This window comes from Pleurodeles waltl, chromosome 1_2 (genome assembly GCF_031143425.1).
Source record: "Pleurodeles waltl isolate 20211129_DDA chromosome 1_2, aPleWal1.hap1.20221129, whole genome shotgun sequence".
NCBI lineage: Eukaryota > Metazoa > Chordata > Amphibia > Caudata > Salamandridae > Pleurodeles > Pleurodeles waltl.
This window is the reverse complement of record NC_090437.1, coordinates 167,647,890-167,885,768: the sequence shown is the minus strand read 5'-3', so window position 1 is coordinate 167,885,768 and position 237,879 is coordinate 167,647,890. Positions and strand designations below refer to the sequence as shown.

Below are 237,879 nucleotides of genomic sequence, written 5' to 3'. Positions count from 1 at the left end.
AATTTCTATGCAACAGACCACCACTCCTCAGTGTTCCAGGCCAAGGGTAAGTAGGTGATGGATCAGGGTCCTCTGCCATGGGTCTGGGTAATTGTGCATGTTGGCATCTGCCACCCAGAAGCTAGTTTTCTTCAGGATATGATGGGTGCTGGTTCCTCACTGCAGTCTGTAATGTGTAGGTGTCCAACATACATGTGACAGGGCTTACATTGTTCTTTGGATGCAATTATACAGCTCACAACTTTCCCCTGGTAAATGGGGAATGTCCATTGACATGATTTATCTGCCATCACTGTTGCCAACAGTCCTTGTGCCTATGTCAGCATGTGTCCCTTTCTCTTTAGAAATCATTTGTAAGCTGCAGTTTCGTACATGACCTACCAATCTTGATGGGATGATGTCTGTACTACCTCACATATATGTTCATGGCAAATTGTGGAAAAGTACACTTACAGTGGGTGTACATTTCATGTTGTACCAGTCAGGAGTGTGTCACAGTTGTTTATTGACTGACACATACCCTCACTCGTCATAGCATGTCATTTGGCAAGTACAGCTGCAGTAGCAATGAGGGACATGACAGGGAGGCCTGGAGTTTAGAGCCACAATGTGAATATCTATGCCCTTGGTGTGGCATCAGGTGGAAAAGTGCACTTCACATGTGTAATGGTTAAGTTTTGTAACCTGACTGTTGGTATGCATCATGGAGTGAACTGCAGTTAAGTTGAAATCACATGTGTTTGGGTACAGGCATTTATCCCCAGACAGGCATCTGGGTTTGCATGAGCAAAATGGGGATAGTAATATAGCTTCCCTTTGGGCCTTTTACAAGTTCTTACAAATGTCTGTCTCTCCTACATGCAATGCAATGATTAATGGCTTCTAATGAAGCACTCAGTGTATGTCATTGTAAGGGGTGCCATACATTAGTGGTTATAACCCTAGTGCTTTCTGATTCATTGTGTTGTGTATTTTGGGGGCATCTCTCACTGACATCTTGTACATGATGTATACAGTGTTCATTTCGATGCCACATGTGTGGCCTATCTGAGCAACAATAATACTAGCTCCTTAACTCTAGTGGGACAAATATCACTTTGCGAAGTGTACATTGTTGATACGTTTCCAGTGTGACAAGGGTATTTCCATGTCAACTTCTCCAGGATATTGTACTGTTACGATCAACATGGGATGATTTTGTATCATCAGTCCTCATTGTTAGGTCACCATGTATGTGACCAACAGATGTGTGACAATAGTCCCTGGCCTGTGTGGAATGTATGTGAGTTGTATTGGTAGGTGTGATGTTTGTGTGTTGGTGGTGTATGAGACAATGTTGTGTACCCTTCACTATCCCTGTGCCTGAGATGTGTATTTTTGTGTAGTGTTGCTGTGCAGTGAGTGACCAGTCCAAAGGGGGCATATTGTGACTGTGAATGTGTCCATCTTCATATATGATTTGGACTGTGTACACAATGAGACATGTACTTGGTGTCTGTAGCATGATCCCCATATGATGTGGAAAATGACGCTACAATTTTCTGTTGAGCTTAATGAAACAGTTGTGTGTACTTACGGTGTTGCACCCACAGCGGTGTTGATTTTGTGCGCCTTCGATGATCAGCGGCAGATGTGCATGATGGGTTCCAATGCAGCATCGGATGTGTGAGGCTGCCTGCAGGTGAGTGTGTCCCTTTTTACTGTCCGTTTCCGCCTTCTGAGATGTGGTGGTTGGACCGCCAGGGTCACATTGGCGGTGTGCAACCTCATAATGTGTCTGGTAACAACAAAGGCTCAGCCGGCCTGTTTGTGCTGCCTCGTGACCTTGGCAGTCTGTGCTGCTTGGCGGTGCCGGTGGAACCGCAGTTGTCTTTACTCCATAGGCCAGCATGACTCATAATACGGCAGTCCGACCGGCAACCCGACGGCAGTCCGACTGCCACCACTGCCATAGCGGTCGACGGACTGCCAAACTCATAATCAGGCCATAGTAACTTGAGATAACTGTAACTGGTAAACTTCAGTCTTTGAGTTTATAAATTTACGTTGTCACTGAAATTTTCACCTACCTATAACAGTACGCTAAACTCTGTTTTTTTAGTGACTTTTTAACTTTTTTTTAAAGTGAAGTAAGGTATAAATACAATAACCATAACATCACTTTAACCTTTGTTTTTTTCTGTGAATTTCAATTTTTTTTAAAAATGTAAAGTAAATAATTTATTACCAAACGTAAAGCCACCCTTACGCCATGCACAGCTTTTGGGCAGGTGTGGCATGGTGTTGCCCGTAGGACCTGGCCTGCCACCAGGCCCCAAATACAACCCCTCATGAGCAGCCAACCCCCCCACTGTGGACGGCCTTCTGAAATGCACTGCGTGCATATGGTCTTGAAGGTCCTTGCTACACTCAGCCAGAGTTACTGAATTTAAAGAGTCACAAAACCAAGGCCCCTATTTTTACTTTTTTAGCATCGCATTTGCGTCATTTTTTGTATACAATTGTATTTTGTAAGTTTGCGCTAATTTTGTGTCAAAAAATGACACAAATGCAGCACTAGAAAAGTATAAATATGGGCCCAAATTCTAAAAAGTCGGCCTATTGGCTTTCTTGAGGAGTGCGCATGTCAATGTATGTAAAGCAGATCTTTCATCTTTCTCCAAAAATCACCAATATATTTATTCCAATGTATATTTCAGTAATTCACACAAAGCAATGTTTAATATTAGTAATTATTATACAAATGTTGAATAAAGATTTAATTAAAAGAAGCAACATGTCTGTAAATCTTTCTTTTAACATTGTTTTTAGGATTGCCTATTGTGGGCTGAAAATGTAAAAAAACAAAAAAAACACAGAAAGACTTTTTTTTTTTTTTTATAAAAACCAACATGTTTCTGAGCCTATCTTTTAAAACTGGTTAGCCCACAACATAAATCATAAAAAACTCACAAAAAGACCTTGCAGCATAGAGCTCCACCTTGCAGTGCTTTCAAAATGTATGGTAAATTCTCCTGAGGTCATGGATTTAATGACCCCAGGGACTTACTGCTTTTAGGTTAAGCATACCAGTGCGCAAGCGCTGCTTTTCCGAAGTGTTGGTATCTATCTGTGCTTTTAACCACACCCACCTCATGCCCATAACTTTCACGCATTTGTGGGCTTGCCTTTCAAATATACTTTGATGACATTGGTAAATGCTTTATGTTTGTCCCGCCTTGGGGCGGTTTTGTTATCGCCTTGGCCATCATCCCTGTCACATGGATAATTGCACGTTTGCCAATATGTTTTTCTGTGAGCGAACCCCTTTTTCCTTTTGTGTCTCTCCTTTACACTCACAGTCATAGCGGCAGTGGCACTTTGAATTGGCTTGCTTATGTCAACTGCTTTACTTTTCATTTTTAAATTATGCGGCAAGAGTCCAGTTAGGAATTTACAACGCTAATAGCTCAAACTGGAGCAAATGCAAGACCCATTGCATTACAAATGCTTGTTCAATATTGTTGGGGGGGGGCTGCTGCACTCCCTGCAGCCCCCACAACATTACAAAATGGTTGGTGGTGACCCTGCCTCTTGTGGCACTACAAGCATGAAAATATAATATTTTAAATTGCCCTAGGACATTATAGGGTGCTCCTTTCTAGGAGCAGTAAATAATAAATGATCAGCTTCTGCCACTTATTTATTCTTCTTTTTTTTTTTAAATTACTTTGGCTGTCCCAGTGCCTACCCAGGACACCCAGATACTTTTTTGTGGATGGGGGCTGCGGCAAAACCTCAAGGCTCCTCTAGACACCCTCCCAGCTCCCTTCAAGGCTGGCAGCAGAAGCCAGAAATTCTTTTTTTTTTAAACAAAGATTGAGTGGGGAGAGTGTTGTCCGCCCTTCCTGAGCCTTTACTGACCCCATGGACACATTCCCTGCGATTTTTTTTTAATTAAGGGGTGGGGATGCACAGCCCTTCTTTCCCAAAACTTTAGGGCCCTGCAAACCCCAACTCACAGCTTTTTTTTCAAAAAAAGATGGAGGATGTGTTGCACCCATCTCCGAGCCAATAGTGGCCCGCCCACAAGAGCGCAGGCAAGGAAACATATGTCTCCTTCCACCTGGCAGGAGATTTTTAAAAGCTTGCACCAGGTGAAAGCAATCAAGTTTTCCTTGCTCTTATGGGCAAGGCAAATGGTGTTCTGGGGGTGGGCCCGCAGGTGCACCACAGCAGGTTCCCCGGGGCCTTTCAAGGCTGGGGAGGAGCGCCACATGCCCCCTTTCATTTTAAATTGGCCCTAGGGGGTGGGGTCCTAAGGGACTCACAGAGGCTTGGGTTGGGGTGCCTGCATTCCCTTTCATTAATATGCCAAGCCCTGGGAATGGAGGTCACCGGGGTTGTAATCGTCCTCGGGGAGGGAGGCCCAACGCACATCCCTTCTGCAAATAGGTGCACACACTGGACCACCCCGTAGTTCTTATCAATTTAAAAAAAAAAAGGCTGCTGCCAATTTGTTTTGTTCTTTCTGTGATCCCGTGGGAATCCCTGGATTTAAAAAAGAAAAATGTGACCCAAGAGTGTTCTCTCTGGGCCCCCGAACCCCCCAGGGGGGGAGGGGGGCAGGGTATCCTTACCCTGCCCCTTATACCTTTTTTTAAACTATTTACAGAACAGGGGACCAAGGAATGTGGCCACTGTAACATTTTCTTTCATGTGTCGCACCCAGCCAAGCAGAGCACATCCTCCTGCGGGAGCTTTACTATCACAGGAGAAAAGTGACCCAAGGGAAAAAGCCCCAAGGCAAATCAGAACGTTCTCTTTTTTTATGTTGAGCTTCTGGAACACTTGCGAGAGACCCTTGACCCCAACTGTCCAGGGGCCATATTACAAAAGAACCATGGGGGTGCAATGGGCCTGCACGCCCGCTTTGTGTGACCCCTGGGCACTTTGGTTTTGATAGCCAGCACTATCTTGAGAGGCGTGTGCTGTCACTCACTGCACTTACCTGCAAGGGGATCTCTGTCCCTTTCTAAAGTACATCGGGTACCACCTACACAGTGAAACAAGGAGCCACTGAATAAAGCAGCCACTCCATATTTCGTTTAATGCATTGCTCCAGGGCAGCCTCAAGCTCATGGCTTCCCTGAGGACAGTGAATTTACTGAAACCCAGTGCACTGTTCATGTTTGCCTCTGCCGCACCCGTTTAAAGGTGCACTATAATGCAAACATGAATAGTTTGACTGAAAATGCAGGCCCGGGTATAAAAATATTTATGTACCTTAATTTCTCAAAAAATACTGATCAGATTTCCACTCCATCACAAAAAACAGACTTTCTGGACCAAGATCTAGCTTCTGGACAAATCTGATGTAATTCTATTTAGCAGTTTTTGTGATATTGCATTCCAAAAACATCTATAGAAAATGCACTAGGATTTTGCATTTTGGGAACCCCCTTTTTTTGGCCTCCACATAACAGATCAACCCTAAACTTTCAATGAAGAAACTAGGCAAAAAAGATCGACGTATGACCCCAAAGTTATCAGCAAACTAACAAAGGGCATTCTTTACGGAAAAGTATGCCTAACTACCTAAATATAACTACCCAGGAGCGACTGCCACTTGGTAAAATATATGTGTTTGTCCTACTAAAAGAAGCACTTTTGTAATATTATTTGGCAACATATAAGAGTAAGCACAATCAAATGCAAAGTAATTAATTAGGCCCTGCTTCTTTGTTTCCTTTTACATTGCCAGCATTTCAGTACCTCTGGCTTGGGGCTCAGTTCGGTTTGATTTATGAGACAGAGTGCATGCAGATACGAGACAAGGTGAACATTGCCTATAAATGAAACCTTGTGAAAAAGCTTGCGTGTGAGTCAACAGTGCCTATAACTGTTTGTGTGAGCACATGTATATGAGTGATGACATTTTTCAGTATGAGCAGTATCATAGTAGTTTCAACAGTGTAAATCACCACCATCCTTACAGCATAGAAAAAACAAGTGTCTGTTACAATGCTGAGGTATCCTTATGAGGATGGCGGTAAAGCTTTATTTATATGAATGGTATTTTCGTTGTGTACTAACCATTATCTTTCAGATCTCCCTGCCCGCTGTTCTCCTGACCACTCTAATACTCAGTGCTATAAAAGCACACTGAGTTGGAGCTGCCTGGAACTGGGCCCTAAAAAGCATCACGCAGACCCCGAGGAAGACAGCTACCTTGGCAAAAGCAATAAGGAGAGGACAGGGGCATGCACACAGACAAAAGATTGCAGGGAGGAAGGAGGCAAGGGCAGCAAGCTTGCCATACAGAGCAGACAGCAGAGGCAGTTCTAGCACAACGGACCATGGAAGGCAGGAGGTAGAGGGCAGAGGCACGCCAACGGACCATGGCAAGCAGGAGGGAAGAGATAGGGGCCCGCACGGAGGGCAGAGGGCAAGGGGGTACTGCAGGAGCAGTGGGCTGACCATGCAAGATAGGTGGGATGGGCAGTGTAAGCACAACACACCTAGGAGGGCAAGAGGGAGTCTATAAGGGCATAGCTATGGGCAATGTAGGCGAGGTGAGGTGAGAGGGGGGGTCAGAGGCAGCACAAATGAACACTTATGGCAGGCCAGAGGGTTAGTGGCAGCATAACAGACCATGGTGGGCAAGAGGGAGGAAGCACGGCATACACAAAGGACCATGGAGGGGAGAAGGGAGGGGCAGGGGCTGGACACAGACAATAGAGGGGCTTCACTTTAGACTATGTAGGGTGGGCAGGAGGAGCAGATGCAGCACAACAGAGCATGGAGGGCAGTAGGAAGTGGCAGCAAATCAACCATGGAGGGATGGAGGGAGGGTACAGGGGCATGGACTTGGGACAGTGGAAGGCGAGGTGGCAGAGGCATGGACAGGTGCAGCAATCTGATCATGCTGTGCAGGTGGGAGGGGTAGTGGCAGCGCAATGGGACACTCAGAATAGACAGGGCGGGCAGCAGCACCTAAATAGAACATGGTAGGCATACGGGAGGGAGCAGAGGCATGGACAGAGACACTGGAGGGCAGGGGAAAGCAGAGCACGGAGGCTAATCAAGAGGGTGGTGATAGGTTTATTGAGTCAGTCAATGGAGGACAAAAGGAGTGGGCAAAGACAGCAAGCTAAGCACGGAGGGCAGTGGCAGCACGTTGGACTTTGCACGGCAGGAGGCAGGTTCATGGACTTGGACAACATGGGGCAGAGAGGAGGTGCGGTAAGCTAACCGTGCAATGCAGGCAGGAATGGCAGAACATTGAACTGGGTCAGGTCTTGCATCCTGCCGCCACCACTCCCCTCCCCCTCACCCAGCTATCCACGGTAAATGGATGTCTTACTTTGCGTTAAAGAAAATTAAAAACCATGGAAATGTATTGAAAATATCAATGGATAAAGTGATGCTAAAGTTAGGAAATGTAAGAATATCTAACAACATTTAAAACACTTAGAACTGTTCAGGGACATTATAGTTAGGCTCACATTTTAAGAAATTCACCTGTTATAGTTATATCAAGTAACGATCGTGCCCCCGCCATGCACATTTTTTTCATCAAAAATGTGATGAAAATATTTAATTGATATTATCAATGATGTTATCAAAGATGTCATGAGAACTGTAATTTGTGGGGTAGCAGTGCATGGCGAGGGTGCAAGTTATAGTTACCTTAGGGCACAACTCCCAACATGGTTGCCAACACTTCCTTGTTAAAGTGTTGTCAGACAATCAGATCTCAGCAGAAGATCGGGAGGTTTCGCAGAGTCGTCATGTCCCCATATATACAAATTTGGATTTTCTTTAATTTATCCAAAACTACTGAATGGATTTAGACCAAATAACAAAAAAAGGGTGCTTTTTGGACCAATTGCTACCTTTCTGGAAATTTGGCATAATTCCGGCCGTAGACTGGTTCAAAACCCAATGAGAATTAAGATTGGAAACGCACCTTCTTTATATATAAATATATATTTTTTTTTTTACAAATGCTTTATTGCCCTAAAGATCCAGGTTTGGGGGGTGGGGGGTAAGGGTATTCCCATGCTGCCCTCTTTCTCTTTTTTTTCAACTTTTTTTGTGGGACTCAGCTGAAGAAGAGTCCCAAGATGGCTGCCAAACATTCCTGGTTGAAGTGTTGTCAGCCAGTCAGAGCCCTGTACAAGATCATCATTATTCGCAAAGTCCTCGCAGCCACAGATAGACAAATTTGTATTTCCTCAAATTTTTCAACAACTACTGAACAGATTCACACCAAATAGCAAAACACAATCTGTGAACAAAATCTACCTTTCTGCCAAATCTGGTTCTGTCCAGCGGTTTGCCTGTAGTTGTGTTGAAAACTCCTGTGGAAATTAACATGGGAAACACACTTTTTTTTTTACACCCCTCCCCCCCCCACACCCTACTTCCCCCCACTTTTCTCACCCCACTTGACGGATCACCCCAAAACTTTTCACGGGCAACAAGAAATACCAGTGCACTTTTTGGGAAAATTTCAGAAAGAGTCATCAAACAGAGTAAAAAATACTGGCAACCACCAGTAGGTTATATATAAGGAGATCGGTGGAAGAGCAACGATGAAAAGCTAGATGGTGGGGAGTACGAAAGGCAACAGAGAAGCCGTGTCAGCAACAGAGAAAATAATGGGGGAAATGGAATGGAAGAGAGAGAGTGGTTGAGCAATAAATGAACTGGGAGAGGGACAAAAAGCAACAGGATAGCAGGGAGGTGAAAGAGAAAGTGGGGGAAGGAAACTTACATAGCAGAAATTAATTCAAAATATAAACAAACTCCAAATAGAGGGAAAAACACATGCACTCCCATGGAAGCTGAAAGAAAAAGAAAAAAAGAGTAATTCTCTGATTGCAAGCAGTGAAAGGATACAACGTATCCAAGCACTGTAAAACAGCTATGCTAAAAGGAAGTGACAGACACATTAAGTGGAAGGGAAGTAATTGAATAAGCAAGCAATTTAGGAGGCAAGAAAGCCAATCAACAATAAGCACTGGGCTGCCCAAAATCCACTCAAAGAATTTGTATTGTGTGCAATAGCTCTTCTATAGGCAAGAACTAAAAAAGCATATCACAGGTTAAAACAAGTATGATGTGTTTTACTATTTCATCTGGCAGGAGTCTGAGTAATATCATCATTTTCAAAGAGAAAGTAGTCTTTCAAGTATGATTGAGATTGCCATGCCCAGGTGCCTGTAGCTGCAAGTACATAAGAAAACCTCTTTCTGTTCACTTCATCCTCAGGTATCAGGTGATTAGAACATTGTTGTTTTATAGTATTCTGTGTACAGTGGTCTCAGGGTTTATCGTGTTCAGGGATTTTATATCCTTCACAGAGATCCAATGAAGAAAGCTCGCTATTTTGTTGTCCAATTCTGTCTCATTTTTAGGGTTTCTTTCACCAACGTCGGTTATCTTTACTGCATACACAAGAGAACCCTCATGCCCAACTCAAGCCATGTTAGGATAATATTCTGTGCACTGTCCAATGTGTTTTCTTTTATGTTGATTAAGATTGCATTTGCTACTGAAGCATTTTTGACAATATGTACATGTGTATGGATTTTTACCTGCATGTGTTCGCTGATGTATAGTAAGGTCTCCCTTTTGAGTGAAGCTTTTATCACATTCACTACAGGCATATCGCACACCTGCATGGGCTTTCTGGTGTCTCAATAAACTTCCTTTTATGCTGAATGTTTTGCCACATTGAGTACAAAGATATGGTCCAGCCACTGAACTTTTATCTTCTGAGTGTGCTTGCTTATGCCCATATTCACATTGTTTAAAGCCAAAGCTATTCTTATAGTCAGCCTGCTCTTGTGGACATTCACTGCTTTCTGTGATCTGAGAGCTACTTATGTTTCCTGTTCCACATAATCTTTCTTCACAATCCTCAGATGTATGCATTCTCCAGCTTTGCACTATGTTTGGTTGATATTTAGGGTGGTCTTCGTGGTTAACATTATGCTTGTTGCTGTTAGATGTATCCTGCATTTCTACATCAATGGCTCCTGGATGTAGATTATAATGTTTTAAATTACTGAAGTCTCCTTTGTATTCAGTTGGTACTATTCCTCTTCCTTTCGCATTACTTTCTGATGATAAAAAGCTTTTTGAGGCTGTTTCTAAGTCAGTGTTATGGGGACAATTTGCCTTTATTTTTCTTAATGAAGCTTTCCATGGTGTTATCACTTCCGTCTCTTTCAGTGAATCTCCTTCTTTCATTCTTCTGGTAACAACGCTTGCACCTGTTGCATCAACACAAGAGGCAGAACATGCTTATTACTAATATAAACATAAATAAAAAAATAAAAACGTAATGTTCAAACATCAAGTAGTTAAGTATTCAGAAGAGAAGCATAATAAGAATAAATACTTCTGGTCTCATTGCAAGATCACCATTGGTTTCCTAGGTACCTAAGCCCCTGCCCTATACCCCACCCATTTACAGATACTAGGGGCATCGATAAGTACAGTTACCTTGGGTTACAGCTGGGATTCTGAGGGTCCCCTTACAAATGAAGAATCACCAGGGGGCTCAGTAATTCAGATCCTGATTACGCAGTAACTCTTACTTTTTCCTATCTATTTCACTAGAATGAATATGGATTACCAGTGACGTTGGATTGAGGCCCATCAAAGGGTATCCTTGCAATCGAAATTTCCAGAGAAAGCCCACATTTCTTTTATTCACTTGCGTGATATTTTTAATATTCATAATACTGGATATGCTACCAGTAAGAAGAAAAAAACATATAACATTGCAAAACTAGTAACTCACTATATTCTGCATCATTTCCATTACTAGACATAATGGATACACCCTACAAAAATAAAACCAATTCACACAAATATGTTACAATACTTCAAAACACAAAGCAATAGTAGTAAAAGTAAGTTATAAGCACTTGCAGCGAGGAGGAGGCGTCGTCCCGTGTTGTCAGGGCAGGAGCCCTTTAAAAACTGAATCGCTCTCCAGCTACCGCGGGAAGCGCTTGCAGCGAGGAGGAGGCGGCGTCCCGTGTTGTCAGGGCAGGAGCCCTTTAAAAACTGAATCGCGCTCCCAGTGAGGAGGAGGCGGCGTCCCGTGTTGTCAGGGCAGGAGCCCTTTAAAAATTGAATCGCGCTCCCGCTACCGCGGGAAGCGCTTGCAGCGAGGAGGAGGCGGTGTGCTGTGTTGTCAGGGCAGGAGCCCTTTAAAAACTGAATCGCGCTCCCGCTACCGCGGGAAGCGTTTGCAGCGAGGAGGAGGCGGCGTCCCGTGTTGTCAGGGCAGGAGCCCTTTAAAAACTGAATCGCGCTCCCCAGTGAGGAGGAGGCGCCGTCCCGTGTTGTCAGGGCAGGAGCCCTTTAAAAACTGAATCGTGCTCCCACTACCGCGGGAAGCGCTTGCAGCGAGGAGGAGGCGGCGTCCCGTGTTGTCAGGGCAGGAGCCCTTTAAAACTAAATCGCGCTCCCCAGTGAGGAGGAGGCGGCGTCCCGTGTTGTCAGGGCAGAAGCCCTTTAAAACTGAATTGCGCTCCCACTACCGCGGGTGGGGCCCGGGCAAAGCCCGGGCCAAGGGCGGGCCTGTCATCGCCCGTAAGAGGCTGGGCTGGGCTGGGCCACCCCTCTTTCATCTCCAGTGGTGGGTGACTATATCCACTAATATTTGGAGTATATTTCGGAGTTATTTTTGTTTTTTTTAAATAGTTTTAATTTCTTATTTATTAGTCTGTTTTGTCTGTTGTTTTGTTGCTGAAACTTTTTAAAAATGGGCAGGAAAAGAGGATCAATAACTGGTCCATTGGGGGGTGGTGGTGGTGGTAGTAGACAGGGAAATAGCACTACCACCACATTGGATTCCTTCCTTGCAAGAGCTGTCGGGGTTGTAACAAAGGAAACTGATTTGGCAGAGAGGAGGTTATCTATGGAACTGAAGGACTGGCGTCAGGCCCCAATAGATAATGGTCCCGTGAGGTCGTGGATGTGGAGGTGGCTTATCTGGGGGGGGACCAAGGTACTGTTATGGCTGCTGCTGAGCCTGCTCAGACTGAGCCAACAGAGACATTAGAGGGTTCTTGTGGCCAAGGCCCCTACAGAAGAAGCAAAAGACTTTTACTATCCTCTCCCCCAGCCTGCTCCATGGATAAATGTAGCCCTCCCCCCGGGAAAAAAAAGGTCTTAAAGAAATTGATGCCCAAAACGAAAACACCTCTCTTGGGACTCCCTAAGGATACGAGTAGTGACCCTGCACCTTGCCAGCATCTGGGTTGTGATGTTACTATTTTATTGTCAAAACTTCGCAAAATAATCCAGGAGATTGTATCCCCCGTTGTGGCAAAACTATCGGCCATAGAAAAAGCAGTTTCTCTGATATCTGTGCAAGGTAGTCAAGGGAGGCACTGTGTAGGTGGATATGTGGCCACGACCACGCAATCCCATCCCAGTGAGGAGTTGTTCCTGCCGGAGGAAGCTGCGGGGTCGCTGGGGCCTCTGGGGAAAACATCTCAGTTATCGGATAATCCTGGAAATCCTGGAAATTCTGGGGGGCAGGGCGCTCGTGTTGAGATTGCTCCGGCTGCACCGACTCCTCTGCCAAGGGTAGATAGGACTGCCAACAGGCCTAGTTGTTGTAGGCAGCCTGATCCTGATTCTGTGGCAGTTGGGGGGGTCGGCCAACAGCTAGTTGGGAACGAACATTTTAATCCATCAACGACCAGGCCTTCATTGGCCCGTATGGATCTCCCCCCAGCTTGTGCCCCTTACGTGGTGGTGTTGATGAATGTACCTGCTCTTGCTCCTGGGGCAACCGAGTCTGCGGCCCATCTCATGAATAAGGCTGGATATTAGCTGAGTAAGAACTGTGATTTTTCATGTAAGGATTTCAAGGATATTCTGTTTGCCAGAAGAATTGGCTGGGTTGGGCCCAAAAATAAGGTGGGGAATGAAGATTGTATTATCATAAACGTTAGATATCCTGCCCTGACTCAAAGGCTCCTCTCTACTTATCATCCTGCTGTCTTTAGAGCTGGTACAATAGGTGTGGTCCCTCTGGGTTATTTTTATGACCACATGCGACTGAGTGCTGGGGTGTCTCTTGGCTTTGGTAGGAATCCCCCCCCCCTGGGTCAAAATAGCCTGCAGGCAACTAGCAGAAGAACTGTTACCAACAGTAATTTATCCTTGGAAGGGGTGGACTGACTATGCGCCGAGACCCTGGCTATACGGGAAGAGGTGCCCCCACAGTGTAATCTTATTTCATGGAATATTGCGGGCTATGATGCTAAGTTATCTGATCAGGCGTGGATTAGGTGTGTGGCTAACTATGATGTCATCATGCTTCAGGAAACCTGGTCAGAGGGGTTGTCTGTGTGGGACGGGTATGAAAGATTTGCAATTCCAGCTGTGCAGGCTCTTGGTGGCCGCTCGAAAGGTGGCCTGGTTACCCTAATTCGCCTCTCTAAGATAGTGGGTGCTTTTCAAATTAACTGCAACCACCAAGGTATATTACTGGTATGGGTTATTTTTTCCAATAACTTTAATATTTAACTGGTAAACTTCTATAATGCTGTATGGGCTGCCAAATTGGAGCCCTGTTCTCCGTTCTTCAGGTTTTGAAATATAGAATGGAGGAGGTGGGGCTAGAATTCTGTGCTATTGTCTCTGGAGATTTTAATGCTAAGTTGGGAAGGCTCAGTACTGCGATTAATCCCTTTATCTGGGGCTGCGAGGATTATTTAGAGGATGGTCTGCAGGACTCGAGAGGCAGGGTTCTAATTAAGGAACTCAGGAAGATGGGCCTTCTGAATTTCTGTGATATTGAAGCAGTAGGCACTCACCAACTCCCAACCTATGTGGGAAGAGGATTTGGATCCACTATTGATTATATTTTTGTGTCTCCACCTATGAAAGACCTGGTGATTGGGGGTGAGGTGCTAGGGGAGTGTTTCAGTGATTATAATTCCCTTATAGTGTCCTTTAAACTCCCTGGGGCTCTACGTAAATTAGGACGAGGTAGGCCTGTAGCAGTGGAGATAAAGGACCAAGGTAGGCGGCTTGGGTGGAAGCAAATGGATCCCCAAAAAGTTGTAGGAAGGGTGGTGGGGGAAAATTTACATTTATTTATGGATACACTCTTGACAGAGGCCCCTAATCCCAAGGCTGTTATGGATGCAATAACAGTAGTCAATGCAGCAGTGAGAGACTGCCTTTTTTCAATAGGCAGCCACCCCAGAAAACGTAAATGTGGTTGGTATGATAAGGCCTGCTATGATGCAAGGGCAAACCTGAAGATGGCCACTAAGAAACATCCTAGAGATTGGGTCCTCGTAAATGAAGCTAGAATGAAGTATAAAAGGGTCCTGAGGGATAGCAAGCTAAAACAAAAAGATAAAGCCTGGGAAGAGCTACAGCGTGCCATAGCTCTGAAGGATCCTGGTTTGTTCTGGAAGGTGGTGAATAGAGGTTCCTTTGGAACAGAAACATCTGAGGGCCTTGGCTGTAACATCGCCCCGGAGGCCTGGGTAACTCACTTTTGTAGAATTTTTTAGGGTACTCCCCTAAGAAATAACCGGGAGAATGAGTATGATATGGCTCCCAATTTAGCAATTAGGTTTTCGCTCCAGGAGGTTATGGACGCGATACAGAGTAGTGCGGGTAGTAAAGCTCCGGGCCCGGATTCGATCCCTATGGACTTGTATAAAGCTAACCCTCAGTTATGGGTACCTATTCTCTTAAATGTCCTCAATGCAGCAGTCACTGTGGGCATTCCTGCTTCTTGGAGACTGGCATGTATTGTCCCAGTGTTTAAAAAGGGCGATCGAAATGATCCTAAGTCTTATCGCCCTATTTCTCTCCTGGACTCTTCCGCGAAAATTTTGGGATGGATTATTTTAAGGCATCTGGAGGCCTGGATGATAGGAAATGATATTTTAAGCCAGGACCAGTATGGTTTTAGGGAAGGCCTCGGTACGCGAGAACAATGTCTCAACCTACTGATGATGATTGGTAAATACACGCAGGCCAGGAAAGGTACCCTCTATCTTGCTTTTATGGACCTCAGTTGTGCCTTTGATAAGGTGAACCGGTCCATTTTATGGGAGAGGTTAAATCAGTTAGGGTTGGATCCTAATATTGTAGAGCTGCTCCGATATCTCCATTCTGGGACGATTGCAAATGTGAGGGTGGTGCCTAATGGGGAATGCTCAGAGGCTTTTAATCTTTCCAGGGGTGTTCACCAGGGGTGTGTTTTGGCTCCTATTTTGTTCCTCCTATATACAAATGGACTGTCTGATTTTTTGATGGATCATTGTAGGGATGTCCCAAAGGTGAATGGTATTGATATCCCTGTGCTGATGTATGTGGATGATGCGGTCCTTATGTTCCGCACTATGAAGGGCCTCCGGGAAATAGTTAGAGCTTATGTCTCCTTTATGTCAGCTTTGGGATTAGAGGTCAATTTTAAGAAATCACATTTTATGGTTTGTGGAAGACCCCTAAGCAGGGTGGGGGAGCTAAGGGTGGAGGACCAAATTATCAGCAGGGTCCATGAGTTTCCATACTTAGGAGTCATTTTTGATGAGAAAGGATCTTGGAAACCCTGTATTGCCAGAAGGGGTGTGCTTTTTCATGCAACAGTTGGTGCGACTTTTGACTTTGCTGTAAGGGTAGGTAGTAAACCTATCAAGCCTTTGCTTGAAATCTATAGGCGGAAATGCCTCCCTGTCCTGCTGTATGGTGCAGCACTTTGGGGATATAGGGATACCCGGGCTCTTATGGTAGAAGAAAATTGGTTCTGTAGAAGGCTTTTGGGAGTTGGACAAAACATCCCTGGTTTTTGCCTTCATCTGGAACTGGATCTTGAGTTTGTGCAGGACACCATCCAGTTGGCTCCCCTTCTCCTATGGATCTCAATCTGGAGTAATGAACATGCCACTCTTAACAAGGATATCTTAAGGGATTGTTTGGCTTGCGATAATGCAAAGAATATTCCCTGGTTGACGCACATAAGGAAGATGGCTCATGATCTGGGGCGGCCTGAATTGTTTGACTACCCTGAGGGCCTGACTAGTTGTGATAAAAAATGGGCTAAGGACAATTTTTTGAGAATCCAGGAGACCATGAGGGAGTGGGAGGCCTTAGGGAAAAAATTGATCAGGGATTTTATAATGTTGAAGATGTGGGTGGGTCCTGAGCGCTATCTCTTAGAGATAAAGGATGTGAGGGAAAGGTCTCTTATAACTCGATTCCGCTTGGGGATCATTAGAAGTAATTTGTGTTTCCTGCTAGGTCAGTATGGGGAAAAATCTATTAGACCTTGACCCTGTGATGAGGTGTCCCAACAGACCCTTTCCCATTTTACATTGTTTTGTGTTTTTTATGCACCGTTTAGAACTCGATTTCTATTACCTCTCCTAAGGCCCAAGGGTTTCGTGCAATATCGTCCTGCTTTTATGTGGTTGCAAATGGCCTCAGATGTATTGGTGTGGAAGGGCCTGGGATCATTCCTGAAGGGAGCTATCACTTGGCGCAAAAATGTAGAGTTTTTAGAATGATGTCTTCTTTTTTTTAATTTAAATTATTGTTTTCTATGTATGAGGTTTTATATGTTTATATTTTGATGAGTGTTTCTACTAAATATGGTTTTATTGTTATATTAACAACTGTATTTTATTTGCTGTAATGGATGAATTTTTTCATACCGAATAAAAGTCTGTCTAACAAGTTATAAATCAGCATGCAACAATGTGTATAATAAGTAGCACCAACCTGTCACAAAGTCAATATACGGTAATTATTATCACTGCTATATCTTTTAGAAATATCAAGCCATGTTTCAAAGTACCACATTTGAATACAGCAGTATCAGCCATAAAAGGATAGGGGGTCATATGAAGGCAAACAAAAGCAAGAGAGCAAAACAAAATGGCATTTAAATATTTACACATAAAGCATGAGTATCTTCATTGACCAGCACGTTATGATAAAGGCACATTTCGTTTTACAATGAATCAGTAATAGCAAGTGGTAGATAAATGCTGTGTTCACTCATCAAGGTCCTAGATAATAATAGATGACACCTAAATTGGCAACTGTTGTGTATCAGTCTGTGAATGAGAAACATAAACTCCTATAGGACCAAAAGACCATTGTAATTGTAGTCTATTCCCAGGATCAATATACAGCAATGATTACAAGAGCAAACTGAAATCAAGTCAGAAGACGAACTCCATATATTGTATTAATGTATAATAAGTGCACTTGTAATCATCATTTCCTCCACATTGGTTTCAGGACAGTCTTCTCTTCTTTTAACGAATAAGAGACTTTTTTGAAGAAGTACATCTTAAAATTCACTCAGTCAGCCTAGCCAACACAGTTCCATATGTCATCAGAACGTCATCATGGCTATTTATACTGATCCCAGCTGTGGACAGTATATAAATAAAGAAATAACAGAATCATGACCAATTTTTCCTGACACAAAAGTCACTACTCAAATTTCCCAAACTGGATGGTTGGCTGACCCATATGGGATTGGAAATGTTCATCTCCTAAGGACTTAGTCACAGGGGTTTAGAATTATTGAATGAAATTGAAACCGGAGGCACAATCGAACCAACAGAAAACCAAAATATTTTTGTGAAATTCTCCACTGAACTTTTAATCTGTTGGGACTTTTTGGGATATGTTGGCGACTTTTAGAAGTGAGGAGGAATCCGCCATGATTCTGCTGTCCCTTTAATATGAGAAACCTGATTCACCCAGGGCCTGATTTGGGGTTGTGCAATTGCCAGAGGTTCTATGATAGCAAACGAACCCTCCTGTGCATAACAGCACAACAGACTGACAACCAGATACGGAACACAGTTTAAATTCATACAAAGTACATTCCTCACAGAGGCAATGGGATCTTGATTGGAACAGTATACAAAACAGTTGATGTTCATTTGATTAGTCTTTATTACCGATTTTCTAAAAGTATTCTCATCATTGTAGTTCGACAATTTTACCTCAGCAGTGTTTGTCTACAGTTATATTCTGGACAATGTAATGCAAAAATCATTAACATGTTTCACTGTTGTTGGAGTTTTGTTTGTAGCTTCCACCCAGTAAATTATCAGGTTTTTGGGGTAAGCCATTAAATAACTAGATACCTCTTATTATGTGAATAATGTATCTGCATTTTACGAAAGAAAAAGATTGACCTGCTCTCTGATAAGCTAGAGCTAGACACTGATTGTCGGTTAAGTCCTGTATCGGACAGCAAATCAGCCCTGACTTAAACGAGTCTCCCCTTTGGAGGAGTATTAGACCAGAAGGCAACAGTGGATAAACGTTTGACATTGCATAGGATAAAACATTTACGTCTTCTGAACTCACTGTAATAATGTTAGCATTTATGTTGTTTTTAACATTACTGTGTTTTGCAGGGGCACGAAATACATGTATTAGATAGTCCTTCATTGTGAACTCCTGTATCTCAAGCAATAGCGCATCCTACCTGTTAGTTGCTGCTTGAGTGTGGGAAGTTCTCTGCCCTCAATTTGAAGCTGTTCACTCTGTCATATTCATACTTGATTATTTGTGTCTGCTGGAGTCCAAATAGACTCGTTGTTAAAAGGCCTATATTTGTGGAGTTGCTTCGTGGCGACTAACGTGGTGATGCTGGCAGGATGCTGAAATCCACTTCATACTAATTAACGGCAGCTCATGTATACTCAAAGAGCAAACAGCGGCAGCAAACCAAAAACAAGCGCTACTGCACTTATTCACTCTGGACACAAGAGTCAAGTAGGGTTTGGGGCTCTACCAAGACCTCAACAGGGGACCTCCACACAGCTGTACGTCTTAGACCCAAGTTATTTACAGGGTTGTTTGACACAACCACGCCTGTCTAAACAACGCATGCTTGAACAACACAGTTGGAACCACAACTGCGCCTTTACCACGCATGCCTTTCCAATGAATATTGTTGTAAAAGCATACGTGGTGAAGAAATATGTACTGTAAATTCGCCCTAACACCAGACACCCCTGCCCTGCAATACACCCTGCCTCTGCCCTTAAAAATACCCTGACCCCTGCCCTAAACCCTAAATCCCAAAAACTACCCCAAACCCGACCTTAAAACTACTCCAACCCCCCACCCTGAGCCCTAAAACCCCCAAAATGACCTCCACGGACAAACTGACGTTAAAGCTACCTCAACCACCCCTCCCCTCTGAGCCCTAAATCCCATAAACTACCACAACCCCCCACTTTAAGCCCTAAAACCACCCACTCAGTCCTAAAAACAACCCCCTCACCAAACTACCCCGAGCCTCCCACCCTGAGCCCTAAATCAACACCCCTGCGCTGCAATCCGCCCCGCCCCAGCCCTTAAACTACCTGACCCCCAACCCTAAGTTCTAAATCAAAAGAATTACCCTGAACCCCACCCTGAGCCCTAAGACCACCACTTACCCTTAAACCCCCCCTCCAAAAACTACCCCAATCCCCGTCCTGAGCCCTAAATGAAAATATTTAGCCCAACTCTCTCCAACCACCCCCATCCTGGGCCCAAAAACCAACCCTTCCCCTAAAAACAATCCCCCACCCCAAACCCGTCCCCAGCCCCATTCCATAGGAAGAACAGCAATTTAGAAGAGCGTTAAGAATAACATATTAATCTTGTTTAAAATATATCTCATGCATGCACTGAATATTTTAAGAAAATGGTTTGAACTATCAGCTCATTACAAGCCAACAAGCCTCCATAATAGTACCAATCAAAGCATGTGACTGTCACATTAATTATTGTCTGGGTAGTGTCAATCCCTTAAAGTCTTACACATACATTTATGAACCACTGGTAAATAATGTATACCTTAAAGTGAATATTTTTTAAAGAGCGACATTCACCTTTATTTTAAGAATATAACACAGTATATCATAATATCTAAACAAGCTACTAGCAGTCATGATATGTCACACTTACTGTAAACCCATTTTCTTTCCATCACAATTTCTTTATTAAAAAAATCAATAAAGTGCAGGTAAAATCATGAAGTGCAGGTAAAATGAATCCACAGTTCACTTACTTAGTGGAACGTGCCATTTAGCAATCATATCCTTTATTCATTTTTTTCCACAATAAGTAGGATCAGTCGACTTTGTAACAGTGATTTTTTTTTAAATCTCAATTTCTCAGTTCCTCACAACAGAAGAATGAGAACAGTAGCCGTAATATCTAGCATTGGTAATAGTAGCAGCATTGACTTTGCATGTATACACGTTTACAGTAATGTTAAATCTGCTTCCCTGTGCACAAGACATTATTCCTTCTGCCCATGTGTGTTTGAATGCTTTCCCTGAACCGTGTGAGCTATTTTACAACCTCCGTAAGTGTTTGACACTAGTGTCACTATTCTTGTTGGCGATGGGAACATGCAGCTGGCGACTAACTAAAAGACACCTATGAGCACTGCAAACATGAGAGCTAAAGGCTGGCCTTGAGGAAAAAGTCTGAAAAGGGTCTAAGGAGTAAGGAAGCAGTGCATGAAAAAAGAGTATAATTAAGGGTTTTTTACGTAAAATTGTAAATGTATATAGAGGAACCTGAGGTTTACCAAGAGTCATACAATTAGGGCAACCAAACTGCTTCATACTATCAGTGATGATGAATATCGACTCAGCATTTGCATTTATTTATAAAATGCACTACTGTCACTCAGAAAGGGTATCTTGGCACTATGCCAGAGGGGCCAATATATGGCGGACGCACAACGCTAGTGCTCTGTCACTCAGTCCGCAAAATCGCCCAACATCGTGGCTGGGGGTCTTGAGCAGTGGCCGCCGAGGCTGTCTAGTGCCCCTATACAATTGCCTTCTGCCTACTTGGCCCCTGCAGGCCCGCCGCCGAATCTCGCTCATGGACCACCTGACCTGGGCCCGACCGCAGATGCTTCGGCCGGCAGCCCCGTGCCGGGCACACAGGTATCGCCCTTCGCGGCCATCTGGGCCGAGGCATCACCATCACTCACAGAAATCCAGACCTGCCGGGAGGCGGATATGGCAGGGCCTGAGTGATGACACGGCTCGGGGGAGACGCTTGCAGGGGAGCCCAGCGTTGCATCGCTGTCACGGATCACTGCCTACCTTCGCTGCATCCTGGATCACGACACAGCAACCTTACTGCGTCCTTCAGGTGGAGCCAGCCCCAGGTGACTTTCGGCATATGCCCACACAGAGGTGAGTGGCGCAGGGCCACAGCGCTCCTCGGAAGTCTGCCTGCACTGTTGCCTGAAGTGCAGCACCCCTTAATTATTGGCCATTTCCCTGGCGAATGCTGCCGGATGCCACTCCACTGACGCTGCCAGTGGCGTCAAGTGACTCCCTCAACACAACTGCTGACACTGCCTATCCTCGTTCGTGGCACATAATATTCTCAGGAGGCCCCGGGAATGATTGTGGAGTTTAGTGCCTGGCGATTGTACAGAAGGCCTCAGCTCACTCACTTGCCCTCACCTTGGGCGATCCCACACGGGAGTCGAGGGGAAACCAGCCATGACTTCGCACACAGGGCCCCTGGTGATCTGAAGCTGCCCTTGCTTGGACTTTGCCTTCACCTCCTTCATCTGTACTCTGCTTGCTTGGGCCCTGGGCAGGCACCTCTTTTGCTCACCAGTGACTTCTCTCCCCCACCCGGCTGGACAATGAGCCAACCCTAGAGCCTTAGGTCACCCTCTGCCTTAGCACCCGAAATCCAGGTGGCGGACAAGACAAACGTGCTGTTTCCAGACTACACCAGGGCAGTGCAACGCCAGTGCTCCTCATTTCTGGAGGTCAATCATCGTATACCCGCTGCTGTTTCTGACCCTTCTTAAGATCAGGATGAATGGTACTTCCTCGTTCTTCACAGACCTTAACCCCTTCGCTGCCAGGCCTTTTCCCCCTCCTGTGGCAAGTATTTTTTTGGCTATTTGGGGCAGTTCGCGCTTAGGCCCTCATAACTTTTTGTTCACATAAGCTACCCATGCCAAATTTGCGTCCTTTTTTTCCAACATCCTAGGGATTCTAGAGGTACCCAGACTTTGTGGGTTCCCCTGAAGGAGACCAAGAAATTAGCCAAAATACAGTGAAAATTTAGTTTTTTTAAACAAAATGGGAAAAAAGGGCTGCAGAAGGCAGCTCGTGTTTTTTCCCCTGAAAATGGCATCAACAAAGGGTTTGCGGTGGCAAGATCACCATCTTCCCAGCTTTCAGGAACAGGCAGACTTGAATTGGAAAACCCAATTTTTCAAAACAATTTTTACATTTTACTGGGACATACCCCATTTTTACTATTTTTTGTGCTTTCAGCCTCTTTCCAGTTAGTGACCAAAATGGGTGAGAAACCAATGCTGGATCCCAGAAAGCTAAACATTTCTGAAAAGTAGCCAAAATTCTGAATTCAGCAAGGGGTCATTTGTGTACATCCTACAAGTGTTTCCTACAGAAAATAACAGCTGAAATAAAAAAATATTGAAATTGAGGTAAAAAAACAGCCATTTTTCTCCACGTTTTACTCTGTAACTTTTTCCTGCGATGTCAGATTTTTGAAAGCAATATACCGTTACGTCAGCGGGACTCTTCTGGTTGCGGGGATATATAGGGCTTGTAGGTTCATCAAGAACTCTAGGTACCCAGAGCCAATAAATGAGCTGCACCTTGCAATGGGTTTTTATTCTATACCGGGTATACAGCAATTCACTTGCTGAAATATAAAAAGTGAAAAATAGGTATCAAGAAAACCTTTGTATTTCCAAAATGGCCACAAGATAAGGTGTTGAGAAGCAGTGGTTATTTGCACATCTCTGAATTCCGGGGTGCCCATACTAGCATGTGAACTACAGGGCATTTCTCAAATAGACGTCTTTTGTACACACTGCCTTACATTTGGAAGGAAAAATGTAGAGAAAGACAAGGGGCAAAAACACTTGTTTTTCTATTCTGTGTTCCCCCAAGCCTCCCGATAAAAATGGTACCTCACTTGTGTGGGTAGGCCTAGTGCCCACGAAAGGAAATGGCCCAAAACACAAAGTGGACACATCAAATTTTTTCGCAGAAAACAGAGGTGTTTTTACAAAGTGCCTACCTGTGGATTTTGGCCTCTGGCTCAGCCGGCCCCTGGGGAAACCAAGCAAACCAGCGCATTTGTGAAAACTAGACACCTAGGGGAATCCAGGATGGGGTGACTTGTGGGGCTCTGACCAGGTTCTGTTACCCAGAATCCTTTGCAAACCTCACAATTTGCCCAAAAAATCACTTTTTCCTCTCATTTCGGTGACAGAAAGTTCTGGAATCTGAGAGGAGCCACACATTTCCTTCCACCCAGCGTTCCCCCAAGTCTCCCGATAAAAATGGTACCTCACTTGTGTGGGTAGGCCTAGGGCCCACGAAAGGAAATGGCCCAAAACACAACGTGGACACATCACATTTTTTCACAGAAAACAGAGGTGTTTTTTACAAAGTGCCTCCCTGCGGATTTAAGCCTCTAGCTCAGCCGGCACCTGGGGAAACCTAGCAAACCAGCCCATTTTTCAAAACCAGACACCTAGGGGAATCCAAGATGGGGTGACTTGTGGGGCTCTGACCAGGTTCTGTTACCCAGAATCCTTTGCAAACCTCAGAATTTGACCAAAAAAACACTTTTTCCTCTAATTTCGGTGACAGAAAGTTCTGGAATCTGAGAGGAGCCACAAATTTCCTTCCACCCAGCGTTCCCCCAAGTCTCCCGATACAAATGGTACTTCACTTGTGTGGGTAGGCCTAGGGCCCACGAAAGGAAATAGCCCAAAACACAACGTGGACACATCAAATTTTTTCACAGAAAACAGAGGTGTTTTTTACAAAGTGCCTACCTGTGGATTTTAGCCTCTAGCTCAGCCGGCACCTGTGGAAACCTAGCAAACCAGCCCATTTTTCAAAACTAGACACCTAGGGGAATCCAAGATGGGGTGACTTGTGGGGCTCTGACCAGGTTCTGTTACCCAGAATCCTTTGCAAACCTCAAAATTTGACCAAAAAAACACTTTTTCCTCTTATTTCGGTGACAGAAAGTTCTGGAATCTGAGAGGAGCCACAAATTTCCTTCCACCCAGCGTTCCCCCAAGACTCCTGATAACAATGGTACCTCACTTGTGTGGGTAGGCCTAGCGCCCACGAAAGGAAATGCCCCAAAACACTATCTGGACACATCAAAATTATCAAATACAAAACGACCTGTTTTTGCAGGGGGGCACCTGAGTTTTTGGTCCTGGGCTCAGCAGCCGTCTAGGGAAACCTACCAAACCCAGACATTTCTGAAAACTAGACACCTGAGGTAGTCCAGTGAGGTGTGACTTGCGTAGATCCCCCAATGTTTTCTTATATAGAATCCTCAGCAAACCTCAAATTTAGCTAAAAAATCTCATTTTTCCCACATTTCTGTGTGGGATCACCGCACTGGGACACATTTCATACCACCCAATGTTCCCCTCAGTCTCCCGGTAAAAATGATACCTCATTTGTGTAGGTGGGCCTCTTGTGCTTGTGGTAGGGAAGAACCAAAAACATGTCGATATTGAGGGAGAACAAAGGGGGTCCAAAAGGGCAGTTTGCAAAAAAACATTTTTAGGATGACAAGTGCAGCAGAATTTTTATCAGTATAGATGAGACAATGCTGGGTGGTAGGAATTTTGTGGATTCCTGCAGATTCCGGAAGGTTCCATCACAAAAACATGGGAAAAATGTGTGATTTCCAGCAAAGTTGGAGGTTTGCAGGAGATTGTGGGTACAAAAATGGTGCTGGGTGCATGTGAAACACACCACCGTGGAATCACCCAGATGTTTAGTTTTCAGATGTGTCTAGGTCTTGTGGATTTTTCCACATGGCAGCGTCCCAAAGTCTATAAAGTGCAGCCCTCACCATTCCAAGTGGGACGATTTTGAAAGTAAGCCAAGTTCTCATGGCCCAAATGTAAAACTAAAACCTCAAATAATCAAATGCCTTCTTGCTTGCTGTGGGATAAGATGTTTTAGAGTGCGGGGGAGAGCTGAAAGACTGTTACCCCCTTCAGTTGAGGTGGGGGCGTTACCAGGCCCATACTGGTTGGTAGCCACCACCCCAATATTTTTTGTTTTTTAAAAAATTCCCTGGCATCTAGTAGACTTTCTGCCCCCCTGGGGTGTGGATCAGGGGTAATTGCCCCATCTGCCCACTGGTGGGCAGAACAACTTTGGCCCCATTTATTTGGGGTGGGGGTATGGCCATACCCCCACCCTCTTATTTTTTAAACGGGGGCAGATATGGCCAACAGTAATGTGCCCCCATGGGGAGTGACCCTCACCCAAGGGGCTGCCCCCCTAAAGAAAACACACGCATACACACACACCAATCCCTGGTGCCTAAGTTGTTTCTGCCCCCATGGGGGCAGATTGACTTAACATAAATCGGCCGATCTGCCCCCGGGGGGGCAGAAATGGCCTAAAATAAATTTGCCACCCAACCCCCCGGAGAGCGGCCCTTGCCTACGGGATCGCTCCTCTTGCGTGACAATGGCGCAAAAAAAAAAAGATCCCCGGTGCCTAGTTGTTTCTGCCCCCCTTGGGGGCAGATTGACCTAAAATCGGCGAATCTGCCGCCAAGGGGGGCAGAACTGGTCTAAATACAATTTGCCCCACAGGGGAGCAACCCTTGCCTAATGGGTTGCTCCCCATCTCTAAAAAAACAAACAAAAAAAAAAAAACACATAAAAAAATTGCCCTGGCGCCTAGAGGTTTCTGCCCCCCCCCCCCCGGGGGCAGATCGGCCTATTAACAATAGGCCAATCTGCCCCAAGGGGGGGCAGAAATGGCCTAAAATAAATTTGCCCCCTCCCCCCCACTCCTCCGGGGAGCGACCCTTGCCTACGGGGTCGCTCCCCTTGCGTGACACTGGCGCAAAAAAATAAATCCCCGGTGCCTAGTGATGTCAGCCCCCCTTGGGGGCAGATCGGCCTAATTAAAATAGGCTGATCTGCCCCCCAGGGGGGCAGAAATGGCCTAAAATAAATTTGCCCCCCAGGGGAGCGACCCTTGCCTAAGGGGTCGCTCCCCTTGCGTGAAATTCACGGAAAAAAAACTCCCTGGTGTCTCGTGGATTCTGTCCCCCTTGGGGGCGGATCGGCCTCATAAAAATAGGCCAATCTGCCCCCAAGGGGATCAGAAATGGCCTAAATATGATTTGCCCCCTAGGGAAGCGACCCTTGCCTAAGGGATCGCTCCCCACCTCTACAAAAAAACAACAAAAAAAAAATATATCCCTGGTGCCTAGAGGTTTCTGCCCCTCCTGGGGGCAGAAAAGGCCTTAAAAAAAAAATCCTCCCCTGGGAGTGACCCTTGCCCAAGGGGTCGCTCCCTCATTCCAGTTTCCTTTTTTGAAAGAAATCCCTGGTGTCTAGTGGGCATTTCAAAAGCCGGATTGGTTTACAATCCGGCTTTTGAAATGCTCAGAGAGACTTCAAAGGGAAGGAAATTCATTGCCTTCCCTTTGAAGCCTCTCCGGCCTCCTCCACGTGATCGGAAGAGAAATGCTTTGCATTGATCATGGGACGAGGCCTCTGTGATTGTCAGCGCGCGATCGCGTGCTGACGTCACGGGAGGGGGGCAGGGGTGGAAGGGCTAGCGCTCCCTCTGGGCTCTGTGCCCAGGACGTAATGGTTACGTCCTGGGCACAGGAGCACTGTGCCTCAGGACGTAACCATTACGTCCTGGGCACAGAAGGGGTTATAGACGCCTGGGATTGGGCAGAAAAACACCATGGCGGACCCTTGTCAGGACAGTCTGGGCCCCCTCAGGGCCCACCTGGACTACCGCCTCGGGCCTGGGCCAGATCACGTAAGGAGGTGCCTCCCCCTCACTCCTCTACTGCAAAACCCACAAACCTTGAGCAAATCAGATCACCAGAGGCAGGTTCTGCAAGCAGCGGCTCATCCTGGCACCGCTACAGGAGCCACAGATGGTGAGAAGGGCCCTCACACCTTCTCCTCCGAGGACATATCCTTCTCATCCGAAGATTCTCACAGAGACCCACAGAATCCTCAACTTCAGTGGTGACCACTCAAACCAAAGGCACTCATTTGAAAGATTTTTTTCCTTACCTCTTTCTCCCCTTGTGGAGGATCTTCATTTTTGAATATTAACCACCTGCTTTTTATGTTGTTTACCATTATTTTAAGATGTGAGAGAGCCACATCTAGCTAGTGGCCATTACCATATATCACCTGAGGCCCCTCCCTCATACCCCGCATGAGCCAGGGCCAGAGACCTCTGCCGGCATTAACCAGGTCTATCATGCCTCTACCGTACCATCACAGGGCATGAGGACCCCTCTCTCTATCTTTGGTCCTGGCCACACATCCTCGTTACACTAGAGTTCTTTAAATAATATATGGTTAGGGCCTGTTGTGGTGAGCTCAACAAGTTGTCTCTTTTCTCGTTTTCCTTTAAGTTTTAACCACCCTGCACTACCACCTCCTTCCTTTCCTTAATATGCCTCACCCTGGCAGGTGGGCTTGCTATGGTCTACACTACACAATCTCAGCAATATGATAAAGTGGCATAATTCTGGGAAGTCCCGCTCCACCTACATTGCCCCTTTTTTTCTCCACATCACCATGGCCCCCGACTGATATCCACTTCCTCACTCTAAATGTTCAGGGAATGCGCACTGCTAGGAAGCGCTATGAGGTCTATTCATACATTATACGATAAAAGGCGCAGATTATCCAATTGCAGAAGACACAGATCACAGCAGGGAGCTGGATCACCTGTGCAAGTGTCGAAGGGGTCTTATCTGCGCTACTACTTAATCTGCATTCAAGTGAGACGTTTTGGTGTGGGTTTGCCCGAGAGTCCCATTCCAGGAAACCAATTCCACTGTAGATAAGGAGGGTCTTTTTGTGCTACTTAAGGGTACTCTTACCGGCCGACCTCTACTCTTCAGGAGCATATACACCCCCCACATACAACAGGGGACCTTCTGGGACACCCTATCTGCCACCCATGCTCATAGAACCACACTACCCTGGGTACGGGGTGGGGAACTACAAGTGGGTGCTCGACCTCACTCTGGACAGATCCTATCCCCCACTGCCCTGCTCTCGTTCGCACACACAGACTGACCGATTCCGAAACTGGGCGTGCCACTAGTCACTCACAGATGCATAGCAGTCCCAAAACCATGGGTCTCTACTCTATTTCTTTTAATCTATACTCCATAAATTGTAGGTACAACTCCTTTGCTTCACCCCTTGGTGCCCCTTGTCCAACACTTGGGTTACCTGGGTCACGTGATCACAGATCACAACGCCCATATCATGAAGCTCAGATGGGTAACCATACGCCCTCCCACTCCTACATGTAAGCTACTGCATGACTGCTTGGAGGACCTGGTGTTCCGTGCAAAGAAGGGAGACAACATTCGTCTTTACTTCTCCAAAAACCACACCAGAACCTTCACCAGGAAGCTGGAGTGGGATGCCTTTAAAGTTGTGACGAGAGGGATCTGTATTCAACAGATAGTGGGGGTCCGTAGAATCCTGGACAGAGAAATCGTGGCCACAGAGGAAACTTTGGCTAAACTGAGTAAGGCAGCGGACAATGACCCCGTCTGTCACCCCCATTTAGCAGGAGCAAAAACTTCTCATGTAGCCCTCCTAGACTGCCTTTGCTGATATAATTTTACAGCCCATGCAGACAAAGTTCATAGGAAGGGTGACAAATGTGGCAGAATCTTGGCCTGGCTGGCCAGACAGGAATCCCTGAATTGCCTCATCACCGAAGTGACTACTCTTACTGGAGTTACCGATAATATGCAAAACGAGATCTTGCAGGCCATCTATGATTATTATTCTTCCATCTACCAGGCCCCATTAGATGCTTTAATGGACCATTCCTTAGTCTTTTCTGGCGGATATTCCACTCCCAAACATCTCATGCTGAGGGGGACAAGAGTGGGGCATACCACTCACAGAGAGGACACACATGGTGTCCTTATATGTGGATAATCTGCTACTCTACCTGTCTGATATCACAGCTGACCTCAGGCTGATCCACCATATCCTCACCAGCTACCCCTCAGCTGCTGGCCTTCACGTTTACTGGACGAAATTGGCCATTTATCCACTCTGACCAGCCCCTCCAGGAAACTTTTCTCAACGAAGTTTGCCTTAACTGGCACGCTCAAGCTACCCGCGACCTTGGAGTATACCTATACCATGATCCTCAAGAATCTCCGTAAGGCCTTGGCGGGAATCAAAGCCCAGGTACACTTCTGGCAGTCCCTTCCCCTAGCCCCAGGTAAAATCACCTTGGCGAAGATGATCATCTTACCCTCCCTCCTGTACTATTTCACTAATCTCCCAATCATTCCCCCAAGCTCCTTCTTCAAGGAACTTGACACTCTCCTCTGTATGCTTATATGGGGCTCCTAATGCCGCAGAGTCGCCCACACAAAAACACAGGTACCAGTCGCCCAGGGAGGCCTTGGTGCCCCCTCCTACTTCCTAGCCACACAGCTTCAATGGCTGTCCCAGGGATAGTGGGACGTTATCTGGGCAAAGCCTGCACCCAAATGGGCCCTGTACAAGTGAACCTGATCCTGGGTTTTCTTCTCCAAAAGACTCTGCCCACACCCTTCTTAACCCCTACACGTGTACAGTGGTTCAGACCTGTATGTCCCGGATCCTGAATGGGTCTGCTGTACACTCCACTGTTACCCCTGATCAGCCGTCCCAACGCCCCAGGCTTCTACACTGCCAGCGACCTGAGGGTCTAGACTAACTGCTCGGTGCTAACGGAGGGCGATCTCTTCTCCAAAGGCCAATTCCTTTCCTTTAACCAATTGGTAAAGGAGCGTGGCCTTCTGTCAGGACACTTCCTTCTCCATAGACAACTTAGTTTAACTTGCCAAATGCTGTGGTGTATCTCAAGGAAGAACCTACCACACACCCTGTCCTACAGATTATCCAAGAAAGGGGAGACATTTTATCACATGGCTACAGAAAGCCATCTGCAGCTTGACAGTCAACCTAGCCACAACTGGGAGGATGACTTTTGGAGGGTACATCATGATAAGTAATGGGATCAGGCACTTGAATTACCCGGATAGGTCTCCCGAAACTCCTGCTTTAAAAACATACAATTCTTCATACTCCATAGGGAATACTTAATTCCAGCTCAACTAAATTGTTACTTTCCCAAAACACAGATCGGCTGCCCCCATTGCCACACCCCACACGCTAACCTGACACACATGTTGTGGACTTGACCCACTCTACAAAGCTACTGGTACTCAGTTCATACCGCCTTACGTGTGGTCAACGAACTACCCAATATCTATACATGGGAAGCATGCTCCCTAGGTATCTTCAAACGCACGAAGTACCAAAAAGTGCACACCCGCTTTGCAGATCTGGCCCTCCTGCTTGCTTAGCTCACGCTCTGCCCTGGGTGGCTGCATGGTACGGCGAGATATGTAAATGGGACACAGCAGAAGAGAATGCCCTCCGTTATTAGGAGGCGCATCACCTGTGCAGGCGGCCTATCTCCTCTCAATAGGCCACCTTCCTCACACACTTAAAACAGGAGGTAACACCCAATGACCTTCCCCCTATGATTACAACAAACCACCTCCAGACACATCGAGACCACTCCTTCGGCAGTGGGATTCTCCACCATTACCCACCCACACAACTCTTATCGCCCACACCCACAGTTATTGCGACCAACTTTTTTCCACCCACCTGCCTCCACCATTCCACTGGTCTTATACTTACCACTTTATATGCAACACTTGGTCCTCTCTGCTGCCCGCCCCTTACTCCAGTTCACTGTCTCTTCCCAGTTACACATATGTGATGACTTACTATTATTCTTGCCCAAATATATGATGTGGATGCTGCTGATCTTTGATGCTCTTACGCGCCCATTGTCCCTGTTAAACTACCTAACACATGTATACGATTATATTAGCCCCATCTCCTGCTTGACATCATATTCATCTGCTCCTTTTTGTCACATGCTATGATTGTTTAATTGTGAAAAACAAATAAAAGTATTTTAAAAAAAATCTTGGCACTAGGTATGACAAATGTTGTTGATTGCCTACTGGCAAAAGAAGTGTTGAAGGAATAGGAGATGGAAATGCAAGGTCTTAGATTCCCTGAGGAAGGCAAATTGCTCCTTTAATCTTTGAGTTGATGTAAATGGGTTGAGAGGTCGTTGCTGTGCTTGGCTCAAAACAAGAGAAAGAGTGATCGACTATCTGTTCTTGATTTTGGGAAGATTAAGAAGTAGGGCAGTAGAACTGCTAGGAATGTAAGGGATAAAGCAATTTTGAAAATTAAATAGACAAGTACAGTAGAAGGCACATTGAATCAACAAACACGTTTGAAAATGATGGGCTTTGTGACCTGTGGCCAAATGTGGGTCGACAGCAAAGGGGAAGGGTATGTGCACATCGGTCAATCCAAATATTATCCATGCAGCTGTGTTTTGAATCCCCTGTAGTATAATTAAAGATAAGGTAGATGGACCTAAGTAGCGAGAACTGCAATAGTTCAGGTCGTATAAGATTATGGCCTGAACCACAACTTGACTAGTGAAGTAGAGATAACTGCAGTAGTTCAGGAGAAATAAGATCATGGACTGGACCACAACTTCACTAGTGAAGTATAGAAGAAAAGGAATAATTTCATGTACTGTATTTTGTTTGTTTATTTCTATTCAATTGGAGGTTAAAGTTACAATCAATCACAATCATCTTGCATCTTCACAGGAAATCTAGCAGTGACAAATAGGCAAATTAATTGTTCATGAATAAGATACAATTACAACCAATACAACACATATAAATTCCCTCCAGAATACTTTGAAAGTCTTATTAACACCTCTTCCTGCCACGCATGTCTTTTCCCTATTTCACACTTTTTTCCATTGTACTAATCCATTCAGAACAAGCATTGGCAAAGCGATTAGGCCTCACCTATGCAAGAGCTATTGGTTTTGCCAATGTGGCTTAGCCATGCTGTACACCAGCAGGCTGCTGTTCAGGATGGCAAAAAGTTAATGGCATAGAGAAGAGTAGAGTTGAGCAACAAAGAGTGGAGTGTCGTAAAGTGGAGTGGAGTGTCATAAAGATAAATGTCATGGAGTGGAGTAGAGAGGAGGGGCATTGACTGGAGAGACAAAGAGTGGAATAAAGTGTTGTAGAGTGAAATGGCGTAGAGTAGAGTGGGGTGCCATAGATTGGAGTGGCAGAGAGTGACCTATAATGAAGTGGCATAGAGTGGAGTGGGGTATAGGGGAGGAGAGGAGAGATTAGAGTGTAGAGCAGTAGAGTGGAGTAGAATGTTGAAGAGTGGAGTAGAGTGGCATAGAGTGGAGTGGCGTAAGGTGAGGTGGCTTAGGGTTCTACAGTCTAGGGGCGTAGAGTGGAATAAAGTGTTGTATAGTGGAGTAAAGTGTCGGAGTAGAGTGGCGTGGAGTGGAGTAAAGTGCCTTAGAGTGTCGTAGAGTGGAGTAGATTGGTACAGAGTGTTGTGGATTGGCATAGAGTGGAGTAGAGTAGCCCAGAGTAAACAAGCATAGAGTGGTATAGAGTGGAGTGGAGTGACAGGTTGTGTCATGGAGTGTCGTAGAGTGGAGAGCCATAGACTGGAGGGGCATACTGTGGAGTGGTGCAGAGTGAGGTGGCATAGTGTTGAGTATGCATAGTGTGGTAGTGCACTGTCACTGCAGACAATGCATTTTTAATTGAAATGACCATTACATTTTCACATACAGTTTTATTGATAAACTATATAGCACACATATGTTAATGTATAGAAACGGCATCACTTAATGTACTGATTGGTTTTGACTGTATTAAAATATTTGTTTCCACACTTGTGAATTACAATTCATTTGATTCCGATAGTTCTGGAATATTTACACAGTTCATTTACAGGTATTTACATTTTGTTGTGTTCTAGAAATAAACGTTTTTTTTCCAGTACCCAGCAAGATTGTCACATACATCCTCTCACTTTGAAGTCAGAGAAGAGAAAGTAAACTCAAAGCTCACTCGAAAAACAGCCTGACTTAGACCTCTGTCTCAGAACCCAAAGCAAATGTGACACGATTAGAACAAAATTGAGATTTTCCTAGCCTTGGTGTCAGAAAGGCTAGATTTTATTAAAGACACGGAGGCGAGTATTATGCTTTAACTTTTCTCACTTTATTGAATAGCAGCCAAGAACTACTAATCCCAGAAACCCTGGGAAAAAAACTACAACTACATATCACAATGGGCTAACCAATCACACAACGGGCCCCCTAATAACCATCTTGACTGAGAGCACCAAGTCCTCTTTTCTTGTGAAACTCAGTTAAAAGAATAATCCGAAAAGAACCAAAAAATTCCATAAAGAGTCAAAAGGACAAAGAGGAAGTCCTTGCATAAATCCTTAAAGAATGGATAAGAAGCTGCAGGAGAACAGGAGGATCCATATGAAGGTCCCGGAACAGTCGAAAGACGATCAGCCGGAAGCTGAGGTATTGGCTGGAGTAGAGGCCACTGCTAAATAGAACAGGGAGGGTTAAAAGAGGAGGGATAATACTCGCCTCCATGTCTTTAATAAAATCTAGCCTTTCTGACACCAAGGCTAGGAAAATCTAAATTTTATTACAAGACCGGAGGCTCATATTATGCCTGTTTAGAGCAATGCAATAACAGTTTGTAAAGGGTGATCAACAGGTTAACAATAGAAGGTTCTAAATGTACTAACATTTGACTAATCTGCAGATTGAGGATTTCATGTAAACTAGCTCCAGCCCAAAAGGCATGAGAAGCCGTAGCTCCTCTAACGGAATGGGCACCATAAGAAGTGGTAGGAACTCCAGCCAGGGACATAAGCCACTTCACCCAACGAGCCAAAGTGGGGGTTGAAACAGGTTTATGGGGTTTCTGAAAAGAAATAAGTAACTGAGATGAGGAAGGAACCCTGAGATCTACAGTTCGTGAAACATACGTTTTTAAGCAATTACCCACACACACTTTAGGTTGAGAGGGAAAAAGGGATAAAGGACAGAAGACAAATTGGTCTTAGTATGTCTAAAGACATTAAAATACACAGCTAAAGCGGAAAAATGAAAGGAGGAAACATCCAGAGCCTTGACATCTGAAACACGTTTGATAGATACTAAACAGAGGAGCATGGTCAATTTAGCAGACAAATGTTTCAAGGATAGACCAGCATTGTCAGGCCATGAGATAAGAAGATGAAGGACGGAGTTTACATCCCACATGGTATTGTATTTGGGAGTTGGAGGTTTAGAAAAACGTACTCCTTTTAAAAGACAGCAAACCAAGGAGTGTACCCCTACGGGTCTACCATCCACCCTGACGTGTTCTGCAGAGATTTCAGATCTGTAGGTATTTACAGTACGGTATGCCTTACCTTGAGAAGCTAGGGAATCTAGGAAATTTACCACTAAGGTAACGTCTGCTGAAACGGGATTGGAATTCCTGTCTACCCATACTGACCAAGTGGAGCAGTAGACTCATGAAGTACCCGAAGCCCATGATTGCTGGATGAACTGGACAGCTTCCTACGAAATTCCTGGGTTTCTCCAGGAATCCCCGAAATTCTCCAAGCTTTGAGATACAGGGAGCCTTGCAATATGAGATTGTGGGGAAGACCTTGAGGGTTCAAGAGAAGATCGGGGAAGGGAGGAATCAGGACTGGAAGATCTGAAGAGAGTTCCAACAGAGTCGGATACCAAGGTTGAGACTGCCAAAATGGAGTGAGGAGAACTAGAGAAGAACGTTGTCTGCGGGAGTGTGCCAGGACTCGAGCGATAAAAAGGAATGGGGGAAAGGCGTACAGGAGAGTAGGAGGCCAAACTTGAAGGAAAGCATTGGTAACCAAGGCTAAAGGATCTGGTTTCCAACTGAAGAAAGTTGGAAGTTGAGAGTTGAGCCTTGAGGCAAAAAGGTCTATGGACATGGTTCCGAAGATAGAAGAAAGGAGTTTGAATACGGAAGGGTTAAGATGCCAGTCGCTTGAATCTTGGGAATATCTTGAGAACCAGTCGGCCACTACATTCAGATTGTCCGGATGATATTCTGCCTTGACTGAAATGTTTTTGTGGAGGCAAAACTCCCAGAGACTCTTGGCCAAAAGAGCCAAGGGTTTGGATCTTGTTCCACCCAGGCGACTTATGTACGTTACAGCCGATAGGTTGTCCATTCTGAGAAGAATGGAGCACTTTACTCTGTCTTTTGTAAAGGACTGGATGGCAAGGGAACCTGCAAGCATCTCTAAACAGTTGATGTGCAGTGACGACTCCTGAACGGACCATGGACCCCCAATCGAGAGTGGACAGCATCTTGCGCCCCAACCTGTCAGACTTGCATCTGACTCTAAGACAAGATCTGGGGTGGCAGAGAAAATTGTTCTCCCGTTCCAGGAGTCTAAATGACTCATCCACCATGTAAGTTATTCTCTGGACTCCGAATCTAGGATAACCTGGTCCGACTAGGTGAGGCCTTTCTGAAGGTGACAGATTTTCAACCTCTGAAGGGCTCTGTAATGAAGGTACCCGGAAATATGGCTTGGATGGAGGAAGAAAGGAGGCCTACAAGATGAGCTAGCTCTCTGAGGGAAGAACAAGGGAGAGACCAGGCATGACGAATCTCTTTCTTTATCAAGGAAACCTTGTGCGGGGGAGCTGAAGAAGAGACTCCATAGTGTTGACAAGAAACCCCAGGAACTCCAGACATTGGGAGGGGATTAGAACAGACTTTTGAAGATTTATGAGGAAGCCCAGACGAGACAGGAGGTCTCGACAAAGGTTTAGCTGTGTCACGAGGGAAGACTTGTCCTGAGCCATAATAAGGAAGTCATCGAGGTAGACAATGAGCCTTTTTCCTTGAGCTATGAGGAAGGCAAACACTGGTTTGAGGATTTTGGTGAAACACCAAGGGGCCGATGAAAGACCGAAGGGAAGAGTTTTGAACTGAAAGAAGGAATCTTCCCACTGGAATTGATGAAACTTTCTGAAAGAGGGATGGACAGGAACGGAAAGATAGGCATCCTGAAGATCTATTCAAACCAACCCATCGTTGTGAAGGAGAAGATCTCTGAGATGGAGGATAGTTTCCATCTTGAAATGATGGTATACCACAAAATTGTTGAACTCTTTTAGATTTATAACTGGACGATGTTTTTTGTTTTTTGTTTTTCTTCTGAACCAGAAAGATGGTGCTGAGAAACCCGGAAGAGTTGAAACTCACCTCCTCAATAGCCTGTTTTGACAGTAAGGATTGTACCTCGTCATGAACGAGGTGAAACTGGACGCGAGAAAAAAGGAGAGGACGAGGAAGAAAGGACTGACGAGGAGTTTGGTATAAATCTATGCAATAACCTTGAACAGTTTGAATTACCCAAGGGTCCGAGGTTATAGAAAGCCAAGCGTTCAAACATAAGCCCAGTCTGCCTCCTACTAGAGGATGGCCAGAACTGGAAGTTCTTACCTGCAAGTTGCTCTCCTTTGGCTCTGTATCCCCTGTTGCGGCCTCCGCGGAGCCTACGGGGATAGAACTGGGGTTTGTACCCCTGATAGGCGTCAAGCTGATTGGCTTGGGAGTAGGAGCCTCTGTTGAGGGATTGCCCTCTTGTTGAGAAGTGGTTGGCAAAACGACTCCTGCCTTTACCGGCCCTTCCAAAAACCCGATGGGAAAAGATCCTCTTCATAGAGGAATGGGCTTTATCCAAGGAGTTGAAAGTAGACATGTACTTGCTCATTTCCTTAATAAATGAGTCGCCAAAAAGGAGGCCATCAGCATTGGGACCCTCCTCCTTGGAGGCTCAAGAGCTGAGTTTTGGATCTATTCTAAGAAGAAGACTCTTTCGTCATTCTTGCGAAATGTAAGCATTGGCATTGCCCAGCATACAGATCGCTCGCTGAACCCAGTTACAAAGGATCCCCGGATCACCTTGCAAACCTTCCATTTTCGCTTCCTCAGCCAGATCAAAGATCCTAGTCAGAGGTCCAACCAAGTCCAAAAGTCTATCCTGGCAGAATCGACCCCTTTTTTGGGATCTTTTCCACATTTCGTAAAAAAGAGTAGCATATTGGGGTCGATAGCAGGGGTATCAGCCACCTTCAAGGGAAGGGAGGGCCTGGGGCATTTGGACTTTAGTTTGCTTCTGCATGACTTATCTAGTGCATGTCTGAGATAAATAGAAACATAGTCAGAGAGATGGTCGGAGGGAAACCATTCTGAGGAATTAGGATGGTGAACAGATGTGGGGTCAAACATGGGATCACCATCAGGATCAATCAAATCCTCAGGCACTAAGTGAGGGCAACTTTCATAAGGAGAAATTTTACACCCATCGAATATGTTATCACTGAAAGTATCTTGTAAAACATCGTCCCCATCACTATCCGTGTCCCGTAAATGTAAAATATTAAGAGGGGAGGAAGGGAGCCCCGAAGAATTTGCTTCTCGGGTTGGAGGCCCAAACCTAGTGGAAATGCCATTGGAGGGCTCATGAGGGGGAGCTGCACGTTTCCTTCCTCTCAAAGGAGGGTTAACCTTAGGTTTCTGAAGCATCTTTAATATAGAAGCTTATACATTTTTAGAACTGTCCAACATAGACACTAAAACAGCGTGTTGGACCGAATCCTTAATAAAGGATTTTAAATTGTCCTTTATGGACTGAGTTTGTTAATTCTCAGACATAATGGGAATTAGGATGGAAGAAAAAATGTTAATGGTTAAGGAGAAAAATATTTAAATGTCTAAAACGACGAGAAACTGTAAATGAGGGAAAAACCGTCAGAAAAAGGGTTAATTCCTCATTTGCAGAAGAGGGGGAGTGTCCGGCTATGGAGGGGCTGACCGGGGGTGTGGTATGGGCAGGGAGAGGGCGTTATGAGGGATGGAGTCCCGAGTAAAGCCCTCACCGGCAGAAGAAGACTGGAGGAGACTCCTTCGTCGACCTTACGAAGTGTAGGACAATCGCTGTGCCGCAGAATAACAGCGGAACTAACAACATGAGGTAGGAATACCTCAGGGAACCGAAAACTAACATTTTTGGAAACGTTCTAAACGGGCCGCATGTGCAACAAGCGCATGAAAGGACACACGTACAAGCAGGAAAGCGCGATAATAAGCATGAGTGAAATACATAAGAATACAAGCACAGAAATATATATAAATATATATGTATAAATAAAACTATAAGTATGATATATGTATAAAAAGTCAAGCAGGGTACTTATCTTGACTGCGAGCAGCAAGAAAAGAGGACTTGGTGCTCTCAGTCAAGATGGTTATTAGGGGGCTCGTTGTGTGATTGGTTAGCCCCATTGTGATGTGTTTTTGTAGTTTTTTTTCCCAGGGTTTCTGGGATTAGTAGTTCTTGTCTGCTATTCAATAAAATGAGAAAAGTTAAAGCATAATATGAGCCTCCGGTCTTGAAATAAAATTTAAAGGCCTATTTACAGAAAGCAAGGGCTCCTGGGAGAATTTCAAGGAGTGATGGTAAACAAGCTTTGCTCCATAGGAGAGACGAAGACATGCTGAACAGCCTAAAAAATAAAGCCAGCAAACAGAAACGGAAAATGTGAGTTACTCACCACATGACCAAAGGTAAGCAGTGAGCGGAATGCCCATTCTGAAAGGGAAGCTTTCAGAATGCCTACAAGAAGTATTTTTGCAGCTAGACATATGCACTGTCGTGTATGCGTCAGCCTAAAAATGTGGCATATACCATGACTTCCAATGAAGTATTCAAAGATCTTGTCACTAAGCTCAGAAGCAAAAACTAGCTGCATAACAAACAGAGGATATTCGTTGAGGTGAGAATACCCACCTTCTACTTTTAGTGGGTCAATCTTTTTAAAGATGCTATGTTTGTGAATGACCACTATAGCCATCTTCCCTGGTCTAGCAATATTTCCTCAAATGTGGACCACTGCTTCTATCCTGTGCCAGTGGCACAATCTATTACTTTGGTGAAGCCATGCTTCTGCTTTATCAGTGAGCAGTCTCAGTACTGTTGCCAGCATAAAATCAGAGTTGAAGAACAGGATAGAGGATGCTTAGGGAACTGTTCTCTACTTTTAAGGAATCATAACATAACCTTGTTTCTTACATTTTTTGGTGACTTGGACAATTGCAGCATGTTACTCAATTTCATATCTGCCAGCATTTCCAACAACAAATTATCACAATTCTTTTGAGGCATTTGTAGGTTCTTAAATCTGGAACTGCAGGATTCAAATGCCAAAAACGAATACAGCTTCATGTCTATCAGGGCAAGTCTACAATCTAATGTTAGCAAATATAATGGGCCCGAATCACAAAGGTAAAGTTAGACCAAAAGTCTAACTTTATCACTAGTACAGTTAGATTTTTGGTTTAACTTTATCTTTGTGAATACCGAAAAGTAGTTAAGTTAGACTTTTGGTCTAACTTTACCTTTGTGAATACCGAAAAATAGAAAAGTTATACTTTTGGACTAAGTTAGACTTTTTTGGTCTAACTGTTCCTTTGTGACTACCGAAAAGCAGTAAAGTTAGATTTTTAGTCTAACTTTACGTTTGTGAATCAGTCCCAATATACACAGTGACAACCTTGGAGTATTTTTGCCCCACATGAATTAAGAGAACATGCATTGTACTTCCTTGAAACATTTGTCATGTAATATATGCAGGACAGTTGTGAACAGAAACCAGAAAAGCGTCCCCAATGACATCTTGAATAAGATGAACACAAGGTGTTGGTCTTGTTGGGGAGAGTCAGTCATATCATACTTTTGATAGGCCTGAAGTAAAAGGACACAGAAAATATTAGGCTATACCTCTAAAAGACTGCCTGCATGAGGCTGCCATTGTGAGGATGTGTGAAAAATGCTGCATGCAGGATTGTGTGTGTGCGCGAGAGGGGCCATGTATAACCCATGACTGAAAAGTCATACAAACACGATCATGCTAGGACCACAAGGCTAAGTGGATGTGTCCCTGTAGTGTGTCTTGGTACTTTAGAACCAGTGTTTTTATGGAACACTTATAGCTATTCAGGGACACATACACCTGACTACAAGTACTGTCCGGCAGGGAAAAAGGAAAAAAACATAGGAAAAAAACAGCAACAACATCCCACCATCTCCTGCTTTATCTACCCTTTCATCTTCTCCCTCCCTCCCTCCCTAAGAAGGTTTTCTTACTCTCAGCTGTTAGGCAATCTGTGTCTTCAGGTCCATTGTACCTCATGACGTGGTAGCACTATCTTTGCAATGTTGGGGAGATCAGTACGCCTCGTCACTTTTGAAGTGGCTGAGTCGACAGCTGCAGCACTCTGAGATAATTTGGGCAAGTGATCACCTTAAATTCAATTGCTAATTGCGATAGGCATAGCTCCCAACGAGACTCAAGTTCCTTCCTTTTTTTTGTTCTAGGGTCGTGGAGATCTGTTCAAGCCAATCTATCTCCCAGATCTTATGTAACCATCTTTTTTGTTCCAGTGCCTTGTCCATTCCCCATGCAGCCAGTTTTGCTTTGTTAGTCGTAAATAGCAGCATTGTGATCTTCTTTACCCTTATAATGGGTATGTAAGCCTATCTGCCACCCAAGTACTATATATGCAGGGAATCTGAGACTTTTGCATGTTAACGTGACATCTACGCCGTCCAAAACTTTCCCCTAGTATTTCTTAAGTTTAGGGCAGATGAAGCAGCGTAGTGTCCCCTTTACAATCCCTCCAACAACTACTAGCTCTGGATCTGTCCCACGCACATATTCTCTCTTGGATGTAGCACCAATATGTAGCAATTTATATTGGTGTCTTCTTGAAAGCCGTGTGAGAAGCAGTTATCTTAGCCCTATGGAATACTCAGTTTCACTCTTTCGTAGTCTCCCCAACTCTACCTCTCATACTTTCTGCCCGGGGATCTTCTCAATGTTTGAGGTATCTACAAAGAAAACCTAAATTTCAGACAAATATGTCTTCTGGGTGACCCTGTTAGAAGCAGTTATATTGGCCCTGCAGAGTACCTATTTCCACTCTTCAGTTGCTATTGGTCCCTGCAAATCTTCCTCACATGCCCTCTGCACAAATGTATTCTCCGTGTTTGAGTTATCTATAAGGAATTTGTACATTTCAGACAATATTCGCTTATCTCCGATATTCAAACAGGAGCAGTGGCTGACTAGTGAGTGGTCTGAACATGTTCTGGGTTACCCTGTGCCAAATTATGAAATACTGGTGCCTCTCCCCATCTGGCACGCCATAACCAGCCTTGAGTTGTTGGACTTCACTCACTCATGATCAAAGAGGTAGTCAATCATCTTACACCCTGCCCCTGGCAAGGCTATACATTCACTTACCCTTAATGCTGTAGTAAAGTCTGGGTTCTAGATAAAGGGTATAATAGGTGATGGGATGGTGGAGATCCCCTCCTAACCAAAGCTGTATTCCATACAACCAGTGTGGTTTTCGTTACCGGGATGGAAAACAGGTTTCACCCCCTACTCTTCCTGAACAGCCAAGGTGTTCTCCATATATGAGCCCTGCAAATCATTTGGTTGATAAATTACTAACACTTTTCACTTCAGCTCGATGCAACTCCACCAAAGTTGACCCGCATAGTAGTAATCAAGTTTGCAATCCATGGTCTCTCTCTTCTGAAGAGCAGTACTTTGTTTTCGCTGCCATGCTTCTTCCTCACCCATATCAATTTGTTAATCATCGTCTGAATCTTATGTAAGGTTCCCCTTGAGGGCTGGAGGGTTGTGACCTGGGCAATAAATAAAAACCTAGACTGTGTGCGCATCTTTATAGCTGCAAATCGTCCCAAGCAGGACAGTCCACCCATGTGCAAGACTAGGTCTGACTGCGAATATCTCACCAGATTGTCACTGTTTACATGTGCCATATTTGAAAGAGATTGTGTTAGTCTTATCCCCGGCTATTGTTTGTTAGCTTTGGCCCACTGAGGACAGGTTTGCTGGAGGAGGTGAGGTAGTTGAATAACTGACCTACTGCTCTAGCTCTCCTGAACCTGGGCTGAATACAAAGTTGGACTTCGCTGACTGAAGGGGGCCCTAGTAAGCAAGTACGGCTGAATCAAACCCCTGATGAACCTAGGAACTGTGTCAAAAAAAACCTAGGAACTGTGTCAGAAGGTTGGGGCTGTAGGCGATATACAGTGCCTTCAATTTAACCTGCTTGCCAATGGGAAGACAGTGAAATGAGGACAGATGAGAAGACAACCAGTCGATACTTGGGAAAATGCAGTAACAGATACACAGCGGTTCTTTAGACTGTCCTTTCATTCATTCACTTGTACTTCAGCGGTGTACTGTTGTTCTTTCCTGCCTTTATTGGCTTTTGTTTCCAGAGAGATGAGAGTTCCCCAAATTGATGCCTTTAACGAATCCCACAGAGTGTTCCGTCCCATCCACTCTTTGTCGTATTCCTGAAGGTATAGCATCAGGGCTCTCAACCTGCTTTCTGATATGTTTGCTATGTAAAAGGCTAACTGTTAAACACCATCTGTTGATGTGTTTCAGCGTATTTGGTACTTGTATTGTGACATGAGTTGGCATGTGGTCAGATAATGACTATACCCCTATTTCAGAGACCCGTATTCAACCCACCAAGTGGGGAAAGCTGAAGTAGTGGTCTAGCCTGGCTTAAGTTTTATGCCCTGCCAACAAATCTTGTCGTTTGCCATGCCATGTGTATGTAGGAACCAACTCCTTCAGTCACTCCAGGCCCACTCTGACTGTCCATGACGTTATTCATAGCTATGTTCAGATCCATCCCCCAATAATGATGTCTTTGTTGGGTATTGGCATGATATTTGGAATAACTGACCCTATGATTTGTTTTCTTGACCTGCTTTCGGCCCATATACAGTAGGCAACAATGAATAATCCCTCGATACTAGCCTAATTGCCAGTGCTCTATTGCTAATGTCTGTTATTATCTCTTTCACCTGAAGGAGCTCGCCAACACGATGGCCACCCCCACCAAAAAACTGTCGGGTGAACCACCCTGGTCGTCAGCGAGGCCAATGTCCAGCTGGGCCTCATTCGAGAGACACAGCTGGCAGTTGGTGTCTCTTATGGGAGACAGACCCATCAGTCATTTAGTTGGTGTGCCTCTCATTCAGGCTTGCTATTCTAATCTCCCCCATAAGGCACCACTTGAGTGTTGTGTTTATGTCTGGATTGCGTGCCCAGATAACTTCACTATCCTGGACCTGTATGCTAGTGCCTCCCCCTCCAAAACGTCCCCTTCAACAACAATATCAATATCAATTCAACATGTAGCAATCGGCTCCCTCCCTCGTGGGCACATCAGGGCACTGGAGCCTGTACCATCCTATCTTATTTGTGTGTGAGTCCTCTGTTCCCTCCGTACATACGAGTCCCCACCCAGTGACTACCTGTTGGATCCTTCCCATATTCCAGGTACCTGACAGCCACCCACTGCCTCCACCTCTGCAAAGTCCAGTCATCCGATTATCAGTTGGTCTGTTGTTTAAACTGTATCTTTTCGAAACTCACAGCAGTTTTGGCAATGAGATAATTGAAAGGTGTTGGAAGAGAGTAATGTTATTGCCCTCAAGGATAGTTTAACCCATTTCTCTGTCTGTTGCCGAAATGTCCTCCCCTTCTCGAAAATACAGAGGACAGAGGTCAGGATATCGGGAGGAAGTTTTCCCTTCCCACCCTGTGTGGTCCAGAAGGATGTCATTGTTTCTACGATATACAAAAATGTGCCTGAAGAGTTTCTTGACCTAGGTATCTATGTTGCTTTCCCAGTGCTTCTCTGTGATTCTTTAATATTAATGTTTTGTCTTCTTGAGCGGTTTTTGACGTCTTTGAGGTGCACTGAGATCAACCTCTTGCTCTTTTAAGAAAATACGCTTCTTTTTGGCCTTCAACATTTTCCTCCCTTGCATCCTTCGAGATTCCTAGAGCCAAAACCCGGTCCCCCAGCCCAAAAAGTCCTCCTGTAGTCCCCGGTAAAACTCCTCCATAAACGAACGTATTTAGGATGCTTCTGCTATTGCACTCTCCTGCTGAACCTGGTTATCCTTTAATGGAGAGTAATCGGCCATTTTAAATGATGCTGCTTGTCGTTCTAACCCCCAGCCTTGATAGCATTTCTTTAAGAGTGTTCTCTGCTCATCCACCCTCCAGGATCCCTCAATTATCCACAAACTGACTTGGAGGGAGCTCATCATCTGCCAAGGTCCCCCTCTGTGCTTAATCTCCCAGCATTTTGCTTGCTGCCTTTTATCCCTTCTTCACCTGAGAAGCTGCTTGACATTCATTTGAGCTGTAGATGATTCACTCTCTCTTGCATGCCTTAATTTTAGGTGCTGTACATGTCGGAGCTCCTCTGCCCAGCTATAACGCAGTGGGGGGATGATGTGTGGGATGGTTTTTGTTTAATTCTGGTGCCTTGTTTGGGATCTAGATGACCTCTGACCCTGCTTTAATGCCATATCATTAGTTTCTACTTTACTGGTCTTAGGGTCAGCTGCATGAGTGGCCCCATGCCTGTCTTCTTCCCTGGTCTGCCTTTCTGATGCATGAGGCCATGTGAGTCTCCATCACAGCCTCCCTTCTTTTCAGCAGGCCAAGCATTTCCTAGAAGACAGGTCGCCTTTCTGCTTCGAGGCTGACCCCGCCAATACATTGCAACTTTTGACATTTTAGGCCCTGGTGCCTCTTGTCAGATTTCCAACTGTTGGCCTCTGAGACATGTTGCGCTTCAGTCTCGCTCTGGCTCTGTTCCATGATGAGCCAGAAGGACAGGGCTCCTTTGTTCTGTAGTACTCGCCGTCTTAGAAAATATATGACCCCTGCCACCGACCTGGCTGGTGACATCTTCAATCCCACATCATTTGCCTCCAAATCACATTGAGCCCGATGCTGGGAGCTTTAGGGACCCATGCCACTCCTCCAGTGACCATCTGCATGATTCATGGAGTCTGTTACGTTAGCGGGCCCGGGTGCAGGAGCACATGCCTGTAGGAGGCTGGCCTGGCTTATAGTGAGTACCAATGGTACTTACACCTTGTGCTAGGTCCAGTTATCCCTTATTAGTAGATTAGTAGTGTTCTAGCAGCTTAGGCTGATAGAGGTAGCTATTGCAGAGCAGCTTAGGATGAACTAGAAGACATGAAAAGCTCCTACCATACCACTTATATCATATAGGTAGTATATCATAAGAAAGACAATACTCAGAGTTACTAAAAAATAAAGGTACTTTATTTTAGTGACAATGAACCAAAAATATCTCAGAGCACATACTCCCTTAGGAGGTAAGTAAAATAAACAAAATGTACACACAAACCAAAATCAGGTAAGTAAAACAGTTCTATTACGGACACAGAGGTGAGGATTATCCCACCCTTTTGGGCATACCCACTTCCTGCCGGTGATTGTGATTCTGCAATGTTAGATGAATATCTTAGGATTTTATGGTGCATCACAAAACTTAAATATGACTTCCAAACTTGGTTCTATACATAGTGTCACATGTTTCTGTACAGTATTGGATTTCTGGAAATGTACTGATATTGATTTGAAATGGAAAGCTTTGTCCAATTAAAAAAAATAATTTTTCGCTATTTTTCTCTTCCCTAGGTTCAGACCAGAAACAAGACCTCTGACGATATTGCAAAATTCTGGATGTTTATTCGAAAGAGGAAGTGCTGTTCCATGATGCTGCTTTTATTGGGATGTTCTCTGTGTTTATTTTTATAGACTATTGCAAAGACTTATGGGATTCGTAGTCTTTCATCATAGTGTTTAAGGCTGCTGAGTGGAATAAATGAAGGTGTAAAGCATAATCCTCACCTCCATGTCCTTAGTACAATTGAAATTTTCCTTCACAATTGCTTCACAGAAGTTTTAATACAGGGCTCCAACTTTTTTCTTAGATGTCCACTGTAGGTGATGCCCCGTGCTGGGGTTTGGTGTATGCCAAGGCTGCGTTCCTGATTCCACCTCATGTATTTCTTCCAAGACCCTACACTTTGAAGTTCACTACGAGATAGGCGGTTCCATGACTGCCATGTCGGCGGCAGTAGTCGTACCGCCAAAGTGCTGGAGGAGAAGACCACTAAATTATGAGCATGGCAGTCTTTCCATCACAAGACAGCCAAACTACCGCAAGTGCAGTCAAGCCGCCACGGACGGCGGTGTACTCCATTAGGCCGGCGTGACCATGTTTCCGCCAGACACATTACGAGGTTGCACACCGCCAGGTTTTCTGCTACGGTCGAACCACCACGAAACTCCTGACGGAAACCAACTCAATTAAAGGAGACACTCACACCACACCACAACACAGACCAGTCTGGAGCCGCCATGTAACCCAAACTGGAAGTCCACTGCTCCTGCACGCACAACGACGGCTACGAAGACAACAACCGTGAGTATACACAAATCTACTTGACACACAAACACCTACATACACACACACACACATACACAAACACACACGCACACCCATACTACACACACCACAGCCACCACACATACATGCAAGATACACAGCAACTCGCAGATACACAGCACCGGCACCGTTGTACACAACAATACACAACAGCACAAAGGCACACAATGACACCACAATGCTACATCAAGTGCTTTCAGTACACACCTCGACATTACACCACATACATAATACAACACGTAACAACACCTGACATACAATATACACAGCCATACAACGAAACATGCGTCATACCACGCTAACACAACACACCACACAATGCATCTGACATATCCATCACTACACACACGCAGGCACACACAACAACCACACCAGGACACACAATACCACCATTACACATCTCAACACAAACAATACACAATTTATCAATACACATGCATGTACCAAACACATCAATATCCTACACACAATACACAGCCATCACAGCATCGCAAAAGTCAGGGCCACACACACACATGCAGACCAGACACTACAGCTAGCACAACACCCACACACACACACATACACACACATCACAAACAAACAAACCAAAGGTGCTACATTCAATACAGTCATGTGGAAAGAAAGGCAAGTCAAGTTGTTACCATCAAAGCCAACAACAGGCTCAGCCAGATGTATTAAAACATTTGTTCTGCAAGAAAATACATTATTACATACAAATATCAGCCAATAGGGCAGTCCAATGTCCAATATGCAAAAGGCACAAATCAAACCTCTATGTGCCCCTACTTGACCCCTGACTGACAAATGACCTCCACAGGGTAGGGGCATCAAGAGGGCAGGCAGGCACCTCAGGGGTTGGGGGCCTGGGAGGGTTTGGGTTTGGGAGAGGGGTCTTTGGATTTGGGAGAGGGGTCTTTGGGTTTGGGCTTGAGCTGGGGTTGGGGAGGTCCTTGGCCTTGGAAGGGGTTGACTTCTTGGCAGGCCAAGGGGCATGAGTACTAGCAGCGGGTGCAGGGGAGCACCTGGAGGTGGAAGGGCTAGATTGGGGAGGGACACAAACCGTTTGGGGGTATTATGGGGTGAGAGGGGAGTAGGGAACAGGGAAAACTCAGAGAGGAAATGCTTTTTAGACACACAGGGGTGGCCATTGCAAAAGGGTTTGGGAGTGTAGGGAGAGGGAGTGGCTGCAGGAGGTGTAGGTGTGGATGTCTTGGGTGCAAGTGCGTGCAATGAATGCTTGTGGGTGGTGGGTGTCTATTGAGTGTGGGCGTTTATGTGTTTTTGGAGGAGGGGAGGAGGTGCTGGGAGATGCCATGCTGGATGGGTGACTGTCTGTTGGGGTGGTGACTGCAGGTATGGTAGATGTGCTGCATGTGGGTGTGTCGGTGGTTGTGGTGAGTGTAGATGTGGTGACTGCTATTGTGCTGACCGTGGGTAAGATAGGAGTTGTGGCTGGATCTGTTAAAGATGGTGTGGTGGGTGCAGGTGTGTCTGGTGTAGTGTCTGTGAAGAAGGAGGTGGTGGGGGAGTCGGTGCAGGTAGTGATGTTGTATGTGTGCAGGTGAGTGTTGTTTGTGTGCATGCCGGTGGTGGCACTTGTGGTGCTTGTGTTTGTCAGTGGTACTTTTGGCTGTTGAGGTGGATGCATGCTTGTGTGTCTGTCTGTTTTGGCTTGGTTTGGGAAGAGGGGTTTGGGTTTGGGTAGAGGTAGGTGTTGGGGGGACGGTAGACAAAGGGTGACTGGCTGCTGTCAGTATGGGGGCCAGCGCCTGAAAGTATCCCTGGAGGCCAGCCAGTGCACTGTGAATGCCCTCTAGGAATGCATTGCTCTGCTGGACTTGAGCTGCAAGTCCCTGGATGGGATTCTTAATGGTCAACTGACCCACAGAGATCGACCTCAGGAGGCCAATAGCCTCCTCACCGAGGGCAGCAGGGCTGACTGGGGCAGGGACAGAGGTGCCTGCAGCGAAAGAGACATCCACCCTCCTGAGTGAGCGGGCACGGGGAACTGGGTAGGGAGCTACAGGGAGGGCGGTGGTAGTAAGGGGGTTGGCGGACAAAGATGGTGCTGGGGTGGTCCCAAAAGGGTCTGCCACTGCCAGGGAGTGTCCACTGGAAGAGGATTCCAAAGATGATGTTGATGATCCGGTCTCACCGGTGGCATTACCCTCGCTCTCTGTGCCACTGGGTCCCTCGCTGTTGCTGGTAGCAGAACTCCGGGTCACGTGGCCTGCAACATCCCCACTTGCCTGTGCCCCTCCTCCTTCGACTGCTGATGCACACAAATACAGAGAGAAAAGGAGATAGGGAGAGAGGGAGTTAACACATACCTCACATACACACTTGTAAGCAAGAACATCTGTGACTATACATATCTTGCCTAGGCAATCTCAGGTGCCAATGCACTTGTCCTACATCATGTCACAACAAGTCACCCATACCCACCCATTGTCACACCCACATCAACATCCAAGTAAGTCTGCACCACTGGAGTCATCCACATGATCACCACCATAGTAATGTCTGCATGTACATCATGCCTTGGGTGAAGTACAAATGTCTACCTGAATTCACATAAGAGCTCTCCATACTCCTATCACCTATTGGAAGTGCAGCTGGATGAACTTAACACATCAGACCTGTACAGTTACAACAGCTGATCAGTCCATAACCTTTGTGGGATATTCATGACCGTGACTACTACTACACTTACACATCACACAGCATCTGCCTGTCACATTACAAGGCTGTCATAACACTCTGTACAATAATGGTAATTTCTCACTAATGACTGATTAAGCCACTACAAGTTGAACATACATACAGGTGACATGTGACAAGTTATGGGTACAGGCATGTGATTGGTCTAAACCAGGGTTCTGCAAAGTCGGTCCTGGAGAGCCGGGTCCATGCAAGATTTTTAGCATATCCATATGTAGAAAAAAGATGTTTCAGAAATCTACATTTTTCTAAATGAGGATATGCAAAAAATCTGGCATGGACCCGGCTCTCCAGGACCGACTTTGCAGAACCCTCGTCTAAACCAATCATAGAGGAATATCTCCAAACACCAATACCATATCTATCACAACTAACCATACATCTGAGTGCATCGACAATGGCCCATATTGCACATATAACACATCTATACCTATTCACTGAGTGCAGTGTCACAACTGATGAACAACAAGAACACATTTATGACATCATGGTCCACAAACAAAACCACCACACATGCATTTTCACCAGTAGGACTTCACAACATCATAACACCACCCTAATCACACCATTCCTGACTAGAGATTACCTGTACCTAACTCATGACAAAACTCATCTCTGACGCTCAATACATGGTTGCAATATGCAGCCCTGCCTTGGAACGGACAACACACCACACTACTACATAGGGCTGTCTCAGCAGTGGAAATGCAACATAAATCTCACATGACATATCATCAGTAATGCAGTAATCAATCCTGTCCTAATCACCCGCTTCAGCGAGGCCAGGCTAGCTGACATGTTCACACTTCATCAGATGTGCCCCCAAGTAACAATTGCGACATGATGTAGGTAGACAGTAAGCTATGTAGCACTGTGATATGCTAGGGCATTGGCATACATGGTATTTACATTACACACTGCGAATGAAGGTGTCTGTCTAGGCACTTACCACCTCTACTACCATCCCATTATGTTTAAGGTTTCATCCCCCCAAGTCTAGCACTTACAAATGCATGATGTTTGCAATCAGACCATTTCAAATCTACATTGCAAATCAGCCTACTTGACTAACCTTCACATATCCAATAGATAGCAGATAATCAATATAAGAATACAAGTGGCAAGCCATTAGTCGAAGTCATACACAAGCCATATCTGTGGTGAAAATGTTATGGCTGATTCACATGGTGTCAACACCTTTACCAGTACCTGATTACTATAGTCCCTATGATAAAAGTAGAGTCACGCTGTTGCATGTACCGGTGTGCCATAGATGAGGGAGTGAACTGACACCTTAGAGCCACAAATGCCCAAATACCGAGGGATGGAGCAGGTCATATTCAATGGCTAGGGTGGTACGCAAGCTCACATCCATCGTAAAGGCAGGACGGAGTCACACATGTACCAATCTGATTAGACCAATTCCACAATGCAGACATGGAGAATACTGGATATGGAAGAAGAACATCCACTGGCAGCAACCCATCAAGACACATCTACAACTAATGCTCAAAAAGCCGGGTGGTTACTACCCATTACCCATAAGTCTATTTTCAAGTACCATTGACAACAGTTTCACTATAGCCACAGTGAGGCAGCTAATCTAATAAACTCTATGCAAGTCTCATGTTACAGTCAGTACTTACCTTCTTGTGGATGCTGTGCTGCACTCAAACGCCCATCCACCTCAGGGGTGACCACCGCCAATATGCAGGCCATTAGGAGGTCAGGGTCTGATGGGCACCCCTCCCTCGTTGGGTGGAAATCCCCAGCTGCGCCTCTGCGGTCTTCCGGGCCCAGCGTTTCAGGTCCTCCCACCACTTGCGACAGTGGGTGGTCTGCCGGCTATGAACCCCCATGGTCCGCACTTCCTTGGCAATGGCACGCCAGATCCCTTTCTTCTGATGGGCGTGCACCTGCATGGATGACACACATAAAAGGAGATAGTCATGTACACTGGTACCATACTAACAGGAGAGGCCTATACACTTCACAGTCACCAAGTGCCCACACATACCTGTCCTCACTGCCCATACACTTTCACTTCATGCCCTCTGCAGCCACCTATACTCTCTCAACGGTACACTTACCACATTCACCGTCACATGCACCCCTATCACGCACAACTATGTCATTGGGCTCACCTGTTCCTCTGGTGCCTCATATAGCTGTCCATACCGGGTTAGGACCCAGTCCAAAAGCTTCTCCAGCTCTTCAGGGGTGAAGGCTGGGGCCCTATCACCTGCAGGACGTGGCATGATGGCTCCCAGAGACAGTACAGCTCAGGTCAGCGAGGTCTTGCTGGCAACTGTGTCAGGAGTCAAGTGAGCAAGGCTGCAGAAAATGGCGGTCACGGCCGCCACGTATAGGACAGTCACCACCAGTGGTCATTGCATTGGCCCCAAGTCCCCTTAGGCAGCAATGTTAACCAAAGAAAAGTTGCACGGCGGTTGCGACCTCTACCGCCATGACGACATATGCCGGTGGACTTAGGTCACTTCCATCTGTCCAGTGCTGCAGGACAGGCGGCTGCCATTTTGAGCACATCTTAAGCACTGATGTGCCAATTCATGTGCACCATATACGTATTAGGACAAATTGGGGAGTAACCCCATGTTGTGCCATTATGGTAGAGCTGACATGTGTACATGTATCCTAACGACTTACATGTTTAGCATTGTGCTGCAAGGCTGGTGTCCAAATTGCATCTGCATTCACATTTATGTATATGTCTGCAGTGCAGCGCATGTCTGATAGTGTTAGGTGTGTGCTAACTTTGAAAACTTCAGCTTACATGTGTAAAGTCCTTTTCTCAAGGCACATTCTCTCCTCTCTACCTAGATTTGATGCCATGAATAGATTGAGGCAACCACTAGTGTACAGTCCACTAGCTGACCTTGCAACCCTGGAGGTCAGGCACATCATACAAACCTATCATCTGAATTGTCTGACCATCATGGATCTATGCACACAGTTGGAGCTTGATCTGTTACCAACCACACACAATCTCTATTCCATCCCTCCCACAGTATAAGTCCTGTCAGTGCTACACTTTCTTGCCACAGGCTCCTTTCAGAATACAGTGGGCTTGGCAGCAGGGATGTCACAGCCAATGTTCAGTCTAGGTTTGAAGGATGTACTGTGTGCATTGTTGAAACACTTGGACAGCTACATCAGGTTCCCCCAACGTGCGGATTTTGGCCTATGTGAAGGCAGACTTTTATGAAATGGGACACATCCCTCAAGTGATAGGGACCATTGATGGCATCCATCTAGCCCTGGTTCCTCCCAGTGCCAATGAACAGGTGTATAGGAACCAGAAGAACTACCACTCCCTTAAAATTCAGCTGATGTGTCTGGCAGACCAGTATATCTCACAGGTCACAGCCAAGTTTCCTGTATCTGTTCATGACTCCTTCATTTTGAGGAACAGCAATGTCCCACACATGATGGCACGACTACACACAGAGAGGGCCTCGCTCCTTGGTATGTATCCATTTGAATGTGGTTCACTGTAGTTGCATCTGTCATCATATTCTTCCCTGTCGCTGTACCTGCTGACACCAGTGAGGTACCTTGCCACTGATGGGGAAGTCTTTTTCAATAAGGACTACGGGAGGACGAGTCATGTAATAGAAAGGATATTTGGCTTCCTGAAAGACGGATACAGGTGTTTGGACCTATCTGGAGGTGCCCTCCTCTACTTACCCCAAAAGGTATGCCAGATAGTAGTAGCCTTCTGCATGCTCCAAAATCTAGCCCTGAGACACCAGATTCCATTGCTAGCTGATGAGGGTGAGGCAACTGGACCAGTGGCTGGTAATGCTGACATGGCAAGTGATGAGGAGGCAGATGAGGAAGATGCAGCTGACTCTAGGACTGAGCTCATCAATCAGTACTTCCAGTAACATACAGGTCTGGTGATTTTGGTTTGGCAAGTGCTGATTGTCCACATGAAATGCTGACAATAGTCCTCCAGAGTTAACTCATCAGTGGTGGTATGATGTGGTCCTATCCCTATGTGTGTGTTGGGGGAGCAGACTATTTGTATGTCATGTATGCAGTTACTATTTCTCATCTCTAACATGTGTACCCACTGAATTGTCCTTGATTTTAATTTCCAATATACAGACCAGTAATGGGCAATGTGTGCTGTATTCTCCTTCTCCTGTAGACATGTCATTCCACCTACTGACTGCATTCTCCTGTAGACGTCATTCCACCTATTGACTGTGTTAAGAATAAATGTGCCTCTGCTACCAATGGCGTGGTCTTTTATAGTCACTAGCCATAGCTGAATGATTAGAGGATTGAGAGTTGTAAATGACAGATGCAAGCTACCGTGCTACATGATGAACATACTGTGACTGGAGTTGGATAGGTAATCTTTTGGGGACCCTGGTTAGGTGGTAATCTACACAGAGGACAACCTCTATATGCTCCATATGTGCTCTGTGTGGCTCCATGCCTTCCATCCTGAAGGTACTCTCTGTAATTGTCTTTTTGCAGGTTTGCATGCTGACTATACTACTATATGGCTCAGGATTGTGGACTGTGTGACGTGTCCTGCAACATATCTTATGTAATATGTCTCCTGCTGAGGATGCCTCCCTCTCCTGTTGGATGTGGGTGTGCATACCCTTCTCACGTATGGCAATCATGACTTTTGTTGATGTTGTAATGAAGACACTTATACAGTAGCTCTAGTCCACTGGTGTTTATTGTGCATATATTGGCAACAAACAAATATGGTGCAAATTTTTCCAAGAGGTGATGAGTGGGTCATGGTAGATGCAATCATCAGAGTAGGTGGTACAGCTGTTGGTTGCACAGGTCCAGTGGCCAATTGCCAATGGGAAGATGGAGTTATGTCACTGAACAGTCAACAGGGTGTCTCAGTGGCACACAAGGGGGACAAATCAGATGAGGGTCACTTCCTGGCAGTTGGTATGGTCTTGCCATCTGCTCCAGCCAGATGTCTGGATGGATGTCCACATTTGTGGGGGGGATTCATCAGCTACAGAGGGAGGGGTGTCTGAGGACTGGGGTTCCCCTGGCAGCTGGTAGGACCTCTATTCCGATGGCTACCACTGATGTAGATGGGTGTGATGTTATGTTGGTAGTGGAAGGGGCCTGTTGCTGGGTGGAGGAAGCACGCAGGCTGGTGTTGATATCTCTCAGCACCCCTGCTATGGAGACCATGGTGGCACAGTGGGCCTGCCACTGCTGCATGACCTCCTGGTGGTATTCCCTCTGCAGCCTTTGGTTTTCCCCCAAAATGGTTATGATCTGGCCCATCCTGTCCTGTGATTGTTGGTATGCTCCCAGGACCTGGAAGATGGTAGCCTGGTCAGTAGAGTCCCTTTGGGGGCCCCATCCTCCGGCCCACAGCTTCCCTCCCATGCCCTTGCCCCCATGTGCCTGTGCCCCTAGCATGGTGTGCCCACTCCCAGTGTTAGCAGGACCTTCATTGTCAGGGTTTGGGAGGTTGACTTAGGTCACTGTACTGTGGGGCACACAATAGTTTCATCTGTCCTTGGGACACAGGTTTGGGGACAAAGGATAGGCTGTGATGTTGAGGCCACAGGGTTTAAGGGGGTTGTTATGGGCAGGGTGAGGCAGGGAGTGGTAGGCTGACCAGGTGTCCCAGATGGGCCAGGTAGGTTACGTCTTCAGTGTCCAGACATCCAGGCATGTTGTCCTCACTGGGGCCTTCATCCTATGGTGGGCTAGCAGTCTCTGGTATCCTCTCCATGGTGGCAATTGCAGGGGTACCTGTGGATGGAGCGAGAGAGGGAGTTACATTTTGAAGATGAGTTTGGTGCACTCTTTATCAGATGCATACAGTGGCTTGACATGGTTCCCAGCAATGACAGTGACAGAAGCTGCCCAGCATACCATTGGTGTTAGGTAGTGGTGTGTGACATGTGTGCCATACTCCATTTAGGTAGGTGTCATTCAGGTTCAGTACATCTGTCTGTGTGGATGGGTACTGGTACAGACTGATAGTTCACATGACTGTTCTGCAATGTTAGCTGGTGACTATACAGCCTTAGTAGTTGTGAGTGGCAGAAGGCTGGACATAGAATGGTTTCCCAGTGAGTGGAGGGGAGTATGCAAGGTTAAATCAGCTGTCTGTGCATGCTGTGCATGTGCATGGTATCTGCCATCTGACATACCATACCATGGTGGTGACGTCCTGGGTTGTGGATCATGATTAGTGGCTAATTGAATTAGTCACAGTGATGCAGCTGTGTTTTGCCATGTTTGCCATTGTGTTGTTTCCTTGCATCACTGTCATTGCCATGTTGTGGTCCTCTGTCATAACATCTAGTTAGCATGACTAGTCCAATTGGCATTCATGCAAGGGATGTGATTTGATATGCACATTCCAGGTATTCAGGTAGATGGGCTTGTGCACTGTGGGAGTCGTAGTGTTAGTTTTAGTCCATGCTAGGCGCACCATTGCCAGGGGCTGTGTGGGCATTTAGGCTAGGTGGAGGTGTGGCATGCAGGAGATGGGCATTAGGTGGATAGGTGAGATGTGTAGTGAGACAGGCAGTATATTGGGGATTATTTTGGTGCTGAGGAAACATGCAGTACAAGACAGCTGTGTGAAATGGACGTTGTGTGCACTTACCAGAGTCCAGTCCACCAGGTATTCCAGTCAGGATCTCTGGATGCAGGATGTTCAAGACCTTCTCCTGCAAAGATGTGAATTATGGGGAGGAAGTGGTGACCCAGCGCCAGTCTTGTGCACTGCGATATGGTGTTGTGATGCCATGGAACGCATCTTCCCCTTAAGGTCGTTCCACCTCTTCCTGATGTCCTCCCTTGTGCGTGGATGGTTACCTGTTGAGTTGACCCTGTCAACTATTCTCTGCCACAACTCCATTTTCCTGACAATCGAGGTTTTCCGGAACTGTGCTCCAAACAGTTGTCGCTTTTCCCTGACACTTTCATCCACCATGATCCTCAACTCGTCGTCTGTGAACCGTGGGTGCATTTGTGGGGACATGGTGGTGGTTGTGTTGTGGGTGGGAGGGCGGTGTTATGTATTTAATGGTGCAGTGTGTGGTGATTGATGGGGTGTGGGTGGTACATAGTGGGTGATGGAGGCTTGTGGTGTGTGTGTGTGTGGTCATTATGCAGGTTTTGTATTGGTAGTGCAGTTGTGTTGTGTTTGCTGGGTGGGAGGTGTATCTCTGCCTATGGTGTAATGGTGCTAGATGTGTGTATTTGCCTGCTCTCTGTGTATGTTGATTTTGTAACAAAGGATTGTGGTTGTGTTGGGGTGTGTTATATAGTGCCGTGAGTAGGTGTGTCTGGTGAGTGTATGTGTGTTAGGTGTGGGATATTCAAAATGTCCAATGTGGTGTTGTGTTCTGACTGTGGCGGATTCTGAGCGCAGTGGTTCTCGCCACCAATGGTTTTCTGTGTGCAACAACTGCTGTGCTGATTTGTGGCTCGTAATCTGGTGGGCGGAATGTGTCAGTGTGGTGGAACTGCTTCTTTTCCGCCCTCCAATGTCCTGAAGCTGTTGGATTTGTGGCTATTATTTGGTGGTCTTCACGGTGTGTGTCGTAATGCAGCAGTCAGATTACCGCCAACATGGTGGCCTTTTGGCGGCTGCCACCCCAGCAGTCTTCTGAAAAGACCACCAAACTCATAATGAGCTCCTTGTTGTCTCTTTAGTTCACTCTTGCAAGTTCTTTTTCATTCCTGCTTTCTGCATTTGTCACTTTTTGCCTACCTTTCTCTTCCTCCTTCCTTTTCCCTTACTTGCTTTTCTCTCTCTTGCTCTGAAACAGGGTGTGATGATGAAGAGCAAGTCTCAGTCTCTAAACGAGTGTGAGTGCCCGCCACTTACAGCCACCAGCACTAACTGTCTACTACTATTACCCAACTCAATTATGATCTTTTGATAAACCTGGAAAGGATGAACGGCCATTTTTGACTCTGAATTCTGCAGGTTGTAAAGAGATCTTAACTTCAACCACGTAACAGTGACATACCTGAACTCAGGTCAGTGCTGCTTGCATCTACATTAACACCATCCTGAGAAGTGAGGAGTCCTGTAGTTGATTGGCCGTCCTTTTGCAAACAAGCATTGGTATGGGAAAATGGCAATCCTGGTGTGAAAAAAACAAAAAATATTTGCTTACTTCGGAGCATTTTAAGTACAACAGCAAATGGCCTATTTCGGGAGCATCTGAAGTACTACAGCAAATGAAAAGGGATGTCTGTGCTGAAAGTGTGGTTTAAATCTAGTTTTCCCAGTGATTATGGTGTAGGGTAGGAAATACATATCTAATGATTTCTTACCATTTCATCAGCGTGTATTAATTTCGTGGAGAGGAAAAAGGTAAAATCTTGTCCACGTTCCCTTGATTTAATTTGCACAATTGAAAAGGGTTTTAAATCTGTCATATGGCATTAGTCGCATCACAAAAAAACTTATAACCACAAATGTATCATACTCACATGTCTGTATCACATTCATCCTCTTGGGGCCATCACCACTGTTAGTGAAAGTTGGGCTTCGTAAACAGACATTTTTTAAAGATTGAGTTTTCAGTGCTGTAGAGGAAGTGAGGGCCATGGCTTCCCCTCTGACCCCGAGAACAGTAGTAGTGCATGGCCTTGTGTTAAATACAAGGCTAACGTAGCTCTTTCCTACCGTTCCTCATACAGTTCCACTGATATTAAATATGGATGACTATGATATAAATATCAGTTTCAGCATTTTCATCCGTCACTTTCTTTTGCTGATTAAGTAAATGGTATGAATGAAATCACCATATTCAAATAAATTAAGACCTGTCCCATTATGCAAAATGATTTACTGTTGCATTTTTGTGGTGGCCTTAATTCGAGACCATCGTTTCACTTCAGTGGTCATTGGTCATGTCATCTTGCTGTTGGATTTAATGCTGAAGAAAATCCTTGCTGCCGGGTCATCTCTTACCTCTTCTACAGCCAGCAGTGCCCATAATCGTAATGCCCTGGCTTCTCTCTCCTCTGCAACCTAAAATCCTATCTTGAGTTGCTACAGTTGACTTCACATTTAGGAATGACTCGGAGCAAAATATTTGTTGGGGAAGACTGCGAGCAAAATACATCTGGTGATTTTTCTTTCCTTTCCCCTATGATTTTTCCTGATTTTCTCTGCACTTTTAATGTCAGTAGACGAGGGGTTATACCTTTTTGCAAGCAACCTTCAATTTTTTTGCCATCCTTCATGGCCTTAGTCCATTTATCAAATCCACCCAATTTCCCTTTCTCCTATCTCCCTTTCTCTTCATCTGCCCTCCCACTTACCCTTCATTCTTCTCCCTCCCTCTTCATGTCTTCTCCTTCCCTTCTTCTTGTTCCACTGCTTTACCTCAATGATGATACTAAAAGATCTTTGCATTACAGTAAGTTATGCACATTCCTGCTTATTAATTTTTAGTGGCTTCCTAAATGCAAAGTTGTTTTCCTGCTCTAGGCCACTGTGCTAAGAGAAGTCATTTCTCATTTAACACCACTCTGCCCCTCGTGAATTTGCTGCACACAACTCATTTACATCATCCCCTAGCCTTCCTCCTGTGTGATGACATTCGTACGCCTTCAGAGCGGGGTTATTCACGGTAAGACTACCTTAGGTATAACAGGTGGGCCCAGGCATGTAGCTCACTGTACCTATAGCTCAGGCTGGTCCTCAATGATGAGGACCAATAATGATTGCTTTTCTGTTCCGAGGCGAAGTTGTCTTGCAGTTTGGGTGGAACTGTTCCTGTTGGGACTAGACCAAGACTGATTTAAGTTTGGTTGGTTCTCATTTGTAGCGGTAAAGTAAGCAAATAACATTGGACTGGAAAGTAGCCCAAGCACTCCACCAATCACCTACTTAGTTTTCTCAGAGAGATGCCCTCAGTGTGATGGCCAGGCCCAGATGTAGGTCACTTTGAATAGGACCCAGGCTGTTCCTCACTAATGAGGCCTAGTAAGGCTAAGAACAGTCTAGAGGTGCTTGTATTTCCACTCAGAGAGAAACTGGCTTAACAGTTCAGACTACATTGTACCTATTGCGGCAGGGCCAAGACTGGTTTGCATACCATTAGTGCCTTCCTGCAACTGTATAAGGAGCCAAAAAACAACAGACTGGAATGTGGCGCAGAGTAATTATCGATGGCTGTGATAAATTCAAGCATTCCACCCATCATCGTTTTGGTGTTCTACATAGAGCTGGGACATTACTTAAGGACCAAAACCTATGACATACGTATTTAGGTGTTTGTTGAGTACTGGCTGTCATCTTATGATACTTTTGGAGTGTTATAACACTGTTTGACTTACCACAATGCATTTTTTGCCTCATACCATCTGGTAGTCACTGCTTTTGGAATCTAAACTGAAAGACCAGCGGGTAATCAAAAGATACAAGAAGGTTATGCTGAAACAGGAGCTCATAGGTGGCATGGCTGACAGGATGGCTGCAGAACTGCATGCTTTACCTGCAGCTCAGAGTTATGATGAGAGCAGGTGGTGTTATTGGGTAGGGCTAACAAGCAGAGTCAAACGGGTGTGGGGCAGGGAATGGGGTCTGAAAGGCAGTGATGAGGAAGAGGGAAGTGATGTGTAAAGCTGGGCAGGATTGAAAGGTTGCTGAGCAGTCCAGTGATGGGGTGGGGCTCTAGACAGATATGTTAGAATGTGGTGACAACAGGGGAAGGAACAACAAATCAGAGGGTGAAAAAACAGAAAATCATGGAGAGATCTGAAATTGCGCGCTGTCCACAGTGATGTACTCAATGCTTAATTTGTAAAAAACAAAATACGTATCAGGGCCCTTGTCAGGAGGCCACTGCAACTTGCACCACCCGTTCCCACTGACAGTGCTGCCAAATGACAGTATCCATGCAACTACTAACCATCCTACTCCTACTAATGTGACAATTCAGACTATTGAAGGACCCCACAGACAAAAAAATGGCTTGGGTGACGGGTAAAAGTAATTTTTTATTGAATACTGAATTAATAAAAAACTATTGTTGTGCTCATCTCTAAATTAGACAAACAGCACCACCATATGATAGACTGTCATAAGCGCTGCTGTTGACAATTGAGTGCTGGTGCTGAGCACCGGAAACCACCAGCTCAAGATAAGCACTAGGTCAACCGTGGAGAACCAAGTTTTTACTGGGATCCATGTTATCATTAACGGTGGACTGAACTGAGATGGTGTACATGCATTGACACAAAGTGACTGAAGGACACAATGAATAGGAAGTAGCATAATTGGGGTGTTAGATAGGAACTAAAGCATCTACTAAATGAGCCTGTTAATTTGTTGGCAGTCTGTTGAGGTGCTCTGAATTGAGAGAGGCAATGTTGTACCCTGTGATGGAATGCTTGATCCAGTACATTCTCTGAAGAATGTTCATATTACAGGTTATTATTTATGTAGACCTTTTAGAATATATTTAATTGAAATTATAGCAATTATCATTGTACGTCGTTTATTTATTTTCTCCAATTTGTACTTTTATTTTTACCTTCTGTTTAATTTTTATTTCTTCATATTTTTAAGTATGAAAATGAAATGAAAATAGAGTTTGTAAATCGCACTAAACCTTAAAATGTAAAAACGCTGAACCGGAGAGATATCTCTAAAACTAAAGCAGAGCAGCAACACGAGGAAGTGTCTATATGGAAAAAAACAAGTCTTTAGATGTTTTTTTTAAGTCTCATGAAGGAACCTACTTCCGACATGTGTGCTGGCAGGGATCTCCAGAGTTTGGCAGCAGCCACTGAGATGAAACGCCCACCCCATTTTGCTTTCCAGTACTTGGGAATCATCACTTTCTTACAGAGGGAAAATCTAAGAGGTCTACAAGGAATGTACCAATGAAAAAAGGAATTTAATTAACTGGAAGCTTTGAAGTGCAATGGTAAAAAGTCCATGCAGACAACCTTGAACATAATAAGTTTTTTGACTAGTCAGTGAAGGAAATGAATCCAGTCACTGACAGAGAGACATTTAGGAATGCTAAAAATGAGGCGGGCAGCCACATTCCTGAGCCACTTGAAGCTTATTCAAGGAAGAGCTGTTAGTGTTAAGATATAGGGGGTCATTACGACACCGGCGGTCTGCGTTAATATGGAGGAAAGTACTGCCAAGAGGCTGGCGGTACTTTTTTTTCCATATTATGACATTGACGGTTTGGTGAACCGCCGGGCTGGAGACTTCACTCTCCAGCCCAGCGGCCATCACTTGCCCACCTGCAGGATTATGACCCCGCCTACGCCATCCTTACTGCCATGAAAACCATGGCGGTAGGCACTATCAGTGACACAGAATCCTTTCCCTGTCACTGAGAGGATTCTTTGCCACCCCCTCCACAGGTTTTTCCACCCACCCCCCTCTTCCTCTCCAGACCCCCCATACACACCCCTCCATACACACACACACATGCATAAACACACCCATTCCAACATACATCCACGCATGCATACATCCATTCACACACACACCTGCACACACTTACATACATACACAAACACATGCATTCACACAAGGCAACATACACGCACTCACACATTCAACACACAACACATACATGCATGCAGACATACACACACATCCCCAAACACACACAGACTCCCCTCCAACCCCTTCCCCTGTCGGAGCACCCGACTTACCTGTCGTCAGGGGGTCCTCCGGCAGGAGACGGGGGACCCCTGCCAGCAGCAGCGTCCGCCAGCAGAAAACCGCCAGGCCGTATTATTGTCATAATACGGCCGGCGGCGGTCTACTGCTGTGGCCCTGCTGCTGGCAGCTTCTCCACCTTACCGCCATCCGACGGCATGGCCACAGCCAGATTTCCGCCATCCTTCTTGTGGAAATCTGTCTGTGGTCATAATCCGGCGGACAGCTGGTAGTCGCGGCAACAGTCTTCTGGCGGCCGTCGCAACGGCAGTAGGCAGATTTTACTGCCATGGTCCTAATGAGGGCCATAATGTGTTGCAATAATCCAAACAAGAGGTTACAAGATTGATGATAACTTATCGCAGCATTTACGGAGGAATGAAAGGGGAATTTTTTCTCAAAGTTCTAATAAAAAAGACATATGTTCTAGTGGTACAGCTGGCCTGTCCGTCAAAGCTAAAAGTGTTATCGAAGATCGCACCAAGAGTTTTAACTGACTTCACCTGAGTGAGCAGTGGGCAGCAGGACTGCGGCCACTAAATGTCAGACCACACAGAATCCTCCGGACCAGACAATAATATCTCAGTTCTGTCCGTGTTACGTTTTCAAAAGTTATCTCTCATCCAGCTACAAATACTTGACATGCACTGGTTACATTTCTCCGCCAGAAAGGCAAGATTATCGGAGATAAGCACAATAACAAGTGTGTCATCTGCAGAGGCTAAAAATTGAACACCAAAAGAGTGCACTAGCTCAGCAAGAGGGGGCAACATACAAATCAAAAAAAGGTGGACTAAAGGACAAGCTTTGGAGTAGCCCAGAAGGGAGGCTGAAAGCCTTTGCCTTGTAACCACCACAGCTGACAATTTGCACTCTATCAGATAGAAAAAAGTGGAGAAAGACGGGGCGCCTGATACTAGTTTGCTGTAGTCATACCAAACAGAAGGGCAAGACGGTATCAAAGGATGCAGACAAGTTAAGCATCACTAAGAGAGCTGTCCTGTCCTCATCAACCTGCCGACGGATACTATCTGCACCCACAATAAGCACCGCTTCTGTACTGTGGCCACTCTTAAATCCATTATGAGACGGGTCAAGGATATCAGGGGGGTCAATTTATTTAACATGTTCCTGATTAATGTGTTCTTCCAGCATCTTGGCAGGAGCAGGCAGTAAGAATCTAGAGTGAACGTTTTTCAAATCATATGTGTCAGCATTGAGCTTCTCCAATAGGGAAGTGAACTATTGCTTCCTTCCTGGAGGCAGGGAAGATTCCAATGAGAACTTTAAATGAGATCACCAGATAATCAGCCCAGGTGAGAGGATTGACAATATCAATAATGAGATCGGGTTGATTTCGGAGTATACCATGCTGGGTATTACCTGCTAAGTGGGTTGGAGATTTTACCAACTGGGAAAATCCCAAATCTGACATAATTTCAAGTAGGGCGGACTAGTCTTTACAAACGGAATCATCAAAATGAAAGTTAAAATCACAAACAATAGTACATTTTGTATGCACAAGAAAAGTTTTTCAAGTCTGACACCAAGCTGCGGGAAAATTAGCTTGTGGGCTCGGAGGACAATACAGCAGGAGACCGGAAAAGTGGAATTTGCGGAGAGTTTGAGCCTGAAGATAACTACCTTCGAGGAAACCTATATGTTCTTACCTACTGAATATAATGCACTGTTAAAGGCATCATGTGCTATGATCGCTAGCCTGCTCCACCCTATGGCCCTGACGATCAAGCCTGGAAATGACTTACCCTGACAGGACCGCCCCAACCAAATCAGGTCCAGAGTCCTCTGTGGCCCATGTTTCGGTTATGGACAAGCAGTCCACAGGCAGAATCAAGTCATAAATCTCAATTTTATTTTTAATAAGTGAGTGGGCATTAATAAGAGCACCAAGAATCTTTATACGCTTGTCTGGGACCTTTCCCATCCCTTCGTGTTCTCCCCTCTCCAAAAGGAGGGATGTCCTAGTGGCACAAGCCGTTTTGACGTGAAAATTGCAGTTTGGGCAATCACTGCCTGCACTACTGAAGAGATGATTCTTCATTGTACAGATCCCCTTAGTGCCTATGGGACAGGGATCCATAAGTTGAGAATAACGTCTTAACTTGTTAGTAGTAGGTTCTGGATCGAAACTGGCAGCATCCCTGGCATTATCTGAGTGCAGACGGGCACAGATGGGCTTGCCATTAGCACGCCTGCTGGGCGGACACGCTAGCATGCCAGATTTAAGAGCCAGCTTCGAAGGGGGCGTGGCTAAGTTTAAGGCTAGCACCCGTAAAAGTGTGTGTGTGGGGAGGGAGGGGTGCAGCAAATAATGTACTGAAGTACAGCAACTTCCCTTTACTGTGAATATACTGGTGAAATCATATTAAACTAAATTAAAGGTGTGGAAGAAACAAATAAAATCATTAAAAAGCACTAAACGTACTTTCAATGGTACTGCAAGTAAGGCACTGCTACCAGGCAACTCCTAAATTCGGTGCACGCACCGTAGAAGAAACAGAAGTGAAGAGTAAGTGTCATCATGAGAATAGCCCATTAGAAGGAAATAGGGAGAGCCAACCCTACAGGGCTGCTCCAGTATCTGGGGGGAGACACCAAGTGGCATGCCAGAATTAAGGCTCAGCCTCAAAGGGGGCATGGCTAAGGCCAAGGATACCACCTGTAAAAGTGTGTGTGATGGGTGGCGGAGGGACAAATAATTAAGTTGAGTCCAGCAACTCTTATCCACAAGTGGATCGTCCCTTAACTGTGAAAATTCTGGTGAAATACAACGAAAGTAAAATAAAGGTGTGGAAAAAAACACACCAAATCATTAAAATGGACAAAAAGTACCTGCAATGGTACCCCAAGTATTGTGCTGCTAAAAGGAGCCAAGCACCTCCTAAATTCGGCACATGCATGATTTCATGTTGTGCGCTCAGGGATGATTTAGTTTCCCAGTGCATTCATGAAAATAGTGGGGGTCTGGTTCCCACTTTGGAGAGAGCTTTTCTGGGATCTTTCATCACATATACCAGCAAACCATTCAGGGAAAGAACAACACACACTAACAAAAGAGTTATGGAAGATTCAGTCACATGAAACAAGCCTCGAAAAAAGATCCAGCCATCGTTGTTAGTGGCAGTTGCAGGACTTGATTAGCCATATATGTCTTCTGCAGGGTCATTAGGAAATGGGAGATCCTACGAAGGATTCAGTATCTTGAAAATCAGGTTAAGAGGATAGCTTGGATTTAAACAAAGGGTAATCTCCTAACCGCTCTAGCACAGACTGAGCAAACTAACATGGGCTAATCAAAAAATTGCAAATCTCAGCACTCCTTACGAAGTATGCCCCTTTGTGCAAACCCACGATGTGCTTAGAGCTTCCTGCACACGTCTCCAACACTGCCAAGAGAACAAGGGCCAGATTTAAGGGAAAATTACAGAGTGCGTGGCTACACCAAATTTGGTAGCGTCGTGCACCGTCATTTTCACAACGCAGACTTGTGCCGAATTTAACAGAATATGGCGCACCCCTGTGTTTTCCCCTGCGCTGAATTTGCTGCTGTGCGCCAACACAGCAAGCCTTGCACCATTGTGCAAGGATGGCTGCGTTGAGGGGGAGATTGTTTTTGTGCAGGAAGGAAAATCTGGAGCAGCATAAAAAACAATGGGTGTTGCTGTGGCACGCCCACAGCAACACCCAATGCACGCCCCTTCCAAGCAAAATGCTGCGTGTGAAGAAGCCATATTTACAAGGTGACGTTAAGCCACAAAAAGTGGCAAGTGGCTTAACGCCACCTTGTAAATAAGGTGCAGTGCAAAGCGCCACCGGGGCATCAGTAAAAGTGACGCTTCGGTGGCGCTAGGGGCTCTTAAATATGCCCCCAAGTTATTACCAGTCGCTGTGTTATTGGAAAAGCAGGTGCGTAGATTGACCTGAGCCGTGGTTGGAGTTGCTTCAGGAAGTTCAGTCCAACCTCTTTCCTCAAACAAATGAAACGTTAGCATTAAAATAATTTAATGCCGTTGAGAACTGCTGAGTTGTTAAAACTAAGTAATCAGTTTCAAGCATTGACATGTTGCTTTTTAACGATGACATAATGTTCAGCCTTGTCAATAGGAGAGTTTTTCACAGAATCAGGTACAGTATGTGAAAAAGGGTAGACTGTTAAATCTTTTTAGTCTCATACGTAGGGAAACATAACTCCATTCCTCAGATTGAAATTACATGCTGGAAAAGACACATTAGCCGTTGAAAATGTCCATTTCACCATCTAGTTTAGAACTACAGATCTCGCATGGAATCCACAAAAGATACATTCAGAGGAACCACCCACTCCTTTCAGGCTCAGCAGTTCCGAGACATTACTCACTTTAGGCGGAAGATTTACTACGAAAAAATAGAAGGTCCATGCTAAATTGAACATTAGTCTGAGAATTAGAATTAGTAGGAAAAGAGGTAAGTGCACTGCGGGTCATATTTCCGAAGAGTCACTGCAGGCACGCACCTAAATGTGCCAATGCACAGAGGACTCCTCATCATCAGCCCCTTGCACCAAGATGACACATTAGAATCAAAGTCATTCATTTACTTGGAGTCAGCCAGCCATGACATAGTATAAGCCTAGGAAAACTGCGGATGAAATATGAAACCTTTTGCCTCAACTAAGTGGGGGACAACCGGAGGTGTGCACAACGGATAGATCTGGCACTTATCAGAATAGTATCTATACCTGTGATATGGCAGTCACTCTTTGCTCTTCCATCTGTGCCCTTGTGACTCTTCAGATGTAGGGTTTCTTGTCTGCTCACCCTACATAACACGTCCGGATTGACAGCCGCACCATCTGTAGTATGAAGACAGATAACTCTACTTTACTTGCTCACAAAAAACCATAAACGTAAGGATGAGTTCCAAAATCAAATGTAAATCCTTTGTTGTATGAATCACACTTGGTAAATCTTTCAAAATGCTTTGTGATAAGAGCCACTGAGCCTAAAACTCAAGGGCAGCTATTCACAAACAGAGGTATGGCAGAGACTAAAGCATCCGTGTCATTACTTTTGGTAGACTGACTTGCGAAATTTGGGGTTAAATGTGCAAGATTTGGTACGGGGTGCGAGAAAGTGGTGCAATAAAACAGAATTTAAAAATGTAACTACCAGACAAGGAAAATTCACATTATGAAATCTAATTAAATGATTGTACAGTCTTTGAGCCTCTTAAGTACCAAGTATTACACAGCCCTAAACTGGAACTGATTAAGTTTGAGCATAAAGCAAGGTTACGAGGGTTATTAAAATAAGATGCTACCTACAAACTAGTAGTGTAGTCTTACTGGGTGCCTATCTGGACAAAGCTGGCTTAAGTACACTTGCATTTGTCTGGAAAATACCTGTGGGTCCTAAAAATCCCACTTGGCTTTATTTCCAGTTTCTTGCTGACCAAAGGAAGGAAGTACTCCACAAAATTACTCAAAGAACTACAAAGGGGTCCTGGGTTGGTATCCTTGATAGCCAGCCTCCGAGAGATGAAAGGACATCACCTGGAGTCTGCATCATCTTGCTGGAGTAACTGTGGGTGTGCCCGGGATCCTGCTTTGCCTGTTAAGAGAGGGAAAGGAGATGACTACCTGAAGAGAAGCCCAGCCTCTGTGCTCATAGTATGGAATATCTCAGAAGAGTGGACTGAATCAAGGGAATGTAACCAGCACTGACCTGAATCTTAACAACAGGAGGCCCCCCCTGTAAGTTTCTGACCAAGCTTGGTAATCCTGTACATCCCAGCAGCACAATACTGAAGTTATAACCCATCAGTAGGAGCAGACTGACTTATACAGACTCTGTGGGAGCTAACTACCCAGTTAGAGGACCTGTGACTGCCAAAGGTGGGGGATGAGAGGGTCTTTGACTGCTCACCCTTGCGAGCCTTAGAGGTACTGAAAGGGTGTACTTGATACCCAGTCTGCGGTATCATTGTAGGTTAGGCTCAGAAGATCAGTGGTAAAAGACTCTAATCCCAACAGTTGAGGGTCAGTAAGCACTCATTGCCCCTGGCCCACAAACAGGATCTGACAAAATATTTCCAAAATGAGATCCTAAACCATCAACCCTCTAGGAAATAGGCCAGCCATGTAGCACTTCTCCTGGATTTCTCTCAGGCAGCTGCAGTTCTATTTTCTAACTTCATTTATATAGCAAGGAGTCACTTGTGCCCTCCATTGATTCAAACCAAAGTACCTTCAAATACAACAGAGACCGTGTTACTCTGCCTTTGGGACCCTCTCTGCCAAATTCTTTATGTCATCTCTGCTAGGCCCGTCTTTCCCCTTTTGGCCTTTCATGGCTTTCGGGGATTCTCTAGTACCTTGTATGACGTTCAGTATGGCCACAGAGGCCACAACTTCCTCTCCCTTTCCTTCTGTCTTTTAGTTCCAATTGGTGTGCCAGTTTTTATTAATTCAACATTCTCCTTTATACATTTATAATATATGGGATTCTGCTATCCATGTATAAAAACCTATCTCTAATTTATTTATCATCGGCGACTTGTGGTGCACCCAGTCATCGATAAAGAAAAGACATCAAAATTCAACTGTGATGGGTTCTGGCATCACAATGCCTGCTGCCAGAGCCAGCCGAGGTGAAAGGCAGGTCAGGTTACAGAGCAGCTGTTTAAAGCAACAAAAATCAAATCTTGCTTATCTTTCTTCTGCTCTATTTTTCTAGCTTACAGTGAAAAGCAGAAAAAAAGTTTATTTTTAGCACTCCTTATACATATATTACTATAGAAAAGTCAGAATCTTTCTCCATGTTTCTATAGATTCAAGCTACTGGAGCATTTTTGTTTTAAACTGACTTGTATTGGCCTGTTTCTATTATCTTTTTGCAATAAATATTTAACAGGTTTAAATGTGTTTAATTTTGCACTAGAGGTTCTATTTTTATTCTTTATGTGTGCATACATGCTCTCTCTTTTAGATGAAAGAGCTATGCCCCACGGTTTTAAGTGGTTTCTGGTAAGGTGATGGTGTACCATGTATTATATGGGATAAAGTACCATGTGTCGTATATGATAAGGATATTGCAAGTCATCTCAGAGTTCCATAACCTCAAAAAGGAACTTGGCCTTCAGCCTCATTCCTCTATATGGTTATGGAATTCCTTGGTGACCTGCAAATCCTTCTAATGTATGACACGGGGTACTTTATCTGTTAGGTCTGTGGAACTTAGTTATACTGTTTGTTCTGCTTATCTTTTGCCATTCTAGACTGGTGTTACCCGAGTTATGCGTTTCTAAAAGTCAGGGCTATCTTAAATAACTCAAGGGAAAGGACAGCAAGGGGATGGGAGGAAATAACATGGTTGACAGTGCAAAAATACAATCCCAGGTTTCTAACCAACTCTGCATCTCCATAAAAAAAAAAAAAAAAACTTTTTATTCAGGTTTAGGATGGCTTCAATCAGTACACATTATCTGCAGTAAAAGTGAGTTAGGGACGCAGCCCTGAGTACATTCAGTGTAACCCAAACATGTATTATCCCAAAGGTATATAGACCAGTTAACAACAATCTTGTCATGCAAGGGAATAAAAACAAGATTTTGGCACCAGGGGCCTACATGTATCCCCAGGCATCGAGGTATGGAGCGATGCAGAATTTTGGTAACACCGAAGTGGCTCCATAATGACTGATTATTCTCATCTTTGCAACAAAGGAAGAAAGATTCAGCATTTTCATAGAACATAATGATTCAGTTAATAACAATAACAACTGCACAGGAGCCGTATCAGCAATTCTCTTCCCCCTGCGCCCTGATCCACCCCGTCCGGCCATGCATCCCTACGCCGCAGCCACAAACCCAAGCCAGACCTGGCTCACCTAGATCGTGACAGAGAAGGAGGCCAGGTGATAGGGCTTCGGACAGGACATGAGGCTCTCTTCCAGACCACAGTAACTCCCCAGTGTGACTCAGGGGTCCAGGGCGTCTTCATCCACCCTGTGCGTCAGCACTCAAAGCTCAAACAATATTGAGTCCCAGCTGGAAGCCAATGGGTACTTGCGCAACCCCATGTTATCTTCTCTCTGCAGTGCCACCCCTTCCGTCTGTGCCCACACCATAAGGAACCGCATACACGCCTCAAGCGAGGGGGGCTCCGAGGATTTCCACCTTCTGGTGATAAGGTGTTTAGCCATCAAGAGGCCTAAGTCTAGGAACTTTGAGGTCACTTTAGGTTTCTTAGCCCTAGGGAACAAGCCCAATATACATGCTTCCCATGTGTGCAGTGCCGGGCGTGCGGTGCAAATGGAAAACCGAGCAGATACACCCTGCCAATTAGAGTGCAGAGAGGGGCAGGAGCACAGCATTTATAGTAGGTCCGCCTCCACCAGAGCACATCGGGGACAGGCTTCATAAGCGCAGTGGAAGTATAGGTTGATTTAGCAGGGGTGAGATAGGCCCTGTGTAGTATATAAAACTGAATCAGGCAACATCTTGCATTGCAGGGTATGTTAGTGGGGCTTTCTAGGACTGCAACCCATTCTTTATCTGTGCAAGGTCCAACAGCAGTGGGTCTGGTACCCTTATGCGCATGATTGGATGGAACAGATGGGGGACACCGGATAGCATCCAAAGTGGCAGGGTGGTAGCCGAGACCGACCAGACACCCATTATATTTGCGGGGCTAAATAATATTGTTCCAGATTCGGCACTGCAATACCACACTAATCTGGCAGCAAATATAATTTTGCTAGTGCCACTCTACAGCGGCCCTTGTTCTAGATTAATTCCCTGATCATGGGCTCCAAGTTCCAAGAATTTGGACAGGATGAATAGAGGTAAATTGGAAAAATAATATAAAAACTAGGGGAGGACCACCATCTTCACTTGTCCCATCACCAACAGTGGTAGCATGTGCCAGAAAGTCATCTGGGTTCAAATAGATGCAACCGTGCACTTGAGATTCCCAACGTACAGATTTTCTATAGAATGGTATATGCAAACACCCAGGTATGAAAACATCCTGGGCTGCCAAGGGATGGGCATACCGAAGAACGTGAGACCCAGGACTTGCAATCCCAGTTCAAGAGGGAATAGGCATGACTTCGCCCAATTCAAGCGCAGTCCAAACAAGGAGGCGAAACACTGCAGTGTTTCGGCGATTTCATAAGGGATATTGGAGATGTTTCTGAGATACAGGAGGAGATCATCCACATAAAGGGTCACAATAAGTGGCCTGATACCCAGTGGAATGCCCCAGACCTCTCCCTGATGCCACTACAAATGACTCCGTTGCCAATGAAAAGGGCAATGGGGAAAGGAGGCAGTCTTGGTGGGGTCCTCTGCCAATCAACTGGGCCCGGAGGTGGCAGAGCCGGTCTTGACTCTGATCAGGGGCTGAGCGTATAGCAACTGAACTCATCGTAAAATGAGGGGGGCCAGAGCCACATCGGCGCAGTAGCAGCCAAGGGGGTGCCAACACTCAGATACCAGACCGCAGGGGGGCAGTGGAAGGCCGGGCTCCATCTACCCACAAACAAGTGCGGCAAAAAACAAACATATGTTGCAAGGACAGAGAATAGAAATACCATTAGGACAACCAGTATCAGCCCAAACTACCAGAACTTCGTAGTCCAGCACAACTAGGGTAGAGGAAGGAAGTGCTTACAAAGGAGGCTTATCGAGGAAGCCCAACAGTGGAAGCCTTGGATACAGCAAGTGGGTAGGCAATAACAGGATATTTGGCATAGCGTGCTTCATAACAATACAATGAAATGTATACGGAGCCTCAGTAAACGACACAATCGGGGAGTATGATAGGAAAGGGGGGAAACGGGACGGGGTGAGGTTAGGCAAGAAAAGGAAGGGAGGAAGAGCAAGTATGACACCCCTCAGAGTACTTGACAATCCCAGGCAAGTGACACATAAGTATAGTCAGATGATATGTGACAACAGCAAGAAGTGACATTGTAAGTGTGTGGGTGGAGATCTGGGGAAGCTTCCAACTCAGATTATGTATTCTGCTGTCTGCAGCATCACATCGGGTGGAGCTGCGGAGTCGGCCTTCGAAGGGTCCCCTCTTAGAGGGTCATCCTCACTGCCAAAACTATCAGGCCCCTCCCCAAGGTCAGAGACATGTGGTGGTTCTCTGGTAGCTGCCAGAATTTGCACGGTGCGGCGTCCGTCTTGTATAATCTGTTCTAGGTCTAGAGCATGACCTGACCGTCAGGGGGGAAGGAGTCTTGTGGCGTCCTCTACCTCAACGACAACTAGGCTGTGACCCCGTGCTCCACTCTAGGTCATTGACGATGCTTATTGGCAGGACAGGCCTGTTGATTCCAGACACTCCCAAGTGGCTTCATGGGCATCAAAGAACCGTGTTTTCCCCCGAGCCACAACTCGAAGTCTTGCAGGGAAAAGAAGGGAGTACTTCAAATTGAGGATTAACAACTGCCGCTTCACAGATAAGAAGGAGCTCCTCTGCTTCTGAACAGCGATGGTATAATCGGGGAACATAATTACTTTGGAATTGCCTGGGAATGGCCTCACCTCGTGCAGTTTAGTGTTTCTGTCCACATAATGAAGCAAGTGGAACAGGACAGGCTTTGGATTCGACCACAGTGGTGGTGGACGTGCCAGGACACGGTGGGCTCATTCAACAGAGAAGAACTGCGTGAGCAACTCAGACAGGACCAGATCACGTATCCACCGCTCTATGTAGGAGACAGCATTGTTACCCTCCACTCCCTCCAGGAGCCCCACCACACAAATATTGTTTCTCCTGGTATGTCCTTCTGCATCTTCCACTCTATGTTCCAATGCAGTCACACGATCAAGTAATGTCTGCACAGAGGTTTCCATCTGGCAGGTGCTAGGGGCAAGGTCGTTCAAGTTGTGCTCCAGGGAGCGGGTCCTGTCCACCAGTCTACGATGATCGGAGTGAAGCAAGTTGAGATCAGTGACCACCCTATCAATCTTGTGCTCCAAGGATGTCCTTGTTTTGTCCTGGGATGGGTTACGGCACTCCATCGCCACCAGGACGGTAACCAGCTTTCAGATGGTGAATGTTGAGGAGCCAGAGCCTGGTGCTGGGGAGGTATTGCCGGTTCTAGAGTGCAAAGAACCCATAGCGCCAGTTGCTGGGGCGGAGCGGGCCAGACCTGTGCAGCTGTGTGGAGGATCACAGCAGCAGCTTAACTGCCAGTTTATTAGACACCGACAGCCCGCTCTGGTAGAACAGTTGGGAGTTGCAGAGAGCTGAGTAACAGTCGGGTGCAGGCCTGATCCATCACTGAGTGGGTCACTCCTGTAGGAGGACATCATCCATGTTGCAGGTCTGAGAAGAGAGGGCCTGCTTGTTTGCACGAGGAGACATCTGAGAAGGCGCAACAGCACAAACAGCCCCATGTCGCAAGCAGCTGTGTCGAGTGTGCCAGTCCAGGGGATCGCACATCAGATTGGTGCTTACAGGCTTGGCACTATATTGCCAAAAACTCTTTACAGTGGCGCGCAGTGTGTCCTACGCGCCCGTTGTAATCATTGTTCCATCCAGAGGGGCAGAGGTGGGGCTCGGCCACCTTTCATGGGACGCCCGCATGCAAAGTTCAGGCCGCATGGTGGCCCCAGTCAGGAGGGAGGACACCACACCTCAGGCGAGTCCTGCAGTATAGGCTTCACCAGCTCTGTCAAGGCGAGGCAGACGTAGGGCCTCCTATTCCCGAGGGTGCTTACGTCGGTTGGAGTGACGGCAGGCCAGACGCTCAGCAAATGCTTTGACTTCCCACTCCATCGGAGCCTCGGGGGGAGTACGTGGCTTGTCTCTGTCAAAAGTGTGCTCGCCAATGAGGCCCACACCATTAAGCAAGGGCGGCCATGGCCACACAAGGGAGCCCCTCAGACCAGCCACACCTCCTGTACGTCCGCCCCCAGCTGCAGGCCTACTCACCACCTCTCTCCAGCGTCAATCCTTCAGGCGTCCCACTAATCAGCGATGTCCTCCCAGGGGCCCGGCTCCCGCCCAGAAACAAAGCAGGGTCACTGCCATCGCTCCCACCTCCTATTCGCAGCCTAATGCAGCTGCCACATTCTCCTGCGCACACCAGCAGACCCAGAATCATTGTTCCATCCAGAGGGGCAGAGGTGGGGCTTGGCCACCTTTCATGGTACCCCCGCATGCAAAGTTCAGGCCGCATGGTGGCCCCAGCCAGGATGGAGGACAGCACACCTCAGGTGAGTCTTGCAGTATAGGCTTCACCAGCGCTATCAAGGCGAGGCAGACGTAGGGCCTCCTGTTCCCGAGGGTGCTTACGTCAGCTGGAGTGACAGCAGGCCAGACGATCAGCAGATGCTTTTACTTCCCACTCCATCGGAGCCTCGGGGGGAGTAAGTGGCTTGTCTCTGTCAAAAGTGTGCTCGCCGATGAGGCCTGCACCATTAGGCAAGAGCGGCCATGGCCACACAAGGGAGCTGCTCTGACCAGCCACACCTCCTGTACGTCCGCCCTCAGCTGCAGGCCTACTCACCACCTCTCTCCAGCGTCAATCCTTCAGGCGTCCCACTAATCAGCGATGTCCTCCCAGGGGCCCGGCTCCCTCCCAGAAACAAAGCAGGGTCGCTGCCATCGTTCCCACCTCTTATCCGCAGCCTAATGCAGCTGCCACATTCTCCTGCGTACACCAGCAGACCCAGGCCGTGCGCTTCAGCACCATGAGCATCCTCACCGCTGCAGTGGCCAGTCCTCCACCCGCACTGTGGGCATCCACAGAGACTCCAGGTCGTGGCTGCTGCAGTCTGCTGTATTGTAACACCTGATGCAGTGCCTACTGGCAGATAAACACAGTGTAATCAGAGCTTCGTGGCGGAACCCCGTTAGAACCTGTCCACCATCTCGGCTCTCCAAGCCACCGCCAACTCTGAACCCCCATGCCTCAGATTTCAGTCCTCCACTGTCTGGCCTGGATCTTTTGTACCTATACTGGTGTTATTTCAAGATCTATCCAATCACAGTTCTCTCTGATTATGCCCTACAGTTGTGTATGCATCAGTGTTATTCAGAATATTGCTCTTTCAGCAATTGTCCTCACTTGTTCTCTCCTCCCACCAGTCTAAGAAGAGGCTGGAACACTAAGAGTGAGAGGGTTTAGGTTGCCTGAACTATCAGTACCACTCCTCCACTCTCCAACCGCTTTATTCCCACCTGATTTAATACTCCCTTCTTTCCAAGAAAGCTTTCTCTCGAGCACAAGGATGTTAACAAGTTTGGAAGCCAGAACAATCAAAGCTGGTACAGACTGTGAAGCTCCAATGCTTCCTCTACATAAAAACCTATCAATTCAGCACCAATACTCAGATTAAGTTCCATTTCTGGATGCAAAAAAGCTGGTAGGCAGGAGGCTCAGTAATTCACATTCTGCTCTCTTGTTCTTTAGATGTATTCACCAAACAAATACGCAGACACCTTGAAACATGCTAAATTTTGATCCCAGGTCGATAAAAACTGAACTGCACTCCGGTGTGCACTCTTTCTTCTTTGGCAGACATAACAATGATTTGAATGATGCAGCGTGTACCTAATCTACTAAGGGCAAGGGGAAGACAGTGCATGCATCTTTGGTCTCACCATGATTGACATAGTGTTAGTACCGCCCAAAAGACAGTGTGTGCTCAAAATACCATAAATGTATCCTGTCAAGTCTAGTCCCATTCAATTCTGTTTAATAAAATGTATAGCGCACATGAACTTTGCAGGTATCTAGGCACTGCCCATGTACTATTGGAGATTGGTCAAGTTGAACAGCAAGGTATTGAGTTCTCTAAAAGCAATACTTTATCTCTGGCACAGATCCAACGCCTGGTCTGTCCACTGTGACACAGATTTAGTGGGGACCCACAAGTATTACCCAATCCAACGCAACAATCACACTGATCTGCCATCTTCTCTTCCGCACACTGTGTTCATAAGTCTTGGCACCAAGTATGTTATAAATGTGCTCATAAATGTACAACTGCTTCAAGAGTGTACATGTGGATGTGGTATTGTATGAAATATATGAAATTTAAAAAAAAAACTAGACAAACTCCACGACTACGTTCCCCACAAATAATCAGTTTATGACTAGGCAAGAGAAATTGGAAGGAGCGTAAACCAACATCGCCGTCTCCACTAATGACTTCTTAACTGGAAAACTGAAATCTGCAAAGACCTCTTGTTAACATTTCTCTCCATTATTAATCTTATCTTCAGGAACATTCAAGCAAACCAACAAAGTTCTATATTTTGCGCTAAGCATCTCATGGGCAGCCAAAGAACTGACAGAAAGAGTCCAAGCCTCAAACAGTAACAACCTCTGTGTATTCCATCAGTGACTGTGAAACCAATCTGATCCACCATTACCTTGACATTAATGGGGATGATGCAGGGAACTGAGATTCCAGAAAGCAAAAGGAGCTTGTGGGCTGGGAATAATTCTAATTGCTTCTTCCACGTTGCGGAATTAAATATTCATGCACCTGTATAAATGTATACGTGGGTGTTGTTGAGAGAGTGTGCTGTGAAAACATTAGTTGTAACATCTCCAAACTATTTTTGACTTCTCACTTACTTGTGAAATTTTTAATACTGTGGCTTTTCTCCGGGTCCGGTCTGTCGAAGGGGCATACATCATCATTTTCTTTAACTCTTAATGAAAAGATAGAGGCAGCAATGAGGGGACCTGTTATTAACAAAAACATAATGTATTAATATACAAATCTATAAGCGGTATCATCATTCATGAGTAATGACTAAAGATAACAAAATGTTTGACATGGATTAAAATAGATAGATATGTAGGGTGGGATCCATATACAGGTAGAGGTTCTCCTTTGACCATTTAGCATACTGTACTATGGTTTATATTTGGAGACCTCAATAATCATTAGAACTTCCTGCAAAGATCCATTTGCCGCTCATTTGGAGGCTCGTGTCACGTGGTTGAAGAGGCTGCTGTTGTCATGTCTAAGCCCTGGACCCCGATGCTCCTGTCATTGACGAGAGCAATGGGTGCATGGCTGAATCTATGAATGATGCATCGCATGCACCAGCCAGACCTGGAGCTCATCAGCCCTACTACCTACACAATGATATCAGTTTTAACTATGGATTTTAAGTTGGTTTATATAATTTGCCTCATCTGTACACTATTTATGGACAGGCTTGACAGCGCAGTTATTGTAAGACGATCAAGTGAGCATTACTTGGGAGGGCTTCGACTCTGATCGCATGTGGGGAGCCAGGAACACATGCTTTGATTGAGCAGAAGTAGTGTGCACCTACAAAAACGAGCTTGCCCTCTATACAGCTGTGATCATGTTTTTAATTTATCCGGTTGCCTGAGCTTAACTTTTAGGGGCACACATGAATTGTAAAGCTATTAAAGTGCCTTAGATAAATAAATAATTTATTGTGTTTTTCTGTGGAAGAAGTAGGGGTGAGAAGAGGGCAATCATTAACCTACAAGGATTTGTAAGCCTGGCGTGACAGTGCAACTGTCACCTGACCATCTGTACCACACCAATATTATCCTACAGTCTTTTGCTTCCACACAAATACATATTCATTCCCATGCTATCTACTTGTAATTCTTCATGTTTACGTTCAACATTACTTTACGAAGATTGAGTAGTCAAAAGAAATAAATGGTCAGTATCCCAAAATGAGCATGATGTCTGTATCCTATAGAGTCCCATTAGTTCTCAATCTTGCTGTAGACTCAGGCTATCTAAGTGCCTGAAGTCTAAATGGGGGTTAGCAGCGGGAGCTGCGTTATATAGGGAAGAGTACAGAGGCTTACGAAAAACTCCCATCTTCTTAGAGTGGGATATGTTATTGGACCGGTTTAAGGGGCAAACGGACGAACACGTGGACCAAAATGTGTAAACCCACGCCGTAGGCATGTTACCTTAATATATGTGACATGAAGTGCTTCCACCACATCCCTACCTCTGAGGGGAACCCACAAAACACATTTGCTTAGTTGCCTACCTGTGCTTGCCCACACCCACACCATATTTCACATCTGGAATGTTGTCGAGTGTAAACGTGGTTAATGGTAATTGTTCTCCGCATGTTTTTGTGCAGCTCCAATGGCCTAGCATCACCGCACCTTTTTATTTTTCCAACTGGTAGCTTGAAATAGTTGTAGGGACATTTGGGGAGGAGGGAGGGAACAGTGAGTATTGCTAGTTCATACATGTTGAATATGATCTATGAATCTTAGAATACTCAATTGTGGCTACAGCTATATGTCACGCAAACACTATATCATAATGCTCTCCTCACTTACCATGAAGTTGCATAATGTCAGTTATATTCTAATAAGGCAATAAAGTTTATGTTAAAAAAAAAATATTTGCCAGAAGCCACTGTTCCTGTTTCCGAAATCAGCAGTGGAATAAGAAGTTGTGACGTGGACATTTCCCTCTCTAGTCCATCTAATACTGCCTCAGTTTATATACAGGAGTAGAAGGCCTCTTTCCTACGTATTCCAGTGAATAATAATTATAGCCTAGTAGCCTGCCGCAGCAGGCTATACCGACCATTAAAGGCCTGCTCCAATGTTAAAAGCCTGAGAGAGCGAAATCTAAATATTATCTATTTTAGATGTAAAATGCTTATACCTAACAATGCCGAATACAAAACGATCATAAAATATTTACTTAAAAAATATTTCTAACATACTTATAAGAGTGAAGTCATCATTATACACATATAAAAATGTCGACTTTAAGAAATTATTGCTTGCTTATGATTAATTGAATGTGTTAACATTTGCGAAGATTGCATTTATTAGAATCCATAAATCTTAAGTTAGCATGAGCTGAAAACTTAGCTGTATAGCTCTCATTTTAAAGCATATTTTTCTGTTTCTCCAGTGTGCTGATTCGCAAAAGGCCATGACCCAGCATGTGTTCTTTTCTTTGTTTCATGTTGCAAGTGAGGATCTTTCTCACTCGCATGCTAGTTGTTTTAGTATATTTTTTATACGTTTTTGCAACATTAGTTGAAACATCCAAGGACATTCGACCATGGAAAAGAGAACTTTTGACCCGAAGAACGTGCCAGAAAATGAAGTAACCCCGGATGTGCCACCTACGAAGACGTCAATTAGGAAGACCAATCAAAGTGTTATAAATTATCGTGGAGTGACAATTGCATTGCTTAATGTATAATTTGAAAGGTTAAAGATGGTGGGGTGTAGCGACTATCCAATAGAATTTTGGGGAAAGGTATTGCGAAAAAGGGATAAAAACCCATGACACAGAAGACTCGAAGGAACTAGGTAGGGAATGATATTGATTGCATCCAGAAACTCTGTCACTCTGTTTGGTGATTTGAGACTTAAAACCATCCTCATCCATAGACTGCCCCATTACACTTTTCCTCCTTATGAGGGAAGGGTCCCCTGTCCTTTAGACTAAATAGATTGACGGCGATCTAACTGATGTCCTGAAGACGAAGACTGATCCTGTACGCTGACTCATTCCGAGGAGGGTAATTATGACAATTGCTATTGTAATTCGTCTACTGCTTTTCCTTTCTAGGTACCAACTGCTGTATTTTTAAATAGAGACCTTAGTTAGATGTTTCTAAATTGGTGTTCTAAATTGTTTTGCATGAAGTCCAACATGCTAATGCTAATTAGTGGATAGACTAGGCGATCACTTGACTGACGCAAACGGACTTGACTGACATTATGTTATGCTGAACTGAGACATATATGATATTCTATGTACTCTGATCTGTGTATATCCTATATTGGTGTTTTATCGTTCATCATCTTCACATTGTCAAAATCTTACTTCAATTGCCACATCGTGACTATGTTCTTCTGCTTCTTGGTTTTGAGATTGCTACTAGATTGTAATCAATAGGGAATAAAATTCACAAACTTCAATAAGGGTGTGGTTATTCATGACTGAAAGGTCATGGTTGCGCCGGCAGTTTAATCAATGTCTAAAGTAAAATATATTGTGGTGATATATGTTGATAATATCATTGATATATTGCTTGACATATTGATCAGTTATCCCGTTCTACTGTGTCTCACCACTGGGTCAAAAGATTCATCGGCCTAAAACGAGTCCTAATGTGTATAAATTGACATAAAGGGACGCGTTAACAGTTCTGGTAGCAGAGCAACGGTTAGGCCCTTGGGGGCCCTAGGACAGAGATTCATTGTTTAATTTTTTTTCTGTGATAATGCAATTCAGAGGTATGATGGGTTTCTAAGTTTGCCATGGCTTTCCCGGGATCTCGGAGCCTGCCTAAATGAGTTGGGGATGTTCTTGGCGCCATAGAGTGTGTGGTTAGGGTCTCTGCGCTTGCCTAAGCTTATGCATTTTGCAGGTGATTGTGAAAATCTGTGTGAATCTAGGCCAAATTAAGTGTTGTTTAGCGGGAGTGGGCGTACTCCACAGTATGAGAGTAGGGAAGTCGGCGTACTTCATGTGAATGTAGCGCTTGTTGCTCAAAATTATCCACGTGGTTGGTTGTTGTGTACGGACCTGTTGAGGTCTAAGACTCCGGAGTATGAAGATAAATGTGGTCCATGTTGTAATCTGTGCGGTTTAATAGGTCAATCGGGCGTGATTGACAAGTCAAGTTTGAGTTATAAGGTGTGTATGAAACCTTCGATTGAGATTTGACAAATTCTAAAGTACACTAGAAGGAGTCATTGACAAGTCGAGAGTAGAATTTGCGGGCCAAATTCTGATTGCGTATGCGGGAACTGATAAGGAGAGAGTAGCGGCTGAGGCTTCAAGTGAAATCTCTGTAAAGTTCTGAAGCAAATGTGTTACCCTTCCTGTAGTAAACCGACAGATTTGTGTTGTCTTTTTAAGGTGCTCGCAATAATTTGCATTAGTTTTTGTGAGTTGTAGAGGTCAGTGAGGAGCGGACAAGCCGCAAGACTTTGTCAGCTGCAATGTATGAGTGTGACGTCAGTGGTGCCGCGCTGAGATAGGTCAGATGTCGAGAGGGGTCGCGCACGGATTGGCTGCCGTCCGTGAGAGGCAATAGGTTGAGAAGGGCGGGTGAAGAGTGTCCTGGGAACTAAGCCATTTCTGATTAAATAACGAAATAAGAGAATCACAAAAAAGAATTTTGTCAAAGCATTCAAGAGCGCTCTAAAGGGAGATGTATATATTGTTGCAACCGAAGGGGAACACACACCACCTGAGGGTACACCAGCTTATACGGTTATGGAAGAAAAGGGTGTTGCACCTTGCTTATGGATGAAACAGTGGCGAAAATTAACAGAGAAAGAGGGGTGTCTAGCGTTCCCAGAACATGGGACGTTTAATCCAAAGGTACTAGAAAATCTAAGGTGGATATTAGGTACGCAGAAACCACCTCGAGACCGGCACAATATGAGGCCTTGGCGATTTGGGACTTGATGGCTCTTAAACATAGATAAGAAAGGTTTCAGAGAAGACTGAGAAGGGCAGAAAAATCCTATGCAGAGGCCAGATGGGATAATGAGAGCAAAATGTGGAGACGGGGAATTGTAGACGGGTTGAAGTTGTTCCCAGCAATAACACAGCGAGAAGAGACGCAGGGAAAGAAAGCCTCCTGTAAAACCGACAAAGATTCAGGCAAATCTAAAGAAAATAAAAGATCCTGGGAAGAGGAAGATGACTCAGATGATGAGGAATTTATGGATAGATTACTACATGATCGCCCGCCACCATATGCGGTGAGCAACAGCGCTCCAAGTACTAGTTTGGACCCTGGGAACCAGACGCAGGAAAAGGGAGTTGCTGACACAGTACAGACTAGCGATACAGCTTTGATACAGAATGGTGACTGTGTACCCACTGCACCAGACTTGCCGATACAGTTGCAGCCTCCACCGCAGATAAAGAGAATCTACCCTGATGTTCCAGTGCTTGAGACTACTACAAACTTGATAGTGCCGCCAGACCCGATATATACAAAGCCAAAGCTAATACAGCTTGAGTCAACTCCGAAATTAATGTCTCAACCACAGTTGATACCAGGGTATAACCCTGTAGCGGGACCACCATTAGTACCTGTTCCGGGTACATTGGAACAGACCTATGGTGTTGAGGCTCCAAGAGGTCTGGGTCCAGGTCAGACACCTGCCGCTATATCGTTACCCATTACTGTTGGTCCCCCCGTACCATTGTATGCACAAGGTAAAACAGGGGTGTGTGATCAGGGAGTGATGACACAAGAACCGATAAGAGGAGGGCCTACGGGAACTCCACAGATAATGGCTCCTGGAGAACACGTAAATGAACCACCCAGACCCTTAATGGACCTTAGTCCGGTAGGGGCACCTCTCGAAGCAATGCGTCAAGCAGGGTTGGGAGTTTTAACTCCCCAAACCATGAGTACGAATACCTCACATTCTCCAATGATACATGCAGGGAACATTTCACTGCAGGGTTTTACAGTTCAACAGTTAAACGAATGGTTAGAGAAAACTTATACTTCACAAAAGACTGCAGTAACTACAGTTGAACCTGAGAAAGAAAAACAAGACGAATACCTGAACTTTACACGACTAGGGGTAGAAGCTGCCGAGTTAGTGGAAGGGACAATGGGAGTAAATAGATTGGAATCATACACAGAGGCAGAACTAAGATACTTGTGTCCCAAGATTACCAAGGAAGTAGGTAAAGTACATCAGAGATTAGCGAACCTAGCAGACAAATACAATATCGACATCAGAAACACTAAGCATTTGAAAAGGAGTTACAGATTAGATTTTGATTCAAAAGATTTCGAGCACATGAGGTCGGCAGGGATGAAGGCACATTTGAGAGAACTGTTGCAAAGTGCACAAATCTGGGGTGCATTAGAGAAATGGGAAGGCCGATGGGCAAAGAAAAGAGATAAAGGAAAGGGTGATAGCCCAGGGTCTAATCAAGCTAGAACTTCACCTGATTTGGAATCAGTAAAAATATTACCTATGAGAGAAACAGCTGGTGGTGTTTTAGTACATGTGCTATGGACTACAGGAGATATTCTATCCTTTACTAATGATTATCCCAGATTGAGAGAGAAACCGATCGAATGGTATCAACAAACGGACAGGTTTGTGAAACTTGCAAAGTGTCTCTGGGAAGACTTGAATACTTTGTTTGAGATCATTGCTCCGCCTGATTTGTGGCTCGAGTGCAAGAGGGGAGTAGATTGGCCGACAAAGGAGCCGGCGAGAGATAAGGTGACCGGAGCACCTTCAGAAGAGGTGATGAAATATTATCATAAAGTAATTGAGTTCTTGAAACAAAAGGTGTCGCCGAAGGTGACCGATTGGCAGAAAATCGACCGGACCTCTCAAGAGGTTAAGGAGTCAATACATGCTTATTATGAGAGATTGTTAAAAGCGTTCAAGCATTACAGTGGTACTGAGACTATCGAGCCGAAGGATATGAATCACCTTGTGTTTAGATTCGTCGAAGGATTGCGACCAGAGGTTAGCCAAATGATTAAGAATCATCTGATTTGTTGGCAAGCTAAACCGATTGATGAGGTATTGCAATATGCAAAATACTGTAGTGACGAAATTGAGTTGAAGCAGAAAAAGCTGAAAGAGAAAGTGATGGTGATGCAGATCAGGGCTGCACAGGCTGGAATACAGGGAAATGGAGTTCAGCAGATGATACAACAACAACCACTAATGAATGGTGTGTTTCAGACTCAACCGAGAGGCCGAGGTCGAGGGTTTGTGAACCGTGGTTCGGATATGAATAATGTTGTTGTCCAAAATGATGTTCAAGGGGTGAAAAAGATGTCACCATGTCACGCGTGCGGGGGCGTGGGGCACTGGAAACGGGAGTGCCCGAATATGGTACAGGATGGTGCAGTTCAGCAGAGCACTAATGTCCGTACATTACAAAATTTACGAGGTCCGAAAGTGAGACATCAAAACCCGAATTTTCAGAATAATTTGGTACAAATGCAAGGGGTACAGCCCATGCAGCAAATGCAAATGCCGCGTTTTCAGTCAATACAAATGCAACCAGTGCAACAGCAGATTCCTATGGTGCCTAGACAGCAAATGCAATTACCAATGGCTCCGATGGGACAGTAACAGGTGATGCTTCCTCAGCAGGTCACAGGCCAGGTAACAAATCAAAACAATACTGTGCAGCAATTCCCATTACGAGGTGAAAATGGCATAAATGAGGATTGGTCAGATGATAGCTCAGACAGTGAGGAGTGCAGGCTTGCAGCATCCTTAGAGGTGGATCAGAGAGGCCCCTATGTAGAAGGGAAGGTGATGTGCTATAAGGTTTCATTCTTGGTTGATACAGGAGCTACACGCTCCACAGTTAGAAGTGCAGAAGTTCCAAGATTACCTCTCTCAGGGCGTACTATACGAGTGGTTGGAGTAGCAAATCAGTACCTGACTAACCCGATTACAGATCAGTACAAGTTGAAATTGGCAACTTCCAAGGGCTACATAGATTTGTAGTATGTGATTCAAGTCCAGTATCCCTATTGGGAAGGGACTTACTCTGTAAGACAAAATGTTCAATTACCTGCTCCAATGATGGAATTGAAGTACAGACAAATAGCGACGATGAGGGAGATGAAAGTCAATTTATAGAGGAAGAAGCAGGGACAAATGAAGACTACCCTTTGATTACTTTATTCCCAATGCATACTTTGATTGACCTACCTGTCGAATTGCAAGGAACAGTAACAGAGAAAGTGTGGGATTTGACCGGGAAAGAAGTAGGATTGATAAAAGGAGAAGAACCAGTCAAAGTTCAGATAAAGCCGAATGCAGTGTTCCCACATGTGCCACAATATCACATGACCCAAGACGTCCTCATTGAGGTGTCACAAATAATTGCAGATTTTCTCAGACAGGGAGTCCTGAAAGAAGTCTTGAACAGTCCGTGTAACTCTCCCATAATGGGTTTAAAGAAGCCCTGTGGGAAAGTTCGAATTGTGAAAGATTTGCGGAAAATAAATGAAATTGTGATAAAATGTTGCCCTGTGGTACCTAACCCAGCAGTAATAATGTTCCAGGTTCCCTGTGATGCTGAATGGTTTACTGTAGTAGACCTATCACAAGCCTTCTTTTCGATACCTCTTCACGAGGACAGACAATTTTTGTCCAGTTTCAAATTCCTGGACAAGGTGTACAGTTGGTGCAGAATTCCTCAAGGGTTCCCAGAGTCACCATCCATCTTCAATCAGATATTGAAAAAGGATTTGGAACCTCTTGTGCTGCCTTTTAATTCAACTCTTGTGAAGTACATCGATGATTTGCTAATTGCATCCAAAACCAGAGACAGTTGTAAATACGATACCATTGCATTACTAAATCATCTGGGAAAGAATGGACACAAGGTGTCACCCAGAAAGTTACAATTTTGTCAAAAGGAAGTAAAATACTTGGGACATTTGATTGAGAAAGGATCCAGAAGAATATCAAAAGAAAGGATAACAGCAGTTTTGCAAATGAATCCCCGACAACAAAAAGATGTCAGGATGTTTTGGGGAATGGTGGGCTACTGTCGTCAGTGGATACCCAACTTCTCAATCATCTCAAAGCCATTAATAAAACTGACAGAAAAGGAAGTCAAGGATGAGCCATATACTATAACTTTGTCAAAAGAAGAGCTTGAATCATTTGTAGAATTAAAAGAATGCATGTGCAGGGCACCAGCATTGGGAATGCAAGACTATGAGAAACCTTTTCTGTTGTTTTGTCATGAACGTGATGCTTGTTCTTTGTCTTAACACAGGTCCACGCAGATGCAAATCGCCCTGTAGCATATTTTTCAGCTACCTTGGACCCTGTCGCAGCAGCCTAACCGGGTTGTTTGCGTGCAGTTGCAGCAGTTGGTCAGAGCCTTTTACAATGTGAAGGCATAGTCATGGGATACCCTCTGACAGTAATGGTTCCACATTCAGTTGAAATTCTGTTGACACGAACTAAGACTCAGCACATGACAAATGCACGTCTCACTAGGTATGAGACGATCATACTGGGGTCGCCGAATGTCACTCTTAAGAGATGCACTGTACTGAACCCGGCAACTTTGCTACCAAATGAAAATACAGAAATTAAAGATGGGGAAGAATTTGAACATGATTGTCTTGAGGTGACTGAGTTGTGCACCAAGCCTTGTCCTGATATTCAGGACACTCCACTAAAAGAAAATGACTGCATCATGTTTGTCGATGGGTCCTGTCTAAGAGATTCTGCAGGAACCCTGAGAGTTGGTTATGCGGTATGTACCATAATTGGCATTGTCGAAGCCTCCTGGCTCGAGAAAGTGTTTTCAGCACAAGTGGCAGAATTAATCGCCCTTACTAAGGCATGCCACGCAGCTGTAAATTTGAAAGCCACTATTTACACTGACAGCAGATATGGATTCGGAATTGTGCATGATTTTGGCCAACTTTGGTCACAGAGGGGTTTTATGACCTCCTCCGGTTCTCCTGTAAAAAACGGTGAACAAATAAGAGATTTGTTACACGCGATTCAGTTACCTCATGAAATTGCCGTGGTGAAGTGCAGTGCTCACATCAGATCACAAGATTTTGTGTCTATGGGAAACGGCTATGCAGATCAAGTCGCAAGATTTTGTGCATTGAACTGTATATCGTTTAAGGAGCAATGGGAATTGTTACCACAATCTGAAAATGACACATGCTTAAATCTAGCATTAAGGGTGGTTGATACCCTAGACGAACTAAAAACATTACAAGGTCGTGCTAGCAAGGAAGAGAAACGCTCTTGGCAAAGAATGCAATGTGTACAAAGAGCTGATGATCTATGGGTTTCAGAGGAGGGAAAGTTGGTCTTGCCAAATAGTCTTTTGTCACAGTTTGCCCGGCTCTACCATGGGCAGGCACATCTGGGAAGAGATGCCATGATCAGGTCCTTTAAGATTGATTGGTTCAATCCTAAATTCAGACATGCCACAGAAATCACTTGCCACAGGTGCGTCATCTGTCAACAGATGAATGCTGGAAAAGGAACTGTGGTAACTTTGAGCCACATTGGGAGAGCTGGAGGTCCATTCAACAAAATGCAAATGGATTTTATCGAAATGCCTGTTTGTGGAGGATTGAAGTACGTGTTGGTGATTGTGTGTGTTTTCAGTCATTGGATTGAGGCATATCCCACACGTAGGAATGAAAGTCTTACAGTTGCAAAACTACTACTTAGGGAACTGATACCAAGATTCGGGTTTCCGGTTTCTATAGAATCAGATAGAGGGAGACACTTCGACATTGAGGTGATTAAACTTCTGTGTGCTGCACTCAACATTGAACAAAAGCTGCATTGTAGCTATCGCCCTGAAGCATCAGGATTGGTACAGCAGATGAATGGTACTTTGAAATCAAGGATGGCAAAAATTTGCGCAGCAACTAATATGAAGTGGCCAGATGCCTTACCTCTAGTGCTGATGTCAATGAGAAACACACCAGACAAGAAAACAAGACTGTCCCCCCATGAAATCCTCATGGTCAGAGCTATGAGATTACCAGCAGTACCTGCAAATACACTAGTGAATATTACAGATGATATGGTGTTGGATTACTGCAAAGGTTTGGCTGATGTGATTCACTCTTTTTCTCACCAGGTGGAAGCTAACACGTTGCCACCAATTGGCGATCCAGGCCACTCTCTACAAGCCGGCGACTGGGTGGTTGTCAAGAAGCAAGTGAGAAAATCGTGTCTAGAACCACGTTGGAAAGGGCCATATCAAGTGATATTGACGACTACTACTGCTGTGAAGTGTGCCGGAGTTCCCAACTGGATACATGCCAGTTATACAAAAAGGGTAACGTGTCCTGTTGAAGAGGAACTTGAAGTTTCCGGCACAGCGACTTCAGGAAGAGAAGTCTCAGGGTCAGAGAACAGTCAAGAAGGAACTGAGACTACGGAGAGCCCACTGAGAACAGCCTTGTCCCTCAAACCATCAATGAGTTCGAGAGAGGTGACAGAGTGCCTATCTCAGTAGAGGCAGCAGGAGAACTAAGCCAAGGACAGGTTCTCCCAGAAGTAAACGAATACGAGTTAGAACCTGAACTCAACATAGAACCAGAAGAAGAAAAAGATGGAGAAACCGTAAATACAAATCAAAACGTGTTAGAGTTTCCCAAGCCAGTTGCAGGACCGTCAAGAGAAAACACCATATCACAAGAGGAGGGTGCTGTCCAACGTCCTGAAGGAAAACATCGAACCAAGACACATACAGGTGACAATTGGCCAGACAAGCCACACTCTAAGATAAGAGAGATATCAAATGACACAATAATAGAAGAGAGTGATACTTCACAAGCAGATAATCTGAGTGAGGGAGAACAACAAGGTGAACAAAGATTAAAAAGAAAAAGAATTGCAAACAGAAGATATACAGGTCCTGAATGGGCATACGCTACAACTTCTGAATGGCAACAAGAATTCCTAGCATTCTGTTTTGATCGAGAAGTACCAGGCCAATACTACGGCACCTGAATGAATTCGGGAAAATCTTTTCGGCTAAATTGAAAACTGGAAAGAAAGAGAGACTCGAGAAATTACCGGAAGTGACACTAAAACCGAATTTGACTTTAAAGAAACCTGATTACGACAAGCTGCTAACCTGACTTGACTAAAAGGTTCCTAGAGTGAATGAAGACGCTGTAATATACGCAGAAAAAAAAAAAGGGTTTATCCTCGAGTTGATTGTTGATCTGCAATTCTGATTCTATACAAACATGGCTTATAATAGAAATAGTAGCAAAGGGAGTAAGGTGTGTGGTTGGTTAGGCCTTATAATAGGTGTTGTGTGTGCAGTGATAATAGTAGGAGTGATTGTGGGTATGCCATGGAGAGAGAAAGAACCTATTAACGCAACTTCAAAACCTGAAACTACTACACTAACAACGTGGGAAAGATTTGAGCAGGATGCAAGACATATGCATGAAGGAACTAATGCAAAGGGAGAACTATCTACTAATGTCTTCTATCGCTTACTAAATGAGTACGTGGAAACCATGGATGCGAAAGATTGTTATGTATGTACTAAAATTCCTTCATCCGTGCAGGAGGGGGTTACTTATCCTAGTCTTCCCCTTACCTATGGAATTAGTTGCAGCTTGCTACTAACAATATTCTATAATCAAGAGCATGTGCAATACTTTTATTCAAATTTAGATGTTGTGTTTTCCTTTGTGCCTGTGATTGAGTTCTTAAATAAATTAGCTAAAGAGCACGATATAAAAATACTTAGGGGATTCTTTGAGCCAACACTTACATTTGGAACTGCTTACGCACATCGCAATAATTTGACTTGCTTATTGTCACCTGTAGAGAAAAGCTTTTAGATCACACAGATGATAGACGCAAAGCATTAAAAGAAAGATTAGAAAAAGGATTAGAGAAACGCACATACGCAAATGATTATGCTTATACTGCAATCAAAACGCAAGGCAAACTAGCTATAGATGCATTACATGTAGGTAGACTGTGTATATAGGCCAAAATCTGATCAAGATAATTTGTTTGTGGGTACGAGTGAGTGTAGGCATGTGTTTTTGTTTCAGAGTAAATGGACCTTTATGTTGAATGGAAAGATCCAGCGATCCCTGGAATCTATTACATCTGTGGGCTAAATGCTTATTACTGTCTCCCTAAGGGATGGTATGGGACATGTTATTTGGGGATAGTATTCCCAAAGATATACCAGATTGATGATTTAAAACAAATACCTAAAATGTCTGAATTACAACATCCTAGACAAAAACGAGAATCAGTGGCGGCTGTCATTGGTGATATATTTGGAGCCATAATCCCATAAGTAGGGGTTATCTTGAATTCAATGAAAATTCAAAGGTTGTCTACTATAGTGGATAACATGTTGACCAATTTTACAGGGGCTATACTCCTGATGGATACTGAACTTGCTGCAGAAAGAGCTATGACTCTTCAAAATCGGCTTGCTTTAGACATACTTTTAGCAAAGAGTGGAGGGGTCTGCAAAATGCTCAATGAGCGTCATTGTTGCTCATTTATACCTGATAACAGTAAGAAAATTAGAAGCATGCTTACTAACCTTACTAGAGATAGTACAGATTTGAAGGATCTGAAAGAACTTGGTGTTTGGGAGAAATTTGGAAAGGAAATTGCCAGAGTCGGAAGCTGGTTTACCAACACTTGGAATGGGGTACTTGCAAAAATTCTGATGGGTTTATTAATTGTTTTGGTTTGTCTATTAGGACTATGAGGGGCATGTAAAATTAATGACAAAGTAAAAAGAAATTGGACCAAAAGAGCCAGAAGAAATGAAGAAAGTGAAAGAGAGAAAATGTTCAATGAGATATGGGAAAGCTCACATAAAGGGCAAGATGTTGAAATGCGTATTATGCGCAAGGTGAAAAATTAAATAGAGGAGGATTTGTGTGATGACGAGCTTCATCAGAGGAGGGACTGAGAGAGCGAAATCTAAATATTATCTATTTTAGATGTAAAATGCTTATACCTAACAATGCCGAATACAAAACGATCATAAAATATTTACTTTAAAAATATTTCTAACATACTTATAAGAGTGAAGTCATCATTATACACATATACTAATGTCGACTTTAAGAAATTATTGCTTGCTTATGATTAATTGAATGTGTTAACATTTACGAAGATTGCATTTATTAGAATCCATAAATCTTAAGTTAGCATGAGCTGAAAACTTAGCTGTGTAGCTCTCATTTTAAAGCATATTTTTCTGTTTCTCCAGTGTGCTGATTCGCAAAAGGCCATGACCCAGCATGTGTTCTTTTCTTTGTTTCATGTTGCAAGTGAGGATCTTTCTCACTCGCATGCTAGTTGTTTTAGTATAAGTTTTATACGTTTTTGCAACATTAGTTGAAACATCCAAGGACATTCGACCATGGAAAAGAGAACTTTTGACCCGAAGAACGTGCCAGAAAAGGAAGTAACCCCGGATGTGCCACCTACGAAGACGTCAATTAGGAAGACCAATCAAAGTGTTATAAATTATCGTGGACTGACAATTGCATTACTTAATGTATAATTTGATAGGTTAAAGATGGTGAGGTGTAGCGACTATCCAATAGAATTTTGGGGGAAGGTATTGCGAAAAAGGGATAAAAACCCATGACACTGAAGACTCGAAGGAACTAGGTAGGGAATTATATCGATTGCATCCAGAAACTCTGTCACTCTGTTTGGTGATTTGAGACTTAAAACCATCCTCACCCATAGACTGCCCCATTACACTTTTCCTCCTTATGAGGGAAGTGTCCCCTGTCCTTTAGACGAAATAGATTGACGGCGATCTAACTGATGTCCTGAAGACGAAGACAGATCCTGTACGCTGACTCATTCCGAGGAGAGTAATTATGACAATTGCTATTGTAATTCGTCTACATGCTTTTCCTTTCTAGGTACCAACTGCTGTATTTTTAAATAGAGACCTTAGTTAGATGTTTCTAAATTGGTGTTCTAAATTGTTTTGCATGAAGTCCAACATGCTAACGCTAATTAGTGGATAGACTAGGAGATCACTTGACTGACGCAAACGGACTTGACTGACATTATGTTATGCTGAACTGAGACATATATGATATTCTATGTACTCTGATCTGTGTATATCCTATATTGGTGTTTTATCGTTCATCATCTTCGCATTGTCAAAATCTTACTTCAATTGCCACATCGTGACTATGTTCTTCTGCTTCTTGGTTTTGAGATTGCTACTAGATTGTAATCAATAGGGAATAAAATTCACAAACTTCAATAAGGGTGTGGTTATTCATGACTAAAAGGTCATGGTTGCGCCGGCAGTTTAATCAATGTCTAAAGTAAAATATATTGTGGTGATATATGTTGATAATATCATTGATATATTGCTTGACATATTGATCAGTTATCTCGTTCTACGGTGTCTCACCACTGGGTCAAAAGATTCATCGGCCTAAAACGAGTCCTAATGTGTATAAATTGACATAAAGGGACGCGTTAACAAGCCTAAGCCGAAGGCTACCGCAGACTATAAGGCTATTAGAACATTCGGCCTCTAGAGGCCGAATGTTCTATTTAGTAAAACAAAGGTCTCACAGAGGCCCAAGGAGGTTGAAATCCCTTTCGGGCTCTGTGAGGACTTTGTTCATAGCAACAGCTGTGAAAGGCACACATCAGAATGTTGATGCTCCGGGCTTCTACCACCCATTCAAGCCCAGAGCACTCCACTGTGTTCAATGGAGTGCTAAACATTCCAAGAGTTCTAATATAGCCTTAAAGCCTGCCATAGTGGGCTGTACCAGCCAAAAAAGGCCTGCTCCAGCAGTAAAGAAATGAGAGGGACGTTAATGCCGGTATAGTTCAGCTATGGAGGGCTATCAGGCTATTAGAACATTCTGCCACTAGAGGGCTGTAATATGTGGAAGAGAATTTCTTATGTAAGTAGGGGCATAAGGGTTATTTAATGTTTGTTGCTTTAAGGAATGTAGAGTATAGAATTCTGACTAGGTCATGAGGGAATGTTTAGGTTTGATTCGACTACAGACTGTTGCGCTGGAAGAAGAAGGTCGTGGGTCTTGTCATGAATAAACTACAACTTTCTTCAAAGAGATAATTATCCTTATTTTATTGGATGCGCGATTACTACAATTTATGGCGAGGATCTTAAACTTAGACCCACCGACAGTGAAGATTTAAACCTCGTCAAGAGTGCTGATCGCCGTTCGTGCATGTGTTTTGGGACCTGTGTGTCGGATTGAAGACACTGAGCTCTGCGTGGTGTGATTTTTTCAGCTGGGGGGCAGCATACGTGTTGGACTCGTGCTGGAACTACATAGGGAAGAATCTGAATAATATACTAATCAAGGTGACGAATTCAGTTTGGAAGCGTGCAAGGCTTCCAACGGTTGCACCATCAACGAAGGGAGCGGCATTGTTCGAAGTGGGCGCAGAGTTCCAGGCAGCAACACGCTCTGTGTGAGGATCACAGCGCGCTGAATGACACATGCAATCTCGCTCTGGTGCATAGCGTGGTACGCCATCACGGTGGTTGACGTTGCGTGTCTCCATTTTGGATGTGTTGGTGCAGGTTGCCTAGCAACAAGTTAAAGTGAGTGAGACACGGAGATCGTACACGGAAAGTGACTGTGTTTTCATTATTTTGCATCGCGCATGCATTCAAGACGATAGAAAGCACACAAGTGAGGAGGAGATTTAAAAAAAAATCATATTATTTGTTCAAGAAATATTAAAGGATGGCCAATAATAGTATTTCAAATGCCATGCAACCACCTCCTTTTTTGGAACTTCCTGGAAAACCTAGTAAACCGTGGCATAAATGGCTAAGAATTTTTGAGAATTATCTGGAAGCCATTGATGGTTTAAAATATTCACCAGCTCGCAAAAAAGCCATTCTATTTAATCTTTTGGGTAATGCTGGACAAGATGTAGACGATAATTTACCTGTGGTTTCTGCACCTACGCGAGATGACTCTTGGGATGTTTATAAGGAAGCACTGGCACGTATGGGAAGGCAATACGTGGATGAACCTTCAGTAATGGTGGAAAGACACACATTTTTTAAACGTAAACAATCTGCGGATGAATCTATTGAAGATTATTTGGCTGTTTTGCGTGTATTAGCATCTAAATGTGTTTTTGGGAATTATCTTGACACTGCCTTACGCGATCAATTAGTTTTTAACTGCTTTAACAAAAAGATTCAAGAACGCATCTTAACGTGTAAGAATCCATCGTTAGATGAGGTTATGGATATAGCAAGAAGTATAGAGCGTTCTGTGGTTTCATCAAAATTTTTATCGGAGTCTAGTATCAGTGTGTCCTCTGACATTGCTAAAGTTTCCGCTGTCGAGGTCACACCTGTTAGTAATGAGGCTAATATACATTTGGTTACACATAAGGGTAGTGTGGAGAAGGAATGTTGAGAAGAGGGTGAGTGGAGCATGCTACAGATGTGGGTCGAGATTCCATTTAGGGAATTTTCAAAATTGTCCAGCTCAAGGCAAGAGATGCAATAATTGCAAGAAAATTGGACATTTCTATAATGTATGTCATGCTAGTAAAACAAGAGTCAAGGTTAGTCAACTTGATGTTGAGAATGACATATTGGCTGAAGCGATTAACAATGTATCGGTGTCATCACTAGAAATTAGTGCATTAGGTGAATGTGGAAAAAGATGTAAAGGTCCTTTATGTGACGTTAAAATTGGAGCAATTGACTTAAATGTGATGGCGGATTCTGGATCTCCAATTACAATTTTAGCGGAGAACACATTTCACAAATTCTGGTCTGAAAAATTACTGAAATCTACAACTATTAATCCCAAGGCTTTTGGGGAGTATGACATAATCATGAGGGGATACTTTGAGGATAGTGTTTTGTTTAAGGGGAGGAACATTTTTACTAAAATTTATGTAGCTGTTAACGGACGGGATATTCTAGGTTGGCAGGACCAAGCTAAGTTGGGCATTATGTTACGACCAGGTTATGAGGAGCCAGTCACTTTAGGTGACATGCCCATTTTAATGATTCAAGAAAAAAACATATGTGACAATTTCACTAAGATGCTACAAGATAAATTTCCTCAAGTATTTTCTAGCGAGATAGGAGTTATTAAAAATTTTGAACATGAGATTGTACTCAAGAGTAATGTGGTTCCAGTGATACAAAAAGTAAGACCTGTTCCTTTGTCAGCCAGAGATGATCTTAAGAAATTACTTAATGATATGTGTAATCAAGGCATTATTAAACGTGTGGAATCATCAGAATGGGTTTCTGCGGCAGTGGTCGCACGAAAAGGTAACGGGGATATACGCCTGTGTGCTGATCTAAGAGGTCTTAATAGAAATATCCTTGTTGATTGTCATCCCCTCCCACGTATTCATGAAATGCTTGCCAGATTAGGTGGTAGTAAATATTTTTCTACAGTTGATTTACGCTCAGCGTACCATCAGATTCCATTGGCTAAAAATTCACAACATTTGACTACGTTTGTGACACCTTTTGGTGTATATATGTACAGGCGCATGCCATTTGGCTTGGCGTCTGCTGCCAGCGTTTTTCAACGATTGATGGATCAAATGTTTGGAGATCTTGGGGGTGTACAAACTTTCCAAGATTATATTTTAGTTCACACGGTAAGCCTAGATGAACACATTGTACTTTTAGAAGAGGTCTTAGGTAGATTGGGTGCGTGGGGTATGACAGTAAATTTTGAAAAATGTAAATTTTTAGCACAACAGGTTAATTATTTAGGACACAACATTTCAGGTGATGGTATCAGACCCAAAGAATCATTGTTAAAAGGTATACATGAAGCAGCAGTTCCGGGTGACAAAGATTCCCTTAGGGCGTTTTTAGGCTTGAGTGAGTACTACGCGTTTTGTGCAAGGTTATGCAGTAGTTGTGCAGCCGTTAAGGAATCTCTTGAAAAAAAATGAGAAATTCATATGGTCCAAGGATTGTCAGGAGGCGTTTGTGGCTGTAAAAAAATTAATCACGTCTGCTTCTGCAATTAAGCCATTCATATATGGGGCGAAGTGCATAATTACAGTTGATGCCAGTGGAAGAGGTTTAGGGGCAGTCCTCAGTCAAATGGTTAATAGTCAGGAATGTACCATTGCATTTGCCTCACGTACCTTGAATGTGGCTGAGAAAAACTATAGTACGATTGAAAGGGAAGCACTAGCGTGCTCTTGGGCCGCTGAAAAATTTAAAATGTATATTTGGGGGAACAAATTTGAATTGCATACGGATCATAAACCCTTAATATACATGTTGGGAGATAGTTGTTCGAATAAAGCTTCATCTAGACTGATTAGATTGTTGGCTAGGTTACAGGAATTCAACTTTGACATAAAATACATTCCCGGTGGGAAAAATGTTAGAGCGGACTGTTTATCACGCCTACCTGTTGAATGTAATGAGGTGGTGGATGTCAAGGATAAAAAATGGGATGGATTGGAGTACGTGTTTACTATTGGTGATGTAAATAAACAATTTCGGATTTCTGAGAAAGAATGGGTTGAGAATTGTGACAAAGATGAGTGTATGACTCAAGTGAAGAAATTTTTAATTGATGGTTGGCCCAATGAAAGATCTATGTCAATGGAGTTGAGATGTTTTTATCAGGTGGCTTCAGAAATGTCGAGTGTTAATGATATCTTGGTTCGACAAGATTTGTTTGTCCCTCCCAGTGTTTTACGTCCAAAAATTATTGCTTTGGCACATGAGGAACATTTAGGTATTTCGGCAACGTCAAAGAAAATAAAACAAATCTATTGGTGGCCAGGTATTGATGGGCAAGTTAGAAGATTTGTTGATTCTTGCACGGAATGCTTGTGTTCAGACAAGCATTGGAAGACTTCTACGGTTCCTTTATGTCCGGTTACTTGGCCCAACAATGCTTGGGAAAAAATTGGGTTCGATTTTTCGGGCCCTATTAACATGCTGGGTTGTGATAATAAGTTTTTGATTGTGGCTATTGATTATTTTTCAAAATGGTTGTACTTTTCTTTTGTTAAGTCTGCTGATTCTGCATCTGTCATAACATTTTTGAAACATCTGTTTTATATAGAGGGGAGAGTTAAGGAGATTGTGACGGATAATGGCTCCCATTTTATTTCTGAGTTGTTCACCAGTTTTCTGGTTAAAAATGATGTAAAACACATAAGGGTACCTTTATATAGTCCCTCTTCCAATGGTTTAGTTGAAAGGGCAAATAGATTAATTAAGGATGGTGTTCCAACGGCAATTGCTAATAACCTTGATGTCAGAGATTACTTACAGTTCAAGGTGTGGAATTATAATATTACACCACAGAGTACAACAGATGTTGCTCTTTTCATTTTGTTGAGAGGAAGGAAACCTATTACGGCCATTAGTCCAAATTGGTTATTGGATAAAGTGGAACGTTATCAAAAAGTAGACTTACAAAGTCTCAGAGAACATGTCCGTGAAAAACAAGATTGTTATAAAAAAAACTACGATTCCAGGATGCATGTTAAGGAGGGAACGTTGTGTGTGGGAGATTGGGTCCTTATCAAAAAAACGCATAGGGTTAGTAAGGGGCAGTCAAAATTCTCTGAACCTGTAAAAGTTGTAAGGGTGAACAGGACAGCAGTTCTATTGCAAGATAGGGGGTGGTGGAATTGTAATGTTTTAGTCAAAATTACTCCTAAGCAAGCTGGCATCATTTTTGAAAGGGTGAAGGCACATGGTAGCAAGGAAAGACAGGATTGGTTTGATTTAGATGCTCATACATGTGCGGGCCGCAGTGGGGAGTTGCATGATAATTTGATCCTTCTCCGCCATCTAGTTTCCAGTCTACAGGTGGTGGAGATGCTTCAATCAGGAGTAGTTCTAGAATGAGATCTGCTCCTACTCATTCAAGGGACTTTGTATATTATTAATGATTTGTAAATATGTATATTTCCTCTGTTTGATTTTCCTTTATCAATTTTAGAGTCGATGTATTTTGTGTGCATATTTATTGTATATTTGTATATATATTTTATGCTATTGCTTCAATTTCTTATTTGATTTATGGAAAGGGGGATGTGTAATATGTGGAAGAGAATTTCTTATGTAAGTAGGGGCATAAGTGTTATTTAATGTTTGTTGCTTTAAGGAATGTAGAGTATAGAATTCTGACTAGGTCATGAGGGAATGTTTAGGTTTGATTCGACTACAGACTGGTGCGCTGGAAGAAGAAGGTCGTGGGTCTTGTCATGAATAAACTACAACTTTCTTCAAAGAGATAATTCTCCTTATTTTATTGGATGCGCGATTACTACAAGGGCAGAATGTGCAAAAAATTAAACAAAGGCCTCGCAGAACCTGACGGGAATGCTGTGACACCAGATGAAGAGGAGCGCGAGGCGGCAGGAGTCGGCAGGGACGGAGTGAAAGTAAGCTCTTTATATTACATTTTTTAGCTTGTCTCTGTCCCCCGACCCTCCCCTTTCGTTATGCGACGGCCGCTGCTGCCTTGGCCCCTGAACACTATCCCTACATTCTGTGTCAGTCAGTTCCGGGGGAGCTGCTTTGGGAGGAGGAGTGCACTTAATAGTGTCATGTTTGGTTGTTCTGGTAGCAGAGGTGGTTACCAGGCCCACCTTGTATAGCAGTCAGTTAAGTGTGGTGATTTCTGTTTAAATTGCAGTGATGAGCTATTTGACTCAAAAGATAATGCCTGTTAGCTGTTGATCATTTAATTCCGGAATATCAATTGGATTACTAGTGGGATTACCAGTTAGTCAGGATTGGATGAGAACTTGTTCCTTGGCATTTCTGAGTAGCGTTTCTGACAGATTTTATAGGCTCATTCAGGGCCACACAAAAACTTAGTGTAGAAGGAGTGGAGTGAAGTAAGCATAGCAGAGATATGGGCTGCAATATGGACAAATATACCTCTTAAGTGTGTTCTTCAAGCACAGACAGGAGAATAATTACAGTTCCTTTAGTATCCGAATAACCCTATGGGCAGTGTGAAAATGTGCCAGATATCAGGAGCCCACTACAAATACTTAGATCTAGATAGTGATCTGAAAGGAGCTGATAAAGAAGTGCTCTCAATCAATTAATCAGTAGATTTGTAGACTGCTTCTGGTCACCCATGAGGAAATACAGGCACGACGAGGGTCCAGTTGCTTAGCCGAACAGTCAGGTCTTCAGGGACCTTCAGAACTCTGGAAGAGATGGGGAGGTCGGGAGATGAAAGTGTAGCTCGTTTCATGTCTTCGCTTCTGTAGTGTCTTGTGAGTTAGCAAGGATAGGACCCTTTTGGTTTCTGATGGACTCTGTAGAACTGTAACATAAGTGTTTGGGTGTGCTGAATATATTTCATGTTTAAAATGTTGAGTTTGCAGTTACACACAGAGCAATAAACACATGTAAGACAAAGGTCCATATGTGGTGTGTTCATTTACAAGTACCCTGGCTGGAGAGGACACTACAACTGGCGTCGAGATAGAGGATACGTAATCTGAAGATCAACAGTGCCACACGTGTCTCAGTTGAAGGAAAGATCGACGTTTGCCGTATGTGGAGTCAAAGCGCCAGTTCAGCCAGTGTGAACATTTTAAAGCTAACAAAGGTTTCATTGAGAAGTTTACTCATCATTGGCCAGAAATTTGCTAGTAAGGCTTTGAAAGATGTACTGCGACACTACGCAACACTGCGCCATAAAGCATACAGTAAGATAACGCTGAAGGCAGGAGAAAACAAATACAATGTAAAGAGGCGAGAAGGGCGAAAAACCCATGCAAGAAACAAAGTTGTTACTCACTGCTAAAAAAGACGACAGAGCCTCAGAGCCAGAGAGTGGGCGCAATGACCCAAGTGGTAGCATGCGGCTAGTGCTTGACGAAAGTGCCAGTACAAGAGGGCAGCAGATGCTGCCAGTGTGAGTTCCGCTGTTGACAGCAGAAAGTTCCACTGGTTATGATACTTCCACATTCTTGAAATAACCACCTCCCCTTGATATTCCCAAAAAGCAAATTATTGGTGACAGATGGACTGCCTGGATAGAAATGTTTGATAGTTTCATCCATCCCCTGGAAGAAACAGATAACAAAAATATTGTCAAATACTTCAAAAATCTTGCCAGTGGAAGAGTAAGAAAGGTAATGAAGAAACTGCTGTGAACTGATGAAGTCACATACCTTTAAATTAAAGAAGCGTTAAATCTCAAATTCAATCCAATGACGAATGTCAATTACGAAAGGTTCATTTTCCGTCAGGAACGACAGAAAGCTGGTGAAACAACCAACACATTTTTTGAGAGACTCAATATGCTTATCAAACACTGTAAGTTCAATGAATTAAATGATGAGGAAGCCATACATCTCTGAGTTATTGATGGATGTCTGTCAGATTCATTCAGGCGACGGATACTGAGAGAAACCCTTAGTCTGGAGCACGTTCTCATGGCTGCCAGAGCTGAGGAACGTACTGATCAATAAGCTGCTGACATGGAGGTCAGAAGTGCCCAGAATGAGCCAGTCATGAACATAAAAATAAAGCCAAAAGTCGAAAGACACAAAATGAGTTCTCTAAAGAAAAAGAAACTGTGCTCTTGATGTGGATTTTCGTTTCCACACAAAGATAAATGTCCTGCCACTGGACAAGTATGCAAAGGCTGTGGGAAGAAGGACCATTTTGTAACTGTTTGCAACCTGTAAGAAAATCTAAGTGCATCACAAAGAAAAAACGAAATGGACGCCCATACGTTCCACAAGCAAAGTTTTACATACGCCCACAAGGCCAACTGGCAACATCAGCTGAGGGAAATCAACACTAAACAAAGTTGATTGTCATCTAAATCTTCGTCCAAGAGTTCTTCAGTGTCATTGTCAAGTGAAAGTGAGTAAGATGGATGTGCAATGTTGCTGTTTACCGAGGAAAAACACACTCATGTCAGACTGGCCACATGCAAAGAAGAATACAAGTCAAAGAAACGTTTATGAGTAAAATCACAAAAGTCATTCAAACATTGTCCGAAAATTACATTAAAAGTAAACAGCTGCTCTATACCTTTATTATTGACAGTGGTACGTCGATAAGATTTTTGCCTGAGCAGAAATACAATGAACTGTCTCCATTGCCCTGTCTCACACAGTCGAAGACTAAAGTGTATACATGAGCTGCATTGACACCACTTAAGAGACAAGGTTCTTATGTAGCAACCATGAGATATGTTGAATGCAAGGGGAATGGTTAGAGAAAGGGAAGCGAATTGGAGGTATCTGGTTGGCTGATGGAAGTTCAGGCAGTGGTTCAAGTAGGCAGGTTCACAGTTATGTATGACCTTGTATGCATGGGTCAAGAGCCTGAACTGGCATCTTTTGTGTTCAGGGAGCCAGTGGAGTTCCCTGAAGTCAGGTGATATGGTTCAGAATAAATCAGCGTAGATATATCTGCTGGTTGAAGACAACATCAGTTTGGATAAACTTGATACATATATACATATAATGGAAGGGAATTTGAAACACTCATCCCCAAGATCCATTTTGTGAATTATTTTGGTGATAATATTTTGAGTGATAAATCTATTTTGATGACTGTTGATGAATGTGTATATATGTCTTTTCTCCAAATGGTCCCCTCTAGGCGTGCTCCATTAAGTCGGTGCTCGTGTCAGGGACGGGCCAAACCCTGTAAACAGTTCTCCACTAAATGACAAAAAGTCAAACACGACACTCACAGGAATCCTTGAGTTTCTTCTTTATTCGTTAAACAAAGATCGATTTTACCCAACACCAATATAAAATCGATCTTTGTTTAACGAATAAAGAAGAAACTCAAGAATTCCTGTGAGTGCTGTGTTTGACTTTTTGTCATTTGGTGGAGATATATATATATATATATATATATACATATATATATATATATAGTCAACCAGATATGTCATCATGCTCAGTGTGTTCTGGGAAACTACATTTATGGGGTACAAAAAGATCATGTAGCCCAAATGTTGGCACTGAAAGTAAATTTCAAATGGATAATGTTGAAACCCCACTAAAACAAAGACTCGACTTACTTGATCGATTTATATACTCTACATATGATGATAGCACCCTTTTTGGCGACAGTGGGCAACTGACAAAATTGAACATAACTGAAGGAGGAGTATTTTCAGTTCACAAAAATCAGGTCCTGTCTGGAGATACAGAAAACCAACTTAAGTTGGATAGCCCCAATGAATAAAACCTTGGAATCCATTGCCCAATTGCTGTCCAAATTAGTTTGTGATTCTGAACAGAGTATACATATTAACTTGTTAATTTTGCATTATCCAACAGAGATGATGTATGTTTTCCACTTATCAATGAAAACCAATAAAGGGAATTAAGTTATTGGTCATTGTCACACAAATGAGTATAGGTTCCCCTTACTATTAAATGAAAAATCAATTTTCTTGCAAATTGAGCATGTGGATGTACTGCCTAATGGAGAGCCCCGAGAGAAAGTGGGGACTTGTAGTTCCTCCAATCCTTCTATTGCTGTAGAGTAATCTGACTAATAATATCCATTAAGAGCCCTGGAATTTGTACCTAATACAGTAGCAATTAAGTAAGTTCGAAATAAGGTTTAGCCATTGAAGGACACCAGACCAAATTTCTAAGAACCTGTGAATAACATGGATTTTTATGACCTTGATGAGTGTGTCCTATTATTGGTCAACATTGTTTCTGATCGGGTGAGCAAACCCTACTTACATAGATCAAGGATTCTGAAGATATTTTTTACTCCGCCAAAGTTAGCCAAAATAGCACCTAAGATTATTATTTTTGTTTCCTTTCCCAAACATAATGAATCATTATTGAATGGCCCTAATGTTTTGGTGCATTTTGAATCAAAGATTGTGGCAAGCAAAGAAGTTATTTCTATCAATGACCTTAGTCGTACCAGCTACAACATACATGAAATTCATGAACATGCCTTTAAGAATAAAGAACGACTGGCAGGAGGTCAAGAGAGACCTTCCTTTTATTTAAATATCCTTAATAATATTTTCAAAGAGAAGATCAAGTATAATCAGACACATTACAGTAATATATCAGATATATTTTTGTCCTGTCTCATCCGGGGTCAGCAGTTCATAACCCATAACACATTATTCCAAGACAGAGTCCGAGCATCGATATGTGTGTGACGTGAGTTTCAATACTTACCATAAAAGGAATTTAGGGAGAGCATGACGCAAAGATAGCAGTCTAATAGCCAGTGTATAAATACACATAAACATATCAAAAACAGTGGAAACCTAGAACAATAAAAAATAGAAGAAGCAAACTAACAGTGAGTTGAGAGTGGTTAAGTCTATTAAGTTCAAAACAGGAGGATGAGAGTGGTGACGGGGCAAGTGTGGCTAGGGGAGGCGGAGGGTGGAACCACCCCGTGTTTATATCACATGCACAATATGCAATCATTCAGTGCACAACATGACTCAAAGTGACGCTTCCTGAGTACGGCACACACACCGCTTTGGCATCCCAATCTATCAGGACCTTCGCACTCAGCAGAAGTTTCAATGTCCCTATTATGCACCAAGTGGGGCAGTATACTCATCTTCGTCAAAGCATACGTGCCATAAAAGGTAGTCGCAGTGAGCACTAGAAGGTCAAGCATCCTTTTAAGGATTACAACACTACTTCAAGATTGCCCTCCTGCACAGCCTCTAGAGTATGATAGACCTGTATGCCGAACTACCTAAAGGCCAAAGGGGCCTAATTGACCTCAGGCGTCAACGATGCAGGCCACATCATGGCGGGAGTCACCAGAAAAACATGCATCTTTGATAGGTTCACCCTCAGGCCCGAGAGCTAACCAAAGCTATGTTGGAGTTAAAACATAAACAAAACTTGTGTGGTCATGATGGCCACATATATTAAGAGGTCATCAGCATATAGTTAGATCGGGTGTTCGGTGTCACCCGTCCTCGAGTGTGGCAAAATTCTGCAAATGGTTTGATGGCAAGAATGAACAGCAGTGGGGACAACAGACATTCCGGCCTAGTCCCCATACAGACATCATAAGAGGACGATATAATCTGACCTGCGTGGACCCGGGCAGTGGGATTAGTGTATAAAATCTGAACTCAGGCCACACATGATGCTCCCAGCTGCAGCCTTTTCAGGACTGCGGTGAGATATTCCCAGCTGACAGTATCAAATGCTTTCTCCAGGTCCACAGCCAGCAAGCCACCCCCAGACTCCTTGAATGAACGGGAGACAAACAACACTAAGTGGAGACTGCGTAAATTAAGGGAAGTGCTATGTTGGGGAATGAATCCACACTTGTTGGGGTGAATTAGTGTTGGCATATGAGGGAGAAGTTGCATAGCAAGGATCTTACTCAATATTTTAAAGTCCATTTTCAACTTGGATAACATGTGGTACACCATAGTATGCGCACCCTAGGCAGCCATCTTGGGGAGAGGGTTGATCACTGTGTCTAGTGTAGTAGCCAGGAGTTCCACTTTACTCAGGGCCTTATTGTACATGGCCGCCAGGCGCGGGGCCAATGATGCAGCAAAAGCGGAGTAATATTCCACTGGGAGCCCATGTGGGCCTGCTGCCTTGCCATGGGCCATTTCTCTGACTGCACCTTTTACTTCCTAGGTCGCAAGTCTTCGAGTGTGGGAGAGAAGGATAAAAACCGCAACTACAGAGTGGTAAGGAAAGCTTGTATTTCTCGACTGGCGGCATCTGGGCGTTTCCCATAGAGCTGTATATAATAATCACGAAACCCCCGGTTTATCTCCACTTGGGAAGAGACCTGCCGCTTTTCAGGGGCTGTCACTGAGACTATAGGGTTGCAGCAGGACTCAGGCAAACTAACCAAGCCAGCAGCCTGCCGCTTTACCTTACTCCTCATGAGCCCTGCCAATGTAGGCCTTGTAATTTTGACACCTGAATTTCTCCTGCAAAAAACATTGTACCTTTCCCTGGCTTCAGCCAACTGAGCCCTCATGTTAGGGTTAGCATCAATTTGATTACCTAGGTCGTGTAGGGTTCCATTCAACATTACTATCCCACAGTCCAGCTCTCTTCAGAACGCCACAGATGATCCCATGCAGTGACTCCAAATGACAACTTTAAATGCCTCTCATTTAACAAGGTAATCCGAGGTTGTGTCTGCGTTAAGTGCAAAGCAGTCTGAGATGGCCTCCTATAGGCCATCCCAATAGGTACTTTCCTCTAGGACCACAGAGCAAAGCCGCCATGTGGGCACCACCGTCTTAGGGGCATTTAATCAGATCCCGAGAAGAGCAGACTATGGTACGAGATGGTGCGCCCAAGATATTTGGTGTGATTAAAGAGTGCGCAGATTTCGGCCCCAAATTCCTCTCATATGTACGGCTCCTTTATACAGACCTGTCTGCGACAGTCATAGTGGCAGGCGCAGTGTTGAGCCCCTTCCTGATCACTAGGGGGACAAGGCAAGGTTTCTCCCTCTCCTCGCTCCTCTTTACAGTAGCAGTGGCAAAGATGGGAGGGTTACCAGAGAACTGTTCTGAAACCAATGCGCCCTCAGAACCTGGGGGCCAATGAAGACATCCATGACTGTGGCCTACACAGGGGGTTAGGTGCCTGGCTGCAGGTATCTAGACATTGGCTGACATGCTGATGATTGGGGGGAGGTGGATGGGGGGGCGCTGGCTTGTAGAAGTTGGTATCTCTATTGTTTTCACTTCATATCTGTGTCTCATTTCCACATGCATAATGTTATGTATCAATCCTACGTCGGGTCCTCTAGGACCTCAGATGACATGTCGGTGTATAAAACCCAATAAAGTCTGATCGAAAAAAAAGAGTGGGCAGAGGGGTGCAGAGCACAGGACCTTATCCAAACAGACATGGAGTGCATATAAACTTGAATAAAATGAAAAATCCCTGTCCCCAACAAGTCCTCTAGGGACCCAGCACGCCGTCAGGCCCGGAATCCCATTACTACTCTATGGGCTAAAGCCCATGGCAATGAAGGGGAGGAGTGATTCAAGGAGGTGTCAGCTACACATTTATAACCCCTTAGAAGAATTAGATCTCAACCAGTTGGAGAACCTATCTGAGTCGATAGGTGGGTGGAAAATGCCGGTTGGTCTTGGTTGGGGGCATATACACTTCCCAGAGTCAAGAGCCTCCCAACAAGACTTTCTTCCACTAGAACATATGTACAATCCCTATAAACATGTGACTAGAGAACTTCAAAGGGTACAACCCTGCAAACCCAGATCAGATCACCCCTGGACTAAGCTGACTATCCAACAGTGAATACCAGTCTCCTCCAAAGCCGTCAGAGGCGGTGCTGTTTTCATCAGTGAGGGATGTCTCTTGTAGGAGGGCTATGTGTACTGTCTGGCATTTAAGGAACATATATATTTTGTGCCGTTGTGCCGTTGTGCAGCCGTACCCTTGCCTCTTATGTTCCAGGTTAGAAGTTAGGAGTTTCAGCTCCACATGTGCCATGGGTCTGGCCATGTACCGGCAGCTGATCCAGAAGATCCTCCCCTGGATCCAACCCCTCCACCTTCTAAGGAGACATCAACCCAAACTCCAGAACACACATAACAATAATACAAACTCAAAATTCCCTGACCCCAGGGTGATCTGGCAACGGCCAGTCATCCAAACTTATGGCCTTATTGCGAGTTTGGCGGTCATGAGACTACAACCCTGGCGGTCGAACTCCAAGGAGACCGTCGCCACCGCCAGGATCACGGATCACAACGGGTTGGCAGCGGTCGAAAGTCGTGGTCAGCCAAGGCGTGCTGAGTTCAGCACCGCTGTGCTGAGCACGACTTTCCTTTCCCCCAGCCTTTCATGGCAGGACCCCTGCCACGAAAATGCTGGCGGAAAGGCACTGCTGGGGTCCACAGAGGGGTCCCTGCACTACCGACTACCATGTCTTGGGCAGTGCAGGAGGGTGGCCCTGCCCAGCACCCTCGGAATGCGCACTGTCTGCTTCAGATTCGTCAAACGGTGCCAAAGATATAGCCAGGTCAAAAAATGCTTTTTCTACTATTAAATTTAAAATAATTGAAAATTATATTATAAATTATAATTCATATTTTAATAATAGTTTTAGTTTATATATGTGTAAATAAACATACACACACATATGTGAGTTTTTTTAATTAAGTAGATATTTATAAATATGTTTTATATTATTTAAATATATTTAATTTATATTATTTTACTGTTAAATGTTAATATATTTAATGTTTACTATTTTTAACTATATATACACATTTTAAAAAACAATACTTTTGTATATATTTTTCAATATTTGTGTAAAACGATATTTTCTTCGGATAGTTTTGTATTTTCAATTATAAGTATAGAATAACTATATTTTTGTGCACAATATTTTGTCATGATATTTTTGTATCACGATATTTAGGGTTTCAATATTTTGTCAGTGAACCAACTGGGCTATCACCGGCTGTGAAGGGCGGCTAGAGGCAAAGGGCTGCACCAGGGCCCAGTATGCATGGTCCAGCACAAAGAAGGGAGAAAGTTCCATTGGAGCCACCAGTGCCTTTCAGTAGACCCACAATGCACACATTGTTCCTTCTGTTGCAGCCTTCAGTGCCCTCTGCTCTATATTCCAGAATTTTCACTCAAGCAGTAAGGTCTGTTAGCTGAGTCTACAAGATTCACTGGGCAGATTAAAGTTCCCCCACCCCTACTTCTGTTTGTTCGACCCTGTTTGTCATATTTGCAGTGGTCGGCCCTCAAGAGGCTTACTTCTTCCTCAACAAATCAGATCTGTATTTGCAGTGAGGCCTTTGGATCCACAATCACTGCAAGAATTTTATCCAGTGCCTGCTGGAGTGCTGGAAGCACGTCGTTGTCCTCAATCCCTGAAGGTGCACATTCTGAAATGGATGGATCGCGGTGTGCAGGTCTGCTACAGCACAGCCGCGCACTGGGCCGCCGTCACAAAGGAAGGCACCACCTCACTAGTCCCACTGGGTCGTCTGGCTGCATTCTGCACCCAACAAGGAAGAGTATGGCGCCCAGGATGCAATCGGGCCACCAGGCTTTGAGCAGCGGCGTGGCCACAGCAGTCGGGCCAAAAATCAGCAAGTGCGGTCTCAGCGACTGTTGCGCCCCCAGGCAGCTCTTTAGTGTGTGCCTCCCTTGCTGCTCATCGATAACTGGTGGAAAGGCAGCTGGAGACTATGTAGATATCCAGGATGAGGTAGATTAGCAGCATGGTGCAAGGCAGCTTCCCTCTAGCACGTCTGCTCCACCATCTTGCGTGGCCATGCCCCACAAGAGACACTTTCCTCTGGTTCAAGGGGAGAAATACCAACAACTTTTGGAGAAAGGAAAAATTATAACAGTAACGCTAAGGCAGTGGAAGAAATGGTCATAACTAAAGCAGTTCATGGTAGATTAATTTATAAAAATATTAATGATACTGGCTCAACAGTAACACAAGACTGGAATTGGATTGTGACAGTAACAAACCCAAGCAATCAAGTCTCGAAACCAACCTCCTAGAGTTCCTCATGATGATGTGATTAACTGTTAAGTGTAGAATACTGCTGGTCTAAGAGGCAACTTGACATCAGTGGCGGCTGCCACTGAACAGGGGTGGCGAGGCAGGACATGGGGCGAAGGGACGGGGTGGGGGGCATTTTAAATAAATAAATACATTTTATTTTTTTGAAACACTTACCTTTGAGGAGAGACGTGTTTGTCTCTCCTCCGTCCCCTTCCTCTTCCCAGCTGCACAGGCTCCCAGCCAATCACGATGCTGTTGATTGGCCAGAGCAGCCTGCTTCGCCGCTCAGACTGGGAATGGGAACCTGGGCATGTTCTCTATCTTGCTGTGCTATACAGCCAGGTAGAGAACATGCAAAGTGCGCATGTCTTCTTGGCCGGCCCAAAATGGCCAACCAAACATACATGCGCACTTAGTGTGCACATAGCCCTCATCCGGCCCCCTCCCACCAGCCCAGCCCTTCCCCGCACTACAAGGAAAAATAAAATGATAATAAGGTAGTGTACATTATCATCATTTTATTTTTTCCTTTTTGGTAAATCCAGCGGGTGACGCTCTCCGCCTTAGCAGAGGAGCCACCCCTGCTTGACATTTGACAAATCAAAGCTGAAAGAGAAAGATATTACAGCCATTGCCTTACAGGAAACATGGCAAAGATGTAGTGATGAATGATTTTGTGTTGGAAAATCTGAATGCAGCAAAGAGGAGCCAGAGATCTAACACTTATGGTGGCAGGAAAAAAATATATTGAGAGTATAAGAATCTTCAAGGAATTCCCTGACTTGTTAACCATCAAAATGTCAAGTTCAATGCTTAAATACGGCAAAAGAACTATAATGCTAAAGATCTAATAATTATAAACACGTACTTCCCACCAAATAAACCACAGAAAAATCAATTGAAACAGATGGTTCTCCTTTTGAGAGTATTAGCTCAAAGTTTCCAATGGCTCCCATTATAGCGTTTGGCGATTTTTTTTTGTAAACAGCTTTTTTGGCATTTAAAACATGGCAACATGTTCTCATATCAATGAATGTCTCAAGAGCAGAAAACATAAATCAGTGTAGAAATCAACAGTATCTGGGGACCATTCACACATAGTTTTTTCAGTGGCTGCCTTTCCCCCATTCATTGTATGTACCCATACTTCTAGCAGCTGTGATTCCGGAGTAGGCAGGTCGCTAATTTTAGTACATGGTCCCTTTTGTTCTGGGTAAGTTTAGGCGTAGTTTTAGGCTACGAGGTTTCTCAGCCGGAATACCATGTCATAAGTTTAAGAGAGTCTGGGTTAATGCTAAGGAGGAATTCGGGGGGAAATAATGAATAACCAATGAATATTTGCAAACACAGATAATAAAAAAAGTCCCAGGGGCTAGATCTTGGGTGTCTTAGTGTATAGAGCTGGAGGGGGGAGCAGTCGGCAGGCACTAGCATCAGAAGTGTGCCCAGTTAGCCCAGGTGTTCGTGGTTCAGGTCCATGTGGGGGAGCAATGGTGCATCCAATACAATAATCTAAGTCCTGTCAGGCGCTGGTTTATGGTGCACAGATCCCTTCGCAGGATAGGGTGAGTCGGCCTCTCCCATAATTAGCCCTGGTCATGTCGGATGCTGTCCCTGACACCACCCAACTCTGCTCCTCGCCCTTCGCTCTCCTCTTCTCCGTGCTCTAATTCAATCTGTTCAGAAGCCGTGTCCCCATCTGCGTGTTCCCAGATCTCCAGTATCTCCACACACGCGCTATAGGACATCTCGGGACTCCCCGGGCATCCTTTCGGCGGTGTATACTTTCTTGAGCCCTAGCCCATGTGGTGACATCCCTTGCCCATACTTCCACCACCGGTCTTGTCCTTGGCTTCCATGTCAGTGCAATCTTGCACTTGGAAAATGCGAGAGCTAGATCCAAAACTCTTATGCCGACTTTGCGCGTTTTGGGTCAGGAAACACTCTGCACGAGGCAAATTTCTATTGTGCAGGGCAGGGCGTGCCGTATGGAGATGAAGTAGTACCGCAGTCTAATAAATCTGAAGTGTTGGCAACCCCTTTCATGTGACTAAAATCAGGATCAGGTAATTGGCATCTGGGGCACTCCCGGCCTTCACCACCGTATATAACCTGTAGCCTGTACGGAGTGAGATAGGTCATGTGTAGGAAATTGAACTGTATACATGTCAATCTTGTGTTGCAGGAGATTTTCTTGGGGTAGGCTAGCATCCTGTCCGATTCCCCATCGGTGATTGCACAACCCAAGATGCCTTCCCATCTGGCTGTAACTGCCACCAATGGTCTCTGTCCCATATCAATCAGTGTCCTGTCAAACCTTGTCTCCTAATGCCGCGCTGAGCCTAGAGAGAGCAGTACTTGAAGTACAGTGTGCTGTGGGGGCTCCTCCCCTCCCATGTCCCATGAGCCTATGTACTACCATACTAATGCCTAATAAGTCACAAACTGGGGCAGCACATATTGTTCTAATAGCTTCTCCAATGGAATAAGGGCACTCATCTCAAAGCAATCTACCACTGTAGTCACTCCAGCTGTAGACCAGGCCTGAAACTGGGCTGCGATGATGCTGACCGGGATCCCATGTGGCAGTCCCACCAGCGGTATAGCCGGTGCATACAGTGGTTCCCTCTGTGTTCTCACTATGCTGTGGTGACAGCTATGCAGGGATAATAAGCTGCTCGGCTGTGGAATCAGCACATTGAGCATAATAGCTTAGCTAGTAAGAGTCACTGATGGGGTGCCAGTCCTAGAATGTCTAATGCGTTCCTGCAGGTCCCAACGTGCCATTTAGTTCGAATAGGAGTCTGTGTGGCCAATGTCAGGTGTGTGTGATGGGGTACCACCCAATTCGGGGTGAATAAGCCATGCTAGGAGCCCCCTGATTTGCCTTCCTCGTTGTGTGTGTTCGCTAAGTAGGTTTTGTAATCATGGCAACTTAATCTTTCTAATATGGTGTTATAGCGTTGTTTTGTTTCGAGGAAAAGCTGGTGATTGATTAGGTCAGGTCCCAAGGTGTTGTCAATTGTGTGACGTGTAATGTCTTGGATGTGTGGCTCTGTGTTAAGTTCCTTACTGATATCCACGGATTTCCCCATCCAATAGCTCCGGACTACAACTTTAAAGGCTTCCCATTCAAGGAGGATAGATGATGCTGTATCCCGATTGTTATCAAAATACTCTTTAATGGCTGTTTGTAATGTGTCCCTATAGCACAGGTCTTCTAGTGCTGCTGGTTGGGGGTGCCATGTTAGGATCACTAGCCTATCATCTATCAGCTGGAGCCCCAGGATCGAGGGGCTGTGGTCCGATACGGTGCACTCTAGGTATTCTGTGTACGTGGTGTATTGACTCAATCTCTTCGAGCAGAGAAACCTGTCCAGTCGTGTGTGTGTCACTCGACACCACGTTGTGTACTCCAGACATCTGCCAGCTCCCAATGTTGAAACCACTGTTTGAAGCGGTCACTATCCTATAGGGGAGTGCCTTTGGCAGAAAGGGTGCAGAGCAGTCTAGAAGTACATTAGTGATGCAGTTAAAATTCCCATGCGCTAGCAGGTCTCCAGCCAATAGTTGTCCTAGTGGGGCCGACAGGGACTGGAAGAATGGCAATTGATCATGGTTAGGAGCGTATATACTCCCCACTGTCACTACTTTCCACAGTAACCTGCCATTCACCAATACATATCGTCCCTCTATGTTAAACAACAGTTGTAGGGGTTTGAAAGGGTTTCCAGCTCTCACCCATATCAGCACACCTGGGCATATGTGGCGTAAGAGGTGGCATACAGTTGGCCACTCCGTCTACAGCGCAGTCGCTCCACCTCAACCCCCGACAGGTGGGTCTCCTGCAGCATAGTAATATGTACACCTCTGCACCTTAGGTATCTATGGATGTTGTGTCCTTTGGCTGCAGATCCCATTCCTCTCACATTCCAGGACATGTATATTAGCCCTGTGTTCCTGTTGGCAATAGCCCCCACCTGTCCCCCAGCCAGCTCCACAGCTCCCCCAGCCCTCACAGCAATAGCCTCCCAGAGACAAAACACAACACATGTCCTAACAACATTACCCCATTCCCAGGGCCGCATGGCAACAGCCGGCTGCCCAAATTTACAGAAACCAATAAACAGTAATAAGCTAGGCTCCACAAGACTCCTATGAGGGGTCAAATGGGAGGGTGCTGGAAAAGGTGAAGCAAAGTTTCTGGATCTGCTATGGCCAGGTATGGCGAGCTCACATGGGTCCAGTCTAGACCCTTGTCACAGCAGGCCATGGAGCTGCGGCATATTTATTTCACAGATCTGGACCCCGCCAGTCGCTCCAGTTGTCATGTGGAAAATCTTGGTGAAATTGTATCCCCTTCTCAAGGGTGCAGCTGTTGCTAGCCCACAACAGCAAAATCAGTTACCTGGTTTACCCCAGTGTCAGACAAGGTCCACAACCGATTATGGTGTCTCCACTGGCCAGCACTAAACCCTCTGATTCAGAGTCTGCTGACTGTTTGTCCGACAAGGATCCTAACTCCGATTCGGACCCCATCCGTGCCATGATTTCTGCTGCTGCCTGTAGGGCAGCCACCCGCCCTTGTTCCACCTCTGTTCTAGTTGGTTTCTTGGGGACGCTCTTGCTCCTGGCTTTCCGAGGTCTCTTCCTGGACCGGCAGTTGTTCTCTCTTTTCAAGAGGCTGTCATGGCTGATCCCCTGCTATAGTTGTCCAGCCAATCCCATGCTGACTGGCAGTCCTCACACAACTGAGTCTTGCTGTCAAGTAGGATCTTTAATTTTGCCAGAAACATAAGGGAGTACTTGATCCTCTCCTCTCTGTGTGCTTTTCTCACTTCCAAATAAGAGGCCCTTTTAGTCTGAACAGCATTTGTATAATCTGGAAACAGTAACATTTTAACATTACCAACAGTGTATGGGTTGTCCACCTATGCCCTCTCCAGTAGGGTGTCCCTATCCCTGAATTGAAGGAGCCTCACCATTACCGGGCAGGGTGGTCGGCCGAGGGCCAGCGGCTGTGCGGGCACTCTATGTGCACCTTCAAGGGCAAAGAAGGGTGTCAAGTGAGTCCAGGCAACCTCCGTCCTGATCCATTGTTTGAGATAGGACACCATGTCGGTGCCCTCTGGAAGGCCCACTATGCAGACATTGTTCCGCCAACTGCGGCCCTCTGCATCTTCGGCCCTGTGTTCCAGCTTGCGTATTCTGTCCATCAGTGCCACAACTTGCCATGCTAGTCTGCCAGTCTAATTAAGCACTTAGCACTTTACAATATTATAGGATTATACCTGTATATGCCATGCCCCATCGACCAGGTCTTAGGACATGGCAATGGTTTGATGCACATGATGTAACCTGCTCACATCGTCATTTTACTATGTGTTTGCATTTTGCACTGTTTTTGGCAACTGAGGAGGATTGTTTCAGGTAATGATCCTGAAATAAGAAAGAGGATGCTGTATAGACTGGCACACTGAGAAAGTCGTATCTGTTATTAATATAAACAACAGTTTACTAAAATTATAATAACAGATGATAGTTGTTTCTGTATTACATTGTTGTTGTTCTTTTCCTTTTTTTACCTGGTTAATTAATTAACTAAATGTTTAGACAAGATATTAATTTTATGATAATATTTCCGGCATTTCTTAATTGTTTTTAGTATACGTTTAAGCTATGTTTCAGTGCTCTACTAGTCAAAATCAAAACATAAATAAATAAATTAAAAAAACTTTCTTGATTCGAAAATCAGACGAGCAACAGTCAACACTGGAACCTCTACTTTTCAAAAGAAAACTGTGAGCAGGAAAAACTCTCCAGATTTTTGAAGAACCTTGCCGAAGCCTTTAAGTCTTCCACACAGCTCAAATGAAAATGAAAATGTGCATAGGCTTCCTAATTCTAAGCAGAAGAAAACATTTTTGGAAGGGTCCTGTGGAAAAAAGAGCATCCCAAAGACAAAAACACAGTTATTGTGAGGGTCAGAGATCAGAAAGTTTTTGATGTATCAGGACTTCAGCAACAATGCCTTCAAGTTTCAATGAAGTCAATGATGAGATCCAATAACTTGAAATATGTCATGACTTTTGAAAACTATTAAGTAGTAATAACTAATGTATTGTGAACTCTGTTTCTGCTGTGTCCCTGTTTACTCCAGTGTTTCAGCACCCATACGTCTGGATTATTTACTGTGGTTTCAATTGATGGCAATATTTTGGTGACTTTAATAACAAAGTCCATCCTTTTCTTTTCCTATTTTTGCTTCCTTTTTATAACTTTCCCTCATAAATTCCTTTACATATTTGCTGACCTTTTTTGCAATTTGTTGTCAGAAGTGTTTAAATCAGTGCACATTACAAGTCAGAACTCTCAGTTACATCTTATGAATCTGGGGCTAATAGCCAACTGAGTTACAGTATGAGCTCGATCTCTAATAATGATCAAGGAGCTTCCACAAGTTTTATACGAGAAGCTAAATGATACCGATTAGGTAATAAAATATTTTTTTTAGAACAGATTGCCCCAAGACAAAGAGGAGAACACGTAGAGGCAAAGGTAAAAGCAAAAGGGGATATCAACAAGGACCTAGTTACGGGAGTACAAACCCGGGCTGCCAAGATGAAGTCTCAGAACAACTGACATTGTGTCCTCACAATATGGATACAGTGTATAACAGCACCCAAAATGCTAACATTTCTATTGTAAATCTATCTGATTACAGATTATCAGATGTACAAATAAATGCACTGAGCAAAGGACTGTCTAGGTATTGCAATATGACACAGGTCCATATAGATATTTTCAGGTTTTGCATCAATTGAAATTAAAGAAAGTTTTTTTGTGAGAACACCAATAGACAACAAGTTATGCAAACTCAATCATTACCTAGTGAACATACAATAAAAGATTTAGAAGACATACAAATGTTGCCTTCTCTTGAAAATACAGACTTTGGGGATGTAGATAGACAACAATTGTTGGATGATCTGCAAATTAAGCAGGATTTTATGATTTATAGTGACCTTAAACCTAAATCCAAGTTTGTACCTACTTTGCCCGTCGATAATGTCATAGACTCTTTTGGGAAATTAGTCAAAAATGATCTCAATAGGCTAGAAACAAGGATTGGAACAGGTAAATCACAAATATCACACAATATAACTAAAAAGGAAAAAGTATCCTTACAAGACTTAGGCGAAAATCTCAATTTAGTGGTGAAAGAAGCTGACAAAGGTGGTAATATAGTCATCTTAAACAGATGCGACTATGTCAAAGAGATCAATCGACAACTAGCTGACACTATGCATATGAGAAATTAAAAGGAAATCCTATGGACAAAATTGTCAAAAATCTGGAGATTTTACTACATAAATGGCAGGACGAATGTTTGCTAACTGATTTGGAGTATAAATATATTCTTAATCAACATCCAAAAGCTCCGTGCATTTATGTCTTACCTAAAATCCATAAAAATAACACACAGCCACCGGATAGACTTATCATATCAGGGATCAGTGGTCCTACTGAAAGACTTTCGGAGTACATTGGCAGATATTTACAACCCTTAGTTAAAAACTTACCATCTTACTTACAGGACACAAAAGATGTTCTCACGAAATTAGAAGATGTAACATGGTCACCTGAGATGATCTGGGTATCTATGGATGTAGCATCTCTGTACACATGTATACCCAAAATTAAGGGTTTGGAAGCTGTACGTTTTTTTCTTTCTAGTTGCTCAGCCTCACACTTCGAACACACCAATATGTTACCGAAGATGATTGAATTTACACTAGACAACAATGTCTTTGTTCATGAAGGTGAATGGTTCCGTCAAGCCCAAGGTGTAGCAATGGGCTCGCGACTTTCACCATCATATACCAACCTATATATGGGTCTATATGAAAAAGTACATATTTAGCAAAGGGGACCACCAAATCTGACTGAGCACATTTTCTTTTGGGGACGTTATATAGATGATATACTACTTATTTGGACGGGAACAACAGCCTCTTTGCTAGAATTCTGTGATTATGTCAATGTAAATGATGTTCACATAAAAAGGACATATGAATATAGCAAGGACTGTATACCTTTTTTGGATCTAGAGATTTACATTAGTGATCATACTATTCAAACTAAAGTCCATCGGAAACCAACTGCATGCAATGCCTATTTACATGCATCCAGTAGTCATCCCAAGTCCCAAATATCTGCCATTCCATGTGGTGAAATGATCAGAATCAATAGGAACTGTAGTCAGTCTTAATTACTGGAAACTGAGTTGAAGATTTTGGAAAATAGGTTCCTCCAAAGGGGTTATTCCAGTAGATTATTGGCTATGTCTAGAAACAAGGTGAATAACATATCTAGGGCCTCTATTATGAGAGGTAATTATAGATGTCTATCACAACCATTGCAGGGATCCATTTCTTTTTGTACTTCTTACAGTCAAAATAATTACAACATTTATAAAATTCTTTACAAACATTGGAATGTGTTACATACTGATCCCACTTTGTCAAAAAAGTTTACCATCTAAACCTAATATGATTCATAGGAGTGGTACAACAATTAGAGATTTTATATGTAAGAGCTTTCTTCCTCCTATCAAATAGAACACTGGCACTTGGCTTCCCCATAAGATCAGTGGGTTTTACAAATGTGGACACTGTAATATGTGTCACATTGAATTACATAAAACCATGGACTTTAGTTTTAATGGGAGCTACAGATACAAGATCAATTCTTTTATCAATTGTAACACCAAATATGTTGTGTATTTATTGGTATGTGATTGTGGAGAAATATATGTGGGGAGTACCACCAGGCCACTCAAAGATAGAATACAGGAACAAATGCGATCGCTACGAAATTATGACCTTTCATCGCCTTTATTCGTCACATGAGTGAGAAGCATGCTGCATTGGAAATCCCATCATTCAAATATATGGGCATTAGCCATACCCCAGCACATCCTAGAGGAGGGGATAGGATGCTGTATCTGAGGAAAAATTAGGCTAGATGGATCATTAAATTGCATTCAATTGATAAAGGTATTAATACAGATGATGAATTGCATCACTTTTTATGAAACCTCTTGATTATCTATATTCTAGAACATGTAGGCTTATAATCAATCTCATTCCAAATGTTCAATTACTTGATGTACACTCATACCTTCTTTAACTTATACTGGTACGTTAATAATTTGTATAAGTCAAATTACATTTAACTTGTCTCTTTGGAACTCTCCTGTACAATCGTTTTCATTCTATGTATTTACTGCTATCCATTTTTATTTTTATTATGTTTTTTAAAGCACTCAGGTTCTGTGGTATTTGAATACCAATGGAGGATGTTTTGATTTCTTTTAGGTTATATGTTAGTGATTTTTCTTCAAACTTCTTCTTATTATTTATTTTGTTCATCAGAGGGCATCTAATTATTTTTGTAGGCAGGTTATCCAACGTTATTAATTATTTCCTACAATTTGCCTTACATTGTTCCTTTGACTGTTGTTAATATGAGCCATTATAAAATGGCCATCGTAGAAATTGTACGCTTGACCAAAATTTACACTTCGATCTTTTTTATTTATAACGCACCAGTCATTTTCTATACTCTACTGCTGTGGAGTTGATTTTTACTTTTTGGTGCCTACCTTTTTTTCTGTTATATTATACGTTTTTCCCTTCTAACTAGTGCACGTTGAGCCATTACAAAATGGCTGCTGTAGACACCTCACGCTTTACTCTGGTCTGCTTGATTGCACGTTTTAACAAACAGACCGCTGATTGGCCAGTTTCCCTTTTAAACTTGCTCGCGTCTAAGGACCGGGTTTCTCACGCATACCGGTGATTGCGTACACACAATCGTACTGGTTTTCACTTACTCCATGGAATATGTATCGCTAGAGGCGTACACAGTCTTACAGAGAGGTAGGATCTTTTTATGGTGATCCTATATGGGTTTTTTTTAGACTATACTTCCACATGTTATATTTTTACATGATAATACTTTTACTATTTGCAGATACAATAACACGACATTGCTTTATTGATTTTGGCACATATTATTTGCTTTTTGATGCATATTTTTATAGTCACTCAGTTGTATAGCCCTTTTTCTAGATTATGTTAGCAGGTCCTACATCATTTCATTCTTAGTATTACTTTACAGCATGGCTCACTGAGTAACTGGCTTTTGCTGTAGATTTAGGAATGATTATTTAAGGTATGTTCAACATCCTCCTTGGTATGTGTCCTTCTTTGTATAACCTTTTAATGTTTTATTACCAAACAATGGGTGTAACTTAATAAGAAATTGTTATTAGTGCTGCTCCTAGTTATTTACTCTACTGGTGTACACATGGGTGTCGCTTTATATTGAAGGGCCTCTTCTTGTGCACGGTGTTATGGTTGAATTTTCTTGGGACTCATGATTCATCTATATTTGCATGGCACACTGGATCACATGACACACTCATGCCGAATATTGGGTACAGTTCACTTGGGACTGGCACATACAAGTAACATTTTTTAACCATACTATACGGCTTCTAATATCATTTTTGTTCTCTTCAAGTTAATGTATTATCAGCCTTGAAAAAGTCCTGATTGGGGAAGAAACATGTGTCAGCTGTAAGCAGCACATGGGCTGAGAGTTGCCATCTTCAACGGATTAGTCTAGTACAGATTGGACTATTCAATACATATCACAAGAACTGGTATTTACTTCCTATTAGCGAACGTCTCACATACAGTGGACTCATTATTTCATTGTCAAATGGAATTTCATATGAATGGACACTAACTTTTTCATGCGTTTGGTGCATGAGAACTACTTTTTATTTTTTGGATCTCTTTAATCTTTCTTTCATTAACTATATATCCTGTATTCAATACTGATGTGTTTCTTTCTTTCCATATGGCATTGTCAGTGATATTAAAACTTTCACTGATGATATTATATTGGCAACACCCATTTTTGATTATATGCTTTGATGTTGTTTCCTTTTATAAACTCTGTTCTGAATTACATCTCTACATATTACTCCCATTAGGTACTATATTAAGTACAGTTGTTTTGCATATGTCTTTGAGTGCTCCACTATTATCGAACTATTCACATTACAGGTGTGTCTGTGAAACCGTCACAAGGAAATGTAGATACTGGGGGTGATGGGGTGGTGGAGAGGATCAGTATTTACCAATTTCTACATGTTTTTCACTAGGTAGGCTCACTTTTCCCAAGCAAATTCAGATAGGTTTATTCTAGTGAAAGTTGCAAAATTTGTGGGTTTGATTCCTGGACTTCTAATCCCGATACAATTGCAAACCCTGAATTAGAGCCTAATCAGGATTGCCTGTAATGAGGGTTTTAGTAAACTTCTAAGCCTCAGGTGTTGCAGCAACATAGTATGTTTAAGAATATTGTGTGTTTAAACTTATGTAGTCAATTAATTATGTAGAGCCTTTCAACTAGTGCTGAATTCTAGCTATGTGTATTGATTTTAGTTGCCCTATATTCCGACCCTTCCACCCTATCTTCCTCTTGCTTTAACTGGATATTCTGGCTTCTTCAGCCCTGCTCTTTCTTTTAAGATTCAAATATTTGTGTACAATGCATAGGACAGCAGACTAGTTTTTCCCTTATAATTTAAAAATTATTCGGCTGACAAAAGGACTATGTATTTGAAGAGTTTGGAAAATCTACTGTAACCTATTAAAATGATTGTGATCTATTTAAAAATAAGACAAAGAAAAACTGAAAGATGCTTCACATTCCATCTGATGCACTGACTTAAAAGGTAGTCAAAACAAAGCACATTACCCAGCGAAGTCAAGGCCTGGTGGATTTCCATCATCACATTTCTGTAAAGTTCTTTCTGCCACTTATGTAGAAGATTCCACTCATCTTCAGAGAAGCAAGCAACAACATCATGGAACGTAACTGGTGCCTGAAATAGTAATACACAATAAAGATATTATCATTTAAATTAAGCTGCTCTATCAACAAGTTTCCAGGTGCACAAAAAGACCTGTTTGTATGCCAAAATCCTGGTGAGAGTCAGTCAGACTTGCACCTTTCTGAGACTGGTGCCAACCTGAATAAGAATGCAATTTCAGACAGATATGTCAAATAACATAAATAGGAAACTCTAATAAAGCTCATTATGCCTTGAAAGCTTTGAAACAGGAGCTCGTCCATGTTTTAAATAAAGAACGACTAAACAGTGGTTTGTCCCTTAATACAGTGATCTTACCCATATCCATACTGTGGGCAGTGGTGACACATATACTGGGGAATTTAGATGCCAATGTCAGGGACCAGACAGGCTTGAGGCCTTGAAGTGAAGATAGCGATGATTACATTGCTGTCCCACCTAGTAGTCTGTTAACAGAAATCTAAATAGATCTTGCCAGATGAAAAACAAGCAGTTGCCTGAAAATCTATTAATTGAGGAGTAGGAAATCCCTGGAAGTAACAGCAAAATCCATGGATCTTAGAAAGAACAGCATCCAGAGTAGGTACTCGTAGACATTTTTCCAGAGGTCAAAATATATGGTGTGTGGTGTGTCGGAGGCCAGCATTCATGCCAATAGGATGGGAGCTGGAGTGGGGGATTGTAAGGTGGGGAAGCAAAGCAGATACATGTATTGGACATGGAGTCATGGAGTTAATCTGAGGGATTCATTCTATACTGCGTTCTAAATTAACCCCGTTGTCTCTAGATCTTACAATACTGTGTTATGCTTTATCTGATTCACTATCCCTCTACCGCACCCTTAATTAAGCCTTCTCTGCTTGCTATCACTACTTTTGGTGAGTGAGTAGTACAAAGGAAGTAACATGACTATTGAATTGGAATAAAATAGAATCTTAGGCCTCACAGTATCCTTATGGCTTTAGTCTCTTATCTGGACACATTAAGAGGGCTTAGAAATTGGCTCTGTTAAACTAGCAAGTGTTATAAAAAAATACTTGACAAAGACTCCCCATCAAGGTGTGCAATTCACTGAGGTGGCAAACACAAACTCTCAACCTACATCGCTTGACATGGGACAGTGGGAAAGTTTTAGTCATGATACTATGAGACTTGGCGTTCAATCATGGTTTCACCACTTGGCCAAAGTTTATGTTGATTAGGTCTCTGTAAGACAGAGCTCCTGCTGTCTCTTTGAGACGTGTTGTATATACTTTGTGGGCACTCCCCGAGAGCAGGGACCACTTACTATAGCAGTCCACAGGTTACATTTTAGCATTTGTTTTAGGAACCACGTTTTTCTTTGTTGAAAAGCAATTCACACGATCGGCTCCTGTTTTCACCAACTCCTAGATCAGCTTCATTTTTGTGAATAGGCCTGTAAATCTTGGTCTTATCTCGTCACATTTGCTGAGCATTCAAAGGCAGAGATCATATATCAGATGCTGTTTTCAGAGGGTGCCTTTTCTGTGCCCCCATAGCTGCTTGTTAGTTATTTTTATTCATACGTTCCCCATGCGGTGTGCGTGTAATGCAACGCTTCACCTCTGTGGCCATAGCAACCTCTGTGCACCGATAAAGAAAAGCATGGGTCACAGACAGATCTCCTGCCTGCCCTATCCTCAGCGAGACTCTGGAAGAGGTTTTTCCGGGCAACAGCAACTTGTTTTATTTGTCTTCACGCCACCATATGCTAGAATATAGTATATCCATCCCGATACATTGCTGCCACCTGCTGGGTGTGTGGTGTAGCAAATAGGCTAAGGCTTTGTTTTGAATCTGTCATTTCCAATTAAATTCCCTTTATTGTTGTGATTTGCATACGTTACATTTTATGTCTGGAAAAGATCTTAGAGTTTTCTGTTGCATACACTGACAGTCTGTGTCATTTTTATTTGCTTTCGAGCCTGTGCTTAATCCGAAAATTGGCACATCCTTAAATTACATCTCATGAATAAGTCTGTTTTAATTTTGTTAATTCTTCCTACGTTGACTGAAAGATGGTTCTGCTGCTTTTACCTACAACTTCCTTCTTTTGCAATTCTCTTTCTGTTTTTTTTTTTTAAAAAAAACCTTCTCACCCCTTTGCTGCTCCTCAGCCCCTTTCGTGTTGTGCTCGGCCTTGTGTGATTTTCCAGCTCCTGCTTTCTAGCCCCTGTGTTTCTACTCCAACTATGTACTCTGCACTCCATCTTGCTATTTTTCACCTTTGTTGTGTACTTTTGCCCCCGCCCTCCATGTTCCTTCTGTCCTGCATGTTGCTTTAGCCCTTCCCTGCTGCCCATGCTGCTCCCAGCCACTGCTTTTCTGCGTTCCTTCCCCACCAGCTTTGTAAAAAAAAAAAAAAATCTCACTACTTTTTATTTACCAATGTAACCTGGATGCTTCGTGCACATATCTAAAAAATTACGTGGCTACATCTTCACTGCTCCCATAGTTTCAGTTCTATCGGCCAAACTCCCTCTCGTGACACAAATTTCTAGCCTGTGGCACTGTACATCAAGCTAAATACTACATAATGCATATGGGTGCGCCAACACAAGATAAAGCCTTTGGGGATGCTGTGTAGCATCGCTAAAAACCACTGGCAATGGACAAAGTCAAAAGTTCCCAAAGACGAGACCGGTTGGCTTTGCCAATGCTTGTCTTGAACTTTGTAATTAAAGTCTGTGTAGGGTCCACAGCACAGTGCCATTTCTTTATTGGGATTAGTCCCTGAGTCTCAATATCGGAAACACTCTATCTTAGTTGTTGTTAATTGAGCAAGATGGAAACTATGGAACCAGAAGGTATATATTTTTTTTAGTAATCTCGGCCTCCACTTGTGACACATTATGCACTTTTGAAAAATCACTTTCTGAACATATTTATCTGCTCCTTTTCAACAGAGATAGAAAAAACGCAAATCAAATTAAACACTGTAGTAAGTATATGGTACAAAAACAGGACTGTAACTCAAAAGTTATTTGAGTTTACCCATGGGGAAAAGAGCACTCAGGATCTGATTTAAACGTTGGCAGAATGTGTTGGAACCGTCACCATGGCGAAGTACTTTACTCCAGCAACGGCGAGAGTACTCCACCAGCCAAGTTTAGAGATGTGCGCCAGCCTAGCACACATCTCTTGCATTTACAGGAACCCACATCACGGCGGTTCCTGTAAATGCAATGAAAGCGTGCCTTGCTGCTTCATCAACATGACTGCACCAGCACACTTTCATTTTCGTTTTTTACAAAAAAAATAATCTCAAAGCAGGATTTTGTTTTTAAAAATAAAAAAGCAATGACCCCTTTTATTATGGGAGTGCTACCCCATTGCTTGGGGGGGGGGGGAAAGGGCCATTGAAAAGTTTTTACTTCTACATACTTCCACATTTGAGATGGTAGTTTGCAGAAGTAAAACCTGGCTATGTTTCTGCCGGTGGGCAGACACATGGCCAAACCTCCAACAGCTCTTATTCTGTAGCCCATAGGAGGGGTATGCAGGCAGCAACATAGTCATCTCTGCCATCTACATACTCAAGGTTTGCCTGTCTATAAATTAGACGGACAGACCTTCAGATTGGCCGAAAAGGTACTTGATCTCCATTGTAATGGAGTACCCTTTCTGCCAACATCTAAATCAAGCCCTCAGTCTCACAGTCCAGTCACTAAAATTCAGTGTAGTGAGAAAGTTCTGAATATTGAAACAAGGAGTCCTGCACTATGGTGTTGGTACTCCTGCTTTGCCAAATTGTTTGATGGTAGGAAATAATATCCTTCCTGTGTCTTTGTTCTCATAATTGCCATTATGTGATAGAAGTGGGATGAGCCACTGAAGGTTCAAGCCAAACTTGAGCCACGTCCCTTCAGTTCAGGCATCCAAGAGCCCAAAATGAGCCAAGCCTTTGTGAGGCTTCTGCCACACAAGCTCTAACCTCTAGCTCCAAGAATTAAAGACAAAAACATTACCTTTTGATGTTAAACGAGTGAGGGTAAAGAGATGCACTCCTACTGGCTGTACTGCACAATGTGAAACCAAAAAACCTAGGATCAATCCCAGCTTCCTCACTTGACCAAATGATGTGATCCTGGGAAATCTTAATTATTACATCTGAGAGCACATTGAAATACATGAGTATAATCCTTCTCTTTTGATTTGATAAACTATGATGCTGTTCCATGTCTAATAACAAGCCAGGCCAACAGACCGGAGAATGCCCATGCCTTGCCTCTTGTTCACTAACATTGCTGGGGTCAGCGATAGGGGGGAGGCATAAACATTTTTAAGTTTCTTTTTAGAAAATATTACTTCTAATAACAATCCAATGCAGTGATATGATATAATCTGCAGTGACATAATTGGATTTACCAGTGTGAAACACATCCACATGTTAGATAAATACACTTTTTTCACAATTTGGAAAATACGTTTTCACATATTTTTACTTTTTTTTCCACAATGTCTTTAAAATCGAAGGTGTACCTAAAAGAATAAGTAGTGCAGGACATCCTTTTTCCTTTACTTAAGTTAACATGTAAATAGATACTTGCACTTTTGTTTAATATCTTTCTGAATGTTAGAGATGAGCCAAGTAAATAGCAGCTCTGTGCCACTGTTCCTCAGAGGGCTGCAAGTAAATGTCAGGAGCGCTGTATGTTCTGCCACCACGGTTAGAATCTGAAGTCCATACTGCCCTGTGGTGCGTTCAGGAGAATGTGTATTGTAGTTGTATTTGTATAGCAATGCCTACTATTGTTTGTTGGGTTTTAAGCTGATTCTTTGCTAGCGCTTGGCTGGAACATTGTGATTGGGTGGCCTATGTGGGAAGGGGTTTGGTGTTGTGTGGATGATGAAAGGGTGCACTTACCAAGTCGAGTGTCCCGTATAACTCCACTTAAGTGTGGTGTGGACTAAAGGGGAGTGATCGATAGAGATTCTCATTCTTATACAAACCTATACATACTTTTAGGTGGTGGTTCATAGTGTGTCCTTTGGGTACAAGTGTTTTGTGTTGTGCATGATAACCACTGGAGTAAGAGAAACATATGAGGGAGCTTATACCTAACATATTTGTGTGAATGGCTCATTCTAGTTCTTGAAGTGGATAGAGTCTGGAACTGCTTTGTGGTAGGGGTGTCATATGGTGGGGAGAAACTAGGTAGGCAATGCTTTGTGAATGTAAGGTAATCTTGGATGCTTCCCATAATTGCTGGTAGTGAGTGCAAACATGTTGCTGCCTGAACAGAGAAGAATGTTCTACTAAAGGGTATTCTTGAACAGTAAGCAAGTCATAAGTGCTGCATCTTTTGAATGCAGAGTTCCACTCTGCTTGTGCCCCTGAAATTTGACTTTGATAAAGGATGGCCTTGTGCTAAGAATGGCTCTATGGGCAATTCATAGTACCTCAAATGAAAAGCGTCTGACCATGAGTAGCCAGTGAAGTGATTGAAGGACTGCAGTGATGAGTAGGCACTAATTAGCTGCTGCATTTTGATGGCTGTAGGTCACAACATTATGTTCAAGATAATGACCTGCAGATATATTGTGACTGCCAAAATATCATCAAGGTAACTGTAGATTTACTATCATTAACTCAACTCTGACAATTTTCTGGAGACAATAATACTGTCACAATATATCTGCAGGTTAATATTTCAACTTCAGTATTGTGGTTCAACACCCATTGTCTATCCAGTGTGGTCTTTTCAAAAAGTAGAGAGGCGCTATCAGGTAAGGACCACTTGCATACTCTAGACACAACAGCTAGATGGTAGCCTGGACCTTCAGTGCATGGGCTATTAGAGTACCTATTTTTGGCAGGTGACGATGTTGATTTTGGATGTGCTGAGTATCAGATGGTTGTTAAACATCCAATGGTGCACGGTTTGGAGGCAGCAGTTTAAGCCAGAGCAGTCAAGGGCTGTCAGGTTTTGCAGCTTGAGGATAGTTAAACTGATGAACTTAATGAGGGCTGATACTCGGATAAGAAAATATTTAACAGGAGTGGATAGACATTAGAGACTTCCCACACCCTCAGGTCAGTTTATCATGAAGTTAACAAGTACAGAGGAGATAATACTTGATTGGTTAATGTGATACTAGGACATCCAATTTAGCTTAGTTCCTTGAATGCCAACATCGTTCTGCACCAGTATTATGCATTGTGATTGGCTGCATCATAAGCGAGTGACAGGTCTAGACACCACAGGGTGGCATCATCATTTCTATTGACAGTAGTCTTCTGGTTGTCCCAACTAGAGACAGTGGCTGGGTCTGTTTCTTTGTCATCGCTGTGAGTCAATTTGGTGGTTAAATTGCAGGTTCCTGTCTCTGAGGAAGCTGGAGATCCGAGTGAAGGTTATCTTTCAATCAATGTGCCCAGGAAGGGGTGGTGGGAAATCTGTCTGTAGCAGGCTAATCAAGGTTTTTCTTACTTATGATCAGCTTGAACGAGGTTTAAATATCACACTAGAAAATACTTATAGTGAGGGAGTTGACAATTTTGGTTAGGATGGTGGTATTCATGGCGAGTACAAAGTTCTTGAAAGCCTTTGTTGAACAAAGGTCCAACAAGGAGACAGCTAGCCTGCTGGCCTTTAGAAGGTCCTTAAATTTCATGGGGATATTCATAGGAGCTGCCAATTGCCTGTGGCCATTTTTTTGCTCCCTGTTATTTGAGAAGACAGCATGGGCCCAGTTGCATCCAAATCAGTCTTGACCCAGCTTCATTAACTCCAATTGGTTCGGGTTCAGGGAGGAGCTGGCCTTGTACTTCAGGTTGGACTTTTCCTACAGGAGCAATGGCAGGACTGATTTGTATACAACTGGGCCCAAACTGAGGTGGCATGGTGGGCAAAAGAACAATGGGTTGGAATGCTACCCCGTGTGATTGCTAGGGGGTAGACTTTTTGCAAGTATTCCTCCCATCACATTTTGTGTGTTTGAATACGTTATATGGGGGCGCACTCCTAACTTTAATATAATACTGTGTTCCAAAATTATTCAAAACTTTTATTTAGGTCCTAAAGAGTCCATCTTGTTTTCATGACAATATTAAATCCATCCATGAAACTCGAACACCGTTGATTGGAAGCAATAACCTCAATATTTATTCTTCAGTCTTATTATTACTATGGAGATCTGGTCAACACAGCCCAGCCCAGCCAATGTGTTTCGTCCCCATAAAGGACTTCATCAAGGGAAATCATGGATAGAAAAACGTTCAATCCTTCCACTGCAATAGTTCTTCAGAGAGTTCAGGGTCAAGTGACACTGACAAATTGTTTAGAGCGCAAGCATAGTCGCTCCACCCGCTATGCAGTCCGGCAAGATGGCGGTCATTATATCCAGAATCTTAATTTTGAACACTCCATACGACATCCGATTTAGAACACAAGCAGAATCGCTCCACCTGTAATCCAATCTGGCAGCATGACCAATCAGGGTGAAACGGATCTTGGTTTGCTTGTGTTATAGTTCAGGGAGAACCTGGTCTGGCAGTTATCCTGGTCTGTTCTTACTGGAGCAGGATCAAGACTGAATTGCATGTGGCTGGGCCCAAAGTGAGGTGACAAAGCGGGGATAAGAACAGTGGTTCTTCACTGGGAAGATGTCCAAAAAAGTAGTCTATGCATAACTGCAAGATTACATCAAAGCCAACCATCTTAAGCACGACTATCAGTCGAGCTTCAGATCATGTATTAGCATGGAGACAGCAGCCTTTCAAATTACAAATGGCTAGGGATGTGGATGACCCCTATCTCAGGATACTGGTAGCCCTCTCAGCTACCTTCAACACCACTGATCATCGCACCCTAATCCCCACACTAAAGTCATGTATGAGATTCAGTGAAAACGCCTGCACTTGTTTTTTATCTACCTAATTAACATCAACAGACATGTCATTTGTTCACATGTGTACCTTCAGGTCACAGCACATCACCATCTCATGCAAAGTACCCATGGTTTCCATCCCGTCCCAAGTCATCCACAAACTCTACATGGAGCCCCTTTGAAATATGCTGATAACACACAATTATATATAGAAATCTCATCTGTTCCAGACAGCCAAAGCCTCAATCACAGTCTTGATCTCACCCAGCACCTTCCTGAAGCTTTAACCCACCAAAACAGAGTTCTGCTATTCTTCAAGAAAAAGCAACAACTAGTTCAAAACTGGATCAACGACATGAACCTGGATGGATTATAACTCCAAATTTAATGCACTGTTAAGTCACTCTAATTTACCTTGAACACTAACCTTAACATCTGAGAACACACTGCCAAGAATATCAAGATGGCCTGCTAGAAGCCCCCTCTACTAAAATAAGTGAAAACATTTCTCCCTGAGGTGGCCTCAGAACCAACATTCAAGCACTTTTACTCCTGCATCTTGATGCGGGGGCATGGTTTCCATTGGTGTGGCAGGTGCAGTGGCACTGGACCCAGAGGCCTGGGAAGAGGGGGGACAATGAACCCGGATTTTTGCTTTATTTTATAGTTCAAACCACAGCCAGAGGGCCCAATTCCTTCCTTGCCGCAGGTTCCATGATAAACTGGCTACACTACTGCCCTTATGGTGGCAATGCCCTCATATAAAGCCTCACAGACTGTACACTGCCCCCCTTGAGAGCATCCTGGATGTCGCAGCATGCATCATCTAAGACCTGAAGAAGTATGATCACATGAATTAAATCTTAAGGGAATGGCTCGTCTTGTATTCTGCACCATCTGCAACAGGGCCGGCTTTTGGGCGGTGCGAGCAGGTGCCTCAGGGGGCGTTGTATTTATCAATAACTTCCGAAACTTGTGATTTAAAAGCACCTGCTGAAAAGTTCCTTGTGCGTTTAGCCTTCATGAAAGAATTAAAATGTCAGGATACCTCTTGTGATTAATTTTCCTGCTAGGGAGAGCGATGGGAGTTTTGCCGAGTGGCAGCTTTGACTCAACATAAAGTAGCATAGAGGGTTAATATGCCTGCTGCAAAAAACAGAACTATGGGGCATATTTAAGAAAAGTGGTGCTGTACACAGTGCAGCGCCACGTTTCTTGCACCCCTTAGTGCCTCCCTAACGCCACCATGTGTGCGTCATATTTAAAATAAGGTGCACCATGGCGGTAGTTAGGGGACTAGCATCAGACTTTTTTACGCAAGTCCGGCACTTTGCAGAATTTGCGTAAAAAATGTTGACGCTAATCTTCCAAAGCACCTAGAGGCCCATTGTGACCAATGGAAGCCTCCTTTAATGCCTCCTCTGAGCAGGCATTGAACGTGCTGGAACAAAATGACGCAAAGAAATCGGTCAGATTTCTTTGTGCCATTTTTTGGGCATCCCTAACAGGGTTACGCCCCCTTTGCATACATTATGCCTGGCGCAGGCATAATGTAGCACAAAAGATTACAAAGTGGTACAATGCATGCATTTTGCCACTTTGTAAGTATGGCGCAGCGTTTTTGGCCTTCTAACACCACCTTAGCTTAAAATAAATACAATAATGTGGCAATAGAATGGCACTAGGGGCTCTTAAATACACCCCTATGGGGCATATTTGAAAAAAGTGGCATTGTACACAGTGCTGCACCACTTTTCTTGCGCCCCTTAGCGCTCCCCTAACGCCACCATGTGTGCGCTGTATTTAAAATAAGCGCAACATGGCAGTACTAGTGGACTAGTGTCAGAAGTTTTTACGCTAGTCCGGAGCTTTGTAGGATTAGCATAAAAAATGTGGATGCTAATCCTGCAAAGCACCCAGAGGCCCATTGTAACCAACAGACTCCTCCTTTTAATGCCTGCTCTGAGCAGGTGTTAAAAGTGCCAGGAAAAATGGCGAAAACAAATCTGTCAGATTTCTTTGCGCCATTTTTTTGGCCCTCCCTAAGAGGGGAATCCCACCTTTGCATACATTATGCCTGGCACAGGCATAATGTAGCACATAGGGATACAAAGCAGCGCAATGCATGCACTGCACCACTTTGTAAATCTGGCATGGCGTTTTTGGCCTTCTAACGCCACATTAGCATAATAAAAATTACGCTAATGTGGCGTTAGGGGCTTTTAAATATGCCCCTATCTTTTATGTGGCTAGCTGAGTGGATTAGTAAAGCCAGCCTTTACAAGTGCTTTAAAATACATGAATGTATGTGAAAGGGGAGCGATTGAGAGATGAGGGGTACATTTGCAGGGTGGTAGTGAGTGAAACCGAGGAGGAGGTCATGGGGTGGGGGTGCCACAATAAACTGTCGAAAAGGGCATCATAAGTCCTAAAGCCGGCCCTGATCTGCAAAACCAGCAGCATCACCTACAAAGCCATAGCAGCTGAAACTCTTGCCTATTAGACTGACAAGCTCACCCTTTCTGGTGGCTATTGGTACACTCATAGCCGGAACACCATCAGACTGGCAACAAAGAAGTGCAAAAAAATGGAAAAACAAGTAACATTCCTTCTCCATCTATGCACCTGAGATTTGGAAAGCTATCCATGTATCCATCCATCAGTACTGCCCCAACCCTGCTCCTCTAAAAATACTGCAGCGCAACGCCGTAACAGTCCACCTCTGCTCTCAGATCCCAGCTAGCCCACAAATCACACGCGGGCTCTACCTCTGCCTTTGATCCTAGAAGACGCTCCACTTCCTTCCGGCTAGGTTTGCATTATACAATTACCACACACATATGATGACTCGGAAGAATATCGCAATTGTGGCAACATATGTGTAGAATTTATGCAGCGCAAAGAAAGTTTGAAGGGCAAATTACTACATTTATGGAGGATTCGCTGCCTTTTGGGAGAGAAAAGATCATTCAAAGAGAGCTGATTACCTCAACATTAGGGTAAATTGAGTGGTATAATAAAAAATGCACTTCTACCTTATCTCACCTTATCGGAGTCCTGCCAGGACATTTCTCTCCGATTTTGTTTTTTTCTTATTTCACAGATCAAAGAGTGGCGTCTGAGTTTAAAAGTTGCAAACGATGAAAAGGAACACTCCAGCAACACACAGCTCCTTCCTAAAGAGCAGTTCAGATACATATATCAATGAGCTCTAAGTACACTAAGCTTCTAAGTATTTATACACCGCACAGCAACGTAGCTTCTCTAACTCCAAGCTATGATTACTCCTAACTGCGTCTGAATATCAGCAGGAAGGATTGCTCATGTGTAGAGCAAAGACACTCCTCTATAGCGCATTCTCGGTCACAGACATCTAGGCGCGTGTCCGTCTTCTCTTTCTGTTAGCACAGCCCAAATGTGTTGGGGTATGGTGTTCTTTCGCTTCTGTTTGGTTGTCTAGTTTGAGGCCAGGTTTAAAGCTTGGATGGCGGACTAGGAATAATTAACAAGCATTTGCAATGCAATAGGTCTCGCATTAGCGAGAGTCAGCGCTATTGGCGTTGTAAATGCCTAATAGGACTTTTCTTGCCACATAAATTGGTCAACCGTCCCGGTTAATTTGGTCCTTAATCGTTAGCTTGCGCCAGCTTTCCCAACGCTATAACAGACCAATCAATTTACGAAAACAAGTACTGAACAAGCATTTGCAATGCAATAGGTCTCTCATTAGCAAGAGTCAGAGCTATTAGCGTTGTAAATGCCTGATTGGACTTTTCTTGCCACATAAATTGGTCAACCCTGCCTCATAATTTCGTCTTTTCCTGCCATATAATTCCAATGGCCCAGCATTTAACTGAAGCACTTCCATTTACCTTCTTCCTCTATCTTAAAACATATACAATTATCATAAAAACCTTTATCAGAAATACACTTTTGGTATTGGAATGTTATGCTTAAAACACCACAGCAAAAATATAATTTGGGGCTGGTTGGAGGGTGAAAGGAAAGAGGGAGTCGGGAGTAAAGATGGAGAGGACAAGTGGCGTAGTAACGGTGTCAGGGGTCCTGGAGTGAGAAAGGAACATGGTTGACTGGAATTTTGGTAGTAAAATACAGCAATAATTAGAGTTAAGTGAGGTCCGTAGGTCTCTGGGCCCCAATGCCACTGTATTTGTTGCTCCATTGATAACTAGGCCTCAGGAGAGAAAGCAGATGGGGCATAAAAAAAGAAGCAAAAGGAATACAACAGACAAAAGGAAGAAAGAGAATGGGTTGCAAAGAAATAAAGAAGGGAAAGAAAGAACAAGACAATGAAAACACAACTAAGAAGAACTAGAGCAAATATGTGAGACAAAAGAAAAAAGGGAAGGAAGCTAGCGAACGAAAGATGAAAAAAAAGAGAGGAAAGTTTTTGCAAGTTTGAAAGAGGAGGTAGCAAGAGGAAGAGGGAAATAAAAAAGGGAGAGGAGTAGAAATAAAAAGCTGAAGAAAGAGTGAAACTGTGAACATGGATTTTAAGAGCTGGAAAGAGAAAAGTGGGGGAGAAAGAAAACATTGAGCGTAAACAGAGTAAAGGAAAGAACACAGCGAGATAGGTGAAACAGACCCTCCAATAAAGATGGCAGCTACAAATAGATTTAATTGGCTCTCCCATGTCCTCAAACAGAAGTCAGAGTGTGGAACAGCAGGGGGCAACACAGAACAGCTGGAAGTGCATTAAAATAGTTGTATATGAACACCAATACAGCAATATTGGGGTGCTTCAGATCAGGATTGGGGTATAGACAGAGCTGTGTGTCAGCCCAGTGCTGGAATAACAGAAAGGCAGCAGGAGCACTGTGTAATTCCTGGTATTGGAATAATGGGGCGCTGCAGGTTAGGGTTCAGGTACACTGACAGAGTTGCATGTGAGCTGCTCTACTGGTATAGTAATGGGCACACAAGGTCAGAAGTGAGGTATGTTAACGCAACTATGTGTGGAACCTAGTATTGGAGTGCCAGTGTTGCTGAGTGTTAGATTGAAGGTGCCCTGGTGAAGCTGCGAGTGAGGCTCAGCATGGGAGTCGCTTTGCCTCTGAACCACAGAAGCGAGAATTCCTGAAGGGTGTGTGTGTGAGCCTTAGTACTGAGAATAAATGTGCACTGAATGTTAGAATTGATGCATTCTGGCAGAGCTGTGGTGGTTCCCATCAACAGTAGCGTTGGCTGTTAGGCTTGAGGTGCACTGGCTGAGCTTTGTTTTGCTGTTTTGGGTCCAGTATTGAATTGGCTGTGGGACTGAATCTTAGAACTGAGCTGTTGTAATGGAACTGTAAGTGAGTGGGTTCCTAGTATAGGAAAGGAAGTGACCTTGCTGGGGTAGAACTGAGCTGCACTGATGGAGCTGCGCCCGAGGTCCCAGTACTGGAACAGCCGAGTGTAGTGACTGTAAGAACTGAGAGGCTCTGGCAGACAGCGTGTGTGGGGTTCTGGCACGGCTGAGGGTCCTGGAGTGTGTAAACAGAGGTGCAGTGATGGAGTTGCGCCCAAGGTCCCAGTGCTAGAACAGCAGAGTGTACTGACTGTAAGAACTGTGGTGCTCTGGCAGACAGTGTGTGTGGAGTTCTGGCACAGCTGAGGGGTTTGGAGTGTGTGAACTGAGGTGCACTGATGGAGCTGCGCCCAGGTCCCAGTACTGCAACAGCAGTGTGTACTGACTGTAAGAACTGAGGTACACTGCCAAACAGCATGTGTGGGGTTCTGGCACGGGTATGGCTGAGGGGCTTGGAGTGTGTGAACTGAAGTGGCCTGATGGAGCTGCACCCGAGTTCTGAGTACTGGTGCAGCAGTGTGTACTGACTGTAAGAACTGAGGTGCTCTGGCAGACAGCATGTGTGGTTTTTTGGCATGTGTGGGGTTCCTGACACAGCTGAGTGGCTTGGAGTGTGCGAACTGAGGTGCACTGATGGAGCTGCGCCCAAGCTCCAAGGACTGGATCAGCAGAGTGTACTGGCTGCAAGAACTGAGGCTCTCTGGCAGACAGCGTGTGTGGGGTTCCTGGCACTAGCATGGCTGAGGGCTTGGAGTGTGTGAACTAAGGTGCACTGACGGAGCTGCATCTAAGATCCCAGTACTGGAGCAGCAGAGAGTACTGATTGCAAGATCTGAGGCGCTCTGCCAAACAGTGTGTGTGGGGTTCCTAGCACAGCTGAGGGATTGGAGTGTGTGAACTGAGGTGCACTGGTGGAGCTGTGCCCAAGATCCCAGTACTGGAGTAGCAGAGAGTACTGACTGGAAGAACTGAGGTGCTCTAGCAGACAGCGTTTGTGGGGTTCCTGCCACTGGCAAGGCTGAGGGCTTGGTGTGTGAACTAAGGTGCACTGATGGAGCTGTGTCCGAGGTCCCAGTACTGGAGCAGCAGAGAGTACTGACTGGAAGAACTAAGGTGCTCTGGCAGACAGCGGGTGTGGGGTTCCTGGCAGTGGCACAGCTGAGGGCTTGGAGTGTGTGAACTGAGGTGCACTGATGGAGCTGTGAGTGGGATCACAGTATGGGCAGAAGTGGGCATTGTCTCTAAGGATTGCGGAACTCTGGTAGAGTTGCTTAAGAAAATCCAAGCCAAGGAAGGGCAGGAGCCAGGTAGCCGAGAGAGGGTGCAGAGAGCCCACAAAGACCAAATGTGACCAAGATAACAGCGTGATGTATTGCCTTTTTTACAGCTACGCTGAGAGCAAGAATGCTCTGAAAATGAAAAGGGAAGCTTTCCTGGGCAGGAGCAGGAAACAAAGTTAAAAAAAAGTCCCCTACAGACTAGATAAACAGATCAAAGCGTAATTATACAGTAGTTGGTCCCTGCTCCCACACAGAAGAAGGAGGGGCTTAACTGACCACTAGCAAGCAATGATTTTTAAATGACACTGAAACTAACAAATGAAATAGCTGGAAGCCCACAGAAGAAGTATACTTAAAATTATACCAGAGGTCGTACGCTTACGCGTGACCTAAAAACACTCATCCTTAGGCATGTTGGGAATGGCGAGTCAGTGCCACTTTGCATGGGAAACAGCCCCTTCATCCTGTTATCGAAAGAGAAGACACCACTTCCGACAGGGTGGAGAACGCCCTGCCGCGCACACAGTATTTGTAAACGACAAAAGAAAAATTTATTATGAAAGCTGTTAAGACTGGCGCTTCAGTTCTGACACACAATGTCCTGTACCCGCTGTTTTTTTTGTTTGTTTTGTATCACTGAAAATACCAGAGTCTGGATTGCATAAACTTCCCACAGGATTATAGTTTATAGTGAGGTGCTAGTTAACATATGACATATAATATGTAAGCTTGCATGACTGTTGAAACATCAAGAGGCGGTGTTTTTGTCCACTACAAACAAAAGAAGAGTGCTATCAAACAGCCGTGACCATCGTGAAAAGAAAGAGAAGAACGAGTTACTTACCTTCGGTAACGACTTTTCTGGTGGATACATTAGCTACCTGTGGATTCCTCACCTAATGAATACTCCCATGGCGCCAGCATTCGACGGAAATCTTCTTCCTAGTCTCTGCACGTCGACGAGGACGTCACTCTAGCCCACGCGACGCCGTCTGACGTCATACAGGCAATAAGAGGTCCTCGATGACGTGCCAACGTCAGTACCAACATTTTTTACGTGCATGAGAACAACAACCCAATGCAATGAAAGAGCAAGGCAACATCCCATAACCTTGTAAAATACACAATATTGCAATAAATAGCTGTAAATTTAATATAACGAACAAATATATGCAAATCATGTATGTACACAAAGATATATACATATATATATACATATATACAGATAAATATACACAAGTATCCATATATACAACATCTATTGCAACCTTGAAGACCAAGAGGAGCGCACTCAAGGATTACTTGGTAAGACCAGAAAGGCAACGGGGAGGCGGGTGGGACCGTGAGGAATCCACAGGTAGCTAATGTATCCACCAGAAAAGTCGTTACCGAAGGTAAGTAACTCGTTCTTCTGATGGATACAACTACCTGTGGATTCCTCACCTAATGAATAGAGTCCCAAAGCAGTACCACGCCCGGTGGCGGGTGCCTAAATGGTCAAACCAAGAAATCCTGCAGCACTGACCGTGCAAAATGGCCGTCCCTTCTGACCTCAGAGTCCAAACAGTAATGTTTCGCAAAAGTGTGAAGGGACGACCAAGTTGCGGCCTTGCAGATGTCGACCACAGGAACACCTCTGGCCAAGGCCGAAGTGGCCGACTTAGCTCTGGTGGAATGAGCTCTAATGCCCTCAGGAGGATCCTTCTTTGCCAAAGAGTAACAGATTTTAATGCAAAGAACCACCCACCTGGAGAGTGTTCTCTTGTGGACTGCCTTTCCTCTCCTCTTGCCCACGTACCCGATGAACAGCTGATCCTCCAGCCTGAAATCCTTTGTTCTATCAATAAAGAAGCTCAACGCCCTCTTTGGGTCCAGACGGTGCAGTCTTTCTTCCTCTTTAGAAGGATGAGGCGGAGGATAGAACGTGGACAAAGTAATTGTCTGAGCCAAATGGAAGGGTGAAACAACGTTCGGGAGGAAAGCAGCCTTGGTCCTCAACACCACCTTATCCCCATAAAAAGTTGTATAAGGGGGCTTTACCGATAAGGCCTGCAACTCACTCACCCTCCTTGCAGATGTTATAGCTACCAGAAAAACTGTTTTTATAACCAAATACCTTAAGGGGCAAGAATGCATAGGCTCGAAAGGGGACCATATAAGGAAAGTCAGGACCAAGGACAAATCCCATTGCGGCATAACAAATGGTTTTGGAGGATATTTATTTAGAAGACCTTTCAAGAATCTGATAACAATAGGGGATTTAAATAACGATGGTTGGTCTGGAAGACAAATGAAGGCTGACAAGGCCGACAAATAACCCTTAATGGTAGCCACTGCACAACCTTTCTGCGCTAGAGACAGAGCAAAAGACAAAACGTCCGATAGATGAGCATGTAAGGGATCAATCTGCCTCTCTCCACACCACGCAACAAATTTAGACCACCTATTAGCGTAGATAGATTTAGTGGAGTGTCGCCTGGCCGCTAATATAACATCCACTACATCAGGCGGAAGAGAGAAGGAACTCAGGTTGCCCCGTTCAATCTCCAGGCATGTAGGTGCAGACTCTGGAGGTTGGGGTGTAAAACCTGCCCCTGCGACTGCAAGAGGAGGTCTGCCCTGAAAGGGAGACGGAGCGGAGGGCACATTGAGAGTTGGAGAAGGTCAGAGTACCACACCCTCCTTGGCCAATCCGGAGCTATTAAGATGACTAGCGCCCGGTCTTGGCGAATCTTCCTCAATACTCGAGGAATCAAGGGTATGGGAGGAAACGCGTAAAGCAACTGGCCGCACCAGGTTATTTGAAACGTGTCCCCCAACGCTCCCTGCATCGGATACTGGAGGCTGCAGAATAACGGACAATGCGCGTTCTTCAGAGTGGCAAACAGATCTACCCGAGGAAACCCCCACCTTTGGAAGATCAAACGGGCTTGATCTGGATGGAGACGCCACTCGTGGTCTGCCGAGAATTGGCGACTGAGACCGTCCGCACGTACATTCAAGACCCCGGCCAGATGATTTGCTACCAAGCAAATCTGATGGTCCTTTGCCCAGGACCATAGTCGAAGAGCTTCTCTGCAGAGAAGGTACGACCCTACTCCTCCCTGTTTGTTTATGTACCACATCGTGGTAGTATTGTCCGTCAGGACCTGTACCGACTGACCACGAAGGGAAGGGAGGAAGGCCTTGAGAGCCAGACGTACAGCCCGTAACTCTAACAGATTGATATGAAACATCTGTTCCTCTGGAGACCAAAGGCCTTTGATCTCCAGATCCCCCAGATGAGCTCCCCACCCTAGAGTGGAAGCATCCGTTATGACCGTGGCCACTGGTGGCGACTGCGCGAACTGCTTTCCTTGTGAAAGATTGTTGCTCGCAATCCACCACTTCAAGTCCACAGCAGCATCTCTGGAGATCTTGACAGCACCTTCTAGATCTCCTTTGTGTTGAGACCACTGCCTCCGGAGGCACCACTGAAGAGCCCTCATGTGCCAGCGAGCATGCGTGACCAACAGAATGCAGGAGGCAAACAGACCGAGCAGACGAAGGACCTTGAGGACTGGAACTACCGCTCCACTTCGAAACATTGGAACCAATTCCTGAATATCTTGAATCCGCTGAGGCGGAGGAAAGGCTCGACTCAATGTTGTATCCAGTACTGCCCCTATGAACAGGAGGCGCTGAGAGGGCTCCAGGTGAGATTTGGGCTCGTTCACCGAAAAGCCCAGGTCGAACAACAACTGAGTCGTTGACTGCAGATGATGCAACACAAGCTCCGGAGACTTGGCTTTGATCAACCAGTCGTCCAAGTAAGGGAATACTGCTATCCCCTTCCTTCTGAGCTCTGCCGCAACCACCGACATCACCTTCGTGAAGACTCGAGGTGCTGAAGTAAGACCAAACGGAAGGACCGCAAACTGATAGTGCTGCGATCCTACCACAAACCGGAGATACTTCCTGTGTGACTTGAGTATCGGGATATGAAAGTAAGCATCCTGCAAGTCGACAGACACCATCCAATCTTCCTTGTTCAACGCCAAAAGCACCTGAGCTAGGGTCAGCATCTTGAACTTTTCCTGTTTGAGGAACCAATTCAAGATCCTCAGATCCAGGATTGGTCTCAACTGACCATCCTTCTTGGGAATCAGGAAATACCTTGAGTAACAACCTCGACCCCTTTCCTGCTCTGGGACCAACTCCACTGCGCCCTTTGAAAGGAGGATTTGTACCTCCTGTTCTAGCAACAAGAGGTGTTCTTCTGAACAATAAGATGGGCGAGGCGGGATGGGGGGAGGGAACTCCCGAAAGGGAAGGGTGTAGCCTTTTCCCACAATACTGAGAACCCAAGTGTCCGTTGTAATAGTCTTCCACTTGCAGAGAAAATGCCGTAATCTTCCCCCTACAGGAGAGGAGTGAGTGGGAAATGGTGGAAGCCTAAGGCTGCTTTCCCTGCTGCACCCCTCCAGAGGACGAGGAAGAGGCAGAGTGCTGCTGAGAGGCTCCTCTGGTGCGGGCCCTACCTCTCCCTCTAAAAGATCTATAGGGATGGGAAGAGGCAGGTTGCTGGAATCTCCCCCGAAAGGAAGAGGAGGAAGAGCCACGCCCAAATCCACGAAACCTCCTGAAAAATCTGGAAGAGGCAGAGGAAGAAGGAGCTTGGAGCCCTAACGATTTGGCTGTGGCCCTGCTCTCCTTAAATCGCTCCAAGGCCGAATCTGCCTTGGCCCCAAACAGTTTGTCCCCATCAAACGGGAGGTCCAATAGGGTTGACTGCACATCCGCAGAAAACCCCGAATTACGGAGCCAGGCCTGTCTCCTTGCCACCACAGCCGTGCCCATTGCCCTAGCCACCGAGTCGGTCGTGTCCAGCCCAGACTGAATAATCTGGGTCGCGGCAGCCTGGGCGTCCGAAACAACATCCAAAAGACCCTGGGGAAGCTCCGTAAATGATGACGAAATGTCATCCATAAGAGCATGGATGTATCTCCCCAGAATGCAAGTTGCGTTGGTGGCCTTCAACGCCAGACTGCAGGATGAAAAACATTTCTTGGACTGCGCATCCAGCTTTTTCGAGTCCCTGTCTCTAGGCACCGTCGGGAAAGATCCAGGTGCTGATTTTGATGAACAGGAGGCTTGCACCACCAAGCTCTCCGGTGTAGGGTGTCTAGAAAGAAAGCCAGGGTCAGATGGCGCAGCTCGATACCTCCTGGCCACAGCCCTATGAACCGCTGAGGAAGATACTGGCCTCTTCCACACCTCTAGCACCGGATCAAGCAAAGCCTCATTAAACGGCAAGAGAGGCTCCGCTGCAGCAGAGGCTGGATGTAGCACCTCCGTTAGAAGATTCTGCTTCGCCTCTGCCACCGGCAAAGGCAGGTCCAGAAAGTTAGCTGCCTTCCGTACTACAGCGTGAAAGGAAGCAGCCTCCTCCGTATATTCCCCTGGAGACAAAAGATCCCACTCAGGGGAAGTGTCCAGCCCACTGGCTGTATCCAGACCATGCAGCCCATCACCAGAGTCCTCCAGTTCTCCTTCCTCCAGGACTCGTTGGTACTCCTGCTCTTCCAATAGACGAAGAGCCCGTCTCCTCGAATGTAGCCTCTGCTCGATACGCGGAGTCGATATGGCCTCCGCCGAAGTCGAAGATCGGCGCCGATCCCCAGAAGCAACCGACGCCGTGTCCGGCGCCACAGGCAACTTCGACGCCGATGAAAGAGCAGGACGAAGAGAACTTGGAGCAGATGGACCCACCGGAGTCACAGGACGAAATCCCGACGTCGACGGGATGGAAATCTCCGGGGCCAATCCCTCTGAAGCCACCGGAGCGGCCACCGGCGCCGACACCGGCGCCGAGCCCACGTTCCCAAAAGGGAGAAAGGGCATAAAGGGTCCCGGCCGTAGAGGCGCAGGATCACCCAATGAAAAGGCCAAAGGACCAGCCGGAGCACCCCCTGGAGCCATCTGTTGGAAGATGGTATACATCGCATTTAGGAATGCGGTACTATCGGCTCCAGGGGTGGGAAAAGCCGGATACTGGGGTGCCTGTATAGAAGGCGACCCCGACGCCGGCCTCGACGTCTGCGACGCCGGAGACAACACAAGAGGCTGCATCACCTCAATCACCGACGCCTGCCCAGGTGAAGTCGGTGACGCCGGAGAGGGCAACGGTGTCGACGGATGCGGCGTGACCGTGGGACTGACCTCCCAAGTCCTCCGGCGCCGATCCGAAGGCGACCTGGAACGAGTCTCCTTGCTTGAATGGCGCCGTGAATCTCTACGGCGCCGGGAGTCTCGATGACGCCGATGCCTTGGCGAAGAAGACTTCTTGTGATGCTTTTCTTTCTTCGACTTTGCCATAAACAACTTAGCCTCACGTTCCTTGAGGGCCTTTGGATTCATGTGCTGGCATGAATCGCAAGTTGGGACGTCGTGGTCGGAGCTCAAACACCAAAGGCAGTCGGAGTGAGGATCTGTAACTGACATCTTGCCCCCACACTCTCGACAAGGCTTGAAACCCGACTTTCTCTGCGACATTATTACTGCAGAGAAGGACTACGCAGCAAAAAATACACTGTAACCACAAAAGTAACAGTTGCTCCCTCGAAGATAACCGTTTCGAATGCACGGAAAAAAGGGAACTGACGTCGGCACGTCGTCGAGGACCTCTTATTGCCTGTATGACGTCAGATGGCGTCGCGTGGGCTAGAGTGACGTCCTCGTCGACGTGCAGAGACTAGGAAGAAGATTTCCGTCGAATGCTGGCGCCATGGGAGTATTCATTAGGTGAGGAATCCACAGGTAGTTGTATCCATCAGAACCAGGGATCGTGGTATCCCTGTGAAAACTTTATGAACAGGGCAAAACCAACGACATACCTTTCTCTCTGATAGTCTTATGTTGACATATGACTGTGCCATGTAACTTTTTCAATTATTGTTTCAGATCACATGAAACAGTTAAATGAGTAAACGTAGTAGGAATTATCCCAGAAGAAGATAAAAAGAAAGATTAAAATGTGTTAAAGGAACCTCTGTGTGGCAATGACACATTGCTGTCACTGGGAGTCGCTGTCCTTGCAGATTTCCAACAGTGAAGACTTGTGTCACATATTCCATCTGGAGCAGGCGCAGCAGGTCCTTCAGGGCAGAGGGGCCACTGTAGGAAAGTACCATCTTGCCTGGCATGTTACCCCCATATTTCACTGTATATATGTTGTTTTAGTTGTATGTGTCACTGGGACCCTGCCAGCCAGGGCCCCAGTGCTCATAAGTGTGCCCTGTATGTGTTACCTGTGTTATGACTAACTGTCTCACTGAGGCTCTGCTAATCAGAACCTCAGTGGTTATGCTCTCTCATTTCTTTCAAAATTGTCACTAACAGGCTAGTGACCAATTTTACCAATTTACATTGGCATACTGGAACACCCTTATAATTCCCTAGTATATGGTACTGAGGTACCCAGGGTATTGGGGTTCCAGGAGATCCCTATGTGCTGCAGCATTTCTTTTGCCACCCATAGGGAGCTCTGACAATTCTTACACGGGCCTGCCACTGCAGCCTGAGTGAAATAACGTCCACGTTATTTCACAGCCATTTTACACTGCACTTAAGTAACTTATAAGTCACCTATATGTCTAACCTTTACCTGGTAAAGGTTGGGTGCTAAGTTACTTAGTGTGTGGGCACCCTGGCACTAGCCAAGTTGCCCCCACATCGTTCAGGGCCAATTCCCCGGACTTTGTGAGTGCGGGGACACCATTACACGCGTGCACTACACATAGGTCACTACCTATGTGTAGCTTCACAATGGTAACTCCGAATATGGCCATGTAACATGTCTAAGATCATGGAATTGCACCCCCAATGCCATCCTGGTATTGGGGAGACAATCCCATGATTCCCCGGGTCTCTAGCACAGACCCGGGTACTGCCAAACTGCCTTTCCCGGTGTTTCACTGCAGCTGCTGCTGCTGCCAACCCCTCAGACAGGTTTCTGCCCTCCTGGGGTCCAGCCAGGCTTGGCCCAGGATGGCAGAACAAAGGACTTCCTCAGAGAGAGGGTGTTACACCCTCTCCCTTTGGAATAAGGTGTCAGGGCTGGGGAGGAGTAGCCTCCCCCAGCCTCTGGAAATGCTTTGATGGGCACAGATGGTGCCCATCTCTGCATAAGCCAGTCTACACCGGTTCAGGGATCCCTCAGCCCTGCTCTGGCGCGAAACTGGACAAAGGAAAGGGGAGTGACCACTCCCCTGACCTGCAACTCCCCTGGGAGGTGCCCAGAGCTCCTCCAGTGTGCTCCAGACCTCTGCCATCTTGGAAACAGAGGTGCTGCTGGCACACTGGACTGCTCTGAGTGGCCAGGACCAGCAGGTGACGTCAGAGACTCCTTCTGATAGGCACCTTCAGGTGTTGCTAGTCTATCCTCTCTCCTAGGTAGCCAAACCTCCTTTTCTGGCTATTTAGGGTCTCTGCTTTGGGGAATTCCTTAGATAACGAATGCAAGAGCTCATCAGAGTTCCTCTGCATCTCTCTCTTCACCTTCTGCCAAGGAATCGACTGCTGACCGCGCTGGAAGCCTGCAAAACTGCAACAAAGTAGCAAAGACGACTACTGCGACCTTGTAACGCTGATCCTGCCGCCTTCTCGACTGTTTTCCTGGTGGTGCATGCTGTGGGGGTAGTCTGCCTCCTCTCTGCACTAGAAGCTCCGAAGAAATCTCCCGTGGGTCGACGGAATCTTCCCCCTGCAACCGCAGGCACCAAAGAACTGCATCACCGGTCCTCTGGGTCTCCTCTCAGCACGACGAGCGAGGTCCCTTGAACTCAGCAACTCTGTCCAAGTGACTCCCACAGTCCAGTGACTCTTCAGTCCAAGTTTGGTGGAGGTAAGTCCTTGTCTCCCCACGCTAGACTGCATTGCTGGGAACCGCGTGTTTTGCAGCTACTCCGGCTCCTGTGCACTCTTCCAGGATTTCCTTTGTGCACAGCCAAGCCTGGGTCCCCGGCACTCTATCCTGCAGTGCACGACCTCCTGAGTTGTCCTCCAGCGTCGTGGGACCCTCTTTTGTGACTTCGGGTGAGCTCCGGTTCACTCCACTTTGTAGTGCCTGTTCCGGCACTTCTGCGGGTGCTGCTTGCTTCTGAGTGGGCTCCTTCTCTTGCTGGGTGCCCCCTCTGTCTCCTCACGCAATTGGCGACATCCTGGTCCCTCCTGGGCCACAGCAGCATCCAAAAACCCTAACCGCGACCCTTGCAGCTAGCAAGGCTTGTTTGTGGTCTTTCTTCACGAAAACACTTCTGCACGACTCTTCACGACGTGGGACATCTATCCTCCAAAGGGGAAGTTTCTAGCCCTTGTCGTTCCTGCAGAATCCCCAGCTTCTACCATCCGGTGGCAGTTTCTTTGCACCCACAGCTGGCATTTCCTGGGCATCTGCCCACTCCCGACTTGATTGTGACTCTTGGACTTGGTCCCCTTGTTCCACAGGTACTCTCGTCAGGAAATCCATCGTTGTTGCATTGCTGGTGTTGTTGTTTCTGGCAGAATTCCCCTATCACGACTTCTGTGCTCTTTGGGGAACTGAGGTGCACTTTGCACCCAATTTTCAGGGTCTTGGGGTGGGCTATTTTTCTAACCCTCACTGTTTTCTTACAGTCCCAGCGACCCTCTACGAGGTCACATAGGTTTGGGGTCCATTCGTGGTTCGCATTCCACTTCTAGAGTATATGGTTTGTGTTGCCCCTATCCCTATGTGCTCCCATTGCATTCTATTGTGACTATACATTGTTTGCACTCTTTTCTATTGCTATTACTGCATATTTTGGTATTGTGTACATATATCTTGTGTATATTTGCTATCCTCATACTGAGGGTACTCACTGAGATACTTTTGGCATATTGTCATAAAAATAAAGTACCTTTATTTTTAGTATATCTGTGTATTGTGTTTTCTTATGATATTGTGCATATGACACTAGTGGTACTGTAGGAGCTTCACTCGTCTCCTAGTTCAGCCTAAGCTGCTCTGCTAAGCTACCTTTTCTATCAGCCTAAGCTGCTAGACACCCCTCTACACTAATAAGGAATACCTGGGCCTGGTGCAAGGTGTAAGTACCCCTTGGTACTCACTACAAGCCAGTCCAGCCTCCTACAGCCACGCCCCCCCATTTTTTGCCCCTCGTGAAGAGTGTCTGTCAGGCTACACAAAGGTCAGCCTGACAGACACTCTTCATGTTCAGGTCAGGCAGCCAGGAGCAGACATGCACAATTTGTGCAGACTCCTGGCTGCCTGAGCTGAAGTTTGCTGGGCTGAGGAGGTCACAGCTCCTATGGGCGTGACCTCCTCGGCTCAGCAAAGGTGCCTCGAGGCCCTCCCCTGGGTGATGAGGAAAGCATCACCCATTGACTTCGACCTGGGTGCTTCAGGTTGTGTCGATCAGTGACACTCCGTTACAGAGTGGGGTGGGGTCAGCAGTCTCACTGACTCCATCCCACTCTGTGACGAGGCTGGGGCTAAGGTCAGCCAATGAATGAAGACAGCAGTCCCAACCCTCCTGGGACCTCCGAGGCTGAAGGTAAGTGTGTGTGTGTGATCTTTTAAAATGAATGTTTGGTGCGTTTGTGCATGTTTGAATGTTATGAGTGTTGTTAATGGATGTGCGTGCGTGTGTGTGTGAAAGAATGAGTGTGTGTGATCTTTTAAAAGTGCATGCATGCATGTTTAAATGTTTTGAGTGTTGTTAATGGATGTGCGTGCGTGCCTGTGTGTGTGAAAGAATGAGTGTGTGTGTGATCTTTTAAAATGAATGTTTGGTGCGTGCGTGCATGTTTGAATGTTATGAGTGTTAATGGATGTGCTTGCGTGTGTGCCTGTGTGTGAAAGAATGAGTGTGTGTGTGATTCCCGCCCGCCCCCCTCCCTCCCTCCTAAAGTTGCCGGCCGCCACTGGTCTGGAGAGCATGACTGGAAGCTACGACACAGGAAGTTTATTCCGCTGCGTAAGAACCACACATCCCCAGGCTGTTGCATTATTTATTCATGATCCTTGTACTGACACTGAAGGCGTATGGTGGAAAGACATAAGTGCGTCCACCCCCCTTCCAAGTAGCTGTGTATGCACATCTAAATCAAAGCTGGTAGGGTTCCAGAAAGAAAACACTGCAGCGGTCTGCGCACTGTGGTTGGTCTCCGCCTCCCCTTTCTATGGGCTTTTAGGGCAGGGGTAGGCACTGCGCAGAGCAGCTTGGTGCGACTGTTTGCGCTGTACTTCAATCTATAAAATATGCTGACACTGCATTGTGCATCACAACTGCATTACATGGCAAATGTAATTAAAAAGTAAGTTTAGGTTTAATACTTTATTGCATAGTTACTAAAAAATCATTGCAATCAGTAACAAACATAAAAGTATTGTCAACTAAAATAGAAAAACCAAAAACATCCTACTGGGATTTAAAATTCTCATAGATTTAAAAACACTAATGCCATGATAGGGTATTGGTCACCCACTTAAATAAAGTTGTGTATTTCATCACAGGGGCAATAGCAGAAATTGTCCCCTCCAGCTCAATGCTGTCCTGTTCTGCATCTAGGCTGATATTGTAAATATTGCAAACAATGTTACTAAGCTAAATAGCTCAAGCAGCTTTCACAGTTGTATGGCGCACGCTTTAAAAGGTGTTCTGCTGTTTAAGTGAATTGTGCCACACATGCCATATGTTGAGGTGTCAGCCCTTTGAGACAAAATAGGATAGCTTGTCTGCAAGATTTAATGCCATTGGAGATAAAATTGTTTTTGAAGTACAGTTTACGCCAGGGTAACAGTACAGGGCATATCCATATAAAATGTAAGAAGTCTTCCCTGTGGTATGCACATAGCCTACATCTCCTGTTGTTTGAGGATTTGAGCCATTTTGGAACTGTATCCAATGTGGGGAGTAGACCAAATCTACCATGCAGCACCTTTATGTTTAGAGATTTTTAAAATATTTCTGCCAGGTATGGCTGTGCTGCAGGAGCCTAGTACGTGTTAATAGTCACCCATGAATGGGATCGTAGCCTAAACTTGTCTTTATCCTTGCTCCACGATATGCACTTGATTCGTTTATTTATCAGTTGCCTAAATGATTTATGTGGTAAGGTCTTTTGCCAGAGCTCTTCACCTTTAGATACTTAATTGTAGAGACAATTTTATCTAACCATGAATTTGAGACCTCTGACAAGTTCAGGCCTGTTTCCTCCCAGATCAGTGTTTTTAGTGTGTTCGTGTGCATCTGTCTCAGGAGAGAGGCATATTTGAGGATAGTCCCAACCTTTACCAAGGCTTGGTCTTGTAGCCCAAATCCAATCTGATTTGTGCCAGTGAAGAACTATACAGGAGGTGGAAAAGAAAGGGAAAAACTTTACCCTGGGCAATGTTCATGAAATGGCCAAACTTGCCAGGATAAGTTCCCAGACCACATGGCAAGAACGGCAAAAAGGTTGCCTTAATCACCATGTGGAAAGGGGACCAGGTTGGGCTTTGCAAATTTGTAGACAGATTTTGAAGAGATGCTAGTTGGGATGCCATTCTGGCTTTCAAGGTTTTAAGTTCAAGCGGTGAGACCATCGCTCCTGCAACCAGACCCCCAGGCATTTGTAGCTACTACTTCTGCCCACAAGTTGGTTTCCGCAGAGCCACTGCTTTTTCTTGATTACACTCTTGCCAAAGATGACTACCTGGTTTTCTCCAGGTTTATCCTGCAATACTGATCAAGGGTATTTAGCAATTTTTGGAGGCCTGTGCCTGAAAGATTCAATAGGACCATGTCGTGTGCATATAATAGTGATGTTAGGAGTTGATGGCCCAGTTTGGGGGGATGGGAACTGGAAGTGTTCAATTGTGTGCACAGATTTGCCAGATATAAGTTGAATAGCATCGGGGCTAGTACGCAGCCTTGCTAAATGCCTCTATCTGGATTTTAGCAGACACTCTGCCATTGCTGCCAACGTTTACCCTAGCCCAGTTGTCAGAATATAAAAGCTGTATTTCTCTTAGCAGTTTCAGTGGAATATTGAGATCTACTAACTTCTTCCACAGTCTGTGCTGTTCTACAGAGTCAAAAGCTTTAGATAGGTCCATAAAGCAGGTGTACAAAGCCATTTTCTTTTTGTATATTTTTCGGCCAACATGGCTAGTTTTGTCACGTTGTTAGAAGTGCTCAATGAGGGGCAGAAGCCGGTTTGGTTCAGAGGAATTAGATTCAGTGTGGTCTAACAGGCAACCCAGGAATATGTTTGCATCAGTGTCGAGCAGAGCAATCAAACAATAGCTATCTGGGTTCCCATAGTTGTCCTTCTTGTAGATTGGATGGAAAAATGCCACTTTCTAGGAATCAGGAATTTTGTTTTCTGTGATGCAGGCAGTGAATATATTACTGAGCTAGTTAGACCGAAAAATAAGGATCATGTTTTAAGACCTCCACTGGGAGGCCGTTTGGACAGGGGGCCCCATTAGTTCTGCAGTGTCAGAGCTGTCCTTTGATCTTTTGTACTTCAAAGGATAAGGGATTTGGCTCGTAGTTTAAGATAGAATTGAATAGTTTGGATATATACTGAATAGTTTGGATATATACTCGATCCACTTCACCTCTGGCACAGTGTTGCTTAGGGTCCCTGCAGCCCCATGCTCCAGTTGATTGACAATGGACCACAGGAGACAGCTGTTCTTTTGTTTGCACACCTCAACGAATTTGATCCATTCCTGGTCTAGGTGTGCCTGCTTTGATTCCCAGACTGCCTTCTTGTATTTCTTTCTTAGTTCATGGAAGGCGCCAAGTTGGCCGGTGTCCTTGTGTTGTTTCTTTAGGAATCTTGCTCATTTATTGAGCTGTTGCCTTTGTTGCTTTAGGGGTTGTGTGAACCATTGATTTTGATTCCATGGTGGACCCACCCTGGACCATTGGATGGGAGCTAGCTGGTTCCTTAGTGGACTTAACATTGCTTCCCATTTGATGATTGTGCCCACCTGGGTCCCTAGATTGGGTAATAAGCTGGTTTTCCAAGTCTCATATTCCCCCATGCACATATTCAACCATCTTATACGATGTAGATGGCATCCTGGATCCCTATATTATGTACCTGTGCCATGTAATGGTTGTTATTCATGATTTTCATATCTTGCAGGTGATGGTCACTTTTGCATCTGACCTTTATGCTAAAATCATGAAAGTACTTGACTTGAAGATTGCCATAGAAGCAAATGTGTAATCTAGGGTGCTTGTAGATTTTTTTGATTTGTGCGTAGGGTTTATTGGGCAGTCTGTGGGGAATCGACCATTCATAACCCTCAGTCCTAATGTCTCTAAGGCTCTCACCAGAGGATCATCACATTTATCCATGTCCCTAAAATGTGATACTTGCTGGGAGATGCCCTGGCACTGATCCAAGGCTCCTTCTCTTGCACTTTTTTCCCCCATGGCTGGCCATGTTTAGGTTGAAATAGCCTGTGATGAGCCAGTAGGGGTTCCCAAATGAGGCTCTTAGAGATAACAATTCATTTTCCGCTGTGTCTAATAGATGCTGTTTGTGAGCCGCTTTGGGATTGATGTAAATGCTTAATATTATGACCGATATTGATGTCCGTTCCAGTAGCCAATTTTCAATGATGATGGCTAACATGTAGCTCAACAATGCTCCTTCCCTTTAAAGATTTACTTGTGGTTATGTAAGTCAATATACCTCCATTAGGGCGCCCTTTGGAGTTTGGCTTTACAACTGGGCTAAAGAATTCTTGGAACCCTGCTAACGGATTTGCAACCTCTCCAAGTTTCTTGTAGACAGATGATATCAAACTCTCTCAAAAACAATTCCAAGTTTGGGTTGTGAGCGATTTTGCTTGCCCCGCTATGTTCCAGGATATTACGTTTGTATTGCCCAATGTACATTTGGGCAGAGTTTGAGAGTCTGAGATTTTTTGGCATTGCTGGATTGCAGCTTCATCCTTGAGGTGCAAGGATGCGTCAGGATCGAGGGGAGAATTTGTTCCAACTGGCTTCTTCTTTTTGCAGGTCTGCCTCTTTGCAAGGGTGTGTCACTAGTTGTTCCTGTGTGATGGAGATTATGTATTCTGTTGACCCCGTGATGAAGGCGGAGGATGCCCTCTTGGCGTGCTGTAGGATTGATCTCTTATTGGCTGCCCAGAGGTTTTCTGTCAGTGTTCCATCGCTTTTTCCATTAGCTCCTTCACGGATGAGGAATGTTGGATACTTTACTTTGTTCACTTCCTTAAGCTTTATACCCCAATGGTCAGATACTTCTGATTTTGACAACAGCAACTGCACTAAATCCACGCTGCTAAAACAAACTTCCGTGCACTTGTTTGAGTCTCCCTTTCTAGGTGCTGAAAAGGCTACATATTCAAGATCTTTACTGTTTAATCGTTCCAGCCCTTGGATAGCGTTGCAGATTCTCATGAGGTTGCCTCTATTTATGATATTCCAGGGGCCCTGAGATTTATATGTTGGATGAAAAATTAGGGTGTGAGTGCCCCTATCCTTTGAGTGCAGCGGATGATAGTGTGCTGTCGTATGGTCTTTTGTGGAATGCAGAGCTGATGTAATTGCGGCATCTTTACTTATCCTTTGCTCTACGGCAGTGGGTGTTTGATACGTGGGATGTGTACTAATCTGGTGAGCGTCAGTCTTTGCAATGGACCCCTGTGGTCTTGGGACCCAGGATGAGAATCCCATGGAGGTATGATGGCTTGATTGTTCACTTGTTTCCTCAAGGGCAACCCCAAGACAGGTTGCCCGGATGGAGGTCTTGTATCTATCTGGTTGGACATGGTTCTCATGGGACTCCACCTTTCTAGTTAATTTGGGGTGTTCCCAATGTGAGGAGATGGATCCTAATTCCCCTCCTGCACCGTTTTGGGTCCCGGGAGTTGAGATGTGTATGATTGTTTCTGGGGGTGCCAATTGCGGGTGGGTGTTTGACCTTGGGAAGTTTGTTTGTAGTTATTCAAGCTTGATTGTTGCCGCTGTTTTACCGAGGACTCCCAGATTCATACTCCCTATTAAAACAGTTCCTTCCTCTTCTTCCTCTTTCTGCTGCAATTGAGGATTGTTACCACTTTGTGGCATCAGTGGCTGTCTGATTCTTGAATGAACATTGGTGTCTGTCAGTTGAGCAGGAGGTGTGCATTCTATTATTTCCACTTTAACTCCTTTTTTGTTTTCCCTCTGAGTGGGCTGCCACTCACATTTTTGTGCAAGTGTAGGGCTTTGTTTCCCTGACCTATAAATGATTTGTTGTGCATTTTCCTTAGACGTTTCTCATTTTTCGTGGACAAAACAGGGATGAAAGGTCCTTCTCCTTGATTGTGCACTTTTTTGGGGCTTTCTGCTATTATTCCTAACGTCCGTTCTTGGCTTATTTCAGCCTGTGTTGCAACATTTAACACTCCTTTTTGTGGGCTGTTTGTTGTTTCAGGGCTTTGTAGTCCCTGTGGCTGCTGCCTGCCATTTCTCCACTGCTCGGCTTCCCATTTTAAGTTTACCACTATTGTCCACATAATTGATGGCAATTCTTGTAGTTTGTCCAGGATTGGGCTGTAGTGGCAAAGATGGGTATGGGTATTTGTCTCCTTGTTGGCCTCCACATGCACTTGTGCTTTTTTGTTTAGTGAATTTAGTCTGTTCGACTTATTGTCAATTGCCATGGTAGTGGTTGCCAAGCTTTGCAAGATTTGTATTTGAATGCCCAGTTTGTCTGTATTGTAAATTGTAGCATTTGTTATGACTGTTAACGTTTTGTTTAAAGAGTCCCTTCCTGTCAGGAGCAGGGCGTCTTTCAAGTCAATAAGCCAATGATTTTGCATTGTTTCAGATGCATACAGCATGTTTCTATTGGACTGGTTAATTTTTATGGGTGTGTGTTGGGCAGCCCCTTCCCCTAAGCGCAGCTCCTCATCTTTGTTGAAGACCTCCTCTAATTCCTCCTGTGTAAAAGAGGCCGCCCCAGGATGGCTGGGCTTGTTCCTCCATTGGGTTGTTATTTGTAATGGCAGATTATCCCAGCTTCCTTTTTGGCTTCCTTCTGTGCAATGTTTCTTAGCTTGGAAGTCATCAGGGAATATGCTTCTGTCCTTTCCTTTACCACTATAGTAGGAGATAGCAGGATTACCTGCTTTTGTGGCTGGAAAGCGTGCTCGGTTTTATTGCGTTTGATTTCCAAGCGTGGAAGAGCGCTTTGTGCTGAAAGTTCCGACATTGACTCTTGTGCTGCATTGCTTGGCGGAAAGTCTGCCCAGGAGTTGCACAAGATGACTGCACTATCGTTGAAGGATCTCCATCCAGGGTATGATCTTGGGACTGCTTCTCCAGGGAGTGTTCTTTACCTTCTGGCTTCTCCCTTGTGACTGCTCCTGGGTCCCGGGGAGCACTCTTTTGAGACCGTTGCCCCCTTTGGCGCCGCCTGTGTCGTCGGTTGAGGCCTTACAGCATGCTTCACCTTCCCCCCTTTTGTGCCCCCCAACCCCTGTTTATTGGGGGCCATCTTCTCTCACATCATTACATTTTGTACCCTATCATTTGCCATTAAAAGGAAGGAGCTGTAGGTCCTCATGCACTTTCCACACTCTGCTTAGGCCCCCCTATAGGTGCCAATGCCTATTGGTTACTTCTCCTACTCCTCTCTCTCCTCCTCCTTGGATTGAAGTGCAAAAATGTGGTGGGAGAGCTGGAGTATCCCCACAATTTAAAGTGCCTGGCTGCTGCTGTCTGCTGCTGTCCTTAACAAGGGGGACTGAAGGCTGATGGCGAGTGGGTCTCTCTGGCTGCACACAGACCTGGCTGGGCCGCTTCTGTGGGGTACCGGGGCACGCACTCAGCGACAGCCACCTACGGCTGCCGCGCTCACCTTGCAGCTTGATTGCTGCACTCATGCTCACCCTTGATGCACTGCTGCACTGGTACCTGTGTCTATAGCTGGCTATAGTTATATCTGAAACCTGTAGTGCCTGTAGAGCTTGGCGAGCCTGAAGTCCTGGGGTACTGTGGTTCACCACACCGTAGTCCGTACCGGAATCCGCGGCTATCTGCTGCACCTGCCCCCCTCAGGACGGCCCTCTGGTTGCTGGAGCCGCACTGTGGAAGCAGGGATGGGCAGCTCGGCCGGTGGGCGGATCGGCCAGCCGGTTAGCAGTCACGGAGCCACACCGCAGCCTCCTCCCCCTGTCTTTCCGATCGGATCAGGCTGGGTAGCCAGGCCGGATGATAATTGGCAGTGCTTGGAACACAGAGCTCGGTGCTCGGTTCCTTCTCTCGTCGGCCTGTCAGTGTCGGACATCAGACACAACGGGCGTGTTCTCAACTGTTGAATAATTGTATCCTAATCGTAAGGATTGTCTTTCATCTCGGTTACTCAAAGGTGTATACGCCTTTCAAGCAGATCTTTAAGATGACACAGCCCGCTCTGCTAATGCTGACAAAACTTTAGTTCAAACATCAAATCGTGTTCTGTGGGTCTGTTTTTAACTGTGGGAAGGCTGGTTCCGGCAGTTCCCACCGATCAAGTTCGAGCTGCATGAAATTTCAAAGTTCCATTGAGCCCTAAGTCAAGCGACAAAAGAAAAAAGTAGTTCGCTCATACTAAAGTATATCGGCAATCATGCAGTTATCCATGTAACAGGGTCAAGGCGTAACAAAACAGCTTCAAGGCGGGACAAACGTAAAGCATTAACCAATCACATCAAGGGATTTTTGCAAGGCAAGCCCAGGAACGAATTAAAGTGATGGGTGTGAGATGGGCATGGTTAAACCCCACACATAGATTACATCAGGTTGAAAAGCAGCGCTTGCACACTGCTATGCTCCACCTAAAAAGGACCTGTATTCTATAGCAGCACATGGAGGCTACAAGTTTGGTTTATGTTAATTATTGCACTCAGTCAGTAGGAAACAGTTCATTGTGTTTGAAGTGCATAAAAATAGTATAGGAATGGATCTCACTATTCTGCAACTATGTGTCCTTTCACCTACAAGTAACAGCATATAAAATAACGCATCACTTTAAATGAAAAATAAATGCAAGTTAGGTTTGTGGGAAATCTACTCTTTTATTTTTATGAAACCACAATTGGTTAATTTGAGAGGGAAATCCTAGTTGAGCAGTGGAGAATAATGACTTGTGTATTTATAGTGCTACAGCGCGATGGTGCCCAGACTTTGAGAGAAAGCACTGTGAATATGTAAGTCATCATTTTAAAACTGTATTACACACAGTATAAGACAGAATGCTACAAGATTTAGTTTAAGATAAAACAAATGCTTTTAAAATATATACTTTAGTAACATGCAATCAGACTCACCCCAGAACTCAGTTGGTAAAATCTTTACATTATCTCTCAAAATGAATAAATCTTTGTCACCATGAAGCCTCACATTACACCATCAGTTGCACCTTATACTGGCTCCATAGCAGCCTTTAGATCTGCAGATTATTTGCACTAATTTGAATTTCTTTTGTGTAGCAAGCATTCTGGTGAGAAGGCTTGTTGTTTCTTCTTTGTCTCTCTGTCCCTCCCTTGGCTTCACAGCATAGGAGACCCCATTAACTTCACTTTCCGCCAGAGGCACCTCAATGTAAGAACAATCCACAGAATGTTGTTTTTCAACAAAAAGTATTAGAATTTGCTTATCTAAAATGTTTTAAACAAAAGTATGGGCATGTCGTTCCACTTCATCTAGCAATCTGCTGGATTGGCACTTTAGAGGCACTGGCTTGCCTGTCAACTTTTTAAAACAAAAATGAAAGTGATATTTTTGCAGTGCCACAATGAGTTGATGGATCACAAAGATGCGAAGGGTTGGTCCCATAATTATAAGCAGGACTGGGGTTTTGGTGCCCTCACACCGTTAAACGATCACACTCTGAGGGGTTTTGGTGCAGTCTTTCTACCCATCGCAGGAATAGCAGGGAGGTACAGAGGAGGCTGCAGCTCCATCTGGACTTCCTCCAACTGGCCCGGTTCACGCCTGCTGTCTTAGACATCAGGAGGCAAAGCAGAGATGCAAGGGTATTTCCCAGGCAACACTCATCTGGAGAGTACTGTAAGGCTTTTCCTCTGCAATATTTGGTCTTTTCAGTGACTGGGATATTTATGCCTGCAGCTGCATTATTTTTCTCATTTTATGAGTTTCTCTGTGTTGCTCAGGGGGGCATGCACAGAGTGAATTGTGGCTTTGTTTCAAATATGCGCATGACTGGTTTGAGGCTTTGTGCATGCTTGAGCTTTTGGTATGTCAGCACTCCTTCTCTTGACATTTAAAGGATGTCGGCACTCCTCTTGACATTTAAAGGAAGCACCAGCAGAAGGTAAGGATTTTGTGCTATAATTCAGCATTTTTGGTGTTTGTTGTTTATGCCTTTGCTGGGCTTATTATCATGGGAAATATTCTAACTAGAGCAGAATCTTCTTCCAGCAATGATTGCTCTTCTAGATCCAGATCCTTTCCACAGAAGTGATCCAGGAAGTCCAGGCCTCCTCTTAGGAATGGTGCATTTGAGGAGAAGGTCAGAAGAATACTGCTACAAACCTTGGGAGAGCTGAAGGGCGACTCTGGACAAGTCTAGATCTGATTCCTCTTCGTCCGGTTAAAAGGATTGTGAGGAAGATGCTTTGGCTCTATCTGAACTTGAGTGGCTACTCCATGCCCTCGCCACTGGCTACCAAACCTGTATTCTTGGTTCCAGAGAGTATTTCCTTAAGGTACTTTCTCCCAACCATAGTGTGGAAGGCCCCAGCATCCCTCAGGGCAGGAACTTTCCTCCTATTTATACTAACTTACTGCACAAATCCCATAGTAACACAATGAATGTGCTTCAGAGCATCTGGGTCCCTCTCCCAAATGTCCATATCTACTAGGTTGAGCTCATCCGGTCCCTCTTGGGTACGTTGAACCAAGTGTAGCATGGTTTGCATCATGGGTGTTGCACGGTCAAGTTCCTTCTCTTGACAATCTCTTTTGTAATGCCCCACCTTGTGGCACTTAAAACAAGTCACCCCCTTGGACTAAGAAGAGTGTCCTTGCCTTTCCTTCTCATGATGTTCCTTCCCAAATCCACCATTACCATTCCCATGTTTCTTGGGCCCTCCTTGAGTCCCATGAGAATTATTCTGATCCTACAACCAGTCTGAGGAGAGTGCTTCCTCCCCTTTGGCTTAGAACTGTGCTGTTCTAACACCGTGTGAACCCTATTAGCCAATCACTAATCAGCTAAAACTGCAAGTTTTGTTGGATCCCTCTCTGTCACGTCAGACATGTATTGTCTACGTGTGGTAGAGCACACCTCCTTGAGTCACTCTGACACCATCAACTGGTTAAGGGGCTGAAAATTCTTGGCCTCCATCCCTCTTACCCACTCATTCCAATCACACAATACACCATAAGTCCAATTCTCAAACACAACCCCATTTGCTCTCTTGCAATCATATATTGTCTGCAGGTACTGAGCTTGCTTCAGCCTAAACTGCCTGAGAGCTTCCTTCATTCGCTTTTAGACCATCTGGTCTCCCACAAGCATCCTCCTATTGACGGCTGTCCCTTCCAATGTCATGCACCCCATTAAGGCAGCTGCCATACACACCGCATTTAAGGCCTGCACCCTACAAGCAGCCTCAAAGCTTACAGCCCATTCCAAAATTTCCTCACCTTCCACATACACATGCACAAGATCTTTTAGAACCTTGGCCACAACCTGGCCTGAAATTGATGTAGAGCCACTTAACCTTGCTGTCATCCTACGTTTCCTTCTCTCAAGGGCTATCCTTTCTCTTTCAACCTCTCTTTTTTTCCTTCTGTTTCTCCTTCCGCTCTCTATGTTTCTCCTCCCTTTCCCTCTGTTTCTCCTCTCTCTCCTTTGAAATTTATCTTCCTGTGCCCATTGCTCTTGTCTCTCCCTCCTCCTTTCCTCTTGTTCCCTGTGAACTAGTCTTAACTTCTCCCTCTCAAATCCTCTAGCCTTTTCATCTTCCTCAGCTGTAGCTTTCTAAAGTGGCAACTACAAGCTCAGGGATTCTGCCACACTCAACCAACCCGAGGAATTTACTCCTGAAAGTGGTGACAGTGGTACCCTAGAAATTCAAGGTGGTGTACACAGCTGAGATATTTTAGAAAGTAAAGGGGTTGAGTGTCTTGGTGAAACTCTGGAAAATGCATTAGTGGACACACTCAGCATCTTCCTGGGTTATAACTGTGCTAAGGGGATCCTAGAGCATGAATCCACAGCGTTCTCTTTCTGGGTTCCTACCATGGGGAGAGATCTAGGTTCCCCTCCCATAGCCAGTTACATCCTCACCCCTTTCACCCCTTATCTCAAAATAGTCCCAAAAAAATTTAGCAAGGACCCCTTGGTCTCTACATAAACTCTTCATCTGATGTATGGACATGGTGCTGAGGTCAATTCCCAAACCTGTGTTCTCCATTGCTTATGCATGTCACCTTTGTGCTGTGCATAGAAGAAAAAAACTGGACTTATTGCAGTATTGGTGCAGATTGGTACTGGCCAATGCCACCTCTGTCTCTTGGCTCCTCTACATTAGCGCTTTATCGCTGGCCGCCAGTTGTCAGAACCCCTTTCAGAGGGCCACAGGGCACACAAGGGCTACTGGGCCCAACCATAGTGGTTAAGTCCTTTTACTCCCAGATGTCCCAGAGCCCAACTTACTATGGATGCTGAGCAACTGGGCCAGGTACCCCTTCTGCACTTGACTCTCAGTGGTAGCTGCGGTTGGGGACTCAATCAGCGGCAGGGCTTGGTGTGTGTGCTTAACACACCAGCCACAGCTGCAGTATTCTTTCTGAACAACGACCCAAACTTCTGCCAAAGTTGGGACCGGCAGCCCTTTCTGGCATACAGGGTTGCAGTGGTACTTTCTGGCCTAGGCTCAGAATCCTCTGGTGCAATCGCCCACACCATGGCGGCCACTCCAGGGTTGTCAATTAAGGCACACACATTTCTCGAAGCTCTTGCAACAATAAATTCAACGTTGCCTTCTCTGGTATAAGGGGTCAAAGCAACAAGGAGGTGTGGGCCTGGCAGTTCCCGCATTGTGCTTACTACATGGCTCATGTCACAGTTGCCTTTTTGTGGCTTACAGGGGTTGCCAGATTGCTCCTGCACTCAAGCAATGACTCGATCAGCGCACAGCCATTTTTTCACACCTCACTTAAGGAGTCCTCTAGTCCCCATTGGACCTCGCTCCCTCCAATGCTCACCTCTTCCTCACAGGGCACACTTATCTTGGCAAGCAGGCACAGGCAGGTGCTTGTGCTCCAGGGCAGGTCATCTTGGTTTCCCTGGGTGGTGTCCCTTCACTCAACAGGGAGACTAGCAAGCCTTTGCCCTAATCCTGGTCACAGTTAGAAGTCTTGCAGAGCTTCCCCTCCCCACACATCCTGTCTGGCTGCATGGCAGATGCCAAAGTTTGGGGTCTCAACCTCCCCTTCTTATAGTCCATTTCCAGACACCAAATATGATTTAGTGTCTAAGTCTTTGATGTTTTATGGTTTTATGATGGGGTTCTGCTTCTTTTGAAGTGCACACTTTTTCTTTTCTTCTTTCTTCTTGAAAGGCTGTCTTTCCCAGCAGGAAGGACTCCAAAGCTGATTGTCCAACAACACCTGTCAAGACAGTGACTAGAGTTCACACCTGGATGTCAGCCACAGTGATATATGCATCAAAGCTATATCCCAGGCTTCCAGCCCCACTCCGCATTATTCCCTTCCTGAGATGTGTCTAGGCCCTGTCCTTGTGATCTATCACTAAATGAAAGAGCATCCATTGGAAGAGGAATGGGGGAGTCTGTTTCTCTATTCCTCCAGTGCCTGTCCCACCCAACTCAAAAGAATGCAGCAATCCACAAATCTATCTTTTTTTCACACAAACTTTATTGCATTTTAGATATTTTAGTTACATAGGGGTGCGCTGCCTCTGATTGAATACAGGTGGTAATAGAGTTGTGTAACTCGTCATGATCTAAGCAGTAACCTAATAAAAAAATGTACAGTATTGTCCTGACTAGACAAAGAATACAAATGCAAACACATCAGTAAACCCACTAACCCACCCTCCCTCCCATCCACACATCTATCTGGGGGGATTTCTCTATTCTTCATGTCTTCACCAGGCAGGCCTCGGCTTCTAAAATGGAACCCAGAGTCCACCATGTAATGTACCACTGCAGGAACATTGGCACTCAGTGTACATTCACAGCAAACCTATTCTCCAGCACTGTTACCTCCATGCATTGTCCCACTACAGACACACATACATCCAGCACATACATTCAGAACGACCGCCAGGACTGTTTCAACGGTTGCACCGCCAACAGACTGGCTGTGCAAACCTTGGGATTACGACCGCGGCGGAAGCACCACGGTTGCACCGCCGGGACCGGCGGTTTACCACCACGTTGGTACCGGTGGTTGTAATCCCCCAGGGCAGCGCTGCCCAGTGGATTACGAGTCCCCCTCCTGCCAGCCTTTTCATGGTGGTGAGAACCGCCATGAAAAGGCTGGCGGAAATGGGAGTCGCGGGGCCTCCTGCCACGGCCCCATGGAGCTTTTCACTGTCTGCATAGCAGACAGTGAAAATCACGATGGGTGGAACTGCACCCGTCGCACCGCCGCAACACCGCCGGCTCCTTTTGGAGCCGGGTCCCGTGTTGCGGCCGACATATCCGCTGGGACTGCGGGCGGAAACTAGGTTTCCGCCCGGCGGCCCAGCAGGGTGTCTTAATGGCCACGGCGGGAGTGTGGCCGCAATGGCGGCCGCACAGCGTTTACAACCGCCGCCCGCCAATGTTGTAATGAGGGCCTGTATCTTTTCTGTATAGTACCCATTCATGTACTACACAGTACTGCTCTACCATTCTACTGTAGCCTCCCAGACACAAATACATCCAGCTCTGAGCCACTATTCCGGCACCATGCAACACTCTACATGTACCTGTTGTAGGCCAAGGTTGAGTTAAGCACACAGAAGCAGAACTTTTAAATCGTGAGTGAGCCTGTAGACCTCACTCCAGTGACACAAGGTAAAAAGGACCTGTTCACTCCTACTGATCATTACAGCATATGCTGAGACAATGGTGCTCATGCTGCTTAACTCCTGGTGAAGACAGTAGCCTTCCACCACTATAAGGGTAGCGCTTTGGGCTCCCCTCCCGGTCCTCCCGGTCCAACAGCACCACAATCTGTGGGACAGGCCTTTGTCATGGCGCACAAGCATGATCTGTCCTTGCCTATGACAAAACAAAATCAGCATTAGGGATCCAGACATCAGAACAGTCAGGCACTCAGGACAGGGGTACAGGTCTCTTATTATTTAGAGAACATTTCCCTCTAAACTTCTTTTAATTATGTAGTCACAGCTGTGTTTTCTTGTTGATCACTGAGTTGTGAGGGTATATACACCCAACTCACTTCTGTTTCACCTCACTAAGTGACGCCATTTGAGAACTAAGGGGTCATTTTGACCCTGGAGGTCAGAAGACTGCCCGGGTAAATGTGGTGGTTCTACCAGGTGCAGACCGCCACATTTACATCTCCACTCATACCGCCATGGCGGTCTGAACCGCTGGGCCAGAAATGATCATCGCCGACTTTGCGGTCCACAGAAGACCCCGGCGGTATTTGGAGCCGACATTCCGATATGGTTTCCACAACAGTAGCACTGCCACGAAAACCATAGCGGAAGGACTACCGGTGACAGGAAATTCCTTCCCTGTTCCTGGTAAACAGCTCCCCCACTCCCCCGCAACCACTAGACCCCCCCCCTCTCCCACCACCCCTCCCCACATACATGCACACAGACACAACTACATTCATACACGCATTCACAACTACATTCATACATGCATTCACAACTGCCGGCAGGCATCCCAGAGGCGCTATGGGGTACTTTCTCATCTTTTTAACACTTTATCTCCCTGCTGACTGCACCCTTCCTGCCACAATGCTTTGCTGACTGTTCTTGCGGGCAGCCTCCACCTCATAAGCCCCTTTTCCCTTCTCTTTCTGGCATGCTTAGCGGTGAATTATGGGTGCACTTCCCTCCTTCCACCGCCGCGATCACCTCGAGCTCTATATCTGGCACGGCAACCTTGCTCCTCTGTTTGAGGTCCAGGCAGCTAAACCCACGTGCTGCTCACTGCTGGTCCTGCTGACGTTAAACGGGCTCTGCAGCGTCCTGCTTCTCCTGTCAGCACTTGGTACGCCTCGGTCCGCTGCATCCTCCACTGCTGCTTGAACCTTCCAGCCATGCCTCTTCCCTTCATTTCAACTTGTGCATGACGAACCGAATCTTCTTCTGTCCTAATCTGGGCTGGACCCCTATTAACCCTTGGGGGCCCAGATCACGCCGGCTACCATTGGTGGGTTCAAAACCCGCCACCAATCCGCCCTGAGCCCTTCGCAGGCTTCTTCGCAGGTTCGTTGGCCCCACCTCCTGGTTTCTGCCCCCGGAAGGCATTTCTCGCGGTCTTTCCATTGCCCGGCTTAGCCTCCCAGCCCGCTGTCTTTTCCTGAGCATACAAGCATTCAGGATGCTGCACGCAGGGGCAGCCTCGGCCTTTTCAGTACTGCCCATGGTGGGCTACAGCACCAATTCCTGGATGGGGCTCCTTTTAGGGCTTGGCTGGCTAAAGGAAGGCCTGTCAGCTGGTGAGGCAGATGCACCTGACAGTGAGTGTGCTATCTGCTCTACCACGTTTCCTTCTCCTGCGATTTAAGAATATATGGAAAAAGAAATGGTTTTAAAGAGCATCCAGTCAGACCACACGTTTTAAAACCATTTCTTTTTGGAAGCAGCTTTTAAAGTGTGGCAATAGAAGTGATAAGTTCTACTTGACTTCTACCTTCAGCAGCAGTGACACCACAAGCAGCCCTGGCCTCTGGTCTGTGGGGGTGTGGTCGAGTTGTCACCTGTTTGTAATTACCCTGTCCCCAAGACCTGTCCTATCTTCATATGTTTTTTTTCTATTCTCATTGTAAGTTGTTTTGCTCGAGTGTGAGGGAGGAGAAGCCAAGACGCACTGTTTGAGAAGTGGTCTGCAGAGCTTTCAGGAAAGGTGGTCTCCAGATAATAAGTAATTTATTGAAAATAATTCTCTGTACTACTGCATACGTGCTTACTGTTCGAACCGGAGGCAGAAGAGTCAGAAAAGGGAATCCAGGGATTTTAATTTCCCCATTACCACCTCGTCATTTCCTTTCCTTAGACACTTTCTAATCTTTTTTGTGAGCTTTTCTGCACACTCTCTAGGCAAATAGCAAAGCCTGTGTCTTCTGTGATAGTCAGGCTAGGCCTGATTTTCAGACTTCTTTTTGGGGGCAAGAGTTTGTGCTAGAGCATGCGTCTTGTTTGTGAAACACTATTGTATACCAAAAAAAGGGCTTGGAGCCTGCCCATTGCTTACCATTTGTTTGCTTCATGTCCCTCTTCTTTACCATCCTCCTTAATTAGCCAGTACAGGCAAAACGCCATTTCCGATCCATTCTGTAGAGCAGGGACCAAGCACAGATTGATTCAGTTTAAACCGTACAGTTCCTTGCTCCCAAGTTAATTGAGGGACTATTTAGTTTCTGCCCCGCCCACCCCCCTGTCTGCTGCTTCCACCATAGGCTTGTTTTATTTACTTTTACTGTTTTGTATGTGTTGCTTAGACGTTACTTATTCCCTGTCCAGGTCCATCTAAATCAAGTGCACGAGTTGAGACATATTCGGAAAAATTGATAGTTTTGACTGTTTGGTATCAGGCTGTTTATTGAACAGATGGCGTCTGCTTCTCCACCAGAAAGGCTTCCAGTTTGATGCTCCACGTCTATGGCTGGGCTAATGCCACACCATCTGAAGGCTCATAATGTGGATTCCTCCTGGTAACCCACAAAGGTGTACATGTTCCCGAGGTCGGGAGACCAGCATGCTGAGCTTTCTTCTGGCCCTGGCACCAGGACGGCAGTGGCACACGCAGCAGTGCGCCGTGCAATCATTACCACAGTGGTCAAGGCAATGTGAAATATGAAAGGATTGTGAGAAAGTGAAGAGTGGCAGACCTCAGAAAGCTCTCCTCCGTGTTGCGTGCCCCTCAACCCAGGTCTAGGTTCATCTGCTATTTCTGGAGCAGCTGCCATGCTGTGCTGGTAAACCGTCAACAAAAACAACCCATTGGCTACTTTAGGCAACTTGTGTTTAAACAAAACTTAGAGCCAAGAGCTAGAGAGTTTATGTTGTGTCTGTGATGCAGCTGCTTTCGTAATACTATTAAATAATTTATGACAAGACCGGAGGCGAGTATTATGCTTTCTTTTCCTGCTTTATTTTCAATAGCAGCCAAGAGGAAAACACCAATCCCAGAGGTTTGCGCAACAAGCAACCAATGGGAGATAAGACTATTAACATTAACCAATCAGTATACTGTATCACGTAACATATACCAATCCTGACTGCAGGCAGCCCTCTTTTCTTGCTGCTCGCAGTCAAGATAAGTATATCTTTCATTGCTCCGTATATTTATTCTAATTTCAATGTATTTTACTATTCTATGTTTACATATTAATAATGTTTTGTGTTTAACTGGTGTTTAACTGATATGTGTGTGCCTTTGCTGCCCCAACCGCTCTTTAATTCTCTTTCTCTTGCGCGTGAAGGGAAATTCCTCCCTCGTCTTTCGAGTCGCATCGCCATCAACGTTCTATTCTGAACGCCGGCTGACGCGACCTTCAATCGCCCAGTCTCCGCATTCCGAGCGCATTCCTGAGCACATTCCGGTCTAGCGCTCGTATTCAAAAAGCTTTTGTCAGCTTTTGCTGCATTTTAAACAGCTTCTCCTCTCCAGGAAACCGGCGGTCAGCTTTTAAGACAGCTAATGAGCCGCCCTTCGACTTGTAGACGTTTTTCTCTCTCATTTGTCTGGTAAGTCACACGCCTATAAAAATTTAAAGCCTGTCCTTCCTAGTTAACCCCTATTTTACCAATTTTTTCTCTTCTTCTCCATAGTAATGGATTTCTCCGAGTATTTCAAAACGAATGATGATTCTGAAGATGATTTTTCCTATAATTTAAATAATTTCATTCAATCTTCAGTTAAAAAAGCAGTTTCTGCTTCTATGGGGAAAATTTCTAAACAAATTAATTCCACTGTATCGTCCTGTTTATCCCAATCACAAGTGGCCCATTCTGCGGGGGAAAGCAGAAAGCGCAAAGCCTCGGAGGCTTCTTTAAAGCAGGCTAACGCCTCGTCTGCGCTTATGGATGGTGAGTCAAACTCACTCAGGATAGAGGACGAAGCTCCTCAAAGGCCTCCTACTACGGAGGGGAATACAATTTTGGGTACTAAAAGTAAAAACAAAACAAAAATGTGTCTACGATCCAAAAAATTGTGATTGCGGATATTAAAGACACTGATGATGATGGTGATACCAATTTTTCCTCCTCTGACAATGAGGACAATAGCTCCTCTAATTTTTGGATTGGTCCTCCCCCTAAAAAATCTAAACCAATATCAACTAACCAAACCCACGCCCCCCTTTTAGACTCTGATGGCAATCCCATGTTTGACCCTGGCTTAATCCACCATCCCAATTCTACTGAATGGTTACCTTCTGACCATGTTGCAAACTATATTCTAGCAAAATTACGCCTTCCTCTAGATAAACAGGTACGAACAAAACTACGTTCCGAATGTCCCAGGACATCACTCCCATTACACATTACCGCTACCCCTTCTATAGATCCGTCCCTCCTAACCTTCTTCTCCAAATTTGGTAAAGATCCCCGTAAAGGGGTGGACAGAGCCTGAGCTCTGTGCCAAGATAAAGTCCTTGATTTGGTCGGTCCCTTATCCCGCATTTTTGACCTCGCAGAATCCGCTAGAACCAATGACGAATCAATTGATCCGGAAGAACTGTCACTCTGGATTCAGAGAGCATTCTGTTTACTGGGTAGTGCGAACTCAGCCATGACTCACGAACGTCGTAAAGGACTTCTGCTCAAGCTAGATCCTAAGATTGCAAATCTGGCAGCTAAGGATCCAGGAGCTAAAGCTGATGGCTTACTCTTTGGAGATAACTTCATTAAAGAACTAAGCAAATACGTCACCACCTTTGCTTCTATTGACAAAGCCCAGCAGTCACTTAAAAAAGTTTTTAACTCACAGGTTTTTGCCAGGGCTGGTAGAGGAAGAAGCCGCTCCACCGGCTGGTCCTTCAGAAACCAAGGCTTCAGAGGCTCCTATAGTTACCAACAGCAACAAGACTTTCGCCCACAATTCTACCCCCAGCGTTCCAGAGGATTCAGAGGGAGGAATCAACGCAGGGCCTATAACAACTCAGGTAAGCCAACCTTCTGGCCATCCTTCTATAGGGGGTCGTCTAAAGTTTTTTCTCCACAAGTGGATGGAGATTACTTCAGACCCCTGGGTTCTCAACACAGTCAAAGGCTATTTAATAGAATTTTACGAAACTCCCTTTCAACCCTCCCCCTTCTTCCCCTCAAATTTTCAGAAGAAATATCAAATCTCATTTCTACAGAAATACAAGATCTTCTTCAAAAACATGCTATTCAACCAGCGCGTCCCCTTCCCTCAGGATTCATAAGCCCACTGTTTTTAGTGATAGGAAAAAACAAGAAAATCAGACCAGTCATCAACCCCAGACAATTCAATCAATTTGTTGTCTATCGACACTTCAAGATGGAAACGATTCTCCATCTAAGAGATTCGCTCCTTCTCAACGACTGGATGGCCCGTCTAGATCTTCAAGACACGTACCTAACAGTTCCTATACATCACTCTCACAGAAAGTTTCTTCAATTTCAATGGAATCACCACACCTATCAGTTTACCTGCCTACCCTTCGGTCTTTCATCAGCCCCCTGGTGCTTCACCAAGCTAATGAAACCTATCGTAGCCCTTCTTCGATCTCAAGGCTTCAGAATGATAATCTATCTAGACGATATTCTTCTAATGCATCAAGACATTTCTACCCTTCGGTCCCAACTCTCTTACGCAATCTCTCTTCTTTCGGACCTAGGCTTTCTAGTCAACAAAGAGAAATCGGTGTTTACCCCGTCGCAGACAATGGAATTCCTAGGATTCCTAATCAATTCCTCTCAAGGTCTCCTTCAACTCCCGACCTCAAAAATAAAAAGTATCAAATCAGAGATAACCCTATCTTTACAGCAGACTTCTCTCTCCCTCAGGTCTCTTGCAAGGATTGTAGGGCTTCTTTCTTCATCGATTCAGGCAATTTTCCCAGGCCCTCTTCACTATCGGTCTCTTCAGAGATTGAAAATTCATCATCTACGCAAAGGTCTTGCTTATTCAGATTTCATCCCCCTCGACCTCGAATCCCGTACAGAACTCCAATGGTGGCTCGACCATCTCGAAGCCTGGAATGGCAGGACCATCTTTGCCTCAGTCCCAGATCTTGTCTTAGAATCCGACGCAAGCCTAACAGGCTGGGGTGCAAGGTGTGGGCAGATATCGACTGGAGGCACATGGTCTCGACAGGAGTCTTCATTGCACATCAACTATTTAGAGATGCTTGCAGGCTCCTTTGCAATAAAAACTTTCACCAAGAACTAAGTATCTTGTCCCGTACTTCTTCGTATGGACAACCTCACAGCGGTAAAATACATCAATCACCTCAGCGGTACCAAATCCAAACCGTTAGCAGAACTAGCAAAGAGCTTTTGGGAATTCTGCCTTCACCGAAAAATTTCAGTTCAAGCAGAATAATTGCCAGGTTCTCTCAACTCAGTTGCAGACTGGTTTTCTCGTCATCTTTCCGATTACAGCGACTGGAAGCTTCACTCTTCTGTCTTCAATTCTATTCATCGCAAATGGGGTCCTTTCCATACAGACCTATTCGCATCCCGTCTGAACACACAGCTTCCTCGTTTCTTCAGCTGGAGACCAGACCCTCACGCTTTAGCGACCGATGCGTTTCTTCAACAGTGGCATCACGCAATACATTATGCATTCCCTCCTTTCATCATGATAAACAGAGTCCTCACCCATATCCGCTGTCAAGAAGCCACAGTTGTTTTAGTAGTCCCGTTGTGGCAAGCTCAAGTGTGGTATCCCACTCTCCTGGAATTAGCTGTCGACTTCCCTGTCCTTCTGCCCTCCTTTCCCTCCCTCCTTCTCAATCCCCAAGGTCTTCCCCACGACCTCATTCTCAACAAAACCCTTCTCCTATCTGCCTGGAAAGTCTCAGGTCTTCCTCATCTTATCCAGGAATTTCACTCGAGGCTTCAACCTACATCAACAATTCCTGGGCTCCAGGCACTTCCAATGCTTACAAATCAGCTTGGTCCATCTGGTCTAGCTGGTGTTTGGGAAAAGCATGTGATCCCTTTTCAGCAGATCTAACTTTGATAGCTAATTTTCTTGCCTCTCAAGCTAGCGCCGGCAAATCTTACAGAACCATCAATCTGTATAGATCAGCGATATCTCTACATCACCCGTTAATTAACGGGAAACCCGTAGGAGAACATCCTATCATTTGTCGTCTTTTAAAAGGAGTACAATTCTCCAATCCCCCAATTCCCAAATACTCCACGTTATGGGATGTAAACCTAGTCCTACAAATGTTTGTCTCTTGGCAGGATAATGACTCTTTATCTTTGAAAATGCTTTCGGCCAAACTAACAATGTTACTTTGTCTTGTCTCTATCAAACGTCTGTCAGATGTCAAAGCCCTAGATATCTCGGCTCGTCACTTCACTACTACTGGTGTTCTATTCAATGTGTCTCGTCGTACCAAAATCAACATTACTTCTGTGTTCTATCCCTTTTTTCCAAACCATCCAAAACTTTGTGTGGGAAACTGTTTAAAGGTTTATGAACAGAAAACGGCCGATCTTAGAACATCTTCTGCTTCCCAACTCTTAATTTCCTTTAGGAAACCCTATAAACCTGTATCTTCCCCTACCTTGGGTCGTTGGGTCAAATGGGTGATGTCCCTAGCGGGCTTGATACTTCAAAGTTTGGCGCCCATTCTGCTAGAGGTGCCATGGCGTCAAAGCCTTTTGGGCCGGTTCAAGATTGGAAGATATTCTAAGAACGGCAGATTGGTCAAATGATTCTACTTTTCGCACATTTTATTGTAAACTCGTTAGTTCAGCAACTTCTATTGTAGTTAATATCCTTTAAACAAGCATAATAGGAGCCTCCGGTCTTGTCATAAAATGTAGATTTTCCAAGTATTTTATGATGGAAAGTCTTAATTTTATTAAAGACACGGAGGCGAGTATTATCCCACCGCTTCTTGTACTAACGTTGTTCTCTCCCACCCTCTCTAGTTAATACCAACACTCCAGCATCCTCTTCAACCTAATTCATTGGATGCCGATTCTTGAAGGACTCAGTCACAGCAACCTCCATTGAACTCGGATCCCTGCATCCATCATCCTGTCAAGCCATCCTATTCACCTAACTTGGACAGAATTCAAGACTTTTTTGCTCCAATCCTGGCAATATGTTTTATTTGTCGTATAGTGCCTTTATTCAAATCTGTTTCTTGACTGTCTCGCAACTGAAAAGAGGGCTGCCTGCAGTCAGGATTGGTATATGTTACGTGATACAGTATACTGATTGGTTAATGGTAATAGTCTCATCTCCCATTGGTTGCTTGTTGCGCAAACCTCTGGGATTGGTGTTTTCCTCTTGGCTGCTAATAAAAAGAAAGCGGGAAAAGAAAGCATAATACTCGCCTCCGTGTCTTTAATAAAATTAAGACTTTCCATCATAAAATACTTGGAAAATCTACATTTTCACACGTTTGAACCTTGCACATCCCCTTGTAGTACAAAGCCCCTCTTTTAAAATTGCAGTGAAATTCACGCCTTTTCTTTCGCGTGTTTTTTTCTCCTCTCTGTAAATTGTTTGTGATGTTTACTTGTTCAAGTCTTTTCTTGCTCGAGGAACAATTTGGAAATGTGTGTTGGTAGCTGTTAGTAAACCCTGCCATTTTACCTGAAAGGCGGCCTTTTTGTTCATAGGGCAAAGGGGATGCTAGGGTACATGAGGCACATGTTTTAAAACCTGAAACCGTTATTATTCTACCAACAGGAGCAGGGATGGCTCATTCATGGTATTAGCAAGAGGGCTCTGCTGGATATTTATATTGTGCAACCAAACTCTGCCACACGTTTTCCTGGATATAATGCTACATGTTCCTCCCTGAGTAAATACAGACCTCTTTGCTGGTCATAGTAGATTTTGCTCATAAAATGCATTTTCAATAAAAATATATAAATGCGAATTTTGCAGCAGTGAGGTTTTACAATTGTTTCTCATTATGAAGGCCTGCCCTCATATCACGTGACCACCTTAACTTGAGAAAAAGGGGTTCTCTTTGGAAAATAACAATTTCAATGTAGTACTGCTATTAAAAGGAATAATAAAATGAAAGATGCAAAGTAGGGGTGTAGTTTTCATTGATGCAGCAGGTGCAGTGGCACATGGTCCCCCCATGCCTGAGGGGCTTGTCACGGGGTGCTCTGGGCTTTTAGGCTACCCCAGCTGCATAGCTAGCATATGGCGGGATACCAATAATTACATGCTCGCAATATGTTGCTGGTACAGGTGTAAGACCCTGAGTGGTCTATTATATAGCCTTCTGGCCACTCCTGGCCAGAGGATGTACAATGGTGCACATCCAGGGCATTGAGCCATCACAAAGAGGTCAGTGTGGTTTACTACATCCCTTCAACACTCTTCATGCATCTTCATCTTTGAAATTGGCTCACAAAGTCTTTAAGCTGCTAACTCAGCTGCAGATTCATCCTGAGGTTTTACCACTGATGACGTGAGCGGTTGGGTACTTCTTCTGTGCTCGAGTCATTGCGAGTGTCCATGCCACTACTCTCTTCTGCATTGGTCCGTTCTGAACTTCTGTCGCCTGAAGAGGGACTGCTGCGTCTCTCTTCCATGGGAGAATCCTCTGTTGTGGAGTTGCTCTTCCCATTTTCAGGCTCTTGCTGGTTAAGTGTTTCTACTTTCTGGAACCATGAGATAGTTCTAATTACAGTTTCATGGCCCTTGCAAGCTGTTATCATAGTACCCTCTATGCTGAGCACTGTCCATGACCCTGGATCAAAAGGTGTTCTGAACTTCCACCCAGGCCTTCTGTCTTTGATGATCTCTTTGTCACCTTGCACGATGTGCTGTAAGGTTTCTCACCGCTTCAGGCCTACACGTACATTGTTCTGATGCGCCAAATCTGCGTTTTCACCGGATCATAAGTCGGTGGAATCCATTTTGGCTGGACATGGATTGTGTCTCTCCTGGACTCATCGAGCATCAGAGACCAGGGAGGCCACTGTGTGTTACAATGCGGCATCCCTTAGTACCCCTGAAAGAATCAGTGGAGGCTGAGTTGAGGATTGGTCCTTCAACTGTGATGATCCTGAGGGTTTGTTTAGGGTACACATGAAGCACTCAACTTCTCCATTTGCCTGCGGCCAGTGTGTTGGAGCTGAATGGCCCAACATTCGATTCAAGGTGGTGGATGGGGTGCTACGCCTCAGAATAGTGGCACGAGAAGCTGGTGATCTGTGACCACTCTGAAAAGCCTTCCATAGAGGTATAAGTGTAAATGTCCACATGCACATTTGAAGGATAAAGCTTCTCTTTCGATTTGAGCATACCATACTTCGTTTGGAGTGAGCGCTCTGCTGGCGAAATCTAGCAGTGCCCATCTTCCCGGTTTCACTTCTTGGGTCAGCACAGCTCAGAGACCCATTGGACTTGCATCAACAAGTAGCTCAGTTCTCTTCTTCAGGTCGAAGTATGCCAATGTTGTTTTGCTTAGGAGAGCTGCCTTTTACCTCTGGAACGCCTCCTCTTCAAGTGGGAACCATGTCCAGCAGGCTTCGTCCTTGGTGAGGGCTCTTAAAGGCTCAGCGATTGTTGCAAGACTGGGGATAAACCTACCACAGTATGTGGCCATGTCCAGAAGGCTGCAAACCTCTGACAAGGGGCTGGGGCTTGTTTTAAGACTTGCGACTTCCAGGGTTCGACTTGAATGCCACTTTGATTGAAGACATATCCAAAGAATTCCATGGACGTCTAAAACATCAAGCATTTTTCAGTTTGCAGGGTAACGCCATGTTCCCATAGGCGCTTTAATGTGTCACGCAGGTCTTTGTGGTGCTCCTCAGCAGTCACAGAGTAGATCAGGATGTTGTCGTTAACGTGCATGACACCATGGAGCCCTGACAGTGTCTCCCTTATGGCGTCCTGAAACACTTCAGTTGTTGAGGAAATGTTGGATCTCAGTCTTGTGTAATGGCGTAGCCCAAGATGCGTGGAAAATGTTGTTATATATCTATTTTCTTCTGAGAGCAGCAATTGGTGGTGTTCAGAATTGAGATCTAATTTGGAGAACCAGTGTGTGCCATTTGGATAAGAACCCCTCTTGCTCCTCAGTGGTATTTGCACACCCCTCCCAATGAAGTTGTTGTTTGTAGCTCCCTACAGTAATTTTTTATCTGGTGTGCAGAGTGATTTATTTTATTTTTCACTTAGTTGTATTTTTGTTGGTATGATGGCCTCCTGAAATCACCAACAGCTCACCTACATCCGAGCCGGCCGACTGTTGGAACTGTCAAATAGACTTGCTGGGGCAGCCTGATGTGCTCCTTGCAGGGATGATGCATTCTCGGTACCCTGCGAGCATGGTGCATCCTCAATGCTCCAGACAGGCAGGGTGTGCCATCCAGCTGCGGGCAAGAGGCTGCGATGGTCGGGACGGCAGGTGGTGCCTGCAGGCAGTGATGGATGGCAGTAGGAGGTACAGTTGGGCAAGGTATCTGGCCTTTGAGACGCCAGGGGCAGGGGCGTGCACTTCATCACTGGGGCACAGTGCAAACAGGAACCTTACTGTGACTGCTTGTGGGTGGAGCCAGGGCTACGAAGGCGGTGGTGGTCGGGTGTAGCTGGTCCAAAAGGACGCTGCAGGCAGGATCTCTTGTGGAGCAGAAGGGGGGACATGTGGTGAGTCCTCAACGCCAAATGTTTTGGGGGTGGGGTGCCCTGGCCTTCTGGGCTACCCCAGCCATATAAGTAGCATATGATGGGATACCAATAATAGACGCTCACACTATGGTGCTGGTACGGGTGTAAGACCCCGTACGGTCTACTACCCCTTTATTATATAGCCCTTGGCCAGAGGATGTACAATGGTGCACATCAGGGGCAATGAGCCACCACAGGAAGGGCCAGGTGGCTCACTACAGGGCCCACAGTCTTCAAGGCCTGGTCAGTCCATCCAGCAGTGCAATGCACAAGGTACAATAGAGCTTCATTTTGCTGTTCTTCTAGCTGGTGGAGAGCCTCTTTCACCCACCCATGATAGACTGGATGCAGCGAATGACAATGGTGTCTGTGCAAGAACAAACTGTCCCAGCACACAAATTGTGGATTAGATATACAATCTCAGGGTCACATTTATTACAAACAGTTTTCAATGCAAACATCGTCAGATATCAATTCAAAGCAATACATTGAGATATACTTAGGCCTTAGACAAGCCATGTTTTATAATTATCCAGACAGTCTGATGACCACATACCATACCACTTGTCGGGTAAGATGTACCCAAAATTTATTTTGTCTGGCTCTGCTGTACAACATGGCTACAAAGACCGCACAAAGACAGTAGCTAGCATAGGTTTCGCAATGCTTCTTTATCCTTGTTCTTGCTAGGCAGTGTGTTTTAAAAAAAGAGTTCGGCCTCTGGGGCTGAAACTGTGATGCTTTTGAAAGCAGGCATGATCTTTTAAAGGGAGCAGACATGAAGAGAGCCTGGTTCTTCATAAAAAAGATTCTGAGTAGGTCTAGCAAATATTACTCTTTCTTACCTGTGCTTGTCTGGATGCCTGTGTGAATTGTATGATAAACTACTTGTCTGGCTTTTCTCTCAGTTTTAAAAGGATAGAGAGCTTGTTTGGAAAAAGAAAAAAATGGGGTGGAAATAGAGGAGGGTTGGGTGTCTTTTAAACTGCCTGTTATTTTTTCCCCTCTTTTTTTTTTAATTTCTAGTCTAGGGAATGTTTTGGCATGAGTTCCTCTTATGTTTTATGTATGTACCTTTAGGAAGTACTTACCCCCTTTTTTAGGAGATGTTTGGAGTATGATCGGGGTCCTTGGTGCCTAAATATAAGAGCTCTCTTTTGCTGTTACCTTGGTTGGTAGGTCGCAATGGGGAAGCATACTGAGAAGAGTTGTAATCTCTCCCTCTCTCCCTCTATCCCTCTCTCCCTCTGAGAGATGTTTTTCTGTTGCTGCCAAGGGCAGACTGAGGAAAGAGTCTTCAGGCGCATCTTTGAATGTTGCCGACTGTCAGCTCCACATGATGATAAGATCCATTTAATTTCTGATGCCAAACAGCAGGAGCATAGTGGCTGCTTGTCTCCTGCTAGAAGTGATTCATCTCATTTTTAAGTTTTAAGGCTAATCTGCAAAGCAGTTGCCTGAAGATGTTGTAATTCCAGATCCAGTTTACAAGAAAGTTGGAGTGTCTCTGAAGAGGGCATATTCTGGACTGAATTTAGGATTAAGAGCGGGAGTGTCTTCTGTATATACCTCACAATCCTTAGTTAAAGACTTTCAGGCCCTGTCCTCTGCTATTTAGGTGGGGGAGGATCATGCTCATCTTGTAGCAGCTATGGGGACCTGGGCCAAGTTTCTATCAGGTGTCACTTTTGATAATTTGAAAACCTCTGCCACAGCGGCTGGTAGTACAGTGACTGTTAGGAGACATATGTATTTGAGGGGTTGAAAGACTGATGCCAGCCACAAAATGTGTCTTGTGAAGATGCCTTTTTCAGGTGATCAGGTCTTTGGGGAGGAGCTTGAGGTTGTCAATAGGAGACCTTTTAATTCTAGGAAACCCACTCTTCCTTTAAAGCTTAAATCAAGGTATTTTTCTAAGAGGGAGAAACCATACATAAACCCAAGGAATAGAAAATTTGATTGAAAAATGATAATTTGATAAGTCCCGGTTTCAACCCAGAACTTTGGAGGAAAATGTAAAGAAATCTCAGGCTCCCAAGAACCATCAGTGCTCCTGACTATGCCGGCACTTGGGATACAGAGGTTCCTTTTGGGGGGAGACTGTCCCTCTTTCTTTCTGTCTGAAATAGTCAGATCAGGGACTAATGGGATCTACAGGTGGTATTCCAGGGGTACTCCCCAGAATTCCAATTTTTCCTGCCAGAATCCGTTTTCTTGTGACTCATTTTCCAAGTGATCAAATAAAGAGCCAGGTCGTGCAGGAGAACATTGCTTTGCTGCTCCAGAAGAAAGCAATTGTGTCTGTTCCAGATTCAGAAAGAGCTATGGGCTGGTACTTTCCGGTCTTCCTAGTAAAGAAGTTGAAAGGAGATTATTGTCCAATAATAGATTTGAAGGACTTGAATATTTATCTAAAAATGATTCACTTCAAAATGAACTCCCTTCAACAAGTAATTCCCATGGTTGAGCAGAAAGATTCCCTAGATTCTTTGGATCTTCAGGATGCCTATTTACATAGCCACATTTTTCCTTCTCATAAGAAATTTCTCTGTAGTGGGCAACAATCATTGGCAGTTCTCAGTTCTTCCTTTTGGACTGAAAGCATCTTCAAGGGTGTTTACCAAGGTTTTGGCCCCAGTAATAGTAGTCCTACATGAGAAGAACATTCAGACCCATCCATATCTGGACAATTGTCTAGTTTCCCTTCCAAACAGAAACAGGCATTGGACATTGTAAAAGCACAGCAGACTCTGGAGAGGTCTGGGTTTCTAATCAATCACAGGAAGTCAAACCTGGAACGTTCTCAAGCCTAACATACATCGGACCATGTTTTTGGACATATTTGGGTCTCTTTGGTCTTCCAGAAGAGAGATAGCTGAAGTTGTTTCACAGTTTGTCAGACCTCCTTCAACTGGATCCAGCATCTGCACAAGAGTTCCTGAAAATGCAGGGAGATATGGTAAGTGCATGTGCCTGTTGTTATAGACTCCTTAGCTTAATATTCTGGTTTCTACAGAGGGGCAGCATTGATGGATTATTTTCTCTGTAGGTGCAGTGCCCTGGGCCAGAAATCATCTGGGTGGTCTGGTGGTTCACATTCGTCAGTTTTAGAAGCAGGGATCCTACAATGTTGAGACTCTTCTTCCTGTAACTCACTCTCTGAGAGCTCAGCTGCAATGGTGGCTAGTCCCTGCTCTTTAGTAATAACAATGGATGCCAGTTGCAGAGGTTAGGAAACAGTGCTGGGTCATTCTTCAACTCATGGAACTTAGTCATCTCCTGAAAACAAGCATTCGTCCAATTGGAGAGAGCTCAGAGCCTTGTTGATGGCTCTACAAGCTTTTCAATCAAGGTTTGTGCGTTGCAATGTATTGGTGATGACGGACAATGCAATAGCAATGTCTTATCTAAACAGACAACTTGGAACATTTTCCACTTCTTTCAATATTCTGTCTCAGCAGGTCATGATTTGGGCGAAGAAGAATCTACTTTCTTTACAGGCAATTCAAGTTCTAGAGAATGAAAACAACATAGCAGCTTACTCTAAGGAGGGTGTTCCCCTCATCACAGAATTTGAAACTCATAGCGGAGATATTTTGCAGGATTTGTCAGCGCTTCTGTAGATCTTTTTTCAGGCCAGTCCAGTGCACTCCTACTCAGGGTCTTTTCCAGGTTCTGTCACCCTCAGACAGCAGGGTTGGATGCACTGACATGTCATTGGCCCAATACACTGTTGTTGGCATTTCATCCAATCCTCTAATTCCTCGTCTTGTGGCAAGAATCCGGAGGGACAGAGTGGAACTGCTTTTGGTTTGTCCTTTTTGGGCCTGGATACATTTGTTTCCTCTGCTAATACATTTGATAGTCAATCAGGGCATGGTTGCTTCCTCTGCCTCCAAGTCCAATTCTGGCTCCTCCTTTGTTACCTCTGTTGTCTCTCCAGTGATTGAGGTTAGTAGCTTACAGGTTGAGGGGTAGGGGCTTAGGATTTAGGAATGTATCATGCGGCTTCTAAATCCATTTGGGCCTCTAGGACGTTGTCTGCTAGGAAACCCTTTCATCCTCACTAGGTCTCTTTTTCTAGGTGGTGTATGGAGAGGGGTTTTTCCCCTGTTCTTTGTTTGTCTGAGAATATTTTGCAATTTTTCCTGGCGGGCTTTGGCAAGGGTTGGTCCTTCTCTACTCTGAGAGTACAGTGGGCTGCAATTAAAGATGTCATTTCCCTTTGCGGTGCTCTGTCTAAGGTTGAAGAATGGGTGCCCAGATTGTTTAAAGGTTTTGAGTTGTTGAGGCTTAGGGTCAGAACCATGTTTCCTTCTTGGGACCTATTGTTAGTTTTAAGGGTCCCTTAAGTTTTTTGTCCCTGAAGGTAGCCTTTTTGGTAGCCATTATTACTGCCAGAAGATTGGAGAAATTGTCAGCCTTATGTTGTAATCCTCCACACCTTAGAGTTTTTTAGGATTGTATTGTGCTAAGAATAAGTCCTCACTTTATCCCAAAGGTAAATCCAGCTTTTCATAGGTCTCTGAAGATTCTTCTTCCAGCTTTGCCTTCTACCTCTGATTTTGAGGCCCTTCTAGATGTGGTGATAGCAGTCAAAGTCTACGTGAATATGGCCCTCATTATGATGTTGGCGGTGTGGGCTGCCATGCCGGCGGTGGCGGGAAATTCTGCCAGCCGGCATGGCGGCCCACACCATCACATAATGAAGCCATGGAGGGCCGCCATACGCGGCCCTCACCCATCGACAGGCTGCCTCCGTCAGGCAGCCTGGCGTTGGACGGCATCATTATCTGACAGGGCAGCTGTGCTGGCCCTCGGATAATGAACCATTAGCCTACAGCCTTTCCCTAGTGGGTTTTCCCGCCAGGGAAAGGCTGGCGGAAGGGGTGCACCGGGGCACCCCTGGGGGCCCCTGCACTGCCCATGCCCTAGGCATGGGCAGTGCAGGGGCCCCTGTGCAGTGCCCCATCGCGCAGGTCACTGCCCGATTTACGGGCAGTGATCTGCGCGACGGAATTGGCAGCGGCTCCATGTGGAGCTGCCGTCAATGTCCCGGCCAGGCATTCCTCTGGGCCGGCGGGCGGAAACAATGTTTTCCGCCGCCAGCCCAGAGGAATGTACATTATTCGGCCGGCGAGGTTCTGGGGGAGTTGGCGGTCACTGAGAAGACCGCCAGCATGAACACGGCGGTTTCGACCACCGTGTTCATAATGAGGGCCTATGTCTGGTGATTTTAGAAGGAGGAATTCTATTGGAAATAGCCCACTCTGCAGGATTACCCCCAGATGTTTTGCCTTTTCCCTCAACTTTTTGCTGAATTTGTTTTTGCTGGCTTTAAGTCTCTGGATACTTTGCCACTGCTAACCTGTGCTAAAGTGCATGTGCTCTGTGCTTAAAACATGGTAACTTTGGCCTATCCACAGTTGGCATATTTAGGTGGTCATTACAACCCTGGCGGATGGTGTTAAAGCGGCGGTAAGACCTCCAACAGGCCGGCGGTAAAAAAATTGCAATTACGACCGTGGTGGAAACCACCAACAAAGACAGCCACTTTAACACTCCGACCGCCACGGCGGTACAAACAAACAGCGCGGCGGTCACCGCCAACAGACAGGCGGGAGACAATGTATCGCCCACACTATTATGACAGGCCAATCCGCCACCTTTTCCGGGGCGGATTCACCGTGGATAAAAACACGGCGGAAACAGGAATTTCGAAGGGAAAACGCTCACCTCTTCACACTCTTCGAGGAACGAGGACACCATGGAACCGGAACTCCAAATTCTACCTGCGATAGTCTTCCTGCTCCTCTACCAGGAGCACGAACGCCGGCGGCGAAGACCACGGTGAGTACTGCACCTACGACACAGGGGAGGGGGGAGAGAAAAAAGAGGGACACACACACGCAACACCCCCACCCTCACCCACCACAACACACACACTAATGCATAGCAATACATCACAGTTACACCCCCCAAACCCCCCGAAAGAATGCAAAGACCAAAGAAAATGAGTGTAACCATCGGAATATATTAAAAACAAGTAGGCAGAAATATATATATATACACAATGTACAAAATAAATACCAGGCATAGTAGTCCAGGTACTGCACAAAGAAAGTTCGTGGAACACTGGGACCACACGGAATGGGCAAGGCCCACACAAGATCCCCGACCATGACGGAGAGAACACTGCAGGGGCTTCAGACAGCAAGAAAACAGGCACCTCAGGGGGAGGGAAAGGGGGGGCACCTCAGCCGCTTGAGTGCACGACGCCAAATCCACGAGGGGGCCACATGCCCACTGTTCCATCCTGGGAAGTGCAAAGCCACAGTCTCACAAGTCTCTACAGTGGGTAGGTTGCCCACTGTTCCATCCTGGGGAGTGGAAAGCCAGAGTCTCTCAAGTCCCTACAGTGGGTGGTTTGCCCACTGTTCAATCCTGGGGAGTGCAAAGCCACAGTCTCTCAAGTGGATAACAGTCTCCACTGGTTCTGGAGGGGGACTGGTGGCCAGAGTGCATCATCCTGTGAAGGAGAGAGGTAGTGGATGGATCTCTCCACTGGTTCTGGAGGGGGACTGGTGCCCAGAGTGCTTCATCCTGTGAAGGACAGAGGTAGTGGATGGATCTCTCCATTGGTTCTGGAGGGGGAGTGGTGCCTAGAGTGCATCACTCACCCCGTGACGGACCCAGTTGCGTCAGTGCCCCTGCCGCTCATGGGCTAGCGGTGCTTGAGATGGTGTTGCCCTGTTCAGCGGTGCTTGAGATGGCGGTGCCCTGTTCAGCGGTGCTTGAGATGGCGCTGCCCTGTTCAGCGGTGCTTGTGCTGGCGGTCCTTCATGGCCCAGCGGTGCTTGAGATGGCGGTGCCCTGTTCAGCGGTGCATGTGCTGTCGGTCCTTCATGGCCCAGCGGTGCTTGAGATGGCGGTCCTTCATGGCCCAGCGGGGCTGGTGCTGGCGGTCCTTCATGGCCCAGCGGGGCTGGTGCTGGCGGTGGCCTCCTGGGCAGGGCTGGCGGTGGCCTCCTGGGCAGCTGGGCTGGGGCTGGCGGTGGCCTCCTGGGCAGCTGGGCTCGGGCTGGTGGTGGCCTTCTGGGCAGCTGGGATGATGACGGTCTTCTCTGCCGTGCTGCTCTTTCCAGACTTGCCGGGTTTTTGTGGCCCTTCCCCACCTTGGAAGGTGTCACAGCTGATTCCACACTCCCAACGGGACCCCTGGGAGCGGCTTTGGTGGCTGGAGTCTTCCCCCTCTCCCGCCGGGCACTGGCCAACTTCTGATGCTTCACAGGTGGGGGACTGTCTGTGCTGTGGCTCCATGACACACTGGCTGTCCTGGTGGCCGGTGCACTCCACATACCGGTGACTACAGGCACCACTGGTCCCGGAGATGTTGTCGCTGAGGTGCAACTTCGGGACCTATGAGATGGACGGGGTGGGGGAGGTGTGGGAAAAAGGTCAAGGGTGGACAGGAAAAGTTTTTGGGACACACTGGGACAGGTAGCTGGAGGGAGTTTGGGAATGGAGGAAGAGGTGGTGGTAGTAGGAGGTGTACGTTGGTGACTTTGGGTGAAGGTGCATGCGCTGGAGGCTGTCTTGAGGTGGATGGCTGTTGGGTGGGTGTGTGCCTGCGTTTGTGTATCTTGGGAGGGGACGTCACAGACACACTGGGAGAGGACACAGGGGACGTGTGAATGGTAGTGGGGTGGTGACTGCACGTGAGCGGGGTGTGCTGGTGGGTGTGGTGGTGAGGGATGTAGTGACTATAGAGGTAGTGCATGCAGGTGTGAGTGTAGACGAGACAGGGAGGGAGGAGGGAGATGACGAGGAGTGGGACACAGTGGAGGCAGTGGATGTTGGTGTGTCTGCATGTGTGTGTTGCTTGCGTGAGTGCCTGTGGGATGTGTGGTGCTTATGTTTGCCTGAGCTTCCCTTGTGTGTTGAGGTGTGTGCAGGCTGGTCTGATGGTGTGCTTGGGATAGGCGGAGGTACAGGGGATTGGGTCTGGGTGGAGGAAGATGAAGGGGGGAGGCTAGAGACGGGGACAATGGCTGCCATCAGTGTTGAGGCCAGAGTCTGAAAAGCTCGGTGAAGGGCCGCCTGACCAGAATGAATGCCCTCCAGGAATGCATTTGTTTGTTGCAACTGCCTTTCTACACTGGTAGACTGCCCAACAGTGAGGGACCCGAGGAGGTCAATGGCCTCCTCACCGAGGGCAGCAGGGGTGACTGGGGCAGGACCTGAGGTGCCTGGGGCGAAGGTGATGCCCACCCTCCTGAGTGAGCGGGCACGGGCGATGGCTGAGGGGCTGCTGGGAGGGTGGTGCTGGTAGGGGGGGTGGCAGCTGTACCTGTAGATGCGGGGGCACAGATGTTGCCGCCACCACAAGGGAGCTCAAATCAGAGGACGAGTCCGTGTCACTGGTGTCAGCTCCTGTCCCCGCCGTGGAGCTCCCCTCGCCCTCCATCCCACTGGTGAATTCCGAGGCCGTAGTCTCGCCCTCCAGGGCCATGTGGGATGCAGCTCCCTCGTGCTCCGGTGCCACTGCTCCTCCGCCTGATGAAGCTAATGCCCACAAGAACAGGGAGACCACAAAAAGGGGGGGGGGGGACAGAAGAAAGACATGTTTAGTGCATCGATTACCGCTACCGTTGGCGGACACGACAGACACAGAAGGCCCCTGCACTACGCTGCGCTCTTGGGGTCCACTGTTCAATTCCTGGGAAATGGCCTACAAGGCTATGGGCGACATCGGCACACATAGATGACACAAGGGAATGAATAGCTGTACTTGGCACTCTACAGAGGTGGGGTGGGTTTCCACATGGCCTGCCTTACGGAGGGGCCTTGCCTACGGAACTCGCCCTGGCCTAGGGAAACCCACAGCCCTCCTCCCCCACCCAGACACCTCCACTGCAAGCAAAGTCAGCAGAATGATAGTGTACTCACCCCCTTGTGTCTGCTGTGATGCCCTCAAGCGCCCATCCAACTCCGGGTAGGCCACAGCCAGGATCCTGAACATCAGGGAGGTCATGGTGCGACGGGCACCCCTCCCACATTGGGAGGCCATCTCCAGCTGAGCCTCCGCCGTCTTCATGCTCCAGCGGTGAATGTCCTCCCATCTTTTACGGCAGTGGGTGCTCCGTCTGTGGTAGACCCCCAGGGTCCGGACTTCCTTGGCGATGGCACGCCAAATATCTTTCTTCTGGTGGGCGCTGACCTACATGAAATGTACAGGGGAAAAAGAGAAGTCATTACCAATTGCACCATCACAGTGATTGGCCCCCATCCCTACCCTTGCCATGTGGCACATGCATTCACCGTCTTTCATGCATGCAGCACTCTGCCCCCTTCCTTCTTGCAGCCAGCTCTCTCCACACAGGCATAGCCCATACAACATGCTCCCTGTGTACTTACCTGTTTGTCTGGAGGACCATAGAGTAGCGTGTACTGGGGGAGGACCCCGTCCACGAGTTTCTCCAACTCCTCCGATGTGAAGACAAGGGCCCTTTCCCCAGACGCACGAGCCATTGTCTCTTCCAGACCGAGGTCACAGCAGCACTTGCAGTGTAGGTCCTCTCCTGTCGAAGATCAGGTATCGAGTGATTGAAGTGTTAGAAAATGGCGGTCACGTCCGCGGCAGTGCGTACCGTCACCGCCGGCGTACATTGTCATTGGCTCCTGGGACCCATAGGGTCCAATGTTAACCAATGCAGCATTGCGCCGCGGTCTTCGACCGCCTACCGCGACGGTGTACAACGCCAGCGCAGTTACCTCACATCCTATTGTCCCACTTCAGAGGTCAGGCAGCCGCCATTTCAGGGGCCCACATGGCTTCATTTTCAACTGCGTCACACATACCTAGGCCTAGACTCAACACACATACAGGCCACCTTTTGTGTATGGATGGTGTTCTGTGTAAACTGTGGGTACGTACCTCTGAGTTGGTTGACTCTGTGCTCGCTCTTGTCCTTGATAGGCACCGTCCGTTGGGACATGTGAGGAGATGGCGGCATCCTCCGGTGTACCGACCATTGGTGGACCTGTCGACAATGGAGGAGCAACATTTGATAATCACCTACAGGCTTGACCGTGCCACATCCAGGAACTGTGTACCCAGTTGGAGCCAGACCTGATGTCAGCAATCCGCCATCCCAAAGGAATCCCCCCTCAAGTGCAGGTGCTGTCAGTGCTCCATTTCCTTGCAAGTGGGTCATTTCAAACAACTGTGGCCATGGCATCAGGGATGTCCCAGCCTATGTTTTCCAACGTATTGCCCAGAGTGTTGTCTGCCCTTCTGAAACACATGCAGAGCTACATCGTTTTCCCTCAGGTGGAGGATTTGCCTACAGTGAAAGGTGATTTCTATGCCCAGGGACATATCCCCAACATCATAGGTGCCATTGATGAGACCCATGTGGCTTTGCTCCTCCCCCACAGGAGTGAACAGGTGTACAGAAACCGGAAGAGTTATCATTCTATGAATGTACAGGTGGTATGTTTGGCAGACCAGTACATCTCCCATGTGAATGCCATGTTCCCTGGCTCAGTGCATGACGCCTACATCCTGCGGAATAGCAGCATCCCTTATGTGATGGGTCAACTCCAGAGGCCCCGTGTGTGGCTATTAGGTGAGCACCTGGAAGCAAGTCATTGGGAATGGTTGTCTGGGTCTGGGGTTATCCCTTCAGGTTAGTGTGTCTAACAGTTGTCCCTCGCCATTTGCAGGTGACTCTGGTTACCCCAACCTGTCATGGCTACTGACCCCAGTGATGAATCCCAGGACCAGGGCAGAGGAACGCTACAATGAGGCCCATGGACGAACTAGGAGGGTGATCGAGCGGACCTTCGGCCTCCTGAAGGCGAGGTTCCGGTGCCTCCATATGACAGGTGGATCCCTATTCTACTCACCAAAGAAGGTGTGCCAGGTCATCGTGGCCTGCTGTATGCTTCACAACTTGGCTTTGTGACGACAGGTGCCTTTTCTGCAGGAGGATGGTCCAGATGGCGGTTTTGTGGCAGCTGTGGAGCCTGTGGACAGTGATGAGGAGGAAGCAGAGGAAGAAGACATGCACAACAGGGACTCAGTGATCCTGCAATATTTCTAGTGAGACACAGGTAGGAATCCAAACCTGCCTACTACATGTCCTTTGACACTACTACCTCTCTCCTGTCTGTCGTTTTCACCCAGTGTATGGTCACTGAGTTGTCACTTTCCCTTACGATTTCACAGATGTGGGTCCCACTGTGTGTCATCTGCTTAGATTCCTCATGGACTAGAGCTGTGTGACATAGGTATGTTGACATTACTATTTAAAAAACATTTTAGCACTGCAATTGCTAATACACTATTTCAAAATCACAGACAGACTCCAGATCGTTTTGTGCTTTAGGCGTGTTTATTTAAATGCTCAATATTGGAGAGGGTAGTGAAATGGTGAGGGGTGATGGCGGAGGAGTGTCCATGGCAGAGTCCAGTCTATTAGTCTCACAGGTGCATTGCCCATATGGGCATAGGAAGTGGAGCTGAGGCAGTTAAAGTATGGACAGGGTGACAAAGTGGGATAGTAGGATGACAATCAGGGTGGTCTCATTTCTTGACGGGGGTCTTGGCATCGTGCTCTGTCTTTCTCCTGGATCTCAGGGACCGTTTGCGGGGTGGTTCTCCCTCTGCAGGGGGGTGGGGTGCTGGTGTGGTGGTCCTGTGGTGGGGCGTCCTGTCCACTAGCGCTGGCGGAGGTGGTGGGCAGTTCATCGTCCATGCTAGTGTCAGGGGCCTCTTGTAGTGCCACAGTGTCCCTCCTGGTGTTGAGTAGTTCCTTCAGCACCCCTACGATGGTGCCCAGGGTGGAGCTGATGGTTCTGAGTTCCTCCCTGAAGCCCATATACTGTTCCTCCTGCATGCGCTGGGTCTCCTGAAACTTGGCCAGTACCGTTGCCATCGTCTCCAGGGAGTGGTGGTAGGCTCCCATGATGGAGGAGAGGGCCTCGTGGAGAGTGGGTTCCCTTGGCCTGTCCGCCCTCTGTCGCACAGCAGCCCTCCCAGTTCCCCTGTGTTCCTGGGCCTCTGTCCCCTGGACCGTGTGCCCACTACCACTGCCCCCAGATCCCTGTTGTTGTTGGGGTGGTGGGTTATCCTGGGTTCCCTGTAGTGGTGGACACACTGCTGATTGACGTGTCCTGGGGACGGAGGTATGGGCCCGCTGGGTGGGTGCTGTGCTGGTGTTTCCAGAGTGGGGAAGGTCTGTGGTGGCCTGTGCCTGTGTGAGGGGAACCGACTGTCCTGAGGTCCCCGATGGTCCGGGCTGGTCATCTAGAGCCAGTTGGACAGAGGTGCTTGTCATCACTGTGGGCCTCTTCTGTTGGTGGTGTGGACATGTGTGGACCCTCCTGTCCGGTGACGTTGGGTAGGGGTCCTGCAGGGGTATAAAAGGATGTTTATTAAATCTGTGTGTGTAATAGTGTGCAATGGGTGGGTGACCGTGTACCCCAGTGCTAACATTCCTGCGTGGGACCTTGTGTAATGATGGTTTAGGGGGGTGTATGGGTATGTGCAGTGGGCATGCATTGGTGATGGGTGTCCATGCTTTGTTGTTGCATGCAGGGCTTGGTGTTGGGATGGGTGGTTTGTGATGTTGGGACATATGTGAGGAGTTGGGGTGCTGGGGGTGAGGGTGGGGGTATGTGATAGCATGCAGGTAAGGTGGGGGATGTAATAGTAAAGGTTTGCCTTTGGTTTACCAGAGTCCATTCCTCCAGCTACTCCTGCGAGGCCCTCAGGATGCAAAATCGCCAAGACCTGCTCCTCGCATGTTGTTAGTTGTGGGGGAGGAGGTGGGGGTCCGCCGGCATTCCGCTGAACCGCCAGGTGGTGTCTTGAGACCACGGAACGCACCTTCCCCCGTAGGTCGTTCCACCTCTTCCTGATGTCCTCCCGATTTCTTGGGTGCTGTCCCACTGCGATGACCCTGTCCACTATTCTTCACCATAGCTCCATCTTCCTTACAATGGAGGTGTGCTGCACCTGTGCTCCGAATAGCTGTGGCTCTACCCGGACGATTTCCTCCACCATGACCCTGAGCTCCTCCTCCGAGAACCTGGGGTGTCTTTGCCGTGCCATGGGGTGGTGTAGGTGATGTGTGGGGTGGAGTGTGTGGTGATAAGTGTGGTGTGAGGTGCGTGGAAGTTGTGTGGGTGATGGTGTTGTGTGCCTGTGGATGCTGGTGCTGTCTCTCTCTGGCCTTCTTTCAGAACCTTTGGTCGTAGGGGTTTGTGGGTGATGTGGGTGTGTGTTTTATATTGTATTGGATGTGTGGGAGTGCTGTGTGTATGTGTATCAGGTGTGTGTATTTTGAATTGTTCAATGTGGCTGTGTTTTGTAAGAGTGTGTGTATTTTGAGCGCGGCGGTGTGTACCGCCAATGGAATACCGCGGTTGAAAGACCGCCGCGTGGTTTCGTGTGTCGTGATAGTGTGAGCGTATTTCTGTTGGCGTGACGGTGTCGGTTTTGTTTTCGCCAGTTTCTCACTGACCTTTGGTGTGGCGGACTTGTGTGGGTGTCTGATTTTTGGCGGATTCCGAAATGTGGGTCATAATAGCTGTGGCAGAATTCCACAGCGGTGTGTTGGCGGTCTTCTGCACGGCTGTAAGCAGCTTTTACCGCCAATGTTGTAATGAGTGCCTTAGTGTACTTATAAGTCCCTAGTAACATGCACTACCTGTGCCCAGGACCGTAAATTAAATGCTACTAGTGGATCTGCAGCACTGATTGTGCCACACACTTAAGTAGCCCTTCAACATGTCTCAGGCCTGCCAATGCAGAGCCTGTGTGTGCAGTTTTAAACTGCCATGTCGACCTGGCAAATTAATCCTTTTGCCATGCCCAAACCTTTCATTTTAGTACACAAATGTCACCCCTAAGGTAGGCCTTGGGTAGCCCAAGGACAGGGTGCAGTGTATTTAAAAGGTAGGACATACACTTTTAAGTTTTACATGTCCAAGTAGTGAAAAACTCTTAAGTTTGTTTTCACTATGTCGAAGGGTGGGTCGAAAACAAGGGTTAGGAGACTTAGGTTGTGGCAGAATTTTGGCATTTATTACATGTACATATGTGTTCACTGTAACAATAACAATGCTTCTTTTGGTTATTTCTTCCTTAGGGAGTGTCCTGTGTATGTGGCTCAACCCTGACCAGGGAGTGACAGTTTTCTCTTGTTCTCTTTCCTTCTCTCAGAATTCTTGCAGATCACCCGCCATCATCCTCGGCGAAAGAAGAGACAATGCGGTAAGTTGTTTTCTTTTATATTATGCACCACCACCGATACACCCATGTGGTGTCACTCATCTGGGGAACAGAGTGTTAGGATTATGCCAGTGGGAGGGGTGGATAAGGTCTCAGACACTGGGGAATGGTATAGTATTCATGCTCGAGAATACCATGGTGACTAGAGTAAATGCCGCATGTCTTCCACGGAACAGTCCCCTCTTCCTGATCCGCGTGGCGTAGAGAATAAAAAAAGAAGTGGTCTCAGATCCAAGCCAGAGAAAAAAAAATAGAAACGCAGAAGAAAAGGGAAAAGAAACAAACTCACATCAGGACAGAAATAAGAAAAACTGAAGGTATACCACAAAATAAACCCTCCCCGCACTATTCACTGCTGGCCCCGGTTCACTCACCATGAGCTCCACAACTCTCCCTGTGTTGTGGCAGGGTCGGCGCGTAGTCAGGAGGTGATGGACACCACCATTCTTCTGTCAAGGTCTTGTCCTCCTCCTCTTCTCTCCGATTGGAGTCTTCCCGGTCGGCTTCCTCTGTCAGGTTGTGTTGCGTTTGGTTTGAAGCCAAGGGGGTTTCACAGCCCGTATCCAACACAGCTCTCCTTTGTTGTTCTTGCTTCTCGATAAATCCACATTCTCTTTGTTCCTTTTCTCTTTCACATTCTCTCTGCCCCCTCGCCTGCCCACGTTCTATTTTCTCTCGCCTTTTTACTTCCGTGTTCTGCCCTCCTTCCAGTTGATCTCTCGGGTGCATTCAATGGAATTCATTGGTTGGGGAGTCACTTCTGGTTCTCCGTTCCTGCAAGCAAAAGTCCTTTGTCACTGCTGGTGTTTTCATATCCCTGCCCTCCGGACATCTGTTTTCCTTCACTTCTTGTTCCAGGAGCTGCCTGGATTGGGTGGAGGGGAAGTGATCCATCTCCGGACCTAGCGACACTCCAGCTATGGAGTGGGGTTGGGACGGGAGCACCTTCACACCCTACTGCAAGGCCTAATTCTCCCATAGTATAACATTGGGATTACCTTATTACATTTTATGTATGTCATTTCCAATTGGAAAGAGATGGAACCCCCAAGTTTGGTGTCTCTGGAATCATAATTTAAAACCACAACTTATGGTGAAGTTGGATTTTAAATTGTAGTTCTAAAAATACCAGTTTTAGAAAGTTGTCGTTTTCTTACTTTAGCCATTTGGTGCCCTTGGCCTGTGTCTGAATGCACGTCTGGTATAGATGACAGCTGGGCTTTGTGCATTCCCTCCATACAGACTCACTCAAAGGGAGCTTAGGTGTGACTGATGGGCCATCCACATCCTGATGGACCATCCTTAGAAGGATGGGAGGAAGAACCTTACACTTACAGCTTAATAGGTTATGTCCTGTCCCCAAACACAGGGCTGCATACCCCCGTAGTGAGTCTGGAGCCAGAGCATGAAGGGCATGGACTCTGTGCACTTCAAATGCCTCCCTCTGAAGTCCAACTTGAAAGGCACAACTGAGTTTAAGCACTGGACCTCAGACTGTACCAACTCAGTACACTTCTGGACCTGTGGATACTCTGCCAGGAAGAAGGACTCCTGTGCTGAATGGACTGCCACTCTACTGAACTGCTACTCTGCTGGACATCTACTGTGCTGACCTGCTGCCTTCTTTGCCAGGGAGTGAGAAGGACTGGACCTGCATCCCACCAGCCCAGAGCCAAAGTGACTCCAACAGATTGCTGGCTTGCCTCATGTTTTATGAAGTCTCAGGGACACAGAAGGCTTTCAACTCACCTGCTACAGCACCTGGATTCTGCCAACTGTGTTTTGCCTTCCCAAGTGGTGCCAATCCAGTCCTGGGCTCTTGGAAGTGGGTATAAAGTGCTGCTCTAGTTAAATCAAAGCATCACCGCATCTGTGCCAATCGGAAGTGGCATATGACTGCTGTTTTGTGGATCAGAACCTCGCATCAGCTCCCTGGTTGATTACAGTTGATGCATTGCCTCTCCAGCACGCATCGACCTCAGTGCATTGCCTTTGGAACTGACGCATCTTGGACCCATCACATCTCTACTGCTGTGTGGAGAAAATCAACGCATCCTCGCTATTGCATGGAAAGGATAGACACATCATCTCTATTGAGGGGATCAACATTGACGCCTTGCATAAGCCTGTTCCCACATCTTCAACTCAGACGCAACCAGGATTAAGTAACCTTTGTTCAGCGGGCCCAACTTCGCGGTCAGCATAAACCTTTGACTTTGTCCTGGACTGGTGCGACCATATATCCCTGGTCTGTGCTTCTTCTTTCTAAGTGCTATTTCACAGTTAATTCTTTTAAAATTCATATCTCAAGTTCTACTTATTGGATTTTTGTCGTTTTGGTCTTGTTTTAATAAATTAAGCCATATTGTGGTATGTGTTTGTATGGAGTTTTCACTATTTTACTGTTTGAAGTGTTGCACAAATACTTTACATATTGCCTCTCAAATTAGGCCTGACTGCTCTGTGCCAAGCTATCAGAGTGTGAGCAACAGGATAACCTAGGGTGTGTTTGTGACTTACCATGTGTAGGACTGTGGTTCCTGCTTGGACAGCATGCATAACTCTGCCAACCAGAAACCCAATTTCCCTTTTCATTAATTTTGGACATGCAAATAGGGGGAAGAAGTCTTCTCTTGCCACTATTTCTCATTGGAGAAGGGAAGTAATTTCCATTTCTTACACTGGTGCAAATCTAGTTCCTCCAGGGTCTGTTCAAGCATGATCAACAAGTGCAATGGATGCTTTTTGGACAGAATGGGGTGGTGTCTCCATTTCAGATATTTAGGCAGTAGCTACTTGGACTTCCCAGTCAACCTTAGTGGATCATTACAGGTTTAATCTAGGTCAATGAAGTGAGATGAGTTTTGGTACAACAGTTTTAGCTTCTAGGTCTGTATGAAGCTGTTGTTATTTTCTTTGACAGATTCATATTACTTGATAAGTTGATGTTTATTAAAGATTTTGCAAGCATGAATTTTGGCCTTTTTCTGATTTCTGTATATGCTTAGGTATGCATGCATACAGTAACGAATGGGACGAGGTCCCATTGCTTACATTCCCTCCCTTCCTCCCATTCTGCTGGTGTGGCGTGGTTGTAGAAGCTTGGGCATATTTAAGAGCCCCTAGCGATATTCTAACAACACTTTAGTGTCGTATTTACAACGTGGCGCCAATGCATGCATTCGCCACTTTGTAACCCTTTGCTCTACATTATTCCTGCGCTAGGCATAATGTATGCAAAGGGGACATTCCCTCGTTAGGGGGGCTAAAAGAAATGGCGCAAAGAAATCTAAGAGATTTCTTTGCATCATTTTTATCAGCACTTTAAATGCCTACTCAGAGCAAGCGTTAAAAGGAGGCTTCCATTGGTTAAAAAGGGCCTCTGGGTGCTTTGCAGGAAGAGCGTCAACATTTTTTACACTAATCCTGCACAGTGCCAGACTAAAAAATTCTGAAGCTAGTCCCTTAACTACCAACATGGTGTCCCGTATTTTAAATACAGCATACACATGGCAACGTTAGGGGGCGCTAAGGGGCGCAAGAAAAGTGGTGCTGCACAGTGTGCAGGGACACTTTTCTTAAATATGCCCCTTGGTATTTTAGGAAGTATCTTTTTCTTTTCTCCCTTTTTGTAGTAAAGGGGGCAGGGTGGGCTTTTTTCTATTTTTAAAGGGGGTGTGCTTGGGAGGTGTGATAATAGCGAGGCCTTACCTCTTGTAATGCACACAGAAAATAGTGGGACAAGGGATTAGGAACTGGAATACTGAAGGTAACCCGTAAGTAATCCAAGTATAACTTTAACTGAAACATAAGAAGTTAAAATGAAGGAAGTTTTCACTTAAAAAACTGCATTCTCTTGCAAAAATGTGGAGATTTGGCAACTCGGGTACTACACCTGTGGTGGTGCCACTGAGCATGCTTTTGAGATGAGGCCTCCTAGCTAAGGGTGTGTTGCTGCAGGCAGCCAGGGCAAGTCTTCAAGCATAGCCTGACTACTGTCCTGAAAGGCCACAAATGCCAGCGGCCTGTAATGGAAGAAGTGTGTACTCCAGCAAGCAGCCTCCCTTAAGCAGCCTAGGCACCTCTCTTCACCAACCTGGTCCTGGGTGCCAACAGTTCTTGCTTCAGTGAGAGTCTTTTCCTGAGCCAGACTATCCACTGGCTAATGCAGGCAGGCTGTGAAAGCCAGGCACATCACCAACATCACAAGTGCTTTTTTGTGACATTGTCAACATTAAACAATTTGTGGGTAAAATATTATAAAATTAAATTAAGTTGTGTTGTGTTTGATCATGTTGGGCAAGACAGTTGTGCATTAAAACAGTCAATGTGGTTTATTTATTTATAGTTTTCATATTTCCCTAAACCCAGGGAAGCTTTCTTTAGATATACATTATTTTTCCAAGGTCGTGACCCCAAGAGCATCATTTGGTTTTGTTTGGCTGCACATTTAAAATATCTAAAACAAAGTCACCTCTGGAAAAACAGCAGAATAAATCTCACCCTGAAGCATACAGCTTATCACAACTCTCACTAAGTCACCTACAGTCACTCACAGCTTTCTAGCAGTTTGCTTTATTTTTTATTGGAGTTGTTGCAATCAAAATATGTCAAATGTACAGTAATGTAATGAGTGACTACACACAGCGTCAAATGTAAAGCCAGAGCTAATAAACAAAGTAGAAACAAATCAATACAAACAAAGATACCTACAACATTTTCTCACAAAAATAAGGTAGCCTAGACCCTGTTTAGCCACCCTCAGGCCTTGGGGCCCCTGGCCTTCTGAATAGCAGCCTCCAGCTCATAAGTCTGTGAAAACAGTGACCACCATTCAAAGAATGTAAGAGGGGTAGGTTGCACCCACGCTCTTGTAATACCTAAACAGGTTAGGATGATCGCAACACTAATAATGTGAGTCTTGGATTAACATCAAGCTTGAGAGCCAGCATAACATCCGTAACACACAACAGAATATTGAAGATGAAAAGATAACAACTGAGTGACACCAGACCAGAATTTTTTAAGTGCAGGGCATTCAGCAAACATATGAGTGATAGCAGAAGTATGTTGGTCACAATTGGGGCAGTGCGTTTTATAATTCAGATTATTTCTAGACCATTTACATATGCTGTCTGGGGTGTAATATAACTTGCACATTTTACGGAATTGTTGCAATTTAAGGCTGACTGAACAAACAGTCAGATTTACGACATCAATGGCAGCCGAGATTTAATCATCTGGGATATCCTGACCAAGTTTACTACCCCATTTAGCAGTTAGAATAGACTTGTCATCTGCCCTACCAATCATCAATGCGATACAAAATCCTAATTGAAGGTTGACAGTCTAGTGTATAAAAATAAGACAAAATATCCTGATCATTATCCCCAGCCATAAAAACTGGATTACGGAAAAAAAACGAATGGACTTGTAAGTATTTAAAAAATGGACTGCTGGGGAAGATCATAAAGTGTTTGTAAGGAAGAAAAAGTGCATACCACATCCGAGTCAAAAAACTGACCAACGGTTGTGATAGCCCGGCTAACCCATTTAGAGAACACTGAATCTTGGAAGATGGATGGAAAAAAAAGGATTATCCCAGCTTGGTGTAAGTGAGCGGATAGCCTGAAAGCAATACCGAGCACTGATTTTCTGCCAGATTCTGAAAGCATCCCTAATGATCTTAAACTGTACCCTCTTAGAATAATTCAGGTCACTGCACATCTGCTCCCCAAGCAAACCGAAAATAAGGCCCTAAGGCCAATAGATAACCTACGCCATGGCCATCTATCAGGCTCGTGATGAGAGAGAATATTTTTAAGACAAGAGCCAAAGGCAGCCCAAAAAACGCATTGATTACGCGGACGTTTTAAAAGGCTAATAGCCCTTTTTGCCCTCTGGTACCCCCAAATAAAACTACCAATTGTTACCTCGAGAAGTCAAAAGAAATGATCTGGAACCCGCAACAGAACAGCCTGAAAGAGATAAAGAAATTTAGGTAGAACATTAATTTTAATAATATTACATCAATCTGGAATGCTAATTGGAAGGTGGTTCCATGCCCGCATCTTTGCTATAACTGATTTTAAAAGAGATTTGTAATTCAATGAAACAGTGCGCTCCACATTGGCACAAAGCTTAACCCTGAGATACATAGCAGTAGTGACTATCCCTGGGATCGTTAGGTTGGGCTAAAAATTGCAGATAACCTGTGTTTTGGAAAAGTTGAGTTTGTAACTGGAGACCGCCCCAAATGTTTCAACTTCCATGGCAACCTGATCCATTGCCGCTAGGGATCAGTAGAATAGATTGCAATATCATCAGCATATGCACTAATTTTCAGCTCAGCACTATTAAACGCTGCAGGAGATGTTATAAATAAGATTCAAAATAAAGTGAATTAATCAACGAGATTGGCTGATAAGATCCCTTATCTTCTGACGGTTTTTCTTTCTTGAGAAACTGTAAGATTCCAGGAAGCTGGAACTTCACATCCCGTCTCAATACTATCTACCAAGCCCACAAATAGGGGAAGTATGATATGAGAAAACTTTTATAAAATTATAACAGGATAGCATCCTCCTCAGCTGCATTCCCTGATGATAGTGCCCTAATAGCACTTTCAATTTCCCAAACAGTTATACCTTGCTCCAATTCTTTACTTTGTGTAGCACCAAGGGAGGGAAGACATGTGCATTGAATATTCTCATTAATACTAGATTGCGTGGCAGATGATGATGACCATGGAGGCCCATATAAAAATCTGCAAACTGTTCCACTATATGAGGAGTGCCACAATAGAGTGTCATTGCTGCCCTTAATGCTTTTAATTAGGTTCTGGTTCCTCTCCTCTGTAATTTGGTGAGCCAGAACCCGCCCAATGCTTTCCCCACACTCATATTGAACTGCCTGATGTTTTAGATACTGAGCCTCCATTTTTTCCTGCAGCTGTCGATCCAGCATGCAACGGAGTTTCGCAATCATGGAATAAGTGAGTAACTCCTTAATCACTTGGGAATGCCAATATTTGGACTCACGAAGTTGCGCATGCATTCTAAAGGCCTCCTCATTCTGTGAGCGATCGGTCTGTTGAATATACTGAAGAGTCATACCACGGACAAAGGCCTTCATTGCATCCCTGACAATATGTGGGGCTGCAGAATCAATATTACTAAGAATAAACATTTTTAGAGCGTTCTGCATCCGGCCACTATACACTGCATTAGCTAACAGATGTCTTGGAAATGTAAATGCCCACCTTTCCTTGCTAAGAACTGGAAGATGCAAGACCAATAAGACCGGGTTATGATCTGAAGTAATCTTAGGATAGACTTCTTTGGTACCAAATTGATTCAGCCACCTAATTATAAATATCAAATCGATCCGTGAATATTGTCTATATGGTGTGGAGAAAAAAGTATATCTAGGAACCTTGGGATAGGGAATACGCTGAAGATCAACTAGGCCATGGACCCGTACCAAATCTTAAATGGCATCCCTAGTTTTGACCATTCGGGGATGAGCCGCATAATTAGTAGTGTTGTCTTCATAGCTCATAATGGAGTTAAAATCCCCAAGAAGGATTATCTCCACTGACCCTATCAATAGCTCTAGAATCAACCAATCAACCAATCAAATAGGGCAGGATCATCAAGGTTAGACCCATAAATTGCAGCTACAATAAGCTGCCTAGACTGGATATCAAGCTGAGCAATAGCCCACCTACCCTTAGAGTCAGAATCCTTCCTCTGCACTGAGTAATTCAGATTCCTAGAGTAGAAAATCAACAGCCACCATATATAGGCTGATTGGCCAGTACATATGACAAGGTCAAAACTCAGCTGCTTATACAGGATTTTTATATGCCAAATGAGTCTCAATATGATAAACAATTTATGTCTTATAAACCAAAATCTCCTCCCTGACCAGTCGCCACTTAAGAGGACATTTGAGGCCTGCTACATTCTAACACATAATTCTCAAATCGACTTAATGACTGGTTAAAGAAAAAGACCACCGACCACGTTACTCCCATTTGACGCATGTGTGCTATATTCAAAGTGCTCATGATTGCAACAACAATTTTTACAAGCTCCATCCTCTAACTCCCCCGTCCAACCAACATCCCAATCATTGAACCCTAAGACCAAACTCTGCAAAAAAAAAACAACAAATAAACATTGATCATTATGGCTACTAAGAGTCATTAAGGGAGAAAGTGTCGACATCAGATGAAGGGCCAGCCATCACAACATTCTGCTGAATATCCTGAATCTCTTCAACAACTTCATCAGAGCTGTTCTTGGCACTAGTGTCAGAAATAAAAGGCAGCAAACAGTCATGCATCAGGGAAGTGATATTGTTGCCTGAGCCTGGCGTCACTGTAACAGTTTCCCCCCTTGTCCAAACATTGTTGCAGCAGCCCTGTTGCAGCAGCCCTGTTGACTAGTGACATCAGAGGCGGAGAACAGACTGAGGCCTTGCGAGGAGGTAAATATTGTGGGGACTGAAGCATTTTTCTCCGGGCCCACCGGGTTGAGTGCTTCCATCAGCCTTATCCCCACGGCGACGCCGTACCTGAAGAAGATGGAGAAGACTCTCCCCTGCCGGGCTGCGATACGAGTATAGAAGTGGCAGCCCCAGAAGCCAGCAGCCTTGCCAAAGGACAACCAATCATGGAGCCAGCGCCTGAGCTGAAGTGCTTCCCCATCGACATTGATTGTTGCTGTACGGTGCCGCCTGTGCGCGGACCAGATGGTCTGTCAAGCAAGAGCCCCTTTCCCCATCAAATACCAGCAACCTTTCTGTGCGTCATGACTGCCCAAAAGACGGCACAGGGGATACAGATTTTTGTCCCACAACTGAAGTAGTAGCAGGGGTCACAGGGTAGGGAAGAAAGCCACATCTGCCACAGGGACGACAGACATCCTTCAGGCAGAACAGTGAGCGGGTATGAAGCACCAATTTTTAAAGTGTTGAAGTCCTCAAGCTAACTGTTGCTGCAACTCTCAAGCTACAATAACAGTATAATCACAGAGGCAGAAACATTGTATCCATTATAATGGCGACTGCTGAGCTATCGGGTTACAGTAGCTAGTTAGAATAGGACCAGGGAAACAGGAGACCAGGGCAGGGGAGAAGCACACTCACGGTGAGTCAGCCCGCCACCATCGTTTTCCCCACCCACTGGCAAACACTTTGCATGCTGACATTTATGCACCTACAATGGTTTGTGAATTACAACTCCCAGAATGTAACCTAGTTATGGTGCAACAATCAAGGCCATCTGAAAGCAGATGACATAGGGGGTCATTACAACCTCGGCGGTCTTTTTGCAAGACCGCTGAGGGACCGCCGTGCGGAAGACCGCCTGTGCCGGCGGTTTGCCGCTTGGCGTATTATGACTGTTGGCTGCTTTCCGACGTTATTCCGACGGAGAGCCGCCAACAGCCATACTTGCGGGCGGCGGGGAAGTGGAGGTTGCTCCACCTCCACCGCCACGCCAACAGAACACCGCCCAGCGAATCACGTCCTGTGATTCGCCGTGGCGGTGTTCTGTTGGCGGTGTGGTGTCGGCTGAGCTGCCCCCATGGCTCCCGTCCCCTCCCGGAGGATCGATGGACCAGGTAAGTCGAACGTCCGTTAGGGGAGGGGGGTGGGGGGGTGTTGTGTGTTGTGTGCGTGCATGGGGGTGTGCGTCTGTGTATGTAGAGGGGGTGTGTGTGTGCGTGTGTGTGTTGGTGGTGCCTGCATGCGTGTCGGGTGTGTGTGAGTAATGTTCTGTTGGGGGTCAGGGTGGGGAGGGGGGTCCTGCCACCTTTGGGGGGTGGTAGGGGGTGTAGGGGTGGGGGGTTTTGGAGACCCCTAACAGTGCCAGGGAAGGAATTCCCTGGCACTGATAATGCTTACCGCCATGGATTTCATGGCGGTTCAAACCGCTGGAAATCCACGGCAGTAAGACGGGTCCAAATACCGCCGGCCGTATACTGACGGCCGCCGGGCTGGAGACCCAGGTCTCCAGCCCGGCGGTCGTCTCCACCCTGGCGGGCGGGAAGGAGAACCGGCGGATGACCATGGCGGTAACCGCCATGGTCATAATACACCAAGGTAAGACCGCCAGCCTGTTGGCGGTCTTACCGCCGGTTCTCCGCCATGGTTGTAATGACCCCCATAGTTCGGTTGGCAATATTGCCGGGAAACCTTCCTGTAATGAGAAGAATATGACATTTCTTTTACCGAGAACACAAGTGTGGCACAGCTGTAAGAGAACTCACGTGTCCAGGTACTCACAGCTGTTAGGTCCCCAGGTCCATGCGTGACCATTTAGACCAGCCCCTATTTTATTTAGTGTCAGAACCACTTTCAGAGGGCCTCGGGGTTAGCAGAGACTACTGGGCCCAACGGTGCGGGTAGAAGCCTTTTACTCCTGATGTAGTATGGATTCTAAGTAACTGTGCAAACTAACCCTTCTGCAATTGCCTCTCATGATAGCATGGTGTGAGTAGTCCAAGACTCCCCAAAGAGAAAGGTGGACACAAGATAGTAAACACAACTCAAAATCCATGCAACATCAGCAGTAAACGATTGTCCAGCCAAATACTTACCTTTATGAAAAAAGAGAAGTATTTTATTTGTACCGGTAACCACACAAAGGAAAAATATGACATTCATAAACGATTACACAACCCCCCTTGAGGTCGGAGGTCTAGTGTTTCTATGGCAATTCTCTGTCCCACTCCCTCCTCACATTAATGGTAGTGGTTATTCCCCAGTCACCATTGGTAACATCCAGGGTGAGTTCCACTAGCATTCCAACTCTCAAGAGTCCACTTTGACTAGAAGTTGCAATCCACACTGATCCAGGGCAGCAGAGCTTCTAGCAGCAAGTTCCCCTGGGGCCAACAGGCCCGAAACCAGTCTTACTAATACCAGCAGGTGTGAAGATTTCAGAGTTCCTGCGTGCGCCCCACAATGGCTGGGTGCTTGCAGCAACTGCACCTGAGGCCAGATGAATAGGCCGCACCCAACCCTGGCATCACTCAACAGGTGCAGAGTCTCTCACGTGCAGTCACACTCATAAAGTGACCAGAGGTTCTCTGAAGCTCCTATTGCAGGCCAAGTGTTTCAATGTATCTCCTGGTGGGGGTGGCTACAATGATCCTCACTTTGGGCCTTCGTCTGGGTGATGGTGCACAGGGGCTCTCATGGCACCCTCCCGACTCTGGCAAACAGTGGGGGAGTGGGCAGAACAAGTTGCAGTTCTTGGTGCTCCTGGTGACCCCCTCTGACATACAGCAACTCACAATCCACAGTCTCCGGCCCGATCAGCACTGTATTACTCTCTTCAACGGCCCCTCATGGCATACAGGGTCACTGCTTTGCTACAGCACAAGGCTACGGTCCTTACTGCCTGGCAGACTTTTCCACAGCAGCCCCCCCTGGCATACAAGGTTGAAGCCTCACCACTGTACAGGGCTCTAGCCTGATTGGTGCAGCACAACACATGGCGAAATTCACTACTGCTTTCTCCTGGCATATGGGGGTCGTGGACATGGGCAATGACCCGATCGGTGTAGCAGCTGTTTCGTTACACCTCACACAGGGAGTCCTCTCAACAAAGCTCTAAACTGGAGCTCGCTGCCTCCAACGCTGTCCTGTTCCTCACAGGGCACATTGGTCTTGGCAAGCAGGCAGGCGCTGGTGCTCTGGGCTCCAGGGTAGGTGGTCTTGGATTCATTGGGTGATGTTGCCTCACCCAGCAGGGAGACTAGCAGACCAGAGCCCCCAGTCCTGGTCACAGGCAGAAGTCTTGCAGAGCTTTCCCTCATCTAAAAGCTTGTCAGGCTACTTGGCAGATGACAGTTTTTGGTGTCTCAAACTCCCCTTTTTATAGTTAATTTACCAAAACCAAATGTGACTTAGGGTCTGAATCTTTGAAGTTTTATGCTGGGGTTCTGCTTCTTTAAAAGTGTCCATTCCTCTGCTCCCTCTTCCTCTTGAAAAGCAGTCTGTCAGAGCTGGAGTGTCTCCAAAGCTGATAGTCGAACAACATGGGCCATGGGAGTGACTAGAGGTCACACCTGGATGTCAGTCAATGTGATATTTGCCTCAAAAGGTTAGCCCAGGAGCCCCAGCCCTACTCTTTAAGATTTGCTTATCAGACCATCTCCTTCCTCCAATGTTCCCAGCCCCCTTCCTTGTGACCTCTTACTGAATCAAAGACCACCCTTTAAAGTGTACATGTGAAGCCTCGAACGACCCCCTCCAACAGTGCGAGTCCCATCCAGCTTACAGGAATGCAGAAACACACAGATCAATCTGGGGTATCTCTCTCCTTCCTCTCCATGTTTCAATATGCAAGCCTGGAACCCTGAATCCTCCATGTATTGTACCATCCGCAGGCACACATCCACCCAGTGCAGATATACAACATACATGCACTCCAAATGACTGTATCTTACATGTACTGTACCACTCATAGGCACTCAAACATCCAGCACTTGCATTTAAGATACATGCAATGACCAGCACTGTATCCTGTTAGTATTGTACCACTCCTAGGCACACATACATCCAGCAGGTGCAGTTAATATACATACACTGTACCCTTCCTGTATTATCCAACCACTCCTAGGCACACATACATCCAGTGTATGCATTTAAGATGCACACACTGGACCCTTCATGTATTGCACCACTTCAATATACAAATAAACCCAGCACATGCATTTGTCCTGCACTCATTGCACAGCATTATATCTTTCAGGTACTGTACGACTCATAGGCACATGTACATTCACCATGCATGCACTGCTCTGTACTTCATTATCTGTGTATTGTACCATTCCCAGATACACATATACCCGACGGACATACACCTCCTCTGCCCAGCACTTCATACTACTCTAGTGCAGGCTAAGGGTGAATTAAGCACACAGTAGCAAAGCTTTAAAACTGAGTGAGCCTGTAGGCCTCAATCCAGTGGCACAGGTTAAAAAGGACCTTTTCAAAACTATTGATCACTACACAGTATGCTGCGACCACCATGCTTGCGCTGCTTAACCCCTGGGGAAGGAAGTAGCTTTCCACCACTATGAGGGCAGCACTTAGGGTGTGCCCCTGGTTTAACAACACCACAAACTGTAAGACGGTCCTATGTCATGGCACACATACATGATCCGTGTTTGCCTGAAAACAAAAGTCAGCATTAGCAATCCAGACATCAGTACAGTTGGGCACTCAGGACAGGGGTTCACATCCATTGCTATGTAACGTCTTACTTAACCCACTATAACACCAGAACTACAAGTCCCAGATTTCTACGAAAAAAACTGGGATAGGGTTTACTAGTCACACATGGACCTGGAATTCTTAGCAGCTATGATTGTGGACTGCTGCTGGAGGGGTCTTGCCTGTGCAGCATGTCATCATAGGTTTTATTATCTTTTTTTTTTTATTGTGTAACATTTTATTGAATTTTCAACTGGTGCATACCAGATCAAAAACATTTATACAGAACAACACTGTACCTCAGCACCAAAGGTAGAGAAAAAGAGCAACAATAAATCCCTCCATCCTCCCGAACCCCCACAGACACTCTGACATTTCCTTAAGCAGTTCTATATTTGGTCTTGGTTCTCCATCATATGAGTCCCAGTCCCACCACCCCGCAACTGTCCATAGTTTACAGTCCTCATCGAACTCCAGTGGATCCACAGTCCATACATCCCTGTACAGGTAGTGAATGGTACGTCATCGAGGTGCCCCAGACCCTCCCAAACTTTATCGGGCAGCCTCTGTTTGTGTATGTTACCTTTTCTGCCATCATAAATCCATCCATCCCTCTCCTCCATGTGTCTACTGTGGAGCCAAGTTCTGCTTCCCACAGATGGGAAACATCCCTCTTAGCCACCACCAACCCAAGATTGCAGAATATGAGTTTGGCCCTGGTCACATCAACATCATTGGGGATTCCAAAAAGAATAAATTTAGGGTAAAGCGGGATCTGCTCCGAGACCACCCCCTGCAGTTCCCCCACCATCTTCAACCAGTATTTCTGCATTACAGGGCAGCACCAACTGGTATGTTAAAAGGTGCCAATCTGTCCCTAACATCGAATACAATTTGGGTGTTGGGCCCGCCCCATAGTATGCAGACGCTGTCTATCATAGTAAACCCTATGAAGAATCTTGAACTGGATTATTCGCAGCCTTGAGCTGATGGCTATTTCTCGGGGGAACATCAACGCTGCTTCCCATTCTATATCCTCCATTTCCCCCAAGTCAGCCTCCCACCGGCTGCGTAGTCTACAAAGGGTATCCAGCATATTATTGTAGATGGTCCTGTACACCATAGAGACAGCTTTAATATTTAACTGATCTGTCATCAGTCTACCTTCCAATGGAGCATATTCCGGTATTCCCATCCCCAGGAGGCCCTCCACCCTCCAAGCTTGCCTCAGTCAAACATAGTAGAAGAACTGCATCTTGTTAAGCACAAATGCAGACCGTAGTGATTCAATGGGCATGAAGTCCCCCATTCCAACACATCTCGTAGATTGGAAATTTCAATACGATCCCACGCCTCGAATCCGGTCAATTTGCCAATTTCCGGCAGGCAGCAACCCTCCTACAGGGGGGTCATCCTGGTGGGTCTACGCATCCATCCCAGCACCCTCGTGACCCTGGACCAGGCTCCAAGAGCCGTCCGTGTAGTGGGTAGGAGCTGCCTCACTCCCCACCTCCATATAAATAGTGAATACACAATTTCCCCTCCCACTGCAATCTCTCCAACCTGAAGGTAGGATGATCACCGGGGGCATACATCCAGTTGTTTACATTGATTAGATGAGACGCCCAATAGTATGCCTCTACATCCGGCAGGAACAGGCCCCCACTATATTGCTTACATTGCAGGGTTTTGAGCGCAATTCACGGGTACCTTTTCTCCCATAGAAAAACCCATACATCCTGCTCCAGGGCCGGGAAACACTCCAGTGGGATCAGGTAATACATATTTTGTAAAACATACAGTAACTTCAGTAGGGGGATAATCTTAAACATGGCCACCCCACCCATCACAGTAAGTGGGAGACCCCCCCCCCAATGCTCCATATCAGCTCAGCACATTCCAGTCACCCTCCCCAAATTACGGGCATGACAGAGGTCCGTCTTATGTGCCATGAATATACCAAGTTACTTGAATCCCTCACTTGAATATTTTAGTCAACATAGAAGGGTGTGGAGAACCGTGTCCTCCTGTGGGGCGTACAACACCGACTTATCCCAGTTAATCTGGTACCCAGAATAACTCCTATATTCTGCAAATACCTGAAAGAGTCTCTGCAGAGAGTTTAAGGGTTTCGCCTCATAGAGAAGTATTTCATCAACGTATAAGGAGAAACGTTCCTCCTCCTTTCCCTCCCCTGTCAGCATTAACTCGTACAGCTCGTGTGGACATGGATCCTACCCGCCAGGGATTCTATAGTGAGGGCAAATAGCAAGGGGGACAAGGGATATCCCTATCTGGTGCCTCTTGCAATAGGAAACTCGGACGAAAGGGTCCCATTAACCCTTACCGCCGCCACCAGATTACAGTAGAGCAGCCGCACCCATTCTGGTATCTGGGGCCCACCCCGAATCTCTCCAAAGTACACTCTAGAAAGGTCAAATGCACCGCATCAAATGCTTTCTCAGCATCCAGAGCCAAACAAATGTGTGGGTCAGAGCGTTGCAGGATGGTATGTATCCAGTTATGCGTGCACCTCAAATTATATCTCGTGGGTCCTCCCGGCATAAAGCCAGATTGGTCCCTGTGAACTAAAGGGGTGATAACTCCCTGAAGGCGCGTCACTAGTACTGTGGCCAGCACTTTCACCTCTAGATTAAAGAGGGAAATCGGCCTATATGATGCACAGGACGCTCTGTGTCGGCCCTCCTTATGAATGACCACTATTTCCGCTTTCCTCAGGTCCGGGGGGAGTGTGCCCTGGCTTCATGCCTCCAGGAACATAGCAAGAAGATGGGGGCTAAAAGATCACCCAGCCTCTTGAAAGGCTCCGCTGGGAACCTGTTAGGGTCTGGGTCTTTCCCTGAGCACAGCCCTGTCATAGCCGTTTTAACCTCTTCTAAGGTGATATCTCCTTCTAAAGTCGTCCGGGTCTCGGCATCTAAGACTGGGACCACTGTGCCTTGCAAGTATTGCCTTATGTGTTGTGAATCCTGTAACTGGCGGGCCTGGTACAAAGCCCAATAGTAATTGGCGGAGGCCTCTTCAATTTCTGTATTTGAGGAAACCCAAACCCCCTCATGGGTCTCTACCTCATCTACCCACCTTGCTTTCACTTCCTTCCTATCAAACCAGGCCAGATATTTCCCTGCTTTATCGCCCGTTTCATATAGTTTGTGTTGGGCGGTGCGCAACTGAGCTCTACTTTCCAACTCTGGATTCTGCCTTAACTAACTCCAATTGACGAAGGGTGGGAGGAGCTGGGACCTGTGCCAGGGCCCCCTCTAACTCTGGGAGTTGCTGCTCGTATTTTTCCAGTGTTACAACTACCACGACCACAAGCCCACGCGCCATCAACCACCTCAAGTGCATCCTGGTCAACGCTCGTTCCGTCCACAAGCACGCCGTTGAACTCTGGGACCTCCTGGACTCCACAGCCCCGGACGTCGCCTTCATCACGGAGACCTGGATGAACGCCTCCTCTGCTCCAGACATCGCCACCGCCATCCCCGAAGGCTACAAGATCTCCAGAAAAGACCGCACCAACCAAGTAGGAGGAGGTATCGCCATCGTATTCAAAGACTCCATCAGCGTCACCACCTCCACCGAAGACACCCCTCTCCCCGCTGAACACCTGCATTTTCAGATTCGCACCGACCCGAGGACCACCCTCAGAGGATCCCTCATCTACCGTCCTCCCGGACTGCACGCCCCATTCAGCGACGCCATCGCCGACTTCATCTCCCCGCACGCCCTCGCCTCACCGGACTACATCCTCCTAGGCGACCTCAACTTTCATCTGAAACAAAACAACGACCCCAACACCACCACCCTGCTCGACAACCTCGCCAACCTCGGCCTCAAACAACTGGTGAACACCGCCACCCACATCGCCGGACACACACTCGACCCTATCTTCTCCGCCAGCAAACACATCTTCTTCAGCCACACCTCCGCTCTACACTGGACCGACCACAGCTGTGTCCACTTCACATTCCGACGCGAGACCCGCCACCTCCGCACTCAACCCATCCCTCGTCGACAGTGGAACAAGATCCCCGAAGAGCAACTCTTCTCCGCACTCGCCGCCAACCAACCCACCCTCACCACCGACGACGCAGCCCTCAGCCTCACAAACTGGATCTCCAACTGCGCAGACAACCTTGCTCCCCTCAAACGCACGCATCGACAGACCAACACCAAAAAACCTCTCTGATTCTCTGACACCCTCAAAGAATCAAAGAAAACTTGTCGCGCTCTCGAGAAGGCCTGGCGCAAGGACCACACCGCTGACAACATGACCGCCCTCAAGAACGCTACCCGCGAACACCACCACCTGATCCGCGCTGCTAAAAGGAACTTTTTCACCAACAGACTGGACAAAAACAGCCACAACAGCAGAGAACTCTTCAGCATCGTCAAGGAGTTCTCCAACCCCAACGCCAACGCCGTCACGCCCTCTCAGGATTTGTGCGAATCCCTCGCCACCTTCTTCCACCACAAGATCAGCGACCTCCACGACAGCTTCGGACACCAGACCCAACCAAACACCACCGAACCCGCACCCCCGACTATCACCCTCAACAACTGGACCCACATCAACACTGAAGAAACCAAATCCACCATGAACTCTATCCACTCCGGCGCCCCTTCGGACCCCTGCCCTCACTTCATCTTTAACAAAGCCGACGACATCATCGCCCCGCACCTCCAGGCCATCATCAACTCTTCTTTTTCTTCTGCTACCTTCCCCGAATGCTGGAAACACGCCGAAGTCAACGCCCTACTAAAGAAACCTACGGCTGACCCGAGCGACCTGAAAAACTTCCGCCCCATCTCTCTCCTGCCTTTCCCAGCCAAGGTAATAGAGAAGACCGTCAACAAACAGCTGACCACCTTCCTGGAAAACAACAACCTGCTCGACCCTTCACAAACCGGATTCCGAACCAACCACAGCACGGAAACCGCCCTCATCTCAGTCACAGACGACATCAGAACCCTGATGGACAACGGTGAAACAGTCGCCCTCATTCTCCTCGACCTTTCGGCTGCCTTCGACACCGTCTGTCACCGCACCCTAATCACCCGCCTCCGCTCCACCGGGATCCAAGGCCAGGCCCTGGACTGGATCGCCTCCTTCCTCTCAAACCGTTCCCAAAGAGTTTACCTCCCTCCGTTTCGCTCAGTACCCACCGAGATCATCTGCGGCGTACCCCAAGGCTCATCACTCAGCCCGACACTCTTCAATGTCTACATGAGCCCCCTCACCAACATCGTACGCAAGCACGACATCATCATCACCTCCTACGCCGACGACACCCAACTTATACTCTCCCTCACTAAGGACCCCGCCAGCGCCAAGACCAACCTACAAGAGAGTATGAAGGACGTCGCAGATTGGATGAGGCTCAGCCGCCTAAAGCTGAACTCTGAAAAAACTGAAGTCCTCATCCTCGGCAACACCCCGTCCGCCTGGGACGACTCCTGGTGGCCCACGGCCCACCGGCCCCCGCAGACCACGCACGCAACCTCGGCTTCATCTTGGACCCTCTTCTCACCATGACCAAGCAAGTCAACGCCGTGTCCTCCACCTGCTTCCTCGCCCTCCGCATGCTCCGCAAGATCTTCCGCTGGATCCCCGCCGACACTATAAAAACCGTGACCCACGCCCTCGTCACGAGCCGCCTGGACTACGGCAACACCCTCTACGCTGGAACCACAGCCAAACTCCAAAATCGCCTGCAACGCATTCAAAACGCCTCGGCCCGCCTCATCCTCGACGTACCCCGCAACAGCCACATCTCCGCACACCTGAGACACCTGCATTGGCTCCCAGTCAGCAAAAGGATCACCTTTCGACTTCTCACCCACGCACACAAAGCCCTCCACGACAAGGGACCGGAATACCTCAACCGACGCCTCAGCTTCTACGTCCCCACCCGCCTCCTCCGTTCCTCTGGCCTCGCACTCGCTTCCGTCCCTCGCATCCGCCGCTCCACGGCGGGTGGGAGATCTTTCTCCTTCCTGGCGGCCAGGACCTGGAACTCCCTTCCTACCAGCCTCAGGACCACCCAGGACCACTCCGCTTTCCGGAGACTCCTAAAGACCTGGCTTTTCGAGCAGCAGTAACCCCCTCTTTCCCCTAGCGCCTTGAGACCCGCACGGGTGAGTAGCGCGCTTTATAAATGTTAATGATTTGATTTGATTTACAAACGCCTTTTTTCTCTTCTGTGCCACTAAGTTCTGTGCATTATCCCATATGGCTGTCTTGTACACCTACCAGAGCACCACCGACGATTCAACCAACCCCACATTTTCCTGGAAATATAGTTCAGTGTCTACTCAGAGCCCATGTCCCACCTCGTGGACCTCCAGGTCCCAAGCTTCCATCTTTGGGATCCCCCATCTGGTCTCCCAATCCGTACCATCTGAGGCGAATGGTCTGACAAACTCTGGGCCAAATAGTCCGCCTGGCGGACAACCTCCACTTCCCCGCAGGGGTGAAAATATAATCCAGTCTAGAAAAGATCTTATGGGCCCCAGAAAAGTAGGAGTATTTCCTGTTGGTAGGATGGGCACGGCTCTACAGATCAGACAGTCTCAGTGTTGCCGCAAAGCGATACATTAAAGTATGTGTCCCCAGACATCCCTGAGTGATCCAGCTCCATTTCCATTACATCATTAAAGTCACCTCCCACCATGTGGGTCGTGGAGTCTGCTGCCAATAGAATATCTGCAAGCTTGCCCAACAGAGGAGCCTGAAGCCTGAGCGGGGCATAAACACTTACAAACAATACTTTCTGTCTACCCCAAAGCCCCTGTACCCCCACGTGCCTACCTGCTGGGTCTGTCCACTGTCTTGTGATATGAAAGGGGAGGGGATTTATGGATCAATAACGCCACTCCCCTGGAGCAAAAGGTGTAGCCTGCGTGTGCCAACATAACATAGGGTCCTTTCAACACATAAATTTACACCTGGGGCCCTTAAGATGTGCCTCCTGTAAAAACACAACATCTGGATTCATTCTCTTTATGTACTGAGACACCAGACCTCATTTGACCCTTTCCCCAAGTACATTTACATTTCACGATAGAACAGAAAAGTCCTAAGGATTTACTCGGGCCCCAAATCACTTGTGAGTGTCATTGTATTCAAAGGGGGACTGTGTTATGAAGGGGGAGGACCTCCCGTCCCCGACTTCGGGGTGTGTGGGGGGACACCTAGATGCCAGTAATTCGTAAGAAGAGACCTAACATGCATACGTGTCTGTGGTTTATCTAAAGTCAACATAAAAAGGCAAGAAACAAACCCCAGCAAAGAAAACTTCCACCCCTCCCCACCTCCCATGGGCCCCTGTGAGTATTAACCCCCATACTACAGCTCACCAGGAGTCGAGAGGTCTGTAACCCCGCTCCCCCAACCCACCTCTTCAGTGCAAAACTACAGCTCATAGTTGGCCTATGTAAGAGGAAGACTCCCCAACTCAACCCTCAGAACAGGTAAAGTTACATTATAGCACCACCGTCTGCTCCTCGTCCTTACACCGGATGGTGTGAGCGGAGTCAGCTTAGTCTCCTTCGGCCCCTTGTTACTGCGTTGCCTCCATAGTCTGTACGCCCTCTTCTACCCCGAGACCCTTTTCCTCCGTTTTCTAGTCGATTAATGGCTGCCACCAATGGATGAGGAGACCCAGATATCGTCCCAGTATCTGCACCCAGGGCTGTCTCCTCTATTCCTAGTGCCGAGCTTTCCCTTCTGTCTCTTTTCCGGATAACCGTGGCCTGACTTTCCTCAGAGTCGGATGATGCCTTTTCACTCCTTGTCAATTGTCTCACTCTCCATGGTGCGTCTTCATCTCCTCTCTGTTGTCTTCGACCCCTTCTCCTGGGGCGCGACCAGTCCTGCAATCGTGCAGTCTGGGACTTCCCCAGCCTTCTGCCTGTCTCCTGGCTACCCCTTCTGGACAATTGAGGGCGCTCTTCTAGCCTCTCCCAGTCATCCTCTGGGGATTGGAAGACAACGTTTTCCCTTGAAACATGACTTTTAGTTTGGCTGAGAAAAGGAGCATGTATTGCAGTCAGAGGCTATGGAGCTTAACCTTTACAGAGTCAAATGTGCATCGCTGTCTCTGAACCTCCCTGGTGTAAACGAGAAAAATTAGGATTTTTTCATTCTCATGCCGAACCTATCCCAGCTTACGAACGTCCGTCAAAATCATATCTCTGTCTTGGAAGTTTAAGAAACGGGCAATCATGGGCCTTGGAGGCGCTCCAGGGGGAGGGGTGCACCCCCTAAAACCCAATGGGCGCGTTCAATCACAAAACAGGTCGAAAACTTATCTGACGGCAAGACTTGTCGCAGCCATGCTTCCAAAAACCGGCCCGAATTAGTCACCTCGGTCTCTTCCGGGAAACCCACAAATCTCAGATTGTTTCTGTGGGCCCGGTTTTCTGCATCTTCCAACTGAAACATAATATCCTTGTTGAGGACCCTAGCCTCAGTCATTTCCTTACGGAGGTTCTAGGGCATATCTTCCTGGTCCGATATTTGCGTCTCTGCCGAGGTGACCCTTTCTGCCACATTCCGGAGGTCTTGGCGCAGGAGGGAGACCTCCGAGCGGACTTCTCCCACGTGTCCATCCAGTCCCCATAGAGGACTGAATTGCTGACAAAAGGGTGGCGTTGTCGGGCACCGGCGGGGAGTCCATAGCTGGGGGTGGGGGGATCACCACCTTCGTGTAGTGGTCCATACGCCCCTGACTGTTCCATGACCCACTCCTTTGCAGCGCGATCCCACCAGCGAATTCAGGGGGGTCACCGGCTGTCCCAGTCTCAATCGCCGCCAACGGGATCTCTGCGCAGTTCGCGAGCAGGAGCCGGACAGGCCCGCCCCCCAATATTTCAGGTTCTCTTGGCTGCAGGTGAGTGATAGGGCACCTCAATCTCTCACCCGGCACGGCCATTGCCAGAGTCAGTTGCTAGCCACTTGTTGCCTCCTCTGGTCTGCCACTCGACTTCTGACCAGCCCCGGATCACGGGTCCCAAAGCCACTGCGTGTGCCAGCTCATCAGCGCCAGTCCACACCCCGCTGTCCCAAACTCTCAGCAGGGGTGGGGGGGAATCCAGACCCCACTGGGCAGCGGAAGATAAGGGAGAGGTATCTCCACGCCCCCCCTCGCCGCTCAGCAACACCCCAGACTGTGCCGGCCCCAACCTGGGGCATTCTCCTCCCTCTGCACACGTCATCTGGTATGGTGGAGGTGGGCCCCACAGCATCGCTGACCGACCGGGGGCCTCTCCCCCCTCCTCCGGCGCGATCGTTCCGGCGAACCCAGGGCCGCGCCTGCCACACTCACCGTGCTCCAGCTTACTGCGCAGCCTTTACCGGGGACATCCGTCTCTCCCGATCTTCACCTGCCCCACTCTGTCTCATCCGATCATCTCTGGGCGGGGGCGAGAAGAAGGGAAGAGGGGCACACTCAGGCCTTCGCCACCCAGGAGGCCCATCTGGCATCTCCCGGGCCTCAGCGGGCGTCCTTTGTCCTGCCCTGCGCTCAGGGCATCCTAGGCTGACCTCCAGATGGATCGGGGTCCCCAACCTGGCCACACCCACCTTCTCCTCTGTGGGTCAGCACAGCGCCTCCTCTCACTCTCAGGGGCCAGGCTGGGAGGCAAGTGGATATTTTAGTAGGATTTTGCTGGGTCCAGGATGGAGCTTGTTCTAGGCGCGTCCGTCCTCAGCGCCATCTTGGCTCTGCCTCCAGAGGTCTTAATTATCAGTCATGCACACAATATATTAAACCTCAAAACCTGAATTTTTCTCAGGAGGGCTACATAGTGCCCCTTTGGGAAGGTAGCAGCTGCAGTATTTTTTTAGATGCTAATGAGAGTCCTGCAATGAATTGAGAAGACCAGCAAAGCACTAAAACTATAGGCCTTCATTAAATTGAGCACTACATTGGAGTGCAGGAGTACTGGCCCCAAAGCATGATCAGGGATTACCGAGACATAATAGGAGTCTGTAATCACCAAAGGTTCACAATGACAGGAGAGAGTGAGGCCTGAAGGCCACCCCAAATGAGGCACTGAGACAATCACCACTCAGTTCCTTTTAGAGGTCAAGCGCTGTTCTATGCTTGTCTGTTCTAATGGCTGCTAAAGCCTATCACGCTTGCCTTCCCTGAGCTCTTCCAAGGAAGAGAGAGAGATGTGCAGGCTCCAAGCAGCAACTCCACTGCAGATTTAATCTTTCCTCTCAATTTGCTAGGCGATGCTGGATACAGAATATTTGCTATGTATGTATGTGCACAGGTTAGGGGGTGATTATTGTTACTTAATGTGGCAGTTCATATACTCTATACCTATATATGCTACAATATACCAAAGAGCTCACAAGTTTCCTACTTTTATTTGTGTTTAGCTCATCCAGGCTAGATTTATTTTTTTAATTCTGAGACTTGTAGTTCTAATTTTATGTGTTAAACAGGGCTACAAATCCCAGAAAGTTGGGAAAAACTTGTCTGGATAATAAACTCATGCACTGAACTGGATAACAAAATGGCTGTGATACCAATATATTAACCTTTAGGCCTGATTTAGAGGTTGGTGGACGAGTTACTCCATCACAGAGGTCACAGATTTCCCCTCTGTCGAAATATAAATCCCATACAATATAATTAAAATAATTTCAATCAATCAATCTTTATTCGATCATTTCTAAGATGATCATAAAAGACAAAACAAAAACAGAGTATAATAATAAATAGCTAAAAAACAATAAAAAGAAACACATCTCTCAACTTCTTAATGATGCATAAATCAAAACAAAAAAGGTTTTACCCATTGAACCTTACATATAAAATCTGAAAAAGTAAAAATAACCCTCAATATATATTAAAACATCATGGCATTCCTCACACGCACAATACTCCTTAGGAAACAGGTAACCGAGAAGCATGTATCTTAATCATTTAATTGCTTTAAGAACAATAGTGCAGCTTTGCATTTAGAAAATGTGTATCTGTGCAAAAGGGATAATAAAATCTCCTAGTCCAGGGAAGATAAAACTTACAAAAGAAGACAAAATGCAACAAGGACTGGCATGAAGATTCATCACATGGGCATACATAGATGTAATTCACAGAGTATTGCCCAAGTGGAAAACATAGCAGCCAACAGATCACCCCTATTCTAAATTGTGTCAAGAGATTCCGATCATAAACATTTTGAACAAAAAATAAAGTGCAGTCCCCCCTGACATTTGAACCAACCAAATCACTCTAACAGTTGGCTTCACCTCTTCTGCCGCCTCCCTATTGGCCTGGCCATCCATAATAACAGATTTCGGGACCCATGTTTTATCTTTTTTTGTAATATCACCTAACAAACACTCAAACAAGGATGCACATCCCAAGGCAAGGGTGGTATCTCTAATATATTTTGGCCATGGATAATTTAAACCATGATCACAAGCTAGGCAAACAAACAGCATGGTCCTGGTAAGATCTGCCTCCTTATTTGCCCAAATTGAGCACCAAAGGATCAGCGGTGCTGCCCCAGTAGAGTCCTGTACATGCTGAAGCCTCAATTCCTGGTGCAGGACACAATGGGAAGTCGACTGCAGGACACCCAACAATTGACAACAAAACCTATTTTCCTCCGCTTGAATGCCCCAGGCCTTTTTTTATCCCCATACCGTAAGTCAAGATTGGGATACACTTCCTTTTAAAAATCTCTAAAACAAGACTCACGGATCTCCTACCAATACAATTAGCGAGCAAAAAGGTAGAACCAATAGCCCGAGTAAAAAGCGACAATCTTTTACTAATGCATGTGGGCCAAGAATATGCCTCATCAAAATCCAAACCAAGGTATGGAAATGTGGAAATGATGGCACCCTAGTTAGTTTCTTCCCATCAATCAGAAGGGGGGATGTTTTTGAGTTCTTCGGGCCACACACCACAGTAAATTTTTTTGAAGGTTGTCTCCATATCGAAGTCCTTCATAAAGGCAACAAAGTAGTTAATCAGGGTCTTCAATCCATTAGTCATTCTGGCAAGCAACACTGCATCATCCGTGTATAACAGTGTAGGTACTGGCTTGCTCTCAACCATCAGGACATCTGCCCCTGCTCCCACTAACAATGTTTTTAATCCATGCATGTAAAGAATACAATCTTGGCGGACACCACGATTAACTTTTAGCAGTGGAGTACACTCTCCGTTCACACCGTACCTTATTGAGGCTAACACATCCCAATTCAAAAGTCTTAAAAAGGAGACCAAGTCCCCATCAAGACCCATAGAAGCAAGGATCTCTCAAAGTTTTGACCTGTTTACACAGTCAAAGGCACTTGTTAAATCCATAAACGCCAAATGTATTGCAGTTCCATTTGTCAACTTATATTTAGCCACGGTAAGATGTAAAGTTAAACACTGCTCGACAGTCCCTAGGCCCTTTCTAAAGCCTAACTGGATTCAAGACATTACATTACGATCACCTAACCAAGCAAGGATCTGTTCTAACACAACTCTTCCAATTAATTTTATAGTGGAGTCAAGCAGAGATATCAGGCTAGAAACACTTTGGATTATGGACATCGCCCTTTTTAAAAATAGGACCCACAATTGAAAGGCGACAAGACTTTGGGATCCCCTGGTGGCAAGCTGAATTAAAAACACAAGTAAGGATGGGGGCCCAAAGCCCAAAGTCCTCTTTAAACAAGTTAATTGGGACACCGCTTTGTTACACGGATTACCCCAGATGGCTTTGAGTACTTCCTCCTCTCTAAATAGCATATTCATACCTAGGTCCCCAACACTAGGGATTACATCAAGGCTAGAGGTAACCTGGGAGTATACTGCCGGAAAGTGGTCCAACTCAGTGTTTGGGGAAATATTGACTGTGACTTTGTCAGTCAAAGTGTCCGATGACAAGTCTGCCATCACTGCCCTCCAGAAGGCCCGTGGATCTTTATTCTGACATGCATCCACAATGTCCTCCAATTTTTCTACCCCAATGGCCAACTTCCTCCATTTCCTAGCCAAAGCATTTGCTTTTCTGCATACAGTAATTAAATACTGTTGTTGCTGTAATTGCTTGATGGCCTTACGTAATTTATCATTTGCTCTGTAATCTGTGTCAAACCAAGGAGTATTATGGCAAAGGGCCCTACCCCTCGGCCTGGACAAGATGTGAGAATTTCGTATCTACTTAAAACCTCTTCAGGGTCATAGGAGTCCATTGAACAAAGAAACACTAAATCCATACAGGCACCCATGATGCTACTCAAAACTAACTTCATGTCTGCATTGTGCCAGTCCAATTTAAGCCCCCAATCCTTAACAGTTAACCCCTGGGTACAGACAGTATTTGCCTGTTTATTTAGCCTAGGGACCTTGAGTTGGAAGACAGTCAGATTATGATCGCTCCACTCACTGGTACAGATGCCGCTCCCCTTAGCTAAAGACTCTATGCTACGTGTGATAAAAACATAGTCAATTATTGTCCCTGAGCCCCACCCTATGAAAGTACATTTACCCGGTCTTTATTGGCCAGGTGCCTATACAAGTAAACTTCCCCTGGCATCCATATCATTAAGGTCTACCGCCAGATACCGGGAATCAAAAATTTGCAATGGGACAGGGAACCCAATTTGACAATGAAATCACCAGCGAGGACAAGGTTGTGCTGTCTACCTGCATCTATCTCCCCTTTCCCAGCATACCCACACATACAAATAATTTCTCAAAATTCAAATTACAAGTAGCTGTGAAATCATCATTATGAAAGTTCACAATGTGTAATCTAAACTTGTTGGCCCACCTTAACTCAAATGCCTGTATCGCCTCTTTAATCAATTACCACGGGGGCAATATTACATCTCAGGCCAACTTTAAACCGGACAGCGAGTCTCACTTTTGCACGGCCCACTGTAGAGGGAACAGCTGGAAGGTTGAAACATGTAAACTTATCATGAAAGACTTCCTTTACAGATCATGTCTCCTGCAAGAGAACTATGGGGGTCATTCTGATCTTGGCAGGCGGCGGGAGCCGCCCGCCAAGCAGGAACCGCCAGAATACCGCTGCGCGGTCAAAAGACCGCCGCGGTAATTCTGAGTTTCCCGCTGGGCGGGCGGGCGACCGCCAGAAGGCCGCCCGCCCGCCCAGCGGGAAACGCCTTCCCACGAGGATGCCGGCTCCGAATGGAGCCGGCGGAGTGGGAAGGGTGCGACGGGTGCAGTTGCACCCGTCGCGATTTTCAGTGTCTGCTATGCAGACACTGAAAATCTTAGTGGGGCCCTGTTAGGGGGCCCCTGCAGTGCCCATGCCATTGGCATGGGCACTGCAGGGGCCCCCAGGGGCCCCACGACACCCGTTACCGCCATCCTGTTCCTGGCGGTGAAAACCGCCAGGAACAGGATGGCGGTAAGGGGGTCGGAATCCCCATGGCGGCGCTGCAAGCAGCGCCGCCGTGGAGGATTCCCTAGGGCAGCAGGAAACAGGCGGGACACCGCCGGTTTCCCGTTTCTGACCGCGGCTGTACCGCCACGGTCATAATGCCCATGGGAGCACCGCCAGCCTGTTGGCGGTGCTCCCGTCATTTTAGCCCTGGCGGTCGTCGACCGCCAGGGTTAGAATGACCCCCAATGTCATTACCCTTGATGAATGACTGCCAGCCTTCAAGATGAATCTTAAATGCCAAACCGGCCACATTCCAAATGAGAATATTTGAAAATGGGTTACTCCTATGCACGCTTTCACCACTCCATGCAATCTCTAACTCAACTCCAGACAACCTTGAAGTAACAGGGTCATCCCCCATCCCTACTGAGCCCATTTGCTCTCTTATCAAAGGTATAAAAACCCAGTCCAAGGGGCTATAATTCTGCCGATTACACTCCCCTCTGTGGGCCACCTCCATACCCATTTAACCCACCCCTCCTGGTAGTCAATCAATGCCCTCCAAGTCAGCCAGGGGTTCAAATCTATTTTGCATAGGAAAATCAGGGAAACAATTCAGCCAACAAGGGTGGATAGGGATGGCGACACTCTAATTTGTCGCAGGGCTAAGTCCCAATTAAACAAAAAAAAAACAGGGAAGAATCTTAATTGAGCTAGGTTTTACCCACCCTGCTATGGCTACTACCAAAATATCACCAGCCACTATGGGGTTATGAACATTTACAATTATCAGATCATTGTTAAATTGCTTACCCATATGGCCTATACCTCCCACCTGACGAACTAGCAAAATCTTCTGGTGGAGATGCCATTGGCACCTCACATTATAATTTAGCCAGTGAGTCACTTTGTTCTTCAAGGCTCCTATGGATTCCTTAGAACCCCTTTGAAGACATGGGACATTTGCTAACACAATAACATATGGGCACGCCTCTTGAGGTAGGTTAATCACCGGTAAGACTTCAGATCTGTCTGAGTTTGATTGTTCCTGCTGGGCATTAACAGGAGTATTTATATTTTGGCGGATGGGAAATCTATCACTATTGTGATGGAGTAAGTTGGCCGCCAACATCTAAATCGGGCCCCTAGCCATGTAAAGTGCACATGCAAGCAGTAAAAAAGCCCTGCAGTGCACAGTGAAGGACATGGGCATCCAATGTAGACTGTCATGTCTACCTTCAAGCTGTCACTGCACGGGACAACTAAATGTATATAACATATATAAATGTAAATACTCCTAAGTTTGCCACACGGATGGATGTGCTTATCATGAGATACAAAGCAGATATTCTTCCTAATGGGGGCTTCTGATGTTCAGAACAAAAGCTGTCATCATATGTTTTTCTTCTATGTTGATGGAACAGACACCGCAACTGTGAGGATGTGTTTCTCTCTACCATCAATCAATCATTACTTTCCCATTCTCCTGTATCTGCTTATGTTGTATTAAGTTGTATTAGAATGCTGGGAGTCCTATGACTGCTTAGCAACAGGACATGGAATTGGAATGGGGAAAGGGATAGATTGTAAGGCAGTGGACAGTTGCTGACTATGATCTGCCAGGGTTGGATGTATACACCTTGATTGCAATAAAATACTTAAAAAGGAGAGAAATAGAACTGCATCTTTTGTAAGTGGCGACAAGGATGGGATGCCTTTTATTTGAACCAACCCTAGCAATATTTTGAAACTGAGGTGGTGCAGAAACTCATGTGATGTGATGATCAGGTTTTATATGAATCAGCTGATTTGTGGAGGGAAAAAGGAAGGTTGTCAGTGTGTAGAAGTGCACCCAGGAAACTGAATCAAGTGTACAGAGGAGCTACAAGTTGGAACACCTTGGATTGCAGCACTAACGGGTGAAACAGTGTTTTTATCTGAAGCTGCAGTCACTTGTATATATAATGACACTCGGCAAGGTATTCGGGAATATAAGTGATGTTAAAAAATTAAAAGAAGAGATTGTTCATATTTTAAAAGCAGCGCTTACCTCATGCTAAAGCGGTGTAACTGTTTATTTTTCGCTTGCATGTTTTTGTTTGAAGTGAGTGATCGAGCCGTGTGGCGAGTGGCAGCTGACATCATATTGTAGCCAGAATCCCCTGTGGAGAGAAGTGTCGTTAGTAGGACGTTATCGTGATATAAGGAATCGCCTGTAGAAAACGGACGGAGTGTTTGCACGTTGATGAAACAATGGGAACTGCCCTTTGAAATCAGACGGAGCAGCATTTACAGCGTTATGGGGGGACTTTGCACAGAGTATTTATTTGTGTCTAGAGTTTCAAGGAGCAATTCTCTGCTTGTTTGAAGCACAATACGGTGGTTTTGAACGGAACAGTTATTCTTTGGTGGCAGAGTTTCAAGAGAATATTGTATTGGTTGGAGGAACGTGTCAGGAGTGAATGTTACTATGGTGACAGGCACACCTGGACTACGGTGGCTACTTTAATTGTTTTAGTTTGTTTTTATACACATTTATTTTTGTAAGGTAACATTATGCAATCAATACCACTTATAACCACATTTTTGACAGTGCCTGGGGAACCAAGTATGCCCTGGGAGGATTGCCAAGAAACATTCAAAACTTACTTGGAGGTGTTGGGTGGGGCTATTTTTAGGACTAAAAGAAAACTGGCTTTGTGAAGAACAATTTAGGGGTAGAAGGTAGGAAGGTATTGAAGACATTGCCGTATGTGAGTGTTAATATGAATGGGGATGGTGGATCAGATGAAGAGGGGGATGAAGAAGATGCGTATATCAAAGCAATGGGGGCGTTAGAAAATCATTACAGTAGAAAGACTAGTATTGTTGTAGAACACCATAGTTTATTTTCAAGATTGAAAGCACCCCATGAGTCGATTGATTAATTTGTTAGTTGAAGACTTTGGCAAACACGTGCAAATTCAGAGACTTACATGAAGAAATAATTAGAGATCAATTGATAAATCGTACAAAAAATATAAGAATTCAAGAGAAGTTAAATTTAAAAGATCCATCTTTAGATTAAGCAATAGTAGTTGCAAAACATATAGAAGATACTTCACGATTTGTCAAGGAGCTAGGAAAAAAGATGTAGAGGACATGTCGGTACAAGCTGTTGACAAAATCACATATAACAGAAACAAAAGCAAAGGGGATGTAAAAATGTTTAAAAAACGATGCTGTACATGTGGAAGGAGAAAACATTTGGCATCTTCAATGAATTGCCATGCTATGGATGCTAAGTGTTTCAAATGTGACAGAATCGGACATTTTTCTGAAGTGTGCAATCAGAAATGGGAACTAAACAAAAAGTGTGAATTTCTTACGAAATGATGTTCAGAAGGAGGTACACACTTCATCTAATGATGATGAATATGATGATCACATAGAAGTGTTTATGCTTAATAATGTCACCACAGAAGAAGGGATAAGGGAGAAGAATATTTTTATGTTAGACGATGATCAACATAGACGTCCAAAATGTGTTGTGAGTATAAATGGCATGGTGAAAAGTATCTTTTCCAGTAAACCTCTTCTAGAAAATAGGAATGATGAAAGCCAGGACAGGGAGTCATATATACAACCTCCCTTTCAATTTGGACACAGACTTCTGATCTGCTTCAGGTGCATTATTATGCTGCCCTGAGCTGTTCTAGTGGCTATAATATACCTGCAGCACAGTAATAGAATTATGAGGCAGACAAGTTTTAAAGAGATGTTTTGTGATTTGTACAGGTTAGCTAAAGAGAAGCAGTGGGATAAATGTATCATAGAGAATACATGAAGGAGCACCAGAGACGTTATAAGGGGTTTGTAAGTCGAATGATTCTGGTCAGTGTAGATGGTCTGTTATGGTTTCACTGGAAGTAGTAATTAGGACTGATGCCCCTGGATGGCAATCACAATGGTTGACTGCCCTACAGAGATGAATCTGAGGAGGTCAATAGATTCCTCACTCAGGGCAGCAGGGCTCACTGGGGCAGGGCCTGAGGTGACAGAGGCAAAGGAGATGCCCACTCTACTAGGTGAGTGGGCACGAGCAACTCGCTGAGGGGCTGCTGGGAGGGCGTTGCTGGTATGGGGGTGGCGGCTGTACCTGTAGCTGGGGTGGTCACAGAAGTGTCCGCCACAACCAGGGAGCTCCCATCAGATGAGGTATCTGAGTCTGTATTGTCCCCTCCAGTCTCTGCTGTGGTGCTCCCCTCACCCTCCATCCCACTGGTGCCATCAGAGTCGGTGGACTCTGCCTCCTCGGTCCTGTGGGATGCAGCTCCCTTCATCGCCAGTGCCTCTGCTCCTCTGACAGATGATGCTAATGCACATAAGGACAGGATGACAAAACAAGAAAGGGGGGGAGAGAGACAAAGGATACACAGTGTCAATGACAGCACCAACGCCACCGTTGGCGTACACAGCACCCTCACACACAGGGAACAGGCCTACGCACTATGCATTGCACTACCAGAGATATTGCTAGCCACCAAGGCATGAGGAGGAGCACACACCGCCAACTGCAGCACACCTGGGACCCACGCAACCCTGACCAGTAGTGGATGCTAACAAGCTAGGTAGGCAGTATTTTCCCTTCAGACCCTTAGCCACCAGAGGACCTACGCTGCTATGTCTGGCCTGGCCTAGGGGCAACCACTCTCACAGAACCACCACCCGAATACCACCCTTCCAGCCGTTTTCTTCAATGAGGGCCACTGTACTCACCCCCTTGTGGCTGCTGCGATGCCCTCAAGGCCACCGCCAGTATGTGGGCCATCAGGGGGGTCAAGTTCCGATGGGCATCCCTTCCTTGTTGGGAGGCCATCCCCAGCTGGGCCTCTGCGGTTTTCCGTGGCCAGTGTCTCAGGTCCTCCCACTGTTTGCGACAGTGGGTGCTCCACCTGCCATGGACCCCCAGGGTCCGCACCTCCGTGGCGATGGAACACCATATACCCTGCTTTTGATGGGCGCTGACCTGCAGAGGCAATACAAACAGGAGAACACTATTAGGCAAACAGTCCAGCCAGTAACACGAATCGCCCACCATACCCGTTTCCATCACTGTTGGCACACACATAGCCCAGCACTCAGCGTGTACCCAGCCAAGAGGACATCCCTCCCCCTTACACAATGCCTTCACTCACACCTCCATGCATTCATGCCACATGCATCGTGCCCACAGTGTACTCACCTGTTGGTCTGGAGGCCCATACAGCAGTCCGTACTGGGGTAGGACCCCATCCACCAGTCTCACCAATTCCTCTGAAGTGAAGGCTGGGGCCCTTTCCCCAGTCACTGGGGACATGCTAGGTTCCAGACACAGGTCACAGCAGCAAATGCAGTGTAGGTCCTCTCCTATGGAAGGTCAGGAAACAAGTGAGGAATCAGATAGAAAATGGCAGTCACGTCCGCGGTGGTGCATACCGCCACCGCCGGCGTAGATCACCATTGGCCATTGTACCCCATAGGGCCCAATTATAACCAGTTCCCGACCGCCTCCCACCATGGCGCACAGCGTCAGCGGCATTACCTCACTTCCACCTGTCCCTCCGCACAGGACAGGCGGATGCCATTTTAGGGGGGAGGGCAGGCCTATGGAATAATACTGCGTCACAGGATGAATAGATGTGGCAGCAGTGGACAGTGAGGATGAGGAGGCAGAGGATGAGGATGTGGACAACAGAACATCTGTAATCCGTCAGTACTTCCAATGACACACAGGTGAGACAGTGCAACTTTACATTTTAATTACTTTGGTTGTATTCTGTATGGCATTGGCATGCTGGTATTTCCCACTTCAATGCCCACTTACTGTTACCTCTGGCTATTCATTTTGCAGATGTTGGTGACTTGACAAATACTCCTGGTGTGATCACAACAGCCAGCTACAGGTTGTTGATTCTATGCTCATTCTATGTACAGTTCATTTGCACTGGTTGTACCTGTTTCAATCAATACATATTTGAAATACATGACATATTCGAAATCGATTTGTATCAAAGGGTGTTTATTGTAGTGCTAATATATAGAGAGGGAAGTTCAATGGGATGGGGTGATGATGGAGGAAAGTCCAGGGTATTGTTCCAGTCTGTTTGTAGCACAGGTGCATTGTCCAAGGGGACATAGGAAGGGGAGCAGTGGCAGTTCAAGGTGGGCAGGGTGACTGAGTGGGACGCAAGGGGGACAACCAGGAGAGTCTCATGTCCTGGTGGGGGTCTTGGCAAGTGTCTCTGGCTTCTGTTTGTTTCGCAGGGAATGTTTGCGGGATGGTTCAGCTTCTGCAGGGGGAGGGGCGCTTGCGGCCTATGAGTCCTGTGCGGGGGCTCCTGGCCACTAGTGGCAGTGGAAATGGAAGTCTGTTCAGATGACTGGCTAGTGGCAGGGGCCCGCTGGTGAGATACTGCCTCCCTCATAATGTTGGCCATGTCTGCCAGCACCCCTGCTATGGAGATCAGGTTGTTTTTGATGGCCTGCAAGTCCTCCCTGATCCCCTGATACTCTCCCTCCTGCAGCCACCTGTTCTCCTGCACGTTGTCTAGGATCTGGCCCTTCGTGTCCTGGGAATGTTGATAGGTTCCCAGGACCTCAGAGAGCGCCTCCTGGAGAGTCGGTTACCTGGTCCTGTCCTCCCCCTGGTGCACAGCAGTCCTTCCAGTGTCCCTGTTGTCCTGTGCCTCTGTCCCCTGAACCGTGTGCCCACTGCCACTGACCTGAGGTCCCTGATTGTCTTGTGTGCAAGGTGTGGCCTGGGGTCCCTGTACAGGTGGGCACACTGCTGATTGACGTGTCGTGGGCACAGAGGTTTGGGTATGCTGGGTGGGTGCTGTGGTGTTGTTTCCTGATTGGGGAGGCTCTGTTGTGGTCTGTGACTGGGCTTGGGTAACCGGCAGTCCAGTGGTCCCTGATTGGCCAGGTAGATCGTCCAGATCCTGAAGACCAGAGTTACTGTCATCACTGTGGGCCTATTCAATTGGAGGACTGGATAGTGCTGGCACCTCCTCTCCGGTGGCATTGCCCGGGGTACCTGTGGGGATGTAAATTATGTATTATGCTTCATGTGTATGACATATTGTACATCCCTGGCTTCCCCACTTTGGTTGTTGTTGCCCTGTCAGCTTTTACTTGTGTATGTTGGTGGAATTGTTAGTATCCCTATGCTGTGCATGCTTTAGTGATGAGTGTCCATGCAGGGCTGTCAAGGGTGTCCATGCATTGGTACAGCATGCAGGGCTTGGCATTGGGATTAGTGCGATGTGATGGTGGGGTGTGTGGGATGGAGTGGAGTGATGGGAGTGAGGGTGAGGGTGTGTTTTGGCATGCAGGTAGGGGGGTGATAGTTGTTGAAAGTTGACTTACCAGAGTCCATGCCTCCTCCGACTCCGGCCAGGCCCTCAGTATGCAGTATTGCCAAGACTTGCTCCTCCCATGCTGTGAGTTGTGGGAGAGGAGGTGGGGGTCCACCGCCAATCCTCTGGATAGCGAGCTGGTGTCGTGCTGCTATGGAACGTACCTTCCCCCATAGGTCGTTCCACCTCTTCCTGATGCCGTCCCTTGTTCTGGGGTACTGTCCCACAGCGTTCACCCTGCCCACGATTCTCTGCCATAGCTCCATCTTCCTGGCTATTGATATCTGCTGCACCTGTGCTCCAAATAGCTGTGGCTCTACCCTGACAATTTCCTCCACCATGACCCTTAACTCCTCCTCAGTGAAACGGGGGTGCCTTTGTGGTGCCATAGGTGTATGTGATGTGTGTTGGTGAGGGTGTGTTTGCTAATGTGTTGGGGTGTGTGAAGTGGGGTGCGTGAGGGATGTATAGGTGTATGTGGTGTATGAATGTAGTTGTGGCAGTTGTTTTGGTGTCAGTCTTGTGCCTATGATTTGTATTGGTAAAGGGTTGTGGGTAATGTGGGTGTGTGTTTAATAGTGGTGTGGGTGTGGTGTGTGTATGGGTGTCAGGTGTGTGTTGTTTGAATTGTTGAATGTGGTGTTGTTTTGTCTGTGGGTGTCCATTGTGAGCGCAGCAGTATGTACCGCCAATGATTTACTGCCATTGAATGTCCGCCGTGGTGATTCGTGGGTCATAATGTGGTGGGCGTTATTCTGTTGGCGTAACGGTGTGGGTTTTGATACCGCCACTTTATCACTGACCTTGGGGCTGGCAGATTTATGTCTGTGGCTGTATTCTGTCGGATTGGTGTGTGTGTGTCATAATATGGTGAACAGATATCCAACGCGGTAAGTTGACGGCCATCAGCGTGGCGGTAAGCAGGATTTACCACCAATGTCTTAATGAGGGCCCATGACTTTACAGCCATAAAAAAAAACACATGTTTAGTAAAAGTTAGAATATTTATTTCCCTATATTAACAATGCTAATGTCATGAAAGATAATCTCAAAATCAAATGATAAACATACAGAAACAACACTGGCTGTCCAAAGCGGCGAAAGAAGCGTCATCTAATCAGAGCTTGAACCACTAAACATAAGAAGAACAATTGTGCAAACGATATCACATACCTTTAGATTCAGCAAAGAAAAGACATCAAACCTTACTCCCTATATCAGACTTTCATTAGTAAGGAATCCTATCTAACACCAGATTAGCATCAGCATGTTGGGCTTCATGCGAAATAATTTAGTAAGCACAAATTTGGAAAACATCTAACTATAGCTCTATCAAAATAGTGCGGTTGGTACCTAGAAAGAAAAGCAGTCTTACGAAACTCATCAGTAATAATATACCTCTCCTCAAATGGATCAGCAAGGTAAGATAGTCTTTGTCACCAGGACATCGGTTCAGTCAGCAAGGCATTAGGATTCAGCATCAAAGTTCAGAAAAGGCAAAGGGGGTCATTACAACCCTGACGGACGGTGTTAAAGCTGCGGTAATACCGCAAACAGGCCGGCGGAAAAAAAGGGAATTATGACCGTGGTGGAAACCGCCAACAAAGACAGCCACTTTAACACTCCAACCGCCACGGCGGTACAGACGAGCAGCGCGTCGGTCACCACCAACAGACAGGCGGAAGATAAAGTACCGCCCACAGTATTACAACCCGCCAATCCTCCACCTTTTCCGGGGCGGATTCACTGTGGATAAAAACACGGCGGAAACAGCTTTTGCAATGGGAAAACGCTCACCTTAACACACTCCACGAGGAAGGAGGACACCATGGAGCTCGAACTACAAATACTCCCTGCCCTTGTCTTCCTGCTCGTCTACGAACACCAGCAAAGGCGGTGCCGAAGACAACAGTGAGTACTGCACCTACGACATAGGGGAGGGGGGAGGCAAAGGACAGGGGGGGACACACGCGAAACCCCCACCCCCACCCTCGCACATTACAACACACACACCAATGCATTTTCAAACATCACAGTAACAACCCACAACCCCCCCGGAAGAATGCAAAGACAAAAGGAAATCAGTTCAAACATTGTAATGTATCAAAATACAGTTACCAAATATATACAGATATATATACACAATCAAAATATTATGCATTACGAGAAGTAGTGCAGGTATGCACATATCAATGTCCGTGCACCACTGGGCCCAAAATGCATGGGCGAGGCCCACACTAGATACCTGTCCACAAACGGAGAGAACACTGCAGGGGCATCAGATAGAAATACAACAGGCACCTCAGGGGGAAGGGAAGGGGGGGCACCTCAGCCGGATGAGTGCACCACGCCAGATCCACGATGGGGCTCCATGTATCCTGGGGAGTGCAAAGCCACAGTCTCACAAGTCTCTACAGTGGGTGGTTTACCAACTGTACCATCCTGGGGAGTGCAAAGCCACAGTCTCTCGAGTCTCTACAGTGGGTGGTTTGCCCACTGTACCATCCTGGGGAGTGCAAAGCCACAGTCTCTAAAGTCTCTACAGTGGGTGGTTTGCCCACTGTACCATCCTAGGGTGTGCAAAGCCACAGTCTCACAAGTCTCTACAGTGGGTGGTTTGCCCACTGTGCAATCCTGGGGAGTGCAAAGCCACAGTCTCACAAGTCTACAGTGGGTGGTTTGCCCACTGTACCGTCCTGGGGAGTGCAAAGCCACAGTCTCTCAAGTCTCTACAGTGGGTGGTTTGCCCACTGTACCATCCTGGGGAGTGCAAAGCCACAGTCTCTCAAGTCTCTACAGTGGGTGGTTTGCCCACTGCTGTATCCTGGGGAGTACAAAGCCACAGTGTCTCAAGTAGATAACAGTCTCCACTGGTTCTGGAGGGGGACTGGTGCCCAGAGTGCTTCATCCTGTTAAGGACAGACGGAGTGGATGCATGTCCCCACTGGTTCTGGAGGGGGAATGGTGCCCAGACTGCATCAGGCTCCCCGTGACAGTTCCTGTCCCGTCACTGTACCAGCTGCACATGGGATAACGATGCTTGATGTAGCGGTTTTTTCCCTGTCCAGCGGTGCTTTGGCATGTCGGTCTTTGCCCTGTTGAGCGATGCTTTGCCCTGTTCAGCGGTCTTCACCATGGTGGTCTTTTCCCTGTTCAGCGGTGCTTTGCCATGGCGGTCTCTGACCTGTTCAGCGGTACTTTGCCCTGTTCAGCAGTGCTTTGCCCTGTTCAGCGGTCTTCACCATGGCGGTCGTTTCCCTGTTCAGCGGTGCTTTGCCATGGCGGTCTCTGACCTGTTCAGCGGTGCTTTGCCCTGTTCAGCTGTGCTTTGCCCTGTTCAGCGGTCTTCAGCATGGCGGTATTTTCCCTGTTCAGCGGTGCTTTGCCATGGCGGTCTCTGACCTGTTCAGCAGTGCTTTACCCTGTTCAGCGGTCTTCACCATGGCGGTCTCTGACCTGTTCAGCGGTGCTTTGCCCTGTTCAGCGGTCTTCACCATGGCGGTCTTTTCCCTGTTCAGCGGTGCTTTGCCATGGCGGTCTCTGACCTGTTCAGCGGTGCTTTGCCCTGTTCAGCGGTCTTCACCATGGTGGTCTCTGACCTGTTCAGCGGTGCTTTGCCCTGTTCAGCGGTCTTCACCATTGCGGTCTTTTCCCTGTTCAGCGGTGCTTTGCCATGGCGGTCTCTGACCTGTGCATTGGTGTGTGGCATGACGGTCCCTCATTGCCCAGCGGGGCTGTGGCTGCCGGGGCCCTCCTTGGCACTGACTCCGGCGGTGGTCTCCTGACCAGTGACGATACTGCTGCCCTACTGGGCACTGACTCTGGCGGTGGTCTCAGGACCAGTGATGACAGTGCTGGCGGTGGCGTCCCGGCCGCCGGGGAGGATGGCGCCCTTCTCCGCCGTGCTGCTCTTCCCAGACTGTGCAGACTTCCTCTGGCCCTTCACCACCTTTGGAGGAGTCACAGCTGACTCAGCATCCCCCTGGGACCCTTGTGAGCAGGTTTTCCGCCAGGAGTCTTCACCCTGTCCCGTCGGCCACTTTCCAACTTGAGGTGCTTTACATGGGGTGGACTGGCAGTGCTTTGGCTCCGTGTCACATTGGCTGCCCTGGTGGCCGGTGCACTCCACACACCTTTGACACGCACCACTGGTACTGGACTTTTTTTGGCTGAGGTGCTACTACGGGACCTATCAATTGGAGGGGTAGGGGTGGGGGCAAAGAGGTCAACGTTGCTGAGGAAGAGTTGCTGATGAAGACTGGGATGGGTAGCTGGAGGGGGTCTGGGAGTGGAGGAAGAGAAGGTGGTTGTAGGAGGTGTAACTTTAGGTGATTTGGGTGCAGGTGCAGGTACTGGAGGCTGTTGTGAGGTGGATGGATGTTGGGTGTGTGAGTGGCCGCGTTTGTTTACTTTGGGAGGGGGCGTCACAGACACACTGGGAGTGGACACAGGGGACATGTAAATGGTAGTGGGGGTGGTGAGTGCAGGTGTGCGGGGTGTGGTTCTGGGTGGTGTGGTGCGAGTCCTAGTGCCTGTAGATGTAGTGCATGCAGGTGAGAGTGTAGACGACACTTGGAGGGAGGAGGGAGACGACGAGGAGGGGGACACAGTAGAGGCAGTGGATGTTGCTGTGTCTGTATGTGGGTGATGCTTGTGTGAGTGCCTCTGGGTTGTGTGGTGCTTATGTTTGCCTGAGCTACTTGTGTGTGTTGAGGTGTATGCATGCTTGTCTGATGGTGTGCTTGGGATAGGCTGGGGGACAGGGGATTGGGTCTGGGTGGAGGAAGTTGGAGGGGGAGGCTAGACACAGGGACAATGGCTGCCATCAGTGCTGAGGCCAGAGATTGCAGGGTTCGATGAAGGGCAGCCTGACCAGAATGAATGCCCTCCAGGAATGCATTAACGTGTTGCAACTCCCTTTCTACACCCTGGATGGCATTCACAATGGTAGACTGCCCAACAGTGAGTGACCTGAGGAGGTCAATGGCCTCCTCACTGAGGGCAGCAGGGGTGACTGGTGCAGGGCCTGAGGTGCCTGGGGCGAAGGTGATGCCCACCCTCCTGGGTGAGCGGGCACGGGCGAACGCTGAGGGGCTGCTGGGAGGGGATGCTGGTAGGGGAGGTGGCGGCTGTACCTGTGGAAGTGGGGGGCACAGATGGTGCCGCCATCACAAGGGAGCTCCCATCGGCGGACGAGTCCGTGTCGCTGTTTGGTGATCCTGTGACCGACGTGAAGCTCTCCTCGCCCTCCGTCCCACTGGTGTATTCAGAGTCTGTGGTGTGGCCCTCCATGGCCATGTGGGATGCAGCTCCCTCGTGCTCCGGTGCCACTGTACCTCCGCCTGATGATGCTGATGCACAAAAGAACAGGGAGAGCAGAAAAAGGGGGGGACAACAGAAGAAAGACAGGTTGAGTGCATGGCTTACCGTTACAGTTGGCGGACAATACAGACACAGCAGCCCCCTGCACTACGCCGTGCTCTTGGCCTCTACAGATGCAATTCCTGGGATCTGGCCTACATGGCTATGGGGGACATCTGCGCACATAGATGCCACAGGGGCATGTATACCTATACTTTCACTCTACTGAGGTGGGGTGGAGTGACACATGGCCTGCATTACGGAGGGGCCTAGCCTACGTAACTCGCCCTGGCCTAGGGAAACCCACAGCCCTCCTCCCCCACCCAGACCCCTACACTGCATGCAAAGTCCCCAGAATGAGAGTGTACTCACCCCCTTGTGTCTGCTGTAATGTCCTCAAGCGCCCATCCAACTCCGGGTAGGCCACCGCCAGGATCCGGAACATCAGGGGGGTCATGGTGCGACGGGCACCCCTCCCACGTTGGGAGACCATCCCCAGCTGAGCCTCCGCCGTCTTCTTGCTCCAGCAGCGAATGTCCTCCCATCTTTTCCGGCAGTGGGTGCCCGTCTCTGGTGGACCCCCAGGGTCCGGACGTCCTTGGCAATGACACGCCAAATGTCCTTCTTCTGGTGGGCGCTGACCTACATGACATGCACAGGGGAAGAAGAGAAGTCATTACCAATTGCACCCTCGATGTGAGTGGCCCCCATCCCTACCCTTGCCATGTGGCACATTCATTCACACTCCTTAATGTTCCCTGAACTCTGCCCCCTTCCAACTCACATCCAGCCCTCTCCACCCAGGCATAGCCCATACAACGTGCTCCCTGTGTACTTACCTGTTGGTCTGGAGGACCGTAGAGTAGCGTGTACTGGGGGAGGACCCCGTCGACTAGCTTTTCCAACTCCTTAGCAGTGAAGGCAGAGGCCCTTTCCCCAGACGCAGCAGCCATCGTCTCTTCCAGACCGAGGTCACAGCAGCACTTGCAGTGTAGGTCCTCTCCTGTCGAAGATCAGGTATCAAGTGATTGAACAGATAGAAAATGGCGGTCACGTCCGCGGCGGTGACGTCCGTGGCGGTGCATGTCATCACCGCTGGCGCACTTCATCATTGGCTCCTGGGACCCATAGGGACCAATGTTAACCAATGCAGCATTGTGCCGCAGTCTACGACCGCCTACCGCGACGGTGTACTAAGCCAGCGCAGATACCTCACATCCCATTGTCCCAGTTTAGAGGTCAGGCAGCCGCCATTTCAGGGGCCCACATGGCTTCATTTACTACTGCGTCACACATACCTAGGCCTACACTCAACACACATACAGGAACAGTTTTGTGTTTTGTGTAGTGTTCTGTGTATCTGTGGGTACATACCTGGGAATTTGTTGACTCTGTGGTCGCTGTTGTCCTTCCTAGGCACCGTCAGCTGGGACATTTGAGAAGATGGCGGAATCCTCTGGTGTACCGACCGCTGGTGGACCTGTTGTCAATGGAGGAGCGACATTTGATCATCACCTACAGGTTTGACCGTGCCACTATCCAGGAACTATGTACCCAGTTGGAGCCAGACCTGATGTCACCAATCCGCCATCCCACTGGATTCCCCCTGACGTGCAGGTGCTGTCAGTGCTCCATTTCCTTGCAAGTGGGTCTTTTCAGACAACAGTGGCCATGGCATCAGGGATGTCCCAGCCTATGTTTTCCAACGTGTTGTCTGCCCTGCTGAAATACATAAGGAGCTACATCATTTTCCCTCAGGTGGAGGATTTGGCTACAGTCAAAGGTGACTTCTATGCCTTTGGACATATCCCCAACTTCATAGGTGCTATTGATGGGACCCATGTAGCTCTGGTCCCCCACCACAGGAGTGAACAGGTGTACAGGAACCGGAAGAGTTATCATTCGATGAATGTACAGATGTTATGTTTGGCAGACCAGTACATCTCCCAGGTAAATGCTATGTTCCCTGGCTCTGTGCATGACGCCTACATCCTGCGGAATAGCAGTATCCCGTATGTGATGGGTCAACTCCAGAGGCACCCTGTGTGGCTATTAGGGGATTCTGGTTATCCTAACCTGTCCTGGCTATTGACCCCAGTGAGGAATCCCAGGACTAGGGCAGAGGAACGCTACAATGAGGCCCATGGGCGGACTAGGAGGGTGATCAAACGGACCTTCGGCCTCCTGAAGGCCAGGTTCAGGTGCCTCCACATGACAGGTGGTTCCCTATTCTACTCACCAAGGAAGGTGTGCCAGATCATCATCGCCTGCTCGATGCTTCAAAATCTTGCTTTGCGACGCCAGGTGCCTTTTCTGCAGGAGGATGGTCCAGATGGTGGTGTTGTGGCAGCTGTGGAGCCTGTGGACAGTGATGAGGAGGAAGCTGAGGAAGAAGACATAGACAACAGGGAGTCAGTCATACAGCAATATTTCCAGTGACACACAGGTGAGAACATTTTATTTTACTATCACATTCACTTTCACACTTCTACCTCTATCCTGTCTGTCAATTAGTAGCAGTCTTTGGTAAATGAGTTGTACCTTTCCATTACGGTTTCACAGGTGTGGTTACCAATGTGTGTCATCTGCTTGCATCCTTCATGGACTTGTGATGTTTGACATAGGTATGTTGGCTTTACAATTGAGAATGCATTTTGACACTGTCATTGATAATACAAATTTACCAAATCACAGACTGACTCCAGATTGTTTTGTGCTTCAAGGGTGTTTATTTAAGTGCTCAGAAAATGGAGGGGGGTTGTAAAATGGTGATGGGGGACGGTGGAGGAATGTCCATGGCAGAGTCCAGTCTATTGGTCACACAGGTGCACTGCCCATATGGGCATAGGAAGTGGAGCTGGGGCAGTTTCAGTATGGACAGGGTAACAAAGTGGGACAGTGGGATGACAATCAGGGTGGTCTCATTTCCTGGCGGGGGTCTTGCCATCTTGTTCTGTCCAGTTCCTGGATCTCAGGGACCGCTTGCGGGTTGGTTCTCCATCTGCAGGGGGTGGGGTGCTGGTGTGGTGGTCCTGTGGCTGGGCGTCCTGTCCACTAGCGCCGGCGGAGGTGGTGGGCAGTTCATCATCCAGGCTAGTGTCAGGGCCCCCTTGGAGTGCCACGGTGTCCCTCATGGTCTTTTGTATGTCCGTCAGCACCCCTACGATGGTGCCCAGAGTGGAGCTGATGGTTCTGAGCTCCTCCCTGAAGCCCAAATACTGTTCGTCCTGCAGGTGCTGGGTCTCCTGAAACTTGGCCAGGACCGTAGCCATCGTCTCCTGAGAGTGGTGGTATGCTCCCATGATGGAGGTGAGGGCCTCGTGGAGGGTGGGTTCTCTTGGCCTGTCCGCCCCCTGTCGCACAGCAGCCCTCCCAGTTCCCCTGTGTTCCTGTGCCTCCGGCCCCTGGACCGTGTGCCCACTACCACTGCCCCCAGGTCCCTGTTGTTATTGGGGTGGTGGGTTATCCTGGGTTCCCTGTAGTGGTGGACACACCGCTGATTGACGTGTCCTGGGTACAGAGGTATGGGCCCGCTGGGTGGGTGCTGTGCTGGTGTTACCAGAGGGTGGAAGGTCAGTGTTGGGCTGTGCCTGTGCAAGAGAAACTGACTGTCCCGAGGCCCACGATGGTCTGGGCTGGTCATCAGAATCCAGTAGGGCAGAGCTGCTGTCGTCACTGTGGGCCTCTTCTGTGGGTGGAGTGGAGATGTCTGGACCCTCCTGTGTGGTGACGTGGGTAGTGGTCCTGCAGGGGTATAAAAGCATGATTATTGCATGTGTGTGTGTGTAATGGTGTGCAATGGGTGGGTGTGCGTGTACCCCAGTGCAAGCATTCCTGTGTGTGGGTTTGTGTGATGATGGTTAGGGGGTTGTTATGGGTATGTAATGTGAGCATGCTTTAGTGATGGGTGTCCATGCTTAGTTGTGTCATGCAGGCTTGGTGTTGGGATGGGTGGTTTATGTTATTAGTACATTAGTGAGGAGTTGTAGTGATAGGGGAGGGGGTGAGGGTAAGGGTGTGTGATAGCATGCAGGTAGGGTGGGGGATATGATAGTTAAGATTTGACTTACCAGTGTCCATTCCTCCACCGACTCCTCCGAGGCCCTCAGGATGCATGATGGTCAAGACCTGCTCCTCCCATGTTGTTAGTTGTGGGGGAGGAGGTGGGGGTCCACCGCCAGTCCGCTGTACCGCGATGTTGTGCCTGGAGACCACTGAACGCACCTTCCCCCGTAGGTCATTCCACCTCTTCATGATGTCCTCCCGATTTCTTGGATGCTGTCCCACAGGGTTGACCCTGTCCACGATTCTGCACCATAGCTCCATCTTCCTAGCTATGGAGGTGTGCTGCACCTGTGAGCCAAATAGCTGTGGCTCTACCCGTAGGATTTCCTCCACCATGGCCCTGAGCTCCTCCTCGGAAAACCTGGGGTGTCTTTGGCGTGACATGGGGTGGTGTGGGTGATGTGTGGGGTGGTGTAAGTGTTGATGTGTGTGGTGATGTGTAGTGGTATGTGGTGTTTTGTGCGTGGATTGTTGTATGGGTGATGGTGTTGTGTGCCTCTGTGTAGTAGGGTTCTCAATTGCTGTGCTCTCTGTCTCTCGGCTTCCTCAAAATTTCTGGTCGTAGGGGTTTGTGGGTGATGTGGGTATGTGTTTTCTATTGAATTGGGTGTGTGGGAGTGGTGTTTGTATGTGTCTCAGGTGTGTGTATTTGGAATTGTCCAATGTGGCGGTGTTTTGGAGATGTGTGTGTATTTTGAGAGCGGCGGTGTGTACCGCCAATCGAATACCGCGGTTGAAAGACCGCCGCATGGATTCGTGGGTCGTAATAGCATGGGCGTGTTTCTGTTGGTGTGACGGTGGAGGTTTTGTTTTCGCCAGTTTAACACTGACCTTTGGTGTGGCGGACTTGTGTGGGTGTCTGAATTTCGGCGGATTCCGAGATGTGAGTCATAATACCTGTGGTGGAATTCCGCGGCCGCAGCGGTGTATTGGCGGTCTTCTGCACGGCAGTAAGCGGCTTTTACCGCCAATGTTGTAATGACCCCCAAAGTCTTTAAGCAGTAAAGTTAAAGCACGTCTCTTGTCAAGGCACTCAATAAAGTAACAGCAGTGGTAAAAGGCAAAAGCGCAATGGCAACTTCTTATCAGTGCAGTCCGGCAAAGTTTGATTTCCTAAAATTATTTCCCAAGTCCCTATTGGTCAAGGATCGCATGTTCACTCTTTGTCCAATAAATCTAAAACTTCAAGGGACAGATGTATCAAAGCTTTTTGCATTCACAAACGGTGCGAATCGCAAAAATCTGCAGTTTGCGAACGCAAAAAAGCCTTTTTCGATGTATGCAAGGCATTCGCAGTGCAAAAATAAGGAATCACAAAAATAGCGTTTTTTTGCGAATGAGACATGAATTTGCGTGTCGCAAGCAGCGTATCGCAAATATCGATATGAATTACCGAATAGCTAATTGCGAAATGCAAATTGCAACACTGATTAGCGATTCAGAAAACTGATAAATATTGGAAATGAGGAGTTATCTTCTGCTTCTGAGGAAATCGAATTGAGGTATCCTGACATCATCAACTGGCTCGTCCTGTAACAATATTGTTGCACCTTATACTCCAGTCAGTGTCTTCATTGTTCGCCTTAGAAAGTCAGTCTTACACATATTACATTTATATTGTTACATTTAGCAAGAACAGCATCTTCTAGCAAGCGGTTCTCATGAGAAAGACTTCTAGCTACGAGCACATTTGGTCAGCACAGTGAAAAATCACAATTTAATCCTCTAAGCAAACATTTTATTAATCGGTTTAGAAATACAGCTTGACATGAGGCCGTGCAACTAGGCCAGAACCTCCGCTAAGTTAAGGCCTACAGTTAATAAAGCTAATACATAATGCATAACCTTCAATATGATGCTCCATATTTCATATTAATAAGCCATTAATAAGTACATTCCGTGAATTTTGGCGACCACTCACGCAGACACATTTTCAAATGCGTACATTATTTTTCTCTGTATAATTACATTTTCTACGCAAAACCATTACTCAGAATACATGAATATTCATTAATCTATTTATTAAAACACCTGCTTTAGCAATCCCTCCTCTGATGACTAAATATGTCATCACACTAAATTATCAATCACAAATTTTTCATCAGCTCAAATTCTGTCATTTCAATCCCTTCATACTTTTGTTACCTTTTTGAATTTTCCCTAAACAATTTTTCCCTTTTCTTTTCTTCCCTCCTCTGATCATTCTTTGTCTTTTCCAATTGTATTCTTTTACACAATTTACACAATACCCATATTCCAATTAGGCAAACCATAACAATTAAATTCCCCTGTATAATTTTCAATAAGATTCCTTTCCCAATGTTGCTGAGCCAATTTCTCACTGGATCAAAACCTTTATCAACTTTCTCCCAAACACCTGGTTCTTTCAATTCTTTCAAATCAGCGCTTTCATTAGTCAGATTAGTAAATAAGTCTCCAATTTCTTTACTATTATCAGGAATGAATGAACAACAGTGCCTAGAATTAAGCATTCTACAAACTCTGCCATCCTTTGCTAAAAGAATGTCTAAAGCAAGGCGACTCTGAAGAGTCATATCTCTTTCAGAAGCTGATTCTGTATCTACCAGGAGTATGGCTCCTGAAAAATTTGTCAGCATGTTATCCACGATAGTAGACAACTTTCAAATCTTTATCGAATTCAGAACAACTCCCACTGAAGGAATTATTGCTCCAAATATATCTCCCACTATACCAGAAGGAGACTTTTTGCTCTGTCTTATAGGATGTAATTCAGTCACTTTCGGAAACTTCTTTAAGTCATCCATTTGAAAAACCCTTTGGGAAAACTATTCACAAATAACATGTTCCATACCATCCTCTTGGAAGACGGTAATAAGCATTAGGACAACAGATGTAATATATCCCATGAATCGCTGGATCCTGTCTATTCAACATAAATGTCAATTTACTCTGAAACAAAAACACATGTTTACATTCACTCGTTCCCACAAATATAGTGTCAGTGCGGGATTTAGGCCTATGTATACAAAGTTTCCCAATGTATTGCGCATCTAGAGCTAATTTCACTTGTGTTTTAACCTCACTATGAGCATAATCATTCTTGGAAGTCATTTTCTCTAAGCCTTTTTCCAACTTCTTCACTGCCTTTCTCCTGTCATCTGTGTGATCTAAGAAGCTCTTCTCTAAAGGTGTAAGCAAGCATGGCAGGTTGTTGTGGTGAGCATAAGCCGTGCCAAACTTTAATGTAGGTTCAAAGAAACCCCTAATTAATACTATGTCATAATCCTTAGCTACTCTACTCAAATATCTAATTATAGGGACAAATGAAAACACAACGTCATAGTTGAAGTAGAAATACTGGATGTACTCCTGGTTATAGATCTTGTTAGTAACAAACTACAACTTATCCCATACGTTAATGGCTAACTATGATAAGTAACTCCTTCTTTAACCGATGAAGGAATCTGTGTACACACATAACAAGTCTTTGCATCCATTGTCTCAACATACGCACTCAGCAAGCAATAGAAGACATTAGAAGAAAGCTCTTCTTGGGCATTAGTACCCTCATGCAAATACTTCTCGTCTAACCTAAACTTCTCTATTGCTGTTAGTGCAGTAGTTGTCTCAAAAGGAGAAGTATGGTTGGCTTTGCTCTTATCAGGAACAGTCATTCCCACAATCAATACCACAAACAATATCCCACATATAGGGGGTCATTCTGACCCTGGCGGGCGGTGATAAAGCGGCGGCCAACCCGCCAACAGGCAGGCGGTCAAAAAAAAGGAATTCTGACCCTGGCGGGAACCGCCAACTCAGCCCGCTACTTTAACACTCCGACCGCCACGGCGGGACAGACAAACAGCGCGGCGGTCACCGCCAACAGGCAGGCGGCAGACAATGTACCGCCCACCCTATCACAACTCACCAATCCGCCACCTTTTCCGGGGCGGGAGCCCCACCGGTAAAAACACGGCGGAAACAGACTACGAACGGGAAAACGCTCACCTATACACACTCCACGAGGAAGGAGGACAGCATGGAACCCGAATTAAACATCCTACCAGCTATTGTCTACCTGCTCATCTACCAGGAGTACGAATACCGGCGCAGACGACAACGGTGATTACTGCACCTACGACACAGGGGAGGGGGGAGGAGGAAAGCTTACGGGCACACACATGCGCCATACACCCACCCCCCCACCACAAATACCTACACCCCAATGCCGAGCAACAAGTCAGAGTGACACAACCCAAACCCACCGGAATAATGCAAAGACACAATTAAAATGATCTATAAAATATATGTATAAATAGCTCCATTAAAGGTATGGGAAATATGCTATATAAAAGATACAAAAACAAGGAATGAACATAGTCAACAATATATACAGGGAGTGCAGAATTATTAGGCAAATGAGTATTTTGACCACATCATCCTCTTTATGCATGTTGTCTTACTCCAAGCTGTATAGGCTCAAAAGCCTACTACCAATTAAGCATATTAGGTGATGTGCATCTCTGTAATGAGAAGGGGTGTGGTCTAATGACATCAACACCCTATATCAGGTGTGCATAATTATTAGGCAACTTCCTTTCCTTTGGCAAAATGGGTCAAAAGAAGGACTTGACAGGCTCAGAAAAGTCAAAAATAGTGAGATATCTTGCAGAGGGATGCAGCACTCTTAAAATTGCAAAGCTTCTGAAGCGTGATCATCGAACAATCAAGCGTTTCATTCAAAATAGTCAACAGGGTCGCAAGAAGCGTGTGGAAAAACCAAGGCGCAAAATAACTGCCCATGAACTGAGAAAAGTCAAGCGTGCAGCTGCCACGATGCCACTTGCCACCAGTTTGGCCATATTTCAGAGCTGCAACATCACTGGAGTGCCCAAAAGCACAAGGTGTGCAATACTCAGAGACATGGCCAAGGTAAGAAAGGCTGAAAGACGACCACCACTGAACAAGACACACAAGCTGAAACGTCAATACTGGGCCAAGAAATATCTCAAGACTGATTTTTCTAAGGTTTTATGGACTGATGAAATGAGAGTGAGTCTTGATGGGCCAGATGGATGGGCCCGTGGCTGGATTGGTAAAGGGCAGAGAGCTCCAGTCTGACTCAGACGCCAGCAAGGTGGAGGTGGAATACTGGTTTGGGCTGGTATCATCAAAGATGAGCCTGTGGGGCCTTTTCGGGTTGAGGATGGAGTCAAGCTCAACTCCCAGTCCTACTGCCAGTTCCTGGAAGACACCTTCTTCAAGCAGTGGTACAGGAAGAAGTCTGCATCCTTCAAGAAAAACATGATTTTCATGCAGGACAATGCTCCATCACACGCGTCCAAGTACTCCACAGCGTGGCTGGCAAGAAAGGGTATAAAAGAAGGAAATCTAATGACATGGCCTCCTTGTTCACCTGATCTGAACCCCATTGAGAACCTGTGGTCCATCATCAAATGTGAGATTTACAAGGAGGGAAAACAGTACACCTCTCTGAACAGTGTCTGGGAGGCTGTGGTTGCTGCTGCACGCAATGTTGATGGTGAACAGATCAAAACACTGACAGAATCCATGGATGGCAGGCTTTTGAGTGTCCTTGCAAAGAAAGGTGGCTATATTGGTCACTGATTTGTTTTTGTTTTGTTTTTGAATGCAGAAATGTATATTTGTGAATGTTGAGATGTTATATTGGTTTCACTGGTAATAATAAATAATTGAAATGGGTATATATTTGTTTTTTGTTAAGTTGCCTAATAATTATGCACAGTAATAGTCACCTGCACACACAGATATCCCCCTAACATAGCTAAAACTAAAAAACAAACTAAAAACTACTTCCAAAAATATTCAGCTTTGATATTAATGAGTTTTTTGGGTTCATTGAGAACATGGTTGTTGTTCAATAATAAAATTAATCCTCAAAAATACAACTTGCCTAATAATTCTGCACTCCCTGTACATAGGCAATAAGTCCTGCACATTCCGTAAAAGTTCCATAGTCCGTGGGCCAATGTGCACAAACACATGGGCAAAGCCCACACAGGAGACCAGATACCATTGGAGAGAACACTGCTGGGGCATCAGATGATAAAACTACAGGCACCTCAGGGGGAAGGGAAGGGGGGGCACCTCAGCCACATGAGTCCTTGACGCCAGATCCACGAGGGGCCTCCATGCCCACTGTCCCATCCTGGGGAGTGCAAAGCCACAGTCTCACAAGTCTCTACAGTGGGTGGGTTGCCCACTGTACCATCCTGGGGAGTGCAAAGCCACAGTCTCTCAAGTCCCTACAGTGGGTGGCTTGCCCACTGTCCCATCCTGGGGAGTGCAAAGCCACAGTCTCTCAAGTCCCAACAGTGGGTGGCTTGCCCACTGTCCCATCCTGGGGAGTGCAAAGCCACAGTCTCTCAAGTCTCTACAGTGGGTGGGTTGCCCACTGTTCCATCCTGGGAAGTGCCAAGCCACAGTCCATCAGATGGATTACCGACTCCACTGTTAATGGAGGAGGCATGGTGCCCAGAGTGCTTCCTGAAGCCCTGCTCGACACAGAACCGGCACTGTCAATGGGCCAGCGGTGCTTGAGATGAAGGGCCCAGCGGAGCGGTGCTTGAGATGAAGGGCCCAGCGGAGCGGTGCAGAGACGGCGGGGCCCAGCGGAGCAGTGCTTGAGATGAAGGGCCCAGCGGAGCGGTGCAGAGACGGCGGGGCCCAGCGGAGCGGTGCTTGAGATGAAGGGCCCACGGAGCGGTGCAGAGACGGCGGGGCCCAGCGGAGCGGTGCTTGAGATGAAGGGCCCAGCGGAGCGGTGCAGAGACGGCGGGGCCCAGCGGAGCGGTGCTTGACAGGAAGGGCCCATCGGAGCAGTGCTTGAGATGAAGGGCCCAGCGGAGCGGTGCTTGAGATGAAGGGCCCAGCGGAGCGGTGCAGAGACGGCGGGCCCCAGCGGAGCGGTGCTTGAGATGAACGGCCCAGCGGAGCGGTGCAGAGACGGCGGGGCCCAGCGGAGCGGTGCTTGAGATGAAGGGCCCAGCGGAGCGGTGCTTGAGATGGCGGGGCCCAGCGGAGCGGTGCTTGACAGGAAGGGCCCAGCGGAGCGGTGCGGAGACGGCGGGGCCCAGCGGAGCGGTGCTTGAGATGAAGGGCCCAGCGGAGCGGTGCTTGAGATGAAGGGCCCAGCGGAGCGGTGCAGAGATGGCGGGGCAGAGCGGTGCTTGAGATGAAGGGCCCAGCAGAGCGGTGCTTGAGACGGCGGGGCCCAGCGGAGCGGTGCTTGACAGGAAGGGCCCAGCGGAGCGGTGCAGAGACGGCGGGGCCCAGCGGAGCGGTGCTTGACAGGAAGGGCCCATCGGAGCGGTGCTTGAGACGGCGGGGCCCAGCGGAGCGGTGCTTGACAGGAAGGGCCCAGCGGAGCGGTTCTTGTCCCGGCGGGCCCCTGTTCAGCGATTCTTGTCCCGGCGGGCCCCTGTTCAGCGATTCTTGTCCCGGCGGGCCCCTGTTCGGCGGTTCTTGTCCCGGCGGGCCCCTGTTCAGCGGTGCTCCTCCCGGCGGGGCCCTGTTCAGCGGTTCTTGTCCCGGCGGGCCCCTGTTCAGCGGTTCTTGTCCCGGCGGGCCCCTGTTCAGCGGTTCTTGTCCCGGCGGGGCCCTGTTCAGCGGTTCTTGTCCCAGCGGGGCCCTGTTCAGCGGTGCTCCTCCCGGCGGGCCCCTGTT

The 237,879-nt window shown here is 46.1% G+C and overlaps 1 protein-coding gene across 4 annotated transcripts; it reads right to left on the bottom strand.

Annotated features, from left to right (window-relative positions):
- Positions 1-9,092: 9,092 nt before the first annotated feature.
- LOC138298826 (zinc finger protein OZF-like) lies at positions 9,093-215,563 on the bottom strand. 4 transcript variants are annotated; one of them, XM_069236907.1, is made up of 6 exons: positions 215,436-215,563; positions 119,825-119,951; positions 76,543-76,653; positions 66,675-66,788; positions 57,258-57,374; positions 9,093-10,265 (listed from the first exon to the last, which is right to left on the bottom strand). In XM_069236907.1, the coding sequence occupies exons 2-6, from the start codon at positions 119,856-119,858 to the stop codon at positions 9,466-9,468; spliced, it is 1,176 nt and encodes a 391-aa protein (XP_069093008.1). In that variant the 5' UTR covers positions 119,859-119,951; positions 215,436-215,563; the 3' UTR covers positions 9,093-9,465. The 4 variants fall into 4 exon arrangements, with proteins under 4 accessions (XP_069093008.1, XP_069093009.1, XP_069093006.1 ...); XM_069236908.1 differs by lacking the exon at positions 215,436-215,563 and adding an exon at positions 130,829-131,109; XM_069236905.1 differs by lacking the exon at positions 215,436-215,563 and adding an exon at positions 130,839-131,108.
- Between the last annotated feature and the right edge of the window lie 22,316 nt (positions 215,564-237,879).

What these genes read in the sequence shown, in the direction of transcription:
- LOC138298826 (XM_069236905.1), bottom strand. Translation starts at nt 130,991, where the DNA reads ATGTATCTGAACTGCTCTTTAGGAAGGAGCTGTGTGTTGCTGGAGTGT. An exon ending in CCAGGCCTTGACTTCGCTGG is followed by an intron (nt 76,654 to 119,824) that starts GTAATGTGCTTT and finishes TGTTAATAACAG; the next exon opens with GTCCCCTCATTGCTGCCTCT. An exon ending in CAGCACTGACCTGAGTTCAG is followed by an intron (nt 10,266 to 57,257) that starts GTATGTCACTGT and finishes TTGATGCAACAG; the next exon opens with GTGCAAGCGTTGTTACCAGA.